This window comes from Trachinotus anak, unplaced genomic scaffold, assembly GCF_046630095.1.
Source record: "Trachinotus anak isolate AG129_WGS33_773 ecotype Australia unplaced genomic scaffold, CSIRO_AGI_Tana_v1 ptg000008l, whole genome shotgun sequence".
NCBI classification, from domain to species: Eukaryota; Metazoa; Chordata; class Actinopteri; order Carangiformes; family Carangidae; genus Trachinotus; species Trachinotus anak.
The window spans coordinates 19,816,355-20,086,333 of NW_027273859.1; the positions used below are offsets into that span (position 1 = coordinate 19,816,355).

At 41.2% G+C, this 269,979-nt stretch overlaps 1 protein-coding gene and 1 long non-coding RNA gene across 2 annotated transcripts; both read left to right on the forward strand.

The window, feature by feature from the left end:
* The first annotated feature begins 727 nt into the window (after positions 1 to 727).
* On the forward strand, positions 728 to 212,089 carry fbxl17 (F-box and leucine-rich repeat protein 17). The gene is made up of 11 exons (XM_071483374.1): positions 728 to 901; positions 3,906 to 4,414; positions 5,225 to 5,602; positions 5,811 to 5,933; positions 6,147 to 6,404; positions 6,561 to 6,692; positions 75,381 to 75,488; positions 85,918 to 86,048; positions 147,586 to 147,662; positions 193,505 to 193,647; positions 209,576 to 212,089. The coding sequence occupies exons 2-11, from the start codon at positions 3,926 to 3,928 to the stop codon at positions 209,711 to 209,713; spliced, it is 1,977 nt and encodes a 658-aa protein (XP_071339475.1). The 5' UTR covers positions 728 to 901; positions 3,906 to 3,925; the 3' UTR covers positions 209,714 to 212,089.
* Positions 212,090 to 213,337: 1,248 nt separating this feature from the next.
* Positions 213,338 to 229,567, forward strand: LOC139624328 (uncharacterized). Its single transcript, XR_011691647.1, has 3 exons — positions 213,338 to 213,699; positions 214,255 to 214,347; positions 225,458 to 229,567. It is a non-coding gene; the product is annotated as an uncharacterized lncRNA (long non-coding RNA).
* Positions 229,568 to 269,979: the final 40,412 nt, after the last annotated feature.

Genomic DNA, 269,979 nt, shown 5'->3' on the forward strand with positions numbered 1-269,979 from the left:
CTGAAGGTGGCCAACTTGGATTGTCCCATGTGCTGTGTTTGAATTGTTGTAGTGATAAAGGGATCCACCAGGGGTTGGAAGACAAGTATCAGATTGGGTACAAGAGGGTTTTGAGTGAAGTTTTTACCATAAGGTGATGCAATAGGTCTCAGAAATGCTTGTATCAAATTTGATGCATTTGGCATTATAGGGTTAAGTACATCGAGCCAAAAGTGATGCATTCTAGGTTTTTTTTTATAACTGAAGACAGGCTAAATACCATAAAGTATAGAAACTATAGAAGTCTTTCTATGGTGCCATACAAGCTCAGCACCACAAACTACATCCTGGAAGAGAATCATACAATTGAATCAACCGACTAAAAACGCAATAGACTGTTAGTCTATTAGTCTGCATTAATTCTAATAAACTGCCAACTTAGTGTATATTAGTGCTAACACTCTTCAACTTTCACTTCAGTAACATTAGCGCTGAGACAAACTAAGTAAGAATGTAGGACTTGTAGTTGTAACAGACTATTTACATTATGTAAATTGTGGTATTGATACTTTTGCATAAGTGAAATAACTGCGTACTTCCTCCACCATTAAACTACAGTTATTTCAGACCTCGTTTCTCCCTCGATGCCCTTCAGCTGCAGGTTCTTTCAGGCCCCATGACAATTTACGAATCGCCCTCGTCGGCTTCCTTCCCGCTGCTCTCTCGGTACGGAAGTGTCCTCCAGAGCAGAGCAGAGCAGCAGCAGCAGCAGCAGCTGCGGAGCCAGAGCTACGCTAGTTCAGTAGCAGGGTTTCTTGCGTCCGCGTCTCTCTTACCGGGACTTGTCAGCGCTCATCTCGACCGTGCAGCATAGCAGTATTATGCGAGCACCGTCCGGAGTGTGGGAGCACCGTGTGAAGTGGTGAGAGATGTTTGATGTTGGAGCTACAGCTACATTAGCATCTAGTGATGGAGCAAGCTAGCCTGTCAGAAAGCTGACCTAGGTTAGCAACGGGAACCGTGTCTTATTTCCTCCAAGTGATAAGTAAATATGCTACTGGAACAAATGTTAGACATGAACCTGTCGCCATTTCAAACAAAACACAACCGTCACATTCAGACTGCTTTGTGCGTGTGTGTATGTGTGTGTGTGTATGTGTGTGTGTATGCTAAACAAATGACCACCTGTTCACTGTTTACATCTTTGTGTTTTCATTCGGCAGCAGCCAGACGATGCATCGTTGCAGCTTCCTTTATAGACTATAGTAATACAATGTTAATAACAAATCTGTAATTTTGTATTGTAATGCTGGTAATCAAATTAGGGTGATAATGTGTGACAAGTAATGTATTCGCAACACAAATAACAAAAAATCAAGTGTTTTCGGCAGATGGGGCACGGCTGTACTGCTTTGTTGTGTGTTATAGTGTAGGTTTGATTTTATTTTCCTGGAGGGTTATCGATCAACAGTGTATTCACAAACATACAATATAAAAACTATAAAAAGTAAGAAAACAAGTGGCAAGTAATCTTAGACATAGTTCAGACATGGTAGACACCCCACAGTAAACACTACACAACACTATACAATTCACAGCACCAAGGCTTGATTACCAAGCAAGTGTGCAACTGCTCAGTGGTGATTAGTTACAATTTTGTTACTTGCACCACTAAATTGCCCTGTCTTGTGGAGGTGCCCTATGTTAAAATCTTGTTTTAAGGTCATTGCTGTTCTAGTTTTTCTTGTCCTCATGTGGAGCATATTCCTAAATAAATGTGTTTAGTCAAATTTGTACAAGCTAAGACATATTAAGGATTCAGATGGTCCGGTCGGAAACGACTTTGTGGGAACTTTAATGTAGGAGGGTTCATCTTCAGAGGGCAGCAGGTCAGTGGTGACCCATGACAAATTTTCTTGTCCCCGGGTCCCTTAATGGGTTAATTGGACCATACACTGCATTGTCCTGCTGATTCAACATGACAAACCAGCGTGTGTATAAAAACAGCACAGAAATGTACACCGCACTTTCAGATGTGCAGCATAAACAGTAGTTCTGGTGTAGGTGCTAAACGCTTCATGCTCAAGACTCACTTTTGCAATAGAATGTGTGCATCAGCCCCCAAGTGCTGCAACTCATGCTTATGTATTATAGGGTGCAAAAGCTGATGGGATAAAGGAATTCCTTGTTCTTTTACTCTTGCAATCAAGGGTCAACCTGATGTTAGGGCCTGTAGCTGAATGAACATTTGGCATTGTGGGTAAAATAGCAAATTATCAGTTTTTCAGAGGGCGCAATTCACAGTTTTGCTGAGTAAATTCTTCTGGGCAACGTTAGCAGTAACATGCCAACAGAGGATGCAGATGTTATGACACTCACAATAAAAGACTTAGAGGTTTGGCTTTGCACTCTTTGACTGGTCTTTACAAACAAGAGCAACATTTCATTGCGATACCAAGCTGTGCTGTACACTCTGGTAATATGAACTATATTGAGAGAAGAGTGTAATGACAGTGTTTGCTACTATTAGTCTATTTTCAGCATCATATATATTCCCAGCTGTTTCAGTATATATAGATCTATCTTAATTGTCCTTGACACTTAAAGGACAGGTTCACATTTTTTTCAGGCCTGTCTTAATGCTCAACTTATATTCATAATGTACAGTTCTGTGCAAAGGTTTTAGGTACTTTAAAAAGTAAAGTGATGATATTTTCAAGAATAATGCTAAAATAACTTTATGAAAGTTGTAGTAAGTACATTTAGTTTAGTTTTTCAAGGTATTTGGCAGGCAGGTTGTTCCAAGCATCTTGGAGAACTTGCCACAGTTCCTCTTTTTATTTAAGCTGTCTCAGTGTCCTCTGTCTCTCCATGTGATCCCAGACTGATTCCCTGTTGTTGAGATCAGCACTCTGTCGGGGGCTTTACCATCTGTTGCAGGACTCTTTGTTCTTCTCATCATTGAAGATAGTTCTTCATTGCTCTGGCTGTATGTTGGGGTTGTTGTCATAATGCACAATCAGTTTGTGACTGGTCAAATGTCTCCCTGTTGGTATTGCATGATGGATAAGAATCTAAACATCTGCACAGTACTGTACATTAATTGTACTTTTCACTGTAAAGGATCTTTTTGTCTGTATGGACCATGAAGAATTCCATTTCTATTTTGATTCCAATGTAAGTGATGGGGAAAAATATCCACAGTGTGGCAAAAATGCTCTCTGAAGTTTAGCTGAAGATATTATAAGACTTCAGCAGTTTGAGCCAGGCAAATCAAGTGGGTACCCTCTGGTTACAGTGTTTTTAGTATGAAAATCCCTCTTTGTGTTGCTATCCCTCCAGCTCAGCAAAATGACTCTTCATGGGGTAACACAAAGATAGAACTTGTTTTGCTTCTGGAACAGCAAGGGAGAGTGATGAGAAATATTATTATCATGTATATTTGGATATACATTTCAAAAGAACTTGACCGTTATGTTAACTTGCTGATGCAGGTTCCTTCTTAAAAAGAGATATAAACCTTAATATATTTGCCTTTGCCACAATAAAAAGTTGTTGGTATGAAAGTTATGATGAGAACATATATTTTTACAGTAACTGTGGCCACCCTTTGCTTCTCCACACTACTCAGGGTTTGGGCATTGAACCTCAGTACTTTATGTGCACTGACCTATTTTTGGCAAAGTCGTTTCATGGTTACGTGTGTTAACAAAACATTTAACACTGTCAAGTCTGAGAAGTTTGGCTTGTTTGGATTAAATGAGCAAGGAAAGGATGTAAAAGTAAGGTGCTGAAAAAAGTATGTTTCATTTATCAATACAAAACTCGACCCATATGATACCGGTCATACATTATTCTGATCTTCAAGGTCCTGAGAAGATTGCTGAAGAATGTATTTACTAATGCATTTACTCTTTTTGTTCTAGAGTTTTCTTGAATCATCTATATGGGCCATCTTCTCTCGAAAAATGGTTACCGCCTGAAGAAGAGGCCACGCAAATTACATCACAGGAAGAAGAAGAAGAGGAACTGTTTCCTACAAGGGCCTTGTATGCTGTGCTTCATAGTCCACAGCAACAGCAGCAGTCTTGACGACGACAACAACCATTTGGAGGCAGGTGTCAACGGCAGTGGATGCTGTCATAACAGCGTCACTGGAATCAGTGTCCCTGGTGTGGGTGGAGTTGGCATTGGAGCAGTAGCTGCGTCGAAGCTTGCTGAGCGATACGCGACACTTTCTTCTCCTGAGGACTGCTCCAAGTTCCTGTTGTCCCCAAGGGAGCTATCTATCTGGGAGGGCCAGGGGAGGAGCCTTTTATCAGCTGTTCCTGCCAAACTGATTCCACCACCAGCGCTCTTTCGAACTGCTGGGGTGTCTGTGACCGTACCCATACCTGTGCCTGTTCCTGGCTGCACCAGCGACTACACTGAGATGGTAGGGAGATGGGGAGGTGTTGCACCAACTGGGCCAAATGTTGTAGCTGGTGAAGATACAGCCATGATTTACCCAAGCTTGTCAGTTCTAAATTTACTAATAAGTAGCCATAGTATTTAGACTGATTAATTCTTATTAATGACCAAATAATGTTTGTGACAAATACGATGCCACTGACCATTCCAAGCAGTCTCCAAAAGACCCTTAAAAGCCATCAATTCACTAAAATATGTTTGTTGACCAAGACCTTACCTCATGAGGGTAGCCCAGCTATTTATAATGACATGTATTTAGAAAAAAGGTAGAAACCTACCTACCTGGTAGAAAACTCAGCTTATTACCACTTGTGCTCACCCTCCAAGTCTCAGTGTTGCTCATTCCAGCTCAAATTGTAAACAACCTCAAATAAATATGAAATTGTGGATGAGAAAGCAGGAATATTCTAGGGGTAGCTCATCCTAGAATTCAGTCATAATTTACTAACTCCTGTATCAGCTTAACTGATACATTTGAATACAGAATGAGTTTACTTTCTGTCAAAATAAGTTGCTGCTTCTTTTTACACTACAGATGAAAAAAAATCAGAAATACTCGAATGCTTCATGAGACAAATTTTAAGTCCTTGTTTTATGCCGTTTTCATTGAGGATCCAAGGTCAGAGGTGCTGTTTTCTTCTTTGCTGTTTCATAACGTGGGTGGTGCAATCTTCTTTCACACTGTAACTGTAATTTAAAGACATTACAGTTAAACTTGCCTTGACTTGTCTGAAGAAAATTTCCTTTCACTTGACTGATGTGTCTCTGCGTGCAGGTGTGTAAGAGGAAGTGCTCAGAGGTGCAGAGGTGCACCCCCTGTAAGCAGCCACGCTGTGCCTTCGCTGCCCCTGATGGAGGGCTGGAGAATGGAGGAGTGGGAGGAGGCGGAGGAGAGGCTGCTTCGAACTCTGAAACTGGCCACTGCCACCTTCCCCTCTGTCCACTTCCCTCATCCTCCTCCTCTTCTTCCTCTTCCTCCTCCTCTTCCTCCTCACCTGCTGATGGCTGCTGTGGGTTGGGTCTTCATGCTGATTTGCCCCACAGTTCGGACTCATCCCCCTGCTGCCTGCATCATTATGATGACTGCCAGGCTAGAAGTTCTGATGCTGATCACTTAAGTATCAACCACCTGCCTTCCTCCATCCTTCTTAAGGTTAGAGTTCATCAGAGATTTTTCTTTGTGTTTATATTTACTGATGTTTTTCTGTTGGCTTTGCTACACTGAATGATGCTCAAATATGAGGCCAGAGTTTAGCGCTTTTCTAAGTTTGTTATTGTCTTTTTCACAAATGAGCCACAGCATCTGCATTGTTGTTGATGGCTCGTCTTTGTGCGTTATATCTTCTTTTGCTTTCTTGCAGGTGCTCTCCCACTTGACAGTGAAGGAGCGCTGTCTGTGTGCCTCTCTGGTGTGTAAATACTGGAGGGACCTCTGCTTGGACTTCCAGTTCTGGAAGCAAATCGACCTCAGTGGCCTACAACAAGTAAGCACATCACATAGTACATGTCTTGTCTGAGTAGTGCACTTTTTGTCTTTTTAGTTTTTCACATTTTACATTGTAGACATTAAAATGATGCTCTGGCATGGAATGAGTGAGCAGGAGAGTGTCGTTCCACCAGCACTAATAACTGCTTGGATTCAAAACTTTGTTGTTTCTACTGACTTTCTTGCATCCTTGTGTTCTCCTGTTCCCCAGGTAAACGACGATCTCCTGGTCAAAATAGCCTCTCGCAGGCAGAATGTGACAGAGATTAACATCTCAGATTGCAGAGGGGTCCATGACCATGGTGTGTCCTCCCTGGCCTCTCACTGTCCTGGCCTGCAGAAATATACAGCGTACCGCTGCAAGCAGCTAGGTGACATGTCCCTGTCGGCCTTGGCCACACACTGCCCTCTGCTGGTGAAGGTGCATGTGGGCAACCAGGACAAACTGACAGACAACGCACTGAAAAAGGTATTCACAAGAGACCCACAGCCTCTTGTTTCACTGTCTAGGTCTTTGCCTGTCTGTGATATGTCTGTCTCGTTTGTTCTTTTTATTCCCAAATGAAAATTGACTTCAGGTGAAGTTTTGCAATATTTAATCTTAATTTCTCTTTTCTGCCTTCAGCTAGGAGAGCACTGCAGTGAGCTGAAGGACATCCACTTGGGTCAGTGCTACAGTGTCACAGATGAAGGCATGGTGGCCTTGGCTAGAGGATGCCCTAAACTGCAGAGACTCTACTTGCAAGAGAACAAACTGGTCAGTCCAGCACCTCTGGTCTCATGTTCAGTGCAATGATTTTTCTCCCTGCTTGCCTCAGGGCTTCTGTTGGTGCAGGAGCCCAAATGTCTGTGTGTCTCTGTTTGGCGATTTGAAAATCATCATGTGTGCATTCATCTCATATAGACTCTCCATTGGAGCTTCTCTCAGTTGTGTAGCTACTAATAACATTCTGGGGTTATTAGAATATTGTCAGAGCACTGTGGCCCTGTCTCTTGCTCCAAACTGTACCCAGTGAGTGTTTATCCCACCAGCTTTTGGTTTGCCAGGAAACATCTGCATTACTATACAGATATATTCATTCTAGTTTATCCTCTTGGAATCAGCTGCTTTTAGAACTTCTCTACTTCTTTTTACTCACTCTTGCTTTGGCTGTCAAATGTATTCAAAGGCCGTAAGAAATTCTTCATTATAGTTTGATTGATAGCTGGCAGACTGTCTTGTAAACAATCAAGGTACAAGATACAATCCTTAATTGAAATTTAAAAAGAGAGGACGCCCCTCCACAAAGATTTGAAAATCAGCATGAGATCCTAGTATCTAAAATTGACACACTTTAATATTTTCAATTATGATTACTGCCAAAAAACAGCTGATTTTTTAAAATACATTTTTATAAATTATGTTAATTTAGCTAAATTTATGTGGTCAAGAAAAGTGAGGATTTGGCCTCTAACCCGCAGGTTCCCTGTATGATGGAGGTGTGCAAATTTTCAGTTTAATCATTTCTTGAAATGACTGTAACTCACTAATGTATGAAAATTTGATGCCTTAATAAGTTTCATGACAGCTGGTTTTATTCTCCACATTATCAATATGGCATGAAATTTCGTTTATTTTAAGTAACAAGCTACTTCAAACCATCACTAGATGTCACTGTTTTCCAGTTTCCAAAACCAGCCTGCCAGCTGCTCTCTTTTTGAAGGCCACAGCTTGTTGACACTACTGCTGAGTTGAGCATTTCTCCACCAAATCACAACCGCATATTTAGTGTTGGATTCTGATAAATAGTCATTTGGCAGGTCTGTCTCAAACCCTCTATTATTTAGATCTTTCTTTTTTCACTAATGCTTTTGCCCTTTCTCCTGCTAATATTTCTTTGCAGCCCATGAGTAATTATGACCTTGATGAATTACTCTGCTTTAAAGTTGTTAACAATAGCTGAGTTTGTTAAAACCCCATTCATCAACTTAATAGTATATGAAATTAGCATTTACCACTAGTTGAGAGATTAATATTGCTGCTGGTAACATTTCAGCGCCGCAGTATCATTTTCAGTTGTCTCTAAGAGGTGAGCCCGTCACAGTTATTTTAGCTTCCTGTCATTAGGGTGGAGAGAAATGGGCTGAGCTTATATGGGAATTGTTATGTCTAGGCGCTCCGGTTGCTTGGCCTAAAATTGTCATTAAATTCTCCAGGAATTAAGACGACCCAGAAACACTTACATGCCATTTCTCAGAGGCCATTTATTTTCCCTGACAGCTTGAAAAGCTCTCTCCTTCAACTTCTCAGAAAAAGAAATCTGATTTTGTTGCTTCGTAGGAAAATGTTTGTAATTACAGTCTCTAGATGAGTTTGGCTAAATATCTAGGCACTGCGAGTTCAAAAGATGAACACAAATGTTGTTTTTTGATATTTTAATTTTTTACTCATTCAGACTTTGACGTCAGATGACAGGCTGTTGGCTTTGATGCAATAATTACAAACATTGTGTCACATATGAGGAATTTAATAGGAGACTCAACCACTATTACTTTGAGGATCTTATTTCAATCTGGCTCAGCTTTTCATAGACAAACTGAAAAGGTTTTAACTTGAAGCAGTGTGGAGTAAGTATTTTCTGAAAGGTTTATGCACAAACTGAATGGTTGATCACTTCTGGGACTATTATGTGGGCTCAACCCTTGTTCTCCACATGAATTGATCCAGTGAACGGTATTGAAATGGGCTTTTCAGTTTTCAGTGCGCTATGAATTGCACAGTCATGGGCCACTACGCGAAAGCCTCTAAAAGGTGATATTGTAACGCCTCCTCTCCTCTCCTCTCCTCTCCTCTCCTCTCCTCTCCTCTCCTCTCCTCTCCTCTCCTCTCCTCTCCTCTCCTCTTGTCTCCTCTTGTCTCCTCTCCTCTCCTCTCCTCTCCTCTCCCCTGTCCTCTCTCTTCTTGTTTTCTCTCCTTTCCTCTCTGCTGGCTTTTGCGGTACAACGATCCTGACTCTGTCCCTCCTAATCGGTCACAGATGAGGATGAGCCTTTCACTCACTCTGATCTGCCCTCTCTTTCTCCTCCTTTTCCAAAATTGAATAATTGAATCGCTGCAGGATTTTTCTGTGTGGTCTTTCACTCGCCCTCTCCCTTTTTCTTTGCCATGTGCACACCCACATACATTTTTTCTGTCTTTCTTTGCCTTCTTCTTGTCGTGGTTGTGGTTTCGGTTCCACGCCGCAGGGGTTTTTTTTCCTGTATGTTAAGTCCATATCCAGCTCTGTAGATGGTTAAATAGCTTTTTTTGGAGGGAAGGGGGAGCAGCTCCTCTGAGTAACCTTGTGTAGCCTGGAGGAAATATTTAAACAAACACTAATAGAATTAGTAGCACTTCTGCTAATGTTGCTCTGTTTTTTGTGTCTGTTGTCAGTACCCTACACATTTAAGCCACAAAATTCTAAATCATGGGTTTTAGTTAAATGAGGAAAAGTTCAAGAAGTTTTTGGAGACTTAAAAGGCCATGGGGATATATATGATGTCCTGCTAAACTGTCAAATTTCCTACTTTTCCTTTCAGTGAAAAAGGCAGAGTTAAAAGATAATGCATAAATTCTTATCATAATTATCATATTGAAGGGCACACCAGTTATTTTTTATGAACAAATGATAGCTAAAAGTTTCTAATCCAATGCTGAAAATGTCTCCAACTCTGACTAGTGTCTTCAAATTTTGTTTACAGTTGACAAAGTGATACTTGCTCTTTTATGCTTTTTAGCCTGGGGCCAAATCAGCCCAGGGCAACGGATAACCCACGGCTAAATGTGTTGTTTGAAAAGCAGGTGACTCTGGTGTCTCTGTACCTGACTCCTTTTTGACATCTACCCTGTATTCTTTATTGCCGTTCATCTAGTATTTATGCCAGAGTTCATTATATTGCAGCAGTTGCCTTTCAAGGCTTGTTTTCATTTTCTGAAGTCTTTTTTTTTTTTCCCTCTCCCCCCCATTCATATTCTGTTCTCTTCCACCACCTCGAAGGGCAAAGGCTCCGAGAATAGCAAATTCCCCTTTTCCTCATCTCACTTCAATTTGCCGTAGGGGGAGAGGCAGCCCTGAAAGTTTAACTCTGAGTTCTGTCAGTTTCACAGACCAACTGGTGGATGAACTATAAGCTGCAAAAACCTCTTGTCACCCATCTTTCCATGTTGGTAACTTTGCTCGAATGTTCCTCTCAATTAAACACACATTGCAATCTTCATACATTTTTGCCAGTGAAGCATTTTTTGTCTCTTTTTTTCCCCTCTCTCTTAAGAAAAAAAACTTTATCTGCTCTCCTGTCTTGTTAAAATCAAAGAGTGTGCACTTAATTTCCCAGCAGTGTGATGGGAAGATTCTTCCACTGGCTCATCTCAAAGACATTTTGTCTGCCTACGCACTCTCTCTCTTTCTCTCTCTCGCTGACACACACACACTCACACACACATACACAATCACACACACACACACCAAGAGGCTCTGATTATTTACAGTTTTAATTAGTCCAAAATGTGGAAATGTAAGTGGAACTTGGAGATGACCTAACATAGATTAGCATGTGCCCTCAATTTAGGTGTAATTACCACTCTGCATGTACAATCAAAGCCTCCCTCCCAAGCTTTCACCACGCTTTCCAGCTCTCTCACACAGGCGTTGGGAATGGAAAGGACGCGTTTGTCTGAGGAACAACATGAAACACTGAGAAAGATGAACTGTCAAAGTGAATGGTGTTTCTTGGCCATTGGTCAGCGAAGGAGACCTCATCTCCCGCCTCTGATTGGCTGTCTGTTTAGCTTGTCTGTGGTCGAGTTTTTGCCGGTCCAATCAAGCATAATCGCAGAATGAATTGTATATTGACATTAGCAGATTTAATTTGCTGGATTAGATAGAGAGCAAAGACAAAGGAAGTGATAATGATAGCTGTCAGTTATTATGGGATAGACCTTTTGACACAAGCCAACACACACACACACACACACACACACGCAGGCCTAGTTAAAACACTGAGACAAGCAACACACACACGGGAGCATCTGAACTGAATGGCTGCCAGCTGCACTGGAGTCTCCTCTGGAAACTTTGTTCATATATTTGACTGTAATTAGAGATAAACAGAACCACACTGACCGGCCACACAAACATACAACTACACTAACATACACAAACAGTGCATTGTCCATCCTCTCTATAAGATCTCCCCCAATCCCCCCTGGTCTTTAGAGACAGGAGTTTAGACTTCACAGGATGTTGAATGTCAGATGTTGGATGATGTATTTAGTCAGTTTAACTGCTAATGGCAGTGGATTATGTCTGTCAGAGTGAGGAAAAGATCAGCTCCCATCCAAAATTTCCATGCTTTCATGTCATCAAGAAGTCTCTTTAGTTTTCTCTCTCTGCCTTTTTTCTGTCTTTCGCTCTCTTTGTCTGTCTGTCTCTGTGGATTTGGGAGGTAGCCATGTGTAGGTAAGGTCAAGATGGAATTTACTGTGCAGAGCTGTGGAGATATTGCCTGCTTGTGTGTCTGTTTATGTTACCAAAATAGAATACCAAATAATCTAAAATCTTCTCTCCTTTCTTTGCTTCCCCTGCTTTTTCTATTATCTTCCCAGAAAAAACATAATTTTCCCTTAATTTCTAATGTTTTTATCCTGTCCTTTCCCCTTTATTTCACTGTGCATCTCTGCATTTGTTGTTGTAATTTTCTTCATGATCACATTTTTTTTTGATCAAATGTTGGTACTAAACAAGGTACCGACACCTTGTTTAGAGCTGAAACAAATAGTTGATTAATCAGTTAATCAATCAACCACTAGTAGTGTTACAAAGCAATGTTTTTATGATCAGGTCCCTGTTTTGTTGCACCGTGGGGGGCCACTCACAGCCCTGTCCTTGTTTTACTTTTCCATTGTTCAACTGTTGGCAGCGATAATGTGCAAAGACATTTAACAATGTGCTAACAAAGTCAGTGAAGACTTGCTGCCAGTAAACATGGCTGTGAGCAAAGCAGAATTTGACATATTCCAAACACTGGCTCTACAAAAGTGTTATGAGGAAGGAACTACACTCAACCCCTTTGTTTCAAGTCAAGAATACATGCTGCATTTATGTGAAACTGAATATGAACATAAAAACTCCACTTGTGATTTCAAGTCAAGATCTTCTGGTTTTGTCAAATGAATATGTTTGATTACTGGACTGTTGTTCAGACAATATTTTAATATTCGCTACCCTGGACTTTGAGAAATTGAAATCAGCATTTTCGCAGTGTGATGCAATTTTACAGACCAAATGATCTGTACAAATGATCTGATCAGTGCACTCTTTAAAACTTTTATTTTCACTATTACCACTGCTTACATTCTCAGTATGTAGTATAAGCTAACAGCACATTGCTCTCTCTGATATCCTCCTCTTCATTGCTCTTTTAAAGTGCCTCTGTATCGATCCCTGTCCCCAAAATGCCTCTCTCTCTCTCTCTCTCTTTCTTTCTCTTTCTTTCTCTTTCTTTCTCTTTCTCTCTCTCTCTTTCTCTTTCTCGTTCTCTCTCTCTCTCTCTCTCTCTCTCTCTCTTTCTCTCTCTCTCTCTCTGTGTGTGTGTGTATGTGTGTATTTGGGCCCGTTGCTGATCAGTCTTTGCCTGAAGAGTAATCAGGTGCATTAATGAGCACTGACTTTAACTTGGACAGCCGGCTGCACTCAGACACAGACATCGTCGATATGTTCCCTCTGCCATCTGCCCAAGAACAAAACAAGTTTTTAAGGGGAGAGAAAGAAAAGGGAGAAAGTGAAAGCACTTTTAGAAATGTGAGTCTGTGAAGCATGCCTCCAAAGTGATATTTCACCTTCCTACAGTGTTTTCTTTTCAGCATTTGTTACCCTGGGAAAAGATTCTGCATCACCATTGGGCTTTTTCCCCCCCCGTTTTTATCCATAACACAGGTGGAATTACGATTTGAAAAAGAATACAAAGACCTTGGTGCTGCAGGTTGCTTGCTTGGATTCATTGAGTGGCTCATAGAAATTTAAAAAGTGTTAAACTTGTGGAGACAAAACAAAGTCAAGTGAATGACAGACATTTTACTGGAGTAGTGGGACAGCCAACATAGCTCTCTAGCTGCTTAACAGCGACACAATGCCAAAAATGACTGGTTATGCCAAAGTCAAATATCTTTGTTTGGCAGGGCAAAAATGGGGAGCAGCTGAAGTAGTGGAGTCAATTTCTGCTGGTAATGCCTACATTTCTCTTTGCCGGCTTGAAGAAGTGCAGTGGAAGTGGCAGTAGTCGAAGCTGAAGTTACTTTCAAAACTTTATTGCCATATACAAAGAGAACGAGTTGCACTGCAGGATAAAATTGATCTCGTAGACTGACACCCATTGAAAAAAAATACACCTCAAGTGAAACATGAAGTTAGCAGATCAGGGGATGAAAGGCTCTGTAGTGTTGAACAACTTGAAAGCCCCGTAGGAAAAGGTTAGTCATGGGAGTACTCATAGAAATAGTAGCATCAGTTCTAAGAGTAGTATATTATGGTATATTTACAGTAGGTCCTGATGATGATGGCACCCTGACATTCTTCTGTGCATAGTGTCTAAATCCATTCAGAGTAGTTTTATGCCCCATGTGTTTTATTTATTGCTTTTTATAGTGATAAGCATCAAATCCAGTGTGCTGTTAACTTCAGCTCAAAAATTACTGGCAAAACAAAGAGAACAGCTTGATACTGAACAAGTCCTCAAAAAGGAAGATATCATTTTTAATTACCCCAAACATATCCTTGATGATGACTTTCAGCAGATGTGATCAGGAATGCGTTTTAGATTGCCTCTAAGTAAAACAAAAAGAAGGAATTTCAGTTTTATTCCAGAAACATGAAACAGTCAGTTAACTTTGTGTATAAGTTGATAAATATGTTTGCATTTTTGAACACAATGTGTGTTTGTGGTGTTGGACATTGTTATCAGATTGGCCACTGTCATTAACCCTTTCTCAATTTCTTTTCTTCTAATCTTTACTCTTGATTTAGAATTTTTCTTTTTGTGCATGTGAATGCATTGGTTTGAGTGTTTTCGTGTGAACCCGTTTCTCTTGAAGGATGAATAATGTACTTGTGTATTAAACTACTGTGGACATACCAGCTCCAGTGCTCTTGCTTGGTGTGCTCGATTTTCACCTGCAGAGGGTGTAGTAGGACTGGGTAAGAGCAGAAAATACCATGGTGGACGAGCAGTGAGCAAACAAGCAGCCAAATGCAGTTGAGTGTTCCTCTAATACTTGGACTGCACATAAAAGATCCCATTCCCCTTTTAAAAACCTTGAGGATGATTATAAATATTTGAGTGACACACATTTAATTTCCTTTGTGGCCTTCCTCCTTTGTGGTGCATGTACCTGCAACAAGTTGTAGAAAGGATTACTCACAAGAACTCTTTTCAAATTAGTTTGATTTTTACTGTTATATTACCCTGCTCACGTATTGGTGTGTAAAGTGGATGGTTGCTGTTTGGACATTTCATGTCCTTTAATTTCGCTGTGGTAGTCCTGCAAAGGCTAAAATCACTTATTGCTTTAGATGGAAGCAGCACACATCTTTATGACGTTACCAAGCATTTGCCCAAAGCTACCAGAGCAAGTACGAGGAAAAGCACTGAAGAATGTTAATGTTAATGTGACTTCCCTCTCTTTTTCCTTTTCTGTTCAATGCTTGCCCTGGCTGAGCACATGGGAGAAGAACTCCAGCCTGAGATGGGGGCAAAGCTGAGACGAAACCCACATTAGCCTTTTTTTTTTTCTTGCTTGGAACATTTTTTAAAAAAAACTGGATGGCTAGTGTGCAGGCTGTGCAAAATTTCTCCTGCCCTCCTGCCTGTAGCTCACTGTTGTGAGATTATTTTAACCTCACACTTTGTTGTGAATCTGAAAAAAAACTTATTTTGAATGAAGTTAAACAGACAGGATTAGTTGATGAACTAATTGTTTCAGCTCTGCTTAGTTCCTTCATGTTCCCCATTAGTTGATCAAGTGACTATTTCAATAATCCGTTAATCATTAGTCATACTAAACAGCTTCTCAAAGTTGAGGATTTTATACTTTAATTTGTCTTTGGGTTTTTGACTTTTTTGGTGGATTTTTCAGACAGAACTAAAGCTGCAATAAACTAATCAATTAATCGTTTGAAAGAAAATGAATTGTACTTTCTACTTTAGTAATCGATTGATAATTGATAACCTGTCCCAGCAAAACTGCCAAACAGTCGAAGGTTCCAGGTTTTCACATGTGAGAATTTCTATATTTTTGAGTTTTAGATTATTGAATGGATGAAGCAAGGTATTTAATTCCATCACCTTGTGCTCTAAATTGTGATGGGCATTTTCACTGTCATTTTTATGTTTGATACACCAATCTATTAATCAAAAAAAGAACTGGTAGATAAGTTAACATAAGAAGTAATTGTAAGTTGCAGTAATAAATAAAATGAGTAATTAACTAATTGAGAAAAACTAGTAAAAATGAGAAAATTATGTGTCAGTTCTTCTGTTTTCCTTCAGACTAGCCTTTTGTAACCCAATGACAGTTTTTAAACCAGTGATTTAACTTGACCTTAAAGTACACTTGACCTTACAGCCACTCTGAATCTGATACTTTGTTAGCTCTCTGATAGCCAGTAGCAAGTTGGAAAGGTTTTTGCAAAACAACAGCCAATAACTTTTTGACTATCAATTTAGAGGAAAAAAAAATTGGCTCAGATTTTGGTTCCCTGAGGGCCAGTGCTGGGCTCTGACCTGGCCGGTGTCTAAAGAGCATAGCTTCAGAGGCCTACTGTTTATCCAGCTCTAGGCAGCAGCAGCTTCTGACACCCAGCCAGGGACGTCACTATGATTCATTGCCCTTTCCGACACCTTGCTCACGCCTTTACTCTTCTTAATCTCTTTGCGTTCTCTTTCTCTTCCTCTCTCTTTTCCTCCCTTTGTTGATGAGTTTTCCGTTTGTTTGAGAAGGGCAGAAATGATGTCATCATTTAAAGCGGGAGCCCGAAGCCATGATGGAGGCCACGTCTTTAGCCCAGTGGACTAGTTTGTATGTAACATGATGAATAGCCCTCCTTGGGGATTCACCTCTGTCCTGTTTCATGGAGAAAAGTGTAAAGCAGAAGAGGACGGAGAGAGAAAGTCTATCTGCCTTCTTCAGCTTTTTCAAAACTCTTTTTTATCTTTTCATGCTCATGGTCCTGCTATTCATCCCATCACTCTCCTCCTCCCTCAAACAGGCCATATCCTCCCTCTCAATTTCGTCCTCCCCCTCTGTCACCCGCTCCTCCTGCTGTCTCTGTGTCTTTGTGATCGAGAGGCCAGACCCACTCTAATTTGACTTCATTAGTAATGATTGATAAGAGGCAGAAAGGTGTGTGTCTGTATGAACGTCCATTTGTGTGCATGACCCATCCCCTCCTCAGCAGCCCCCCCGGATCTACTATTTCATCCCTCCACCAGACGTCACCCTTCGGCCTCCCCCTGTAATGCATTCGGGGCCAGGGATAGCAGCAGTGGTTCAATACTTGGGGTAATGAATGTGTTTAATAAGCACAGTGGGTCGATGGGCTTAATGAAGGTGTGACAGAGGATGGGCCTGGAGAATGCTGCTGGAACGAGACGCTAACGAGCCTCTGGGGTTAACGAGGTCACGTTATAATCGGAATTCCCTCACCTGTACAGTTTGTGGCTGCCTCTCTCTCTCTCTCTCTCTCTCTCTCTCTCTCTCTCTCTCTCTCTCTCTCTCTCTCTCTCTCTCTCTCTCTCTCTCTCTCTGTTTTTATCCCCTGCTCCAGCTCTCATGCTCGCCCTCTGCATTTTTTCTGCTCTTGCTTAGTAAATTACATTATTTTGGCCCTCTATTAGTTTGTCACTTTTCTGTGAGATGTTTTTATTCCTCTCCATCTCCTGCTCTTTCCCTGTTTGCCTGCTCCACAATGCTTCTGCCTGTCTTCTCATTATATTTTTCTATGCTTCTGTCTATCTCTCATGAATGGCTGCCTCTGGCTCGCTGCAGCTTGTCCATCTTTCAAGGACAACCCAGCTTAGAAGTGCTGGCTGAAATGCTCTGGAGTAGTGTGAGCCCTTTTTTTTTTTTTTTTTTGCTTTCCTAGAGGTGGGTTTCTGAGAGACCTGCCAGGCTATTTCTGGAGGCTTGGAGCCTTTATTGTAGTGGGACCTGACGTCAGAAAAACCTATCTGACAGCTGCACATCAAGCTGCTCCACATTTGTTTTTGTCTATTATACACTTTTTAATATTTGCTGTTTTGTTGTTGTTGGTTAGAGTTAAATAAAGCTCATTTGGTTGAGACATTGCTTCTCTTCTGAGGTGTATTTTTTTACCATTGCAGTTTTAAGTGAGTTGCTGCTGTGTATAAATGTGAAATAATTATCCAAAAATCAAATTGAAATTTTATCCATTGACTTGGTTCATGGTTTGGTTGATGCTGTTTAAAATCTCTTTGAAAATTTGGATTTGTGGCCAATTAGGGAGTTGCTGATGGAACAGTCAAACCACCATTCACCTTTTTTACGTGCATTGCATTGTGGAACAATTCTGTCCTTCACCTCCACCTTAAAAATCAAGTGATGTGTTTGGGACAATGCTGACAGAAGCGTACTCTATTTTGTTTTTTTTTCCAGTGTAAAATTGCCACAGAGCAAAGTTAAAGTTTGAATATAAACTTTTTAGTATTATTCAGATGTTCTAATAGTACAGCCATAATTGTGGCCTTCATTCCACTGATGAATGAAGGTTTCCTCTCTTTCTTCAGCGCTGTTTTTTTCCTACTCTGAAGCTGAAGGTTGTGGTGGTTTTATAAGCTCTATGGTAAAATAATTGCCCTGCAAAGGACACTAAACTTTGTAGTGTAGGGCTTTTAGATCAATCATTCAGTTTCTAAAATGTCGGAAGTGATAGATGCCTATCACATGTTTCCAAACCCCAAAGGTTTTACTTTGTACATATTCATTTTAATATCATATGAAATTGAGAAAAGGGGGCTAAAGAGAGTGTTTGTGAAGCTATAACCAGAAAATATTTATTCTGTCTACTTTATAACTGACAAAAACAATTACTGTTTATCAAATTTGGAATCAATTTTAAAAAAATAAAAAAATATTTTTTTTGAAATACAGTTATAGTTATAGGTATCAACAACAACAACAAAAAGGCTATGTTAGAAAATATTAAAATAGCAACCTTTCTGGGACTTTTCATTTTTTTAAAATCTTAATCACAGTTATCCCTGTTTGAGATCCTGCCTTCTTCTGAAGGGATCCAAAACGAATATGAAATATCCATTGTTACATCGCGCACATGTGTCTACACTGCATCACTAGCTTGGATTGTTCACCAGTCACGAGTCAGCTAAACAGCTGCACAGGTTTGTAAAAGCTGGCAAGTTAGCAGCATGCCTGCTACTTGTTGAGGCCTGATTTGCACATCGTAGTCTGTTACATGCAAGAAATTTCCAGATGTGTCCACAATCTGATGGAAATGCCTGAACAACAAGCAGCATTTAGTTTCTTCATCATTTGTCATGTTTTGTTACACCAGAAGGGGCTTAATTTTTCCTTCACTTGAGATCTTCGTCACTTGTCTCTTTAGAGTTGAAGAGTTCTTAAAGTTTATATGATGTGTTTCAGAACATTTCACGTAATCGCATTTGTATTGTCAGAATTTCTGATGCACATAGTTACACATCAGTGCACACAGCTGTCCAAATATTCTTCCACTTATCCAGAGCGTTACTCTAATCGATGTCAATAATGTTAAACCCTGCAGCGCTTTTTCTCCTCACAGTTGCCTTCAGTACAACACCCACTCCTGTCTTTGAGAAGCAGCCATTACTCTCTGCTCCCTCTCCTTCCAGCACCAGTATTTCACCAGTGGAAAAGAGTGACTTCCTGAACCTCACATTTCTTCGCCTGGCGTTGTCAGAGTGCAACACCGTTATGAGATATAGCATAGAGACAAGCAATCGATTAATGGTGCACTTAGCTGGACTAATTAACAGCTATGTAGAAGTGGAGAAAGCATCAGGCAGCGTCAAGGAGGTTGTTTCCCCATCGCCAAGACCCCAGATAACCTTTAAAGCATAGATCACTTTACAGCATGGTTTACATCACAGGTCGCAGGGCCTAGCAGCTTCATAGACACCTTGTACTTGCTTTAGGTCAACTTTATCACGCGGAAGGATAGCATAGGTCATTGAGGTGGACACAAGTTCGATTGACATTGTTGCTACTGCAATGAAAACACGTTTTGTCTTATTATAGCAAATTGTAGAAACAGGTTTTGGTTTGCCTGATGGTTTTCTCTCTTATTCTAAAATGTCTATTAGTAACAAATTAAATGCTCCTTTCAACTTTTTTTCCTCATATTTTTCTCTCCTCTCCCTCTTTCTTCCTATCGTTCAAAACTGTTTCTCTCCTTTGAGATTGAGGATGACACGAGCAGCAGATTTTATTGTCACCCGTCACTCCAAATCTCATTCCCCTCTTCTCCCCTTGAATCCTCCTCGCTCGCTCCTCCTCTCCCTTTGCTCCCCTCCTCGGCTCCTGTCTGATCTACCTCCATCGTGAAATTTGGCTTAGCTAAATTAGCTCTCAATTAAAAGTGAATTTGGTGAAAATGAGCACGCTCCAGAGGGCACAGATGAAAGGGAAGGCAGAGCCGAAGGGCCGCCCGGCTGCCTGACTTGCTGTCTGGCTGGCTCTACTTGGCTGCGTCGTGTATTTTGGGCCAAGCAAAGTAAATTATGTGTGTGTTGTTGAGTGAAGACAGCTGATTTGCATTTAGATAAATCCCTGTGGATGTGTGGTTGTCATTGAGATGCAGGGGGCTGAATCCAGAGGCACCGCTACCCAGGCACTACTACCTGCAGGGGAGGATGTGTGTGTTAATGTGTGTGTGTGTGTGTGTGTGTGTGAGAGAGAGAGAGAGAGAGAGAGAGAGAGAGAGAGAGAGAGCTCTTAGCATGCTGTACTACCTGGAGCATTTGCCCCACTTCTCTAGAACGTGGTGAAAGGAAGGGAAATATGAGCCATTACTGGGAAAATAGGTGTGTTCACGTGTGTGTTTGTAGCTGACCTTTCTATATGTACAGTACCTCCACAGGACCAAAATTATCACTAATAAGAACTGACTGCACACAACAGCCAGACACGGCACCCCATTAAACGTACTGTGGATCCAGAATGTGAGAAAGCAAAGAACTTCTGAGGGTGTGGCTGTTCGATTTTCACATCTGTCCTTCATTACCTTCAATTCAAAAACACACCCTTAGCTGCATGCCATGAGACATTGGGCAATGGGTGGTTTGCAGTGTCCAGAAGCTGACACTTTTCATTACCTCTTTTTGATCATATTGCAACTTTTACTGCTGACGGCCAGCTCAAATCATCACCTGTAATTTACATTTTTTGGTGGGAGTTCATGTTTAATGCATCCGTACTCTTGTATGGTGAAGCATGAAGCCCATATTCTTCGCTTCTAAGCTCTTAAGTTTTTAACTCATTAGGGTACCCAAATAACATAGATTAATAAAGATTAATGAAACCTTAATGAAGCCACACACGCTACTTATCAGTGGCTTAAGTTTGAGAAGGTATCAGTTTGGCAAAAAGTAGCATCAAGCCATCAAACATTGGATCATTGTTGTTGATGTCAGTGTTTGTGCCGGGTGGTGAGGTTCGGTGCTCTATGCCAGCTGATGGATTGGCAGAGGGGGAGGCGGCTTGCTGCTGATTGACAGTCAGGGCTGAGTGTGGGCAGATGGGCTGTAGTGGCAGTAAATATGAAGCCTGTGTGACAGGTGAAGGTCAGTGTGGTGGGAGGTGGAAGAGCAGCTGAGCCTAGTGGGAGGGTGATGTGCTCTGTGTGAGTTTGCGCGTGTGTGAGTGAGCAAGGTGGCGAACACATGACTGTAAGCCTTGGTTTTGTGTGTGTGTGTCCTTGTGTCCTTGTGTGTGTGTGTCTGTGTGAGAGAGATGTTTTTCATCTCATATTATTAAAGCTGTTGGCTTCAGCACACTTGTTATAAAAACTCAATACATCAAGTTTTTGCTCCAGCCTTGCTCTGACACACCTGAACCAATTTAAAGCCTCAGTCTGTGATTGGTTTAAACGGTGCCATTTCTGCCCGAACCTTCGCAGGTTACATTAGAGATGTAAGGGTGAAAATCAATATCCAGTTTTCAGGTCACAGATCTAAATGTCCTTTCTATTCATTTTTGAAAAAAATATCAGCACTTCCTCTAAAGATTCAGATACTCAGACATTCACACATTATGTACCAGAGCTGCAGTGATTATGTTATTCATTGATTAGTCGGACATCAGAAAATTAATTAGCCACACTTTTGACATTTGATCGTTTCATAATTTTTCATTCAAACATTAGAAATGTTCTCAGGTTTTGGCTCCTGAAATGTAAGGATTTGCTGCTTTTTGTCATGTATGAGAGTGAATTGAATCTCCTTGGGTTTTAGGCTCCTGGTTGAACCAACAAGTCAATTGAAGACAAGGCTCAAAGAAACTAAATGGAAATTTTTGGAATAAATGAGAAAATGACCCACCGATTAACCAAAAATGATACATATACAATGTCCAAATCATATACTGTATATATGGTCGGAAAAAGTCTGCTTGAACACTGCTGGATAAGGACTTTTGGGCCTTTGAGGGCTCCGCAGCTTCATTGCATCTTAATGGAATCAGGTGTGCACCAGAAGAGCTGGATCAAAAAAAATCTGTGGGAACCGGTGAGCCTTGAGAGCTGAACAAAAGTTTCAATTAAAATGTTTTCTACAGAAGAACCTTTTTTTTGTATAGATATAAGATGGCAAATGTGAATTTTCCTGTCCTGACAAAATGACACAGTGCTTTTATCAGTTAGAAGTCACTTTCACGCCGCAATGTTAATGCTGTTATTTTATGATCTTTATGTTTTATAGTTAGTGAGTTAACTTTATTCCCTGTTATTTTTCAGTGCCGCAGAGCTCTCTTTTCTCTCCTGTCTGTTTTATACGCTTTGCCTTATTTGTATTGATAGCAATTGTAATCTTAAACTGTTAACTCCTCTTTGACTGTGCATGTGCAGGCACAGGCTAATGGTATTCAGGAAGTTCTTTGCTCTACCTCCTCTTCTGCTGTACCTTCCTCCATTGATCTCTTTGTCGTCCTCTGTAAATCCCTCTCTTCCTTGAGTAATCCATTGTGGTGTTCCCATGTCTGCTGGAGTTGTGCCAGAGTAGCGTGGGATTACTACGACTGGGGACACACAAACACCCACACATTCACAGTGCACAGCCTATAATATACACTTTAAAATTTCTCCCTTTACTATGTGGGGCACCACAGGAATGTGCCGGGGGGGCGCCCATATTGACTGTAAAGCGCGTATCTGGACTCAAGGGAACAGTCTGTGTGTCACTAGGTCAGGGAAACCTTCCTGCCTCATCTTGTATCAAGGGAAGATTATTTGGTGAGAATCCTCGTTTTCACTTTCTCTCACTCCCGTTTCAGTGTCTGGCTTTGCAGAAGAAATACAGGGATTGTTAAGTCAATCCGTTTGGTTAGACAGAAGAAGAAAGAAGTGGGAGAATGGAAATAGCAGTAGGAAGAGGATGTAGGTAGGTAGGCAGGTCTTAGGATCCTTAAAATGATTGTGCATTTACAATATCTGAATGAGATATTATTCATTGTCATTTATTAATGGTTTTTAAATACGCTGAATATATGGCTCAATCGTGTGTACCCAGTCTTCACATCACAGAACAGACATGGCATTTTTATAAATGATCTCTCCTCATGGTTTAAAGAAAGTTTGGCGTGGTGCAATCCCTCCTGACTTTGTTCGTCCTCACTAACTGACGCTCTGCGGCTCTACTGGCCTGGTTGGGCAGTAGAGGATAGCCATGTGCCTCCTCTGGTACACATGGTGGGAAGTCTTTATAAGTGCAGAGGTTCATGCTATCCTTTCTTGAATCTGCCAGGGCCCACCAGATCCCAGATGCTTTACCTGCTGTACCTCATTTGCTAAGTGTTTAATGCTGCATCCTGGATTGTAAAGATGGGAAAGATTCCCACAGCCATGAGAACTTTCATGTCACCAGACAACTCAAGCCATTGTATGATTTCAGGCCGTGTAAGGGTTAAAAATACTTAAAGCTGACTACACAGTGCTGCTTCCACTTTGGTTTGGTTCTCAGGCATTTCCGCTTTATCAACCACCTAGTCGAAAATATTGAGCTTTGAGAACATTTAGATTTGCGTACATGGAGTTATAAATTACAGAAATGCCATGTACAAGTCCATAAATTGGTTATATTCACATCTTGGTTAAGCCATTTAACATGAAAATAATACTATGGGCCAAATTTTTTCACTAACCTTTAATTGGATCAGGTGTGCAAATTAAAAGCTGGAGAAGAAACCTGCAGGACTGGTGACGACTGGCGACTGGGTTGAAGAGCTCAATAAAGGCTTATCATCAAGACTTATTTTAAAGAGCTTCTGACAGAATTTATTTGCAGTGTTTCATATACACTGTTTTATTAGTGGCAGTCTGCCACAATATCAACATTGACCGTCACATATTGATTTTTTTTTTTTTTTTTTTTTTTTTTTAGTATTTCAAATGAGTAAAATCATATTGACATTGTAGAGCTGTGCAGGACATTGTCTCTCTCACTCTCTCTCTCATTCAATGGAGTATGCAATAGAGCTGAATATATGATTGTTCAGCTATTCATTCGTCACATCTTATATGCGGTATATAAGTTAGCTACTGCCACACATAGGAAACACCGAGTTTGTCTAAATCAACAAAAAAAGTTTTGTTGACTGAAATGAGAAACTTTCAGTTCGTGTTATTGTCCGGATCAAAAGCAGCTGTGATCTGACTTGACTTACAAACTATTGATCTGATCTAACTTGGAGGAAGTCATTATTCTATCTCTATCTCTTCTATGTAGAATAAATCACCTTGCTAAATACAGTAGCCAGCCTCGCCACTGTGTGATTAAAATTCAGTACTAAACAAACATTGTAAACAAACACGGTTCATCCTGTTCTCCGCACCCATTTACACTAGAAGCTCTCTTGACTGGAGATTCAGAGGGAACAGATTGATATGTACAGTAATCATGGTTTGTATATTTGCACATTTACTATAGTGTGATATAGTTTGTATATTTGTATATGTACTATAGTGTTATATCATGTGTGGAGGCTCTCCTTCTACTTTGTCAGCTGACAGTATATGAGAGGACAGGGGGGAGGGAGGTTTGCTGACTGGGAGAATTAAGGAGTTCTCCATTGCTATATGGGACTTAGCAAGATCAGGTAGCGCCAGTCATGACTCTGTGTGTGTGTGTGTGTGTGTGTGTGTGTGTGTGTGTGTGTGTGTGTGTTAGTTAGTGTGTTAGTGTACAGTCTCATCTCACCTCTCTATTTTACTCCTCTCCTCCTCTCTCCTCTCTGTCTTTCTCCCAGTAATAAAGGAGAGTATTTATTTCCCTCTCTCTGGCTCTCAGGTCTCTTAAAGGGAGTCGGGGACTGGGCTGATATTAGACAGAAAGTGCGTGTTTGTACGTGCGACAGTGTGTGTGTGTGAGGGTGTGTGCCGGCGCTGCCGTTCTCTCACTCTCACACTGTGTTGTCTGCTTGTCTCATCACCCATCCCAAACGTACAGTTGCGTCTTCTCGCGTGCTAACACACCGAGATTGAAAGTTGCTGATTCCGAGCCGCGGGGACTCGTAGAGGAGAGGCCTCTGGCGGGGGCTGATTGAGTTGTGCTGAGCTGAGGTAGAAAAGTTACAGTAGCATGCTATTACCTGCCAGCGCCAATTGAGTTTATTAGCATTGCAGATATGCTCTGGCAGAACTCGGTGTAGCCAAGCAAATAATTTTATGACTGTAGTCCATGAGGGAGTTAAAGGCTAAAAAGGTTTGTCTCATTCGTGTCAACTAGACTTCAACTTGGGTTCACTTTTGGTGCTTGTGTACAAAGACAGGAATATATTATTTTTTCTTGTGTGTAAGTATATGCAAGACCCCTGTAATTGAAAATACTGGGGAATCAATCATTCTGAGTAATGGTGGCCACAGTTATTAACCCCTGATGTACAGCTGACTCCCTGTGTGCATTACAAGTTTTGTCTATATTCCTCATGTAAAATTATTAAGATAATAACAATCCAGGTCATGTTGGTTTATTTATTTACACGTGTTGGTTGAGACCACTTAGAGGAGTCCCAGAGAACAATGATTTCCAGTTCTTTTCTCCATGCGAAGGCGGTAGAGCAGAGATCAGCTCCGAGCGTTATGCTGGTGAATTAGCTCTTCACGGCTAAGGGACTGAGCCTGACAGTTGGCACAGTGAAGATGATTTATGACTAGCCAGGAGAGTCAGAGATGGATGAGGAGAAATAACTTTGATCAAAGTTTTCCTCTAACAACAGAGGAGAGCTCCCTCTTGATATCTGGCAGTGACTTGACTTTATTTTCCAGAGGGAAGCAGCAGAATCTGTCTGCTTGTTTTATGGTTGTACAGTTGAACTTCACACAGAGTGCTTGTAGTTCACAGGCAGAAGCAGGAGAACTTCATGTACCTGTGATGAAGAATATTTAATCACAGTTCTGATTCTGTATTATTAGGTTGACATTTAGACAACAAACTTTGTCAACATGCCTACTGGATTAAGAAATATAACCGAGGATTGCATCACCTCACTGTGTTTTGTGTTGAAGCCTCAGCACATACACACTTACAACACACACTTCATTTTTTATTTAGTTCTCGCACACAGAAATGGTTCACTGATTTTCAGTTCTGTCAACATAAGCCAGTTGGTGTATTTTTTTTAGTTTTTAGGTTGCTTATGTGGTCTTAGACTACAGATGAAAACTAGCCTCTTTGCTAACTATGACAAAGAGGGTTGATTTATTTGCCCAGCCATGGATAGATTGGATATTTTAGTTTTGTGAAAGTAATTATGAGTAAATAATATGCAGTAAACTGCCTTAAAATTTCAGATTTAAAAACCTTAATGTATCTTCAGAATTTAAGAGTCAAGTTAGATGTGTTCTTCTTGATGGTTTTTGCACATTTCTGCGGACAACTAAAAACTACTAAAACCGGCACTGACTATAAACTGCATCATCCCTGATTCAAGTCAGGCCAAGGATCTTTGTTGTGTGTCCTTCCACATTTATCAATCCCCTCATTTCCTGTAATTTCTTGACAGTCAGCTCTATAATAGAGACATAAAATGCCCAAAAAAGCTGGAATAAAAACAGGTGGCATACGAGACCACCTCCTTACAAACAGGAGAAAAACACAGCTTAGTAATTGGACACATGCACAGACACACAGATATGTTGGCTTGTGTTGAGGCCTCTTTTAAGGCTTAGATGTTCTGTAGCCAAGACTCCTGTGGCTTTCCAGCTCAGTGTGTGTCCATCCCTGCTCATCTGCTGCCTTTCTACAGGTCACACCCTAATCCTGTGAAGGGGTTTTGGGCCAGTTGCCCCCAGGAAGGGGTTTACTGTGCTCGTCTCACAGGGACCAATCAGGACTGACTATCTGTTACAGCGTTCCTGTGTCACGATTGTTCAGACAGCAAAAAAACGAGATGGTTTCATGTTGCGAGGTTTCACGATGCCCATTGAAGGCGGATTGAGAAGAAGACACCCAACATGGATGAAAGAGACACACACAAAATTGCGTACAAACACATGCACACACACACCGTTTTTGCAGATGGAATAGAGTCTGTTTTTCAATATGTCATTGTTTCCAATCTTGTTTTGGCGGGTACTCTATAATATCTGATATCAAAGACGCGTTTGTCTGACGAGCTGTCTTCTTCTATTGTTTTCTGCCTGTATGATGTCACTCAGGCGTCCCTAGTTCATTACAGTTGAAATGGCAATTTAAAAGGTCGCTTTATGTTTTCGGGGATTCATTTATGTCCAAAAGCTACTGCAGCTCTTCACCAGAGTGGGGTTTAAAACCTCAGTACTTTTTGAGCACTGACTGAAATGTGGCCATAGTGTTGAGTATTAAAAACTTTCCGCTACTGCGAGTTAGCATAAGATATTTTGTGAGTCTGTTTATAGTCTTGTTTATAGTCTTTGAAATTTAGCCAATTATTTGCTGTTTTATTTTGGAGAAGTTGTTGCAAGGCTGTTTGTGTTGAGGCAACATTAAATGTGTCCTGTGTTCAAAACTGTGCTTGTTTTGGTAAATAGACAAAATAGGTTGTAAAGCAACATATTCTTATTCTTTAAAGTGAGCAGTTGAAAAATGTATCACTTTGGTGTCACTGCAGAAACACACTGTAAAACTTATCCACCTGCAGAGGAGTGTTCAGATATAGATTTAGACCATGTGATTAAATCAAGACCACCTGATTCATTTATTTGGCCGCACAGAGTGTTGATCATGTCTGAGCCTAAACTGTTTTTTGGTCTCAGTATTAAAGTCTTGCACTACTTTTTAATGGTGCTATGAGTGATCATGTTAGAATCAAAAATGCATCAAAAATCTGTTTGGAAATAACGAACCAAAACCCGTAAAACTTAGCTGGCAAATTGCCTTTTGCTGTTTGCTTCTTAAGATCCTTGTCTGTTTCTATCTCTCCCTCTAACTCTGCCTCCTCTTGTCTTTCTCCAGGTCTCCCTCTCTCGTCTTCCAGCTCAGACACACTGCTGAGCCAACGTGTGTCTGAGCTCTGTGAGAGTCACTGTTTGATTCTCTGCTCTCTGTGTTTCCTGAGCCCAGCCAGCTTCCCCAAACCCCCAACCTCCACTGTCTGTCTCTCTCATCTCCCATCTTCCCGCTGCCATAAGTCCCTGGCTGACCTAGCACGTAGGCACATGCTCACCCACGTCTCCCACCCATCTCCCCAAATCCCCCATTTCCCCCAGCCCTCACAGTCTCCTCTCTCAGCAAGGACTTGAATCCACCGTCCAGCCACCTCTGTTGTCTGGACCTGAAGCACAAGCAGGTCCCTTTGTTCTGACTGATAAAAGGAAGAAAGCAGGGTGAGGGAGGAGGATTAATTTAAGCACAAGCCAGACGACACATCTGCTTGTTGTGTTCGTGTCTTTCCTTTCCCTCCCGTGGTTTCCCTTGCTTTCGTTCTATTATCTTTGGTGAGAGCAGAGGATATTGGGTCGAGATGCATGGTGAACTCTCAGGGCCGTGACACTCCTCTAATCCGCTCTCTGTTCTGTCTTTTGCCCTTTATGTCTTCCTGCTGTCTCCATCCTTTCCTCCCTGTTCCCCCTTCCTTTCATTCCTCACCATAGTCTTCATCTCCTCTTCCTTGAGGAGATGGTGTCCTCTCATCACTTTTGCGGTGCGGAAGTTGTGAGGAGAGTTAGGGACGTAGTGTTATTCATATTTATGACACTGATTTTATCGTTTAGGTGGCTGGTAAATGTCTCCAGACTTGCACTGATAAAGATCATAGCCAGGTGGACACAGCGCATCTCTGTTGAAGTAGGATGTGCTGCTCTGCTAATAATTTTGCTTGTTGTCTTGTTTTCTATATTTCCAGCTTTCTCTTGCTGCTCATTGCCTCTCGACTTAAACTGGGTCACTTTCCTTTTTCTCTTCTCTTGTGATTCACCTGGGCTTCTATGGCATCTCTGTCGCCCCCTTGCCCTCCCTCTGACCAGTTCATTGTCCTGAGGCCTGGGTCATGGTTACTGGTCCATGTCAGCTTTCTCTGTGGGCGTGTTTGATGGCCTTTCTGCTCTTCTGACAGCTCTCTGGGTCAGTGGAGACAAAGGCGAGGGATGGGAAGGGATTAGTCTTTTATTTATGGTTTTTCTTTTATTCTTCATGCTTGTAGGGGAATTTGCAAACATACAATTATGTTTTAATATGCATGAAAGCATATTTTCAGTTATTTTCTCCCACCGTTCTAGTGAACCTAGTGAACCTACGCATGTTACTTTTATATACAAATATGTATGTTGGTCAATATGGGCATGCAGAGGGAGTGACCTTTAACCCTGACAGCGATCTTTGCCACGCTAGGTCGGTGGCAGGCGGTAGGAACAGATCTAAAATGTCTCTGATCAGAAAGGACAGGAACTTGGGCCAGTGAGTGCGTCTCCCTGTCTCCTTGGCCTCCTGCCCCATCCATTGTCATTCTGCAGACCCCTGCTCCTTCTTTTACCCAGGCTCATACTCCGCATCCCATGCCCGCTGGACCAATAGGGAATAACTGTAGGAACGAGAGCGAGAGCAATTCGGAGGAGGGGGAGGGGGCTGTCTTGTCTGCTCTGTCACTTCATGCTGACACGGTGTGAGGTGGAGTGACACTGAGCCCAACCATCGTGTCTGGGAGCAGTCTGGCCCAGGAAGTCTGACCTCTGTGACCCTTTCACACCCCAATGGGATAGACGGGTGATGTCTTTTGTTTGTGTTGTGTAAATGTGTGCGTGAGAGAAAGCAGTAGAGGAAGGCAGAAAAAACTGGGGCTGGGGTCTCTGAGGAGGGACTTCCATCTTCCAAAAGGTGCAGATCAGCAAAGCTTTGCTGTTTAAACAATAGCAGAAAAGTTTCTGATGAAATTGCCTGAAAAATGCTGGTTCATAGTTCTGCCTGCTGCTGCTATTGGGGTCAAGGGTTAAAAGCAAACTGTAGCCACTGCTGAAAGTGTAAGAAAGACCCTTTAACCCCTGTTTGTCACTGCCAATGACGAACAGGAGGTACAGTATTGGAAAGATTTAACTTCTGTCTCCTCGTACAGTTCAAGTGCCGATTTATATACTTATTTCACTATATATAACAATTTTGTTATATTTAGTGTTGGGGTGTGTTCAGAGTGCATGCAAAGCAAATTCTAGAGTCACAGAGATTGAGCACGTTGTCAGTGAAGAGCACGAGTAGACAGTTGTGCTTTCTGCAAACCAAGCTAAGACAATGATGTATCCGCAATTTGCGACATTGTAACATATGCATATACTGTCTGTGCTGTATGAATCCATTTTATGACTGTGCAGATACTGGGAGAGGAGAAAGAAGCAGGTCTGGAGGAATACAACAAACTGAAGTTCTTTGTGAGTTCTGAAATCAGTGTACGAATTCAAACACACCTTTGTAAGCAGTGCTCATATTATGAAAATAACCATTGAAAGTCAGTAAGTTGAGAAGCTCTGATTAAACAGTTCATGATTAAAAAAAAATTAATGAAATGTAGGTAATACTAATGGAAAAATATATCCTCTGCAAGGACGGCCAGGCTTGCAGCAGGTGCCAAGGGTGGACAACAATTAGATATGCTTTTATAACAGTTTTTGCTTGCTTTACTTATGCCAATGAATGTTGGCCTCATTAGTGGTTTGTTTTGGCAAAATGAATGAATGATTTGAAAGTCTGGATATGGATCAAGTCACTCACACCAAGACCCATCTGGAGAGGTGAACAGTGGCACACTTTTGTCTCATGTTCAAAACCCAATCTGAGGAATTTTGGATGAGCCATATACATAAATATACAGGAAGTGTAAGTTTTTTTTTAACAGCATTTTTGATTCTCAGTTGTCGTGAGGTGCAGCACCTGTATGAAGTCTAATATCTGTTACCTGTGTCTCATCAATCATTTTAAACATTACCCTTGGAATTCTCATGCAAATTACTCCTAAAAAAAACAGCTTAGAAAATTATAGTTAATCATGTGTTCTTACAGTGCCATAATTGCTGTATCCAACATTTTGTAGATTGTATATTTTTTGCCCCTGACATGTTCGAATATGGTGACAAAGTCATAAAAGGACTGGATTGATGGATTAGGTTTTCTTCATTGGCCTAAACCGGCTGCAGCTGGACACTTTTGAACCCCCTGCTGTGGCCCTCTGTGCGGCATTTACTAGACTGTGACAACCTTCAGACATCCAGAGAAAATTCAGCCTTTACTTTGCGGACCGGCCATAACAATGCAATTATCATGCAGCACATACATTTTTGTCGGCAGTATTGTTGCACTGCAACGTAACTCAGACGCCATTGTTGCCCTCTTTCACCTTTGTCTGAATTTCATTGTCAAACAGCGCTTTCTGTGGAAGCTGTGCTGTACTGAAAGCTTGAAATTCAGGGACACAATAACACTGACACTCAACTGGCTTTCCCCAACTGTGCCCATTTTGCTGCACTGAATTAGGAGTTAAAAGAAGAATCAGATAAGAACGGCTCTTTAGATATGTGAGAAAATGTAAATTATTTGCAGGAGGAATTACAAATCTCGAGTTCCACAAGAAAACACTCTTGTTCAGCATCAAAAGACGTGGCACATTTTAAAGTTCAGTGTTGGAGAAACAGTGAGACCCACTCAGTTGACGGTTTTCCCTGTTTCCTCTCTTTTCTCTGCCTCCCAGCTCACATAAGAGCTGTTCTTCTTTCTGGAGAAAGCATGGACATGCCACAACTCCATCCATTTCACAAATATACAAGCCTAGTTAGACCACTACACTTACTGTTGTGTGTATAATGATGTGTCCTCCTTCGGCACAAGGTAAGATAAATGGAATATCTCCTCTGTACTTGTTTATGTAAGTCCCTCAGACGAAGTAGTGACATTGGAGTTCCAATTACCTGTGCAATATCAATGTGGTGCTTAGAGCAGAGACTTGACTCCACTTACAGCTGATGGCTCTGTCTCTAAGGGTCTTTACTCTAGCTCCTAATATGTAGTGCCATATAATAGATGAGTTGAGATTCTTGGAAACTTGGCTCACATGCTGCGGGAGCTGACAACAGTGCAATGTGGCAGTTTAGAGATCCAGGCTGCTGTTGTGTGTGCTTGTGCCAACTATCTGCTTTGTGATTGCACAGCGCTGATGTGCTGCTCTTTATTGCACTGCATTGTTGGACTGTCAGATACCATTAAAAGCACATCTATCTACAGTATGGATTTACTAAAATGAGTCAAACTTTACATTTAAACATTGAAACCTACGAGATATTAGCATGTAGGGTGGCATACAGAGAGAGCCTGACTCACGGCATTACATTATTCCTGTAATTCAGTTTCCTGGAAGATTCTTCACTAAGAAAATCTGTCTTCCACTGCTTGCAGGAGCAATAATTTCGTTGTCAGACTGGTTGTTTTCTATTCTGATGCTGCTTGAAAGCAGTGGCATTAAAAAAAAAAAAAAAAAAAGTACAAATTCAAGGGAAATGTCAAAAATGAAAAAATAACACAGTAACACATAGGTGTGCTCAAATTACCTTTTTTGACATTTCCCTGGACTTTGGACTTGTTCTGATGATAATACACAGGAAATGCAGCTTCTTCACAGACTTTTTCCTCTCACCATCTACTTACAGCAGCTTTCTAGTGTGCAGAAGTGTGCTCTCATCTGCCCTAGAGACCGCTGGTGTATTCATCAAGGGTTCATTTTCTATCATCAGAAGAACTCCCTTACTGTCATTCAGTATTGTACAGTACAAAAACAATTTACACAGACTTGGAAATTACTTCAGCCAGGTAATCCAAAGTAAAGTAAATACAAAGCTTTAATTTGTTTTGGTTGTTTGCCCAGGATGAGCTTTCTTGTCAGTGTGAGTGCTATATAATGCCATACTTACTGTCAAATCACTTGACACCCACGAGAAGAAACTGAAAGCTGAGCCAAGAGGTAACATATTGTATTTAAAACTTATTTGGGAATTTTTTTTCGTAGCAGGGTCTCCAGTTTTCTTTTCAGCTAGGATTGACACAGTAAAAGTTGTATTTTAATGGCAATGATAACAATTTTTTTTTTTTAAATCGTATAATCTCATAGAATTAGTACAAATAAGAACTAATGTAAATCGTTCAAATCAATTTAAAAGAAAACAAAAAAAGCCTTAATTGTAAAATTTGGAATTGATGTTCCTTTGATTTGTGGCGCCTCCATTGCGTCAATGCGTGACAAGCTAACAGGTGACATCAGATTTCTTATGCTAACATGCTAATGTTGCTGCAGAGAGGTGAATTTTTAAAAGGTAAAACAAACTTACCTTTAGCAACGATTTTCCCCACACATTTCATCTCAGATTGGCCTGGTAGTTGCTAGGGCAACGGGGTGTGCAATAGTTCAGAGAGACAGCAAATTTTACAGATTCCCCCTGCTGGAGAACAAAGCACAACCTGTTTCATTTTGCATTTGGTAACAACACTGCATGCCCAATTTTTTTTTTCTGCCTGTTAATTAGTTCAATTTTTATTTTTTTCCAAAACAGTGAAATTCCGAAATAAGATGCATCACCGTATGATTGGTAGTAATGTAAACTGGATGAAAATGATACTAAATTGGCTCTAAGTCGAAGCAGCTCTGCATAAGACGGTATAAGGCCACTTTTTTAAAGGGCAATCATGCTGCAGTGTAATCTCTGGTGCTTTAGTTTACATATGTTTCCTTACCTCTTTCCTTTTTTTAAACTTTATTTAGGCTAACACACTGTTGCTTCAAACACTAGGCCTCACAGTATGTATGTTAATTAAAGACTAGGTGAGGTTGATTGCAGTTGTGTTTATTTTAAGTCACGGTTATCTGCACGAGAATACATTTCGCTGCAGATATATGCAAGTTACAGCTACAATTTGTTAGTAATTGTGTGTGCAGGCTGGGGAGAACATACCTGTGTACTGTGCTGTGTACTTGTGCATTTGAGATCAATCTTAAACGCACTCTTGTGTAGCGGTGTAGCACACTCAGTCAGAATGGACAACGGGCCCTGTGCCTCCGCCAGACCAATTAGGCAGCAAAGCAAGACTAATGACTGTGGTTAACTTGCCCTCTGAAGAATGGAGCTGTCCCCATTGGACTGCCTTGTTCTGTGATTGAGTAGGGTATGTATTTGTTCGTGAGTACCTGTGTATGTTTGTTTTTGTGAACCGGGGTCTAAATGATGACAAGCAGATGCCGGCAGTGGGTGCGTCCACCCATAACCTGGCCTCGCTTCCTCCTGAGCATACAACACGACACCTTTGTGCCACCTTGCAGGTCCACACCTAGTTAGACTGTGGGGGTGGCGGGTAGAGGAAAAATGAATTTCTCTGATTCCCTCCCTTTTTAACAGGCTAATTAAGTACTGTATGTTGCATCCTTAGGCGATATTGAAATGACTCAGTCACAGTTCAGTAATGCCTCTAATAGGCGGAGGAAGAAAGGGAGGGAGGGAGGGAGGGAGGGAAGTTGAGGGAGGGAACCGGAGAGAGATGCGGGGGACGGGGAATGGCAAAGGGACAAATTAGATGGAGCTGAAACAGTTGTTTGTAACAAGCTCCCCACTGTATTCTTCTCAGATAGACAACGCTGAGGAGGCTCTCGGGCAGACAGGCTAGTCTTATCTGGAGGTATCTCTGCAGTGGCAGATATCATCAGTTTACGCAACTTGAAACACCACTAGGGGGCGATGCATCCAGGAATGATGCTGAAATCCCTCTGCCAAACACATCATCTCTTTCCTCTCCTCTTGCTGTTCTCCCTCCTGCTCTTTTTAGCTCAGCTTGGCACATGTCGCTTACATATGTTAATGTTTTCTGTCTTTTGTAAACACTTGAAATATCTAACGTATTGCTATTTGTCAAAGCTATTAAAGGTCCATGAAAACCAGACTCTTCTCCATAGCCAAACACAGAGTGACACATGTCTGGCCATAGTTTTAGGGAATGTTCATTTCATCAGGTCTGAAGATACAGGCTCTCTGCCATGAGGTGAGAATACCGTAGACCAGACTTTGATTTTGTAGGATTTGCTTTGCCGGGAGGGCATTTGTGTACATTTTCATGTGTGATGTGTGCAATGTGTCTAACCTTGTACCAACAGTCTATCGTTGTAGCATACCTTTTTTTTTTAACTCTGCCCTGATCAGCAAAAGATATCTTGTAAGCCAGTGGCACTTTCTGTGATTAGCAGCTCATTAGCATGCTGGTCTTAAAAGGCAAAAAGAGGAGTGAAATGTAAACAGTATTGTGGCAGAGTCAGTTATTGAGGCACCTTCAACTGAAGACAGATAAATGGATAATAATCACATATTTAATGTATAATATGCTATGGATAAACAAAAAATACAGGTACTGTAATATAAATGCAACTGAAGGTAGAAAAGTCACACAGAAGAATGAGCATAAGTATAATAGCAAGGTAAACATAATTAGTAGAATAAAGTTTTATCCCTGTTTTCATGAGTCCAATTTCTAACGGGGTCTAATCGATGATGATAGTTTTTCTGAGAGCTAATGTTATAGGCTAATATTCAGGATTTATGTGGTATTATTACAGTATTTATATTTAACAATAACAAAAACACTTAATATTTGCTGGTAGGGAAGACTTTGATCATCAAGCTGGACAAGTTATTTTATATTCTTTGTTCTGTCCTGTCTTTTTTGTATTAAAACATGTTTGTTTTTAAATGCAAAATCTCACTCTGTGTTAAAAGAAAGAAAGAAAGACAGAAAGAAACAATGAAAAAAAGAATAATTTAATTACACAATAAGATAATGATATGAAATATATTAAAAAACGTTGTTTTATTTTTGACTTTTTATTTTTGTTTTGTTTGCACTGTATAACATGGATTAGAAAAAGGGAATAAACAAAGATATTTTATCACTGCTGAATTATTAAATGTACACAGACTTATATAAGTAGACTGATAATATTTTTTCATTCATTTTGCCTGAAGTTTATGTTTTCATGGAGTGAACTGGATGAACTGATCATCTGAGCATGATGTCCTACAGGATATTCTATTTGTCCTGAATGATGAAAGGAAATGTTCAAAATTAAACTGTTACTGATGAAAACATAGCACAGAAGTTAAAATATGAATATTGTTATAAGAATATTCTATGGCAAATATAAGGTGTTTTTGTGTGGTGAGAAAAAGACCCAATGCATTGTTCATAGTTTATGATTCTCAGAACAGCTTTTCCCTAAAAATGAGAATTTGTACTGTTATGCTGAAATGCGAATTGTTTGCTTTCTAATTTTGTTTTGGCTTTATCCAGCTGGCCCAATGCATCTGTGTGCTGCCTAAAACATGTTGGCTTTGCATGACTGACAGTTTGTGTTACTGACCTCAAAACGCCAGACTCATTTTGTGTCTGCTGGAAAAAACATTTTATTGCACCAAAGTGCATATCATTAAAGTATCAGTAATGAGACACCTTCATGTTTAGATCCAAATATGAGCACTCTGGGAGCTGGTCCATCACTGATCCTGCTGTAACTTGTTTTTTGGCATGTGCTTGTTGGTTGCTGTTAGGTTACTGAGACAGGTTCACAGTGGGTGTCATTTGCCAGTATCTTTGTTTTTTCTTAAATTTGTTCTTTAGAAATTTGTTCTCCAAAGAAAAGTCTATGTCACACTCATAATGTGTTCTTAAACCACAGATTTGATTGCACATGTGTTTTTATAATTATGAATTCCATTGTCTTCATGAATTAAAAGTGTGTGCAAGTTATTTGTAATTAGCATAGGTGAATGGCCACTAATCTCTGTAAAAGACCATGAGACTGCAGGGTGGTTTGCACACAGAAAATATAAATAAAAGTAGAAAATAACATAAGAAAAACTTAAGTAGTTTTGAAGTAGAGGTTCTGCTGCAGGAAGTGAACAGAAAATCAGTTTTCATATTTAGTAGTGTCAGTTGTGGATATAAAATAATAAAAAAAAAAGGGATGCTTCAGCTCAAATCTGAGACCGAAAAAATATAGCCTAACACAAAAAGAGACGCTGACCACTGGAGAGGGAATGGCCTGCCCAGAGTAATCTGTGCTGGACCAGCGCATCAAGACCATTATTGGAAAGACAGCACTCTCGACGTGCCATCATCTGTGTCCCGTGTCAGCGGTTTCATCTTCAGGGTAATCTCCTAGCTGTAGCTGTAAAACCATGGAACATGTGACACATTTAACACGTAAACATCAAGATCACTACAATGATTCAATTTTAATCATTTACTTACAGATGAACTTTCACTAAAGCAACCACCCTCTGTGGTGGAACCTGGCACCTCACAGCCAGTAACTTCCTGCACCAGTGCCTCCATGCATGCACCTAGGTCCCATTCATCTGCCCCACATCTGATCTCAGAGGCGGTCCTGGACAACCAAGAGAGAAATGGCCCAAATGCTTACACAGATGGCCTCAACACTGGCCGCAAGATACTCAAAGGAATTAATACAATCTTAAAATAAAATAAAGATATGCAATGAAACCAGTTAGATTTTTTTAAGTGTTGCATTTCTTTCTTGATATTAATTGAGTCAAATTAATTTTAAACCCTTTATTTGCCAGCGTGGACAGTTTGTCTTATGTCCTGTTCCAGGAGTGGGTCAGGATGTACATTCACATGGGGAAGTGTTACACTGTGTTTCATGGCGATGTTGTGCAAGACACAGGAGGCCATGAAAAATGCAGAGGCTGATGTAGACTATAGGGTCTCTGATGTTTTTTGCAAGAACACAACACAATTTCTCAGCTGTTGTCTTTATACACACCTTCTCCGCTTTGTAAAGCAGTTGCCACCTGCTGTGTCAAAACACATCCAGCATCCTTTTAAGATGCCAATGGTGCGCTCGATGGTGCAGCAAGTACGTGCATGCTGCTGATTGAAAGAAACCTCCTGGTGAGTCTCAGGGTTGGTGAATGGTATCATTAACCAGGGAGCTAGGGCATATCCTCCATCTCCTAATAAAACAAGTCCTTATGGGCATAGACGCCCACTGTTGCTGGAATTAATAATTACTCAAAGATGTGTACCAATGAGCCGTGCGTCTCCAGCAGCGTCTTGTTGGAGGCTCATACCCACAGAACTGTTCTCGTTTCACCTCCTGGGAAGCAGGAGACCACAGCAAGGAGATGGTGCAGATAAGTTGTGCATTTATGGAGTGGTATTGTTTGCACTTGAGATATGGGAATGAATCTGGAGAGGGTGTGTTAATGCACATGTGCATGCAGTCTGTTTTGCCGATGGTGCTGGTAGACCTGCAATAGAATAGAAAGCGCCCTCTGCAATGCCCTGGTGGCTAAAAAGCCCAGGGTGGAGAGTACCTGCACATGTGGTGATACAGGTCTGATATGGCTTTACAGTGCTGGCTCCATGAGGACAGTGCCTGGTAGCCAAGAGCATCCCAGTATGTACTTGTCGCTCTCTGCAAATAGATCCTGGAATGTACATTTCCTCCTCAGGGCATGATCCGCAACATTTGGAAGCAGCGGTGAAGCCATTGCATGGGTTGGCCAAGGGTGCAGAAATAGAACTACTTTGAGCGTGATCAGTCACTGATTATTGGATGGCATGGTTCCCAATTAACATAATTGATCTGAATTGAAGTGTTTCATTCTGATTCATTTTAAAAGACCCTAATGCTTTGTAAAATAATTAAATAAATGATTATTATACATTATAAAATTATGATTGTAATTTCAATCTTCTGTTCTTAGAACTAATTCCAAGAAAAATATTGGTTGATGTCAGAATCTTTGTAAAAACTGCATGAGTGGGATTTACGAAAAAATGTCTTGGTTGGTGAAGAGGCCCAGTGAGTACATCGAGGCTGTAGGAGACTGGCTGTGAGTGTTTTGATTGTGTTTGGTTCTAGACTCCGGCTCTGGCAGATCCTGATTGCTTGCTGCCGCTCGGATAAATCAAATGTGCTGCCGACAGAGGTTGAGGTAGTGTGGTAACATGGTGAGTGAAACTGTCAGCTACCTGCTGTTTACATTTAGTCAAAACAGGCGGAGACCTAATTTCTCCTGGGAGTCACAAATTGGATTGGCCAACTTGTTGCGCTGACCCCTTGCTGATATTTTTACTCACTTTTAAAGGAAGAGGGAGGAAAATATGTGCAGCAGGAAAATAGAAAAAAAAAACTTCAATAGAATTTAAATTTGCTCTATTAATTTATGTAAATGACGCAGAGCAGCTGTTTGAATTGGAGTGTTAAATTGCTTACCCAAGCATTGCCATGTAGGCTGTATGTAAATGCAGGTGTGTGCTAATTGAAATTCAATATCCTTCTCGTCAGCAAGGGTTGCTGGCCTTCTCAGCTGAGCTGCCCCCCCCCCCTTCCTCTCTTCCTCTCCTACCACACTTGTTTGCCCTCCAACCTTACCTAAGTGGGTCTTTAATTTAAAAGTAAGCGCATTAACTTTTTTCAAACACAGGCTAGATAAAGTACCTCTTGCCAACAAATGAATAAACGGCGAAATAAATAACGCTCGCTCACCCCCTCACACACACAGACATACACAGACATACACACACAAACACACGCGGAGATCGATAAACAGCGGTATTGAGGCATCTCTTGAGGTCTGTGTCTGGCTCAGTGTGATGGTTGATTTATTTGTTCTTTGCAAGAGGCAGTAAATCAGTGCTTACCTTCAGGCCAGCTTGGCTCTACACAGCCAGGCAACCTACTTAGTGTCACTCCTCAACCCTGTTGGTTCAGGCATCTACCGAGCCTCTTTATGTTGGTGTTTGTGTTTGCTATAAACATTATGTTTTCAAATTCACTTTTCTTCACTTTGAAAAAACACATACGCACTTCAAGTTAAAGGCCTTTCCAGGCATTGTATGTGAGTGGGATGCGTCAAGGTGGAGTTTGCGTGGGATGCAGTAACAATGCTTTCAGTTAATATTCAGAAAGGGTAAGGTGAAGAGCCTGGCTGCTGGCTAATTGCTGCTGAAATATGTAGAAAGGTGGAGGGGGACAGGAGGATGAAGAGGAGAGAGGGACTGAGAAGAGGGCTAACCTTCCCTCAGGGCTCTCTTAGGGGTTGACGCTGTGTGTCACTCTCCTCAGCTCCTCTGCTCCCCTTTGCTCTCCACTGCCCTTCTTCTCTTGCTATTGCCCTAAGACAGGAAGCCAAGCTGTCCTCTGCAAACAGCATCTCTCACCGTTGAGACAGAAGCCACCAGTACAAAAACCTCTTTGAATTCTTTGAGCCTTTCTTTGCTTTTCTCCATCTCATCTCTCTCCTTTTCATTGTTTGTACACAATATGATACACAACTGGGGGCTGCACATTGGAGAATAAATGTGTTTATTTTGCCTTGTGATATATTGAATAGAATTTTTCTATTGTTTCAAACTTTTAATTAAGATTTACCTTGTCTTTTAGTGTTTTGACAGATTGCATTCAAAGAAAGGTGATTCAGGACTGGAAGTTAGTTTGCCCAGTATAACTTTGTGTAGCTCTTAATAATGTTTAGGCTGCCAAACTGTTAGCCGGGCGAGCTAGTTGCCTTTGGCTCAGGCATCATTTGGCTTGAACTTCATGCCCACTGTGAGTACACACAATGGCAGCTGGTGTCCACGTTGTTCATTGGGGGTGCGACATAACTAAGAGGCATCAACACACTTGACCTGCACTTGGCCGAATGCTCCAATTCAAAACACATTATGTTTTTTTAGTTCAGTCTCTGCAAACCTTTAGTACAATATTATTGTTATGACTAAGCTTTTCAACCACTGCCACTGTTGGTCACAGCTCAGCGTCAGATTATTAATGAGACTCTCCTCCCAAGGAAAACAGTGGCATCAGGACTTTCAGAAAATGCCCAATAACGAAATATGTTTACATTAAAGTCACAGAGCTCTCCAGTGGCTGTAGGGATTATGATTCCTCTATGTTGGGAGCAATAACAGACAAAGTGTGACACATAAGAGCCTCAAACTCTGCAGAGGGAGGTGGTCGTTGTGGATGGTAAAGGTCAACAAAACATTGGACTTGAACACAGAATACCTCTGTTTGCAATCAGTCAGTCTACACTGGTGTTTTAACCATGACTGTGTTTTAACCTAAACTTTAAAAACAGTTTAGAAATCTGCAACGGTAATTGGTCTTTTTTTGGAAGGCATTGACAAGTGATGCTGTCTTCCCACTCGAGAGGGGGAGTCAAATCAGAGAAAGCATCTATGTGTCGTCCTGGAGAGCTGCTACAAGCAACAAAGGTTAATTTCGATGTCTTGTTGGTGTAAGAATGTATCAGAATGAGCATCAACTTGCTGCCCTGTCATACATTTCCGTTAGGAAAACTAAGTCAAAGGATTGTTTGTTGTGAAGCAAATTGTCACCGTGGCTTTACAGCCCTTTGGAGTTGATTGTTTATGCTCTTCCAGGGGGAAAAAAGAGCCACCATTTTTCTGAAAAGCCCCTCTGGTAATATAGTGTTTATTTTATAGGCAAGGATTTGACTTTTTAAGCGTCTTCTAAATTAGAGGCCTGGTTTAACGCCGATTTAATATTCTGTTTAGATGCTCAATTAGATTTGTAATTGCTCCTCAGGCATGATTGGGTTTATATTGGCTAAGTTCATTAATACTGTGGGACCCAGGTCTGTGGCCAGCAACGCAGTAAAAATGAAATTAAACCCTTAACATGGTGTTCAGGCTGGATTGGAACAGCATCAGCAGAGCACAAGGATATGTGACTGTAATGACAGATTCAAGGCTGTAGCTGCTTCAAGTATTGCACTCAGTAGTTAATAATTTAATACAGATTGAAACGGTTTTCTTATTATAACTGCTATTAAAATTCTCTAGTTCATCTGGAGTTTTACACAGATTGTGTTAACATTTGCTTAAACGTGATGCTTACATATGGTTTCGCTTATTTTGGAGGTATGCAATGTGGAAAGTAATTTATTATGAGTTTGAGAAGTAATAGAACGGCTGGACTGACAAGTAGAAGACAGACGGATGTATAAAAAAGTAATACAGTGTGCTTCCTTTCCTTTTGCTTTTCATTCCTTTCCCCTTTGCTTTTCGTCCATCTGTCACTTTCTTTATTTGTGTCTTTCATCATTACTTTTTGCTGCACAGTATGTTATTATAAATATGGCTGCTCTCTCATGAGGTTTAGACTCACCAGCCCAGAGAGTCCAGTCTGAAAGTCCAAGAAGAGACCCAGATGTCTAGACAGTTCCCTGTATAATTTAGTCATGCATTCCTTAAAGGTGTTAGAAAAACACCTGGATCTGGTGCTCTCACTTTTGCCTGTCATCCTCTCTCTGAACCTCTCTTCTCCTCTGGCAGCATGCCTTCTCTTAGTGTATGGCTCAGTCTCACCGCAACTGTGTCAATGCACTTCAGCACTCAGAAGGCCAGGTGAAAATACAAAGACTTTGTTCACTGCTAGATGGATCCAAAAAGAAATTAGATTAATTGGTGAGCCTGCCAGTTCAGTCGCACCACCTGAGCGGAATAATGGACACGTTGCTTTGGTTTGAAATCTCAAAGCATTAAACAAAGGGATGCATTAAAAACTTGTGATTAGTCTTACATTTGCTTGCACCCAAAATACCTTTTCATTAAGCCATTCAACCCACGTCTGATAGAAATGATGTTCTGCTGGAGATTTTTTTTTTTGTGCTTCATTTGCAGAATTTGAACTGATTATATTTTGGCAAATTTAATTGTTCCAAATAAGCTGTGGCATGTGAGTGAAGTTCTTGTGTTTTACTTTGTTTTGCTTTACTCTCTCGAGTGGGTCTGAGCAACAACAGACAATGTTTTCATCAATTGTACTTGGTTTTTAGCCAAATATTCATCAGTTAACATTGTATTGCTCCTGTCAACATTTTGTTTACTTGAAATGGCATTTTACCAGACAATGACCTGCTAAATAGTATTGAAGTTTTTAATGCAAAGTGCCTTTGAGCGCTCCGAATCATCTTTATCATGCCAAACCTGTGATGGCTGCGGAAAATCTCTTTAATAACACGGGCTTCTCTGGCCCCACCAGATGATTATAGAGCGAGTATAAACAAATAAATTGCTGCATTGAATAATTCTTTGAAATTTTCAGAAAGCTCTCTTCATCTGTTTTGTTGCCAACTGTTGTGTGATGCCAGATCGCTTTGGCTCTCGCTCTCTTCCAGAAGGGACAAACCGTATTGATGAAGCCACAGTCTACTTCTAATGTGCGTTTCATGCTGTGTGTGGGGAGGGGGAAGTGGCCTCTTGAACTCTAGTCTTCTTAGCTCTTTAAAGCATTACATCAAAAACACATTTATTTCACGCTTTCATTGCTAGGGGCACATTGTGCAGAAAGTGAAAATGTCATTTCAAAGATCGGCCCGATTGTTCTAATATTGTTGATTAGGTTTACATCCTGCCAAGCTTGGAGAAATGATTGTGGAATTATGTTGTGGTGGACGAGGTCATTTAAGCCAAATGCTCTGCTATTGATGTTATTTCTTGCAGCTGAGAGAGTCAGCTTAGAGCCTTTATGGACTTACTTTTTAACAGTTTCCTCATGAAGACAAGCATCTGCCATGTTACATACTTGACTGCGATTGTCCTGTGTACCCGGAGGATTCGATTATTTTACCGCTAGGGGACAGATCAGAGCTGAATCATTCCTCACACACGTCAGAATAGCCTCCTGGAGAAGTTTTTTCACAAAGTCAACATAATATAGCATTACGATTGCAACATCTTAGGAGCTAACATACAATATAGATAGCTAGATACATAGGAATACTTTATTCCCCCCTTAGGGGAAATTCATATGTCCAGTAGCAGGTGCAGTTTATATAAATATATTATATATGTTGACATTACAGCAGAAAGAGTAGCCAAAGGCAGCCATGAGAAGCATCATACAGAAATACAGAAGGAGACGAGCAAGTATAAGCTCCGTTGGTTTATTTCTGCCCAAGTTAATTGTTGATCATTTGATCAAAGTACTTCCTCAAATGCAGAATGGATGTGCTGGTGACACGTACGTAAAAGCAAGTATATAAGCAAACTAAAACCTGGTGTGTACTTAAAACAAACTGCTTCACACAAGGCAACTAATGGGCCACATCTAAACAAAGTCGTTCACACCTGCCGTCATACAACAAAGAGAGGTGCAAAGATTCGTACAAATGAGGGTAATGGCGCACACTGTCAGACAGTCTCTCCTCAGAGGTGTTGGTGTTGTTGCACTCAGCTGCACACATGAAAAATAATGGAAGGAGTTGTGTGAAGGATGAATAAAGAGCCTGATAGAGAAGTTTAAATGCAGTCTGCTTTCTCAGCTCCCCACACCTGGCCAGTAGCAGTCAGATTTTTTAACTCTGAGAGTTCAAAAAGAAATGAACTTCTAGTAAAAACAAAGACTGATGATGTAAACAAGCATGTGCTAACTCCTACGCCGTCAGTATTTCCCTCACATAGACTTTACTTGGGCAGACCGCCCAAGTGTATTAGCAGCAGCCCAATTACAGTGAATTTGGCGGCCCATTTTAGCATTTTTAAAATTTTTATATTTTACCCGTCTGAGAGAACGACACCATCTGTGATCGATTAACTATTGGACAATCTCCCTTCACTCTACCCCTCCCATACCTGTTCGTTTTGCTATTGTGAGAAAAGTCTACTGAAAATCACATATGCTCTGCAGAGAAATGGAGAGAGAGCGAGTGAGACGTTGAGGGAGGGAGGGAGGGTACTCACAACGAAGGCTGGGGGGACAGCATGTCTGTATATGTTGTGTTAGGTATCTACCGTCCAAATGTTAAAGTTAGAATATGTAGCATTTTTGATGATTTCAGAAGGATAAGTGCTCAGACTGAAGGTTAAATTAGAATTAATATGATTTTCACTGTTGTTTTTACCTCTTGGTTCTACAGCCTCTGCAGCTGCAGCACAACCCCCTCAGCAAAAACAGTTTTCCCTGGCAGCAAAAGTAAAAATGAGTGAGGACAGTGATAAAATATGTGTTGAAATCCCTACAATCCTTCAACATGGCATAAAGTCCATGGTTTAGGTTTTATAATTAATCACCATAGTTTCTCAGAATGTGTTATAGATCTCTTAATCACAATTGAAATGACCGGTTATGTTATTAATATCATTAGAGGAAGCTAGATTCTTAAATGTCAAGTTATAACAGCTGAAATGTGGTTTGGTACTGCGCCAAGTGAAATTAAAAAAAGTCCTTTTATTTTCTTTCCCACTAAACAAAATACTTAAAAAAGATTAGATAAGGAATTTGAAAGGAATCAGATTTGATAAAATTCTATTAAACTCCATCCTCATTCACAGCCCCACCAGTTCCAGTACTGGGAAAGTGCTGACAGAGTGGGTCTAAGAAGCTGCTTGACAATTGGAGTGATGCTTCGTTTGAAGCATACTGATTTCTTCAGTGTCCCTGTCGTTTGTTTCACCAAGTCCAGTATAAAAGCAAAGTGAACATTGTAGTTTCAAGCTGGCCTTAAAAAAGACTTAGTATGTAGTGGGGGTATGGTTGAGTATGAGAAAGCAGTGAGAAGTCAAGCAGACACACTTGGCACCGAATAAGTCAAGTGCCACTGTTATAATTACGGAAAAATCCTAACTTGAAACTTGCAAAATGCCAAACAGAACAGAGCTGGGAGGAAATATGTGGCTAAACGTCTTTCAGTGCCAGATTGGTTTCATAAAATAGAGGGTCTCCAACTTAGCCCCTGAAGTACTGGCAGCATGAAAAATAACCGTTTCTGAATAGTGGTTTGTTTCTGCCACGATTCTTGTGAAGGAATTATTATATTATTATTTTGTAGGCTTATAGTTTATGTAGCATTGTAAACATAGCCCTAAGCCCAGAAAATACCTTATCAAGCACATTCAAGTATTTCCCCAAGAAAGAGACAAACACATTGCAGTAGTGCCTTCCTCTCTTTATGCCTCTTTTTATTGTCTCTTTTTCTGGAGTGTCATTATTTTCCTGCTGTCATCATGTAGATGACTTCCATCCTACTGCTTTGTCAATGATTTTACCTAAGAATTGTTGAATTTCAACGCGTTGCTGTAATACCAGCACTTTTTTGTCTAAACCTTTTCGCCCGCTTGGCTTTAATCGACTGAGGCTTTGCATGGTGGGCTGTTTGGAACGACTATCCATTTGAATAAGTTAATTGACGGGCACAGAGAGAAGCCTGCTTTGCTGTTCTGCCAAAGAAAAGGACAACATCATTTTTTCTTTTGTTAAGGAGCTTTTATTTTCAGGAGAGGGTAATATTATGTTTCCTGCTGGAGACCTTGACATAGAGCTAAATGAAGTTTCCTCATCTCTGACCAAGCTCTAGGTCTGTCTCATTAACTTCTCTCTTTCTGCAATGATTGAGCTCTCATGATGGCTACAAGCTCTCCCTCACTGCTTGTGCACACCTGCATGTGGACTCATACACACATGCATGCATACAGGCACCTATTTCTTCTATTCATTTGAGATTAAATATTGACTTTCCTTCTCAGTACTTTAATTTTGCTTGTCGGGCTCTGTTATCTGTTCAGTGCATCTTCAAGGGTTTGTCAAAATGTCTAAGATTTTGGTGATATTTTTGTTGATGGAAATTGCTACATTAAAGTTCCCCACCAGACATGTTTTAAACTATGTAAAAATACTGCTGTTCTGCCATGATTAATATTGTGTTAATATTGGTTTCCCCGTATAAAAAGTAAAAAAAAAAACTCTGAAAAGGGGCCAAAACCCCTTTTATGCTTAATTCCTCATTGAGAAATTCTGAATCAGGCCATGTGCACTGCCCACAATAGACTGTTCAAAGAGAAGTGCTTCTTTATGGCAAAATGGCAAGTGCTACATCCTGAATCCTAAACGTCCTTGCTTATATAGTGGATTAAAACACTCAACATAAACAGGCAGATTTTGGACAGCCCACTTGTCCAGTGTTGATTATTTTCTCAACAAACGATTGTAATATAATTCTGTGCACTATTCATCCCAACAGGATTTCTCCTGCCATACTTTCTACATTTCTAGACTCCACTTTCTCCACATTTCCACCTCACTGGTTGCTCCTTCTACATTCTAATGATACTTATCTCTGGTTTGTTGATTCAGTGCTTCTCCTCTGCATTTGTATGTTTCTCTCTGCCCTGGCTGATTGTGTCATTATTATATCATACTTCTTCTTCCTCTTGTTCAATTTGTTTAATATTTGTCGAATGGCCATTAAGTATGCCTTTTTGATTTAGTAAGATAACTTGTGTTCTACATTGATTGCTTGATCCAATTATATGTTTTGCTGTGGATTTTGCAGAAGATAAGGCCTGTAGGAGGTGGTGATAAACCCAATCTAACAGTTCAAGCTTAAAAAAAGCACCAGGATGTAGAACGTGGTACTTAAATATCTTCAAATTGAAAAAAGAAAATACCTCAGTTACACCAGATTTTATTAGGTAAGGAAACATATTTTTATTAAGCTAAATAAACAGTGCCACATTTCAGCCTGGTCTGCTTCCCTCAGGCCTTGACAAAGAAGCAGTGAAGTGATGTTAAAAGCCAAGATGAGGGAATTAAATGAGCCATAGGATATGTAGGGCCAAACTGTGATGTTTTGGTGTTTCTATTATGTTACCTTATCTTATGAAACAAGCTACGTTCAAATAACCACACTTTTGGTCTTTTGCACTTTCTTGCATGTTCACCCTCCACTGAGTATGTGTGTCCCAATTCAAATAAAAAATGCCTACATGCAGTATATTTAACCCACACGTTATGCACCCTTAAGGCTCAATTATACTTCTTACGGTCTCGGTGGCATCCGCTGTATTTTCGGTGTCCGTCCTGCAACTGCAGGGTTTGTGTATTTATAGTTTTTACATCATTTCCGGGATCAGCTCCTTGACCTTTTGTGATGGCGAGTTATCGTGGGATTTGTGTGGTCTCTGTGGTTTCTTCTGCAGACTTTCCATTTGGGCCTGTTGCACAGAAGCCAGAGCTGATTGTTCATGGAGCCTGTAATAAAAATAATAAAAAGTTCAAAATTGTGACAATGAGCTAGTCAAGTAAGAAGAAAGTGCATCATGTTGTAGCTGCTGGAAGAGGCAATTAAATGGGTTCATATTGAATTTTGAAATAATAGCATTGGCCTGCTATATTGAGCTGACGTACATGCCCCACCCTTTGTCTAAATACTCCTGTTTATTGCAATAATTAGCCTTGAGTGTTGTTGGAACATTAGTATTGCTTGGTGCACAGATTTAGCCTTTAACAGCAGTAACAATCACTTTCCCTCAGAAATCACATCACTATTATTTTAGTTAGCAAAGACCATACAAACACGGACCTTGTCTTTTATAAAGGAGGTAATGTTTTCTGTCTTTGTTGATTGTGTGATAAATGCAGTCAAGGTTCCAAGCCATGGCAAATGTTTTTTTGTCATTGTTAAATTAAAATTGTCACTGTCTCTGAGTGTTAGGGTTGGGTTTTTTGTTTTTTTCTGGCCTTTGGAAAAATATGTTGCATAAACGCACAGAAACAGTGAGGTTTTAGCAGCTCCTCTAATATCATTCTTAAAGCTGTGTCCATATGCACTCCTCTCCTCCTCTACTTTCCTCGCTGTTCAAGCCCTTCTCCATCCGCCTCGGAGTAATTGATTTGGGAATGGAGTTTTGCATGGGGAATAAAAGGAATAACACATCGTCTGGTCTCACACTTTTAATCTCAGCTCCATTTCTCTTCCTTTTCATGTCTATAATTTGGTTGATGTTGAAAAAAAAAATTCTAAATCCATCAAGGCATCCTCCTTTGCTTTTTTACTCTTCTAGGGAATCGTGTCTATCTGTTTGCATATTGTGTCTTTGTTCTGGCTTTTTTTGTGTGTGTGTGAAACGGCAGCAGGTGCATTGTTTCAGCTAAATGTTTTTTTTTTTTTTTTTTACCTCCTTTACTTCTCCTTTGTTCTTCTGTTTCTTTTTTCTTTTGGTTTGTTCTTTCTTTCAAAAATGGAAAATCAGAATTGAGTGAAGTGCGAGGAACAATAGGTTGAGGCCAGTGCAGCATCACTTTCTGCCATCTGCATCTCTTCACCTCTCTCTCTCTCCCTCACGCTCTCATCACCCCTTCCTCCTCCACCAGAATTCATTCACTTGCTCCGACATTATAGTTTGTGAATGTTATGAAAAAGTTTTATGAGCGAGGGAGAGGCTACACTCAGTTGCCACGTTAAATTTTAATGTCACCCATGGCCATGTATACAGCAAGTCGTCTCAATATTTAATGCAGCGATTAGAAAGGTTATGGGGTGCTACTGAGAACATTTACAACACAGGCATAGTCATTGTTTTTATTTATTTAGTTTTATGCCCCCTCACTGTCATCTTTTTACATTTTCAGTATTGCCCTCTATTAGTTTACTCTGTCTTGGTTTCTGATATTATCAGAAATAATGCATGATTGTTTCTGGTGCTTCAACTAGATTCAACTCTTTCAATAGCCTCTTTTTATACATGCATTTCATAAAGTGGTGTTTTAGCTACTTGCATCCCAGCAGAAGCACACACTCAACCACATTTCCATCTTTATGCTAAAATTGTCTGGATACTAGACTGCACCTACACAGCAGCCCACCTTCCCCACACACACACACACGCACACGCACGCACACACAAACGTACAACCAAAAAAGGTCTTTCCAAGCTTTCTATTTGCCCATTCCCCTCAAAATGGGTGGAAAATGGAGGAGCTGGTGCCAAATAGGCCGTTTGCCAAATCACCGAAAAACCCCCAAATGGTCTCCATTAAAGTTTCCGGGCTCTTGGCAGAGTGAGGCCACGGTGTGTGTGGAGGTCATTTTTAAAAGCCCTGTGGAAATACCCCCCCTCCAGCCATCTCAGGCCATCACTGTGTGTGTTTGTTCGTGTGTGTGTAAGTGACTGAGTTCAGGCTTTATTAGGCTTCAGTGATGTTTGGACAGCCGGAAGAGTAGTACTAATAGGACAGAATGATGCAGAAATGGACAGAAAGCCCCCTTGGAGTTCTTGAAGCTCATTTTCTCTCTCCCTCACTTTTACCCTCTCACTCTGTTTCAATCACTCACTCATTTTTTTTTTCTCCCTCTCCTTCTCTCTTCGCTCTTCTTTTCATCAGCTTTGGTCTTCTTTCTCATCCGCGGCTGTCACATGGTCCCAGTGTTGCTCCACTAATTTTTCACATCCCTTTATTCCTGCTATTCGGCCTTTTCCCAAAAGCACTTCAGCGGGGGGGAAGCTTTTAGCCGCTGATTACTCCTACATGGTAATTTCTCCTTGTTTTGTTCCTCTCTCGGCTTTTGCAAGTCTTTCTTTCTGTTTTTCCATTTCAGTTTTTTTTTTTTTTTACTCTGGCTGTCTTACCCCTAGAGATGTTCCTATACCATTTTTCCTTCAATACGTGAACTTGTTTATCAGTCAGTACTGAATTCTGATGTAATACCACTGGATTAAAAAAAAAAAAAAAACAGCTGTATACTACTGTGATATAATTGCTTGTTGTATGGCATGGATACATGAATGCCATATAATCTAATACATTACATATTATATAGTATTAATTTTTTATCATCTAATTTACTGTCAGTAATAAAACAAATAAATGTAGGAATAAACAACAGTTCATACACCATTTATTCTAACACCACCCCTCGTAAAAAAAAAGTCTGGCATACTGTACATGTTTCCTTTTTACTGGCGGGACTTTCCAGTGTAAATTGTTGCAAAATTGCTGATGTTTTGTCAACGGCTAATGTTACACTCCTTACTGGAAATCAATTCTTCTTCGCTGCTCTAAAACAAATGTTAAATCACTGCCTAAATTACATGTTATCAGATATACTCGCATAGAGTCGCAAACTCACCAATATCCAATACTGTATTTTAGGCAGTATCTGAGTCATTTCTGATACTAGTATCGGTATCAGAACAGCTCTACTTTTTTCCCTGTCACTACTTCTCCCCCTGTGATCTTCCTTTCTTTGTTTCACTTACTGTCCTTTGTCTGTTTTTTTTTTTATCATTTTGTCTCTCCCTTTCTTTTAACCATTTAAAAATGACCAATAAATACTACAATATGATGATCCACATTTGCTATACAGGAGACACATGATACACTGTGAACCAGAAATGTTCTATGGTCAGTTTAACAAGTAATATTCATGGTGGATAACACGTGGCTCCAGCCATGGAGCGCCATGGGATACAGGATAATTTCAACTGTGGTGGAAGTTAGGTCCATTTCCCAGAGTACCGAGACTCCCTCATGAAATTCCTATATATTTTTATTTTATTTTTTGGGTAACCTGTAGCTAGAGGGACCTCACTCATGTCCTACATTTCACCTATATTTTGTACACGGTGAGATGTGTCTCTCAGGAGGGAAAAAATTTCCTTATTGTTATGATTAGATTGAAATGATCCCAGTCCAAAAAAACACTGGCAGCATCTGAAAAGCATCACAATAATCACCCCAGTTATTGTCTGTAGAAACCCAACAATATGCCAGTGTCCTATTTTCTAGTGCCGATTGGCGGTCAGTGCTCCTGGCACGTCCTGGCTACTGTACGATGACTTCTTCTATTGTCAGGCGGTGGCATTTCTTCCTCTGTGGTTTTGTAGCTCTCACAGCGGGCAAGGAGAAACTTATTGGTGTGGAAAGAAAATAGTGGAGCTGTATGACCAACAGTCCCAACTTGATAAAGATAATATTAAAGAAGTTATTTCCTGGTGAACCATAGCTGGAGAGAATAACGAAAACACACAAAAAATCCAGAGCAGTTCTTCAAAATGATTGCTTTATGTTGCTCTTGATGTGCTGTGTGGCTGCACTGCTGCAGTATGTCAAGTGTGTGCTCAGGCTGGGAAATGATGTACTGTAGCAGTTTTCATCATGGGTTTTATTGTAACAACTTTCATAGTGAATACTTTCATGTGAAAAGATGTGTCACTTTCAGCTCACAAAGGATGGTTATATGACATGGATCTATTCGGACAAGGACAAACATTAAAGATGCTATTGTAGAGTTATGGGTAGATTTTGTGCTTGCACAAACACATGGATACCTAAAGGGTTAATAAAGATGGTATAAAGGCAGGAATTTCATCATTTTAGGGGCAAGGCCATTGGGCCTTCTGTGTCACAAGGCAATTGAGTGATTTGATGCCCACAAGTAAATAAGTTGACTTTCTGAAAGAAAAAACAACAACAAATAATTGAAAACAAAAATCAATAAAAATTATTTTCAGATGCAGGCCGTTAGCTCGTATCAATTCATCAGAATCTATTAATATCTAAATATATTTCATTTCAGCGAAATGTTTAGTAGATGAATGTAAGTCTTCAAATGTCAAGCTCACATAAAATAATTTTATACAGTTATGTTATTAGAGTTGAAATATTGTCTCTATAGTTTCTGTGATTCTCGTGGGCATCACCGTGTCCCGTTGACAATGACCGGAGCTTGTCAAGTTGTCCTTGATTCAGCTTCTGCAGTTCTGGGATCAGTTATGATATTGCACGTATTTTACACACGTGCAGACATATGTGGAAACTAAAACAAACAAATCACACTGACTTATCATCAATGTGCAAGATCTGCAGTAAGTTTGAGAAGTTTGAGACAAAGTTTTGTTACACAAGTAGCGCAGCTCCTTTCAGGAATATCTCGGTATGTAGGCTGTGCGCAGAGCGGGTGAGAGAGAGAGAGAGAGAGAGAGAGAGAAAGAGAGAGAGAAAGGGAGCGGTGATGCTGGGGACTGAAGTTTAGAGCAAGGACTGCTGCAGTGATGCTTTTAAAGCACCCTCGACAGTTTGACAGTAGCATTGGCACAAAGGCCATTGTGTACAATTTTTTTCACGGCTTCGTGGCCAGAGGGAGGGATTGAAATTCCTACCCTGGATGGCACGATTTAACAGTATTAAAATGTATCTCATGTTGCATCTACTTTCACACAGAACTGCTTTTAGATAAGATTTTGTAAATATTCTCCTGCCACATATTAAAATTTCCATCTCAGTGATTTAGTTTTGATGTTGTTTTCAGTAGACTGAGAGCCACTGTGTTTATTGTCACGAACATCATTTGCATGATGGTAGTTTCTATGGTAATAACATGTAAAAACTCAGAGGATTTTCTTAGGCAAAATACAGAATACATTGTACCCTAGAAATGTGGTTAATGGTTGGGGTTGGCCTAAATGGTCTTTGACGTCCTGAACCCTCACACTTCCTGCTCTGATCTGTGAACTATATCTCAGGTTTGCTTGTGTTGTTTTCTATCCAGGGGTTGAACCTGAAATGGCCCAAACATGTCCCAGGTCACTGGTGTTTTTGCTTTTCTCTATTCCCTTTGTCTTTGACTTTTTCTCTCCTCCACGCTTCTTCTTTCAGCCTGTTACAAATAGTTTTGTTCTGTTTTTTTTTTTATTGTCTCGCTCTTTCTCTCCCTCTCATCTGTCTGTCTTTATCTTCTCCCACCTGTACGTGTTTTCTCTCTCGGTTCTCAATAACAATATACTGCACTCCAATTTGCTCTGCCTGCAATAAAGACAGATGAAAACATGAGTGAGGAATTGGCTTGTTGGTGCATCCTCTGCCTCACAACCCTCAACCCTCCCCTGTGTCACAGACTGTTACCTTGCAGTCTGCTCAGCAGAGATGTGATTGTTGGAGCAGCTCAAGCAGAAGTAACACTAAAAGGCTTTTAATCTTTATAAAATCCTCCCTTTCTCATTGGAACTTTTTTTTTTTGCAGAAGAAAATTGAACATCCATTATCTGGGAGCAGTGTGTAGAAAGTGGAGAGGAGGTTTTTCTTAGGTGAAAAGCAAATGGGGGTACTGTGTGAGGTGTGCATTGTGTTCCCGCATGTATTTTTGCATGTGTGTGTCTGTCACAGAGGCATTTTGAGTTATGCTTTGCTCTCAGCAATGTCTGTAATTAGCAGTAAAAACCCCAGTGATATGGCCTGGGCTGCTTTTCAAGGTTATTCATTCGGTCTACTAAACTCAAGGAGTCTCTCTGCCCCAGTAATTCTCATGTTCGGCGGTTTTTAGCTTCATTTTCTTTAGAATGATTGCAAGTGTCTGTTCATGATTACTTTTCTATTCATTGCATATTCAATTTAATAATCTATTCTTCAAATGGATTTTTGGCATGCATTTAGATCTTGTATCCTTGTTTCCAACTTTGAATGACCTGTGACCTTCCTCAATATATTCCCTCTCTCACATCACCTCAACCACAGGTTCTGTTTCATTCATCAAATATTCATCTCATTGAGAGAGTTAATAATTTATTATTACAATTCAGAATCAGATATCAGACAATCACCATGAAATAATCATTTTCCATTTGCTCACGGCACATTGATAATTCATATTTTCTCCACACTTCACCACTTCACTCTCTCCTCTCATTTCCCTCCGTCTCCCACTCCTTTTTTTTCCCCCCTCTCTGATCAGCTTAACACCTGGTGAGGGACAGAGGCTGTGTCACTGTCTGTCCTGTTACCATGGTGATTAGGAGGTTAGGAGCCCCAGAAGGGCCCCTAATAAGGAGGAAACAGGGTGTGAAATTAAGGTTGTAGGACAAATATAGCATCTGTTTTTTAAGCAAGGCTGTGAAGATGGTGGTTTAATGTAAATGAACAGAAAAATACAAACAGCAGGTGGTTTGTGCAGTGGTTTCCTTCAGGTCAATATAATATGGGTTTGAATGTTTTTTCCTTACTTAGTGGATGTTCAGGTTTCTTGCAACAAAGTTAATTTACATTTCATTTAATTTCACTTGGCCTTTTCCCCAAAGCATCTACAGAGAATGGACAACAGATAAGCCTTGACTACTCTTCATTATTTCTCATTAGGGTCTGCAGTGTTTTATGTTTTGGGTCATAGATTTTTATCCCTTAGGAGGCTTATTGCAGGAACGCTCCTCAGGACACTGCCATACTTTTGTGTCTCACTGGGCACATTAGTGGCAGACTGAATGTAAACACCTGTATCAGTGTCATGCTTCATTCTGCTGCCCGTGTTCCCCATGAGGTGAAAACCCATCACTGAAACCTTTTTCTTCTATAATAAGCCCTTTAATACAGCAATTCAAAACACTGTTGCTTCATCTCTGTATTTTTTATCTTCTTAATTTTCCATTCTGCGATTTTTGACTCATCTTCTTGTAAAGGTTATAAAATAACATGACTCATGAATAAAATACATATAATAGCATTACTCGTGTATAAAATACATGAGTAAATAGTACTTGACAACTTGTAAAGGTTTGAAGCATTCGGGCCACACTCAACAAAAGGCTGATACTTGTATACTTCGATGAAGATGGAAGTAAACTCATTTTAAACTAGTTGCTGTCAACTGCAACCCCATTCCTTTATTCTGACTTCCCCACAGGGGTTTTAATTTAGGCACACACAACACATTTAGTGTTGTTTATCAAATTGAAACATGATGCCATCAACTGGTGTTAATGTGATTTTAAGATGCAGATTTTACGACACAAATATTTGATAAAAATCAAATTAAAATGCAATAAAAGACAATCTAAAGTCTTTATTGACCCCTTGTGTGTAATATATATAATCTTCATCTTGGTGAAAAACAACTTAAAATTGTTGTAGTTTTGTTCATAATATGCTGAATCATGACAGATAATCCAGCCAGGCCAAAGTATATTTTTACACTTGGTATATCTTTTCTACATCTTACTATTCAAGTCTAAGGGGTCCTTATCAAAAATGTCTTCATATCATATCATTATCATATTTAATATAAGTCAGTGTTTGCCTTAAATATCCAGCATTAGTTTGACATAAAAAAATCAGTGTGAGCAATATATTGATCTAAAGTTGACTGCTCTAAAGTTGAAGCTACCAGTGAGCATTACTGCTGTCAGGAGTTGCCCGTCTACAGCGCGTTGCCTCTAGATGTTGCTCGTGTGCGAAGGCCTTAATGCTGTTGGACAGGTATGGGATTGTGAATCAGTGACCACCAGCGGAGGCTGACCCCAGCTGTCTACTTGCTCATCACGGGATGCTCCGATTCATTTGTTCAATTCCTGGATACCTGTCTTTCCCCGAGGGCAATGCCCAGCATTGCCCCGGCTCTTTGGCTCACAAAGGGATTACCTCGGAAAAGGGAGACAAGAGAGACAGACCACGTGTGTGTAACTGTTTGATGTTTCAGAACTCTGTTTCAGTCTGGACGGACTGCTACATTAAGATTCCTGCCCATGCAAAAGACAAGCCCAAGCTTCTTGTCTTCTAAGAATGTATCTGTGTGTGTGTGTTTGTAATACATTTGTAATAAGTATGTTGTTGTGTGATTTTGCTGGTGTGGATTGTTTGAGGATGTTCACAGCAAGTATGGTGGGGGGTATCAAAGTTTTAACCCCACTACCCCACTGCATTAATCATAACCTGCTTATAATCCAACACTGCTGAGCCCCAAACACTGTCTCTTTGGTTTCTGTGTATGTGTGTATGTGTGTGTGTTTGTGCACATGTTGATACCACAATCAGCAGGGAATGCTTGTTAATAATACATTTACAGCTTTCTATCTGTGGTCTCTTGCTCTTATCTTTTTTGGGCCTCGAATGCCTCACTGTCTTTTTGTATCCCCTCCCCCTAACTCCCCCGCTCTCTTCTGTTCTGCCTGAAAGTGGCTGTAACTGTTGATGGTCAATAGGATGCAGTAGCACAGCTTGAATTTCTCAGGTCTTCCATGCTGCTCCTGTTGGTCTTTTGATTCAGGCAGTAAGTAATGGTTATTTTCATCATTAATTAAACTCAGTACAATTTTCTTGTTAAATTATTTACATTATTTTTGCATCAGAGCATGTGAAAAAAGCCCCTGTACATGTGCCCAGAGCCCAAGGCTACATCCTCAAACTGCTTGGTTTGTTTCAACAGCAGTAAAAAAGACAAGGATAATTACTTTATTACCAGAAAATACAATGAAAAGCTTTAGAACTTCGTATTTGAGAAACTGGAACTATGCATTTTTTTATCGATTTTTGCATGAAAAATAATTAATTGATTATCAGAATTATCTCTGTTTATTTAGACTAATTGACTAATTGCTATATCAATTAATTGACAAAATTTTTCAGCTCTTTTTCCCAAGGGGAAACATTCATCTGTCCATGAATGTTTTTATTCGTCAATTAACAATTTACTGTATAGAATATCCATTTTCTATTGTCTAAGCTAAGAAAGTGGAGCCACCAAATCAAATTAATCACAATTAATTTTCTGTCATTTTACTAATTGATTAAATGTCTGATCATTTCACCAGTGTTGCGTGTGTTTTTATATTGGAGATTGCGACAGACTGATTACCTCAAAAGAAAGAACAGAGGTGCTTTTGATTTGAAATACTGCAGACCTTACAATTTACTGCTGATAGCAGCGGGCATCTCATTGTGTGTGTCTTTATGTGATACTGTATTCATGTGTGTGTGTATAATACTGTATGTCTTTGAATACCCCCGCTAATGCACCAAGGACTGACTGTGCCTCCTCTCCTCCTGCCATATCACAAAGATTGCCTAAGATAGCACATCTCTGTGTCGACCCCCGCTGAGCTGACTCTGCAGCAGGCCGTCCCATAATATCAGATTTTTATGCATCCCTCTAATGCTGCCCGTAAATGTGTCACTCTTTTATCCTCCCCTCTGCTTTCTTTTATCATTAGCAGGACCTACCAGGGGGGAAACTGTGAAGCAGGTTGAGATGGGTTTTACTCTTTATTTTTGCCCTTGTGTTCATGTGATATCTCACACACATTAGTGCTCTGACACTCAGAGGCACACACAGGGTGTATAAATGCTGATGTCAGGCTCAGGAGTTTTAGTGATGTTCTTCAAACGTGATACTGTGAATAAGCTGCTTCAGACTGAGTTTGCCACCAACCTGCACAGTGGTCGCAGTAGAAAATGAAAATGGCTGTCAAAACCATATTTTCAGTATTCTTCCTATCACTGTTCAGATTTTACTTTTCACCTCCTGATCAAGTACTCCAAATAAGAAAATGTATCTTTTAATTACAAAAAAAAAAATCACTAATGTTAATGATTTTCTGTGACCTCAGTGAGAATTTCATGGTAGAAAACTAAAAATTGCGAAATAATGTTTTGATTTACACTTTCAGCATAAAGGATTAACTTATCCACTGTTCCTCAAAGAGTCTTTCCAGCCACACTCTCCGGTAGTTCTTCAGCCTTGGTCCACCAGGCTCCCTCCATATCAAAGGCTGATAACATGTTTTGTTCATCTCTGCAAATCATGACTTCACTGCTCAGATGCTCCATCTGTGCGAGGTTTGCAGATCCAGTCCTAACCACACGGATTTAGTAGAGGACTGATTTTAGCCTTTGTGAAATATCAAATATGTTTAAAATTAGCAGCCCAACATCTGCAGAGATCCTTAGCAACAGTGTTTGGATCCCAAACAAAACCCAAAATTGGAGCTGCCAGGGAAGGATGAATTTTAAGTGTGGCAGAAAAGAGCAAACGTGTATCAGCCTTGTTTGTTGTTTGCATAGGTGTTACATTGGATTGAGGGGAATCCTGTGAGATTAGAGATCTTGGTTTAAGTGAAACAACTGCAGTGACAGCAGGGTAGTGCTTTCTCACTAAAGGAGTAGTTCAACATTTTGGGGAATATACTGTTTTGCTTTCTTGCTGAGAATTACATGAGCAGATCAATACCTCTCTTATGTCTGTATGCTGAATATTATGCTAGCATGTCAAGTCACTTTTTCCAGACAAGAAAAGTCCAGCACGTAACGTAGAAGTGTTGCCTTTAAACTTACTGGTTATAGATAACCGGCTACTGGCTGTAACATCATAATTACTGTGCAGACACAAGAGTGGTATTGATCTTCTCATTTGATTGACTGTAAGACAGCGGATAAGTACTTCCCAAAATGTCTAACCATATCTTCATGTGTATGATGTCCTGTTCTTGCCAGATTGTGTTGGGGTGATTAAACAAATGGCTGAGAAACATCCAGTCTGTGAAATCCATCTGTGTATATGCAGTTTATGGGACCAGTTAGGATTGTAGACCTTCTTGTCTGTCCACGGGTTACTTAGAATTGTGCATTCTTTAAATGACTCATAGTGAGTGTCGACACTGCTCCAGTGCATTTCTGTTTGTTCTCACAACATTCTCATTTTTTGTTTATCTGTCCATTACTTCAGTGCCCACAAGCTGGTTGACAGCCAGTGTGTGTGTGCGCGTGTGTTTTAAAACAGAGTGTTCTCCCCAGTGGAGATGTCTTGTTCTTTTAGTTCTTGGATTCACAACAAAACCCTGGGGAGCCACACTGGTATTTCCATGCTGGACTCCGAACAACATACGAGCACTGTTCGAGGCCGGCATTGGTTTTCCAAGCTCAAACACTCACATGCCAGTACATTTGTTCTAGTGCCTCACTGGATACGTGTGTTTGAGTGTGTGTGGGTGGTTGCTCATACATGTGGGTGAGATTGACTAATCTATACTTGATATGTTCTATCTTGCAAAGAAAGCTCTTGGCCAGAAATTACCATACATCTATCATGACCGCCCTCATCTCTCAAACATGGAGATGGGGCTAAGCTCTCTTGTTGTAATGAGGTATGTGAACAAGTGTTTGTGTCTGTAGAAGTGCTGCAAGAAACACTTGACCTTGTGTGTTACGGTGCCAATGAAGCCTCTTTTTCATGTCATGTGTAACGGTCTAGACGAATCCCTGGCTCCACTTCAGCTTTTCCCCCACACTGTCCTCCTCACTGCTTTGCTTTTTCTTATTCTATTTTTCTTTTTTCCATTTCCATTTCAAACCCTGGTGTTTCCCCTCCATCCTTCTCTTGCTTTGCATCCCAATGGCATCCCATGGCACCCGGGGGAACAGTGTTTCTCTAACAACCTTTACCCCAGGCCTTGTTATAGACACATTTATTATGCAAGCCATGCTGCATATGACCTGGCTCCTGTGGAATTAGCATTGACTTGGGTAATATGGCAGTGAGTAAAGGTTTAACAGTGACCCTTTAGCCATCTGTGATAGTGTTCAGCTAATTAGCTTACCACTGATGTCTCCCACTCTCTCTCTCTCTCTCTCTCTCTCTCTCTCTCTCTCTCTCTCTCTCTCTCTCTCTCTCTCTCTCTCTCTCTCTCTCTCTCGGTCAGTTTCAGTATGTCTCGCATATATGCACAAACATACAGTGGACTCCTATAGCTATTAGCCATGGTAATGGATCTGGTCCCTGTTAAACCCCTGGACATTAATTGTCCAGTTGAACAGTAATGGGAAAGATAATGGTCTACTTATCTACAGCTTATTAAGTAGAAAAATAAAGGGAGTGCTTGGATATGCTTTCAGAGGGAACACATCTGGAGTCACTGTGACCATGTCCCTATGTTTGTTTTGTATTAGAAACTGTTGTTATCATATTGGACACCCTGTCTTCTCTATTATTATTTTCCTTGCTCTTTCCCTCTCTCACTCTGCCTTGTGTTTTAAAACTGTTAGTGGCAACTCTTTCAACGTGGTGGCAGAGAGAGAGAGAGAGAGAGAGAGAGCTGCAGGTTTGGGGAAAAGAAAACCGTCTTAGTTTTTACAAGTTGGGTAAAACGGAGACAAACAGAAAAACCAGTCAAAATTAGTCACGGATGTGTAACACATTCACTGCTGCACTGCAGCTTAGACACCGGGTTGAAGTAAGTTCTATTATCACCAGTTGAACAGCTGTTTTACCCAGTGCTCTGCATCAAGTTAAAGTTTGCATTGACCAGATGGATCTCAATGGCAGTGATCAGATTGCAGAATTTGCCATAGAAATGGTAAACTGTTGTTTTTTCAAACAGTAAATTCAACGTATCATCATGACGAAAGGATCTTGTTAATAAACATCTGTGTGGCAGTGAATGTATGTCAGATAAGTTGAGTTTTTATGAGATGGTCCCTAAAGAGCCAGTTTCTAGTCAGAACTCTGAGAGAATAAATTGCCACAGGATTTCTTTACATTCAGCCTGTGTGGAGGACAGTTGGTTAGAGGCTACCTTACTTAAAATCTACAATTTAAATGTAAAAATGTACAGAAAAAAGCCTCTCTGTCCTTCCCTTGCTCTTTATTTGAATCATACCTCCACCACTCTGACAGCAGATATCTGTCCCTGTCACTGCTCATACCATCAGTATTAATAATAGCCAGTGAATGAGCTCTGCACAGAGAGATAACATGTAACAACTTTCTAATTTCCCTGCCCTGGGCACTGTCACCTACCTGGCCATCATCTGCATAACAGAACACCCTGGATACTCTCGTGTATGTGGATTTGTGGTGGACCTGCGGAGTATTTTGGATGTCAGCTGTCTCCACACCACTCCTCCAGCTCTAATCATTAAGCCCTGGCAGGCAGAGGCTGCATGCCCAGTGGCCATGAGGGCAGAGGAGGCCGCTACCCTAAAGCCAGCCCCGGGTCTTTCTGACCTACCATGACACTGACAAGGTGGAGGGAATGAAGTATGGAGGACTGCAGCTGCCTACTGTAGAACTGGAAACAGTTTAAATGAGGTCACACTGCCTAAAGATGTACAAGCCTGAAATATGTCCATCCATTCACAGAAGAAGAAAACAAAATCAGCTGTGATGACTTCCCTCACTGCAAATTGTTGGCAGATGGTCTCAACTAAGAAAGATTACAATTCTAACATTGGATGTATTAAAAAGAACCTCTATTTAAATGTCTGGAAAATAAATGAATGAAGGAATGAGCTTTTGTCTCTCTTTCGTTTGCACGTAACAGACATGCTGGTTTGCTGTCTGTTTCACAGCAAAGCCGAGTGCGTTCAGGAAACATGTTTCCCTTTGGTCTCTTCCTCTTCCCCTCTTGTCTCTGCTCCAGCTGTCTCAGTGTGCCTGATCTTTTCTCTGATCATCATGTTAATCTGGGAGCTTTCCACTGTAACAGAGAGCTCCACAGACCGAGTTGCACCTGTGTCCAACATTCATGCTTTTCCAGGGGGCGTGCATTGCAGAAGGTTTGACAAGAGCCCACTTTAGTCAAAATCAACATGCATCTAGAGCAGAGGAGGAGTCTCTTCAGTCTGAACTGGAGTGTGGACATTGCAGATGAGGATGAGTTTGGTTCATGGTGAAATTAAGAGAAGGAAGACAAGTTGATGGCTCACTAGCAAAACAAAAGTGGGAAGGCATGCAGGAAGTTCAGAGAAATGATCTTGCTCAACAGCGTGTTGGATTGTGTTTCGATAAAACTGGCCATTTGAAACAGACATTTCTTAAAGTGCTGACTGCTGATCTATGGAATCAATATGTCCACTCCCACACATATTTTCTGCTTCATGTTTTTTTTGACATTTAATCAGGGCACAAATGATGAAAGTTTTAAATTAACTGGTTACACTTACTTTATGCTGTATCCCGATTTCTTAAGTATTATGTTAGATGAGAAACCAGCTTTCCTTAATGTGTGTGGGTGATTAAGAGGAGCCTCTGTACACAGTGAAGCTTCTGCAGGAGAAACTGTACTGTTTGCAGTCAGAGTGAGGAGATGCCTGGATACTCAGGAGAGCAGAGGTGAGGCACGGTGCAACTGAAGGAGATAATTGAACAGGAGCTTGTGAGGACTGTTACAGTCAGTCAGGATGGGTTTGTTTAAAAAAAAAAAAAGAGAAATCTGTTAATTATTATGCTGTATTTTGGGAAATTACATTATCACAACCTGTAGTGCTAAGCAAAACACTAGTGATAGTAGATGGTAAAATTAATGGCTTGTGACCACTGTTTTGTTCATTCTCCAATGCACCTGAAATGCTTGAAATATGAGAAACGAGAAGCCCTCAGAGTTACAGGCACAAATGATGTCATGATTAGATGGTTGCCCTGATGGTAGATAACCCACAGCAAGACCATGTTGAGATTAAAGATTAAGATTGAGATTAAAAATGTAATACACGAGGGCCTGATCTTCCTATTATTTCCATAGTTGCATATATTCTCTTCACAAAGGCTTTCTCACATTCACACACACACACACACTGTGGGCTTTATCATATTTGCTGAATAGCTTATTTTACAAGGATTAACATCAAAGATCCACCAACAAGATCAATGTCATCTCAAAGAAACTCAAAAGGTTCTGAAAACCTCTGTTTCCCTGAGAGAGAGAGAAGTTGTTTGTTGCTGGTCCTGTGATTCTCCCAGCCGCTGCCAGCTCCCATTCCATACCTTTAGTACTGTGTCGATAAGAGGAAGAGGCGGCAGCTCCCTCCATAGACTGCTGAACAGAACAATCCAATATGAGCCATAGCTGCAACGCCAGGCATCGATGGGTGCGTCACCACAACAGCCAGTCATTCTGGTCCAGGATCATGGTCACATTGGCCTCTTTAAGTCCCATTTTTCATCATTAGCTTAAGACATAAAACTGATCTAAGTAAAGCTCAAAGTGTTAAAAGTCAATTTCACGTCCACCCTGATAGATTGTCCCGGCCAGTTACTAGGGGAACAGAAAAGGGTTAAGAGGTTCAGAGTCTCTGTTGGTGGCTTCCAGTTCTTTGTGAAAAAAAAAGCATCTAGTAGACATGCACACAGTTCTCCTAGTTGTGATTGGGTTTTTAGAGTATTCTGGTTTCGTTGTGCCCATGTAAACACAATGTGCTACTTTAAGAAATCTGAGAGATGATGTGAAATCTGGGTAATATTTGAATCATGTAAACAGGAATATGAATAACAAGGTCTGTCTGTGGTTCATGCAGATTCTATGTGGTTCATTTATCCCAAACACGATTAAAACCAGGACACTGATTTGTATTTAAAGGTACTCATTAACATGCGTAGTTAGAAACTTAAATATTTATCTTGAGTTAAATAGCTGAACAGACAAATGGTGAACAAATACACAGTTAGAGCGTTGAGGCACTGAACTGATGTGTCAACTTCAATTTCCAAATCAAACGTGAAAAATAATGGAGCAACACTAAATGACTTTGTGGAAGAGTTTGTACGTTACCATTTTTCCTTTAAAACTGGGGCCTTCATCAGTCTGTGTAATCAAACATCAGAAATGTCAACTCTTATGGAGGTGCAGTTTCCACTGTGATAAAACACAAATTTACCATCTTCAAAAGTGAGACAAGCTTTTAACAGTTAACAAGTGTATGCAAATGCTTGTGTGTGTGTGTGTGTGTGTGTGTCTGTATGTCCGTATGTTTTGTTGACAAGCTGACAGGCAAGTTAGAAAATTGATGGCTTGCTCTAGGAAGAGTGAATGGGTATAGAAGTAGCACTTCCAATAATGTATTTTCTCTTGTTTTCCCAAAAGAGGGTAAAAAGAATAGGGAGTTTGTTTTTGCTATGAAATGGTCTATTTTGCAGTTATTTCACAACATGGTTATTGAGTACAAGCTGTCTATGCTTCTTTTAAAGGCCAAACTCTTATTGTACTGTAAATAATGCTGAACTTTTTGCTTTCAGAGAAGCACGAAATGTAGCCTTCACTTTTCATTGCTGTATAGCACACATCAGCCTCAGGCATCTCACTATAAACCTCAGAGCCATCGAACTAATATGGCAAGTTGACACTGAGGATGAGCCCTTCAGTGACTATGCACTTGCAATAAGAACACACTGGGATTTTAAAAACTCACGAGAGGTGTTCGAGGGCTTTGACAATGTTGCGAAATGACAGCTACCACTTTGCATTTAAAGGAGTGAAATGTGTCTTTTGGCCCCCCCCCCCACAGAAGTTTCTGATTTCTGTCTGACATGCAACAAAGAGCCATTGATATGTTGCTTGGGAAAAGAACACACTGGGATTTGAAACCTCAAGAGAACCGTTGGAGGGTTTTGACAATGTGGTGTAATGACTGCATTTAAAGGAGCAAAGTATGTCTTTTGGCTTCCTCCACAGTAGCGTCTGATTTCAGTCTGACACGCAACAAAGCACTATTGATCCTCAGGGAAAGAGGCAAAGAGCAAAACCTCTTCTTCATCTCATACTATTTGGGGGTCTCCAGAATCCAAAACTCACCCCCTGCCCTGACAAACACAAATATCTACAATTACACATGCACACAGCCACAGCCTTCACGATAAAAGACAGTGTGTGAAACTCTCGAGGGAACCGAGGGCTTAAGCCACTGAATAAATGACAGGTAATTTTCAGTCGAGAGTGGGGCGTGCAGACAAGTGAGGCGATCAATCACTTTGGCGATCACCCATGCAGATTTCAGTCCTCCCTGGCATCATCAAGGCTGCTGACATCGATAGAGCAAGACAAGACGGCTTGACAAGTGTGTGAGAGAGCGAGAGAGGTGTGTGCTGTGCATATGTGGAGATAGCACATCAATTGATTACCGATAAAAATGCATAAAACGCCGTCTTTGTTCAGGCTATGGAATTATTACTGCAAAGTAGGTAGCATTTACTTTTTCTGTGAGATATGTGAAAAGCATAGCGCAGGTTTTTCATGGATTTCTTTTGCCCCCCTCCCAAGTGTGTCTGGGATGGCCACAGCTGGAGAAAAGTGGACCTATTGATCCTGGGAGTTTCATTTTTCAAACATAGTCATCTTTCAGAGCCCGCTTCGATTTTTGAAATATATACAGTGTGCTTTTCAAATAATTTTATGGCCCTTTTTGTCACAGTGTACAGCGGAGAGAAGTGAAGAATGTCGGGCTAGGTGGTAGTTGATGAAAGTGGATGAACATACTTCTACTCAGGCACACTGGAACTCATTACTTTACTCTTGTACATTTTTAAACAAGGGCTGCAAGTAGCTAGGTAGTTATGTATATCTACCATTGATTAGTGTGTGGATTCATACTTTTGATGAGTTATGTTCTCTATAAAATATAAGAAAATAGTGAAAAATGCTCCTAACAACTTCCCAGAACATAAAGAACCCTCCAAATATCAACCCTCCAAAAATAAGCCAAAGATATTGCATTTACGAAACAGAGAGATGCATGATTTGTCACATTTGAGAGGCTGAAAACTATTTGGCATTTTTAACCTACAAATGATCAAAATTGTCGGTGATTAGTTGTCTGTCATTTGACTTGCTGATTAAGAGACTCCAGCACTACTTTAAACCATATTTGACTGCACCACCAGTGTCCCCAAATGCAATCACTTTTGCTCCAGTTTAAATGTCAACCATTTGTAAAACATTACAATTAGGGCTGTGACTAATGCTTATTTACATTAACAATTAATCATTTTCTGCATAAAATGTCAGGGGGGGAAAAAAGCACATTTCCCCAGAGCCCAGAGTTAGATATCAGAATTGGTCATTTTGTGTGACCAACCTGGTAGAAGCTGCAAATGTTGGGTGTTTTTGCTTTAAAACAATTGACTCAAACAATTGATCAATTATCAGAATAGTTTCAGATTATCTCTCTGTTGATCAATGGATTGTTTCACTTCCAGTGACATTTCTACAAAAAATTTACTCAGCACAAAACTAAAACTATGGCACAGGGAAAAAAAAAAGAGAAAAAGCCCGTTTTTACAAAGACCCTGCTTGAATCGTCTCTCTCACTAAATACCACTCACTTTGCCTCTGCTTGCCCCCAGTGAGCTGCTTGTCTGTGTTAATAATGTGAGAGCGTGGCCGCCTGCTTTCTTTGTATTACACACTGACCTTCTGACCGTGCCGTGCTTTCTCCTACAATTTCCAGCTCAAAATAATGAACAGGACAGAGGTTAAGAAAGGCGAGAAGAGAGGAAGAGAGTGGCAGTTGCGTTGGCTGTTTACACTAAACCCTCAAAGAGAGAGAGAGAAAGACAGAGACATAGATGCTTTTCGTTTACACAAACAAAATGCAGACTGTCCGCAGCATGGCATCATGGGTAGTCGAGTTGTCAGGGAGTGGTTATGTCATTGCTGACAGTTGCTGCCCGGTGTTGCCCAGCAGCAACCACCCCTAGTGGTGGTTAAAGGTCTGCTTGGTGCGAGGACTTGACAACACACACACACACACACACACACACACACACACACACACACACACACACACACACACACACTGCTATCCCTCTGTTGTGACCTGTTGTGACTTCCACACTCGGACTCTTCTGTGAAGGCATGAGTGGGCATCAAAGACCAGCCTGTCCTGTCTTCACCTTAAGTTTGAGCGTAAACAAAAATGACTTCTGACTGTTAGCTAAAGTTTAAGATTGGAACCGTCTACCACTTTACTCATGTCTGCCATGGCTGCATGTTAATTTATAAGGCTTGAAGCCTCCTTTTGACATGAATGTAGCGCCACTATATTATGGAGACGACACACTGAGTCACTTTCAGAACTTTACGCTTCATTAAATAAAAATGAATTCTTGAGAATATCATTTAATTTACTTTGTAGACGTGATGGAGACAGAAAAACCTCCATTACGTTTCAGAGCTTTTCCTGCAGCTGGTGGTGAAGTGACTTTGTATGCGAAGCCGCCGGATAGGACAGAAGATGGATTGTTAATAGAATGTGTTGTAGTGTATTCAGTAATCATTATTAATCTGTGTGTCGGCGGATTCTTTCTCAGCTCGGCCCAGTGTTCATAAAGCTTGGTTAATTAGACTGATTGATTAGATGGTGGTGATTCAGAGCTCTCATCAAAGCTCCTCATCCCGTCAGGCCTCTAATAAGATCAGATTGCTCTCATATTCACACACTCCCCTGCACACATACACACACATACACACACACCTTCATAAGACACACATACACACTCATGACTTGTTTGGCCCGTCACACCACCTCTCCATCTTTCTCACTGCCTGTCTGTCACATCCATATTCAGACAGGATTTACAGGCATGAAAGAAGCAGTCAAGCTTGCCAAAGCAATACACTGAAGACTAGAAGCTACATTATGTTAACATAAAAAGATTGCAAATCTCTCATTCCCCCTCATCCCCTTCTTTGCCTCCTCCTTCTCCTCCTCCTCCCCCCTCTCCTTCTCCCTTGTCTCTCACTGTGATCCATCCTGTGTTCCTGTCTCATCACATCTCATAAATATGACTATTTTCTCTGTTTAGCCAAGGAAAACATCACACTGGATAGCTGGAGACCAGCAACCTCACATCTGTCTAGACTCGGCTGTGTGCTGCATGTGTGTGTCTGCATGCCTGCGTGGAGGTTTTTCATGTCCGTATGTGAAAAAAGATGCACATATCTTTGTTTCTCTGCAGACTTAAATGTGAACCAGCTTTGCTAAAGCTTGAGTTGCAGATCAATACGCATGCACAGCTCCGAGCGAACCCGCCCTGCACTTAGTGCACACAGCCTGCTCATCAGCACAGAGACAGCACAGTAAAGAGACTCTCCCTCACTGTAGTAAAACTTTATGACTTTCTGTGTTGCTTTTGTCTCCAGGCATTGGATATTGCAGAGGATGATAAGTATTAATTTAGATTTTTGCCAGATCACCAGTCCTTCGCATCAATACAGCCCATCTGAGCTCTTTAAAAAGAGACAAACTTTGGTGTGTGTGTGTGTGTGTGTGTGTGTGTGTGTGTGCGCGTGTGCATGAATTCGTATTTGTTTCTGTTACAAGACTGTGATGAACCCACTGCAGTATCACCCCGAAGAGAGTATTTATGGAGAAAATGATTACCTTGGAAACAACAGAACTTTGATGAAAATTGTGCCACTCAAATTTGTACCTTGCAGGCCTGCAGTTGGCGTCCTTGTTTATGGGTAATATTGGAAATCTGTGAAACGATTTTGGCGACAGAGAGCTTTCACAAAGGCCGTCTTCAGACACACTACAGCGCTGCGTGAAATGACACACCACTGCATCGGCAGATAACGCAACATCATCCAGGAAAGCTCTGCATTTACCAGTGCTTTGGTGCCTGATAAGACTACTTCACAGTGAACAGGCGACTCGAATGGACCTGAGTGTAGGAGTTGGAAATGTACATACATTGTCTTTAAAGAATATAAACAAATTATTTTTGTTTAACTCATTATTATTATTATTATTACATTGACATTGTTTTCACTGTAGCTTTGCTTCGGTTGTCTTTGGGTTGGGTGTGGCTGTTCTCAGGTACCCCATCAGACCTTTTTTTCATCACACTGGGTTTGGATAGGTTCTCTACCTGAAACTCACAGACCTGTTACTCAAACTAATCTGTCTGGATAGTACTTTTTTTCCCCCAACAGTACCTGAAGCAACAGGCCCGTGACACTGTTTTAAAGCAGGGCCGTCTTTGGTCTGACTGCCTGCTCAGTGTGAGGCTGAAAGGGAGACAGCTCAACACTGTGATTCAGCTGCACAAATAAATGCCACATTGGAACAAGTAAAAAAAAAAAAAAATCTATTCAAAAGAACCCCAGAAAACTTAAATGATCTTTGCAACATCCTTTCCTTGGTCCAGATGACAAAATTCTTCATGTTGTTGAACATTTGGTTGATTCATGTCAACTCTTGTTTGAGTGACAGTCGTGCAGTTGCTGGCAAACAGTAAAACATAACTCTGCGTGTGTTTCTCTTCCCTGAGTTTTCTGGCTTGTCACCTTCCAGGCACAGCTGGATCGCAGATCTATCTCCAGCTGGCAATGAGAGAATGAGTTTTAACATTCTGCTATCTTTTACCTTTTCTTGGCAACTAAGTGTTTTTTTTTTTGTTTTTTTTTAATCTTCATGTATGTGGGATGAATCAGTTTTTATGTTGGTGTGTGTGTATGATTCTGTTTCATTATCAGAGTTTCAAATGTAGACAAATGTGCCTGCCCTCCACACACTCCCTAAATTGACTTTACTTGTGTGTATGTGTGTTTGTGAAATATACAAAAAGAAGAAAATAAAAGAAAGGAAAAACAGGAGGGAGTATTCTTGCCGTGTTGCTTTTGCTGTTGAGAATCGGCCTGATTTAAATAATAAAGGAGTGTAGAAATTCAATGGGAGGTAGAGATGAAAGGGATGGACTGCAGTCTGCGCTGGTCTTCCTGGGTTTCCATCTCTTTTCCTTCCTGTGCGTTTGATGGAGTCAAATGAGTCGTATGATAGACGATATTGACAAGCTTAAATGTCCTTATTGGATGAGAAGTGGCCCCTGGGTGCTGCCCCAGCGTTTTATAAGAACAGGCCGTCAGACAAAAACCACACACTCACATATAACACAACCCCTTTTTGCTACCACAGCACTCTCAACAATTACCTTCTAGCTCTTTAAAACACACACACAAGGCTATCTTTATGACTGCAGCATTTCCACCATTCCAGCCCACTATTTTTTTCTGCTTTCCTTACCTCCTTCACCCAGAGACCATTAAACCAGATCCCTTCTAAAAGGCTTTAAGGCCTCTCTTGGCTAGCCACTTCTTCTCCAAAGCTCTGCCATGGCTCTTTTCATTTTTTTAAAATCAAAGTCCATGAAAGGTTGAGGGGGAAGACGGGGAAGCAAAGAGAAATTTGGGACGGGTTTTTGTGTTTGTGGGTTGGAGACAAATCTTAGCTACAAACCCATATGGCCTTACTTGCACACAGACACACACACAGACGCAGGCTTAATCTGATATGGTACATGCCCTCCTGGCTTGTTCTGCTCTGCTGGGATTTGACTTTTTTTCTTTTCTGCCTCCTTTCTCACCTGCTGAGAGTTACCTTGTGTAACCTGCTCGCTTTCTTTTTGTCTCTTCTGCTTTCATACACACACACTGAATTGCACTGAACATGCTCTTGCAGCACAAACACTGGTATAAAAGACAGTCTGGAGGTGGCCTCTGCTGTGATTCTTTTGCTTCTCTCGCAGATGATTGTGATTTAAGGATCACGGCAGTGTGTAGCCTTTTGATTTTGCTGGTAGTCAACCTGAAAATGTTTTCCTTGATGGTTTTTTGGCAGAGGCCATGTTGGGGGGGGGGCTTTGGCCAGCTCCCTTTACCTGCCAGCTGCTCAGATCAGGCTGGTCCTTCTGGAGCCATTTTTTATTTTCAAGTTTTATACTCAAAAAGGCATCTTCGCTGGAGTCTCACCCTGGCCCTGCAGATCAGGTTCCATATGCATCAGCGTCTCTGAGTGGGAGCGCTGACTCACCTTCGGTTAATCTTTTCTGACTGCAGCACGTGGTGATGGGTGGTGTAAACCTGAGGTGTAGAATCTTAAGGTACATCCAGGTATTGATCTCTCTGAAAAAGCTATGTACTATACAAAGTGCAGTAAATTGCTACTTGAACATGCAAAGTGCAAGGACACTTCTGTTTTGGGTAATATGTGTGAATCATTCTTATTAAAGGTTGTTACTTTAGGGAGTTACTCCCCGGCAAGCCGCTATATCATCTCAGTCTACTTGACTGCCCGCTTCAGCTTTGGTTTTCTGATATTTAAGAGACTATATAATGAACAGCCTAATGTTGAAAGCAACTGTCAATGAGTGTGGGTTGATACACCTTTAAAGTCAGAAGGTGAACGTCAGTCATCAGTTAAGGGATTAAAAGAAAGAACTGCATTATTTTATTCGAGCAAATGAAATTCATGCCTTCTGTTAAAGCCCTATTCTGTCAGGTTTTCTTTTGTTCTTTTAAAGGGATCTTTTTTTTGGATTAGAGCGCTCCATATTTCAAACATGAAAAAACTGTTGTCAGAACGAACTGAACAAACGGTTATACTGTGTGGAAAAACCTCCTGCACTTTACCTTCATCTCACTGCAAGTCGATATATCTCCAGATGTTAATGTATCAACAAGGTTATGTGTCTACGGCCACGCTAGCAGCTCTGTGAGGCTATATTTAGGAACAGCAGTGGATTGAGCTAAATGCTAACATGTTAACAGTGAAATGGTAATGTTTAGCTGATATTGTATGTTTACCATGTTCACCATCTTAGCTTAGCATTTTAGCATGCTAACAGTTGCACAAAGTACAGCTGAGTCTGATGGAAATGGCATCATTTTTGCAGTGTGGCATCATAAAGTGTAGAACAAATTAAAATTTTGACTTGACGGGGGTGCTGGAAGAAAAGTAAGAGGATTACTGAAGTGAATGGTTCACAAAAACCACTATGAATGCCTCTGAATGTTTTTTGCTAATCCATCCAGTAGATGCTAAGCTATTTCAAAGAATAAATGAAAATTTTAAGCTACTGGTGGTGCCAGAGAAAAAGTCAGGGGCAGACAGATTCAGCCCATTAGGACAATATGTGTCTGTAAGACAGCTGTTGAAATATTTCAGTCTGGACCAAAGTGGTCTGACCAACTAACATTGTCATCAGTGGAGCTGGGTAGCTAGCATGGCTAACAAATGGTAAAAAAAAATCAAAGGTGGAATCAATGCCCTTCTTTTTTCCGTTCAGTTCAGGTTTTGGACCAAATATCATACAGTAGGTAGTAAAACTATACGTTTACCGACCTCCTTCTGAATGCTCTTGTTCATTGTTAAATTATACCCTCTAAACTTATTTCTTAAGCTTATTCCTCACCTGGGACTGGAAGTCCTCTGCAGTCACATTCTTTTATGAAGCATTTTGCTTTTGACAAGCACTTTGGCTCCTTTCTGATAAGGTGAGAGACATACCTTTGTACTTCACTAGAGTTATCAGAGGTGTTTTACCCAGATAAGCCATACTGTATGCGACTTGGTGAAAGATAAATGGACACCTTGTTCTTTCTTTTTGTGACTTCCCATTTCCCTTCGCTGTTTCTCTGGCTTTTCCATCTTCCTCAGCCTCGACTGAGTAACCTTTAAGGTTGTCCTGGAAAGGGGAGCGGGGTAGTAGGACAGGGAGAGGGAACCTTAGAGTGACAAAGTGTGATTAAGTGTAAGGGTGTGTATGTAGGACGACATTAAGAGAATGAAGGGTACATGGAAAAGTACAGTGATCAATAAAGAGCAAGACTTAGTAGTAGTTTAATCAGTGTTACTCAGTAGGGCGCCAAAAGGGCAAGGCTGAAGCATAGAGATGCAGTCACAGGCCCGCTGCCTAGGGGCGGGGTCAAAGGGTATGGATTGATTGGGGGGGGTCTATGGTGGGGGCAAAGGTCTATGGTAGTCATTTAAGGAGGATTAAGTATGCCAATTTGCTGACTGACATATATCCCTGACAATACAATTTATATATATGTACGTAACTTGTCATCTGATACCCCACCCCCTGTAGGTGCGGTCAAAACACTTGGCCAGTCAGATGTCTCTCTCTCTTCCTCTCTGACTCTCTCTCCCTCTCTCTCCTCTCTCTCTCTCTCTCTCTCTCTCTCTCTCTCTCTCTCTCTCTCTCACACATACACACTGTAAGCAGCCCCTCCTCTCCATGCACAAACTGAATCAAAATATGATCACGCGCAGGAGGAGGGATTGTTGTTGGCTTTTCCTTTCAGAGAGGACGACTGTACATAGCTGCTAGTCCATCTCGACTGTTGTGCGAGTGGGTAAGGTTAATGTTAATCCTCTAGCTCTGAAAAAATATTTTATGAATATTTTCAGCCTCACTCAAAGCACCTCATACTGAGGAGGCACAAAGATAGTATGGACCAGAGGTATTAGCAAAACAGTATCCTGAAACCAAAGAAAACACATGTGGGAGATCTGAAGTCTGACCAGTGTTATTAGCTATCCAGTTAATTTGTTATATTTCCAGGCTACAACCAGCTGCAGGAGCAAGAGAGGGTCAGGAAAGGATAGCTGTAGTTAATAAAGAGAGAGAGATGTAGGAGGGGAGGAGGAGGAGGAGGAGGAGGAGGACAGCAGCCAACATGCTGCTCTGGGAGAACCAGCTAGGGCAGACTCAACAGGTGAGACTGACAGCAAAAGCAACATAACAGAGCTGTATATGTGTACTGACAGGTCAAAAGTGAAATGTCCTGCCCTTTAGCTTGTGAATCAGTTTTCTTTACAACAGTTTGTAAAATGTTTGTAAAAAATCACACCACTCAGAAAAACTCATGTTGAGACTTAAAAAGGTGAAACCTGCCACCCACACGTTTAAAAAGCTTAGATCATATGTTACAAAACGAAAGGTTAAGCAGCCATTACAGTTGTTTGTAGAGATGTTTCTTGCTGCGCTCACCTCCTATCTGTATCTGTGCAACAAGAGAGATGTTGTTGCCTGACTCAATACTGCAGCTCCATCGGCAAATCACCACTCTTTGCAGTCCAACTGGCCAATTAATTATCTTGTCAATCGTGCAGTGAAGGCAGTGCCTCAGGAGGAGCAGTGGTTGATGTAGTATTTGGAAACCTTCCTGCATTATGACTAAGAATTGTCAGGCTGTCTAGAATCATCATTTTTTTGCTTTTTCCATTAGATTGAAAAAGGAAATGCTTTTCCCTAGTGTCCCTGTGGCTCAGTCTTTATTAATCTGAGGAGCAGCTGATGACATTTCTAGAAGTTGATGGAAAGGCCAACAACACAACTAACACATATATAATTGAAAATTCAATATACTGAGTTTCCTTCACTTTTTCCACCTTTAAGAAACTCTACTGAATTTTTTGTATTTCAAATATCTTTTGTCTGTAAATGTGTCTTAGAAAACAACGGACTATGCCAGTATATTATGCTACCTTCTAAGTGTTTCTTTCAAATTTTGCTTCACTCAGTTTTTCATAAACATCAGAATTCAGGCATACTTTTCATTTACTTTTCAAAACATGTCAGAATATGTGTTTGTATGTATCCATCACTGGCTGATGTGCTTTTGCATGAATTTAAATATATTTTTGCCCGACTTAGTTTTTTGGACACATTGAAAATCTGGACAGGGATAATTTTTGTCTTTTGATGTTTGTTTTTCTTTTTTTTTTGTTCTTTTCACAGTTAAACACGGTGCATAGTCAATTCTCTCCCTTCCCTCTCCCCTCTTCTCATCTTATTTTGCCTTTGTGATTGATGAAGAGTTTGAGGAAGCACTGAGCAAGCCCACAGAGAGGACAAACAATCTCCCACATATTGTTGCAGTGTTGAGTGTGGCGAGGGAGGTGAAGTAGCTATCAATACCCCTATTGATGACTACAGTGGAAGCTGGTGGAAATGTCCTGCTTCCCTATTGATCTCTGATCCATTAGGAGCTGTTAGTAGACGGCTTGGTGAATGATGGGGAGCAGTCCATCCATCATAAGTCGACGCCCACGCTGCTTGGCAGACGCACACTTTTAGCTGTGTTTGTCGTCGTCCTCCTCCTCCTCTCCTTCTGTGATCATCCTTCTCTCACTCCTTTTCTCTGCTGTCCCTCAAACACAAAACACGCCCGACCCTCTGCACAGATGGAGCAGGCATTTTGACTTGAATTTGACAGCACCTGTCTGCACACGCTATCTTTGAGAAATGCTTTCACTAGAATTATTTGCTAAAATTACTGGCAACTTAAGCTTTTCCCAATGCAAACTAAAGGGGAAAAAAAGTCCACTTCAGATGTCTTTTCACCATGAATGTCTTATCTTTATCCTGGAAATGTGAATTAGTGAAACATATTCAACTGTTAAAAAGTGAATGAATGAAACTGGTGCTTTGTATAGAGACCATATCTTGTCTGCTTACCAGGGATACTAATGTAAACTTTTCTCTTTCTCACTTCCCCTTTCTATTCTATTCTATTCTATTCTATTCTATTCTATTCTATTCTATTCTATTCTATTCTATTCTATTCTGTTGTCCAGGTCACTGATCGGTCTGTGCAGGCTGTTGCAGAGCATTGTCCTGAGCTGCAGTTTGTTGGCTTCATGGGCTGCCCTGTGACCTCTCAGGGAGTCATCCATCTCACTGCGGTAAGTACCACACAAAAATCTTTGATTTGCATTATTATATATATTTACCTTAAATCCTCAACTGCGACCTGTTGTAGGAACTCAAGTTGTGTGTTCACTTACAGTAAAACCGAAGATAGCGCACTTCCTGCAGCACAGTTGAAAGAAGGTTAATTTCAGTCAACAGCTTAACCTTTTTGCAGTAATTACTTGAATCAGTAAATGCCAACAGAAGTTTTAGTGTGACTAAGTTTTTTGTCTAATCCTGTTACTGTAGGCCAGCTCTCCATGTTGCTGCAGGCCATGCATTGTCTCCAGGGGGGAAATTTAACTTTTGGAGAGTAAACTCAGGACCTCGCTGTGTGTTTTATCTCAAACTTAGTTCTGAAGTTATTTTGCTTTAACTTTTAAATCTCATGAAAGCCTAATGAGATGAATCCTAATAATACGCTGCTGTTCTGACTTCACCCTGCTGTTTGGATATTACCATGCTAATGAGCAGGGCTCCGCGGTTAAAGATGTTCCATGCCATATAAACATGGACACACACATGCACTCACATGGTGATTGCTTGAAGTGAATTCACCAGGAAATACTGCACCTAGTTTTTCTCCTCATTTATTTCCTTATCCCAACATGATTTCCATTTAGACTGTGTGTGTGTGTGTGTGTGTGTGTGTGTGTGTGTGTGTGTGTGTGTGTGTGTGTGTGTGTGTGTGTGTGTGTGTGTGTGTGTGTGTGAGAGAGTGTGTGTACCTCTGTGTGAGTATACTATGTCCACACCCAAGTGTGTTTGTGAAAAACAATTCGATTTGTATTTGATGTACTTGGGTGTACACGTGAGTATGAACATACCCTTGTGGACCTGCGTGCGCCCATTCCTCCTCAAATGCAATTACAGTTGTGTTAATAGGACTTAGACACCCGATGCCATGCTGCATTATTAGATTAAACAGCAGATTAATTTGTGCTCATGCTTTTGGCCCTCCTATCATCTCTGCAGCCTCCACTGACCTTGGCCATGGTGTTGTAGACAGACAGTAATGAAGCCAGCCAGTCATAACAGCATTAGCATACCTGGAGGTGGACGCATACACATCCGCCCACACGTACAGTCTAGCACACCTCATTATTATTTATTACAGTATTAACCAAGGTGAGATTTTAGGAGTTCAGATGAGAAAGTTCATAATTCTGATAATGTTTATGTTTTGTTTTTTTTCTTAACTGAACTTTTTTTTTCACATCTTTTTTATCAAGGTTATGAGAATTTGCCTGATTAGTTAATAGCTGATGAATTTGTATGAGTTCATATGTCTGGTGATAAGTACCAATAAAACTGCAGCACAGAAAGGACAAAAATATATGTTAGGTAGTTCAAAAACAGTGTCACCACTGCACAGTTTGTCTACTAGAGAGCGCTGACGCTGTAAGTTTATTTTCCAACTGCAAAGTATCCATTTCAGTAAATATCTTGGTCTCAGTTCTGTCAGACACAGAGTAACTAGAAAACAGCGCTTCGCTGCTCTCGCTCGTCAGAGGTTCCACGTGTGATTTGACCTCTGAGCATGCCCAGAATCATGGTTGTGTGTGTGGTGAGAAGTGTGCTCTGTAACCTGTAACCACACACAGCAGTGAGGCGCCACCCTGTAGTAAACATCACTTCACTGCAGCAGAGGTAAAAAGTTAAACCACTGGAGGTCAGAAGAAACCTGTGAAGTTTCTCTCCAAAGGATAAAAAATGTTTGTACTTATGCAAAAAAAAAAAAAAAAAAATCATATCATGTGATATATTCTTATTTGATATCCTAAATTCTTAAATAGCCAGTGGCCATCTTTAACTCATTTTTAGAATTCCAAAATTTAATAATGGGCTTTCTTGCTTTTGAAGTCAGGTTCACATGAAGATTAATTTTTTCACATCGACTGCTAAAGCATGGTGAAGGGGTGATGACAAGATCCAATCAAAATAACCACTTAAAAACACTCTTTTTTGAAGGAAGTTGAAGTTTCTGGCACCGGTGTGATCGTCACGTATGAATTGTGATGAGATGGAAAAATTTCAGGGATAACATTTTGACCACAGTCTGTCTGTACAGATTTAGAGTCAAACCATCTGTCTCTTTGTTCCTGTCACAGCCATCATGTGATGCATCTCTTTCTGTCCTCCCTCTCTCCTGCCTCTCTACCTCTTCCACTCTCTCTCTCTCCGTCTCTATAATCTCTGACAGTAATTATCTCGTTTAGCAGTTGATTCCTCCTCTCATGCATTCCCACTTGGTCCCATCCAGTGTCGATTGAAAATCATATTCTCGCGTTTAGAATCGTTGCATTTCTGATGACTCCGTGGACCTGCATGCAATTCCAGGACTGCAGCGCTCCTCTCTTGTTTGATTATCACACACTCCCTCCCACTTCTTTTCTTCCTCCATTTGTCTCTCTCTCTCTCTCTCTCTCTCTCTCTCTCTCTCTCTCTCTCTCTCTCTCTCTCTCTCTCTCTCTCTCTCTCTCTGATAATCTTCCCAACCCCCTCACTTGCAACCCAGCTATCATCAGAAAAAAAAAGGGAAAATCCATTACTTTTATTAACTTCTCTCATATGACACACTCATTTCAGGTTGATAGTCTTTTTTATACCGACTTCTAGGGTTTGAGCAAATCAATTGAAATCGTATTTTCTTAATCAAGTGGGCCGATGGTTGAAATAGGCCACCCATGGTGATGAGTTCAATGCAGATGGTCTGTAGAGTAACTGTAAAGCTGTGGCATTTATGCTCCCTCTAATGGTTTTGCGGTGTTTCAGTCCTACGGGAGCTGCTGTGAACCTCTGTGATGTGCAACAGAACTCGATATTTGTAGCCAGGCGCCGTTTGATAAATCATCATCTTGTTAGCAGCTGAAAGGCAAAATCAAGATTTCTGCTGGCTGAGGGTGTAAAGCCTGCTAATCGAAAACAAGCTTCCTAACACACTCCTTTACTCCTCGAGTACAGCTTCAAATGTCAGAACAAGAACTGTGATGATTTGAAGAGCAAATGCGTGTGTGATGTGGTCTTTTGTGTTGCTATGCCAGGGACTTAATGTAAATGTTTATTTATGGTCGGTTTTCGGAATGAATCTTGCTCCAGGCTCTTGACGTAATAATATTTTTATTGATGAGGCTTGTCACATCGGAAGGCTGTGTAACGGATACGAAAGGCCGCGGGATGGAGGCTTCGTGGGTGTCCCCGAGCTCTCAGTGTGATTCGGTGCCCTCCCTCAGCAGCCAATGAGAGAACTTTTTAAATATATGTGTCTGTTTGTGTGAGATCAATCATTCTCCTAATTCACTTTTCAGAGGGTTCAGCCTTGAGTCAAGCCTGTGACAAGCCACAGAAGTGGAAGCACAATGGATTTTAGTGTGCGTATGTGTTTGTCTTTGTGTGTGTGTAGGAGCTGGGCGTTATTGGAAAGGGCGGGCCGCTTCAATCAGCCAGTTTGAGTGTAACCCTCGTTCTTCAGCTGTGAGTGTGTGTACGGGTTTTGGGCCTTGACGAAATTGATTTGTTTGTATTTCAGTACAGTATTTTCTGTGCTGTCCCCTTGCTCACACTTTGAGAGGCGACTTTGAAAAAAAAAGTGCTGCAACAACAGTCATTATCCAACTCTTTGAACAGTTTTGTTACCTGTCACCTGTTGTGTCTCTTTCTCTGTCCAATCTCTTTCTGATTCGTCCTCCGTATGTATCTCTTTTTTTCTCTCTCTTTTACTCTTGTGGTTCATGTGTTTTTGTCTCTGTCTCTCTCTCTCTCTCTCACACACTCACACACACACACACACACACACACACACACACACACACACACACACACACACACACTCTTTCCCTCACTCTGTGTCTCCATCTTCCTGTCAAGTGGTGCTCTTTTCTTCTGGTAGTGATTAAGCCCAAGGTCGGCTCTATCAGAGAGCTAGTGTTTGAGAGCAGCTCTGGGTGCCAGAGAGCCTTCATTCCCCCAGCCTTAGATGTCCCACTGATGGCTTCCCTTTGCTTGTCATGCCTACCCACAATAACCCTCCTTATACATCAGCCTATCACTGCCCTAAGACACTGTGGGCCTCAAAATGCCTTTTTTGTGTGTGTGAAAGTTCCCACCCTCGGGAGAAACAGAGGAGGCCAAAGACATAACAAATGGAGAGACTGTTGAAAAATGTGTCAGAGATGAAAGGAGGTATATTTGGAAACTGTAATGGCTATGTGTTGTCTCTCTGATGTGCAGAGCTGGGATGTTTCTGGTCCTAATTTGGGGCCTTGTAGATTAATTCAGCCTTGCCGCTCCAGTGGTTTTGTTGTTCTTCTCCAGAAAAAGTCTGAACCTTTGATAAATGCTCTCTAAATTTGACAGAATTGGACTGTGGGCAATGCCTCATTCTCTCTGTGTGTTTATGAGCAAATAAAATAGTCTGGTTTATGACAGGGAAGCTATTTAATTTCATAACCAGAATCATATGTTCTATCAATCCTGGTGGCTTAGTGGACCAGTATGTACTTGCAACATCCTGAGTTCAAATTTGGTTTCACAACTGATGAAAAATGAGGAAAATAAAGTAAATAAAAGATAAAAAAATACTACTAATAAGTTTTTTTTTTCTTTTTCTTTTTTCTTTTCTTTTTTTTTGTACAAATTGCCATGAACACAGGCCGGAAATGCAGTTACAAAGTGGCGAAACACAAAAGGTTAAGATACAGGTCTTCACCCACTGTCACCTCCACACCCACCACTCCACCACTCCCTCCCCATGTTGGATGAGTGGTGTCTGGCTTTGCTGTAGTCTGCTGGCCCCTTATCTCCTCCCCCTGACTGGAGCACAGAAAATACATAATCACAGTGCCCTGTGTCAAACTGATAACCCCCAACACAAACCAGAGAAGTAAGTGTGTGTGTGTGTGTGTGTGTGTGTGTTTGTGTGTGTTTTCACAACTATGTGTATCTTTTTCCTATGTACGAATGTGTGTGTGATTGTGTACTTGTAGATGTGTATTGTGTCTCAGGGGTGGTAGAGAGGATAAAGGGGGGAACGAAGGAGCAGAGGGGATTTGGAGGAAGAAAGGTAATGGGGTTGTGGGGGTCGCAGAATGAGTCGAAATTGTAATAATTTTCTTCACTGCTGTATAGAGGAGATTGGGGGATTTATGAATATAATGAGCAGAGAAGAGCCTGCGGATGATGTGTGTCTCTAGCAAGAGTAATTGAAGAATAATTCATTTGGCTCTAAGACTTTTAACCCAGAGACAGACAGAGATAGAGAGGTTTTTGACCTCTGGAGGGAGGGATATCATGTCTCATTATTGGCCCAACTAGTGTCACTGTGCTGTGACTGTCATCCAGTGCTGTCGCGTCGGTTTGTGCGTGCGTGCGCGTGTATGTGCGCTTGCTATGTGGCCATTTGGCTTAGTGCGGCAGAGAGAAACCAGCGCTCTCTATCTCCTCGAGCCTTTCCTCGCCACTGAGTTTGTTATCAACACCAACACATGCAGGATTAGCGACTGAAAGGGAGAAAGAGAGAGAGAGAGAGAGAGAAAAAAAAGGGCGTAGGAGAGAGAAAATACGTGATAGACAGTAGATGGGCACAAGACAGATAAAGAGAGAAGTTAACCACACACACACACACACACACACAAACACACACACATAAACTCACTCACTCATCAGCTCACTGGTCCATGACTGATGCAGACAGTGTATTTGTGATACCAGGGCCATGGCCTTTCCAGTATTTGCCTCAGTCCGTTTTCAAATATTCATATCCCTCTGTCTGCACAGGCCTCTATGTATTTATATTTGTGTGTTTTTCTGAGTATGCGTCTGGAAGGGGAGGGGTCGAGGTGGGGAAGGGGGGCTTGCGTGTGATTTAGGCTTACCGCAGAGGGATTGTCTCGACACAGCTTTCTCCTGTCTGACTGAACTGTCTGGGATGCTCCAATATGGTTAAAAAAAAAAAAAAAAAAAAAGCACAGACAGTGTATGCATGAGTGCACACTTGGATTCACCTAGTGCCACCGCTGCCATTCGTCTCACCTTTTCGCCCCCGCCTCATCCTGTCTCACACCGTCTCCAACACATGCGGACAGCTGAGCAAAATGTGTCAGGGCCACAATGCCACCTCAACAACACCCTGTGACTTTGGCTTCTTGCTCGGGACTTTGAATATTACTTCAAAGTCACTGTCTGAACTTCTGCCTGCATTGTTTAGAGGATTTTTAGAAGTTGTTTGACAGTTGAAAGTTTCCAAAGCGACGGGCGTTCAGTTTTACCGAAAAGCTACTTTTCTTTTTCCCTTTTCACAGACAGTGCTCTTAAGCGTGTATTTTTTTTTTTTTTGTGTGGATCTACATACATTTACCATAGTAGGACCTATTTTTCATTGACTAAACTCACACACTAAATCTTGAAGTTAACGGCAGCAATGAAATAGCAGCTCATATTTTCCAAATCCAACATGTTCGCTATTTATGACTAAAACAATGCTCGCTCTGTCCGTGCTTCTTAAATGTCATCTAGCTGCTTGTCAGCTGGGACACTGAGGTTGATGGACAGCAACAGCCATGAACTCATGCTGCTTTGTGCCAGCGTTCAAAACCATGACATCATACCCACTGCATGGGGTCCACCAGGCCTCAGCTTCCTTCTTGGCATCATGATGCTTGACGTTGTGTAAATAAATGTAGTAATAGCACAGGTAGTTATAGCTCTGCAGTCTGGTGGAGCATACGCAGGTACACACTTGCACACACACACACACACACACACACACACACACACGGACAGTGTGCAACAGACTGTGACATACACTAATGTAATAAAGTGTCAAATCAAGCTCTCCAAATGTTGAGCTCCAGCCTATGCTTGGCTGAAGGATAACGCACCTTTGAAACAGCCAGTTATTTTTCTTTCATTTAAAGTGGCGTTTTGTGTTTGACCTCTGACTCAGACTCTCATTTTTCCTGTTTGAGAGAGGCTTCTAATTGAAGCAGGTGGGAGCCAAACTGCTCAGAGATCTCCTCTGGTCATGTGGACTGAATTAAACAACCTCTTTTGTATAGAAATGTGGTGCTAGACCCGATCCTCAGACGGGAACTATTTGCTACCTGAAGTGATTGCTTCTGTCTCATCTTTGCAGATTAGATGATGAATTAAGACATTAAACCTGTCCTAATATGTGTTCTAGGATAGACTATTTAATTTTGCTGATGATTAAAGCATTTAAAAATTCACAGCTTTTATTTTTTAATTATTATGGTCACTACGTAAAATAGTTGATTTATTAAACCACTACTTCTATACGGTCTATATTAAATTATTTGCTATTTTTAATGCATTAGGAAGTAAGCGGTAATTTCATGCAGGAGCTGCTCAAGGTAAAGGTATTTTTTACTGCTTTAATTACTTTTCGCTAGGTTAACCTATGAAAATGCATCACATATTATCAAGTGGGCATATGTTGTGTATATATATTCTCAATCTGGAAAGTAATTGTAAATATTATGTAAAAAATGCAGATGAGAAAAAAAGTATAATATTGGTCCGACATGGAGTGGAAGAAGAAAGTGCAAGTTCCCCACAATTGTAGTTAAGAATGTTTTTTGAGTTATTGTCCTTTCCACTGCTGTTTTTTCATGCACGTGAACATGTGTGCATATAGTCGTTGAAATATTTATATGATCGGTGTGTGCGTTAATTTCCTGAGCCACGCACGTGTGTAAGCGGGGCTGGGACGACACGCTGGCCTCAGAGCAGCTGGGTTTTGCAGGTTTGACTGTTTTTATGAACAGCATGAATAATTATCCAGGTGTAGCTGCCAACTCAGAGGAGACGAGGCAAACTCTGCCTGGTTACAGACCTCAGCCAACGAGGAGAAAAACCTGCCGAACCCCTCGCTGAATTCCCTGCTCTCTATTCTGTTGCTCTGTTTCTCTCTCGTTTACCTTCCTCACTTGGTTTCACCTTTTTTTTTTTTTTTCCATCTCCGTTTCCATCTCTCTTTTTCTCTCCGTGTGCTGTGTGAATCACTCGCTTTGTCTTCCTCTCTGTCTAGGGCGTTTGTGCTCTCTCTCCTCTCCATTTCTCTCCATTTATTTTTCTTTCTTTTCACGCCCGTTTATTCTTGGATCACAGAAATCCGTGGGCAGAAAATAAGCTATATTGCGAGTGGAAATGATTAAAAAAAAAGATTGGAAGAATTAAAACCTTTTACCTGAGTCAAATTATCATAATGTGTCAACTAGGAGAAAACAAACACTGTCACATTCTAGTGGTATGAGTAATTGCTTTTTTTTTTTTTTTTCTTAACCTTTTGGGGATTTGGAGGATATTTTTCTTTTAGGAGATGTCTCCTAAACTGTGGAATTTTCCTGCAGTAGTTTTCACAGATGGATTAACAAAGTTACAGTCTCAGCCGTGGCTCTGCCTCTTTCCTTTCATGCAGACATCTGCTGAATTTTCAGATTTCCTCAACCTAGCCACGCTCTCGTCCAATCGAAACTCACACTGGTTGGCCTGGTTTCTCATTGGTTATCCACATCAATGAAACCGTTACTATTGGTTGTAGTAGAAATTCTATTTAGCAGACATAAGCAGTTTTGAAGATTTGGAGAACAAATACTACTTTTGATGTTGAGGCTTTTAAAATTTACTCCAGGCTTAAAAACCATAAATACTTAATGCAAATAACTGTGTGTTTGGGTTTGTGTGTGTGTGTGTGTGTGTGTGTGTGTGTGTGTGTGTGTGAATAAATGTGTGAAATGTGTGTGATCTGGTTGCCATTTCTTTTGACAGTGTGAGTGCATGTCTGTTGCTATGAATATTAGTGGTAATGGTCACTCTGCCTGCATCTAGGTTATGTTTTTGCATTGCCTTTGTTTTGCAAACATTGACACACACACATGCACAGAGACACAGACATGCACACACACACACATACACACACACACACACAGATCAGCCTCATTCTGCATGAATAATTTAGCACTTCGATCCAACACTGGCCACGTTGGCACATGACAGTTTGTCTGCACGTATGTGTGGGTTTAAGTGTGTTTTCATGCACGTGTGAGAGCGTCTCCTTGTGTGCCCACATGTCTATGTTAATAAATGCATTTAGAGATTTTCTCCCATTCATTAAATACCATTGTTGATCACATCAGTTTAGCTGTCCCTGACGACTGCTGCTGACCCGTCTTCGCGCACACACGCTGCTTAATGTTTATTTCATTAGTATATCTAAAGCCTGTCCTCACAGCATAAGTGATGATATGACATAAACAAAATCTGCTTCATGTTTATTTCATGCCTAAACGCACCTTTTATCATGAGAGGTGTGATCCAATTTTCTCTCGAGGAGTGACAAAGTGTAGCCACAGGCCACGGTGTTTGTTTTCAGTCTCTGTGTGGGTCTCTGTGTTTTGATTCTCAGTATGTGGGGAAAGGGGAGAGTGTTTACATGTGTGCTTACTTCACGCAGCGAGCCGTGGTCCTTATCCACCCCACCCCCTATGTGTCTTCATGCTGGTAGGTATATGTCATGCCTATGGAGCTGACAATAGTGCTTAGTGATCTTAACACCAACAGTAAGCTTGTTTTCTCTTTAGCCTCGGCCATGACATTTACCTCCCTGCCTCCCTGGCGGCTGTCTGGAATATCACACCTCTATTATCTTGCATTCCTGGTGTGTGTGTGTGTGTGTGTGTGTGTGTGTGTGTGTATGTGTGTGTGTGTGCGCACCTGTGCCTTAAATAGTTCTGAGCATGCATCAGAGAAAATACACCTGTGCTGTGACTCCAAAAGCCTCGGGTAATTTCAGCGAGCAGGAACGCTTGTTGAGTACTATGTCGGTGTGGGTTTTGAAGAGTGTGTCAGGAAGTAGAGATTTTGACTGGAGGATTAATCTAAACCGCCTCTTATAAGGCATTCAGATCGGAAAGAGGGATTATTGAGATGAAAGGAAGGAGGAAAGTGAATGCTCATATTGGCTCATAACCCCTCACACCAGGCGTGCAGACGCAGAATAGTAAACAGTAACAACCAGCAATTTTGTAGCATTTGTTTGCCTTGTTAGGTTTTATTCTGCATTCATGCTATTTTTCTGCACGTGTGGTGGAATACAAGTGTACAGAAAGGTATTTTTTCACATTCCTCTGGGATACGTTAAAACCTTCTGTGTAATTCAGCGGGTTTGTGTTTCATACATTATTTCACGGAATATTTCTCTTCCACAGCTGCTGATAGTAACGAATCAGCTGCAGGTCCCACTGTGAACCGACAGTTTGTATGACAGAGCAAATTTAAGAGCTGGATTTTATTTTGTTAAAGGGGAGCATTGTTATTAGGTTGCCTGTGCTGCACAGCTGCACAGTTTGTGTGAATCTGACATGATGAAATCATTGAAGTGTTTGTGTGCGTTTCCTCTTGTAGCTACGAAACCTGAGTGTCCTGGACCTGCGGCACATCTCGGAGCTCAACAATGAGACGGTGATGGAGGTGGTGAGGAAATGTCGCAACCTCAGCTCCCTCAACCTCTGCCTCAACTGGAGCATCAACGACAGGTTTGTCAAGGAAACTTTATTTGTAAAGCCAGTATAACATTCAATCTGTATTTTGCTCCACAACATAACAGACACTGACCTATCACAAACCAAGTCTAAGTAGAGAAGAATCAAATAGAGAAAAAAAAAGAGAAAAGGAACATGAGGATCAGTTCAGACAGAAACCTTCATCCTTGGACAGACACAAGAGGAAAATACAAGATAAGACAAATTGTAAGAGTTTATTTTAAAGTTTAATTTCAAAAAAAGGGGTTAACAGTATTATAGTAAGTCCGCTACTCATGTGTGCCAATACTGGTCTAATGAATCCCATAATAGTGGTGTGGTTGCTGCCCCCACTCTGTAAATGATTTGACTAATGGCTCATTTTGGTGGACAAAGAATCATTAATTAAAATTTTTTGTGATTTTTTTCAATGGGAAGTTAGCTGCTAGTCATTAATTGAAAGTAATAATCGTGTCTCAGATATGGCAAAAATATTCACAAACATGCCTTCATCTTTGAGAAGCACTAGATTTGGAGATCATCTATGACTGCATTGATCTGCGGTGGCAGAGTGAAACAGGACAATTTGACTGATTTTTCAATTGAATCTACTTTTTTTCTCTTTTTATTTGATGAAATCCTATCGACTGTTAGGTCGGTTAAGGTTTTTAATGGCCACACACACACACACACACACACACACACACACACACACACACACACACACACACACACACACACACACACACAGACACACTCACACAAAGGCTTGGAGCTGAACCATGTTAGAAATGACAAAGATAAACACATTGTTTGACACATCTGATTTTTCAGCCAAGGCCACACATATGTCTCAGTACTGACACTTACAATATGACATACAAGTGTGGTGGTATGTTGTACACTCAAATTCAAATACTTAAATTGAAAATAAAAAACAAACTGTACTGAAACACACTCCTTATGCAAACACTGGCACTGGGAAAGATAGACATGAGAATTAAAAACACAAGTTAAAGGCAACAACAGCTCTCTCTCTCTGTTTCTTTGTTTCCCTTCTGTCTGTCTGTCTGTCTGTTGCTGCTCCCACTCTTTTTTTTCTTTCCACTTTTTTTTCTCAAATGGGACAAAGCCTGTACAGTATATGATGGGAAGAGTAAACCATCTTCTCTTTTATTTATTATCTTGTGTTTTATTCATCTGTTTCTATTTAATCTATTGATTTACAGCTAAGGCTGTGGCTTCTCTGCCGACTGTACTCCCACTCTGGCTTAGGAGTGTGAACACAATATTGAATTTACCATGGTGCATAGCAGCAGAGGGTGCATCCAAGCTGTGTGTGTGTCTGTGTGTGTGTGCATGTGTGCGAAATCATTCTTGCATTATTGAGTTTACAGCAGACATGTGGTTGGAAGGTTATGGTAATACCCCTCCCCCTTTTCAATCAAAAAACATGGAGTTTGGTGAAATCCTCACAGGAGCACATGGCGTTATCAACTTCTTCCCTTTATCTTACTCACACACACACACACACACACACACACACACACACACACACACACAGGCACCGCCTCGATTGATTCAAGGCTGCATTGATTCCATAATGATATTTGCTGCATTGGTTCAGGGGCTGAAGGTGTTCGTGTGTCTGACTGGATTTGTCTGGATCACCTTTGGGAATATTGGAATTTAAAATGGTATATATATATATATGTGTGTGTGAGTGTGTGTGGCAGTGTGTGTGTGGGAGAATAAGCTAGGATGTGGTGTGTACATGGCAGCATACAGTAGGTGTGTTGTTGGCTCATGAATGTATGTGTGTGTGTGTGTGTGTGTGGGTGTGTGTGTGTGTGTGTGTGCGCGTGTGTGTGTGTGTGTGTGTGTGTGTGTGTGGGGGGGGGGGGGGGGGGGGGGGGGGGTCATAGCTGAGGAGTCTGACATGCCTGCTGCTCTGATGCTGCACTGCTCTACCCCTCGCCCCCACCTCCATCAGAGGAGTTTAAAAATCCAGCAGAAGTAATGCGGGCTGTTTGCTCTGCCCTGTCTCCTGGCCCTGCAGACCTGTGCGTCTGTTTGTGCATGTGTGTGTGAGTACGGGTGTTTTGTGTACGTGCTGACTACCTCTCAAGGACTTGAAGCAAATAAAAGCCTCTGGTCATAAGCTGCTTTATTGTAACACTTTACAGTCACACAGCTCGAGGTGGAGAAGAAGGGAGGGGGGTTTATTTACAGGAAGAAACTGGCTGGGTGGTCGTCACAATGTGAAGAATGTGTGTATATGAGAGAGAGAAGAAGAGAGAGCCTGGTTTGACACAGATTTTAACATGGATTCAGGTGACAGAGGAAGGTGATGGTTGAAGTCTGAGGCCCGACAGTGTGTATGATTTTCACGCAAAGTCTGCAGAACCTAAATTCTGCCTGGAATTGAAGTCAGAGTGAAACAACAGATATCGTCAGTAATATGCCAGGTTTATACTAAAATAGAAGATGCACAATAAGGATTTAAATGAGTTTGTACAGATCTGATGGGATCACTCAAAAGTGGACGAGGCTTAGCAAATACAGCAATGCGACCTCTAGCCACACCTGCTGCTCACAATGGGAAACATTATTTTAAAGAAAATATAAACAAATGAGCTGAATCCAAACACATACTTCCTGCTATGATATCACTACACTACAACCCATGAGCTAAAGGTTTTAATAGTCAGCTAGTGTTCCCAAATTACCTTTGATTGGGTCATTTTTGTATGTGCTGCTGATTTCCAGATGAGGCATCAAAAATATTTTCAGTTTAACTAGAGAGGGATTTTGATAAAAATGCAATTTTTTGTTTTTTTGACATTTACTTGGCATTTAACAAGAAATAACTGAACAATTAATGCAGGGACACAAGATCAGAACATGGGGAATGTATTTTATATTATTGTTTTTGTCTTTAAAATCATGTTTTGTGTATTGTATTGTGTAACCAGTTCTGAACTGGAGCTCTTCTTTTAGTTTTGCCTATTTATTCCTTAACAAATTCTCTGTGCTGAAGTTTGCACCAGTGTTATACCTTGCTGAACAAGTCGACACACATGAAATATGTGCAGTGCAGTAGGAAGAATTAAGTTTCAAAACGCTGCAAAATGTGATTATTTTCACGTATAGTTTTGATTAGTGGAGTATAAAAAAACCTTACACTTTCACCTGAAAAGATTTTTATTTATATTTATTATTTATTTATATTTTCCTTTTCTTTTTACTCAAGATTCACAAAATACCTCATTAGATATTACAAATGCATGCTTATGGCAACAGAAAATCTGTTGAAAACACATTTTCTGCTATCAACTTGTTTTTTTATGATGACGGTAATTGACAGTAATTAGGGCCATAATTTGAAAAGAACCTGAATCAATAAGCAGAATCTGAATCAGAACTGAATGTTAATAATAGTTAGCAATTTACATAAACACAGACACCAACATGAACACACACACACACACACACACACACACACACACACACACACACACACATCAGAGCCTGACAGGCTGTTAAGAAGTCTCATTTTTATTGAGGATGCTTTTCTCCTATGGACAGACTGTTGGTGTGTTTCCAGAGAAAGAAAGAGACTGGAACGGTTTATTTGACTCTGAGTTCAAAGTGTCAAAGGTCATGAGGGTCACTGCTGTCAGGGAAGGCAGTACACACACACACACACACACACACACACACACACAAACACGCAAAAGTTCCTGGCTTGTTGTCACAGTCAGGACCAGAATGACTCAGCCCTCCCTCACATTAGCTCTCTGAGGGTACAGCTGGGTCAGCTTGTGTGTGTGTGTGTGTTTCAAGCTGATGACAGTGTGCTGCGAACAGGTAAACAGGCAGAGGAAATGACCCCTTATTTCCAGGATCAATTTGTCCCCCGACAAGGGGCCATTGGAGAGATAGAGCTCTGTGGGAGGTAAAGCACTTTGGTCATTTTTCCTTTGGTTCTTCTCCTTTTCTTCTTCCTACTCGTCTCCCATCTTTATAAAAAATAATAAAATAAACACAGTGTCCTCTGGCTCCCCCCATCTTCCTCTGTAATAGACAAAATCAGCATCCCGGCGTAAGAACGCGAGACATGATGACCAAATAAGGACTTCCCATCGTCACAGTCCGACAGGCAGATTGTGACAGTGGGACGCCTATTTTTTGCTCACCGTCATTTCTTGGGGAGAGGGGATGTGATGTGCTGCAGGTGGGTAGTGTTGGCCCTGTTATTTCTCTGTATCCTCTTCCAGCGATGATAGGAGACCAAAGTGGGATTGTGTTTTTTCAAATGTCACAGTGTTTGAAAACGGGGAGCGAGTCACGATCAAAGTGAAACGGCAGAGCAAATGGCAGCCCTCACTTTTTAGAACCAAGTTGAGAACGCAGCGTCAAAGTTAAATGGTTTTCTTTGATTTTTTTTTGGAGCACGGTGTCTTTTTTTCCCCCTCTCTTTGCTTTTGTGTTGCGTGCATGGTGTATTTGTGATTGTTGTTACCATTGTATGTTTGTTTTTGTTATTTACTCTGTGTGAAGATTCTTTTGACACAGTGTTGGTTCCATAATATCATTAGTTTTTTAATCATATTGTACTTTCCTGCCAGAAGTAAGGAGATTAAACATGGACTTCATGAATCTCTTACTTTTGGACACACAACTTTCTGTTTGTGCGAGTGAGAGTATGTTGCAATAAGCTTTGCTGTGAAGCCTCCTCAGTGGTTTTGGTCAAAGCAAAGAGTCAGCCTCTATTCTGCTAACATTAACCCTGCTGCTGGACACAACGCCAGTGTTGTCATGCAGATTTATGTGCATCCTCCTCTGTGTCTGTCTATGCATGTGTGTGTGTGTGTGTTGTGGTCATTTGGCATGTAGTCTTTGCTGACAGCAGATGCATGGAGTAAATGAGTCATTTCTTTTATGAGATCTGTATTGTTGGAAGTTTGGCATTTCCCAGAATCCCTGTTGTTCTTTCCCTCTCTCTCTTTCTCTTTCTTCATCTCTCAGTCTTTCCGACAGCTTCGTTTAAACAGTGTAATCAATACTCGTCCCTTTTTTCCTTGTTTGCTTTTTTCTTCAGGCCAACATTCTCTTCATATCTCCATCACTTATGAGCATCACAAATCACAGCCCAAATGGGCTGTTCTGCATTTTTGTCCCCTCTCACAAAAATCAGACTAGATGAGGGATGACCGGGGGCCCTCTCTGACTTTCAGGAGCTTATAAAGCGGGAAATAACTGGAGAAGCATTCTCCCAGAAACGCACCTTCTCTAAAACTGTAAGGCTTGTGGATTTGGAGGCGTTTGCAATGGAAACTCATAGCAAATAGGCTCTGTTGCAGCCAGCTGGCAGACCTCACAGTGCCTGGAGAAGTGTTAAACCCCAGAATCGAATGAGTATATGATGCATCAGTGTGATCACTGACGTGTCAAATGAGAGTCGGTTGCTCTCCTTTGCTTGGTCACAGTGAAGGTGACCAGGGACTGTATGTGTCAAAGTTCTGTAAGTTACACTTAAGGCACATTTTAAAGGGCCAACCTAATGGAATAAAGAAGTTTTTTTTTACGAAATGTGAAGACTTAGGGCATTAAGTAGGCGATTTGCTTCTACCTGCAGCAATGTCAATGATTTTCCTCTTAATATCATGTGATTAGATGTATGTTCAGAAAGGTATCGACGATTTGATGAAGCTCCATTGTTCATTCTCTTAAAAAAAACTCTTAAATCTCCACACTGTGACATTATTCTCCAACTCTCCTGTGAGAAATTAAGTTGAATGAAATGCTATATTCATGAGTGAATGAGGTGATTGGGGAGACTAGTGGGTGTACAAAGCACTGGACTGTGACCCAAGAGACTGGGGTTTGCGTGCAGACTATTGTCTGTGGTTAGGTTTAGGCAACATAAACACTAGAGTTAAGCTTAGGGAAAGATTGTGGTTTGGTTAAATGTAAATAAACACACAAGTAGCTGACCATGATCTTTCCCTCGGTTAATGATGCTGTAGACAGTACCAGTGGATATTGTACTGCAAGATCAGATATTTAAAAAAAAAAAAAAGAAAGAAAAAAAATTTTAACAGAAAGCCTTTATGATTTGAATTTTATGTTAGTTTAATTTGTTTGAAAATTGACATTTCCAGTTCCAGACATTGACAAAAAGTAGCCGACAACCATTTAAACAGGGATGAAATTCATGTAAATCGGCCAAAATATAAAAAAACCCCACCAAACTGGAGCAGGGAGGAAAGTCTGCCACTGGTGGAGGGTGAACATCTGAGAAAATGTATAATAAAAGAATAATTTATTCCCACATTGACAAGTGCAGAGCAAAGAGATGCATGGAAGAAGACTGCACGCTAACCAAGACAATACTGTAGAGTCATTGCAAAACATTTCTGATTGTGTTTATTCTGTCATCAGTTCGTTTCAGTTGAAAATTCTGTCGCTATCAAACAGTTCAGTAGCAGCTGCAGTTTAGTGTGAAATCATTGTTACATTTGTCAGGTTTGTGAGGAAGCAAATATTGTCAAAGCATTTTTTTTTTTTATCTGCCTCAAATGATCTTGTTGGTGCCTCATCTGTAGTTGCTCTTAGTTAAATGACAGGATTGGGACCACTCATGTTGGTACAGTCAATTATGAAGCCACACTAAACGGCTGTTTAGCTTAGCTTAGCATAAAGATTGGAAACAGGGGAAAACAGCACACATTAAGAAGCAAACTGTTATTTTAAGACTTTGGTTTTTGATGCAAGAAGACTGTGTTATGTTATGTTTCCAACCGTGTCGAGTCTTAAGCTACTCGGCTGCTGGCTCCAGCTTCCTATGTACTGTACATACATGAGGGTGGTATAAAACTTCTTACCTGACTCTGGGCGAAAAATATTATTTCCCAAAATGTCACACTGTTCCCATAATCTTAATGAATCTTTGTCTGATTTTAATTATTATCAGTTTCAGCATGAAATAAGAAAAATAAATTCGAAAGACATATGACAAAACAGCTTTCATTCAGAGCTTTGTGTGTAGGAGAAGTGAAGATTTTTAATTTTGTCTGTCACAGTTTGATAAATATAGGTCTGGTAAATGGAGCCTGTGGTAATGAGAAACTTCTTTTGGTTTTCTGCTTTTTACCTACTCACACTTTTGATATAAATAGAGGCTGCTGTCAGCCGAGTGTTACGACTGTAAAAGTAAAATGACAAACTTGTGGTTGCTGTGGGGTACAAATTCTCTGGCTGAACTCAGTAGTTGCTGAGTTCAGCTGTAAAGGTTCATCTCAGCGAAAGAAAGCAGGAGACTGTGGGAAAGTGAGCAAATCCCTAAGATAAGAGGTCATTCGAAGTGTCTTCATCTATTGTATAACCTCAACTTCCTACCGCGCACAGGTTTCCTCCAGCCAACTATTTTTAGGTCTCCCCCTCCTTTTCCTTTGGTTTTGTTGGATGTTTTCTAAATGCCATGGAAAATGTCAGTGGAGCCTGAACCAGCGACCGACAGACATTTGTCCTTGTCTTGTTTCTCGTCCACCTGTCTCTCCACATTTGAGCAGAGGTGCTGAGGGGCCTTCCCCTGTCCTTGTCACTTCGTTTTCGGCTCTTCTATTTTCACACGTACAGTGCAAGGATCTGCAATTTGAACAACCCTACCGCTACAAAGAATTTCACGCCTCTTTTCTCTTCTTACACCGAGGAAGTTGTGGCAGGACCCTGCACTGTACTTGCATGATTTGTAAATTAAGAACCCAGGCCCCTTTTTTGATTTACTCTGCTTTGTTGGATCAGATCGGCTGTCGGTGCAGATTAGAGTCCTGCTTAGCAGAATGAATACACAAGGAGAGGCAGTGTTGCCCTGTTGTCTGAGATGATGGGAAGAAAAGGTGTGGGGAAAAACCAACAAGGTGAAATGGAGGTAGAGTGATTAGGCACGGCAGATGCACTCGTATGCGTGTAGCAGATTTTCTCTTCATCTCTCTCTCTGTTACGTCTTTCATCACAGGCTCTTGCTCTCTTTGTTCTGTCTCTTTTTCACACATCATCTCCCCTCCAGTTGTCTTTCTGTTTTCCCTCCTCTGTCTCTCTCTTGCTTTCTGTCCTCCTCTCTTTCTGTCACACACACAAAAGCTGTGGTGATTATTTGTGGCAGGTTGGGTGTGAAAGTGTGCCATGATAAACACGCTGCCGTGGTTATTAATTTTGAGTAATGGCAGCTTCAAACTCCAGTGCCTTGATAAGTATCGGAGATGGAGGAACATTTGTGGCGCGGCGCAGAGACACAATGAAGGCAAGCAGCTGGAGCTTATAGGCTACAACAGCGTGAGAGCTGCTGTTGTGTCGAGGCACATATCCAAAGCCAGCAGCATCCTGCACCTTTCTGCATACACTCTGAAATGTCAAACCCTTGACTGACTGAAAATAGTAGTAGTGTAAAAGAAGTCATATATATATCATTAAAAATCAGATTTATTTGCTGTTGCCCTACAGAGGGGCTTGTTCCTGACCTCCTTAGATGATGCCAAGACCTCCTGCTGCTCCAGGGTCTTTAGTGTGATTGGAGTGCTCTCATTTCTGGAAGTCATAAGATTTGATTTGTGATGCATTGTCAGTGACAGCTGAGTGGCCGCTGAATTTAAAGGTGATCTTTGACCCATATGACCCTCTTTTGGTGACTAAGGCATTGCAACAGCATCAGTCTTTGGTGCAGCTGACAGCGTGTAACGTGTTACAAAAAGAAAAAAATATCAGATTTGCTATTATTAACAAAAATGCCTCATGAGGAGGAGTATTTTGCAGAGTCTTTTTTTTTTCTTCTTAAAACTGCTAATTTTCTCTCAGCCATGCTAATGGCTAATGCTTGTGGACCATCCTAATGTAATCATTATATGGGAAACCCTGCGTCTCACAGCTGTGGAACCACATTAGACACAGGCCTTGAAGCGCTATTATCTCACAAAATGAGTCATGAGCATGACACTGAAATTTAGCTAGAATCCATGTTAACCAAATTGTTGACCCATGGCAGCGAAATTATTGCTGCCATTTTGACCTAATACTTTTTTTTCTTTAACATAATTTTGTTATGGTATAGGTTTACCCTCTATTCTGTCAGTTTGGGAAAATGATTACTTAGCGTCTTACCAGACCAGGAGATATGAGAAGAAGCCAGTAGAACCCAGTGCAGCACAGTGATGCAGAATGTATGTAGATAATACATCTTCTCACAGAGGGTCTGTGCTTAGAGTGGTCTTCCTTCATTTGATTTACCCTCTGATCTTATTTTATGTCTTTGTTTTGAGGGTTGATCTCATTTTTATGCTTTTATCCAATCCTCTAGTTCCTGTGGGCTGATTTAAAAAAAAAAAAATTAATTCCACACTAAAGGTAAGGTTTCTTTTTTCTTCTCACAGTTTCTGTGTGGGCTCATTTTTATGTTTGATTTATCTGTTTCATTCATTTCACAACATGTTTTTCTCATTGGTTTTTCCCATGATGAATTGATTTCAGTCATTCAGTCTGAAAGGGAAAGAGCATTTTTCTTCCTTTGCCACACAATTATTTATATCTTTTATTGTGATTATCATTCAATGTTTAATACAGACAATATTTACAGTTTCACTTTACCAAAGCACCCCAAAAAAATCAGCACGTCTGTCTGTGCATATGCACGGATTGCCCAAACCATATTCGGCATCTCACCATGCGTATTTGAAGATGTTTCCTCATGAGTGGGTGTTTAATGACGTATGGCCTTTGGCGTTTGACTCTCACCCATGGAGCCTTGCTGGTTTTTCCCCTGCAACATGGTTATTTAGCAGCTGGATGTGTGGGTCATGTGTGAAAGTGATTCAAGTCACTCAGAATCAGTGCGACAACTGAGCAGGTAGGTAAAGCAATCAGACAGAAAAGTTCTCATGAAGTGCTCCGCTGGCCACGAACCAAAGCAGTGGACCTTGCTTGGTGACACCTCCTCTGTGGAAATGCATGCATGGCCGTCAGCGCTTCGTGTTCCCTCGCTAAAGGGAGCGCAAGTCTTTCGCCTCACCCTCCACAAAGCTTCAAATTACTTTCAGAACTGTGAATTCTTTCCTTTCATGAGGCGGCATACCTATCTCAATGTCCATTTTACAACAGACATTAATTGTCCTCTCAGCAAGCGCTCTGTTAAATTGGGCCTGAAATGGTGCAAATGAAAGGCAGTGGTGTTGAAGTGAGTCACACAGGGTCATGCAGAAGTGGAAAGTTCAGACTGTGTGAGCAGTTCTTTCTTCGAGAGAGTAGAGTCGGTTTTTGTGCTTGTGGATACTTTTGTGGTCAGCGCTGTTTCTGTGCACAAGTTGAGGTTTTTTGTTTGTGAGTGTGTTTGGCTTACAGGTGGTACGCAGCAGGAGCTGTGGTTTATTATGGTTATCCATACTGTGGGGTCAGAAAGCTGCCAGTATAATCTAAATGGTAAAGAGACCATGGGGCTCAGCTGCCCTTGTTTCACCATGCTGGAGACCTGGCATTTGGCCTCTGTTTGAGGACCAAGGCTGTAATTTCCTCTGTCTTCCACTGTTCTCTGTGGCTTTTGGGAGACTGGGTCAGATGAATAAAACAAAGCCATATTCAAAATTATTCTTTTATATGCTCATCCTTTCATGCCTTATTTCTTTATCATCAAATGAGCACATGTCCTCATGCCCTTGTTCCATCCCACCAGCACTTTCTATAATATTTCTCTGTTCTTTTTTTTTTTTTTTGCATTACTGTGCTGCTTTATTGATACCATCCTTTTCCGTCTTTCCTTCCTTCCCTCACTTCCGTTCTTCCTTCCCTTCTTCTCGCTGCTGTGCTCTGAATATCCCCCTCCATCTCTCCCCTCGTCCCTGTTTTCCCTCCCTACAGCGTTCCCCCATTCCCTCTGTGTTGCGCTCATTTGTGTGATCGCCTTCTTCTTACCCACAGCACATCCGCTGCCCCACAAATGAGAGCAGGGAGAGCGGCGGTGCAAAGGGAAGCACATGATGCAGGGCCCAAGGAGCAGGGTTTAATGAAGCCAGCCTAAATGAATTTACTGCTTTCCATTGAGCCGCTATGTCCCATGTGGCAGACTAGCATCTCAGCTATTGTGTAGGAGCCCCCCCCCCCACCCCAGTTCTGCTACCTGTTTGTCTGACACCTCTGTAATTAGCCACCACTATTGAGGAGAGTAATTGCGTATTAGAGCCATGTTCTGTTAGGAGAGCCTCAAAAGTGAACATTTTTATGCAAATGTTCAGAATCAGGGCACAGATTAAGAAAATTACCCAGGGTTTTGAACACTGGAGAAATAGAGGCAGGGTCATTTTCTACCACAGAAGAAGAAAGGAAATTGTGGGTATCGTAGCAAATGGATGGAGGGGACTGCGTGTCTGCTCAGATTTGTTTGGCGGGATATTTGTGTGTGCATTAGTCTCCAGAGATAAACGTTTTTGCTGCGTGGCTGATTTACTTTTTCAAATTGGTGTTTTAAACAGTGCTCTGTGATAGGACTTGAATAACAAAGTAAATTGGAGTTATTAACTGCTATTGTTGCTCACCTGGTTTGTACTGGGAGCTCCTGGGGACATATACTTTGCTGATTGTTATTTTTTTCTTTGTTTTGCTATGCATGTGCTGTGTGTGTGTGTGTCTGTGTCTGTGTGTGTGTGTGTGTGTGTGTGTGTGTGTGTGTGTGAAGCCGCCAGAAAGCCTGCAAACTCCAACTGCTTGCTTGCAACTTCTCCGGTTAGGAACAGAACTGCAGACTGAGGAACTTGGATTGCTTTGCACCAGCTATTCGTAAACTAAGTAAAGTCCTTCCTATGTGTTCGTAGTAACTACTTGGTAGTTTTAAACTAGTCATTTACTGACTTTGGTGAAACCAGTAAAACTTAAAAATCATCACTTTAGAATCAAAACCAAACAACAGGGTCAAACAGGAAGTTACTGTAGCATCTGAAGTTATGATACAATAGCTCAAGGAAGAAACTGTACATTTAGGTGTTTTTATGTTTTTGTTGATTATGAATTATGAATATGAAATATTCCACTATGCTAAGCTAACTGATTGTTGACCACAATGTGATCTGATATGTAAATGTACACATATAGTTAATACTCAACACTTGACCTCACCAGCCTCTGGCTCTGTAAATGCAGCCTCAGACATGCACCCACACAAACTCATCTCCCACTTCTTTCAGTCACCCACTAACCTGCCCAAGCCATGACATATGGCTTGTCTGGTTTGATCAGGGCTTCAACTTCTGAACTTCAAATTTAATGTTCAGCTGGTGCAGAACGATGCATAAACACTCTCCAGACACCCCAAGGAACTCTGGAAAGTCTGTCTTCCTCCTGGAAACTTTTACTCAGAAATCCCCCTTTTCTGTCACTGGGTACATTAACAAAGCGAAATCTGTCTACAGTGCAGTATGTGGTGTGTGTGATGTGTGTGCCTGTGTGCTTTTGTGCGTTTATTCTGTATTTATTTTCTTGTTTTCTTCAGTCTGTGGGTAAACGTTGCATTTAGCATGTGCAGTTTGCTCTAGGGCACATCAGTCGTGTTCCTTGCTGAGGTTGACAAGAGCTGACCTGCTCATGGTGAGGTCAAAGGTCAGTGAAAAGACAAGGTCAGTGACAAGCCAGCATCCGGACAGCAGGGAGAGATTTAGTGTCTTGTCTAAAGACTCTTCAGCAGGGCATTTACCTGCTCCTCTAAGGAGCTTGTACTCTGGCCTTTAGGCAGAATAATAGTTTAAGCACTCACAAATCAGTATGCTGTGCTGTGCTTAAATTAATATTCTGCAGTCAATGGTTTTAGCTGTAGTTTCAGGTGTTCACGTTAAAGTTCACATTAGACAAATCATGAGCGATAACATCTTTGACGTTTAAACGTTTACTTTGTTGGGCCTGAAAAGGGTTTGGACTTATCTGATGCTCGGCTCTTATAGTGTGCTAAAGCTGCTCTGTTCTTTTGCTGTCTGAGGTCCGCTTCCATTACCTACTAAGCCTTTGTCAGATTGCAGGGCTGTGAAGCGGTCCCCTATCACCACCGGTAACGGTGGTTTCCAAGTCCCAGTCTATTCAGCTCACGCCGCCACCCTTCAGAGACTGGTAATAACTATTTACTCAGGCTTATACATTCTCACCCCCTGACTTACTTTTTTTTTTCTGTTTTCTTCTCTTGCACCATTCCCTCTCCGTTTACTGGATCCATATTTTCTTTCTTTCCTTCCTTCCTTCCTCCCTTCCTTCTTCCCTCTCTCCATCCTTCTCCTATTCTATGGCATCATCTTTTCTTTCGTCAAAGCAATCACTATTTAAAGTCTCCTCTGCTCCAAGGTCTTGTCAGATCCCCCAGAAGCCAAACACTATTAAAAGAGGTCTCTAGAGCTTAGCAAGTATACGTATGTGGGTGTGTGCATGTATATGTACACTAAGTGTGACGGCTCGACTATCTGGTAATATGTGTAAGTATTCACATTGGTGTAGTGGGTGTCTCCCTTTTTCATCCTCAGAATCCTCAATAAGAGTGTGAACTCTGGTGGGAAATCTATTGGCAGCAGATTCAGAAGATTACGGAAATTTGTCCTAGTGGGAGGCAGTAAAAAGGTGGTTATTGTGTGTGTGTGTGTGTGTGTGTGTGTGTGTGTGTGTGTGTGTGTGTGTGTTTGTGTGTGCTATAACCCAGACAGAGTAGAAATATGAATAGTGTGGCATTGACGACCTCGTGGTCTATGTGGCTGAAAGAAATTATTGTTTTCATTACCTATCCATTATTATTTAAATCTTTTTTTCAATAAATCTATAAAAAGTAATAATATCAAGAATTTCTAGAAAAAAGTTTTCTTGAGCATATGGTAGTTACTTTTAATGTCTAGTTTTGTCCCTTCAGCAGTCAAAAACCCAAAGATATTCAATTTACTATCGTTTAATATCACAAATATCAGGAAAAACAGTAAATACTCACATTGGAGCTGAAATCATCAAATATGTGACAGTCTTGCTTCAAAAATGACTTTAACATTGAAATGATTATCAGAATACTTGATATGTGGAGTACTGCTTACAGCTGTGGCAGCTCGCCCAAAAAATTTTGTCATTAATGAACCTCGTTGCATTCACAGATCTCATTAGTGATGATGGGAATTTTTGACTTTTGAGAGTGTTAATATGTCTCATACAACTTACTGGAGTCATTTGAACCAGTATGCCAGTGCAGTGTGACTGTGTGTCGTTAATTTATTTAGCCCTGATGAGTTAGAATTAAATTTCTCAATCGCATATTATGTTTTATTTTGGACTTAATGGTGTCTTCCTGACCTGACCTGACCAGGTGTCTATTTAAAGAGAGAGAAAGTGAAAGAGGAAAAGAGAGAGAGGGGGAGAAGGGAGAGAAATCTGTTTCATTAGGAGATTGAGGGTGCTGTAATGTGATGGCTGGTTGAGATGGCTACTTAAAAGTGATAGGCCATTAGCTATTCATCCCTACTGCACTATTAATGCAAGGTATGGAAAATGCAATCATGCAAATCACTCTTCGATCACAGCTTTTCATAGAGGAATAAATGCTGACGGTGTGGAGGGGAGGGAGTGTTAAGAGTGAGGTGGGCAGGGGATAAGTCTCACAGAGAGAGAGAGAGTGTGAGGTACACTATTTTCTGCTTTTGCTCATCTTTCCACTCATATCTGTCTCTGTTCGCACTTGTTGATCAGCACGCTGTCGCTTTAATTCAAAGATGTATGGGTGACATGTCATGGCATCAGGAGAGAGACATGACAGCGGAGCCTGTTAAGAGCCTTGTCCCTCTCTGATCTCTGCTTCTCATCTTAAGTCTTCAGCTACATTACCATAAATTAGTTTTGGTATTTATCATAGCAACAGAGCAGTGCGTATTGTATATCAAAAATGACTTAAGTGTTTGATAACCCTCTTAAAAGCAATCTCATTAAAACCTCATCAAATCATTTTGAGCCTTTAAAAGAGCCTATTATTATGCTCAGAAGTAGATGGCAGCATCACAGAAGAAGTGTGATGTTCAGTAGCTATGGGGAAGTTAGGGGGGAGTAGCACTAGTTCAGAATTTGTTCAGTTTTTGGTCATTTCTGCACGTCTGGCAGGTAAAATCAGTTTCCAGATTTCAGTTTGAATGCACAAAAACATATAAACACAAAGTCATAAAAATTTGTGTCTATGGTTTCATTATAACCACAGCATGGTGCCGCAAATCTGCCTTGAATCTTTCTCCGTTTTTGCATCAGTCCACCTCTTCTTAAATACACTGGGTGAGATACGGTTCTCCTTGGATAGTCACTTTGAGCAATTGAACCTGACAGTGAATTTCCCCAAAAATACTTTTACAGCCTCTCGTAAAAAAATTACTTCATCAGGCCTCAAAATTGTTGATTAGCATATTCACCTAGGATAGGCTGATGCAGTACACTTTAAATTAATAAGCCACTAACTGTACCACATTTCACGAGAGAGAGAGAGGGAGAGAGCGAGAGAGAGAGAGAGAGAGATGGTGAGGCAGAGAGATGGATGCCTTTTTTGCCACCTTGTGAAATATGTAATACATCTTCATTTTAACGGGTGTTGTAAATGTCAGGGCACAGATCTTCTCTTAATGAAAAGATCACCCTGTGTCCAAACTTTGACAAATGTATCTGGTTTGAGCTGAAAACTGGAGAGTCCTCTCCCAGTTCCAACTCTTTGGATGAGTGTTAACAAACTCAAGCTGTTGCCTCCTCCTGTGCAACTCTCGAGCTGATCAGTTTCAGATTAAATCCCGCTGCATCATCTGTTGTCATTGCTGCCTCACAGTCTTGTGTGGTCACTGGTGAAATGTTGGGTGGTGAATTAACCTCTGTCTGTAACCTCAGAAAAACATGGGCACAAAACTTGTTCAGTTAATCCACAAGTAAATCACTTAATCCAACATTAAGTCATCTTCAAGACCGAGAGAGAAGAGATTCGGCTGGGCTCTGAGCATGAATTAAACCGCTTTCACTTCATCCACAGTTGTCCAGGAATTGTAAATATGGAGTTCAGATGTTTCTCTATTTTGATTCACTGTACTTTTTTTTTTTCCTTTTTTTTAAAATGTGTGGTTGCTACACAGCAGGACAGGTTCTCACGACTGCAGTCAGCCTCCCATCTGCAGCAGAATCTGAAATTTGACAGATGTTGCTTCACAGTGTGATGTTGCCCCCCGTTGTGATAACCCTGAAGTTAGGAAAGCATGCACTTCTACAATGAGTCAAGGTGCTTCATTAATTTTGTTGGATGAATGGCACTTTTCTTTTATTGTTTTTCATCCTGTAAGGATGAAGACAAAGCTACTACTCCAAACTCCCTTCATCCACAGAGTTGCTGTTGATTCGAATAATTGTATGTGTTTAACTAATCATCAGTAACATTTACGTTTTCATTAACACATTTTAATAGTTCAGATGAATGTAATTTTTTTCAGGAAGAGATATATAAATATATATATTCATTAATCTCAGAAATTGATAGATGTCCAAAAAAAAAAAAAAAAATCTCTTTGTGATTCAGAAACTTTGCAGACGTATGAGCTCATGGCGTGGTGTGTTCACAGCCTGGAGCTGGAAGTGTGGGCTGTTTCAAAGCTATATCCGGCATGCTGGACTGTGATTGCAGAAAAGGTTAGCTTGGGTTTGAGGATCTGAAAAGTGTTAGATAGCGCAGGCTGCTGTCAATTTGCTTTCAAACCCGCCAGCAAAACTTCTCCTCCTGCTCTTCTTCCCACGGTTTTATGCAAACTTACAACAATGTCACTGACATCAATTTACCCCTAAAAGCTGTACCACATGGAGCCATTACAGAGTGTATGCTATCACTCCAAGTCCTCAGGGAAAGGGAGAACAGAGAGAAAATGAAAAATCAGCATATAGATATGGCTTTGTTTTCCCCCTGTTTTACAGCACACAGGTGCAGTGGTTTTATCCTTATGTGCAACAAGAGCAATTTAAGATATATTATAATAATGTCTTTTCTGTGCTCCAAAGGATAGGAGCTCAATCTATACACTGCACAGCGTAGTCATCTCTTCTATTTCTTTTTCTTTATACACTTTTCATAATGTAACTTCATAACAGGCCTGCCCTCCATAGCTGGGGAAATTAACAGGATGTGAATAATAAATGAGGGCTTAATTGATCAGGCCTCTGCCCAGGACAGATTGTATAGCTGCGCCCTTGATATTAATACTTTAAGCCAACAAGATCAATATGTTCAACTATGAGAAACCAACAGATAGAGAAACTGTGTTTGCACTGTATCGATCCGACTTTTTTATCTAGTAATTTTAGGAAAGTTTAACCTGTTACTGCAACAGTTTTTATGCTTAACTGGAGCAAAACAGATCAGTGACTGTTTTTTGGCTGTAAAATAGCTGAACAAATATATGCTTACATTATTATCTTTTTTAATTATTTGCCTTTTATTAGATGCATTGGTTGAAATTCGGGCAGGAAACATGAGAGAGAGAGAGAGCCGGTTTTAACATGCAGTAAAGGTCCCTGATCAATTCTATGGTATGAACCTAGAACGAACCTATTCAATCACTGTTATTATACAATTTTTTCAAGTAGCTCTGCCAATGTCAGGGGCCAACATGGCCACAGAGAGGAAACAGGAAATTCTAAATAGGGATGGTTGGCCTCATCCAGAGATCGAGGGCATAGAAGGACTCCAGCGGTGATGTCCTGTTCTTGTTTTTCATAACCCTGGTTTACTTTGTTGTAACAGGCCTGTTTTTTGTTTTTTTTCTTCAATATGGAGTGCTTTAATGTTTTTTTTTCTTTTTTTTTCCTAAAAGCAATTCTGTATTACAGCTGCTTTCAAGCATGTTCATCTATCACAGACAGGGAGAGAGACGGAGGGAAGCAAAGAGAAAGAAATGGTGAGAGAGAGCGAGAAGACTGAGAGAATGGACAAATGTAGTGACTGCTAATGGCTTTATTGGAATGATACCAGTTATTAATTATTCTGCGCCCTCTTAAAAAAGACAGAATGAAAAAAAGAAAGGTTGAGTTAAGGGAGGAGAGCAGCCACAATCTGTAACATGCTGTCTGGACTAATGGCTGGAAGTCAGCTTTTACTGATCACTGGATGGCTCTCTCCAAATTGATGGGATGTGTGTATGTGTGAGTGCGTCGCCTGTGTGTTTACTTGCCCATTTCCATTTTCATATGGCGTGTGTTGATGCAGGAATGTGAATGCATTTGCCTTCCCAGTGAGCGTGTGCATGTGTTCATCAGTGACGTGTGTGTGTGTGTGTGTGTGTGTGTGTGTGTGTGTGTGTGTGTGTGTGTGTGTGTGTGTGTGTGTGTGTGTGTGTGTGTGTGTGCGTGCTGTAAATCTAATCACTGTTAGTGTGAGGTAATGTGAGTGGAAGGATAATATTGTCCATGTCACCAGTCTTTCCCTGGGCATGTCAGGAGACAACGTGTCCTTGTCCTTTTCTCCTTCTCTACTTTATCCGTCCTTCTGTTTTTCCTGTTCTATAGGCCGAGCATCTTTTCTTTTTCCACCAAACAACTTTTGACAGACAGTCAGAAATCATGGCAACGCAGCATTAATCTTTCTTTAGCAGATATTTCATTTGCAGGCCTTCATTTGGGTTCGTTAATGTTTTTGTTGGACGATGGGAGTCTACCAGAATTTCCCACCTCTGCTTCACAGTGTAGCTTAGAGTACATACTAACACCTGCCAACACATACAATAAGAATGCAGATGTCATCCCTGCGAACTGATTTTATCATCTGAAAATGAACACCACCAGTCACAAGACCCCGTCATCGTAATTCATAGCAGGCATTCCTCTCCATATGTTGAATTTGCTTTACGACCCATGTGCAATGCCAAACCGCTGTGAAGTGGTAAAAGAGTGTGTATGTGTGTGTGGTGATTGGGCCCAGGGTGAGATCTGATGGAGCAAAAGGGATGATTACACTGAAAAGGTCAGATTTGTCTCCAGTTCTTGCAATTAACACAGCGGGGAAAGACAGACTGAGACACTGGATACGTAACGCAGACACAAAAAGAGGCAGATGGAGAGGAAAAGTCGTGAGAGATTGAAAAGGAGAAGAGGGATGACAAAGGTAGCAAAGATGGGAGGAGATCAGAGATAGAGGTCAATGTTACTCCTGCCCTACATGCCCAAATTATTGTTGTGTTTCATTTTATCCACATTTGTTCTGTTTTATTTAACCTTTATTTATACAGGTTAGGCTGGCTCCATACACAAGAGGTTCTGTCTGGAAAGTGAACCTGTCCTGTGTTTATTAAGTTTATTTTTAAAACACAACAGCAGGTTCTCCTTGAGTTTCTTCTGTACATGTGTAGTAGGTGAGTCTGAGGACCGAGGTTACCGTTAGCTCAGACAACACATAAATAAGACAGTAATTTCAAGACACAAAGGCCATTTCATAAAACTTTGTGTTAACAGAAAAACAGTGAATGGAGCCATATTATTTTGAATTATGTGACATAGTGGAAGCAAATAAATGGAGAAGAAGAGTGGCCCTACAATTGAACCCTGAGGGACCCCCACATGAAATGGGGGTCTGAGGATGAGTCTGGCAGATCGAAAAAGACAGCTGCCAGCTATGTGTGAGTCCATATCATGTTCAAGCTTCAGTCTCAGTTTGAGTCCAAGTCAAGATACTTAAATTTTTTGGGAGTGTCTGTTGAGTCATTTGATATTGTTTTGCAAGGCCTTGGAGAATTGTTGAACCACAAAAAGATGCTGATCTGCAGCCAGAGGGATCAAAGCCACTGGTCTGGATCTACTGAATAAAGCAGCTCTCAGGCACAGACATTGTTTGTTTGATTGTGAGGGGATTTCTGACCATGTATCTATAAGTCCTCGTGTATATATCCTGTTATACATTTGTATAAGTGCAGTGTGTCTGCATAGACGTTAATGCTTTTCTTGTGTTAGTGTGAGTGCTGGGTAACTATATGTCAAAATGTGCAAGTATTTGACTTGTATGCACATGTTTTGTGAGCTTTTTCAAAGTGTTTTTGAAGTTATTATTGATTCTAACGACATGTGTTTGTATCCAGAAACACAGCCTGTAAAAATTGTAGACAGGCTGTGCTTCTAACGACGTCCTCTGGCTTGTGTTTTTCATCATGTATGAGAGTAGAGAAATGATATTTTGTCTTTTTGCGCCTCTTCAGTGGATGGTGACAGATTGTGTTAGGAGTGACACCACTCCACTGAAGATTACAATAGTTCTGACAGGTGCTGTGTTTGGAGTCGAGACACCGATGCCTCAGTGACTGAAACATGAATAGATTGAACTAGATGGAACAGAGTGCTGAACTTCAAACCACTGAGTTGCACTTCAAAAGCTCCCTCTTCAAATCCCCTGCACAAAAGTCATCACTGACACTGTGTTTAGTCTTTGCATGAAGAATGTCCGAATTGGTTTCTCTTTGTCAAGGATTGTTCTTGACTGGAAGGTTAGGATGGTGTTTAATATCAATTTGACAGTTTGTGCTTTTGGACTCTCTGCCTTGTACAACTTATGAAAGGTGAAAACTACAAAAAAAAAAACAAAACATGAAGGTCAACAAGTTAAACTTTCAGTTCAACTTCTTGGATCGGAGTTGAACTCGGCCTGCTGCCGTTAAATATAAATCCGTAAGACCTGCACTCCACCAGGTGAGCCAACAGTACGCCACACTTTATGGTTACTTTTATGTATAAAAAGCATCCATACATGCATTTTCTCACAACACACAGAGCTTGACAGTGTACTGCTCATTGATAAACCTCTCCAATCCACTTGTAGGCTATAACCAGTTTGGTTTACTATAATAACTATAATCACAAAGTCAGCAGTTCGAGTCTGGCTGGAAGTCTTTTGCTGCTCATCATTACCAATTTCTCGCTTCCATTTCCTGTCAAATACTTACCGTCAGCTTTGCAATAAAAGCTTATAACACCCAGAAAAAAACTCTGTGATATAATATTTGATACGACACTGTGAATTTGCAAATGTTTAATCATCATAAGTTAGTTTCAGATACATTTTGATTGCTTTTGTGGGCTGGGATGAGGTAATGAAAGATTAAAGTCACGAACAAAACATCAACCAAACCTTGCATCACCAGCTGTATCAATGCACAGCTGGGTAACCTAAAGTGAATCATCACTCTGTTCAGGTTCCCACAGTGTTTTACAGTGGAGGTGGGTCAGCTCGCCAGAAACAAAGACCACCACCGCAAACATCATAAAAATGATTACACTGATAAATAAAATGAAATAAAACCTTAACCATCAGGGACTATGGTGCTATTTCAAACAGCATGTCCTGATATATTTAATGACCGTGAGTGCCTTAATCTGCTTGCTAAATTCATGAGGCGAGATGCTTTTGGATCTGACTATACCACCTCGGCTAAACAGCACCCAGGGAAGCATCCTGCTTTACGTTCTTTATTTCATCTCTTCACTCTGCAGTCGCTGTAGTCCTCAAATTTAATTCATCTGTAGTGTTTTGGAAATGGTATATTAATAAATGGTAATAGCACCAGTCTGTGTATAACAAGTGACTCTCAATTTGAAGACCAGACCCATTTGTTGAACATTATTTGCAGGTGTCTTTTTAATTGTTGCTCCACATAGTCTTGTCTGGTGAAATATTTTGGTGTGTTGCTGCTTGTAGGTCTTGACAGGTAGTGCCGTGCCGCACAGCTGAGGGATTTGTGTTGTCTCCCTACTCTATCCTGACAGCGACTAGCTCATTATTTCACACCAGTTCTTCTGGGAGTGTGTTACACTTCCTTTTCACGCACACACGTGCACGCATGCGTACGCACACACACACACAAACAGCCACGCAGCTTTATACCACTTGACCTTGGTTGCCATGACAGCAGCAGTAAAGGCTGGGCTAAGGTGTCAGTGTGTCTCTTTGACGAGTCCCGCAGGCACACCAACACCGGCCCACCCGTGTTCTGCGTTTGTGTGTGTATGTGTGTGATGATGATTAATACCTTTGTTTTGAAAGCCAGCAGAGAGTTGTTGTGCGCTTGCATCTGTGCGAGTGTGCGCGTTTGTCTCATTGTGTCAGGACGCATGTGCTTGCCTCCGCGCGGCGATGCGAGCGTGGTTCTGCCTGTTTGTGTGCTTCACTAGTTTCGATGCCTCGTGCTCTCCTCGCTGTCACAAGCGTGATTGTTGTTTATGGTTTTGACATCTCGCACCCTGCCCCTGTTGTTCATCAACCTCCTTCTGAGCTTGTGAGAAGTTTTCTGATTTAGTCTGGTCTCATTCGTGGCTCTGCCTCGTCTATTTTCCGTCTCCGTTGCAGCCGGGCAGCACAGGTCACATTGGTCGTTAACATGTTCTGGTTTTAAAATGTTTTGAAAAGTAGAAAGGTGGTGGCTCCATCTGAACCAAACAGCAATTAGGGTGACATTCTGAACCTCTTTTAATTGGTTGTTTATCTCCCAACCTTTCACTTTACTGCACCTGTAGGAGGTTCTCATTAATATGTTCTCATGAAATTGATCATGATGACACTTTGCAGAGTAAAATAATGTTATACATTAGTTGGCTCAGGACTTTATTTCCGGGATTAATCACTCAATAAATAAGATACAGAGAAAGTTCACATGTCAAACTCAGTTTCAGAGGGTAACAGCTTCTATTATGGCAGTTTGTCAGAGATGTGTTTTGATACAAAATTTACCTTTAACACTATTTAAATGGAAACAGACTTGATGTTTTATTTCTTTTCTTATCGTCTCATGGTTATGCATAGTTTTGTCTTATTCAGAATGACTTCAATCAGCCTTTTCTGTTCAGTATCAAGCCACAAAGTAAATTTCCTCTTGAAATGTGAGGGACTTTACACAGGAATACACCTACACATAAAGACACTGACTACTGCAAAAAATTCAGCTAATCTTTCTTTTCTGATAAATAATATGTTTGTCACTGTTAACTCAAGAAACAAGTACTCCTGCTCTACTCTACCCGACAGATGTGTGGCTGTTGCTCAGTTCTAATGCTATAATATAAACTGTTACAATCTAATTTTGAATCACCAGCTTTGATATAAACTTCAAATTACTTCCCATCAGACAGTCAGACAGCGAGGCTGTATGCAGGTTAACTTTGAATATTTATATATTTTCCTGGTTGTATGAGCATTAAATCAACCTCTCTTGTTCTTCTTCTCTCTTTTCCATGTCGCTGCTGATGTTGCTGCATCAAATCCAGGTAAGAAAACCATTCATTTCTTCTTTTAGACTCTAAACTCAGTAATTGAGTTCTTTTCTTCTCAAACCCGTGTTTATTTAAGCTTTGATCACGCAGGTATTTTCTGGCGCTCTGCACAACAATTGAGAAACATTTCAATTTTGCTATGGAAAGAAGAACTCAGTCCACATTTCCTTTCCTTTCTCTTTTCATCTCTCTCTTTCTTTCCTCTCTTTTTAACCTGCTCCTTTCTCTCTGGCCCTGGCCCGATCGGGTTCATATTTTATACCTCACTTATGTTTGTTGGCTCCACATGAAGAACAGGTTTAATAGCTTTTGGACACCACCCACTCTTCTCTCCCAGCTTTGGTTTAATATCGCCTCTATTTCTCTCACTCTGCATCGTTTCCCTTCTTTCTGTGCTTTCATCCTCTTTTCTTCATTTTTTTATGACTCTTGAACGCAGAAGACAGACAGAGAAATCAATGTTTCCTTTCCCAGCCCTGGACTCCGTTGGCTTAGTCAAAGGTAGTGAGGTCATACACTGCTGTAGTGAGGTGTGATGCTGCTCCTGTTGGTGTTCTTGAGCCTAAAACAGCTGTGGCTGCCCTGGTCCATCTCATCACTAGTCAGTTGCTCGGGAAAGAGCAAGATGGCTTCTTTTTCTGTGTTTTTTAAGCTTGTGGTGCCTGTATTTGTTTTTCATGTGTCCATGAAATGTGTGTGATTATGTGCATACATATTTTGCTGGCAGTCAGTATTGCTTAGTGGTGGAGTAGTGCGCTGGCACTGATGAGGTCCAGTTACCCAGAGTGCACTATACCTTAGGAGGTAATACGATTAGGGGGGCAGGGACAGGGGATTTGTTCAAAGAGCATAGAGAGGAACATCAAACACAAAAAAAGGATGGGATTATCAAAAGATGAAAGCTAAAAAAGAGCCCATATCCCTGTCTATCTTTTAGCCAGCTCCTCTGGGAGTAAAGGGCAGGAGGGACGATGATGCAGAGGCTCGACGTAAAGGTCTCTTTCTTTCTTTCTTTCTTTCTTTCTTTCTTTCTTTCTTTCTTTCTTTCTTTCTTTCTTTCTTTCTTTCTTTCTGTCTTTCTTTCTTTCTTTCCTTTGTGGAAGGATCCAGGGCAGCTCTCAGGGAATCCCCATCAGGACTGAATGTAATCCCGCGTCATGAAGTGTCATCCCAGTCTATAAATTATGCAGCATCAGTTCCCTTCTCAGAGCAAGTGGCGTGAAGCCCAAATATCACTCAAAATTACATTGCAATGCAACACACAGGAAATCCCCTTTGCTTTGCCCTTTCTGATTTGTGTGTGCAGAAAGACGGTCATATAAACAGAAAAATAACTGTGATGTAACCAAGCTGGATAAACGTGACGTTCCAATTCCGGCTCCATGTGGTCTGAGTGTTGATATTTCTTATGGGCAGGAAGTGTAACTATCATACACAGCCTTGCTGAAACACCTCAAGCTACCTCAATTCCCTGTGTGGTTGCAACTCCCTACTCCTTCACACAAAGTGACCCTACAGTGGCTAACATGGCATCAGGACTTGATTTGATCCAAGAGCTGAGTGCTGATGGTTGTATAGTGTGGTGCGGGTGGTAAAGTGCATTTTAAAGGTGAGACAGAAGATAGGTCTCAGCTTTCTCAACCGAAAAGATCTTGTTCTATTTTTCTGCCTCTTCTTTTCTCCTCTCTGTGGCATGTTGTTGCTGTAGTGACAGATTAGTAGTGTTGATAACAGGCTTCCAATGTGTGTGTCTGGATAATTGTTAAAACTTCAGCAGGTAGTTTCTCAGAGCAGCTTTGTCAACTTTGTCTATTCCCCTTGACACATTGCACTCTAGCACTAGCAGATCCTGACAGTAATTAAGTGTGATTTTGCTGTATATTTTGATCATGATTCTCAGTCTGGATAATTTGAGGATGATTCTTTGCAGTGTTGCATCCCATATTAAAGTGTAGTATATTCGAAAATGAAAAAGAAAATAAGAATCTCTGAATCTCAGATTCTTAAAATAAATGCTCTGGGCCGCATAAAACTCTCACAGACAGCAACCACAAGGAAGACAATAATCTCATTCCCCAGTACAAAGATGGTGACTGTAGTTCTTAAAAAAAGGTTATGGTCAAAGAAACCAAATCTCCTCCATGCACAAAGTGCTAGATCCAGAGAGTTCAGAACTGAGCATCTTCACATCCTCCACCAGTTTTCATGTGACTATGTTTCATTTTCTTTAGAAATGTAAGTAATCTTCAAAATAAAGTAAAGGCACTCCTGCACAATAATAATCATCCAGTCCATCCCTCACTTTGTCTGTATCTCTCTCTGTGTATTAAGTGGCGTTTAGACAAAGTTAAAAGCACATTTTTGCCACGTGCAGTCCCCTCTGTAATAGCAACAAACAGTCAGTGGAGGTGACAGTGCGACAGATGTTAGCTGGAGCTAGTGTACTTGTGGGTCATGGGGCGTGCCTGTGTACGTCTATGCTGGAGCTCAGAGTCGTAGTCACTCCAGATTAACTCCTGTTTCCTCTTGACTCTGTGCTCATGTGAACAGGGCACAAAGTTGAAGCACATTCAACTCATGCAGATGTATATTATCTGTCATTTGCCTGTAGTGATTCACTTCCTTTTTTCGTTTTCTTGCACATTCAGCTGGAGCACATCTTTTTGTCTGTCTCTCACGTCCTTTGTGTCTGCATATTTTTTGCCTTCTTACTGACCCTCTCCTGCTGTCGTAATCTGATGATGTTGTTTTTTTTTTTTTTTTTTAAATTGGAGAGGAAAAAAGTCGCAGTGGGCGAGAGCTAATGTTCTCTGTGATGTGTGTTTGCTCTCAGTTCACATTCCAACAATAACAATCTGAATCATCAGTTAAAAGGCTGCTTTGGTGTGTGTTTCCAAAAAAGATTTTGTGTGTTTTACCCAGAAATGTGGCGAGGAGGAGAAGCTCAACTTGTAAAACTCAGTAACTTCACCATCAGCATGGGAAAGAATGTGCGGTCTGGGCTGGTGCTGCTCCATAGTGTTTGTCTGCGTTGTGCGCACACTTACATCCAGTGTATCTCCTCCCTGTTGAAATGTGTGTGTGTATCTGCATGTATACATTCAGCCGAGTCTTTGGGCTCTACCTCCGTGAGGTTAGAGTACCATGGTTTCTCACGCTGGTCAGAGGAGCTCGTAAAACGCCGAATGAGAGGTTGATGTCATTCACCCAACCACAGCTGGGCTATTTGTGTCTCCGTCAGCGAAAGAACGGCTGGATGGATAGATGAACTCGGTTTTTGGTTTTACAGAAAAGTCATACGGATCATCTAGCTGAGGACAGATGTGTTGACCTGTATTAGTGCACACGCAGACCTGCCTCTTTTCCTGTGTGTTCTAATGTGCCCCCTTTCCCCTGAGTTAGGCCAAAGGAAACATCTCAGCAGCTATTAAAGCGAGTTTGGGCTCTTTATGAGTGGCTGTAATGTTTTTAGTGAGCTGTTATTACACAGTGTTCAGTTTCAGTTGCTCCACTGATGTATCCTCTAAAAACCTGCACCGCACCGGGCTTATTGATGTGGCTTCACTCCTAGCAGCATGAAACAAGCAAACTCAATCTTGCCTCCCTCTTGTCCTCTTCCACTGGCTCTTTCAGTCCATATCTCTTCTCTTGTCTCCACACATTTCCACACTCTTTTTTCATTATTTCTGTCTATAGAATTTCCTTATTTTGTTCATCCATCCCTCCCTTACAGCTTCACCCTGACAGTTTTTGGTGGTGTCATATCTTGCAGCTAGAAATCTTTGTTTTCTACGATGTGTATATGTGTGTGTCTGGGCGCATACAAAATCAGCAAATTCCTCACTATCAGTATCTCAAGGGGCGTATGATGGTATGGAAATTTGTTCAGCACAGCCCCTAATAGTTCTGCAGTAATCGTAGTCTGTGGCAGTTCTGGAAAAGACCGGCGGAGTGAAGTGGAGGTAGATGGGAGAGACAGGAAAGAAAGAGAGAGAAGAATGTGGAAAACTGCATGACAAATGGCATAATGCTTAGCATTTAGATGCAAGGGCAGATCCATAATTCATGTTGCTAATGAAAGCTAGGAGGTAGCCAGGGAGTGTGGAGGGGACCATGCTGATCAGATGGGAGGTAATAGCATTACCATACAGATAGAGTTAATGTGCTTCCTGTGCCACACCCCCCTGTCCTCTCTTCTCCTCTCCTCTCCTCTCCTCTCCTCTCCTCTCCTCTCCTCTCCTCTCCTCTCTTCTCCTCTCCTCTCCTCTCCTCTCCTCTCCTCTCCTCTCCTCTCCTCTCTTCTTCATGGTGCCAGCAGCTCCAATTCCAGTGTGCCCACAGGCCCAGTTTGCCTTGGCCTCTCACCACAGAATATAGAGTGAATGATTTGCTCCTACTCTGTTAAAAAGAGCTGATATTGGCAGCAAAGGATGTTGAATTAACTAGTTCCATCCACGGGAGACTGGAAACGTGTGTGTGTGTGTGTGTGTGTGTGTGTGTGTCTGTGTGTGTGTGTGTGTGTGTGCGTGCGTGTGTGCCAATGTGCAGGGTAGCAGGTGTGTATTTGTCACTCCACCGGTGTCCTTGTGTAAAAGTATGTACATGTGTGTTCCTGTGGTCAGCAACTGGGACAGACATGGGGCCCCAGCAGGTAACTGGGCCCAGGCCTCTGTGAGTCATTTGGCTTTGGAGACAGATTTGTGGCTGCAGGCCCTTCTATGGCTGTGTCAGAAGCTCGGCCAAAGTTGGTTCTTGCTGCAGAAAAGGACCTGAGAGACTGGATTCTTTTTTTTTTAAGATTATTTTTTGCTGTACTGGGGAACATAGTGGTTAGAGTTTGGAAAGACAGTAGTAAGAGAGAACGAGGATGGCCGAGAGACCTGGATTCTAACTCACGATGGCCATAACGGAGAAAGGACAGAGTACTCTCTCTCACTCTGAACAAATAGTGTAATTCACAGCACCGTTTGTGTAAACTGTTTGGACATAAATGCTATCTGCAAAGCAAAGTTCAGAAGGCTACAGAGGGACGGGCCTGCACTCTGCTGTGCCACAGATAAGGCCAGCCTTTTTGAGTCCTCATTGGCAAAGTGTCACAAAAAAAAAAAAAAATTCAGAGAGAGGATACTTCCAGGTGTTTAGACCCCGATCTTAGTGTTAAGTAGAAAGACCTGGCCAGCACTTACAACCGGTCTTTTTTTTTTCACTCACAAACAGAGGGAGAACAGTGAGGAAAGAGTTGCCCAAGGGCACATCGGCCAGGCAGCGAAGAATTCCAAGCTGTGGCTATCATTTCTTTTGATGAAGCCACAGAAGGCTAAAGGGTCTGTAGTTGGATAAGCTGCCCTCTCTCGCCTTTTGTCTGTTCAAGACCCTGAGACTTCAAACTTCAAACTGCCTGCATTTCAAAGGCTCCATTCAGACAGTCGCTGCATCAGTCTGTCAGTCAGTCTGTCAGTTAGTCCACCACTTAGTCAATATAATGATTCTCTTCGCCTCTCTGAGGTCCTATGCCCATTGGTTATCTCTCCAGGCTTTCTCATACATTCATTTATGAGCTAAGCCTGCTCTTTTCAGGGAGGGGTCTGATTGGATTGTCAGATCTCAGTTTTCCTCTGTAACAGTTCATCTCATCTCCACATTTGACTCCCCCCTGCTTTCACCCCCCTGGTCCTCAAACTGAGGTGAAAGTTGGCCACTCTTTAAGCAGTTTCATTGTGTCCACCTCCTATTGCCCTCAGCTTACTTATAGACCTGCCAAGAGGACAGGGAGGTTATAGATTGTGTGGATATGTGTACCTTTGCACCCATAGGTTTTTGTCTGCATATACATGTATACATATGGACACGTGCATTGTGAAGACCCTGTGGCCTATTTCACAAGAGCCAATCTAAGTAATGAAAGGATGTGAGAAGGGGATAGGGGGTGTGTTGGTTGGAGGCAGCGGGAGAGAGAGAAGGAGCACTGGGTACAAATTATAATACAAATCATATCAAGTCAATCATAAAAGCGGTCAAGATTTACTAGTTTCATTTCACTTCCCGAGATTCTTCAGTTTAATAGGGCAGCTGGGAGAAGAGGGAGCAGGATTGCATGGTTGATGTGGGAAGTGCGTGCATGCATGCATATGTGTGAGCGTGTGTGCACGCTGTCTATGAATAACCCTCCACAAGCCATCTCAACCACTGGCTCACAGCCCCCTAGCTGAAGATAGAACAGTAATGTATTACAGGCATCTATTATTGAAGGAGCTGAGCTTGTAGGAAGGCTACCAAACCCCTGTCCAACTGTAAACACTGGGAATGAAAGAGAAAAAACACCTCTGCAGATACCTGTTCTGGTGAAGAGTTCAATATTAAAGCAACACCATGCTCATTAATTTGTCTTGTAACCCTTTATATTCAATATTCTACCAGTTACTCTGTTAATGAGTGTTAATAATGTGTTTTACTCCACTCTGAAGCTGGATTTTAAACAATCAGGTTCACCAGGTGTTGGCAATGCAAGACTCCAGTAGACAGTCTGGGTGAGTCCTAGACAAATTAATTTCACTGCAAGGTCCTTTTAGTAGCTGATCTGGAGCTTTTGATCCATCACATGAGTTTCCTCTGGAGATGAAGTTTGTTTAAGTTAGTCAGAGTGCTTCGAAAATGAAAATTTGGAGCATCTAGGATCTATAATTCCCTGACAACTGGGCAGACTCCATCTATGAAGAAGACTGTATGATACAGTTGAAAGCTCCAGAACAGCTGGGCCTTGCGATGATATTGGTTTGTCAACTATTATAATTCTTCACTGGGTTGTGTAATTCTTTTAGTGTGTGTCCACATTTAATAAAATAGCCATTTGGGGTGTTTATTGAAAGCAAGCAAAACCATTTCATAGTTGCAGAGAACAATAAGCTCATAGAGTCTGTGCAAAGGGAAACAAAAACATCATGGGCTCTCACATGCCTGAGTGAAAATGGTGTTCCCTGTGTGGAAACAGTAGGTTCTCAGTTGTTTAGCCCACTTTTCACAACTAGTTCAGACTAAGGTAGCGTGGGCATTGTTTTTGCTTTGACTCTGAATTTTTAACTCAACTTCAGGAGACTGTTTTCAAGTCTTCTGGTAGTGGGGGTGTTTTTCTTGGCTGTTCTTAAAAACAATACTAAAACCAAATGCCTAAGTGTTGAAAAGAGTGTTTGCTTTAGCGCCGACCTTGAAAAAACCCAGCATGCTTTGTTCCAGGCAGGGCTACCTTTCATTTCATGCAGCAGTCTAATGTGTGCTCTCATTGCATTAACTGCCAGAACAGATTCAAAAGAGCCGATCTGTCTGTATGGCAGAGTATTTATGTTTGTGTTTACCCATGCATGACTGGCTGTTTTCCTATCTTATCGCACTCGATCACTGTGTTGTGAGTTGTGTATGTGGGCATGTATACACATAGGCGTGCCTGTGGGTTTTTTGGACATTGAGACGTTCATTGTTAAGCTGTCAGAATTGCCTGAGTTGGTAGAGATGGACATCAGTCTGTGTGACAGCCAACGATCCAACTGTCATATCTCTCCATAGACATCCCTACTCCATCATACTGCCGTAGAAGGAAGAAGAAAAAGTAAACAGACAGGAAGAAGTGAGTGTGATGGAGAGGATGGGAGAGGGGAAGAGTAGGAAGTTAAAGGCAGGCTATGAACAAATGATGTATGACTAATCATATAAAATACAGAAATTAGTTTTTAGTTTCTTCCAAGTGAACTGTCCTGCATTGCCAATCGATGACAATATTAAAGTATTAGTTAGTTTAGCTGCAGATCTCTCAATTGCTGCTAGGATTTGTTACCGAAGCAGGTTCTGTTTTCACCCGTCTCTGTCTGTTGTTTGGTCGGTTGGTATGTTAGATTGTTTGTTTGTCAGCAGGAATAAACAAAAAGTACTGAGCTGATTTGCACCTAACATGGTGGAGGGAGGGGCCAGGGAACAACCCATTAAATTTTGCTGCATACAGTAACAGCAGTGGATGCAGGATTTTTTAAAATCAATTTTCTAAACAGTTGCAATCCAAATAATAATCTAGATAATAACCTGGATCTGAAGGACATGTGAAGGATTGTTTGGCCTTGGTGGAAGTATGTGCCACTCTAGTTGAGTAACACAAATAGGTCTGCTATTGTGCTCACTGATGACTGTTTCTGCTAACAGGAGAAACAGTCGATCAGTCAGAGCTTTACAGACGGGATTAAGATTCATTTTCCATCACAGCTACATGGCTAAATAGCACCCTACTACATTTATTCACTAAGCGTTGATGACATTGAATTTGTTCTAGTTGCAAGTCAATTTACAGACATAACAACTCCTAAAAAAAAAACAACTGAAAATGACTTTGTCTTTACTGATTGGTTAGGGCAAAACAAGATAATCCAGTATTGTCCTCCCCTCAACCATCAACTACATCACACCTCCTCATGATCAAACACACCATCCTCCTTGTGCTTTGCACCTATTTTCATCTGTTTTCAGCTGAAGGATGATGAAACCACATTCATATACTTACACTGATTCCTCAGCCACCTGCTGGATCAACCCTGCGGGGTTATCAATTAGCATCCTCACAGTCCTTTTTTTCCCTCCCCTCACATGGGGCATGTGGAGGCGGGGTATGCGATGGAAGGCTAATAAGAGCCTACAGGTGTAGATATATCCTGTATTGAATAATTCTGCAGAACCAAATAACACTTGGACCCAAGCCAGACATGAGGCGCAGCATCAAATAGGTGGTAGATGAGCATACAGGACACAGCACACCTTCTTTGAATTGATTTATGTCTTTGGATTCATGAATGTGTGGATTAAAATATGAATATAGTTTCACGCTTTTCAGTTATAACAGGAGTAGAGTAGCAAATAGGCCCTTGGGATGTCCATTTAGTTTCCCCAGTTTGTGTGTGTGTGTGTGTGTGCACTCAATTTGTACCTCTGCGTAAATCTGGGTGAGAGTGCTTCATCCTATCTTTGTGAAGTCTCTTGTACTCATAAGCACTTTCTCTCTCCCAGTTTATGTCTTTGTCTGCAGCTCAGGAACAAATATCTTTGTCATCCTACTTTCAATGTGTCTGTGTGAATGCGAAAGGATTGGTTTACAATGAGGCTGAAGACCTGCACAGGTCCACGTTGACAGTGTGAGTTCAATTTTTTTTTTTCTTTTTTCATCAGGAAATAAACAGCTGAGTCCTGTGACACTGGCCATGCTAGTTGAGCTCACACATGTCAAGATTATTTCCTTTTCAACCTTTTTTGATGTCTCAATAAAAGCAGTTTGTCTTGGCTCCATCAAAAAGTGTCAGCAGTGGACCCTTGGCTTTCAAATAAAGCTTTTTTTTTTTTCAAAGGTAACGTTATTGCTTTGTTGCCAGTGTCTTGCCTTACATTTTAAAGAGAGGGACTTTCTGACTGTTTCTAGTGTGAGGCCCAATATTGAAGTTGGAAAGTTTTTCTGACACTGTGTAGCACTACACAATGGCTGAATCCTGATGAGCTCAATAAAAACTGAGGAATGAATATATTAATCAACTAATAGAAATTAATAACTCTTGTGGCTCAGACACTGAGCAGCTATGGGGAAGTATTTGGGTGTGCTCTTTTTTCCACTGCTGTGACTGACACTCATATACTGGTAATTCTTAATCATCTTAAATTACACCATCATTTGTGTTGAGGGACATTCCCTCTGTGCCAGAAACCTCCATTTCCTTGAGGGATGGAGGCGAGGATGTAAATCTACATTGCGCTTGACGCTCCAGAGGTTCCCATAAAGTTTCAATGATTTTTAAATCAAGTGATTTGTGTTAATGACAACACTCTTAAATTTGTTTAGCAGTGTGTACAGGATGGGAGTGTAACTATCTGGGACACATCATGAGGAAATGGAGTTTACACCACTGGGTGTGCTTAATTCTCCGAAATGGCCTCATATTCCTTGCCTGTAATGTGATTTTACAGAGCAGTCATCAGAGGTAGTTACACCTACAAAATGACTACTGCAAACCCACAACCAAGCTACTGAGCAGAAAATAGTACACGAAGATTGAGACAAATGAATGGGCTCCTCTCTGTTGGCAGTACCAGATGTCCTCTCAGATCACGTTCTTCATTAATTAATTCATTACAATCTATATTTTTGTCATCCTGATTGTCCATACTGTAAATCTACTGTGTTGCTCTATTCTGTAGACACGATCCATATTGGGTGAGGAATCCCATCCGACTTGCCCTAATATCTGATTCAGTCATGTGTATTAGTTGGCACCTAAGGTACCGGTTGCTCACAGGAAGTCATACCTGATCGCTCAAGCACACGTCACACTGACCTTTCTCGCTGATTTGACACAACTCCATTTTTCATGCACACACACACACACACACACACACACACACACACACACACACACACACACACACACACACACACACATACACACACACACACACACACACACACACACATATTCCACTAACACATACTGACCTTTGTTTGATATGTAACAGTGTGCTCATTTTCCATAAAAGCCTGTAGCAGCAGTCTGGAACAAGAGAAGACATGAATTGAGGGTAAATAGAAGGGAAAGAGGAGGAGGGCAGAAAAGGAAAAAAAAAACGTAAAAAAGAAAGGTCATATGTGGCCCAGAGAGTTAAGATCTCTGTCACTGCCCTGGGCTGAAGTCTTCCACAGTAGGTCAGCCCCTGTCTTCCCAGGTAAGAGCTTTTTTCTGTGGGCTTTTCAGAACAATTACTATTTGAAGAACCGCTGGGAGCTAAATCTGGAAGAAAAAGAAGGTGGTCATCATTAATGCCTCCTTGCACTTTTGCTCTTCACGTGGTCACATATAGTTGGTGTTTGTCCTCATTCATTTCTGATTTAGACCAAGGAGCCAGATCTGTGATTAAGTGCCCTTAAGTGCATTTTCTTCTTCGCTTGTGCTCTGTTTTTCCATTATAAATTCACTCAGCAGAGGGTTTATGGTGCATGTGTTGGCCTGAGTAATGTGCTGGTCCTCTAGCTTAAGAGGACTTTGTAGATGGATCATATGCTAGACTTAAAGCACCCCCTTCACAGTGGGCCATGGCAATTAAAGCCTGACTGATAACCTTGGCTATTATTTGGTCATAAAACATAAATTGGTAAATCCTATTGGCAGATGTGCTAAAATAAATTGTAGAGCAGTAAAGTGAGGCTGTCTATTGATAGCGTTTTGATGTGTGTTTGACTTTAAAGGCAGTTTTCAGCCAAAGCTTTAGTCATTTCAAATGAGAGGTTTCTATATCTCATTGTTTGCTCTCTCCTCACTGCCTTGATGGAGATGGAACTCCAGAAAAATGATGATGTCATAGACATCGCAGGCACCAATCAGAACCAATCAGCAATATTTGAAGCAAACGTGATGACAATTGTTGATTTGCTTGATTATACTGCCACACCCACATAATCCTGATGAAGAAGTAGCTGAGATTTCAAGTGTTGAACTCTTAATAAATTATGACCAAGGATTTCTTCATAACTGTAGCTGTTATTGCTCCTTTTTCAATCAGGAATATTTAACGCCATAGTGGTATCTCGTATTTATTGTTATATTAATGTAAGATTATAAAGTTTATTGTTACCGTGAATGTTACACAGCGTCTTTATCACAAAAATGTTTATGTTATGTGTTTATGGAGAAAAAAAAAAACCGAAAGAATACCAACAGAATGCCAGCACATATGTAGTCTGCATACCAGGGGCGCATTTTTGACATCATAGCACTCTGATACAGTCTGTCACTCTGAAGTACACAAAAAGCAAAAGACAAAGAAGAAGAGTTCAACCAGTCATAGCACAGGATTCATTCCCCTTGTCTGCACAGCCTGCAGTCACCTACGAATAAAATATTCCTAAGTGAGGATGAGTGTCAGTCGTGCCATTTTTTTTGCCATAAGACTTTCTTCAAGGTTGGCAGGTCTGTGTCTGTGTTGGCTCAAAACTTCGGCCAGGATCTAATGTAGCGCTGATCGTAAAGAGAGAGATTTTAGAGAGAGAGTTATTCGGTAAATTATTTTCAGTCAAATAGTTCTGCTGAATTAATGGAGAGAAAGCAGGTGTAGTTGCTCTTCCTCAGTAGCTCTGCTCTAGCCTGCATATTCATTCAAACATAAAATTTCATTTGAAAGAGCAAATTGGTGTTACGCTATTCTTCTCTCTCCTTTACTTGTATTTACATTTATTTGATCTCCTCTCTATCGTTTTGAGTTTCTGTTACAGGAAAGTGCCAAATGGAGTTGGAGAGAGAATGAGAGTCGGTTAGGGGCGAGCCTGATAGAGGGGTGAATGAGAGAGAGAGAGAGAAGCTGTGGGTGTCATTTGCTCCCACCCGATGTGCGAGAAAAACACTTGTTTTCACTCCTGCCAAATGACTGTCAGCCTCTGTGAGAGAATTTCATCGTTCTGTTCCATCCTTGTCATTAGTTCACCTGCCTCTTCAGCCTGCTCGGTGATTTTCTCTGATTGGACATATTTATCTCTGACTATCGTGGCAACCATTAGCGTTGGTGGTGTGGAGAGGTGGCGGTTTGACTAATCAGTTGTATCTGCCCTTGCTCTAACGCTTTCTATCTCTCTCTTTCTGTGTGTACCGCATAACAACACTGTTGATTGTGTGTGCGTTTGCATGACTGTTGCCAAAAGGGAAAAAAAAAGCAGAGAATTGAGCAATCAAGGGGGCAGAAAAGCTGGAAATTCACAGCAAAAAAGGAATGAAGAACTGTGCAAAAGGCGAAAGGCATGCGTTGGTTTTTCAGAGCGAGAGCCAAGCTGCTAATCAATCCAACTGTCAGCAGCCCAGTTCAATCCCTGCCCACTCTTTTGCTGCTTCTCACTACCTCGCAGCTCAACAAGACAAGTCTCTGGGTTGGTTTTGAGCAACAGCCTTTCCACCACAAACCTACACTGAACTGGCAAAACTGTAAATAAATAAAAAAAGAAAAAGAAACTGTGAAAGGACTAAATTTTTATTACATACAGTATATTCTCCCAGACCGCAGAGAAAGGACTCTCCCCCTCTTCCCACATACTGTATGACTGAACCGTCATAGAGAGTAGATATGTGAAGGTTGCAAAAGAACAAAAGAAAAGCAGATGGTGATAGAGGAAAAGAGAAGTGAGGAAGAAGGAGCAGGGGAAATGTGGAAGTAGATAAAGAAGGCAAAAAGGTGTGTGTGGTGGGTAATAATAAGAGGATAGAAAGATAGTGAGAGAGAAAGCATCTTTATTCTAATGTGGCCCTGCCTGTGCCTCTGTACAGCATCCTGAAAAGACGAATTTGCTGCTGTTATTTATATTTATGAATTCATGCCATTTGGCCCAGTGTGAAATGATGGGTCATTCCTGCGCAACAAGAAGAGCTGGTGCTGAATTTACAATCACCCACGCCAACCTGCCCTGCTCCCCGTCTCCACCTTCCACTCCCAGTCCCCCCCACCTCCTCCTACTCCTCCTCTTCCTCCCTCTCCCCTTATTCCACACGCCTGGATCTGCTGAATATGGATGGAGCTGGAGAGCTGGGAAGAGGAGAGAGGGACGAGGATGATGCAGGGAGAGGGACGGGATGTTTCTCTGACGGAGGTTCGCTTCTGTCACCTGTTTTTTCACCTAAGGAGATGTGGCACAGGAATTAATGGCATTCAGCAGCATGGTGAAATAGCTGCTGGCAGTGTGCGTCTGTCTGTGTGTGTATGTGCACGTGCACACTAAATGATGCAGCAGGTGAGGTTCAGGATTCAGTCCCGTGAGGATCTCCGTCGGTGAATGTGCAAACACTCACAGATGATGATCAGTGGTTGACCAAGCCTGATTTTCCTGAAAGGGAATAAAGAATAAGATTGGCTGTGGACACTGAAAGAGACCTTGAAAGGGCCTTAATCACTACCTGGGTCCTGTTCATTTTTCACATCAAAACTGCATCACTGTCATGCAACTGGCATAGCCGAGCTTGCACCTACTGTCATTTAAGTGAATTGTATTTAGACGAAGAAGTGCAAGTGAAAACTGTAACAGTGCTATAAAAAAACAACAGGGGTTTGGGGATAATGAAGGTGACATGCACATCCCTGGTTTTAACAATGGTGCTTCTGTAGAACAATGGCAGTCATCGAAGACGTGCTAATTTTCATGCTAAATTACAGACACAGTGTATTTATATAAAGACTGACAGAGGAAACTGGAAAGTAAATTTAACTTTAAATTAATGACATCTTTGTGCTGGGAGCTGTATATTGAATGATGAACTCAAATGATATGGGCAGAAAGCATGACAGTTTTTCTGTTTGCATGTGTATGTGGTATTTGGAACATTTTGGTTTAGTGACAGTAGCAGTCATGGGGTATACAGTGCATGCAAAATTGTTTCTTTTACCTTAAAGGCTGGTGGGGGGGGGGGGGGGATAAATGGGGCATTCAGATCCCTTAGGTAACAAAAAAGAAAGTAGTAAAAGTAAAGGAAAACCATTATATCATGATTCAAATATGCCTGTGCAACTTTAGGGGTAGTATTTCACAGCAGTATAAACCAGTTGGAAGCATGTCAACGGCTTTAGATTCTGCATAGTGACCTGTTACCTCAGCGTCTAGCTAGCTCAGCTGGTTCCATCATGCCAGGGGTTTGGCAAGGGGTAATGTTTCATAGGCATGACTGTTCTACTTGCTGGACGGGCCTGTTGAAGTGCATAGTACCCACTGCTGCTATTTCAGGAAAGAAAAGTGAAACAAATCATTTTGATGTTGAAATGTTGTAGTTGTAAAGAAGAAGAACTGGGAAAAAGATAACAGAATGCTGGTATTTTTTTCATTTGTTGCGTAGATTATTTTTACACAGTATCTGCATCAATTTTATGGATGTTCGAATGCCTCCCTATGATTGCTGAAAGAAAAAGTGCGAAAAATGTTGCTAGATTTCAGTTGTGCTTGGGACTACAGTGTATTTCCACAGTGGTTTTCTGTATGACAGGATGGCACGGTAATGATGCGTTGGAGGGTTGAGATTTCACCCAAACTGTGACATTTACATGCCACCTTTGTAAGTTGTACACTGTGCCTGCTTCCTGTTTTACCATTCTTCCCTCACAATTTTTATACTGACAAAAAAAAAAAAAAACACAAGGGGGGGGGGGCATATATCGCATCAGTGGGAAAGGCACATATTGTATGATGGAAAATTTCAGGGGATTTAACAGTGATCAGTGTTAGTGCCGTAAACACTGAGCACACCTATGGCTGCACATGAAAAAACATGTGTGAGGATATGTGTCTGAGTATGCATGACTATATTCCATTTGTCGCATTCCTTTCTTATGCATCTACTTTCTACCCATACTGGCTGACCCAGTTCACCCCTGCACGAATCTAATCACAGTGTAGGAGAGGTATCCACGTGTCTGCCTCTGGTATTACTGTTGTGTTGGACGTGAACATGCATGATTATTTATATAAGGTAAATGTCTTGTTTGGAAATTAATTTTATCGGTTTTGCTTTACATACTCCATGTGGACGTAATTTTCTACCCCCTGGAAAGAATATTACAGAAAACTAATAGCTGCCACAGCCTTATCTAGCCAGAGGCAGCACTGTTAGTTAGCACTGTTGTTATTCAAGGAAGGACTTTCAAGCACTAGCTGCTGGGATGATGCTGATTTTGTTAAGTTATTGATTGTTATTGAATCTTCTAAATGCTTTGTGCACTCTCATAATTATGTTTTTCCCAAAAGTTTAATGCCGAAGAAAATTTATATGTAGATATTCTGTAAACTTCCTACAATGAGACGGACCTAGTCAGATCAGCAACAGTTGAAATTGCTACTGTTCTTAATTGGCTCAAACACGTGCAATTAACAATGATTGCAATCAACAGAGGCAGCCCAGAGTTGAGCAGCCCAGTGTTAAGGTGTTATTATAGTCATTAGTGGCTGCGATTACTATTATACTGCTCTGCACCCTGTATCTTAACCACGGTTTTTCACGCACTGCTTTCCCCCGGGAGCTTGTTGTTTTGCCTGCAACTTTACTTACTCACATTCTTTATTTACTGTTTTCATGTGAGGAAATCCATCTCCATGGCTGTTATTGTCAACTCACAACAAACAGGAAAAGAATCAGCTCTTCAGAATTTGACTCTTCTCTGTCTCTCTCTCTCTCTCTCTCTGTCTCTGTCTCTGTCTCTCTCTCTCTCTCTCTCTCTCTCTCTGTATATGTGTGTGTGTGTGTGTGTGTGTGTGTGTGTGTGTGTGTTTGTTTGTTTGTTTGTTAGGGACTGACAACAGTTGGTATGAGGCTCCCTGGCTTATTCAGGCCTACTGGAAAATAGTGAGAATAATCACTGGGTTTATGGAGATTTACTTTGCTGTAATGTGCAGTGAAAATATAAAATATTACAGAAAGACAGTCTTACAGTGGTCCATGTGTGTAAGGAAACAGGCTTCTTTCCAACAGTGTGGATTGACATTACTGAGCGAATGAATTTTAGTTTCAGTAGAGAGAGAAAGACGATGAGAGAGTGGATGAACCAGCCTAAGTTTGCACATATCATTTTCCTCTTCTCTTTTGTGGTGCGAGGAGAGCAAACAACAGAACAAGATACCTGAATGCATTAAAACCAAACATCACCCAACACCCTGTCCGTCCTCCTCCTCCCTCCTCCCCCCTCCCTGACCACCTGCATCTTAATGTAAAACAAATTCGAACAAAGCCTTGTGAAATAGAAATAAGCCTCTCTCGGCATCGGCCTTGGAGTTAGTTTATTAGAATCTAAAAGGAGCCTTAAAAGACTTAAAACCCCATTTTCACAGGGAAATTAGTTTTTAGGGGAAGATACATTGTTCACATTCGGAAATGATGAGTTGGTTTTGCACAGAGGGGAATCTTTTTGGTTTGGCACTTTTATCAGATCAAGTCACCACAGGTAGTGGGATGCTGGAATGCGTTTTTGTTTGTACAGATTAGTTTGCAGATAAAGTTGAAAATAAACAGCTCTTCGTCTGTTCAGACTAATTCCCCTATAGAGACTGCATATGTGCGTGAGTGTGTGCATTTAATATACAAGGTTAAAACGGCCTCCTCTGGAGGTGTAGAAAATGTGCATAGACCACTTTCCTTTTTTTTTCCTCTAAACTAATACGGTGCTTTTTGTTTTTACTGCTACAATAAGTTTTCTGTGTTTAAGGTCAACCAGTGAGATTCTCCTTGGATTCTCATATTGAGATGTTTCTGTTAACTATTGTGATTTCACTGTATTAATCACTTCCAAGCTCATCCCAAAAGATTCCACTTTTAATAACTACAGAAACTGTAGAAACATCATCTAGTATCAAATCGATTTTTTTAATGCTTTTGCCGTTGGGTTCACAGAAAAACCTGGAATATTAAGCCATCATGAATTCGCACGAGTGGATGTATGTCAAAAAAGTGCTGCCCTTTTTATTTCTAACAATTCATATATTCTTACATCCTGCATCTTCTGTTTTGTTTGCTGAAGACGATGGATGGATGGTCGCAAATATGACAGAGGAAGCAATAGAAATCAGGGAGAGTAATGAGCGGTGATGGACAGATAGAGCGATGAGGGAGGAGGGAGAGGCTGAGCTGCTTTTTAGATGGACAGACAGATGGACGGGTGGATGGCAGGATGCAGGAATGCAAATGAATGTGTTTCTGGTGCATTTTGAACCAGACCAGTGAGGTGAGGAGATACTTTGATAAAGGAAGAAAAATTGAAAAGAAGGAAAGAAAGAAAGGAGGATGTAGCACCATGCAAGAACACCATCTCTGCACTTTAGTCAATGCTTATTGGCTTCTCTTTTCATTCTCCATCTTATAAACCCTTTGCTCACAGCGCTCACAGGTGAATAACAAAGAGCTCATGGAGGCCATGCATTCATCTTTCCATGCTTTTAGTCCCTCATTTGTATCTGATTATTATTCAGAATTATGTATGAGATTATAGACGGAGAGACTCCTGGAAGGAAAGGAAATTAGTGCGTCTCAAATGCAGATTATTTTGAATTTATTTAATATGACAATATGTGTTGTCTGATATTTGTATTATGTCTTCAAGCGTACCTTTTCTAGTTGTCCTTAATCGACCAACATTGTCGCATCAGTTGTCGACAAGAAAAGTTCCCTTTTCCTTTCTTGTACTTGTCAATTAAAGTGTCTCAGAGTTTGATGAGTCTGATAAGAATGGTGAGCGAGTGAGAGAGTGGCACCTGAAGATGAATTACTGATGGGCAGATTGTGGAAGTGATTGCTAAGGAGGAGATGGAGTGAATTACAGCTGCAGTAGTTGGCAGTGTGATCATGTCCTTGAGATGAGACTATGCGACGCACACTGAAAGGTGTGGCTGTGTGACATTAATTCCTCCATTACCATAGCTGCCACACACACACACACACACACATCTCACATGAGAGGACATCTGTCCACCCCAGTGTAAAGTTTGAAGTGTATGCAGACATACACCTATGAACCCACACACTCGCACACGTGCAGAGGTGTCGGCCCCTCTCCATCACACTCATCTCTTCCACTCAAACAGCTGACTCACCCTCTGAAAGACAAGTGGTATTGAGAGAAGTAAGCAGTTGGGGAAGTCGTAGCAGCAGTAGCAGCAGTGTGTGTTTGTGTGTGCTTGTGTTCAGCGTACAAAAAAGGGGGTGTATCTGCCAATAATGGGGTCCACACTCCCAGTTGTCATTTTATAACAGCTTGTAGACAAACTCATTACATCCAACACCTGCTCCTGTCACGTACACTGAGGGGGTGTACTTGTGTGTGTGTGTGTGTGTGTTTGCTGGGAAGCATGCATGCAAGTCAAGTGTGGGAATATGCCCTAATTTACCTTCAGCCATTATGTTTGAGTCTTGTTTGCCAACTTTTGAACCATCTCTCTTCTCTGAAAGAGCTCTTTTTTTTCTGAACCTTTTTTTGCATTTTACTGTGCACATGCAGGTCACGAGTGAGAGGAGTAGCAACTCCATCAGTGATGGTATTTTTTTTCCCAGGGGAAGGCACCGAGGGTGTCTAGACCCCAGTGTTTGTTGTCAGCTTAAGAAGAAGACAGCCAGACTGCCAGCCTCTGACAGCCCCACAGCCTTGGAACCTGTCTAAAAGGTGACACCCAACTCCACGAGGTCTCAGCTCTCGGGCCATTGTTGCTGCTCCAGACCCTTTTCCTGCCTTTGTGTGTTAGACACTGGAGTACAGATGTCCTCATTTAGTAGGACCTCTCTGACACGGGGATTGTGTCACTGTAATGAAGGAAATTGTTCTTAGATGCACACATTATAAACAATCTTCCCTTTGAGTTCCCATAGCTGCTGCACAGCCATAGTTGGAGGTTACTCACAAATGAGTGGTAACTGCATTCTGGCCTGGATAATTCACAGCCTGACATTTCGAATTGATTCATACATATAATTTGGCAGTGATCGCTGTGATGGATGAATATACAGTTGCCCCGTTCTGAGCGGAGGTACAGGTGACTGCAGAGGAAATTACAATTAAATTGGTTTTGCATATTTACCATTTAAACTTTACAACTTTCGCATCTGTATGCGAGTACAAGTCAGCACAGCATCGACAAACTCTTACATACAGAACATTTTAACACATTAGTTAAATTTGCAAGTATGCTCTTTTCTGATGAATTTAAAAATTGTTTATTATCTGGACAGAGGGAAAAATGTGTGCTTGACTCTGTGAGTGAGAGAGAAGACACAAGAGTAAGGAGCTGTTGGAAGGCTGACATTAATGTAAGAAAGTGTTTACTACATTGGATGCTGTTACCTGTGTCACAAAAGTCGCAAAATCTACTTTGTTTATTGGCCAAAAAATATGTTACAAATTATGGCATTTGAAAGATAAATAACAGTAACATGTTCATTTTTCACCTGTGGCCAGAGATTAAGGTTCCAACCATGAACCTCAATGTCTTCAGTTCACATCCATCCAAGAACCATTACTGCATTTCATCCCCAAGCTTCTTCCCACCTCTGCTCCTGCCTCCTGTTGACTATACCCCCCCCACCCCCCCACCACCACCACCACCAAAAAAAAAACAAAACAAAAAAAAAGCTATGTAGTATTGAAAATACACTGAAATACAAATGTACATGACATGATCAGATACCAAAAAACTACAGGTAATAACGTCAGTAAAGCTTGTGATATCCTTGAGGTAGATTAGATAACTCACACAAAACACAGAACATAAAGGCACGAGTAGAAATTATGGATAAAAGAGACATCCCAGACAAAGCTAGGGATGTGGAAATAAGAGAACCAGGTTCCTACTGTACTCTTAATGTATTAGAGGCTGAGCCTCCTCCCCATAATGGGACGGGGGGATTAGGGGGATAATCCACCATGTCTTTTCTTTTCCTCTCGTCCTCGCTCCTTTTACCTTTCTGCTCGTTTTCTCCCTCTTACTGCTCTGTTGCCACGAGACACAGACAAGACAGTGCTAAAGAGAAAATCGGCACAACAATTAGTGAGTGTGTGTGTGTGTGTGTGTGTGTGTGTGTGTGTGTGTGTGTGTGTGTGTGTGTGTGTGTGTGTGTGTGTGTGTGTGTGTGTGTGTGTGTGTGTCTGCCTATGTCAGACAAGTCCAATGGGAATGGCTGAGAATAATTAGCTCCAGCCTAATGCCAGGTCAGTGTTTTCTGGCATCAGTCTGCATACCAAGCTTTGTGTATACAGCATATGTGCGTAGGTGTGTTTGTGTGTTTGGTTCATGGAATTTCATGGTTTGTTTCAAAGCGTGCGCTCGTCTTCGCATGGTCATGCTCTCTTCTGGACTGTTTATGTTGAGGTGAACGCTGGCAGACAACATTGCAGTTATAGAGTTTATTCTTTCCCACTGCCCTTGACCAGTCTCTTAACACAGAGAGCAGGCAGATAAGAGAGGATTTACACACAATACTGAAGCCATTAGCGTCTGGCTTTTTCTCCCTCCCTCTCTCTGGGGTTTGTTTAGTTTTATCAGATCCACGGGGATGTGTGGATGGCAGATTGAATGTCCACAGCCATGGAAAAGGCCAAGGATGTCTAACCTCCTATTCGCACGCTGCTAGCCTCATCAACAGAGGGCTCTTTGTACCACAGCAGTCAAGGAGATGGGCAGTACAAGATAATTGCGTTCGGACAATAACCGTCTCCTCTTTTTGTTTGAATGTGTACAGTCTCTTTGGGATGAAATGGTAGATGAGTGTGTCTGTGTGGGAGGGAGGTGGGGACGAGGGGCAGAGTGATTCTGTGTGTCTTTGTGCGTCTGTGAATTTCTCTATCTGTATGCATGCATGTATGAATGAATGGGCTTGATAAAAGATTTTTGGAGCTGTATCCAATGGTGAGCTGTCATTGTCTATCTGAGAGTCTGAATGCTGACTGGCAAGAACTAGACAGTGAAGTCATAACTTGACTGATAAGATTCTTCAGGAACTGCTATTAGACCCAGAGAACCAGCAGTAAAGACAGCAGGGAAGCCAAATGGATGTGAATGACACGCAGTGGAGCTGAATGGCAGCATCTGAACTATTAGCTCCCATAGATGTGCACTCATTTCCTCCCATGATGTCATTCCTCTATGGTCCAGGTGCTGAAATACAAAAGAACATCATCATACTGTTTGTCTGTGATCTCTGTTTGCTTTGCTCATGTTTTGCAGTATTTTTGTTCCGTAAAATCTGTCGCTGTATGTTACGTATATAACTATAAACAATATGTACCCTGAGTCTGTGAGGTCATCCAAATGTTTTTTAAGAGATGTTTTGAAGCCTCTCCAAATGTGGAGAATGGGGTTGAGCTTGGGTGCAGCTGAGGGTGACATCACCAATAGAATGATAGGTTGACACATCTGTCAATCAAGCAAACACACCCCTAAATATATCCCAATTTAACTGTAATATAATGTGACATTTTTAGGTGATATATACCTGTCAGTATAATGTAGTCCAGTACAACACCGCCACTATGACCTCAGTGTTAAAACTTATAATTCACTGAACACCTCTATGACATTGTCAACAGAATCTGAACATGATAATCATCGTAAAAGTAGAACTAATGCCAGAAAAGTTGTATTGTATTCCATTAGACTGTGCAGGTGTACCTAATAAAGTATACTGAGTGTACACATGAATAGTAATGCACTCAGGACAAAGAATAATAATTGACAGAATGGAAAGAATTTTTATTTTACCCATTGAGTTACTCACAAGATGTTATTAATTAAGTTATATATTCATTTGTTTGCTTTTACTAAATTAGTTTATTTTTTTTTCATTTTTGTGGTGCATAACCTGCACCTAATGGCCATTACAGAGAGAATGCATTTTGAATTATTGTACTTTCGCTTTAGCTTTTAACATTTGTGTGTTAAAATACAAATTATTCCAGGTGAAAAAAGCAGCAATTATGGCTAATAGTACAAGTTATACTTGAGCTCCATGTGAAAAAAAAAACACATTTCACCCACAGTCTGTATTATCAGATATGAACCTGCTGGATTTTATGTTTTTTGTTTTAAACAAATGAAACTACAATATTCAGCTCAAATCAGATATTGCAAAAATGAAACAATTGCACTGTCCATGAGAACATTACCACCTTTGACCCAATGCACATTGCCAAACCTAGTTCCTCCATATTGCTCCCAGTTGTACACTATAACATTTCACGCAAGACATTCTGTATTAGATCCACTTCACAGACAGAGCTATGAAGTACTGTTGCTTAATGTGTTTCTTTAGGCTTAGTGAGGGGTGGGGGGCTGGGGTGGATTGTTTTGGTTTTATAATGAATAGAGTGGTCCAGAGAAGAATGTCAGCCACTGTTGTCAATTATCACTGTTCTCTATGAGCCATGCTTGACAGAGAAGAATCACAGCCGGCGCCTGGATCACTTTCTCACTTGCTCCGCCTTTCCTTCCTCCGTCTTTCTCCAATTCATTCTCAGTAGCTTCAGCTGAGTCTCATTGTGCCTCCGTCTCTTGGCATCCCCTCCGCCTTTCTTTTCAGGCGTTCACCCACTCCATTTAAATCTTGTTTATTCTTGGCTGTACCTTTTTTTGTTATATTGTCAGTATATAAATATATTTAGATGATTCTTGTATTTCTGCTGCCCTTTTTCCTCCTCTCCGTCATATCTTTTTCTCCATAGAGGGTGTAGTGGGGTTGACAGGCAGTGAGCTCACAGTTGTAACCTCCCTGCCACCATGCCAGGCGAGGCGCCACTTGAGGGTTTGGCTGCAGATTGAATAGCTCCCAGAGATGTCATATCCAGACAGCCTCCCTGAATTACATTTCCTGGTCTTCCCTGCCTGGCTGACTGCGTGCCTCTACCAATCAAATAGCCTGGAGTTGCCATGTGGCTGCCCGCTCCAGTCTCCCCGTATTCCCTCTCTCTCGCTTCTTCTCTCTCTGTTTACCTCAACCCCCTTCCCCCAGCTCCCCCACCTACCATCTCTGGTGTGCGTCCCTCAAAGAAATTATTACTTCACCACTTGTCGGGCAATCCAACCACTGTGAGGCAGACCAGCAGATGGGCGATCTGATTGGCTGTCAGCCTATGTTTATTTCCTTGTTGTTGGGATGTCAGATGAGATAAAACATGGTTCTGCTTTGCTTGTCATGTCCTCACTGCAGGGTTCATGAGAAAAATGAGAAAAGTTTAGGTTCTAGGACACATGGCTGAACAGATTGGCCCACCGCTCTCAAAGGGGTCCCACTGCATGATTTTTAAAATATGTTTCGTTTTTTTGACTTTTGTTATTTTTGACCATCTGTCTTTATAGCCATTGTGCCTAAACTCTGCCAACTCTGTTATTAGAACCTAATAATCCAGAATTTTGGAAAAAGTACCATAAATTATTCACTTGGCAGCAAAATGTGATTATTGCTTCAATGCAGACATTAGGTCACCCACACAAACTTGCCTTCGAAAGAAAATTTGGAAAGTAAATAATGATCTTAACATTTGAGTAAAAACAATACTTTGAAAGTGTATACACTATATATACACACAGGAGTTTAGCTGAAAAATTGAATAATCATAGCATGTGTTTTGCTCATGCTAGTGATCCTCATTGTGGTTTTCTTGTTACTGTGTATGACCTGGTCTGGCCAGAAGGTGGGTTATGTGAGCTGGAGGAGGAAAGAAGCCCAGTGAGGTTTTATTGTGAAGGAGTGGAGGACAGCCTCGCCTCTTATAGCTGTCCCTCCATAAATTGATTAATGAGGAACAGCTTCATGTGGAAAACAGAATGGATCGCACACCAGAGATACACTCTCTCATGCAGGACCATGTGTGCACGTAAACACACACATGGAAGTACTCATGAGCACGCACACACGAGCATCCAATTGCACTCTTTGGAAATGGATGAAGTTTGGCTTTGTGTGCGAAACAAACAGGTGGTGGATTGGACATTCATACTCGCACATATATAGACACACACACACATATACATAAACACACACACACACACACACACACACCTCAGGTGGTGAAGTGAGCTCCCATGCTGTGTGGATTTGTATTAAAGCCGAGACATAAAACTGAACTGGCAGACTGGGAGCCGTACTCCTCCAGCCCTCCAGTCTGCTGCTTTGGGTTGAAACTGTAGGCATGTGTGTGTGCACATGGTTGTTTAAGCATGTGAGAAAATAGTGTATGCAAGGAAGTGATTTTTGCATCGTAGTCATTGTGGACAGAACTTTTTTTTTTTTTTTTTGGTCAGATTTTGCTTCTGTTTTTCAGATCAGCCCTCCAGCTTTTGGCAGAGGCCTTTCCCTGCCCGTCCTTGAATGTTAGCTGGATACTGGAGGGCGCTGAAAAGTTGCTGGATTACAGAGAGTATTATTGTGGCTTGAAATATGTTGGTCTTTATGTGGGTGCATTATCACCCTGCGCAATTAGGATTGTCTGAATTTACTGCGGATGACATCACCTCACATGACGGAGGTGATGAAGGAAGCACGGTCAGGATTTTTACTGTGGTAATAAGGTAAAAGGAGACATGTGCACAAACGCTTACTCTTGCACATACAGCACATACCTGTGTTCACACACACATCTACACGGGCATATACATGTCATGTCTGCAGATTCTCTGCATCACAGCATGCTGATTCTTACGCAGGCACGCAAACATGCTCACATGTCATTGTGATGCTTATTATGGTTGTTTATGACGATGGAAATTAACATTCTCTATGGTTTTGTTTCTTACGGGAGGGGATGATACGGACTATAAATCTACTTGAGCTGCGTACAGTGTCATGGCGGATTACACACCCTTTTGCTGTGGCTTCGTCTTGCAGCGATAGTGATACCGCATTATTGCGTCTACATGTGCGCGCGCAAACTCGCACACAGTTGGTGTACAAATCCTAGCCGCATAGCTCCCTGTGTCGCCTGTCTCCGGCCCATGCTGAGTGTGTAATGAGCGGAGCTTGAGTAAGATTAAGGCAGATATTGTATGGCGTTGGAGGATTGGTTTCACTTTGAGCCTCAGTGCTGTGGCGGAGTGCACTCCAGTGCTTCTGCTGGCTGGCTGAATGGCCAGCAGGATCCCCACTGTTAGTCTCCTGTCATTTGTCATAGCGTTTTACTCAACAGTGCTAATGTGTTTCCAGGCAAACACGTACCGCCCATCAGGGGGTATTTTTTTCTTTGGATATGTGAACACTGCCGCAAAACTGTAAGGAGGAGCACTGAGATGATGACCACGGGAGGACGAGAGGCAGTGGTAAAGTGAAAAAAAAGCAGGGGTGGAAGAGGGGGTTGTTTTGTAGGAGAAAGGGGGTCTTAGATATGTTGGCTCCCTGTGAAGCACATGAGGAGGGTAGAGGGGAAGTGATTGGGGGAAGAGGATGGTGTTATGAGGACGAGGGGAATCAAAAGAAAGTGCTCAGGGTTTAGGGAGCAGGGAGAGGGAAGCACAGAGAGAAAGAACAATGCCACAGAGACCAAAAGAGGGATAAACAGAAACAGAAAGGCTGAAAGACAGGAGAAGAAGACGGGATGTTCAGATAAAGGGTTGAAAAGCACAGGATAAGAGAAAAACACTGAGTGCGAGGGAGGGAGATGAAGAAAGAGGGGGTCCAAGGACTGTTATCATCTGGAATCTATAGAGACTGGATGGGCAGCATGAAGAGGCTCTAATCACATACATCAACAGCACTGTCTGTTAAAGCCTGTTCTTCTTCTCCTCTGTCTTCTTCCCTCTGTCTCTCTAAACCACCAGCCCTGCTCAATTCTCCAGCACACTAAAGAGAAGATCTTTGTAAGGATGAAAACTGTAATATCAGTAGTTATGGGAAGAAAAGAGAACCAAGGCTGTTACATCTGACTCCCTACACTCTTCCTCATGGTTTCAGGTGAATGTACTGCTCATTGGCATTCATTCAGTGCTCTTTAAAGTAGGGAAAGAATGAGGATATAGATATTTATTAAAGTTTTGTTATGTTCCCGTGCAGTGTAGCAGGAATAGAAGAAAATACACAAAAGGGGAGAATAGTTGATGGCCCATCAGACAGCTTATTAAATATTAGCAGGAGGTTGTTCCCCATGTTTGACGCAGTAAAACAGGATCTCTTTTGGCTTTTAACAGTTCAGGAAATGTTTGCTGTACTACAGAGAGAGAAAGAAAAAGAAAAATGGGGATAAAGTACAAATGTGCTCCTGATTATGCACAAGAATCTAATCGGGGTAAAAAATAAAACCGAAACAATAAACATAAGTAATAAGCAGAATTAAAAAGTTTTTGTGACTGAAATCTTTTTTTTTTTTTTTTCATCAAATATTGCCCTTTTATAAAGATCTAAATTAACTTAATGTCCAGACTTTTTTGGGAGGGGGAGTGAGGGGATAAAAAATATCACAATGAGCCCTACTTATTCAGTGCTATATATAAAAGCACCTAAACTAACCCCCCCCACTCCTCCCTCTGTCTCCTCAGCCATTCTCCTCTGTCCTCCTCTTGCCTAAGCTCTGTCTGCTTAGCCAGTGATAAGCCACTGGAGCGTTGCCTGGTTGAGACTGGTTCAACAAATTCACTTTGCTATCAAGCTAATAGGATTTTGTTTCTTCAGCCCATGCTAAAGATGGCATCTTTGGGTATGAGGAGAAAGAGATGAGGTTTGGTGATGAAGAGGCGTTCTATGAGGCAGAGAAGACGGGGGGAACTTCAAGGGGGATAAAGTAAACCCCCACCCCACCACCCAATGCTCACTCCTCAACCCCCTCCCCTCCGACTCCCTCTCCCTGTCGTTCTTTGAAAATCTCCTCACTTTTTCTTGGCATGGGATCAAACGGTGCGTTCCGTTGGGGAAATTCATTTAGGATTCTGGCTTTTTTCGAGCGGTGTTTGGGCCAATGAGCTGGTGAGCCAAGCAACATCTGTTTTCATGAATACCTAATGGCTGCATGTCACCAGAGTCAAACGCCTGCTCTGAGAGACGCTCCCACTGTTATTACCATCATGTTTATTTAGCCACCAGTTTCTCATTAGGAGCCTTCTCTCTCCAGTCCCCATGGAGGGAACAATTGGATTAGCAGCTAGTTTATACAGTATATGCTAGACCCTGCTCCCTATACTACAGATTTATGTGGGGGGTTGACTTGTAGTTTGCCATGTATTTTATTGGGAAGGTGTGATACTTTAATATTATGATAACACCACCGAGGGAATTGAACACCATTATATGCTGTAAATCAAACAGGACAATTCAGTGATAATGTCCAGCAGGAGTAGGTGTAGAAACGAGGTGAGAGGAGCAGTAGCACTACTAACATTAAACCTGGTTGTCGTAGGTCCAGGTCCAGATCCAGATCCAGATCCATGTCCAGAGCCAGCCTTGGATACATACACATTTTACCCTGAAGTTGCACATACAGTCACCTTTTCTAGTTGACTTACTGCAAAGTCCTGTGATCTCATCTTACCAAAATTTGGATCTCTATTTTCCTGGAACAACCATTTTCCAACTGTGCGTAGAGTACGTGTGTATGTGTGTGTGTGTGTGTGTGTGTGTGTGCATGCATGTGTGTGCGTGTGTGTGTGTGTGTGGTATCGATGACTGTTATACTAGACATGTTGAACTAGTTTCATGGACGACCTACTGTCTCATAAAATGATGAGACAGAGTGTGACGATGTGATCTGGCGTAGCTGTGGTTGTAACACTCCTCCTCCTCATTTCTGGGCTCTCTCTGTTCTGGTCTCCCCCCTTTGCTTTCTTTTGCTCTTAATGTACATTTGGCTTATGTGTTTTTTTTTTGTCAAGGGCTGTCATAGCGTAGTCTATTCAAGTCATTGCAATCTCAGTGGAAAAATAACATTTTTGTAACTTTTGAGGAAAAGATTCTGTACAACCTCAGTGCCAGAAGCTACACTGTGTACAAAGGGGGAAAAAAACAGGATGACAGAAGCCACACATGAAAGCACACATTTTCACCATCGATCAGCAACCTTGTCCAGTTCAGTATCTACTGTCTCTGCTCTCCCAAAGTCTTTAGAACAGTGTGAGTCCATTGATTAGGCTTTGTCATCCTGGTGTGTGTGCTGGTAAACCCGTGATCCTAATGAAGCTGAGTCCATCCAGCAAAGCTGCAGGAGCAGTGAGCAGCAGCACCAAAAATGTAACAGCTCATTCGTTCTCAACAGGAGCCGACTTATGAGGCAAATTCAGCGTAATTAAAGCCAGTCTGTGTAATTGAAGTATTCCTCTCTCTATCATACTAGCAAGGAAATTACACGCTGCAGTATGACTTGTTGGGCCATTGTACAGAATTTGTTGTGGTATAATTCAGTGGCCTCCCACCCTCCCATCCTCACCCCCCCCCCCCCAAACCCCCCCAAACCCCCACCCCTCCCCCTTTTCTAGCTTCATCCCCTCTTCTCCCTTCCTCTTCATATCCATTAGCCTAATGAACACCCTCCAATTTCCTGCCAACGGGACAAACACGGCACACAGTATTGTTCTCTTCTCTTTTCTGTATGTGTGTGTGTGTGTATGTGTGTCCAAGTGGCATGCACACCCTCCTGAATGTGTGTGCTGTGTTTGCATGTGTGTTTGACAGAGAGAGAGAGAGAGAGAGAGGGAGAGAGTGGGCAGGAGAGAATGCCCTGGTAAGCGCTCATTAAAATAGATGGCGGTAATCAAAGTGCAGAGCAATTAGCCACGGCTGAGTGGGCGGAGGGTGTACATTGTGTGTTACCGTGTGCCACTGTGTCAGGCCTACTGGTAAACATCGTGATAGTTCACCTCTCTCTGCATGTGGACGCGGAGCAGAAGAGTTACGATATGCAGCCCTGAGGGGTATGCTCACCTCAATTTATCACAGTCAGACTGGCTGTTTTCTTTAGTGCCTGAAACAAGACTCTGTTATTAGCTGGTAGTTATTGGTTGTATTATCTGCTCTGGAGAAATCACATTTAATCATAGTCAAATGCTAGTATTTTTTTATGACAGGAATACAGAGAAATGGGGGCCTTTTTCCAAAAGCAAAAAATAATTTTCTTATCAATCCATATCTGTTGATAATTGAGTCATGTTAAACCCTTTTTGTCTTAAAACAAGTACAGAAACCTGCTAGAAAAATAAGAATATTTTAAACTGTTTCCAATACAAATCAGTCACTTTCAATATCTTTTTTTAGAAATCAGCCTCTCAATTGTAAAACAAGAATGTTTTTGACCATTTAGAACACACTGCATCAGGGATCCCTAGTGGCTTCAGGTTAATATAAAAGCTTTTTTTTTTTCATCTGTTTGACAAAAATGATAATTTAAAGACAACATTTACTTGATAACAAGATTAATTTGTAGTGAAACCAAAACAGAGATTCTCTCTTGTGATCACACTGCTGTATTTACTTGAAGTATAAAAGATGTGCTCTGTAAATTGTTGAGTTCTCTGTAAAAATCTGTAAAAAAGAAACAAAAGACTAATTTAAGCCATAATCAAGAACATATCCAGCGTGCTGAGTCGTTTTTTGCTCCTCCTCTACCTGACTGCATGTTTCAGAAATTAGACAAAACAGATACATCCACTGCGTTTTATTCCCTACAGTGACATCTATCATGGGCAACCATCTCTAACCTAACTGTTCTTCTCACAGAGCTCCACTAACTTTCTCCTCTGCACTCACACACACACACACACAGACACACACACACACACACACACGCATTCACACAGGCACAAACACCACTGTGTCAACTCAGACCTGAGGCTGTAAGTGTTATCTCCATCTGCCACAGGGCAGTGCTCATCTTCTCCTGAGTTATTTATTGTGTTATGGCTGCAGTGGGCTGACCGTGGAGCCCGATAGGGGCACGGCATTGCTCTACAGAACCCAGTTGTTCATTTACAGGTGAGTATCTCACTTGCATGTCCTCGGGGGAAGCTGCTCCGGCGCGGGCAGAGGAAGGAAGAGGCAGAGTGAAGAGCTATCAGAGATCCATGCTGTGTGAGCGATGTCGGGCCAGTTTGGTTTCCGCTGGCAACCGAGAAGCTGCTTTAAAATGCTGTTTGTGCATGTGCATCACGGAGGCCTGTCAGCGTTGGCAAGGCAACAGGCTGTCCATTTGGATGAGCTTCAAGTGAATAACTGCCACTTAACCTCACAAAGTGCTTAGTTGGCTTTTCCCTCTGGTTTTTGATGGACAAATCGACTGGTGTGTGAGTGACGCTTGTTTTGGGAGATATTGAAAGTGTCGGCTGATATTGCCACGAGTTTACAGGTGAATTTAGATCAAAATATCTTCAGAAGTCTGACGCACGTTTGAACTGAAGATTATTTAATGTATATACTTTTAGAACTAACAAATGACCATTTGCTCAGAGTAGGACTCCTGCCGTCTATTAGAACTTTGGCCACTTAGTGGAGTACTCGAAGTGCTTTATCCTGCAATTACAGCTGAAGAAAATGCTTCAAGCTTTTAAAGAACCGAACCTTGACTGAGGATGAGAGGAGACAGCGGCACATTCAAGGGCCTTATGTTTCTGCTTTCGGTTAGTTGGCCTGCGAGATGTGCTCATTCAGTGCTCGCTTCTCCTTTCCCAGACAAACAAAAAAAAGCAGAGGTTGGACAGGAAATCTGAGGATGATGGGCATTTATGGCTTCAGTTATGACCCCATCGGCACATTTTTGAGCAGGCTGATGACAAGCTGCTGGAATGCCCTGCCGTTTTGCAGAGTCATTTGAAAACATGATTAACGGTGGTGGAACACAATAGGAATGTGATTCTCATTTGAGCGGTGGGTATGGAAGGCTAGCCTGGGAAATCATCCAGGCCCTAATTGCTGAAGCAGACCCTGATTCAGACAGCTGGAACACACACACACACACACACACACACACACAAATGTTCAAACGGATAGAGATGAAAAGTGTATCTTACAGCCTTGGCTTCTGGATTTATAATTATATCATAACAATAAACAAATATGGGCTCTGTCTGTGAGCTCTCTGTCTTGGTTACATTTAAGGAGCTACAACAGTGGAGCAGGGAGCTTTTCTAAAGAGTGAATGTTGTAAATTGCAATGCAATTTTCATCACTTTATTACATATTTTACAATCAAATCTTGAAAGTGTCGTAGAAACATACTAATACTGATCTTTTGTTGAAAACACGATGTTTATCGTATTCCGAATAAGCAACAGAACAATAGTCTACACATCAGAGTCAGCAGGGTCAGCAGTTTGAAAAACAATGAACATGTTCCCACTCATTCAATAAAACCCGTTTTGCTTAATTTTAAGATTGTTGCTCTCCTCAGTATCAAGTATTTGCTTACTGAAGGGCTCTTTTGAGGTATTGGTATTTTTTATATCCATTTATATTAGCCCAATGAAAAAAGCCTTAAAGTTTTTTTGTTCGGAGGATTCCAGAAACTTAGTGTTGCAGATCATCTGAGGAAGCAGAACCCTGCTCCCTTACACTTGTGTATGGATTTATGGGCGATATAAAGAAAATTTACAGCAAGAATCATTTTGCAAGAGCGTTCTCCACGGAAGTATAAACCGCCGTCTTGCCTTGCTCTCCTCCTCTGTGCTGCTCCGCCCTTCCATTTCATTAAGTCTAAAGACAGCCGTGGAAGTCTGAAGTCTGGTCTGTCACCACTGCTGCCTCCTCCCCCTCCTGCTTTTATGTTTTCAACCTCTCCCTAGACCTTCAACCGCTTTTCTTTATGAATTTCATGCTTACTTTCTGTGTTTTTCACCCTCTTCTCTCGAAAATCATCCATTTCTATTTCCCTGCTCCTTTTGTGTGGCTAGACAGCCGTGTAATTGTGGACCGTGTGAGGAACGGGATGAGACGAGGCCTTGTGTCGGTCGGCACCGTGCTAGTGTACCTACCTACAGCCATTCTCTCAGCAGTGTCTTTGTTCCTGCTGCATTGTGATAGGCTAGCTAAAGAGAAGCTCTACACATGTTGTTTGGCTGCGAGATGGTCTGCAGTCTTTGTGATAAATACGGGCCGCTGTTTCTCTCAAGTATTGTTACTATTCTTCCTCTTGCTGCCTGTCTGTTTGGATACCTCTGGCTGTGTCGCATAAAAGAAGATTAGCTTCACCTCTGAAAGACACAAACAACACACTGTGCGTAATGACGCATACACACGCACGCACACACGCACACACACACACACACACACACACACACACACACTCCCTTTGTCCCGGCTTTCTTGTCCCAGATCTCCGTCTTGAACTTCACTGTAGAACTGTTCAAGTTTGTGTCTATAGAAATTGCTCACTAAGGTGTATGTTCTTATATGTTTGGAAACAGAGAAGCCTTTTATCGTAGTAATTAGCTCGTAGTAAGATGTAAAATTAAAAAAATATCAGATTTTTACTTTATGATTATCATTAGAATTCAAGATAACGAAAAACATGAATAAATAATCAGTCAAATTCATCTATAACTTTTTGGCAAATTAATTAGACTCTGTATGAGTGTAGGAGGGAGGAGAGAGTTTGTCTCTATAACTGTGCAAAAGTGTACAAAAAGAACAATTACACTTAGTTGATAGTTAAACGGAACCAGATGAAGTGATAAACAAAAGATCCACAAGCCATAAGATCTGCCATCACACTATTATCATATGTATATTATGTATATTATTAACACAAAATTAACATTTCATTTTTTTAGAGTTATCATCAATCATCAATCATCATCAATATTAGCATATTGTGACACCTCTATACACAGTAGCCTGTATCTTCATCAGTGGCTGTAAATGGGAAACTGTTAATATTATTCTGAAAATAACAATAATTAGTGTAGAAAGAAAAATTATAAATCTTAGATAAATGTTAAAGTTTCTTAATTTACACCATGACCATGGCAACAAGCTCATAGCAGAGATTAAATTTGATCAAACACAGCTCCAGGATTAAGGGCTGATCAGTAGGCTTTGTCAAGCTTTAACCTCTGGTTGTAAGACAGTCTCACACACACACACACACACACACACACACACACACACACACACTCCAAAGGCCAGTTGTCCTGCAGGGCAGCTGTAAGCACAGTATTGAGCTCAGATAGAATAAGTATTGTGCTGGTTGGCCGATAATTTTCTAAGTGCTAATCCTCTGTTTTTTTCTCTCATGTTTCAAACACAGGTCAAGGCTGTGTAAGTGGCTATATCACAGAAAATGTACAGAGTGATTTTTAGAAAGCTTTTCTATATTTCTGAGTCATTGCTGACTCACTAAAGCACTTTGCTGTAAGAATGAAGGCAAAATCAAACCTACTGTACTGCTGTGGCCTTGACTTGAAAGTCCACTTCCCTAACCTTCACTAAAATACAGATTTGATTTTATCCCTCTGATGGTGCTGGTCTACCCTTTTATAATTCAAGAGCTTCTCAAGAGCAAGAGTTCTTTAAAAGAAAAAAACAACGATACTTCAGTGCATGCAAACAACATTTTAATAAGATTCTAATAAGATTGGCTATCTTCATTTCATTTGCAGCTTTTTAGAAATGAGTAGTAATGAGACTAAAGTAGTTTCTTAAACCTAAAACAATATTCAGTGAGCTAATTTACTGTAGGTAGCTTTGGAGAATAGCGGTTAGCAGAAGTTGGACAAATATGGTATAAGAGCAAATTTAATTCCAGGAAATAGAAATGGATGTTTAAAAAAACATTTATGCACATCAGTCAATGACATTTCCACCGTATCTACACTTGAGTTCATACGGCTTTAGCTCATCATACCTTTGTGCCTCATTTACATGTAAAGACCCAGGAAAATGCTTTCGTTAATCACAAGATAAATGAGCAGTGATGTAGTTACCATGGTTTCACAGTAACAAAATTGAGTTTTCCTCCTAAAAACTCCGAGGGAAGAGCAATTAAGTATCAGCAACACAAATTACTGCATGTTTTCCTCATGGTAATGTGGAGAAAATACAGTTGCATCTGGCTCTTTAAGTTGTTTTGGAGAGATTATTAAATTGTTACTTACTGTTATGAATACCGTACAGAATATTAGCTCAGTAATGGAGTAACAAGCCTTTTGCCTCTTGCAGTTACAAGATGCGTTACATCAGTTGTGACCAACTCTTCACTACGGTTCGGCCTCCTATCCTTCAGCGTGGAGTCAAACAAAGGCTAAATTCTTTGGCAGGCAGCATTAGCTGGCTGGCAAGAAAATAGAATTTAATATAAAAGATGTTTCAGGGTTAAGCAAAGTCCTCCAGGTCCGGTTGTGTGGATGCAGTAATTCAATTTAGATAGAAAATGTGTGTATGACTCTGTGTTTAGGGATGAGAACCAAACCGAAGTTTGATTTTGTTTGTGTGCGACTGTAAGAATGAGATAGAGGGAGGAGTGACAGTTTCATTGTTTACCTCTAGCTGTTTGCGCCGACAGCGCAATGACAGTGAGCCAAACACACGCTGACCCCTGATGAGGCTCGCTCCCTCGGTCCTCTCTCTCCCTCCTGCCTGCCGGTCACACTAATTGCTTAAACATGCAGTCCCTTAGTTGTCATGGAAACTGTTTTATTGTCATTTTATTGGAAACTGTGGCCTTGAGCTGTTTATTAGCTAGCTTTATAACTATAGCAAAAGGCTTTCTCTGGACTATTCCTATTCATCTTTCATCCCCCGTGGTAGCAGAGAAAACTTGCTTGGCTTTCTCGCCCTATTCTCTTGTCATCATCATTTACTCCTCGTCTTCTTGTACTCCAGTGTCTTGCTCATTTTTCTGTTATTGTTCAAAATCATCCTCATTAACCTCCCCCTCAACTTACCTTTCATTTCTGTCATCTTGTGCTGTCTGCTTCCTCTCCTCCACTCATCCAATCTTCACTGATTCCATGCAACCTCTGCTCTGACTCTGTTCTCCTATTTTCTCACACATTTCCATCATCTCCCAGTCTGCTATTTTTTTCTTCCTTCAGCTTATTTCTATTCCTGCATCTCACACTGTATCCTCATCATCACGATCCTACACATTTTCTCTTTGTCACCTCATCAGTTCCCTCTCCTACCCCTCTTCTTTTCCTAATCCTCCATCCCACATATCTCCATCAACTGCATCATCCTTCCCTCATCCTCCTCCGTCCATTTTCTGCTCTCCTTATCTTCTCCACCACTCTCCTAAAATGTGTTTTTTCCTCAACAAAGTCTCTAAAAAGTCATTTTTTCCTCTTTCTCCTCTTCATCCTTCCTTTTACTGGCGTTTTCCCTCCCTTTGTAAACCACCAGCAGTAGCCTCGTGAGCTCGAGCACCTTGCCACCCTGTTGACTTGCTCGCTACTCTGCATCCTAATGTGCATCATCTCCTGTAGCATTGCCTCTGTCTAAATGTTAAGTATGCACACCGTGTCCAGCTGGGGCTTTTGTCACAGGCTCTGTACATTATTGAAAGCGAGCAGATCACTAATTCATGTCAGCTGAGCCTTGTGGGGTTTGCGTGGAGGTGGGTGGGAGCTTGTTGCTTCTTGAAGGCCTTTCATGTGGCTTGAACCATGTCTTGGCCTTCACATCCCACACCTCTGTTCTGCCGTCCCTCGTCTCCCCTGCTGTCTCCTTTCACATCTTCTCATTTCACCTCACTCCGGCCTTATTAATAACCTCTTATTCTTTCTTCTTTCTATCCCTTTTTTTTCCCTTTACGCAGCTCTGTCAATCTCCCATGATGTAGCCCCTGTGTTTCTGTTCAACCACTGTGTTCTGTATAGAGACTTCTACTCACTCTCTCTCCTGCTTTCCATCTCTCCTTACTCTCTCCCTCATTCATTGATGTCTAATCTAATTGCTTTTGCTCTGACCCTGGGGACCTGGGCACAGTGTAACAAGCTCCCAGTGGATACACTCTGCCTCCACCTTCATCGCTGCATCCCTGAATCTCTACTTTCTTCTTATCTGTTTCCTCACCGACTCTTCCCAGTGCATTCATTCATTAGCAGCACTAATGCCGCATCCCCAAGACGCACAGCGTGATATTGTGATCCCACCGACTGAACTGAATCTTATCAAAGGCTGACCGCTGCACAACATTCGGTCAGCAAAGACCAATTGCAACAGGTCTTTTTTCCCCCTATTTTTAAGTGAGGAGTTTCTCTAAATCACATCTTAGAGTGGGCCACAGAGAGGGAGAGAGAGAGTGGTTGATAGAATGGGCTGAAGTAAGATTCAGGGGGAAAGAGAGAAAAATAAACAGGGAGAGGAGGGAAAGGAGAATGGAAAAGTAGGAAAAAGACAACATGATAACACAGAGAGGCTCGCGGGACCACTGCAACTGAAATGTAATAGAAAAGGTGAAATATGAAGATGCAGCTCAGTGAACTAAAACAGATAAGCCATTGCACATTTTAACAGCTTTGGCTCCAGTCAGAAAGAAGGATTTTTAGAAATATGACACACATTTTAACTCTTCTATCCTCCTTGATCCTACGGTGCAATATGACATCCATGAATAGTGTCATCTTAAATATGAAACCTGAAGCAAAAACACACAGGCTTACGAATCACGCTGCGTTCGAGAGGCTCAGGAATTTCTCTTCACTGAATTCCCTGTTGATCTGCATCTTATTTCCTCTCACTGTTTGCTCGATAGTGAGGATGTGGCAATAAAAAACATGAAAGATGCTCAAATTCTCCCGACAAGTCCCCACGCGCCACGCTCGGTCTGTGGTGAGATAAGCCAGCGGATAGTGAATGAATATGAGTGATGCATTTCAGAATAACCTCAGGTGTCTGTCATGTTGCGTGGAAGTGTGCGAGCACAGTGCAGATACTTAGACAGCACAAACACCCTCAATATGGGTCCCTGTTTCACTTTGACATGAAGCTGACACCACTTTTAAAGTGAGAGCCATACAGTATGTCTGTGTGTGTGTGTGTGTGAGAGAGAGAGAGAGAGAGAGAGATAGTACGAGCTTTGAGTCTTTTAAGTAAGTAATACTAAATATTCATGATAGAGCACCAGGATGAAGATCAAAACGTTTTCTCCTGAAGGTTAATAGGTCAAATGCGTTGATCAGAATCTAGTTGTTGCACATACTCCTCTCATTAGAGGCATTTAAAGAGAATTATTTGTTACAGATACTCTGATCTTCCCCTTGGCCCTCCCTGGTGTATACTCTCTCTCTCTCTCTCTCTCTCTCTCTCTCTCTCTCTTATACACACACACACACACACACACACACACACACACACGCATACACTCTGTAGGTCCTGTGGGCTCAGGCACTGGGCTGAATGCAGATATCTCTCTTTGAAGTGAGCAAGCTTACTATATATGTGTGTGTCTGTGCACGCACCCACACGCACAAATACACACACACACACACACACACACACACACACACACTCCTTGCTGTGTTAGTGCATGCTTCTTTAATCAGATCAGGTGTTTAATTATTAATGTGTGTGTTACAAGAAGCAGGGGCAGAATATGCGAACAGTTGTGACCCTGCAGCTGTAATGTTTAACCTTTACTGTGAAATAATTCTGTGTGTGTGTGTGTGAGAGAGAGAGAGAGAGAGAGAGAGAGGGAGTGATGTAAAGAGAAAGAAAGCTGCAGTATGTGTGCATACATCGTAGGGTTTTGCAGACAGGTCTTGCCTTCGAGCAAAAGTGAAACACAATATACCGGACACTGATGCCGCAGGTGACACTTTAAACATTTCTCTCTCTCTCTGTGTCTGTAGGTGTGTGGAAATCATCGCCAAGGAGGGGAGAAGTCTGAAGGAGCTCTACCTTGTGTCCTGTAAAATCACAGACCACGGTAGGATACTCTCAATCACTGTCCCTCTGTTGCAGTCAACCTCCAACATTATTATCATAACCATTATTACCCACAGTCACTACCATGATTCGGGACTCATTTGGTTTTACAACTCGCCCCTTATGAGACTTGCAAACAGTAAAAATATTATTGAAAAGTTTCACACAGAATTAAGTAACGTTAGGTGGATCTCCTCGGTGCAGTTCATAGATGTCCACACTGTGCTGTACTCTGCTGTAGGATTCCTATGAGTTTGCTTGTTTCTCTGGATCAGAGTGTTGGCTGACAGGAGACATACAAGGTGTTTTCCTTCCCAGCGTACAGACAGGCACCCTCTATATCCCACTAGCATCATCTCCCCTTTTTATTTTGTTTACACTACCTCCCTCCTCTGCTTGATTCCGTTCTGCCATATGTTTTGCAGAATATCTGAGTCTTTTATCACCTGCAGTACAATAAACAATCGGGGTGCTTCAGTACCGGAGCATCAGGAGAGCAATTCTGACAAACACTGCTTGTAAGAATGATTTGATTCCTTGTGTGGCATTGTGTTTGTCTGTTTAGTTGTTGTGATGCCAATGTGTGGGTGTAGGTGTGTGTGTGTTTGTTTGTTTGTTTGTGCGTGTGTGTCCCCTGGGAGTTCCACAAATGAGAGGCACCAGCTGTGTAGCCAAATACTGTTTTCGGGTGCTTACTTTTTTCAAGAGGTGCTCAACAGGACACAATCTGAAGTTCCTTTTCTTGTTGCATATCTTTGGTCCAATCATCTTTTCAAATTAAAATACCAGCAATCCCCATTGTGGTCAAACCAAAGCACTAACTGGGATGAATTGAGTTTGATTGTCAAAGTAAGTTTAATTTGACTTTTATTTTAATTAAGTCCATGTTCTTTCAACAGAAGTGGCTTGTGGCATTTTTGTCTTGCTTTTATACTACGTTTATACTACGTTAACTCATCAATGTCTGAATAAATTATTGCTTGCCAGTTGCTCGTTTTTTAACTTGCTGTTGTCTGAATGATTAGTCTATTGAAAAATGCACAAAGAGACTACTGAGATAAGAGACAAGTAGGCCTTCTGCTTGTTAGTCTCATGGTGTTTGCTCGAGAGCTTAGAGAGCTTAGGCTGGGTCGGGAGCTGTTTTTGTTGTGGGTCTGCAAAGCTCATCGAGGTATGTATAATATCTGGATGTACAGATTAACTTGTAAGATGGCGTATTATACCCTTTTCCTACAGGGACCAATGCATGATGTTGGCTCTAAACCCACACATTAGCCTGCTTGAACGCATGTTCAGTCACAGTTCTGTTATTTCACCTGTCAGTCTTGCTTCCTTCCTCACTTGTTTTTGCTGTGTTTTGTGGTTGTTGTGGCTAAGTCTGTAAAATGGATCTATAAATCTAGATCTACAATCTATAAAATACAAACCTACGATTTAGAACTCGTGGTAGTGTATGAAGTGTATTCAACCCGGCATAGGAGGAAAGTCACAGAACACACAGGAAACCCTGGCCTGTGAGGGGATTTTTTAGTGCAGTGACCCCTCTATCAAATAAAACACATTGCCTGATCCCACGCACAAATAAAATTGAAGTCTAGAAGAATCTTAAAAAGATTTTTTTTTCATGCTGTTAGTGTGTGTGGGGAGCCAACAGGAAGTCAGATGGCTTGGCTGGAGAGGGTCTCCCTGAGGTGCCTTCTCTCCAATGGCTCAGCTGGAGAAGGACTCAAAAGTGCATGTTCACTGGGTCTCAAAATGTGCAATCCCTCTGAAGCCCTGTGTGCCCAGTGAGCAACTTCCTTGAATAGGACAACATCTTGGAATGAGGTATCCAGTTTTCTGCATACATCCATGATGCTGACCCATTCAGATCCACGACAAGCTGCATCATTATATCTGTCTGAATCAGATGGTAGCCTGTTGCAGTTTAACTTTGTACTTATGGAGGCACCGCAGTCAGCAATTTACAGCTCCAGTTGTTGGCTACTTTTCTGACGAAGCTGTCTGCTATAAACTTTCATCTTTTTGCCCTCAGTAAATCTATCTGTTGTACTTTTACTAAGTAGTGACAGCAGAAATGGAAAAAAAGGTTTAATGCTATGAATTAATTGCCCAAGGTTTCTCTAAGGAAGTTGTGATTATGTCATATGTGTTGCTGGAGCGTTGAATGGTTATTCTCAAACATGAGCTGCAGTTTGCTGCCAACGTTTGTGAGTTACAGTGACAATAATCACCCTGACCCCCCTGAACCCGAACCTTAACTGTGCATGCGTGTGTGAAACATTATGTGGGCGTGTGTCTACTGGTGTTTGATTAATGACTTCAAGATCACAATAGTACATTAAACCTGGAATGCACACAAACACCCCCTTATATATGCCTCTCTTTCTGTGTGTCTCTCTAATCATTCTGACCAAGATGAATTGGTGATATCTGATCTTCTTCCTTCACTAATGACCCCTCTGGCCCTCTTTGGCTGATGATGGGGTCTGTGTGTATTTATATTTGTGTGTACGTGTGTGTCCTTCCAGAATAGAGATGCCTGTTGTAGGAGCTCTGTGCTCTAACAAAATGATTGGTGGATTTCCTGCTTCAGTCTCTGATAAATTAAATAACAGAAATGAGATTTTACATCTGCCAAGCCGGGCCCCCGTTTTTTTCCCTCCCATCTCCTGTGCTAATTATTTTTATTAATGGCCTCACTGAGTGCATTTGAGATGTCCACAAGCCTCTTACATTTGAGTGTTCTGTTTTTTTCCTCCCAGCTTTTGCTTCCTGTGTGATATTATAGAAGCTTTGAGAACGGACAGAGAGAGACATAAAGACAGGTTTAGATGACAGAAAGCGAGAGCTAGGCAACATGTAATTTTACTCCCAGTGCAGATGGTTTTAAGGATTATTTTGTGAGGCAAAGGAAACAAATGGAAAAAGCGAGGATAGAGCTTTTTTGGCGTAATGATCTTACTGAAAGCCCTATTAGTGCTGTGGAGGAAAAAAAATAACTTCCTAGACTTCTCTCTCATTCATCAAAGAACATAAAAACTAATTTGCTAAATAACATTTTGGTTGTAATCAAGGAAGTATAGAGACTTGCTAAACACCTGGTTTCTTTGATTTCACATATTAATGCATTTCAGTAGCTGTTGGTTTTTCACACATGTAATTTAGGATTGATGATGTATTATGAGCCAGCTACTGATGGTTTTGTTAAATCTCTAGAAGCACTTCATCCAGATTTCCTCTTGTCTTTCGATCCGCACTCACTTTTCTTTGTGCTACCTAATCTTTTTTGTTCATATGGTCTTCTCTAACTTTGCAGACATTTTCCTTTGTCTCACTAACAATTTAAAAACCTATGAACACCTGCCACACACACTACTCCACATGCACACACGTGTATCAAGATCAGAATAAAAGAATCATTCATTCATTCAACCTTCATTTTACCTCAGAAAGACGTTGAAGTAGAGACCTCATTTACAATACAGTGCAAGGGGATAAAAAAGTGCCTTATAAATAAATGAAACCCGGTGTCTGTCACGCCCCACAGAGAGAGAGGGCCACCCAACCTTAGCATACAGCTCACAATGATGAGTATTATAATTATCACCGGTAATAAATCTTAGTGCAGAGTGATAAACAGCATCCAAGGGCTTCAGAGTCGCAGCTGAAGCATGCATGTGTAAAATGTCACCATAGTCCAAAACTGATAGGAAAGTGGCTTCATTAAGTGTCCCTCTACAATGCAGAGGGAAACATGTTTTATTTCTATAGAAGAAACCTTTTTTTTTTCCTTAAGATGCTCACCAGTTTAAGCACATGGTATTTAAAAGTTAGAGATAATAAAGATAATTGCATTCAGTGACTCTTTCAATATTTGTGCTATTCTTAGTCGAGATAAGGACATTTTCATCATCAATATTTTTGGCTCTGCTGAAAAAACATGAATTTAGTTTTTAGAGCGCAACTTCTAAATCAGCAAAGAAGCACTGATTTAAAAAACTACAATTTATGTAGTTGATATTCTATATCTCAGTTACTCAGTGTGTCTACAGAAATGTGGTCAGTGGTATCCAGAAACTATGTATGACCTGTACCCACATCTATTCAGACTCCAGGAGTTCTCTGTAGTTCCTGGACTCCAAAAACAGGGAAAACATATGGAATAAATTTAGTATCACCCTGGGTCCCAAGCTTATTTAGATAATGCAGCTTAACTTTTCATAAGGAGACCCTCCAGCTGTTGGCCATCGAGCAATTTAAGACCTGACCCTTTGTTAAAGAACCACTAATCTACAGAGAGAGTGCCCACTTATCACTGCCACTTACAGGTTTGGAGGGCTGCAAGGGCTTCCAACACATTCACTTGTTTTTAGCTCCCAAACATGTCACTGCTTATCTTTAAAAAAAAAAAAAAAAATCAAAGTAAAGAAAAACCTGGCTTCTCCTAAGTTCATGAGATAGAGAGGTCAATTGAAGTGTTTTGAAATAATGTTAATGACGTATTGATACAGGAAATAACACTTTAAAAAAAAAAATTTCCTTCCCTCCTCTTTAAGTAAATGGCAAGATACCATGAGGTAACAAGTCATGAGAGACAAGACTTTTTTTTTTTTTTTAATTATTCACACATGTAAATGAAAAAAAGAGGAGCACCTGAAATCCTTATTTACATAGGCATACAGGTGATGGACTCAGTCTGCCCATTACCCTTGCAGAAATAAAAGTACCAGTATAAGATAAGGGTTTGAAACCTGATCCTGATGGGAAAACCTTCTCCGCCTCTCTCCCACTTCGTATCAGATCTCAACACCACCACTGTCCCCCTCAATGAGTGGCCCATACGCTGGTAGTGGCCCATACTGTTTCTTCAACACACCTGGATAGACTGATGCCTTCTTGTCTCCTCTCAACTAGCACTCGTTTGTGTGCGCCTTTTGTCCTTGTGTGTGTGTGTGTGCGCGCTTTGAATTCACATGCGTCCATTTGTGTCTCTGCACTGTGTGTGTGTATGTGTGTGTATATGTATATCTACTTGCGATTATCTTGTCCCTTGTAGCACCACCTGCTTTATCTGGAGACAAAAAGAGAGACCTTGGCACCTCGGTTCTTTACATATGGTAATTCTTCTCTTTCACCCACGCGCCTCCCCACGATCTCTTACCTTGTCAGTCATGGCCTCCTGTGTACATCTGTGCGAATACAGGATCGAGTGAGACACCTGTGGGAGGCTGTGCGAGTGAGAGGGAAGAAAAGGAGCAGCTTTGGCCTCGGTTGCAAAGTGGGAGGAATTATTTCAGGCTTCTGGAGTGGTGGAAGTCAAAGTCCGATGTATTTTTTTGCATAGGCAATGTTAGGTGGCTGGCATTTTGAGCTCTTCCAACTCTTAGGTGGCCATGAAATTCTCTTGGTAAAATCATCGCTACAGAATATAATCACTTTCAAACAACCAAATTCTCTTGTGTGTGTTGCTGACACAAGTGGAAACCAAGCTGAGCTATGCAGAAACCTGATAATACACACAGCAGTCACACACAGTCGAGTCCTGTGTCAGTTTTGGATAAGTCCTACATTGTGTATATAGTTGTGTTTTGGATGTGCTGCAGCTCTGATTTGCTTTGGACTGAAGGCTTCACCATAGTAATGGGAACTGAGGCTAATGGGTATCACAGTATTTGGAGCTATCTGCCTGAAAAAATACAAAACAACATTAAAATGATATAACATAGTCCTATTGTATAGTTGAATCATCAGGTGACTTGTGGTTCTATGTTTTGGAACATAAAGGATATGATTAAAAAATCTTTGGAATGGGAATTAAAAGTGGGAAAACTACTTCCTGAAAAAGTGTCTCCTTCTACTTTGCAACTCTATTGCTCCTAATTGGAAATCTTGACAATGACAGCCCAGCCTCCAGACTGCTGTGATTGTGTTGTGTTGTTGTATAAGAGGGACTGAGCTACTCAGATTGTGCATTTCATTATGTCCATCTGTATTTACCCATCTGTCAGCTTGTGAGATTATTCTTGTCATTCAATTTTCATTTGTCTTTTTTTCTTATTTGTTCACCCCCTTCACAGCTCTCACGTAGTTAACATGCATCTACATTTTCCTCCCTTTTTTCTTTTTCTTTTTTTCTAGCTATGAACACGGTTCCAAGACCAAACCCCTTCCTCCTCTCTTTTCTCCTCTCATCCCCCTTTCCATTCATCTTTCAGCTCTTGCTTTCATCTGAGGTGCTTTACTCTAAATGCACTGAACGTTGATAGATGGGGCTTTCCTGCCCCTCCCCTCGAGCAGAACCTCAAGAATCAGTGTATGTCTTCACTTATGCGTGTGTGTTTGTGTGACTCTGTGCTTGTTTACATTACTGTTGTGTGAGCTTGTGTGTACTTTAACAGGTTTCACTTGCTGCTGGGGGAAATTCTGACACACACTTACTCCCCAGAGTGTCGTAGTGCTTTTTACAAGGTGAGGTTACTTAGCATAAAAGCAGCCGAAACAGCAAGGTAACTACCTTACTTGACAATGAAAATGACATGTGATTGTTATGCTTCCGTATAGGATATGATAAGACCATTAGGGTACACACAAAGCTCAAGAGTTACTGTGCTTGCTTTTAACCTTAAGCCTGTATTCACTTTTTATTATTCTGCGCTATTTCTGGGATTGATGTTCATGTCAAGCCCCTTCAGCGTGATATCCCTGTCTTGCAGGCCATGGTTGTATGACACAGTGCCATAAACTCTGCACAACACTGGAGTGGGGACTTATATGAGGTGATCAGTTATTGTATCTACATGTGGCGTGATCACACTTTTCATAGTGATGTGGTAACAATGTGAAAGGCTGTCGCTCTCTCTCTCTTTCTGCCTTCTCTCCTTTTTCACATCTCTGTTTCTATTTGGGTGTTTGTGTGTTTTCCTTCCATCTTGTTTGTTTGCTAAGCGGTTATTCACCACCATACAGTCTAAGTGCTGTGAAACATAATGTGATGTAAACTTAGATAGTGTAATAGCTTGTTTGCTCCTCTCTGTCTGGCATTCAGTAGGTAAATAAAGTAACTCTACAAGCAGTCGATTACAATGCGCAGAGCTGTACAGCAGATTTATGTGGGCTGCTAAGGGGAGCAAGTTAATAGACAGTCTTTGTCCGTCTACATCTCCACTGTGACTGTGGCTGTGTGTGTATACATGTGTTTGTGTAGACAAGTAAAAAGGTTATATCTCCTGGTTGGTTTGCTGTTTAGTATGACTCGGTCTGTTCATGTTCATGGCCACTGGTATACAAACCTGTTTTTTTCAGAAATTTGGTACTGCTCTTGTCATGTTGATATTCAGGAACAACATTTAAGGAACCAAAATATGCATCTACAAGTATGTTGAAAGCAATTCATAGAACAATGCAGCTATTCTTATTTCTTTAAACATTTATTGTGTAATACCAGTATACACCTTCTATGTAGAAACACTGAGTTATTTTGCTGCTGTTGATGTTTCTTGAGAAGAAGTCAGTACTGTTGCTCAGTGGCCAGTGAACATCAGCATATCACTGGGTTAAATTTTTTGAAATTCTTGGTCTTGGAGAGTGAAATAAGTTTTTTATTCACCTGGCAACTTCAATGTTGAAGGAGTGTAACCATCACAACAGAGCTTGACAGGAGAACTACCCGGGCGCGATCCTCCTGACATCAATTCCATTAAGCGTAAAACAATGGAACCGGAGGTAGCCAAGCCCATAGGCCAGCTCCCATGACCCCTTTCCACATCACGCTGTGACCCTAAAAACCAATGGAGCAGGAGTACATAGAAATAGCACATACTAGGAAAATTCATAAGCGGTGTGTTTTCTCCTTGAGGGGTAGGAGAGATGGTGGAACAGGGGGAGGGAGAGAGTAACATATGTTGCTGGACACAGGGAGGGCAAAGACTCATAAAGTGGGTTATTATCTCTGCAAATCAATGAGACCTCCTGAGCCGCAGGGAAAACAACCAGCAATTCACCAGGCTCAGAGCTGGACTTCAGTGCTACTGGTGGACCACCTGGTTGCTGCAGCATAAGGCGCTGATGTTTGTTCTGTGCTGTCAAGGGCTGTGACTAATAACTAGTTTCATTATGGATGAATCCATCTATTATTTCGTTGATTAATCAAATATTCCTTTAGTGTCTATATGGTCAAGACAATGAAAAAAAGTTGTAGTTTTTCAGCCATCATAGTTTCCTCATGTAAAGCAGAGAAAAGCAGCGAATCTTAATTTAATCAAATGCACTATGAGAAATAATTCCTTTTTTTGCAAATTGGTGTTAGAATTTGTTTTTTTTGTGAAACTGCTATGTTTAACAAGGCAGTCAGTAAAACCATAAAAGTAAGTGAAGAATTGCTTTCAGCCATGGAAACTCTTTCTTTTTGCTGTGGAGAACAAGAAGGATGAACGTTCTCCCACCTATTACAAGTTTGGAAAGTTCATTAAATAATAGACAGGAAAGCTGAGAGGGTGACGGGTAAGGAGGGAGCTGACACAGCTCGCCAGGCCGGACTTGAACCTCCACAGGGAGGGCATTTAACTGGAAGACCGCTGCTCAAGTGCATAAGTACACTTCCATAGGGTTCCAATCTACAGATTCTTCATAGTGTACAGTATATAAATCGAGATTTCCATTTCCTTACATCAGCCTTCGCTGGTATTTGCAGATTGGGGAGCAGCGCAAAGAGGCTGAAATTGAATTAGTTTCCATATATTGTCCTCTCCTCCTCTTTCTCCAGCTAAGCCCTGTGGTCTATCCACTGTTTGCCTTATGGGGGAGAAAAGTGAGGGGGGCTTAAGCTGTGAAGGCTGGGGCTTACACTGTCTACCATCTTACTGGTCACACACAAACACACTCACACATTAACTCTCTCTCTCTCTCTCACACTCACCCACTAAAAAACATACACAAACACACACACACACCCTTGCCTCAGGGATTACAGCCAGGCAAGCCCCGTTTGCATTTACACACTCAGATGCAAACACAATCACACAGGCAGTACACACATATTATAGATGCACTTTTGAGCTCATGCTAATATCTTCCTTCACTCACACTATCAAATTTCAACGCGCACACACTTTGCCATAACTTTAGGAAGAAAAAATGTTTAAGCCCCTGCTATTTTACGCTTAAATCTACGGAGGAGAGGGATTGAACTGATTTGGGTGTATGTGTGTATAGACAGATTTATATGTAAATGTGTGGTTGTCTCTGTGTACACAGATGTATGTGTCCCTCTGTACGAAAGTGTGTGTGTGTGTGTGTGTGTGTGTGTGTGTGTGTGTGTGTGTGTGTGTGTGTACATGGTGCCAAAGCATGTAATCATGTGTCTGTGAGCCGCTGGGTGACGATAATGTTTCTGTTCTAGATAGAGGTAGCTTCAGTAACAACAGGCCCCATGTGTGTTTATGAAGGTTTGATATAAATGGTCCATTTGTTCTCTCTCTCCTCTCTCTCTCTCACTCACCCTCATCTCTTCCTCTTTTTCATCCTCGTCCACCATCAAATCAGCCCTGTAGTTCCTAATAACAGTGTTCTTTAAGTGTGCCCGTGGGACTCAATAACACCGAGCTGTGTAAGCGTGTAGAAGATGTCCCTGTTATTGCTGGCTATAAGGTTTTTGTTTATAGGCGTGAGACATTGCATTATCTTATATTTCTTATCAGGGCCATTGTGTGTGTGTGTGTACGTGTGTCTGTCTGGATATGACAACTATTTCTCCAGAGGCAGCATCACATCCATTGTGCCTTTGCCTCATAGTAGCACTGATACAGCCCGTGGACAGGTGTAAAATACTCAGCATTGCTATAATGACTCAGAGACTTGTCCCTCTCTCTGTTGTTATCTCGTGTGATTTTCTTGTGCATTGCCATCCCTTGTTTCTCCCTGTCTCTCATTGTCTTGATCTGTCCCTCTTTCCCCATCTTCCTCCTCCTCCTTATCTCTCTCAGGTGTGAATGGAGCTGTCCTCTAGGTTATGTGGGTGTTGATGTGTGTTGGGGACCAGATTTGGGAGTGTTTAATAGTTAAAGCACCCTGCTGTGGGTTCTATAGTTAGCTCTGGCTCACTCTGATGATGCTTAGCAGAGGGAGATGCTCACTTACAGTACTTACAGCACTGTTTCCATCCTTTTGGTTCTATACTACCACTGCTGCTGGTCTGCCTTTATCAGTTTCTCCTTCACATTTCTGTATTGATTTCATATTTTCACAACTTTTCAGACAACATATTATCGGATGCCACAAACTACTGCACTATATACCATACTGTACTGATACTGAGCTAAACTGCACTAATTTATCCTCAACAATGTAAAGAGTAGACGATGCCTTGAAAAATAATTGTAAATGACTGAGTTTCTTCTCTTTGGCCTTGCTAGTGTTACTTTTGGTGTACGTACTCAGTCCTCACACAACCTTGACAAATTATGCATGGTTTGAAAGCTCTAAGTCTCCTGATTATCTGTGCATATCACTGCAACAGATGTTCACATAATTAGTTCAAGTTGGATATAAACTTTACTAAAAGAGAGTTCTGACTGTAATGAAAAAGGTTGAAGGACAGTAACCTTTTTGTTTTGAAGACTTCATTCTCAGCCTTGTGCACAAAAATTCGGGTCTCTGCTAACAGGTTAAGAATTTTTTCCAGGCGTTAAACAGAGCTTGTTTACTACAGACCAGCAGAAGGACAGGTGAGTACACTATCCTGCCTCTACAGAAATTTGCTGGAATTCATATGAATAAGTAAATATGCAAAAATAATGAACACATTTTAAAATGGCAGCAGCAGATAATAGCCGACTGCAAGTATCCAAGAGGGAGCGTCTTGCCACAGTGATGTTGGAGAGCACACAGAAACGGTTTTGCGGTGCAAATGAGTGAGCCAAGATCATTCACTGCTAGAAATGTCAACAGCACGTGTGACCAATGCCATATTGGCGACATTCAGTGGGGGTCAAAAGTCTGAGACCGCTTCCCCTTTTTGAAACCCACTGTATGAAAGTTACGCATAATTCCACTCTTTTGATTTGCAAATACCTCACAAATCGATATCCAGCTGCTTATCACAAAAGCCCTCTGGTATTTTTCTGATATCTTACATTTATCTGACTTGGTAGTTTATAATATGAAAGGCTCTGCAAGGCGTAAAACCCCAGTAGTGTGAAGTCAGTCAAAGCCCACCATGTAACAAAATATTCAATACAGCTGTTTAGTTATACTGTAGTTTTAGCTTTTTAGGCACAAAGAAGAAGTAGTATGTAAGAGAACTAGAATGCCAGGGGCTCTTTTTGCTGCAGGGCATGCTCTTCATTTGAGATTTCTTCTTCACTGATGAGGCTTCAAGAAAGCTTTATTTTTTTAAGCTTTGCTGGCAGTTGCCTTTTTGCTACGATCTCTGAAGAACTGTGCATGTAGCGACTTGAACTTAAAATAGCTGCCTCTTTAACAGTGTTTTTTTTTCAGTGCTATTTTATTTAATATCTTTGTACAGTAGACTTTAAAATGAACAATAAAATAGTAATCTGCTGTAAATTAATACCAACATGCTATCATTTAGCATACGTGTTTACTTTACGGTCAAACATGGAACTTTAAATTACAAACTTTCCTTTCGGAAGGTCATCGGCTCTCTCATTTTTCTACATCTGTATATTTGAGAGATAATGCCACTGCTAATCCCCTGCAAGGTCAGTGCTTGTATTGGATGATTATCCCCCACTGTTTATTCATACTTCCTGCTGATGTCATTTCCTCCTACTGACTCTGACCTTTGACCTGTCATTTACCTCCTATCGTTGCCATGGTTTACTCCACCTTGGTGGCTGCTGTCCAAGAGAAGATCCCCATCTTTATCTCTGTAGGATTCCTCTGCTTACAGGAAGGTTACTGGAGTATCTAAATGCAAAATGTGTTTTAAAGGTCACTTTTCATTTGGAATCCCTAATATCATCTTTCATCTTCTTTTCTCACCCCTCACTTTTCATTGGCTTCTCGTGCCAGTTTCTTTGACTTGTACATTTTCATCCCTTTATTCGTCTCTCTGTCCAGATGATGCCCCCCTCCCGCTGTTTGACAAAAGTACTGTACATGAGTTAGTTGACGGGGAATGGCCATAATACACAATGCATCGGCCATGTTCATATGGCTTAGCTTGTGACAGCTCTGGCAAAGAGCCACATTGCTTTTCTCCCCTCACCATTCAATCAGTGGCACTGATAAAGCAGAGGACAGCCACTCCCATTACACTTGCGTTACATGTTTTTGTGTGCATGTACATGATTATATGATAAAAGGCGTGTATAAATGGCTGCTCTTTAAACATTAAACGACGGCAGCGGGAAGTTGCGGTCTTGGCACGACTGTGATTTACTGCAATATAGCATGTGTGCTTCATTCTGTATGTGTGTGTTTTATATAATATGAAAGATCTGTGTGGAATTGTTTGATTGACAGTAAGGTTCTTGCCCCCACCTTGAAGCCATAAGTCTTCTTTGTAAAATCCTTAGTTCTTCTAAAATCTCTACCTTCCTCATTACTTAAATAATTTCATTGAAGTTATTTTGAAAGCTCTTGTGAAAAAATTGCACACAGGGTTAGAATTTGCACATGCTGTGGCCTACATAAAGGTTACTGAAAATTATAATAGTGAAACTGGTTAATGTTGGAACAACTCTGTTTTGTGGAAAACATCTCAAGGCACATAAATTCCTTATAGTAATATTAATATTGTTTTCAAATAATTGCTCAAAACAAATCCAAGACAATTTTTTGAAATGACTTAAGGCTACCAATTGAGTCGCACTGGCTTATAAGTTCAGGTTAATGAATAAGAAAAGGTGAAAAGTGATTAATTAAATTCCTTGGGGTCATAAAGTGGATGATTAACAATGTGAATTCATTCAAAGTTAATTGAAATTTGAAAATACTCTGTGAGAATGAAACATTGCCTCAAGATGTAGAATATGTCACCTTTCAATATGCCAACTTTACTTGAAAGAATCTGTATTCACACGTTGTCCAGTTTCTGACTGATCAAGGCAAAGTGAAAATTCATGCTCGGAGTTATTCTTAAAGATAGTTATGCCAGTCCTGTCAATCAAAAAATCTCAACTGGTGACAAAGTCGAGTGGTTACTGAATGGGTGTGAAAGAGGAAATGTCCCTTTTTTCTGTGATACCGCCATGGCTGCATGTCAGGACCTCAGTCTACCACTCTGTAGTATCCATTCATCCATCCACATTCCTCCCACACCCTAGTCCCCCACCTCGGTCTTCTCGTTTGGTGCTCAAACTCTGTCCTCCGCTCGCCACCTCTTTACATATTGTAATCTGTCTTTTCCCTCTCCTCCTCCCGTCCTCTCTCCTTCTGTTATCAGTCTGTCCTGTAAAGCTTCATTTACAGAGCAGCCCTAATCAGATGTGTACCAGTGGAGGGCAGTTTGTGAGAGCAGTGTGTGGCCCAATAGATAGCAAGGCTTAGCAGAAGGGAAGCGCATTGTAAGCCCTCAATTATATGCCTCACACCCAGATGGAGGAAAGAGACACTCAGGAGGCCTGTTTGTGTTTTTGCTCATTTATCTGAGTGTCATTTTTGAGTGTGGTTGTGTGTGTGTGTGTGTGTGTGTGTGTGTAAGTGTGTGTGTGGCTTTATATGCTTGTTTTTAGTGTGCAGTGAAAATAAAGGTGAGTAAGGAATAAGGAGTGAGTAAATACACACTTTTAAAAGAACTGTATCTTAAATTTTAGCAAGGCTATGATTGATTAATGGCAAATCTCACATCTACACCTGTAGGTCTCTTCGTCACACTGTATCATGTGTGAACATTCTGGGTGTTTGTGTGTATGCATGTTACTGGTGTGTGATCATGGTGGGACTGGGAAAAAACAGTGATTGTAGAGAGCTTAGAGCAGCTGCCTTATTTAAGATAAACAGGTGGTTGGCCTTTTCCATCCTTGTCTCAGTGCGGTGAAGAAACACACTTGAATTTACTGAAGAAAAAAAAAGCAATGGAGATGTCTGTAAATCTTTCTAATGCTGTTTTGTGTATAGCCTGCGTGTGTGTCTTGCTGTATGTTGTGTGTTTTCTCTCTGTATTTATTTCCTCTGCTGTACTCAGGTCTGTCTCACAGAAGAGATGTCTTATAAACAGCAGAGTGATTCTCACTCTTCTTGTGTTGTTGTTTTTTTGTTTTTTTTTTAAAAAAAAACAATGCCACTTGTTCTTGTATCACATCCACTTACCAGAATTCACAGGCGAGTTCAAGAGCATTCTCTAATGGGTGTTCATGAGCATTACAGAAAATTTGAGATTATATAGTTTGAAGTACATTTAGCAATACAGAGACACCACAATCCAATATGCAATAATGTAATAATAGTAAGTATATGTCATTGTACTTTACTTAACCTCACATTTTAATGTGGAGAGCGTTATGGTGGGTATGTAGATCGAGCCTTTTCCTTTCAAGGCCATTCAAAGCTGATGGTGAGGCTCTGTGGCGTTAGGCCCACAGAGACACCAGCGTAGAATCAGATGAAGCATGAAAAGGTGAGCTTGGAAGAGCAAACAGTGAATTGTGTTTGAACATTTCTGCTGCTGGACTTCACTGCTTCAAGGCTGCCTACCTCTGCAGATAGAATATTCATCTACAGTACTGTCCCATAGAGGCCCATAACCTTTGGTGAAAAATCACAGTGATATTCGACCTTGCTTCTGTGTTTCGTTACTATGCAGCCTCCAGTGCAAACAGCAAAGCTTTATTTGATGCTGCTAATATTATAGTGTGTTTTTGGAGTTGACCTGTATTAGCTGACCATTCCTTGAATTCTCTTGCTGCTGCCAGTAATTACTAATATGCAGCATGTCATGAATCCCCGCGACTTTTTCTCTTGAGTTTATTGCTTGTGTCTGAACTTGATACCGTCAACTCAAAGGCTTTTGTAGCACAAGACCCAAAGCTCTGAGATAATGCTGCCATTCAGCACTAAGCATGGATCACTATCGGCCTGCCTCATTATCTGCCCATACTAACTACTGGTGGGTAAATAAAGTGATTAAGTTTGGACAAAGCTGTCAACAGGAGACAAAACAACTGACTCTGAGATTGTACACATGCACTGCTCATCTTTTCTCACCCGTTTTCTCTAAAGGAGAAGCAGTAAGGTACCAGTGGAAGAGACTAGAACAAGATTTCTTATGGTGCTGGTCACCCCCCAGATGTCACCCTCATGTGCATTTAATTTACTGTAAGCAGTAAATTACAAAGCACCATTCATTAGCAAAAACACAGAGCTGCAGTATATGAAATGGCTAATGATGTCGTCATAGGAAATGCAGTATTAATTCAACTGATGTATCATCCGGAGACACTAGAAGATGAAGTGAGAGACCACAAGTGCATCCGTTCACCAGTACATGGATTATTAATACTCACCAGGCTGCACTGATGTTTTTGTTGACACAGTAAATATAATAGTAAATAGTACTAGTAAATGTACAGTGTAATTGTATGGACTCTATAACAGTGTTAAAAATGATATGAAATGAAATGCAGCAAAAGGCTATTTGTATTTTGTACCTTAACGTACGTTCACAAAGAGGGCTGTCCTAAATGAGTAATTAGTTAAATTATTAGCATCCATTTACAGTTATCACAGTAGAGCCTGACTGTCAAATGACTGTAAAAAACAGAAATGCATTTTGGGGGATATTATTTATTTGTTTGTTTGATTGTCTGTGATTGTGATGTGAACCAATGGGGATGGGAGGGCATGACAGTCTGACAACATAGGTCTGAAAAAAAACTGTAGGAACTTTCATACGAACAGTTAATACTACCCAACTGTCTACACCAGGGGTCGGCAACCCGTGGCTCCGGAGCCGCATGCGGCTCTTTCATCCCTTTGCTGCGGCTCCCTGTGGCTTTGGAAAATAAATAATGAGTATTTAATTTAAATTTATTTTATTTTAGTTTGTTAGTATTTTAAATGTTATTCTAAATTTGAAGATTATGGTGATCTTGTAACAGTAAAATAAAACGTGTTTAATTTTTTGTCTCTCAAAATATGCATCACACCCGCCAGCACGCAATTTATTGAGCTTTTCGACCCCCGGTAGGCCAACCATGGATAAATCCAAGGAAAGAAAACTTTTTGAAGAAAACAGAACGTTTAATGCTACGTGGGCAGATTCATTTGCTTTCACTGCTGACAAGGAGAACTCAAATAGACATTGAGTATTTTATTTGAAAGTAACCTTCAACCAAGCGTCTTTTTTCGGAGTTCAAAATGTTTTTGTTGCATGCAGAAATAAAATTTTGTTTTCTCTGTAGCAGTTCATTGATTTCATAAATGCAACACACTATAGTTTTTTTATACATAGCATAAAGATAAAAACGATATATACAGTGTTATCTTCATTTTAGATGTCAAAGGGTTTTGTGGCTCCCGGTGTTTTCTTTTCTGTGGGAAACGGGTCCAAATGGCTCTTTGAGTGTTTAAGGTTGCCGACCCCTGGTCTACACAGTAGATCTGACCTAGACACTGTAGCGTATCTTGTGTGATTCACATGGCAGTCAGTAAATCATGTCATTTTGCTTTTGACTGTCTGCTTTGATACAGAAAGGTCTTCTTTGGTCTCGGTTTAGTTAACCCCTGAAATGATCTGCCTTAATAGCACACTGTATCACACAGAGACAGCTTTTCAGGCCCTCTGCTTGGCAGGAAACCAGCTATTACAAGGTCAGCATTACCTTTATTACTTCTTATTAGTCTACATTATATCTCATGGGAGATTTTACATAAACACACACCCACACCGACACACAGGCTCCTCCACTATATGCTCACTGAAATGGCAATAGGGATCCTGCCTCATGCCAATAGACATGCCCTCGGGAGCCCGGTAAACATTAGCTCTGTGTTTTTCTGTTTATTGTTTGGTTATAGGCTGTGACATTGTTGTTTTTTTTTTTGTTTTTTTTTCCCCCAATATGCAGTCTCAACACAGTTTATGGAATGGAAAGTGTATCTCTTGTATGAAAACACTGTTGTATGTTTGCAGCTGCAACATCTCAGAAACATACATGTACAGTTACTCAACCGCACGTCAGCGCAGATGTGCCACAGCAGTGTATTTCTAGCACTAATGACAACTGTAATTGTGGTTGTGTGTTTTCCTATTTTGTCTCTAAAGATTATGTTTGTGAGGCCCAAGGGCCCACCGATTGTTTTGAGTGTCTCTCCACTCTGTATGACTGCACTGTGCCGCAGGTGCTCAACAAAGCAGCCCCATTGGAATGCAGCAAACGTGTCTCCATAGTGGCATAAGACGCATTTTTATCGACACCTATTTCTCCACTCCTGCGAGTACAATCAGAGGTATCTGAGTGGTCTTGGCTTCTGGCTAATACAATGAGTGTAGACATGCATACTCAAAAATACAGAGATGTACACAGGCTTTCGTTCTTCAACAGCTTAGAAAAGGCATTATGTTGTATTGGAGTGAAGTGAAGCCGGCTGTATCATGTATAGAGAAAATACATTGAAAGTGGGTTGTGTTTGTCAGAATGGTTGTGATGGAGGTTTCAGTGCCTGCCTCCATTTTTCACCACTGTTCAGTCAATTATAGCAGGCCTACGTAGACAACATCCATTAATATCAGTGCTGGCTGTTTGCAGAGAGAAGACTCCCAGTACATGCATCAATAAAGTAGAATTAGGGGAAATAGGGGCAGAAATATGAAATGCTCAATAGAATATGGCATTTACATTGACAATCAAACCATGAAATGCATCTCTTTCTCGCTCTCACTCCCACTCTGTCTCCTCCTCTCATGTTTTTTTTACTCTTTCTTCCCACTTATTATTCACAGGCAGTAGTCCATTGCTAAGTGCAGGTGAAAAAAGCCATTAAGTCACTGGCTGGAAGGCGTGTGTGTGTGAGTGTGTGTGTCTGTGTGTCTGTGTGTCTGTGTGTGTGTGAGGGAGTGACAGCAAGACGGATTGCTGCCCATTCTGAAACATGACATTCTAATCGGTGTGCATGTTAATTAAGAGACTCTATTGAAATGTTTCTTGTGGCTAGAGAAATTGGAGGCTTAATGAATGGAATGTTCATGTTATATGTATGCAAAGAGTGTGTGTGTGTGTGTGTGTGTGTGTGTGTCTGGCAATAAGGAAAAATCCCTCTATATGATATTTGTTTTGTTGTTCATATCAATATTTCCTTGTATGTTTTTTTAATATGTTTTTTTCCACCTCTTGCAAACCTGTTTCCCTTAATAGTTTCCTTCAAATGGTGAGCTCAAGAGTCGTTTAGTATCTGATTGAGCTCTACTGGTTTCTTTTGACTCAAGCTACTATTTTTTTTGTCTTTTTCTTAAATCCCAGCAGGGATTTGGTGGTGACACTTGTGAACAGGCTTCCCTGACATTTGGAAAATATATTAAATATCAACCATATGCTCTGAGTAGAGGCAGCATGGCAAGTTCCCCTCTGTGCGTGTGTGTGTGTGTGTGTATGCATGAGCATGCCTTTCGTTAGGGTGTTTGCACATGTGCTTTGAGACAGAAACACATAAGCTGAAACGAATCAGATGATTCAGAGTTGGGACTATCCAGAGTCAAATTTTAATGAACACTTCCCTATAGCTCTCAGATTTCTTTCTGTCTTCAGAGCTCAGATCCATAAAACGTTTGTACAAATTCATAAAATGTATATGACAGTCTAACATGGCTTTTATGTATTAGCAGGGGTTAAAGGTTATGATTTAAGAGGCTTGTATGCAGCTACACCTACTGCAATAGCAAAGGTTTTAAAGTCACATCACTTCTGTCAGAGCCAGGCACTAAAATTATCAACTGATCTGACATCTCAGTTTGATTCCATAAACGCTTTGCCTCTAATGAGGCTCTATTTCTTTTTCAATTCATCCCACTCATCTCAACAAATCATGTCAGTGTTCAGGTAGAACATGGGGTGAATTTTAGAGGTGATCAGTTGCACACAAAGTCAATGGACAGACATGAGTGGCCGCAAGTAGATGTCACTTCATGAATTTGTTTCATAAACTTACATACAAGGGAGCTTCACTTATGCTTTTCTAGTCTTATCAACCACTCAGAGTTCTTTACAATGGAAGCCACTCTTCCCCATTCACACACACATTCGTGCAGTGCTTTTACTACACATATAGTGCTTTTCTACCATACACACACATTTGTATGCCAACGATATATCTGGGACAATTTGGGGTTCAGTATCTTGCCCAAGGACATTTTGAGGAGCAGCCGGGAATCAAACCACTGGCCCTCTGATTAGTGGACGACCCGCAACCGTCCCACAATGGCCCATATGTGCACATATTTCAGTTCAGTTCAGTTTGAAACTAACTTCCAGCTAACATCATTACATAGGCTGTTGGGGGGAAAGTCAACAAAGACTGCACAAATGTCTAGCGGTCATTTTGGACACACCTTTTGACCACCAACTAACCTACTTGTGGGTAATTGCATTGATATGATGTCTGGCAAAGAAGGTCCATTCTTCTACCATTCTACAACATGAAGGCAACATCATGTGTCTTTGTTGTGCTCAGGCTAGATCACTATATATCAGTCTTACTTACCCATTGTAATTGTTAAAATAACAAAATTTCTCCCTCTACCCTCAAGCCCACAGAATGTATATTTATTGCTTGGTTGACCTTCAGAAGTCACAAAAAAGTGTATTCTAACAATCGTAGTGTTTCAGTGTGAGAGCCACAGTGGAGTCAGCTACTACTAGTTGCTTCGATCAATCCCTAAATATCTAGGACATTTTTCCCAGATGAAGTTGTTTGAGGTGCAGTGCCTTACCTGGGATAGTTTCTCAAGGCTTGTGTACCCAGAGAGGGACTGGTAGGCGCATCAAGGACCGTCCCCCACCGAGTTAATCCAAGATGAGCAAATTAAGTACTGCCTTCAGAGAGGTTTCAGTGGTTCCTGGAGGAGAGAAGACTTGATTCCATTGGATCTGTGCTCTCTTTTGTGCAGCGTTTGTTAAAGAGAAGTCTGTCACATTCTACTATCAATTGCCATGTGCCAGAAATCTGTTCTAATGTGGGGTTTGGGGAGAGATTGGTTTTCAACCACCCTCTGCTGAGGCATTTCCTACAGGGAGTGAGGTGCCAACATCCAATGATAAAGTGGAGTTGCTGGTGGTTCTTGACACCCTTTCAAACGAGTCGGTGAAGCTGTTGGGCAGTGTCTTTTTTTTTTTTTTTTAGCTTTTATCAATTCTTTCAAAATGACTGCAGCCACCCTGAAATACCTTTAAGGACTAGCAAGTTCTCGTTAGAGCCTGCTGTCTTTGTTGTGCAACTACTTCATGATATTTAAGGTTAAAATCAACTTAACAAAGAGGTGCCACTCTTTTCAACTTCCCTTTTCTTTATATAAATTAACTTTTACTTTTGAAGAACTGGCCAATTGCAGTACAAAGTGGAGAGTTTTAGAAAGAACAGAAAAGGGCTTTCCTTGTTAAAGTATATTATCTGGTCATTGAATGTAGCTGGTAAGTTTTTGTTCATAGGTTTTTGTAGGTGTATATTTTGCCCTGGTCAGAACGCTGGCCAGACAAGCTGGCAAAAGTTGGCGCATTTTACCCAGCACCTGTGAGCACCGTCTGTGGGTGTGAGATGTGTGTTGTGGTAGAGATCTGCCATGTTGGTGTGTTACATGTATGTCTTACATAACTATCACATGGAGAACACTGTTATAAGACAGATATTGTGGGTGAGGATAGGGTTGTCACAAGAACCGATACTTCCGGTACCAATTCGATACCAACACGCAAAAAATACATCGATACCTGCTTTTTTCTGGCACCGTCAGAACCGAATATTCAACTTTTCCCTCGGCGAGCCGTGTCGATTCTTGGCTGAACTGACGGGGGCAGTATATGCGTGTGAGCAGCATAGAGCAGTCAGTGGCGCTGAAGAAGAAAACCTGAGCTAACAATAACAATGGCTTCAGCAAGTGGGAGTGGAAGCAAGAGTCTCGAGTGGAAATATTTTGCATTCGAGGCAGATGAATACGGAGCAATTCTAGACACAAACAAGCCGACATGCAAACAGTGCCTGGTATTAGAGGTTTTAGTTATGTGAGATCAGGCTCCACACCACTGTTGTTTTGTTATTTATTTGCATATTTATAAGAAGAAGAATATTGTTTGTTTTATATACTTGAAGGCTCCATGCCACTGCTGTTCTTTTTTGAATGTAAATAGTTGAATATTGTTGTTATTTATTACCATAAAGCAGAGTATTGCTTGTGTTTATAGTGGTATTAAATACTTGACAGTTTAAAGAAGTTTTTAATAAATGAGTGAATTTAAAAGTACATGGGTTCTGTTTTGTTTTTGTTTTTTTAATCGTGGTATCGAATTAGTATCGAGAATCGTGGAAAATCACAGGTATTGGTATCGACTACTGAAATTCTGGTATCGTGACAACCCTAGGTGAGGAGTGAGATGATCTTTGACCTTTAATAACAGAAGCTTCTATAGGGTTCTACAGAGCTTGTGAATGCAAATTTGAAGTTAATCAATATAAGCATGAAAGCATATTACAAATGGCTGCCCATGATTGGCCTTGGACAAGATATCATAGTCCCTACCATACCAAATCTGCTTCATCACATCCACAGATCTTACCGCCTCCCTCCCTTACCAAACATTTGAACTTATTTACTTTGAAATTAGCTGCATCCCGATCAAAAATTATTCACCATTTTGTAATTCCTTTCGTGGACAGCGCATCAGCTAGGTTATGTGGCTGCAGCAGCACGAGGACATGGAGGATGGTGACTGACAGGCCAGGGGCAGGGTGACAAACAAGCTCTACCCTGAGCTCCGACTATTGATTTCAGCTCAGAGGTCTCAGCCTGATATGGCAGCAGTCAGGGTCAGCCAGCCACCTAAGCTAGAGCTAGCAGGCTATTAGCCTGGAAAGGGAGATGTGGGAGAAGACAATATTATCGTCATGGCCAGTGAGAATTAGGGGTATAGTACGTGCACTGCAAGTTTATGATGTCACTCCCATAGGAAACAGTGCAGAAGGCACAGAGGAATCTCATTGTGTTGCACCTGGAATTTTAACTGACTGCTATTTTGTGTCCTTGGGCAACTTTTTTATAGTTATTGAACTTCTCTCAGAGCATTTCAAACTGAAAGAAAATGTAATTGTACTGCTTGAATCCAGCTCTGGTTCCTTAAAAATCTGGGTGAAAAAAGCATTTGTCATCATCAGCTTACAATAATGTAATCTGACATGAAAAGCTTACAGTGCTGGAATTTGGTCCATGACTGTCTCCCACATTTCCCTGCACGATTAACTTCACATGCCAGGAGGAACAGCTGTATGTGGTTACCTAGATGGCAGTTGTTTTTCTGGATGTGATTCACTCTTTCTTTCCATCAATTGTATTTGCATTTTTAATGCAGGTTCCATGAAAAGTGTGAACTAAGTGCCAAATGGTAGAGCTGAGGCAGGGTGTTAAAACCAGAGGGGATAGCTTGCCCTCTGTATGATAAGGCCTCTGTTGTTTTTCCTGGCCAACCAGGTGCTTTATGTGGCTTGCAGTTACTACCTTTGCATGGTGATAAAACTTTGCCTCAGCTAGCTACAACAAACAAACAGTGGTTTGTTTAATGGGGTGGAAACTCTGTACCGATGTGTGGTGATTTATACCTCACAGCAAAACTTTGAATGTCAAACACTGAGACTTTATTTTGTGTTTTGTTTTGGCTCTTGTCAGGCATTAGATTTTTACAATGAATTTAAAAAATACATATTAATACATGTGCATGTGATGCTTGCATGGATCCATGGCAACGCCGTCTTGGTCTATTTGGTTCCTCCTTGCGCCCCTTATGACTAATGGTGAGTGAGTTCCAATGTAAACATGGGGAGGCCAGGTTGTGCAGACACACCAATCTGGCCTGTTATGTCAATCAGCCTGAGGTCTGTATCAGCCTCAGTCACGCTAGCTGTCTGCAGCCTATGGTGGATGGGATTACAGGACTTAGTTTCCCCTACCTGGCAAGACACCTCGCTCTATACAGCATCAAAGACAACACTAGTGCCCTGAGCATTTTCATCTGTTTTGTAGAACTCATTACAGTGCCTTGTGTTTTTTAACATGCGGCCCTCTCATTACCTCCAGTTGGCTGCCACTGCTTTGATCTGTGACAATGTACCGTTACAGCTCCGTGCTGCTGCTGCTGCAGCAGCATATTTTTTGAAATAGGCATATTAGAGCCTAAAGTACATCTGTAGTTTTGATTAAGGTGGATATGGCTGAAATGTCCCCCAGTCAAAGCCAGGCCAACCCCTTAGAGTCACCTTGTTAGTGAGTGGATGCTCAGTGCACTGCATCTCTGGACTTTCTTATGTGAAGTCAGTTGATCTGTTGTGTCTTAAACCCCTCAGAAATGCTGCTGAATAAACCCTGAACTCAAGCAATGGTGTAGACAGCACTCTTTTATGGAAGTGACCAGTGGGCTGATGAGATGCAATTGAATTGCATATCTGAAACACTGATGGTAGCGTTATTTTATGGAAGCTGTTTTTACTGTGCCTTGGAGCTTTGCCAGGTTGGTGTCATAGTGTAGGGAGTTACAGTCCTCTGGACTCAAGTTATACGTCCTTGTTCAAAGGAGTAGGAGGGGTCAGCTTTTTATGTACTGTAATGATAAACGGATGAAAAAAAAGAGAAATAAAGTGAATTCCTATACTCTTTGAAATATGGGGTTGTTTGTGGTGCACAAAGTCCAATTTAATCAAAAGTGGTTGTATTTTACATTAAAAGCTGACATGGATCGGCTGGTTTTTAAACAAATTAGATGCCGGGCTCATCTGAAATGTGCACTGGACAGTCTAGGAAATGTGCTTTACGCTGATATAAGCATCTACTGCATAAATTAATGGGCCTTGAATGTTTCCCTCCAACAGTAAATGAATTACCACTTAGGCATAGCTTTGTCATACAGGCCACACAGGCTCTATGAAAGAAATAGATTGAAAATTTGCTTAAGAGGAAAGCCTCCATTTTCATAGTTGCTTCAAGTTGTATAATTGGAAAACCTGTAGAATAATGAGTAATATTAATCTCATTAAAATCTGAGAAATAACATGTGTATACTGTAAAATACAGCCTTACCTAAATGAAATGCAGGACATTGTGTAAGTGCAGCATTTCATCAGCGGTGGTCGTTGACCTTAGTTTAACACATGAATGATGATAGTCTTTGGGTCAATGAGGGTTAAATGATGTGTATGCTGAGGCCATCTCTCTGACCACACACTCCATTTCTGTGATTGCACACTCATTTTTTTCTTCCCATATGTTCCTTTGTCCCTGCTAAGTTAATATGTGACCCCTACTTACATAATGACACATGTCTCATTGGAGAAACATACACCTTTTCTCTGCTGTAATCGGAGAATAGGAGGAAAGCAGTAGATAGTAGATGAGTTGAAAGAAAAAAAAAACAGTGGGGTTGCATCTGAGAATGGGCTCTGAAGAAAAATACCAGAATGGCAACCTGTGATGTTGGGGAAAATAAGCAGTAGAAAATCGTGACACAGAGACAATGGTTTTTCAGTTGCTCTGATGTGGAGGAGGAGAGAAAGTACCTGAATTGGCCTGACTGTAGACAGCAGCATGGTGCAGATTTGAAATAAGCAGAGGCTGGGCTTGGAGGCTTTGCAATGACGAGTTACAGTAGCAGCACAGTGCCAGGGCCTCATGCTTTTACGATGGAGTCACAGTTTTCAATGAGCCAGTCCATTTTTCACAGGGACGAATTGCTTCTGACAATCCAATGCCTAGGCCAACATTTCGCAAAATGTAAAAGGTCTGGCGCAAATGAGGTCTGACCTTATCAATAGCTGAGACCCATCCATCTAAAGGCAGACCCCCTGTCGCCTCCTGCAAAAAGGCTGCTTACCTTCTCTCCCCCTCCCTTCACTGCTGCCTTCCATCTCTGAATTGCTCACTCGCTGCTGTAAGGTTCTCTGTGCCTATGCACAGTTTTCTCTGTGTTTGTGGGCAAATAGCCCTTTCTATCTTGGACTGGGAATTAGTCTCCATCTGGTTGTTTGTTTATCTGTCCGTCACTTGCAATATCTCTGACACCATTCGCTAGATCTTGATTAAACATGATAGGATGATGCATGTCTCCACTTTGATCAGCTGCATTGATTGCTGACAGGGAGAGAGGCACTTGCCATCAGAAACAACTTGTCCAACTTTGCAAAATGGTGGAAATGAATGCTTCTTACCAGCAACATTTCCAAATGTGCAGGGCTTGTCCAAAACATTAAGAACCAGATAATCAGTGAAGAAAGTTTAGAAATGTACAATTCTAAATGTATTTCTTTTTTGCATTTTATCATTTTTCTCAAACCAGACCACAGTGGTATATACCATGTAAACTTAGCCCAAACTATATCAATCATGACTTGGTATCCATCCTGCCTTCTGTCACTCATCAGGGCCTGGTTTACTACTTTCATTTCATTATTCCTTCCCTGCTTTCCTTCCTACCACCACTCCTTCCTCTAGTCTCTTAGGTCTGGTCCTGTGTGATCTGGTTTGCCATCACATCCATCATACACAGTTAGACTGGAGCATGGAGGCACTTATACATATGTGCATGGGAGCTCACATGTACAGTAAATGTGTGTGTGTTTGTAAAACATGCCCTGCATTCTGGATGAATAATGCATGATTGTCAAGGGGCTAACAACAATGTTATCTGGAACTCTTCGTAGCTCGAAACACAAGCATAAAAGACGCTTCCTTAGAAAGCTATAAGTACATTGTGCAGAAAGACACTGTAATGAACCAGGTCGTTACAGACACAATATTGTTTTAGTTGAAAGGATAAAACAAAACAGGAAAGCTAGACAAAAGGGTTTAGAGTTTAGCAGCCTCTAATCAGCCTCTGAACAGTTAGATCCTGAGTAAAACCAGAGTTTCTATTAAATCAATAAAATATTGTAATTTGTACAATTTGTAATTATATTATTGTACATTTAATGGCACCTTTTGGGTATAATCTTGTATTTTGTCTAACTGTGAGGATATATAGCTCAGTATTGGATTGTCTGTACATGCTCACTTTTCCCCCATTGATAACGTATAACAGTAGCTCAGATTTCTTGCATTAAATCATTGTTAAATCGGTTAAAAAAAAGGCTATATCCCGAATATTTTCCATCATATATCATCCTTACAAATATGATCATGATTGCGATGGAGCCAGGGTCAAGCTCAAGAACCTGACCTTCAGCAGTGTTGACAATGATGACGACCTTTTGTGAACTGAACCTGCGCTGTGTCTGTTCCAGCAGCGACTGCATGTTGAGCTGAGCTGAACAGCACAGCGCTGGGCTTGGCTAGGACTCAGGGTCCTCCCAGAGGAAAGCCAACCAGCTCTCACAGTCAGATCTGCACCAACAAGAGGAGACACTTTGGACAAGTTAAACAGTGATAAATCTGCATGTCAGTATGATTTAAACCACGGCCTCTACTTTCTGTCGATGTTGTGTCATATCGCTGCCCCCGACGGGCTCATATTGTCCGCCACGTGGCTCTTTAAGAAGCGAGGGATGATGAAAGAGTGAGAGGTAAGTGTGACAGGCTTAACTCGTGGAAGAAAGAGAACAAGTTTTGATTAATTGCTGTGGAGGTGATTGTGAAGGGAGATGCCAGGGCTGAGCAGGTTCTACAGAAGGTGTGTATGCGTGGCTGGTGTTGGCTGTTGGTACGCTTGTGTTTGTGTTCACTTGCGAGCAGGTATCAGCTGCAAGAGTGAGCATGTACAAACAATATGTGGGAGGAAGTATAAATGGAAAGAATCAGTAGTAGCTATATTCAGACTTTGTGTAGGCTCTGCCAGAATTCATCAAGAATCCTTAGGACTAGAAATGATTGAGTGAAGTGTCAAGCGTCAAGACTTTAAAGAAATGATTTTAGTTTAGCCAATATGATTTAATGTTAGAACTGGAAGTGTCCGAATTCCTTTGGGTTTTTTTTTTTGTTGTTATTTTTTGTTTGTTTTTACTTCTGACTGTTTTCTTTGTCCAATTAATGTGGAGAATTCTCAAAATTGCAAAAAGAAAGATGGCTATCCTTCCATCTGTCTATCACTCTACTCCCTTGCAGCATGCCTACACGATCCGTACATCTTGGCGTTTCTCTTTGTACAACAGGTTACAACAGTTTTGAAATATAAAAATATAAAAATACCAACCTTTAGTTTGTCTAATCTATGACACCCTCTATCCTTATACCCTCGATATGGATAAGGAACAAATAAATAAAATACATAAAAGAAATTAAAAAAAAAAGAAATGACTTTTATGTCAGTCTATTGCGCTATGAAAAAAACAGGGATTAATGAAGTTGAGGTAACCTGTAATCATGCTGACTGGTCCTGATCAAGGTTACTGTCTACTGAATAAAGCAAAGATGTGTCTTAGTGAATATGCATTTTTTTCCAAAAAATTACTGGTATGCTAATGTAAGAATTCTGCATCAAATCAAACATTTTCAACATAATGCAGTAAAAACAATTTGCATAGATAAAGTAACAATTGTATTTAATAAAGTAGTGATTTTAGATCGATAATTGATTTAGAATCAAATTGTTTCCCCCAAGGATTAAAATCAATTTGTAAGAATTCTCAAATATTATCCTTTCCTTTGCTTTAGTATGGTAGAAAAAAAAAAGGACAGTATAGCTACAGTACAGAAATACAATACAAAAGTAGATTGTGCAAGATTTCAGCACATTGCACAACTACACAACAAATTTCTCTCTCCTGTGTGTTGGGGCTCTGAGGCATGATGCTGCAAAATGCGAGCACATCTTTGTCTTTTTAATGTCTGCAAGTCTGGTTTGATGAATGACTCGACCTTACCTGCGCAGGCTGCAGTGTACCAATCCTGTGAACTGCCTACGTCTGTTCAACGCAACTCCAGATGGGAAAACATTGTTTTGCTAAATAATCCACCTCCCACCCCCATATTCCAGCCAGTTAATGTGGGCCATTAGTGAACATGGTGGGTAATTGGCCATTATGTTCTATTGAGCAGCAGTTCATCCAACATTGCCAACTGGTCGAGAGTACACATTAGCTAAGCTTTTTCTTTTCTGAGCTTTAGGACTCACAAAAGTTAAGAGTAGTAAAGCGGGGGGGTGGGAGTTGAGGGGGTTTAGGGGCTTAAACACGGTGAGGATGTTTGTATTCATTAAATGCAAGATTTAGCTCTTTTTTAATTTTAACAATGTTCGGGGGTTAGACCATCAAACCCAGTGGTGCATGTAGTAGTTTTACTGCATATATTGCTTGTTGTATTATAAGCTAAACTGTACACAAAAGCTGCTTTGGGAGTATGGGGCAGATTTCAGTATAAAAGCTAAAGTCTGACAAGAGCAGATGAAACAAACTCAAAGACCCCTTTTCCATCTGGTGTGAGAGGTTGTCATGTGCCTACAATTTGTCCAGATACTTTTTTTTATAGGTTCTATAAGTGTCTTAGTGCGTTGCTGTAGTTGTGTTCAACAGATGGTTCCTTTTTTCACAGACACATATTTCACACATACTGTACAGAAGGTTGATCTCTAAATCATTCATGTGCATGGAACCTCGGCCTCTCCTCTCCATGATACAGTAAGGGTTTGATCAGCTGCCTGGATCAATACCTTGCACACTCTCACAGCTTGTCAGGTACTTGACACCTAACCTCCAAGCATTTTCATTAATTTAATATGTAGCCGTTCATTCCTGTCTTTAGGGGTCTCTTCAAGGGTAAAGGGCAATAATGAGTGGGAAAACCACACAGTTTTGGAGGTTTTGGACTCCTGTTTATTTACTTACAGTGTTTTGTAAATCTGTATCTGTAATCTGTATCTCATGTTCAGGTTTATTATACAATAATAATAATACTAATAATAATATAACCTTTTCAAGCAAGAAGCTTGAAGTGCTTTCCAGTAGAAGTGAAATAAAGTGCAAACGTGCATAGGAGGCCTGTTGGAAAAATAGGTTCCTGCTGTCCAGCACAACAGACTGCTTTGTCCCCACCTCTTGTCTGAAGTGGCTATAAAATACAGTAATTGTCCCTGGCCACTCTGTCCTTTTTTCTCCACCTGACCCCTCTGTCGCTTTGTAAATTAGAGAATATTTCTCATAAAATAATGTGGTGTGATGAAAGAGAGAAAGGGGGAGAGTGTCAGTGTGTGTGAGAGAAAGAGAGAGGGAGAAGAAATGGTAGAAATGTTGTTCTGGGTTAATTTGGGTGTTAGACAAACATTTAAAGGCATTGATTTATAATCTTTAAAAGAAAGAGTAGAGTAGTGTTGTACTGCACATGAAACATGATGTTAGATTGCATATTAGACAGAACAAACTGACCAAAATCTGTCAAATGAAGTGAGGATCATTTAATCTTTCTTTATAATCATCAAACCATCGGATCATTTACAGCACCAAACAAGGGTATCTCAAAACTTGCGTAAAGGAAAAGTTCCAGGGTTACCTTGAATTTTTTTTAGATAATTAAAAGTAAAGTTGTTTTCACATTTTTTAAACTTTGGTCATTTCAGATGAAACTAGAAGGCACTCACTTGGTCACGTGATGACCCAGCCATCATAGATTACTCTTCCCTGGTGGCCTGTGACATCCTGAATCATGCACTTGTTTTTTAAATATAATCAAGTCAATGCAAGGAAGACAAGAATGAAGCCTTTTATAATTTGCTCACCATCAAAATCATAGATTTTTTGATTTGATGAAGACAAGGAGACAGAAAAGTACATACAAGTTTAACACTTTACTGATCAGCCTGTTCTCTAGTCTTTTCTCCCTTTCCACTAACCTTCCTCGGCTCCTGGGTTTTTCGAGGACATATCTTACTAGTCAGAATTAGTACCATTTCTGAACAGTGTGGTTTAGGCAGATGTCTAAATGGCCGCCCGCTGTTGGCAAGCAGGTAGAATAGCAGTGAATTGCGGGGGGTCTTAGTAGAAAAGCTTTGGCTTTCTGTGTTCACAATGCTGACTGGATTTTCTGGTTCACCGGCAGAGGGGATCTGTGCGAGACAAAAGCTTTTGCTAATTGAACGCAAGGCCTGACTTGCTAACTTGAATGATTGTTTCACACCCCAACTATAAATCCTTCTCCGTTTCTCCTGAGGTGCAAATGAAACTGAAGTCTTCGCCCTCTTCACTCTCATCTATATGATTGTGTACTGCTTCTCCTGCTCTTCTTTCTTTTTGTAATATGTATATAGAGGAAAAATAACATGAGAGAGTATGTATAAATGGAAACCACATTTATTACCATCTACAGACACTACACTTTTTTTATTAGATTTTCAAAATTGTCCAATTTCTTTTTTTTTTTTTAAATACATACTTTGCAGCCTGAAGGTATCTGTTGCTCTATACACCGACACATTGAGTGAAAAGCAGTGGACATGTATCTCCTCCTGCAGATGTCTGCAAGTGATTGACAGTAAACAGAGCATGCCGACAAAACCTAATTAAGACTTCATGTTTACTGTGATGGTATATTCAGCGTGGGTAGTAGGTAATTTTCAAGTCTATGGAAGATGTTTTTTTTTTTTTAAATACTGGTTAAAAATAAAAAGCAGCAGATGGCTTTTCCTGAAAGCAGGATGAAACCAACCATACTCTCTGTGCGTACATAACCACTGAGAACACTGTACAGGACAGGGGAAACCTGCCACAAACTTAACAATAGAACATAAACCAAGCCAATATCACCGTGTAAAGGTGGGGTAAAAGAAGCAGCAAGCACTAGAGGGCACTCTCTATCTCCCTACCCCTCAGACCTGCTCCCTGTTACACACACACACACACACACACACACACACACACACACTCACACACACTCACTCATGCTCACAGAGAACATGCTGAACATTCAAATATGAAAGTCAGAATGAGATGTTCTCACAGCTACTAGGAGACAATCAATTTGAATTGTATTAATCAGTGCTTGCACTCAGGCCCTCTCTAGTTCACTATTCAATTACAACTGTTACATCTCATCCCATTCTCTCTCTCCCCTCCTCCCTCTCTGTCCTCCACTCTCTCTCTCTGTCTGGGTCTATATCTCTGTCTCCTACTGTAGCCACTATCTATATTAATATTTCCTCATTGTTTTTTTCCTGCAGCAGCATAGATGATAGATTTTAACCTAATGAAAAGCACTTCTGTTGAGATTGAAAAGCTCCTTAAACACATCACAGCAAATCCTCTGTTTCTTTCCTCCTCCTCCTTGCCATTTTTCTCCATCACTCTCTTCTTCTTCTCCCTCCTTATTCTCCTGCCCCCCCCATCCTCCCCCTGTCCTCACCCCATTTTCTTTCTTGACATTTATACTTGATCTCATCCACCCCGTATGCACCATGTTGCCCCCAAACACTTTTTCCTGCAATCCTGTCTTGCATCTGTCTTTTTCTGCCCCTCCCCCTCCTTCCTATTCCAAATGGGCTGCATTACTGTAATGAGCTGGTAATTTATGGAGGAGGAGTGGAGGACTTGTATCGTTTGCCCATTGAGTGTTTGGCCTCCCAAAGCTCACCCACTCCCTCTGGAAACGCATGCATACCACTCCCAGAGCCAAGTGCAAATACACACAGACGGAAAGTAAGCGTGGCGAGGGAATACTGCGTGCACGCAAAAAATAAATAAAAATAAAGGGCATGTAATGGCACTCAAGACGAACACCTTGTCTAAACCTGTGAATTACCAAAAGCAGGACCGGAGCAACCGCTGTGTGTTCTCTGTCGGTGGAGACTCTACACAGAGACACACACATCCCAGTACACTATCATATACTCACATGCAAGAACAAAAAAGAATAAAAAAGAAAAAAAAGGCAGATGATATCAGAAAAAGTTTTGAGTAATGTGTGGAAAACCGAGGGTGTTGGCCAGCCGCTGTGGTCAGCTGCACTGATTAAAACTGAGATATATCTCAATGCATATCTTTCAACTCAGAATGTGTTTAAAACCAGAACAGATGACCCACCTGGGGGATGGTTTTATTAAGCAGCCATAATGCTTTGTAACCCATCACCCATTTTCTGTACAGATTACTTGATTAAAAATATAATTTTGCTTTCAATTTAAAAGTTAAAAAGTGAAATTCATGCGTGTGATTCCTTTATTAGATTCCACATGTGCATATATTAGAAAATGGAAATCCATCAGAGCATTACCCTCAGGAGGCAAAAGAGAAACTCACCACATGTTTACTTGATTTAAAATCGAGGCTGTTAACCTAGAACTGCAAAACCTGAAATTGGTCTGTTTAGTTTATGCTGCCATTGAGCCCTTTATTTCAGCGGGGGGAGAGCAGTTTTCATAAATGTTCTTCTTTGGTTCCCAGGCACAGGTTACAGCCATCGCTACACAGGATAATTGTCATTGTGGGATGTCTTTCTATTGTGGTTGTGTAACTCAATAGCCTGCAGTTGAAAGTCACAGAGAGGCAAACATCCAAAGGGGAAGAGACCTGTTTAGACCACAGGGAGATGGGGAAGGGAGGCTGGCCAACAGAGGAAGAGGGGCAGAAATGAAACAGTCAGCGAGGGAGGTTGGGTAAAAGAATGAGTAAAAGATGTTGAAGCAGACAGTAAAGGAGGTTTGGAGATCCTGACTGTTTGTCTTGGCTGGTAACCTGAGCAGAGGATTAAAGTGAACGTAAAAGGTCACTGTCATATGCCTCTGACAATATGAATAATGTGTATGTGCATGTTTGAATTGTACACTGCACCCATGTCCACGGATGGCCTCACACTGGGATGTTAAACACCATGGCGACAGGCGCTGACCCCAGTCGTAAAGAGGTTAAAGGTCAACAGAGCTACTGAGGAGCTGACAGTGACCCTGAACACAGGAACATCCTATAGTGGGGATCAGGAGGAGGAGAAGACGGGTGGGGGAAGGGAGAGAGGATGAGGGTAAAGCAAATACTGGAGGGAAGGATAAGGGGCAGAGAGGCAAGAGTGGGAGGGGTGACAGGATGAGCGAAAGGAGATGGTGAGAGGAGGAAGTGAGAGATGAGAGGATGAGCAAAGTACGAGAAGAGGGAATTGAATCAATGATGAGAAAAGACCCAAGGGAGACTTGCATGCAGGGCACAGGTTGTTGTGTTGCAGGTTTCCAATACAGATTAGATGAGAGGCTCAGAAGTGAAGCAGTTTGTGGGATTTAGTAACTGTGATCTTTAGGCAAAATGAGGCACATTATACACTGACCCACTGTAAGAGAAAGCAATAAAAGGCATATAGGCAGAAATGGAAAATCTGTGTGCTGAGGCAGACGTTGAAATAATGTGGTATACGAACAAAAAGTTATTTTTCTTTGCGTGGTGATTTGATTTTAAAAAGTTTCCTCAATGAGATTCTTGGCTAATTGTGTTTAAGCTAAACTAAAATACCCTTGTTGCAGTTGTTAGTGAGTTCCGGAAACAATCAAGGAAATTGTAAAGTCAGCAGTATTCAGGTAGATTAAATATTTGCGGTGAAAGAAACTCATCTATTTTCTGAATTCTACATATAATGTAACATATGAGGGGAAAAGAATTTTCCCGGTACAACGTTTTCCCTTGATGCATTCGGACAAATTATCCTTTAAAGAAGAACTCTCACGAGTCTTCAGCTCCTAATTTGGTCTATTGTGTATGTTTCTCTCTGGCTCTGACTATGAAGTCACCTCCTGGAGAAAAGTGCTTTGTGTTTTTATGAGACATTCTGACTACGCAGCAGTACAAAAACAAGGTTCTTAAACTGTCATTTTGCATTTAAGAGCACTTATCAATTTCATAGACGCAGTCAAAGCAGCAGTCTCAAGTAAGACATGAGTTATTCTGTGTGAGTCTGAAATGAGCCTTGGGAAAGGTTAGCCATAAACTGAAAAAGGTGTTTGATCTATAGCCAGGTATTGATCAAAAACACCGTCTAAGCTCATGAAAATGTACATGTCTAAATGTATGTGTGCGTGGGCGCGCTCCAGTTGAGGGTGTGCGGTGTATACAGTAATGGCACTTGACGTGTGATTTGAGCTACAGCCAGGTATTGATCAGAAAACATCACGGCTGCTTTAAACTTTGCTAAACAGCTTTTGGTGAGACCTGACTAAGTGCTGTTACAGACTCATGAGCCATTAGGAGTTTGTATAAAAGAGACTAAAGTGAGAAGAACAAAGAACAATTAGAGAGGAAAAGAAAATGTTGAATGTCAGAAGTTTTCTTCTTTCAGACTCAAATGTCATGTCTTAGTGGAGATAATACTTTTTTTCCTCAGCCTTTTTTCGCCTTTTTTTTTCTTCTCTCCACATGATGGATGTTGATTTTTTTACCGTCTGCACTCTGTAAAGCCTGTTCACTGTTCAACATGGTGACAGTTTTAAATGAATACTCTAGAATTAACTTAGTTTTACTTTTCCATGTTGAGACCTTTGACTTTTCTCTTTATGTGCTGCTTTGATTCATATAAAGTATCGGCATCATTAAACCAGTGTTTAACGCAGCTCATCTATTTCTGCCCGTATTGAGCTGACCTCAAGATCTTCTTACAGATCGCATGTCGTTCTACCCACTCGGAAAACATCGTGGCTGTTCTTATTCCATCTTTTCTTTTCCCAAGCCTTTCCTTGGGTGGGTCTGCCTGCTATCAACGGTCTACTAACCTAATTGTTGCACAACTGCATGGTAATGGGTCATTTGTTTTAGGGTTGTTCTGGGGGCTTTGTCTACCCCTAATTTGCACACAGACAAAACCGCACACAGGCAAACACTGTCCTGTGATCATTACGATTTGAAGGGTTTTGTCAGGGGTAGAGGAAGAGGAAGTGAGTGCCTGGTTAATGATTCCCGCTGGGTTAAGGCGGACGGACTGGACTGTAAAAGGCTGGAGATAAGGTGTAGAGACAGACTTAGTGGCACTAAGTACTGACTGTGTGACAGAGTCAGAGGGGTATTTTAGGGGAAAGGGTAAAGTAGTGTGGGTATGGCAGTTGACTAGAATAAAAAATAAAAAAAAAACTGTCTAATGTGGATGTCACCATCTCCCTGTCAGTGTTGGTAGTAGTCAGTGGGGACTGAGTGGTGCTGCTAATTACCTTATTATCCTGTGTAGATCAACAGCCACAACTATTTTTTCTTTTTGATGATTAAATTAATTCCTAGTCACAATGATAACACATACAAAGATGTTTTAGCCATGCTTTTTTTTTTCTTTCCACGACGAAACCAAAACTGAACCGGCTGAGATCAGCAACAATATTATTTACCTTCCAGACAAGTAAAAACCGTATTAGGATTGGCAGAGTGTATTAACCTGTGCTGTGTCTCAGCAGTATGTAAGAGCAGCCAGTTTTCTTCTGGATCTTAATAAGCGTGACGTAAGAGAGGCCCATTCCTGCGCTCTGGATCCAATAGTAGCGTGTAATTACCTTTAAGACCTGCTCCCTATGCTAAAGGATTAGCCGTAATCCATAACCAAAGCCATAACTATTGCTACGCTACGTTAATTCCAGTCAGACGCATGCAACACGCAGTTCAGTGACTAGGATGCTCTGTCTTCATCTGCGTCCTCTTTCCTCCTCTTCACTTCCTCTCCGCTCCTCTCTCACCTTCTCATTTCAAATTGAAGTTGTTAAGCTTTATGCTCCTCCGTCTGTGATGTCAGAATTGGAGAGCAGTTTTCCTGTTGTGCACAATCCAAAAGTAGAGAATGACAGAGAGAGTGATGGAGAGTGAATGGAGAAAGAGACAAGAGAGAGAGGTGGAGAGGATTAATAACCTCAAAGGAGAGGTGCATTGGAGCAGAGGTGCTGTTGGTTTGAAATAGAGCTTAATATCCTGCTTTTTCTGCTTATGGCAATAAGAACCTCAGTTTATGTGTGTGCCTGTATGTGTGTATGTTTCTGTATGTGTATTTACTTTTAAGAGTGTTTTCAAATTCTTGATGTTGTCTTTGAAGAAGTATGAAAATATAAAACACACTACTTCCACACAGAAACTCACACAATACCACCATAGGCTTGTGAGTACTGAGCCCTTTTTGGGAATTTCTCTATATTTTTATGACTATACACCGGGGCTGCCTGGTTGATTATATTATAATCAAAATTTAGATTCTTACCTCTATGCACTCTCATTGTTAAATGACCACAATTCATCTGCATTTTCATGAGCTGGGACCTCCTTCTGATCCATCAAAGCTCTCCCAGTTTCTCTCCTAAACTGTATCATTGGATGACAAGACATCACAAACTGTGATGCACAAAAATACATATAACGTGTGAGAAGGAGCGATTGAACAGTGGGAGAAAAACAGTGAGGAAATAATGATAAAGTTATCCAATCTAAGACAGAAACATTGTGCCTGTGCTGAAAAAAGGGTCCCTCTTTGTTATTTGGAACATTTTTGGATTCAAAGACAATAATGACAGGAGCTAGATCTGTGCAACTACTTTAAATATTACAGCAAACTTCATTCTGTGTCACAAAAATACCACAAACTCTTGCCACCATGCCACACAAATAAATAGAACTGTAGCTGCCCACACTGCATCACGCCACCTGATGAGCTCTCAGGGACGACCTATTCACACTCCAGGTAGCACACATTCACACCTGAAAGTGCCCAGTAAAACCAGAGTCTGAGGTTATGGCCATACTAATATGTTTTCATTTTAAAATGCATCACATTGCATGTTTTCATCTGCCCTCCACAATACTCTGAGTTTCTGAACCCCAAAAACAGAGAGTTTTGGAAACACTGCTGGACCCGTTTTAGTTTGAAAACTCCGGCGTTGCCTCATAGTCTAGATGAGCAGAAACGGAGACCTTCGGAAACAGTCGCTCCCTGATTGGGTCTTATCAGCCTCAACTACCAGTGGTTAAAGCAACATGACCAATAAAATACAAGCTTTACTGACCTTGTTGTGTTAGCTAGCAGCTGTTGTGCAGTTAAATTCAGCATTTTAACGCTACATCTGTCTTTGCTCTTCCTCGTTTGTAGTATTTTGTGTGACTAATCAACTGGAGAGTAGACAATCTGCTTCCTGTTTACACCGGCTCACAAATGCCCAGTGTACGTCTCGATTCTGAGCTAAAACAGTCATCTGGATTGAGAGCGTTTTCATTTTTAAAACAGCGTTTTAAAATGAAGAAGTAGTAGTGTAGTTGTGTGGACGTAGCCTGAGCAGTTGGCTGCTGAGAAGCTGGGGGTTTAGAGTCTCTCTTAAGGGCTTTGACACTATCTGTGCATGGCAGCTACAGTAACTATTCATAACATTAATAGTTGGTGGTGCTGAACTTCTGCATGAAATTCAGATGGACTGTATGACTGTATACTGTACCACCCAAACACCTACACCCTTTATTTTCACCTTGCTACAAATGGAGCACACCACTTCCTGTGTTGGAACTGGACCAAATGGTGAAATGTACAATCACTCCTCTGGATACTGAGCTCCCAGAATTGTGCAGCCCTGACATGCACATGATAATGAATTTCTTGTGTATTTAAAGTTCTTAAGATTGAATTGTGAGTGGATCCTGTTGGAACTCATTTGAGAAACTCATTCATTAAATTCTTTTTAACTGGGCAGCATTTACTGCTCTTATCTTGGATATGGATGGTATGTTTAGCCTAATTCAGTCCTGATGAATAATGCCAACCTGTTAAGTGACCCGCTGTCTCTATATGTGTGTGTGTGTGTGTCTGTGTCTGTGTGATTTGGTGACAAGCGCTTCTTCTCAGTGGTGACGGGAAGCCTGTTGTAGGTCATCTCTGTGATAGCTCCATCTCTCCTTATCACCCCTTCACTCTGTCTATCTGTCCTTGGCCATCACTCTTCCTTTATATCTCTCCCTCTCTCTCTCTTGCTGTCACTCACTCACCTTTCCAATCTTCCTTTCCACTTCAAACTTCACATCCCCTCCACAAGGTTATTGCACATCAACTACTAAAACAGTCTGTGCGTTTCTCTGTGTGCGTGCGTGCGTGTGTGTGCATGTGCATGTGTGTGTTTAAGCATATTATTTTCAGAAGCTAGACCATCATAAAACACCAAAGTGACTTTTTATGCCTCCTCACCAGCGACGGCCGTGGCCTGAGGCATTATGTCTGTCTGTCTGTCCCATTCTTGTGAATGCAATTTCTCAAGGAACAGCTTCAGGGAGTTTCTTCTAATTTGGCACAAACTTTCACTTGGACTCAAGGATGAACTAATTTTGATGGATGGACTTTGGTGATGAAAGGTCAAAGGTCAAGGTCACTGTGACCTCACACCTGTCCATCAGGAATACCTGGAATGAATTTCATTTCATCTGGCACAAACATCCACTTGGACAATGGAAGATTGTAAGATTGGAACTGATTAGAATTTGGTGGTTAAAGGTCAAAAATCAAGGTCACTGTGACCATTTTTGGCCACAATTCAACCATTCATAAGCTAATTATGACAAAATTTAACACAAATGTCACACGTATAAATAGGATAAAATGATGAAATGATTATATATTTTATATCCAAAAGGTCAAAGGTCAACTTCATTGTGACATCATAATGTTTTATTGAATATACAAATATACATATATTAAATGAGTCTGGATAGACATGGATATAAACTGCAACTTGACTGGTTGGCGGAGGCGTACAACCGCAAGGCGGTAATTCTAGTTTGTTGTCCTGTCTCTACCTCATCACTTAAACATTTCAGGGTCTGCTGATTGCCTCTGTTTCTCTCTCTCTCTCTCTCTCTCTCTCTCTCTCTCTCACACACACACACACACACACAGACACAGACACAGACACACATATACACACAGACACACACACACACACACACACACACAAAAAGCACATAAAAGGCATATAGGCACACACTACCACAAAATCACAAAATGGTCTGTGTCAGCTGGTTTACATCAGATCTGAGGCTGATTGGGAAAATGCCTGTGCCCTCCGTGCTCACACATACAAGACGGCACACTGCTTTCTCCCTGCCCTCTGCCTAATTAATTTCCCAGATTGAGCATGTCCCACCATAAAGTGCTCTCCCTCCTTCTTGTGTCGCACTCAATCTGTTCCTCCTTGCTCGTGTGTCTCTCTACAGAGCCTGGCTCATTTCAGTTCCCCGTGGCCTTTGATTGCCTTTGCCCAAAATGTCAGGGCAAAGAACGTCACCTCATAGAACCTCTGCCTCACTCATTTTCTCTTTCCTCTTTTTCCTACTCCCGCTTTCTCCCTTTTTCCTGTCTGTATCTGCTTATTTTTTGTCTGCTGTGGAAGATAAACCTCGTTTGTTGTTACACCAAGTTCAGGTTCATTTCCACAGCCCAGCAGTTTTTTTCCCTCTAAATCGAGGGATTGTCTGCATGCCTTCTTCAGTTCCCTCGAGTTCTCACAGCTTTTAATTTGTTAATTCTCAGTTCACCAAAGGCCAAAGCAACAGTCCCTCTCTTGTCCCCTGCCTCCTCTGTGTGTGTGTGTTTGTGTGTGTGTGCGTGCATGTTTCAAGTGCTTTATTTGGTATGTTGTTTACTGCATTCGTTTTGGCACTGTGTGTGACCCCAGTCAGTTTGACTGGGTACTTTGAAGATGAGCATATTGTGTTAATCAATCAGGCTGTGAGGCCACTGCCTGGCCAGGTCAGACAGACATCAAAGGAGATAAGTGACAGCCACATGGTGCTTATTGAGGTCGCATTACACAGTTTTTACACTCTTGTAACATGTGTGTGTGCTCGTGCATGTATGTTTTCACACATGTAAACACACTCCTGTGAGATCATTTTCCCATTTCTGCCACAATAAATGGGTACACAATTTATTGACATATTATATTGGACCAAGGAAACACCGGCCCATGTCTGCATGTACATACATGCTTACAGAGCCCAGACCAATACACAGCCAAACTTTTATTAGGAGTGGATGATATGGGACTACCACTACTTCTACTTCTACTCTTGAGGTACAAAGTGGTATTACGAGATGTGGCGGTGAGGGGCTAGCTGGTTAACATGCTAACTTCAGTAGGTATCTGTGCAACATAGTACATAGATGTCTTTGACACAATGTGAGAACTCTTATTTTTCCACAACCTGTTGATATGTTTTGTTGATTTTAAGTTAATTCGTTTTTTTTTTTGTTTCAAACTAAAACACTTACATATAACAAATTTAAGGGCTCGGCACATCAAGGGACTTTGTTACATTAATAGCATAATTGTCAAACAATCTAATAGTGTCACAAAGCAATCCTGCAAACTAATTTGGGACCTTGAACAACATGCCTTAAAAAACAATATAAGGATGGTAACACACAACTCACAGCTGTATATTGTCCTTTTGCCCAGCCCTAGTTATGAAAGGTGAATCTATGAGGCTAGCACCACTGTTGCCAACCTGGCATTGATGGACCAATTTGCACTTGCGAATGGGTCTGGAACCTTTTAGCCTATCCACTATTTTTAAGGGGCATAATCAACAATCACAGACCAATCAATCAGACCAGTGCAATGTGTGATATAGCACAGAGCAACAATAAAATGATTACAGCATAAATGCAGTTGTTCTTTTGAAGTAAATATACCGTCCATTAAGTTTCATACTGTTGCAATAGCAGATTCAACAGACCTCTTTACATCAATGGCAGCCATCTCAGTTGTTAACGAAAATACTTCAACAGCGACCCTGCGTCAGTCATCATATCAAACCCACCCCATTTTAGATAAGTAGTTGTGATTAGCCAGACGGATTGAAATCTGTCTGTATGGGAGGAGGGCCAGACCCGTCTGCGAGACCGAATAAACAAGAACTCGCTGATTGGTCTGGTTTCCAGGCAGGGATAAAAATCGGGAGAAAAAAAGAATACAGATTGTGATATCCACTTAAAAATAGCTTTTGTATCCCATGTAATTTCCACAACTTAACAGGATGAGAAGTTTTGGTTCTGGGCATACTGCTGCACAGTGGAGAGGGCGAAGCTGAGGCCAAGTTTTTAAACGCAACACAAAGAACCAAGTGAATGTCTTTCACATTAGACATGACAGTTGTGCTATCTGGAATACATCAGCCATAATAAGCCTTTTTTTGTTGTCCCCGCTGCCATATTTACACACACACACACTCAGCACACACTCAGCACACACTCAGCACACATGCACACACTGCAACTGCTGTAGTAAATCTTTACCATATACCATCACATCTTTCGTGGGCATTCTGTCTTCATCAGTGGCTAAAATATGGTGTATAGGGTTACTGCAGACAGGCATGGGGATGGCTTCAGAGCAATAAGATAGCAGTAATGGCACACCATCATTTAGGAGAATGTAATAAGTGAATATCTAATAACCCTATAAAGGATGCTTAACCTCTGAATCTCTGAGGTCAGGTACAGAGATAGGAGAATAAGCTGATTAAAAAGGGTGTCTTCTCACGTTGCGGTCATCACAGGATTGACCAACTCCTGACCCCGCTGTTTTGAGTGCAATTACCTTAGCCCAGAACCACTCCTATGTTTGGATAAATCTGCTATTTATGGTCTTTGATAACAGCTTGTGCCTGATATGGGAAAATAATAGATTATGAATCCCTGCCTGGAATACAGAGGTTAATAAAAACTAAAGATTTAGGGTTTTCCTTGGTTATTCACCTTTGGTCGACATTTGTCACATAGTTCCAAACTGAAAGCTACAAGCAGAGCCTTATAGTTCAATTCTTATATTTAGGAAGGTCTTACTGAAAGAACTGAGGCCCTGGTTTTAACAGGGATACCATTCCTAAAGGCACTAAATGGTCCATGACACTCTTTGTATTGATCTGTTGCTTGGTGATTGATTGACAAAAAGATATGGTAGCCCAAATCCCAAGAGAACTTTAAATTAACTGAAGCAATTGGTTTTAAATGTGAATCCCCACCTGTTTCTCATACGATGACGTGGTGTTATCCCCCAGAGACAGACTTGGTAAAAGACAGGTGAAATGTGCCATGCTCAAAATGAATGATATCCAGGATTTAAGGTCAATCTCTCTGTGTCTGCTTCTTTTCACACCATAGGTGGAGTGTATACACACACACATGCACACACACACACATAGGGAGAGAGAGAGGGAACCAGATCTTAAAGCCATTCTCAGGCAGGGCAGCAGAGTGTGTCCTCATTACCGTCTGTGAGTGTGTAGTCACCACTCAGTCACAGCTCCTGCTGCCAGAGTGGGATTTTCCCCTCTTTTCTCCTCTAACTCTTCCACCTCTCTTTCACCTTAATGTCTCTTGCATATCGCTTCATCTATTTCTCAGACAGAAAATCATTATCAGTCAGGAAAGACAATTTCCTGCTCCTATGGTCCCTCGTACAGCGCCAGTCAAAGGTTTTTGACAACCTTGTATCTTAAAATTATTTGGTTAAATTTCAAGCAACATACTTGTCAATTAACAGCAACTTCCTTAAAAAGTGAAACAAGAAATGTTGAATGACTTTTTTATTTTATCTGAAGTTATGTAGATAAAATCAAACAGGGCCTCAGTATTAATCTGTTGAAGTCAGCACCTGTAGCTACCAGGCTAACACTATCTGTGTGGTATATTTAACTTATAGCCTTAGCTGATTGATCTTTTGAGTGGACATGTCTTAAAGGTGCTATTTATTATAAGAGTCCCATTACTATACAAGGATTTAGGCCTTAGAAAACTGTGGACACGCTCTGGGGACTCATTCAAATGTCACCTCACAAGGGACAAAAGACAAACTATTGTTACTATAACTGATGAAAGATTGTGTTACAGAGAATTTGCACATTATGTAATGTTATATATGCTAAAATATTATTGGCAGCAGGTATTATACTGTCAACAGGCGGCAAGGGAATGGAAATCTGGCAGACATTTTCCAATTAAATAAAAGCCTTTTTCTCATTTTTCTCATGTTACACCTAGCTCTGCTTGTGTTCAGTTGCATTACTTGAATTTAATGCAGTGTATCTGTGTTTTTATATGTAACTATGCAAAGATGTACTACCTTTTTTTTTTTTTTTACGGTTCCAATAATCCATTTTCATGCAAACAATAATTATAGTATGATTGTAGTGTTCTCAATCTCTTTAAACATTTTTGAATGTACATTTTTATTCCTCTGCTTCACCCCTATCTTGCGCTCTCTGTCCCTGACAAGGAAACAAAACTGTTCAACTTTAGTTAAAAGGTTTCACTCAAAGCTCCTCTCCTTTGCAAAACTAGCCAACGATTTCCATTTACCACTGGGAGTAGCTGGAGTTTACAGTCTCCTGATAGAGGATCAAAGGAAGAGACAGAGAGGCAGAGAGCGCACACAGGGATATTAGACTGTAATAGCAACCAGATGAACTTGTTGATAGAGTACTAAACAAGTCTAAATAGCATATAACACCTGGCTCATTCTGACAAAGGCATTATCTGACTCCCCCAGTTTACCAACTTGAGAGTTTAACAAAATGATGTTCAGTTTTATTTGCTCTTCTCTTTCTCCTTGGAGCTATCTTAAAGTGCCATATGTTTTCTTTGTAAAGTCTGGAGCCTGTTGACAGTAATTCAGATGAGGAAGGTTGTGTGCTGAGGTGAGTGCGGCAGAGTAATCAGGAAATGCATGGACAATGTAGTCACTCGCACTCCTTATACATTCAGTGTGGTAGGCAGCTGTCTGCTCCTATCCTCTGGCTTTGTCAGGTTGAAAGAAGTAAAGCTGAAGGGGAAGAAACAGGGATCGAGAGTTGGTGGAGGGGAAGCAGAGGCAATTCTCTTGTTTGGTTCTGTTAACTATGAAGCTCTCCTCTTTTTTATTCGATCTCCCTGTTCTTCAGAAAACTCCTCAGTTGCCCTGCGAGGGGTTTTAACAGCAGCAGTATGTGTGTCTTAACATCAGATGAGAGGTCTGAGCCCAGGTAATGGAATTTGGGATCATGTGATTGGACAGGACAAGGGGAACAGGATGGGGAGCCATTTACCCACTTGACCTGCGTCAAGGGAACTAGTAGACACAAAGACCGTCTCCATTTGTAGAATACTTAGCCAGGTTACTGCCAGTCGAAAAAAACAACAAAAAAAAATCCCCAACATGGCTTCTTCATGTGCTGTTCGCCCATCTGGCCTGCTGGAGCCTCTTCCCCACGGTCCTGTTTTACATGAAACATACTGTTGCTTCAAAGCTGCGTTGCTGCCCGTTTAGTCATAATGTGCCATTATGCATGGCATCCAAGAGCATGCTGGAGCACAAGAAGAACCACATGTGGAGCACATCAAGTGCCCAGAGCTATATATTACACATGTTTCATACTGTATATAGGAGAGTCTACACAGCTCCAGCTGGACAGAAGGACAGAGGCTTAAATACATGTATTTGATTCAAAAAGCATGAGATTATTCATTTCCCTTCTCCTGTGGTAACAAGCCGCTGCTACACAGTGTAAGCACTTATGTACATGTATATACGTGCACTCAGTGTGGAGTAACATCACCTATCTGCTGACTGTATGTTATTTAATACTGTAATGTGTGGAGGTATTTTGCAAAGTGCTGGCGATGAAAGTGAGAAAAGGGGAGAGGAGGAGGTCAAACACGAAAACAAATTCGTAAAGACACCCCCCACCCCCCCCACCCCATCCTTATTGAAATGGAGACGTTTCAGTCAAGCTTGTTTGTAAAAAAGTTTGAAGTGAAATGGATTTCTGCGAATGAGAAAACAACATCAGGGCTAAGCAACTATTTGAAGGTGCTGTCAAAGGCTTTCTCTGTCTTTACCCTCCTCCTTTCATCTTTCTCTCATCCCTCGCTCCTCCTCCTCCCTTCCCATTCTCATTAGCGATGGTTGTGAGAGAGTGGGGAACAAAGCCCAGGCCCTGCCAATCGATCACCGAGCTGCACTATCAATCGACTGGTGGAGCACAGGTCTCCTCCATCTGCCCAACGATTGGCAGGTCAAAGATTGATGAGGAAGGCTGTTGTGTGCCTGTGTGTGTTTGTGTGTGAATGCAACAGAGTATGTCTTTGTTTTAGGTAAATTACAGAAGATTAAATCTCATCTTGTTTGTCAGCTACATACTTTAATTTGTAGTCTGCTCAAAAATAAATTAAAACAGTATCGAACGTGTGTCTTTGTGTCTTTGTGTGTGTGTGTGTGTGGGTATGTAACAAAGCCCCCAGACACTGACAGATATTTGTTTTGGTGGATACTCTTTACCCTGGCACTATGTTTCTGCCCTGGCAGCAGTAAACACTCACAGAAACACATACACTCATACACACAAGCAGAATTGAATCATACACTGGCATGGAGTCACACTTTACCCTGGCACAGTGTCACTGCCTTTCAGTGCTTCGACTCATGCCAACGCTCTAATGGATGAATCCTGCAGCAGCCTGAACAAGCATGGGTGTGCGAGAGATTTGTGTGTATGCATGAGTGTGTTGCCCCGTGTGTATGTGTGTGTATTTTCAAGGTGTTGTGCAAACATTGGAATTATGTGTCACAGCTGGCCAGATGACTTGCCCTGGTTTCATCTCGAATTTCTGTGCGTCTCTGTGGGAGGACGATGCTGCCACATTTGCATGAGAAAGGTTGTCAGACTAACACCTTTTCTTGTTTCTCTCCCTCCCTCCTTCCCCACGTCCCTCTCCCTCCCTCCCTCCCTCCCTCCCTCCCGCTCTCTATCTTCCTCCTCTGTCCACAGCTCTGATAGCCATAGGCCAGTACAGCAGTACCATAGAGACCGTGGATGCCGGCTGGTGTAAGGATATCACAGACCAGGGAGCCACACAGATCGCTCAGAGCAGCAAATCCCTCCGCTACTTGGGCCTCATGAGATGTGACAAGGTAACACGGCTCAGCCCATAATGACTGCTGCTGTCTGGGTTCCTGTCAGTGTGTAGCATATACGTGTCTTTCTCTCAGAAGATACTTCAAGAGATGTTTTCAGATGTAGCAGATCAGACTTTCTTTGGGATATGCACTGCAAAACATTTAGGGGGAAATGTGCAATATGATTCTTTTCTCTATGTGCAATAATTGGGATTATAAAATAAAAAGCCAAATATTTGCATATATATTTATATATGTGTGTGTGTGTGTGTGTGTGTGTGTGTGTGCGTGCGTGCGTGTGTGCGTGTGTGCGTGCGTGCGTGCGTGTGTGTGTGTGTGTGTGCTTCCCAGCTCTTGTGCAAACATGTAAACACAGAGACTACAGAGACATGATCAAACACACACACACACACACACACACACATGAACCCTCAAAAGTCCCAGGTTAGGCCAAGTGGCCAATTAAAAACTGTCCAGAGGAGAGCATGTGGAGTCGCTAATCCTGTGCCCAGTATGTGATGCATGTTTGAGTCAGCTGGTTGGGTGATAACAGAGTAAAGTGACATAATGACCCCTCTTAAAACTACTTTGAGATGCCTCTGGCTCTGAGGGATGATCTTTCCAAAGTCACCCTTAAACTCTCATGTGGCCTCTTAACCATCCAATCACCAACCTGATGGAAGCACATTGAGTTGTACTGCCATGGTAACAACCCCACCTCACCACTTGGTCCAGGGGAGGTCCTGCCACACAGATGCACCCACTTAGAGTGGGATCATTCAGTCTGACATGAGTGGGATGAGGGGCAGACAAGGAAGGGAAAGTGAACAGCTGTCTCAACCTAGAAACTTTAGCCTGTGCTGATGTTGTACAACCTGGTGTCTTGTACTGTAGCCTGGTACACAACACAGGCTATAATCCCAATGCTGGTGGGAGTCCATATGGCGAGTGTAACAGTGTGTTTTAATGAGGCTTTCGTATTCAGGTTGAGGCTAAATTTTACATTTGGGTTTTGAGCTGAACAAATTTAAAAGCCCCTGCTGTGCAGTAAAAAGTCCAAGAAGAAGTTGGCAGGGGGAGAAAAGGAGGGAGGAGAGCTTTTGACTTATAGTCAAGGCCTTTCACCAGGTTGGAAACTCATCATTTTTATGTTTTCATTATAAAATCAGTGATATCTGTGTGTCACGGCCTCGAGGTTGACCCTATGGATTTCTCTGGTAAAAACCGCCTTCCCGGAGATCGTTAATTGCGACAAGAACATCGGTGTAACATATTTATCTATTTATACTGTAATGAAATTAAAACATATGAGGGTCTGACACTGACCCCATATGTGGGGTCTCAGTGATGAAGCGGTGTACTCAGTTCAGATTATTGCAGACATGAATGTGTATCCATCATATTTATCTAGGAGTAATAAAGAGTAACTGCATTACATAGCAGGTGATCACTTAGATTCCATTTTCATTTAGTTCCCTCCTGCCTCGTCGACTCAGTGACCCAACAATCGATATTACAGTCATGCTAATAAAAATCTTTTCTGGAATGACCTACATCTTTACTGGAATAACAATTTTTCTTAGTTTCTCTCCACCGTATGCTTTCATGCCCCTGGCCTCCCAACAACAAATTCACCCATTCCTCTGCCCGTATTTACCTCTTCATCTCTCTCTTCACACGTGACGTTCATACTCATAATTTGCCCCAGAGGATGGAAAGATAAATAATTAGTCTCCCACTGTGAGAAGGGGGAATCTGGGGATGACACAGCTAAATAAAGCAGTAATTGGTGCTATTAGAGTTGTAATGGGGTGTGAATTGAGCAGAGAGAAGAGTTTGACAGTTTCCAAGGTCAGGTACATTACCAACTCTGAACCACAGAATTAATTCACAGCATGCTTGCCCCCTTCACCCATTTCTCTGTCTTCTCTCTTTCGGGTCCTAAAATTGTGTTTTGCATTGCAAATGAGCCTGGAGTTTTGGTGAGGACTGGTCAGGCCTTTGTGTGGGAAAGAGATCAGCCCACGGCAGCTACTTTCTCTTGTCTGTTGTTGTTGATGATGTTGTTGTGGTTTTTCCATTATGTTAGACGAGAAAGGGAGTTACAGTAAATATGGTCAGGTTTCAGGAGGAGAGAGGGGGAGAGAGGAATAATCCCAAGGTTCGCTCTAAGGGAAACAAATAAACAGAAATAGGTCGTTACTGCCGCGGCCCCGGTGAAAATGAGAGCTACAGAGCGAGTTAAAGAGGTAAAAAGGTGAAAGCGAGAGACAGACCGGGGGAATTGCGGTTCTGTACATGTCAGCCCAGGGGCAGCAGTGACCATGTTCGGCCCTCTTCTCTCCTCCTACTCTCATCTCTCTTCTCTCGCTCCTCCTGCCCCTGCTGCACTCCTCTCCACATTCTTCAGCCCTCGTCAGCTGAACATCAGTGTCTCTGTTTTCTCTCTTTCTTCCATTTGATTTGAATTTTTATCTATTTTTGTGGATAGCAGCTAAACAAAGCAGTAATTGGTTCTTTTGGTGCATTTACTGTAGCTGACCTCATAGTTAGGGGCTTTATCGAGGTCACTTTGACAGGGTCATTGCTGAGTGGAGCCGCTGACTCTCCTGATGTAGAGCTGGCGCTTCAAGCCTTTGGCAACGCTGCTGCTTCGATTCTTCTCTTTGCTTGAGGGAATCAAGTGCCTTCAAAATTCTTCGGTTAAAAAAAAATTACACACTGCATTTTGTCAAAAACTATTGCTTCACCGTGATTTTTGCTTTGACCACTGCTTGGTGTAAAAGTGCTGTTGGTTTCACAGCAGTTTTAATATGTGTTGCATGCCATGTCTCTTAAATGGATCAAATCAATATTTTAAAGTACTTTGCAAAATTGTTTTCAGTTGTTTACAGGCAGTGCATTCAATTTGGTCATGATTTTTTTTTTCTGGTTTGCATGTGACATTTCAGCCTCAGGGCAGTATTGTATCATGCTTTATTTGTGTATCACAGCAGTAAAATCCAGTGGCATGTCCAATTCAATCTGAGGACAAACTAATCTCATCTCTGCACTTAATGCAGTTCTGGGAAAAGGCAGAAGCTTGAGGACAACTCTCAATTCCACCGTGTTCACTCATAATGAAAGTCTTGTGCAAATTACTTATCTTTAGATTTCTCTCAGTCACAGCATTTCTTCTTTATGTTGACAAACCCATTACATTTTTTTTCCCTCATGCCTCATATTTAATTCTTCATTGGTCAAAAATAAGATGGAAGACGTAGCCTTGCTTTCTCCTTCTTTTTTCTTTCTTTAGCCGTGTATTGACAACATGAATGGCCAGTACAAGTGCATATTTCTTCTGTGCTCGTATCTCTAAGGATTGTATTGAAGGTTCCATTCTGTAATAAAAAATGTTTTTAAAAAGCGCAAGCACATGAGTGGATTCCAGGAAGAACTACTTTACTGCAGAATTTGTCCTCTATTAGATTTGAATGGTATTTTTAAAATGGTTGAGCTTGATAGACTTTAATTGGTCTAAAACTCTTAGCTTGACCCTTCACAACCTCAGTTTGTTTAGTTCAGCCACAGGATCTACACACTTGAGGAACTATCTCAGTATTTATACATCAACCAACTAGCATCTAAGCCAAGCTAAGGGGGTCATTGACAATGGCCCCAAGCTGAAATAATTTTGCTCTGCGTACCAACCATGAATGTTTGCGTTGCAAAAATAAATGGTTATATACACTTCCACAGAGCAGTTTGCTTTGGCAGATGGTTATTCCTTGTGAGAGCTATGTTGACAGTGTTTTGGACATATTACAAATATACCAGAGTTAATATTTCCCTTACAAGGACTTTGCTTGGTTTCTGTTCAGGATGTGTATGTTGGAGGAATTTAGAACAAATAACTGTCATAGGTTGGGAAAAAAAACAAACAAACAAAAAAAACTCACTAAGATCAGGAGTCACAGTGGCACAGTAACAAACTGACCTGTTCAACCATCATTAGGCCTAGCCTAAGCCTGTCTGTCTCACAGATGTTCAGGTAACTTCTACAGTATACATCTGGCTATTTAAAATAAATACAGTTCAAGTCTGTCTCTATTTCTTCCTCTCTCTCTCCGTCTCTTTTTTCCTTCTCCCCCGTCTCAAAGCTTCCTCCCACATGAACTGATGCGGAGTTAGGTTTCCGTGTAGGTCCTGTCAGTCTTAGACAAATACAGCCTTGTGATAACCTTGACACACAGTGCGGACAACCCAGTCAGCTCTCTGCCTCGGCAGCACAGCCTTGCCTGTGTAAATTTGTTTGGAATTGTCAAAACGCTGGGAATTTTAATGTAACAGCTTCCCTGAATGTCACAGGACTTAGAAAGTGTAGAATTCATCTAAGAACTGTTAACAGGATCCAGCTGGCTCTCCTCATGTGGAGCAGTGTGAAGGATCGATTTCCTCCGTCACAGTTTATACAAACGTGCTTCCGTACTGTATACATTTTACAGCCAGAGAACCTGAATTGTGTGTCCACTGCTATTTGGTCTGATAGGAGGTTTTTTTCTTTTTCTTTTTTTTTTTACTCAGTACAAACACAGACCTAGTACTGCACAGATCTGTGTGAAGAATATTTTCTTATTTAAAGTTTCATGTCAGTAGCTGAGCCATACAGGCTCGTAATAGTATGGAATGTGTGCGTTTGCCCCACTGACTTTTTTCTTCCCTCTCCACTTTTCCAACATGAATGTCTGAAGGATTTCCATTGTGTGTCAGTGTGTTTATACATGCTGAAATGCAACGTGTCTTTGTGTCAAAGTGTGTGTTCTCCGATAGGAATTTATGTTATTTGCTGTTAACACAGTTCATAATGGAGCATTGAAATCAGAACCCCTCCAGGCCTGGGCAAATGGCGTGCTCCGCCTGCCTCAAATGATTACACCCGTCTGCCCTCAGGGCCAAACGACCCTGTTCTGATGAGGGGAAAGAATGCGATTGATCCAGACTCACCCCAAAATAATCAAATCAATTCATTTTGTCCTCTGTCAGCTATAACTCTGTGCCAGTCTTTTGATGTATTCAGCTGAAAGACTCAAGGAAAAAGTGCCTTAATCGTCTGAAAAACGGATCCTTTTTGCTCGGCGGTGGCGCATATGTCAGTGCGTGTGTCGCAGAAATGCCCAGCTTCCCTGCTGAGTTTACTGTTAAATGTTTGATCTTCTCTGTGGGAGGAATTCAACTTTCTGCACTTCCACAAACACAATGGAACATTATGTTTTAATCGAGGCTATGCTTTCTAGTGGTGAAAGTCAGTGCACTGGCGTCATCTGTAACTTTCAACTAAAATGATACTGATGTCGTAACAACGTTCGGCTCGTTGGACTGTGCACACGCACAGATGCAGAAACATAAGTACACATATATGAGCCAAACTCACATATTCACCAAATGCTATTGGTGTAACATTTGTAGGTTTTTTTTTTTTGTTGGATTTTTTTTTTTTTTTTTTTGCTAACCACAAAATTAAGACAAGTGTCCAGTTACAGGGTCAGCAGTTAGCTTTATTGATTCGTGCAGGAACACACTGTACTGCCAAGCACTATAAAGTGTAACTCATTGTGCTCTTTATCTTGACACTGTATTCATATTTCTCCTGTATGTGTTAAGCTGCTGTTTTCTATAATGTGCCCACCTGGCCTCAGCTGATGTATAACTCTGGGGATCTTGATCTTTCTCAGCTCCAGTGGAATGTTTTCTTTAGACACATTTTCACAGCTTTCTCATATGTTCCTCTTTTCCTCTCATCCTCTTTCTTCTCCTGTCCATTCCCTCTTCTCCCGCTCTCTGTCCTCCTCTTTTTACCCTCATCTTTCCCCTCCTTTTCCTCTCTTTTCTTCCCGTCTACCTTCTTCTTTTCCCCGCTTCTTTTCCACTACTTCATTAGAGTGAAAACAAATGGGCAGTCCAGGTCGTGAGGCAGACAGGGAAGCAAACTCACACAGTCAGCACGAAGCCGGACTAGGAAAATAATGACACTGACTGCTACCGGCCCCTTCAGGGACAACTGGTGGAGACAGCAAGAGTCATCATAGTAATGGAGGAGATGAGGGAGGAAAATGGAAAGTAAAACGAAGGTTGGCCTTGAGGAAAAAAAAAAGGAAAAAAGAAATGATTTAACGAATGTCAGAAACCGGGGGGGGAAAAAAAAGTAAAATTAGATAAAATGAAACAATAGAGTCGAAGCCGGCTTATTCCCTTCACAAATGGCCCCAAAAAGTGTTTTGTGTAAGCAGTTTTGAAGCGTGCACCCATTACCTGTACTGAGGTAGAGCACCATTTGGGGAACAGGTATGAGCATTGCTGCACCCCCAGATAGAGCTACCAGACAGACCTTGTTAAAAGAACAGACATACCAATCAATACGGCTGTTCCACTGGTACATCCAGCTGCTGGGGACTATACACAGACAGGCACGGCATGGCAATTTGCAGACATAAACAAGGGCCTAATTGTTCAGGGCCTGGAGGTTTGGAGTGAGGAAAACAAAGATGAAGTATGGTGAAGAGTTAGGAGGCATTTTAGCCCTCGTTTAGGAAATGAGAGTTTGGGAGTTCAGCAAAACTTTCTTTGATGAGTGTTGTTACTGTGAACAGCAGGGGTCCTTAGTTTAAAGGCTTCTAAAGTGAGGGGGAATTAGGAGACAGATACTGCATGCACGCCATCAAGTGTAAGATAGGCAGGTTCTCTGGCTCCTATTTTCCAGGCTTTGGTCAGACTTGAATGTTCAAAGTCAAGAAAGCGGTTTGAAAGAGTAATTTGCCATTTGTGATTTTCAGTGTAATCTTGGAGCCTCATCCCGCGAAGAAGAGCCGTATTGATTGGCGGTCTTAACTGAAGCCGCCTCCTGATCATCCCTTCATCTTGTTTCTAAAGGGCAGGAGCAAGGGACAGTGAAGGAGAGAGGGTGAAATAAAGTGAGACACTGACAGAGTTCACTGAGTATCTGAAGAGAATCTCAGAATTGCCCTTCAACAAAAAAATCTACCACACATGCACACACACACACACACACACACACACACACACACACACACACACACACACAAACACACACAAACATGTAAACCTGACCTCAGCTGGCAGTCATACACATTCATACAATTTTTTTTTCCCCCCACTTTATTTTTACCCCCCTTCCCTCTTTTTGTTGCTCAGTGTCTCCCTCTCTTACCCTCCTCGGAGCAAGGACAGCCAAGGTTGTTTGAGTTTTGGATGCTGCTCACATCTTTTGTTCATTCAATTAGTTCATTCAAGTTGCCCCCCCACCCCCCCGTCTTGTCTTTCTGTCTCCCCCCTGTTTCTCCCCCTCCTCCTCCTCCTCCTCTTCCTCCCTCATCCAGTGCTGTTTACTCATCACAAGGGAGGTCAACATAATCTCATGGAGTCATGGGCAGACAGTAGACAAGACTCAGTGTGGCCTGTATACTCAGACTTGCCAATCCTGATATGGTTTTGGGCAATAACTAATGTTTGGCTGGATACGCTTTTTCTGTCTCCCGGACATTGAGAGAGACAGCAGGTGGTCACAGCCCAATTTTAGCCTGCAGGCGCAGTGTCTGACTGTGTTGGTGATGAATTAGCTATTAAATGCTAATGACAATGTAGCTCCCCTCGCTGAATGCTATGTCTGTACAAATTTAATACATCCAGACGAGCTAGGGATTTTTTTTTTTTTTTGGGGGAGGGGATTGATTAAGCCTCTGATTGATGTCCAGCTTGATAATTGATTGGAAACAGAATAGCCAGTGTATGTAAAAGCTTTGAAAAAGTTTGGTAGAGGAAAAGTGTGTAGCCAGAAATAGCGTCACCATGACATGTGGCTGTTCACTTAGCATTTGAGAAAAAGAACAATTTTTACCCATGAGCTAGAAAAAACAAACAAATTAACAAAAAAAAAAGAAAAAAAAGAAACAAAGATACAGATTTATTATTCTGTCACGATTTGTGCTTGTACTGACAGTGAATAGAACAAAAGGTGGAAATCAGTGAACACACCGACCTTTTAAATACTGAAGAGCTTGACTGTAATGGCAGCTCTCTCATTCGGTTGTTCAGAATTAACCCACAATTCAGAAAAATCACTCTACAGTAGGTGGTGTCCACATGTCAGCGTCACCGTGCTGCTCACTGCCTTGTCTGTAACTTAAACCAGTCACACAAATCTAATCCATTCTCTCCTCGCTCGAAGGAGTCACTATGAATTTTGTATCACTGTGTTCTTTGAAAGGACAGGGTCAAGTTGTCCTTGTTCTTTATTTATTCTGAAGAACTTGGGAGTCATGGGAGGCAAAGAAATTAAACACAGTGGCTCTGTTGTGATTATCTTTAAGAAATTCTGCTTGTGTCTGACCTCCAGTAAGCTGCTCTGGAATTTGTTCCTACAGTTTCTGGTGGTGTGTGTGCGCGTGAGTGTGTGTGTGTGTGTGTACCTACCTTACTACATTGTGCTTTTTTGCCATTTGAAGATGAAGGAGTTGGCTTGGTTTGCAGAGCCTTCAACGGGCCTGTTATTATTTTATGACCCTAACTAGTCCCTGTGGTAGGAAGTATGTATGTATGTCCCTCTATCACCACACCTGTCTCTTTCTTTCTCCTGTGCTCCTTCAGTTAATCTTTGTTTTTCTTAACGTTTCGTCAACCTAAACATTGTAAAATGACAATGTGGTAGCAATAAAATTATATCAAATTATATCTTAATTTACTGTTAAAACAATTTTGTACCTGGTTGTCAATTACATCCAATCTGTATGGTAATAGAACCCAGAATTGGGAAAGTGTGTCCAAAGTGTGTCCGGACTTTTAACTGGTACTGCACATAAATTATTTAAAAGAAAGAAGAAGAAGAAAAGAGAGACCTGGTCTGAAAGTGACTCTGCAGACAGACCTGGTCCAAATGGTTTAATTAGACCCATTCCAAAATGCAGTCGGCCTGAACAAACCACTTCGCACTTCACTCTCTGTCTTCCCTCAAAAACCACTTTTTTTCCAGCAATGCTTATGGTGAATCATCTGATCAAAGCTACCAGCAAGTCTGCTTGGATCCATTAGATAAATCGACACACAGATCCAAGACCCAGGACAACAGAACCATATCTTACCTGGACCTGTTTAGACTGAATATACTGTTATTTGGAACTAGACTTTATTGGGTCCCTGGTCTTTGTTACTTGTAACCAAGTAGACACATAACGACCTCTGGACCATGATATCCTTTATTTTATGGGATGATATCTTGTGTATGATGTTTGTAGTAATTATATGAATAAATCTACAGGATAATATAGTATAACCTATTGTATCTTATTTTTAAGACAAAAGTGTTTGCACCCTTACTTCCAGATAATTAAAGCATCTTTTTATGCTATGGTTTTACGTTTATAGCAATTAATTTAAAGTGTTAAATGCAAAGGAAATAGACGGTTATAAGCATGATTGCTTGAAGAACAAACAGCTACAGAAATGTAGCTGTGATAGTGTTTTACGGTGTTTTCTTTTCTAAGACTAACAAATAAATTGTGCAAAGCCTCTTGAGTTATGGAATGTTTTCTTCCAGTCTGCAGAGATAAGAAAGGCCGGTGTAAAAAGAGGGATTGGGCTGAGCCTTGTACACATTCCTTTAGTTACCTTTGTCACGCGTGATGGAGTGTGGGGTTTACAAACCCGGCTTCCAGAACCTCTCTCTCTGACCCTGTTCAGTTGAGCCCCCATTCCTCTGTGTGTAACTGTGTGTGTGTGTGTGTGTGTGTGTGTGTGCACTGTCACCCGTCTTTTCAGTTCTGCTGCTGTTTGATATTGTGCAGGGATGAGGTTGTGTGAGCGGGACCAGACCTTAGTTGTCGCAAGCGGTGCCTGACCTGGTTTTTAAAAGCACATTCGGAGCCATGCTCTGCAGATTTCTGTGAGGGGCTTTCTGAGACAAAATCAAAATGTTTGAACTCAGGCTTTCCTCGGTAAAGAGCAGTCCCTTCCTTAAGCTTCCAAGCCAATGCATCAATAGTTCATTTAGAAATATTGAACCCTTCAGAATAAGTTTGTGGCAACCTCTTTTCTTTTTATACCCTCCTCTCTTTTTCATCCATTCTTTTTCCCTCCTTCCTCTCCTTCTTATCAGAGATGGAGAACTATCTTTCAATTGTCCAGTCACTCGTTTAGAAACTTTACAACCAGGGCTTTTCCTCTGAGCAGTTTAAAGAAGGCTATAAATCTGGCTTGTTTAAATCCTGACTTGTTTAAGCTGCCTTTTACTAAGACCTGATGCACTGAATTCTTCTGCTGCCTAAACAGGCTTTTTAAACATTTACCCCAAATGTATTTACTGGTTGACTGATACACTTTCTACATGGGAGTAGACGGGGAAACGGGGGGTATTTGTCTCTCTTTATGGCCCTGGGACTTGCAATGGCTGCAACATGGCCAAAGAAAATGAGAGAAAGAAGAAGGAAAAAAAGAAAAGAGAAAAGAGCCCTGCAGACCTGTGCTGAATTTAATGAAAACACAGAGGAAATAAAAGAAATGGCACCATTTTCCAAAAAAAACAAAAAAACAAAACTCCTATATTCATATAAAAAGGACTGCTGAACATATCTTTGTTTTCTGTTATCTGCATGTGCATTCATTTAAATTCAGTTCAATATCAACAGTCAGTTTTATTGCTTTTTTTCCCAGGGTCATCGTTGCTACGTACAATACAACACTCAGTGGGTTTTGATATATTCAGAGGGAGCGGAGGCCATATTTTTTTTAGTCTTCTGTTTCCTAAACTCTCTTCCTCTCTCTTTATTCCATTTCCCTCGCTTGATTGCTAGGAGCACTCACAGAGTGTTCTCACCACGCCGGTCTAATATGATATGCATCTTCGTGTTTGTGTATCTGATTATCGATTTACAACCCTGCTCTTCTTTTTCCCACTGAAAATGTGAACTGCTGCAGCATTATTCATCTTTACGACGTGTTTTACTGTGCTGCTTACAGGGGGAAGGCCCGGCATTTGCGGTAAATGTATATTTTACGTGGTGATAGAGTGCATTTGCATCAGAGGATTAGTCTTAAAAAGGGGCTCGCTGTTAAGAAAGAGAGTACTACCAGAGAGAGCAGAGGTCAGCCCGGGGACTTACCTTCAGCCGCCACATGTGAAAGTAGAGGAGCAGTTGTCAACAAGCACTCACACACACACAACGCTATAAACTATTCATGTTTACTGTACAGCATGTTCAAATAAAAGGTGCTTTTTGCTGAATGGCATATCAGACATATATCTTTTTGTTTTTCCCCACATCCCTCTCTCGCCCTCTTGTAAACCCTGACAACGGCACATTACCTGTCAGCATGCATTACAATGCACTTAGATCTACAGGAGGGCATCTTTGAAGTTAAAATGGGGGAAAATATCATAAGTATAGGCCTTGCTCCAGATAGCAGTGGCTGTGCTCCCAGATGCTTCTCAAAGATTAGAATCATCAGTGGGTAGCGATCTGCTCTATCATATGGCTCTTCTACAGACTTGGCAGCAGTTTTAGAGGAGGGGTTGACGGTACAGTACACTGGATCAGGACTATATGGGGTAAAAGAAAAGAAAAGCTCCCTGCCAGAGCCATATATCTAAAGCACCATTTCAGCCCCCAGTGCTCTCTGAGAGCATTTTTAAGCTTATGTTGCCTAGCAACAAAATATTGTTAAGCAGAGTTTTGCCCAGTAACAAAATGTCACTCTAGGAAGAAACAGCTGAATCACTGGTTTGAAGAAATCAGTGGCTCAACTTTTGTAACCAGAGGACTCTCCTCTCTGCCAGCAAGTTACCCACAGCATTTGGTCTGACCTTCATGTCTAACATCAGCTCTGAGCTGCAAATACCAAGCAGGTGTGGTGATGTCATCACATCTCATTCAACATACCACAGAGCCATGCAAAGGGCACGTAGCCTTGTTCTGGAAAGAGAAATGTAGCTGTGAGCTCTGGGAACCGACTAGGAGAGGGTTTCTTTCACAGGGGGCTGTTGTTTTTGGGCCTGAGAAGATGTTGTCAGGCTAGTGCAGTGGAGGAGAGTTAATGGATCCTATAATGTATAAAAGCCTTTGTCAACAGCCTCTGTCCACTGGCAATAAGTTGTTATAAAGATGCTAATTATCTCAAAATAAATCTCAAACCAGGTAAAAGGAGTTTCTGTGCTGTGTCATAACCATTTAAAATGTGTACAGGCTCAATTTTGATTGCTAGTGAATCTTTTTTTTTCTTAAATCTAATTTGGCTTTTGACTAATCACATAATAATAACATGTTTGAGTTCCAATCATATGACACCAGTTTTTTGTCACACTAATTGCATTTTTTAACTAAAACAAACTTAAACAAAAACGAACGATAGGATTAATATTATGCATGTTTTTTTGTTTTTTTTTCCTTCACACATATTATTATCAACAAGAGCAGCACAGGTCAGAGCAACAGTTAGTCTTTTCATGATTTCCATCAACGTGATCTTGTTGCAACTCTAAAATGTAGCAATGCTGCAACCATTAATTAGGAAATGATTCAGCATTTTGATTCAGAGCCATTTTGTGTGTGCCGTGTTTGCTCAGCAAGTGGAGCCACACTAAATTAGCATTAATGAATGTTATAGCCTCCCATCAGTATGACAGGTCTATTCTTTAGATCTCTTTTAATTGCAATTAAGCCCTGATTAATGAGCTGGGGGATGTTTCATTCTCTTTTCAAGAATATAGTCTAATATGTTATGAAGGCAATCAGGGGTTTGTCATTTTATTTGCTAATGAGGTTCAGCCATATGTCAAAACAAACTTAACTCCTAGCAGATTTTGGAGGTGTTGGTTAAACTGCTCTTCTCTTCCTGCTTTGGTCCTCTGTGAAGTCAACATGCGGCCATTTTTGTAGGCAAACCGCAGGTGTTTGTCTGGAAAGAAACAGGTGTGGGGTCACCCCTGTGGCTTAGCGCTTAAGACGCTGACCATGAAACCCTAACCCACCTTCCCTTCCTGTCATCTCTCAACTAGCACATCCTAATAAAGGCCCCCAGAAATCAAAAAAAGAAAGATGGTGTGAGGGTGTTCCAACATCGCATAAAAGCTAATGATCGCTCTTTAGAGCCAGTTGCCAAATATGTGAAAAGGTTCCAAGACTTGACAGACCAGACGGTCAATCAAAAGTTCTCAGTTCATGATTCAAGTTAGAAGTGAGGTCAGACACTGAGGTCAAATCCCATAACAAGTCTCTATGAAACATTGACAAGCAGAAGATGCAGCCATATGACAAACAACAAAAAATGCCCCTTTGATGTCATGAGTCAAGTTTACATCCAAATTTAGTTTGAAGTTGAACAGTATTTTTCAGGAAAATAAAATAAAAATGCATGTTTCCGTCCACTACTGTTATCTAAATATGAGGAGTTGGGATAAACAGGTGACACTAATGCTCAGTCGGGAGCCGTTAAACCACTGCAGAAGTTTTTGTCTGCCACTATTTTTTTTATCTCTTCAGTGGAAGCTTAAGTCACATGTTTCATGTACAGAATCTATTTCCACTGCATAGTGGAAACATACTTTTTGTGCCCATAAAAAGTGTTCCACAGGTAACCTGTGGCCCAGCTGGTGAATCTCATGAAACTGTGTAGAAAAAGGTGCAGAGATTCAAAATACTGTGGGAATTATTTTATTCTTGTATTTTTTTTCCATGCCCTGTGAGATTAAACCTTAAGGATAAAATATCCAGAAGGTCCACTGTTCTATGCCAGTATGGTGACCATTACTGCTTCACTTGTTCAGTTTGATCTTCTCAGTACCAGACGGAATGGCATGTCTTTGGCAGTTGGAATGCACACATTATCTCATAATGACAATATGAATTCTTTAAGGCAATATCATGAAACACTGTTTTATTAATGCATCAGCTTTACTAAAGAATCTTTGATCACAGCATTAAAAGTATTGCGGGAATTTTTCCACTCCTTCTGATTTTTCACACCTCCCCAGCTTTTCTGGTGTCAGAATATTAGATCAAATTTCAAAGCCTTTTGCCAGTGTCTGTTGTCTTTCTCTCCAACCCTGACTGGAGACAGATGTGATGCAAGACGGGTTTTTGGCACTTATTCTTAGAAATTTCTCTTAACATCTGATCAGAAAAACAAAAACCAGATGAAAATAAGAAAGACTTGACCCTAAGGTTTTGATTTTATTATATTTTTCCTGTATCACTGGTTTTCTGAAAATGTCTGTTAAGCCTCTGTGTGTTGGCATCAAGCACCTGAATTCCAGCTCAGTGCTTCTTCCTTGGCAATCAAAGTGAATGCTAACAACCTGTTGTTGCCTTTTAGTCTTATTGGATTCACTGGTGCTGTGCAGAGTTTCCATCTTCTTTATGTGACCTGAGAGTCATCATGGTCTGTTTGCTCGAGCACACTTATTTCTCTTGAATTCTGCTGGTTTTTATCCTGGCTCTCTTTTTGTTCGTCTGTCCATTGTTTTCTCAATTTCTCTACTTGACAACAAATTGCTGATACCCACCACTTACAGAAATTGTGTTCAGTCAAGGGAATGAAAGAATTAGACAGAAAATGACAGCTGAAACAGTTCACAGCCCGAGCAAGAGCCAGGGAACTCCTACCATGCAAGACTTTTCTTCCAGAAAACACAGAAAACGCAGAAACCAAAGGGCTCTTGGGCAGTGAACTCGGGGAAAACTGTGAAATACTTTGTCACTGCTTTGGCAACAACAGATGACTATGTGCTCAACATGTGTGTGAGTGTTTATACATCATTTCCCCTGGAAAGTGTCACACTTGCGGGTGGGCGGGGGTTGGTTCTGGGTGGGTTGCGGTTAACCCCTTGAGGTCTCCAGGGTTACTCTGCCTCTGCTGTTTGTCAGATTCTCAGGCTTTCTCACCCCTGGCTCTCAGTGATGGTCTGACAGAGTGTTGGACTGGCAAAGAAGTGCTGGTGAGGCCATTAGCTGCTTGTCTTTCTAGTCCTCTGAGAACGTGAAGCCCTCATTAGCCCCGTGAGCTCAGCTGTCCTCGGCTGCTGAACCCATCGCCTTAGTCCAGTTGTGTGTGTATGAGTGCATACAGTATGTGCATACACTGTATGCTATTACAAAATTGCCTACCCTTCATATTAGTCTAGTACACTGCCATTTTGACAGTACACCAACAGTCCAATCTGTGTTTCTGGTTATCTTAATAAGGCATCATGGGGCAAAGCAGGTTTTTAAATAACTTTAGGTTAATCAGTTTAAGATCTGTATTTATATTCAACCTTAAGCACTATTTCTGTTACATTTGTATTGTTTTAAGCTGCCTATTTTTGATAAATCTACTCGGGACTGCCAGGAAATCTGCTCTGATACTTACTGAGACACAGTGCACACAAATCATGAAATGCTTAGTGTGTTAATGTAGAACTGGACAATGGACCTAACTACCAACACTTTGAATGTTTCACCTACATGAATGTACTAATATTGCAATTAAAACAAATGCCTATAAATTAACATTAGCTACAACAACCAATAACCTCTAACCAGAAGTTCAAACAACAAATCAGCCAAATAGTCAGGTGCCCATGTGAGAATTAAAACTGGTTCTGCTTGCTGTAGTCATTCCTTACTCACTTGTCTTGGCTGTTCACATGATCGTCATCAACAGACATAATTTTCTGAGTCATCATGGGAGTGTAGACAGTTAAACTTTCCACTATTCTGTTCAGCATCAGCGAGAAGTACTACAAGTGCTTAGATAGCAGAGAGTTCATATATCCACAGTTCCATGACTGTGTGTTGTATGTGAACATCCACTAATGTAAAGGAAATAAGAATAATTCTTGATAAATTTATTGTCGTCAAGGTAAAACTGATCATTCGGTGATAATGTTAACAGTGTGTGTCTTTGTGCGTGTGTTTTGCAGGTGAACGAGGAGACAGTGGAGAGGCTGGTGGTCCAGTACCCTCACATTGTGTTCAGCACGGTGATGCAGGACTGCAAGAGAACCCTGGAGAGAGCTTATCAAATGGGCTGGAGCCCCAACACATCGAATACTTCGTAGCTGCTGCTGAACCACACACGCACACACAGACACACCCACACACACAGTTACACAAAGGCCCTTTTTTGTGTACAGTCACACACGATATTTGCAGCTCAATCATGTTTGCCATCCACTGTTCAAACATGCATGTGAACATGTAGCTACACATTCACAGACAGAGGTCCAGTCCATCAACTGGTTCATTTAAAATTTCAGTAAAATATGGGCCTCCTGGTGTTTTATAATTAAGTGAGATGTTATACACCTACCAATCATAGGTTATAGTCCTCATCATCATTGGCTATTAGATTACATCAAACAACATAGTGTACTTTCTTTGACCAGAGCCTTGAGTGACTTGTTTGTTTTTGTGCAAAGCAGTGCACTAACAAGTGTAATTTGATTTCTGCTATAAGTGAGTTTTACTCAGTTAATAGAGTATACATTTTTAAGTTCACCTTGGATGGATGGAGGAGGTGAAGGTGCACGAGGAGGGTGCGGTCTGGTCCTGAACATGTGAAAAAGATCCAAACAAAAGAATGCATCATGAAATCAAAGACATTCAGTCATGTTTGGACCAGACTTAGTTTGAATGAATATAGATTAATAAAGGTTTGTTGCCCCCAGTGGCAGAGCACTGCACCCATGAGAGCCCACTGAGGTGTGGACTCTCTCCAAACTGAACTCAGCTGCTGCACTGACATCGCACAAGACACAGCAGAGACTTGGATATCTGGAGGCAACATCTGAACACCTCGGCCAGGAAGACAACTGAACTGCCAGGGCTTCAGACCTCGCTAGAGGCATTTTGAGAAATCTGTGATGTTTTTTTTTTTTTTTTGTTTGTTTCTTGGATGTTGAATACAGTATTAAAGGCGTTTGTGGACTCATATACATTGAGATTGGTGACTAGGCTGCATTTGAAGGACAGAGCTCTTTCGCTGTGACTCTATATGCACGTTGCCATGGTACAGAAGAAAGACGCAGGCCAGAACCAGTCAAAACCCTTGCAAAGTTATGGCAGGAAAACAGCATTGATTATATTCTAAAAGTGCATGTTTACATTGAGAACCTAACTTATATTTTCAGCTGGATATAGAGCACTTATGACGGGGGAAGCTGAAATTAACATCCATATGATGTGGGATCAATGCTGCTTTTTTTTTTGTTGCCATGCATAGATTTACCGTTGACTGAGCATTACCTTGAGTCATCACAGAATGAATTAAACAGTGCTTGAAAAAGAAGTTGCCTTTACCCAAAAATACTGGGTCATATTATCAGAATATTAACCACAACTACCTTGATGACAGGTAAGAGGAAATGTTGCCTTAAGTGGTTAGTAATTGCCATCCAATTAGTAACCTGTAATTGACCCAGAATTTCCTAAAGAAATATTTATCTGCTCTGTGTTTATCAGATGCCCTAATCCCATTATTTGATCTGATATATACATATATATAAATAAATACTGTGTAGGATTTACTTAGCCTGATATTGGTTTTGAGTATATACTTGTAACATTAGCTATGTAGCAACGCAGTGAGGGATTTATCTTTCTTAGTGGTGTAGGATGTAAAGAAAATAACTGGCTTGGACCTATAACCAGGGCCAGTTGAAGTTGGTAGGTGAGAGGTGATCTTTTTCATCTATTCTATAGGAACTCATTAGTGTACAGTTAAAAATGCAAAAAACCAGGGTATTTTTCTATGGTGTGAACCAGTTCTGGGCTCAGCCTCCACAAACTTGTCACTCAGATATGAACAACAGCTTACTGAGCTTAGGGTTTGAGTAAAACTGTAAACTTTCTACAGCATATAGAGACAATTAAAAACACGTTCACTTTACCCTTGTCAGGATTTGTAGACTTTAACCGATGGAGAGTTTCTCCCTCGGCCTGGTTTTGTTCTGTTTCTGTTCTTTTGTAATCCCCATATGCACTTTCGTCTCTGCTAGATGTTGACATACTTGATTCCTGATTTGTTAAGGCAACCGTAAATGACTGGATTTACATAAAGATGAATAAAACACTACTACTTAAAGCTTTTTTTCTCTTTTCCTTTTGTATGTGTGGAATTGAGGCAGGAGAACAATATTCATAATGACAGTGGAATACTTTTCCGCTCATTTTATATCACCTGTGGACTGCTTAAACATTTTTTTTTTCCAGCAGGTTTTTTTTTTTTACTTTATTACATCACTTAAATTTTAACAAAAAGATCATAATGACTATCCTGGTGAAATTAAAATCTAACAAAGACTGCCTCTGTATTCTCAGGTAAAATGCAAACAAGGATACCAGCATGTTTTCCATCACAGCAAAAGGCCTTCGAATGCACAAGTATGATATACCGAGGACTCTGTATTGTTAGAAATAAAGATGTTTTCCACAGATTCCTATGAATTGATAATGTCTTTTCTATTGAGCACCTTGACACAACGATCAACCTCCATTTCCATGAAGGTACTAGGGTGACCATTTCCATAAAACCAAAAAGGAGGACATTATGCGGCATATCAATAAATTACTATGGTGTACATACTCTCATTTATAGTACAATTGTGAGTGGTTTAAAGATGATGTTTGTGTAGCTGAATAGGCTACACAAACATACAGCGGCCGGACAGGGCATTGAAAATCCGGACTGTCCGGCCTAAAGCCGGATGCCTGGTCACCCTAGAAGGTACACTTGTGATTTCAAGGTTACAACTGTTGTCACAATTACAGGAGCTTCACATCTGAGACAAAGTGAGGAGACATCAGCTTTCTGCCAAGCAAGACAGCAAAGGCCTCAAAGAGCTAAAAAGCTGTCACTCAATATGTCCTGAGTCTTTGACAATATTGTCCCTTTCAAGTGCCTGTTTTACTGTTCAATGTGTTTGTGTTGTTTCATGTCTGGCGATCAAACGCTGGAGATAGCATCAAACAGGATGTAAAAGTTGGTTCTTCTCAGATAGATTCTTATTGTTGTCAACACAATTTGTGTCAGCGCAAGGCAAAATTCTGTTTTTTCTTATTTCAGTAAAAGCATTGGGAGCTCTTTTTTTTTTTTTTTTAATCAGCAGGTTTCTGAATACAAGGAGTAAACACCGATGTTGATTCATACAGTACACATCAAGTTGTATAATGAAAAAAAACCCTATTGTGTATACATTGTAGTTGCAGATGTAACCTAAGATAGGCTCACTTTTTTTTTTTTTAATAAATTGTCACAAACTTTCACTTTCACTCCTCAAACATTGTACTCAGCCATGACTGTACACACCACTGAGGTCAATGAGGTCCTGACCTCTGTATTTTTACTGAGGTGTATATAATAATAGTAGCGAAATAAATTCCTAAAATACAGTAACTGTTGTTTGGTGCTACAAAGATATTGTACACCACCAAGATAACCGACTTTCTCATCTGATCGCCTGCATCATTGTTTGTGTGGAGTGAATAATCTCCCTACGACAAAATCTCCACTCAACATGTGGTTCCTTAATTATGTGAACAGACCGATGAGGAAGCTGAGCCCACTGAAGCGTGATAAAGGTAACTAGAGGGTTTTACTGCTTGTGTTTCAGCGTCTTGTGTCCGGGGTGACATCTTGTAACCAACTGCTCCTGTGCAATCACGCTGCGTTATAACAGTCGCACTTGCTATTTTTACTGCTTAAGTGTGTTCACATTTATAGGAATGGTAAGTATGCACTATAAGTACGCAGATGGTGCAGTCGACACCGTCAAAAAGTTAAGCGTAAATCTACCGACACCCCTCCCCCTCAGCTGTCGCCATCTTGGCTACATACCGGAAGTGAAGTGACCGCTAATATAACTCGTTAAAAACGGTGACCGAGAATGGCGGACACGTCGTCGGCGCCGGTAACAGTCTAATTTCCACTTCACGAAGAGCAACCAAAGAAAAGTAAACGTTCATTTTTCAAGTCAAGTGAGCAAAGCAATCAGCGGACGGGCGGGCTGGCGACAATTGCTGTCACCTGTTGCCTTCGTCATTTCCGGTGAGTGCGCAACTGCAGTGCTTGAGTTGGAACCATAGACTGTATATAAAAACTATGTGTGTATATATATATATATATATATATATATATATATATATATATATATATATATATATATATATATATATATATATATATATATATATATATATAAAATATGTGGTTGGAACCACACCACCCTGTTGAAATTCACACACTACACCGGTGAGTACACGGTGTACCACATGACTGAAGAATCCAATTTGAGACACAGCCAGTGTTTGTCATTTATGATGCTGGCTAGTTAAGTGAATTAATGCTGACTGAATTGAGTTAAATGAGTAATTTGCTAATTCTAGCTATTAGTCCGCTGCCCATCTGAAGTGAGACTGATGAACCTTCAGTGAGAGTTGAAATATTTTTCTTTTATTTCTGTCTGTGTAAAGCATTGAAATGCATGTTAAAATGAGCAGCCCCTACGTATATTTTTTTTTTATATTACAATATTATCCTAGCATGGGCCAGTAACAGTATATATGTCAATTCATCCTGGGGTTTTACTTCATTCACTGACAGATGAAAATAAGAAGACTGCATCAAGAAAAGCTCAGCTTTGGGAAAGGAGATACAGAGCAAGAGGAGGAGATGAAGATGAGAGAGAAATAGCAGGTACACAGAAAAAAAAGGGAAATCTAAGATGAAACATCTGAAGGCACAATATGCTTGTTTTTTGTCTGACAAGATATTTCTTCTTACAAGGCTATGTTTATGTACTGTTTGAAACGCATTTCTATCATTTCCACCGACATGATTTTTAAAGCCGTTGTCCAATTTTTGTCCATGTCCATTTTTTGGGTTGCATGCCTTTGAATACCTCTAGCAAGTTCAGTTTTTGGACCTTGGTATTTCTAAAATGCAGCATACAGTCATGGACACACCAACACCTGTGCCATCTCTTACAACTACCTACAGTCGCCCAACTATATATACCAACTTTGTGAGCTTCTAATGTCAAATGTTTTCCCTGTTTCAATTCTGTGGTGTGTTTTAAGGCTGTAATTTGTGGTATGGCACCAGAATGCGTTACACTCAAAGTTTCAGAGGTATTTTTTTCCAGTACCGCTTTGAGATCAGTCCTATAATATCAGCTTCACAAGGTAGTATTTGTCGAAGTAATGGGCTATTGTGTTGGATTGCAATAGATTTCACAGGTGTTCATTATATTGTGTCCACCCACTGTAACTGTTTGAACAGCACCCAGTCACAACATGGGGATAAAAATGTTACAGCTGTTTGAAACCGAGCAGCTGGTGAATACAACATAACAGTTGGAAAGCTGCCTGTAACTTATATTTTCTCTGAAGTTTTCTGAAAGAGCTGTTGTTTGTCTGCACAGGAAAAATCTGAAAATTGGAAGAATTCTCGAAAGATTATCTTTCTTGTACTTATTACTCAGATTTTGCTTTTATTGGATGGTGACAGTGTAGATACTGGCAGGAAATGTAATGAGAGAGTCTCCGGCTGGAATCAAACCACAGATGATGCCATTATGTGATATGTGACTTAACCACTAGGTCATCTCTTCTGTAACTAGTGAATTGACATCAGTTCATGAGGTTCTTCACCTGATCCTGGGATCCACCAAAGTCCAACTGTTGTAGCTCTACCATAGAGACTGTTTTCTACTTCTCTCCAGCTGATTTCTGGACAAAATAGTTCTGACCTGGAAGTCTGTGAGAGACTCAAAGGGTAATTTCCTTTGAGACCTGCACTGTTGTCTGTGGTATCAGCCACACTTTCTATCTCACTCTTCCTCTCCTCTGCACTTGCCTCTGTTCTCACTTCCTCTATACTGTCTTATCTTTGAGCAATTTTTCTTTCCCCTAAGAGTTGAGGTCTTGCACTCCGCACCCTCCTCCATGACCTATCTATAAGATATAAAAGAAGGAAATACTCACTGATCACTTGTATTTTCACACGTTCTTAATGTGTTTAGCTCATTATATCAGCTAACAATGTATTGTAGACTGTCCTTCAGTCAAGAGGTTTTCAATGCTGCTTCTCCTCCTTCAATAGCTTGACAGGCGGAGACATTCATAAGTTGGCCTTTGGCTTGGTCTCCCCTGCATCTGTTGAAGGCCTTCAGTTTTTAGAATGACAGGGGTTTTTTTTTATTATTATTAACTCTGCTACAAATGACCTGATCTCCCTGCATCACTTTGCCCCCATTTCTCTCTCGGGTAAATTATGCAGCTTGCTGAATTTTACTGCCGCCAATTAGCGCCTCTGCAAGTGTGAGTGTATGCCATCGATTCTCCTGCTGATTGAGGTGGATTCCATCAATGGCTTACACTCCTCGGACTTCTGCAATATTCATCAAGGTGGAGGGAGGCGTTCGGCCAGCACTTGGATGAGAGACTGCCCTCCGGAAAGGAAAAGAGAGTGCAGAGCACGGCAGAATAGCAATACAGAGCAGTAATTAAACTTTGTAAATATTCATGTGGTCATTACATTTTTAATGAGGAGCTGATAAGAGTTGACACTGACCATACAGGACATTTGTCATGTTGGACCTGCAAGGACGTTAGTCCAGTCTTACCCAGAAATTTGTGTTTTTCAAGACCTAATCATAGCTGACATTGACGAATGTCCTCAACTGAAAAGGTAGAGGCTCTTTTGAACTTCCTCACAAGAACTGATGCAGTGCACCTACTCCTGATGAAGGCTTTGTTTTAGAAACATAGCAGTCCACCCTCCTTCGGTATTGGTCTGCTGACAGGAACCAAGTAGTTCTTGTCAGAACCTGTTTGTAATGTATCAGAACAAGAGCTGGGTGCTTGTGAGTGAACACTACATGCAGTAACATGTTGACCCAGCCAGTGCTGACCCCCATAATAAAGTCTGACAGTACTTGATCAAATCTACTGTAGTAGCCACTAGCAAGTTTAACCTGCATAGCTTCCTTGAACAAATCATGTCTTGTCTTTTGCATAACCTTGGTTGGTCATCTTTGCCACAGATATTTTCCATTTGGTTAAATGGTCTCCTCTGTCTCACTTGCACCCACTGATTGACTGTGGAGGGTCTGCTCTGCTAAAGCTTCCCTTCATCCTATTCATCCTACACTGAATAAACTTTGCTCTGGCACCTCCCAGCATTCCCTCCGCTTCACCCCTGCCCTCTCAAAACCCATATTCTTCCTTTCTCCAAGAAATTATGTCAGTCATTTGTCTGCATCTGGCTGGACTGCTCAGAGAGCTTCAGTATTCATCAGCATATAAAAGAAAAATATTTCCTGTCCATCATCATAGACGGTTCTCACCCTACTCCCCAGAGGAGCAAGGAGGTATTTTGCTTGCCTTGCTACCTGTGGTATTCTGCCTGCCTATTGACTCGTGTTGATTCTGCAATTGAGAAAGCACATAAGAGTTGAATGGTGAAGATGTTAATGGGTTGACTCTGTAACTGACACTGCCTTTGAGCTGCAAGAGCGAGCGCAGTGTTGAACTGAGGAGCCCGTGCAGTTCAGGCCCCAAGGAGACCCACAGAGAACACCAGAGGAGTGTGTCTGAATTACACTGGCTCGTTTACTTGTGTTACTTGTACTGTTGATGTCGGTTAGAGAAGGACAAATTTTCCTCCTAGTCAATGCATCTGGAAATTGAACACGATAGACCCTGGCAGTCCTCCGCTCGATGTATGAAGATTTATAAGTATGAATCTTCCTATAATGGCTTGCCTCTCACCAGGGGCTACAACTAAACCAGCTTTCCTGTCCAACCCCATGGAGATAAAAAGAAATTAGATTTATTAATCCACTGAATTTTGACATCCTCCCAATAGGCTCATTCCAGCTGCCTGGGGAAAATATCGACCAATAAGTACCCTCAAAAAAGTGAGGTGTGTAGTACACTCATCGGCAGGGATAATGAAGTCACCGTGATTCCCCCCCGTTGCATGGCTCCATGTAGATGTTGTCTCTCTGTCTTTCAAGCTGGAGTTAATTGCGGTGTTTAGGCAGAGCTCAGTCTAGCTTCTAAACGGCAAAGGTTAATTAGCAACAGAAGGATCTCCACACAAGATATGTTGACATTTACATTTCCTTCCTGGCTAAAACGAGAAAGAACCCCATTTGGTGGCTTTGGGATGGGACAGGGGAGAAAAGCATTTTCTCTACAAACATCCTCATTTCTATGCAAGGCTTGGCGTTGATATGCAGATTTGGCAGTTGGATGACATTTAAAAGTAGTTAATTGTGCAAATCTTTGTTTTAGACTGGAAAGGTCGTGGATAGTGAGAGTCTTTCATCACGAACTAACCCCCCCTCATCGGCACAGCTGCAGAGAGGGGAGGGGGGTTTGTTGGTTCCTCCACTGACCGCCTTATAAAGTCGCCCAATGCTTTTCAAGGTGGTTCATGAATATTTATATGCACAAACTGTTTTGGAAATGAAAATTAATCTGCCGTCCAACAGGAGATGACTCGGCTATCTGTTTTCACCAAAGAATGTAATTCTCACTGTTCAGGATGAGAATGCTCCATTGTTTTCTTTCTCATATTCTTAAATGTCTGGATATCAAATTAAGCATGTTGCTTCTTGATGAGGGACAATTTTGTTTTATTGCAATGCATTCTTCCTTTTATTATAGCACAACTGAACAATGCAGAAATGTGTCTCTTATAAGATTTGTTTGTTGGGCTATCATCACTTAGCTATTGCAGTTTTTGGATAAACTTATACAGGAAAAACAATCCTTCTCTTTGGAAGCAATAGGATAATATTAAATAGATTTATTGCATGTAATTTTTTGTCCGTATTTTGGATATTACCATCTAACAGGCAACAGTGGTGAGAAAGCACAATGAATTGAAGATACAGCAGGTGCACAGATTGGAAATTTTACACCTGGTTTCACCTGAATAGCACAAATGGATACATAATTGCTCCATTTCATCACTTCCCTTCGCTGGATGACATTAAAGTGAGCTCTTTGAGAAAATGGAATAAGGATGAATACATCCAACTGGGGACTTGAGCAAAGCTCAAATCTGATCATGCGTGTTTCTATTTGTCTTTCCGCTGAAAAGAAAAACACTCCCTTTGATTTAGCTACCATTAGGATTCCTCCAAGGATACGCTGGTCTTGTTTGCTCGTTGAAATAACACGTTGCACATTTAATCAATGCTTGATTCAGCGAACGCCCTTTGTTTTCTCCTTGAAGCACGATCTCACATCCTCCCTGGGGCGGTTTTCATCAATTAAAATAGTCCAGCCCTGTTGTAAAGCTACAGATGGCCAGCGTCAGACCCGGCCAGATTCAGGGTCTCCCAGCCAACTGCTCTGACATGTCAGACATGCTGGTATGCCTTGTCACTCCCCACTCCTCCACTGTAACAAAGGTTGGGCTGACTCCCCTCTGGAACGCCAGGCCCAAGTGGCTCGCAGAGACGTGAGGCGTGACGGAGCCCCAGTCTCAAGGCCAAGAGTGCACCCCCAGACCTCCTTTCAAAGCACTCCCTCCTTTCTCCCCCCCTCCTCTGCAAACCTAGTGTCCATTTAATCCTTCTTCAATTCCATCTCTCACCATCTAAACCCTCCAATCAACACCCCCTCTGCTCCCTCCAGAACAGTCTCTCACACGCACACACACACACACACACACACACACAAACACATACTTGTACTTCTGTCTTTGTGAGGACACTCATTGACATAATGCATTCCCTAGCCCCTTACCCTAACCTTAACCATCACAACTGAGTGCCTAACCCCAACCCTGACCCTAACCTTAACCTAAACCTAAATCTAACCATAACTCTAAAACCAAGTCTTAACCCTCAAAATGTGATTTGAAGGTGTCTCAAAAAGTGAGGACCGGCCAAAATGTCCTCACTTTACCAAAATGTCCTCACTTGTAAGTAAAATACTTTTTTTGGTCCTTACTATGTAGCAAGTACAAGTACACACACACACTTATTCCTCTTTGCATTTTCCTCTGTGAATTCTCCCCTCATTTTCCATCTCCAAACCTCACACACTCACACTTGCTACTCGCCACCTCTTGGCCCCTCACCACCCCGACCGCCCAGTCCCTCCACCCACCTCGGTTGCTATCCAGGGGTGTGTATTTCACGCCCTGGTGGCTGGACAGGCTCTGGGTGATTTCCCAAGGTGGGGGCTGAAGGTTGGGCAGGAACCAGTGGTGTGGAGTGATGTCAGAGCAGGGACTAAGATTTGTGTGTCTGTGTGTGCATACGTGCACTGTGTCACTGCATATCTACGTGTCTGCATGTGTAGGAGTATATAGTTTGAACTCCCTTCAAAAGGCCAGCTGTACAAATGCAGCTCTGAATGAGAGAGGTGTTGAATTAACAAGCCATACGAGGCACCCTATTCTCCTATGTTGCTCCATACACTGACCTGGCAATAATGAGGCAGAGACACATTACAATGGTGCTTTATGGGTTATGTTCTGAGCATTACTAGACCAAAGGGGCTAATGTGCTGGTGTGCGGAAAGTCAGATGAAATGACAGTGCAGCGAGCCAGCTGAGCGTAATGAGAATATTGTGTTTTGAATAAACCGAAATGGAGTGAATTTGCACAGGATGTGGGCCAAGGCAACGTTCCCCGCTGTGCTCTTTAGACAGTGTTCGGGGATCTTTTTCAAACCAGCATGACAGTGCTTCCTCCGCTGTGGCTGGCCTCTGAAAAACAGGCTTTATTTATTTATTTACCTCTATTTACTCAGGCTAGTTTGACCGCGTGTTCCAGGCTCCTTTTCAGAAACACCCTGCTTCACACACACATTCAGTTACACACATTCACACCTCTGGGAGCCAAGGTTTCCCCACTGTTGTTCACCAAGTGTTTCTACTTGACCAGCCAGGTGTTAATTGCCTTGCTCAGGGTCACTTCCACAAAAGTTACTTGGGAATGTGCTGGCTTTTTCCTTTACTCTGCCCTCATGTTCCCTGTGCAGGGATTTGAAGAAACAGCCATGCAGTCAAAAGCCCAATTCTCATGGCTGGTGCAGAAATATGAAGATGGAGAAAAGCTTTTTGAGTAAGCTTCAAGTTTTCTGCAGGAATGTGAAAATGTTAACTGCATCCTTGTAGCAAATTGTATTAGGCTCCATTTTTATTGTCCTTTAGTAAACCGCCCTCAGTGTAATTAGCTAAATGTCTACATGTCAACACTGGGTACACTGGGTGTCAGCTACGTGACAACCAAGCATGTGTCTGAAACTTTGCACTTGTGTGATGTTGTTCGTTTATAGCCAGAAATGACTTCATCAAAAGCAGTCAGGATTTGTATCTCAAATCTAAACATGTTGAACAATACACTGGTACCAGCATCAATGCCAGACTCTGAGTGTATATGTCTGTGTGTGTGTGTGTGTGTGGGCGTGTGGGTGTGTGCACCAGCGTCTGTGCCTATAAGCGTACGTGACCAGCTTCCAGGAGACATGTCTGCCTGTCCAACTCCCACCATTGTAATGCCATAAACAACATGTAAAGCCTCTATGCAGGAAATTAATTTCTGTGGTTAATACACTGACAACCTGTCTCCTCACAGCTATTCTCAGAGAGATTTTTTTAAAGATCCTGCTGTTTGTACTGTAAGTAGATATAAAAGGAAAGAAAAGGAAGGGACAGACTTGGGGAATTGTTTCCCAGTTTTCTTTGAATGGTTTTTCTACTTTCTGTTGTTTTTTTTTTTTTTACATCAGAAATGTTAGTTTAGATTTAGGTCGGCATCATGTCTCCTCAGTGGCCTAAATCTAAGAAAGAATTTTTAAAAAGTCCACATTGATGCCGAAGTTGTAGAGATCACTTTATAGAGTAACACATTATTTGATGAACAATTACATTTTCTCTCAGGAAATGTAGGAAACCTTAAGCATTGGCTGCAATACAAAAGTAACACTGTCACATAATGGATCGTCTGTATTCCTGAGAACTGACAAAGTTTAGTCAGAGATTTTAACTTTACTATTTAATAAACTCAGCCAAACCAATTCAAATGTTTTTGTTTTAATGCAATAACAGGACCGTCTCTGCTAAATCTAACACTTTAATAATATCCAAATTCATGCTTTTGTATGGAAATGTCAATTTTCATCCGCAGTAGAAAATGTTTGAATTTCTCCACTGAACCAATAACAGTAATAAATGTGTAGAAAGAGTAATAATGGCATAAATCATGTAAAGGTAGCCTCATCCAAATCCGTCTAAGTCAACACAGGAGGCTGGGCCGCACTGGGTCAAGACAAGGTAAAGAAGAAATACGAGCTGAAGCAACAGTTGTTGAAATATTACTAGTATCTGATTGGCCTGATGGCTTTGTTTGGGAGCCAAGTTAATCTTTCTTCTGTGCTTTCCTAACACATCCATAAAAGAGGGTGAACTCGTCCTGCTGTTGTTCACCAGGTTCTTAATTCCACTCTGGATCTTTTCTCTGGATCTGTCATCTTTCTGGCTTGTCCTCGTGTGTCTGTGTTTTCAGAACTTGTATTTGGCTTTAATTTCTCTGTATATCAAAGAGGAGGCAGGTGTGGTCTGTTTAGACTGCGTCACACAGATGATCAAGATTTGCTTTCTATAAGCGGGAGGATCCAGGTCAGCTGTGGTCAGGACGACTGCTTGTCTGAATGGGAAGTGATTTGCAGTTCACTGGAGGAGCTCAGCTGACTAAATCTAGCCTCTCCCTGTCAGGCGGAGAGGAGGAATGTGGAGACCAATATGAGTAATCCCCCTGACCTTATCGTTTGATTAGCTAAATAATACCCCCAAGACCCTCTGCAGCCATGTAAATATTACAAATTAAAAGATAAAACATGTTGCCTGGTTGATTGTGTGTGAGTGGACAGCGAGAGAGCCTGTGTCTGTGTGTTTGCATTCATGCATGTGTGCCTGCATGGGAGTGGGATTGTGTTTTACATGAAAGCGTGCACACTCATATACTGCACAGCAGAAAAAACACATGACACAAGGAAGTAAAAGACAGCTACAAAGCACAATGGAGATACTTTTTAAATAGCCCTTACATGAATAATGGATAAACTAAACGGATGGAAATATTACACTGCAATTAAAAAGAATCAGGAATTTCCTGTTTGCTCACCTGCACAGCTGAATGTATGGAGCGGCAGATTTGTCTTACGCCAATATGACATGGAAAGGATGATGATTAAACAGTCACCCAAAATATCCCAAATAAAATGTTGCACAGCAAAACAGACTAATATATAAACACTGCACTTTAATAATGATTATAATTGACTGTTAAATGAGTTCCTAGGTTAGTTGTACCATTTTAAATACTCTATAGACACATGGATGCCTTTTAAATATTTTTAATTCTCTATAAGCTTCTCCAAATGACAACATATGGAGCATATGGAGAATAAGATTAGCACATTAGTGCATTAGATTAAAAAGGTAATTGATGTGAATCTTTGACTGTTTAACTGATTCTCAGTCAGAACAGAGTCAGATCTTCTCAATGGGATATTTATATAAAGAAAAAACACGTATTTCCTCTCTCACTTTGACAAGCTTTTCTTCTCTCAGATTAGTGATGCTGCACAAAGCCAAGCAGCTGCTCAGCATAAAAAAAGGACTTTTGTTTCTGAAATATAAGAAACATCTGTATTGAAGCAATGAATCTAGATTGTGCACCTCTTTCATGTACTTATAACTGATGGTGATCTCTTAAAAAAAAAAAAAGTCCATATTGACAAACGTACCTCTAGCAGCAGACGGCAGGTTAACCTTTGTAGCATGGATTAATTACTTTTAACTGGGGGTAGTTGAGGTATGTGGCCTGAGGGCACATTTCCTGTTAATCATGCAAATTTTGACTCCCTCCCAAATAATCAAAGACCATCTAACAAAAATCTTTTGCTTTCAAGATTAATTGCCGGCGGTTCTATAATCTCTAACACTGCCAGGCCTATGAACACGCTAACTAGCAACAGCAGCAAACTCATACACCTTACGGAAGGACTCCATTCATCAGCCTGTCAGTTCAATAACATCAATAGCCCCGTGGTCAGTGGTTAATCCAGCTACTTAGAGGTCCGCAAAGCCACACCTCTCCTCTGATCACAGCAGATGTGTCCAATTCTCAGCCACCCTGGTGCGTTTACTCACTCGATTGTAATCACATTCTCTTTCTGCTTTCCCACTTTTTCACCCAGACTCCTTAATAGACCTGATGCTGCTGACCAGGAGAGGTAATTAGGACTTTGTATTAAAGGTAGCGATTGCAGCATCATACGGGTATCCCCACATAGCCTTTGGTGTCTGCAAAAGCAGCAGTAGTGCGTGAGAACGATGCAAATTTCCACAGTGTGGCTTAGCAATAAAAAGCATATTGACTTCGATTTCTTCCTGTGTCTGTCTGTGTCTGTGTTTTTTTCTCTGTGATCTCTGGGGCTGCTCCACGATCTGTTATTCTGGTTCTTTCTGGTTGTCTGTCTCTCTGTATTACTCCCCGCAGACCTCCCCATCCTCTGATCCAGGATCAGCAAGCTTTAACAGTGAGGATTGTCCTGAGTGTGTTTCTCTCAGTAGGGTTCTCTGTGGAGGAATACCCTCTTGCACGAGATCTGTGCCCTTAAACGCATCTGTCAGTTCTTCTTCATTCCATTGATTTTCCACAGTCTGAGGGCTTAAAGCAGCCTTTTTTTCTTTGTATGAGGTTAAAAGACAGAGGAGAAGACATTTTGTGGGTTTATCTTGTCTGGCTAATTCACAAACACAAGAAGTGACCGTTGTGTGTTCATGTACAAAAGACATGGGGTCATTGCCCTCATCTTTCTAACCCCAGGCTTTGTCCCTCCTTGCCACAAACTGCCTCTCTCTGGCTGTAACCTTTCTCCGTCTGACCTCAGCCCTCATCACCCTCATCTTTCCCTATCCACTGCATCAGATCCGTGAGGTAATAAACACGAGAACCAGCCTGACCTCTCCAACACGAAGCCCAGAGGAGAATGCAGCTCTCTGTCTGATATGACAGGGATCTCTTTTTCTCTCTTTTCCTTCTCTTTACAAGTCAGATTGATGTAGAGAAAAGTGTATTGACTTTGAAGGTTGGCTACAGAAACATCACAGGCTTTGTGCTCAAAGCTGTCCGAGGTAAAAAGCAGATCAATACTTTTCATATTCCACTGCGGTGAAGTGCTATCGACCAAGGCCGTCACATAACTACACCGCTTCACAAGCAGCATTGCACGTCGTTCCAAAACGTGCTATTTTAATCAGGGAGAGACACTGCATATGTCTGACAAGTCTGCTCTCTTCACACTTCTTTCTCTCCGTCGTCTTTTCTGCTCTCCTCTCCCTCTCTTTCTCCTCTCCTCTCCTTGAGGATTGATGGATCTGAAAAGTGGTTCCATCCACAGAATAAGAGTCTAAAGAGAAGCTGTCAGAACCAAAGTGACACAGAGAGATAGAGACATCCACCGGAGTGCATGTGTCGTTACAAGACAGTGTGACACTTCACAGGCTTTTTGACAGTGTAAGTAGTAGAGCTGGGGCTCAAAGTGTTCTTAGCTGGTGGCGAAAAACAAGCACTCCTACAGTTTAGCGGTGCTTTTCTGCCTTGTTTCTTCTTTAAGAGGCCTGACGTATGTCCACTTCGTCATTCAGACTGCATACTAGATAAGCCCTCATTCATAAAGTCTATGCACATGCTTTCCTCCGAACACCCTCCAGTAAATTGCATGCAATTTTTGGATCCTTCTTCTCTGCCCTTCACAATGTAATCCAGGAACAGTTGGAGGCCTGTGTGCTGATGACAAGCCTGAGGCCCAATCACATTCACTCCACTTAATGTGATTTCACCTATCCTGCTGCTGCTGGCCAGGACCCCTACTGTCAACCTGATATGGCCAGGCTGCGCTGTGCTTCTCTTTCCCTGTGAAAGACTCAAGAATGTCATTGCCAGTAATGGCAGATCATGATCATCATCATGCTCATCACCACCACCGGTGCCACCATCACTCTGGCTATCATCATGTTCATCTTTACTATAGCCATCACCTCATAGAGCGAGCAGTAGGCACTGTTGGAATGAGGATTTGGCATGTGGAGTGGAGTGGAGGGTTCTCACTCCAGGTGGCCACAGTGTGCGAGGTTTGGTTTCTGAGCCCACTGGGAAACACAGATAGTGTCATGTAGGAAAGTATACAAGGAAAATGGATCTTTAAATATAGCTCACACTCACCTGTGTAACCATGTTTCATAATGCAAGAATCACGTAAAATGAATCTGTCATCGCTGTACAATTCTAATATTTTACTTTTACAATAATCATAATACTAACAGTTTCAGTCCTAGCTGATTTGATCCCAGAGTTCACTTCAAAATGACATGCACTGATGTCCAGGGGCAGGAACCAAGCTTTGTCAAAGATGCAACAGGTTAAGAGCAACTCATCTATGTGTTTACAGCGATGCCAAACAAACAATGTAATGCCTGTGTTTTAATAAGGGATTGCGCTGTAATACTGAACATAATGGACTTCTTCATTCCATTTAATCCATGCATGCAAAAATTTTTGTCATTTCCTGTTTCCACTGTGTGTGGGCATGCTGTTTGAGTCCAACAACTTGGAAAAGTGGACAGTAAAACCAGAATGGAAACACATTAAATGTATATGGCTAAAAAAAATAAGTCTCAGGTGTAATTAGTATCACAAATGGGGCATGTTGTAAATGTAATTGTTTCCTGAATAACTCAAAAGGATACAACACTATACATTTTATAAAGCTGGTGCTAATTTAAAAAGCCACTGAAGTCTTTGCATTGCATTACATTGATTTGGCAGAAGCTGTTGTCTAAAAGGGAAAAAAGTACATTGAAATTCCATAGGAACAAGATGTCATCATAAATTGGAAGTTGATCTCTCCCAAACAAACTACTGTGCAAATGTCTGAAGCTGTTTTTTTCAGTAAGTGGCCTCTTGTTGAGCAAAACTATATTATGTTTACAGTATGCTAAATGGTGCTGCTCATGATTTTACAGGCTCTTTTTATTCTAGCAAATACTTACTCTGTGTCCCCTCAATTTCTAATCCTAAAGCTTTTTCCATCAATTTTATATACACTGTATGCAAGAAACACACACAGCACTTGCGTTGCACGTATAGTACTCAAATATGCATACTTGCACAAACATACAACTTAGAGACCCTAATCAGCGGCCAAATATTAGGAGTGAAAATGTGTCGAGAAGCACTTAGACCATGCTCAAGTGTTCCTTCACATCAGTATGGGGGAATTGAATTCTTAAAGGGCCTAGGAGTACTGTATGTAGTGTGATAATGTATAGGCAGATAAATCATGTCTTTGTCATGCATAAAGATGACACATTACTGCTTGAATCCAGTGGGACAATATAATGAGACAATTAACTGTGCCAGATCCAGACTCATGTGATTATTAAAAGTTTTGTTTGCACGGGAGCTCCCCAGAGGTTTATGTGTAGGGGTTTGAGTGTCTCCATCTTGGCACACTGCTGATTATGTAGTTCTACTTGGATATGGGATCCAACAAGACAGATGTGGCAGTGGGTGGAGTGAATGCTGTCTTATTGATGCTCTGTTACTTCCTGCTGTGCATCTGATAACACCCTTATTATTTAGCCTTGATAGCGGGTTGTTTATTATAGATTTATATTCATAATATCATGCTGTACTAGTCAAGAAACAACATATATCTCCTTTTGTGTTTGTTAGTTTTTTCCTCTAGTGAATTACTGTAGATGCTTTACCAACTCCCTTAGCAATTCAACACTGGGCGCCAATTATCAGCTGGCGCCAACAGCTGGTGTCCTTTAATCCCCGAAAGCTTGTGGGTGTTCATTTCAGCTCAACATAAACAGCAGTAATGTCAAATTGGGTTATACTAATACAAACAATCCACATGATATTGCTTGCCAGAAATAAAAATATGTTCCCATTGGACCAACCACATAGTCGCCATAGATACCCCGCCTAATACAAGGATATGGTAACATGTAAGCATGTTTTGTAAAATCTGAAGTATGACAATGTAATAGAAAAATCTTTTACAGCTGTAATGACTCTACAAGTGGTCATCAAAGTCACAGTGAAATTAATCTAAAATGATGCAGGCAAACTGCTGTCACCCTTTTTTTTTCTCTCTTCATCTGCAGTGTTTCTGCCCTTCATGGGGAGTTTTGTGGTCTGAGTGAAAGAATGTGGTTATGTGCAGAATGGGGTATGCTTGTGTGTAGGGGCTCTACAGTATGTGATTCACCAACTGATAAAACAGAGAAGGTGATACGCAATGATCTAGGCAGGTGACGTAACTCTATGACTCAAACACACATATTGATTCTCATTACATTTTACCTACTTTAGACTTGTTCAACATGTTTGTGAAATATGCCTATTCACCTAGTCAGTAATGTAAAACTACCAGCAGCAGACAGAATTCACCCTCTGAACATCCTTCGCCTGCTTTTCATTCATTTGTAACACCTTAAAATCAGACTAATTTGTACACATTAGTTTGTAGTCACTTGACAGAGAGCTGAGTTATTCATATAAAAGTGTTGAAGTGACATTTGCCTTTACTTGGAACTTCAGGATGTGGTCGTGCACCATTGCGTTGTGGGTGTGTAGATGTATGCTGGTCCCTTTATCTCAAAAACTCTTCCTGAAAACAAGAACATCATGAATAAAGAATGAGAACCTTTACTTGACCTGGATCCCTCGCTAGATTATCTCTATATTTACTGAGTCACATTCCTTGTACATGGTGTGTGCTTGGTGAATAATTTCTGATTGTCACTCTAATAAGTGTATATTAGTCATCTACTGTATCATGCAAACCGAATGAAATTATTGGAAAACAGAACAGGTTTTTATGCTTTTGAGGGAAAATAAAACATATATTTACTGCGGGCATATAAATTCTCTGATTCTAATTTTCCTGTTTACCTTAGCTCCCATACTTTATGTATTGTTTTTCTGCTTCTCTTTATTGGAATTCTTGTTTGTCCAAGCCCTTCATATGAGACCTAAAAGCATGTCGTTCATGTTTGATTATAGAGTTTTTGTTGTGTGGCAGTAAGGGTAGAAGGTGTAAGCGTGCTACTGATTGCAGAGCCTTCTATGACAAACTTGTATCTTTTGACTCTTTCCGTAAACTTAACTTGTCACGTATCTCATGAGGAAGGCGTTCACAGATAAATGGTGACTTCCTTCTTCCCTTTTTTGGCTATGGACCTGCGTCACAAGCTTGCACAGGCAGCCGTGGGGTTGATTATCTTGCAGCTCCATGGCCACGCTCCATACGGAAACATCACTGTGTCTCTTCTTTGTGTGGTGTTGCAAGGCAGGCAGGATCCTGGCACAGGCTGCAGACTTCCACTGTGAGCTTTCTATGGTCAGCTTGAATGGTGCACTGATGAAAAATGGAGATCACTTCGGGCCCCGCTGTTCTTTTGAAATTTTGCTCTTGAGAACCACATTTATTAAAAAAAAAAGAAAAAGAAAAAAAAGTTTTTTTATGTCTTTTGACCAAGACCGATTTTTTTGTGACAATTTCTATGCTAATCTGGGGAAATGTATCTGTATTCTTACAGGATTCAAAGCAACCTGTTCATTCCAGGTGCTATTTTATTCAGTCAGTCTTTTATTGTGACTATTGTGTGGTGGGAAGGAGGTCAGAGCCTATACATTTTGTGTTTCCTGATTTTTGATCAGGTATATCTCAATGATATAAACCATCCCACAACTCCCAGTCCCATATTATATTAACCCTTGTAACCTTCTCCTGCAAGTGTCTGCCCCTGCCACAGGACTGTCATCTGTGCCGGAGAGGCTTTCTGTCTCTCCTCTCAGATACGAAGGGAGCACAAAAACAAGATTATGACTGAACATTCATCCTCACATGCACACATTGATGTACATACATGCGCAGGTACGCCCAGAAATACGGGGACATGGATCGTAGACCTTGCTCAGGCCAGCTCATTAATGCAGCCACACAGTACCAGGGCGGATCCAATGCTAAGCACAGCATACACCCTAAATTGACTTTACATGTCCGTCAGGCTTTCATCACCTGCCACCGCAACCAAAGTTTGTACTTGTTCTTCTGCTCTTATCCTTCCCTGAAATCCCAGTCAATATGTTTGCTTGGGGAGAAAGTGTGGGAGGCAGGGAGAGTGAAGGGGTGAGAAAGATTGTTTGATTAAAAGCCTGTATTGACAGATTTGAGTCAACAGGGACAAATCTCTTTTGCCTAGCTCAATATAATGGTCATCAAACTCAGGGGAGAGGGTAAGCACGTGCTTGTGGGTACATGAGTACATCATGAATGTTTATGTGGGCGAGTGGTTTGATACATGTTGATAAGTGGCGGAGTGTTTCTGTCGTACTGTGACTCTGCCTGCAGTGAAAGCAGATTAAATAATTTTACTCAGTGGAGGGTATTGGAAGAAACACCAAAGCCACAGTTAAGACTTTAACGCACTGGCAAGACCTCACGCGTGACCTGAGATCATTCAAAAACTCAGAGGGAATATAAGCGGGAAAAGATTTCTGGAGATTTCAGGCTGTGTAAACCAACAGTTCAAGTGGTCAGCTGCCTATGCAAATGTACTTGTGCACAAGTACATAGATACAGTGTACTGCGTATTATGAGTGATTTTTAAAAGCTTTGCATCGCAGGAACCAAGTTCTTTGAACTTGGGAACATTACCTGTGTTTTGATCAGAGTTACCAAGGTGTAGATTTTGTAGCCTGTCTGGGCTTCATGGATGATACTGGTCAATCATTCAGGATCTAGTAGTGGGTTCTGTACCAACTGGTCAAACAAAACCTTTGAGGCTGCTACAATTTGTGTACAATATTCATTTACACAGTGAGTGAGCACTGCTCAATCACCCAAAAACTGTCAATTTTTTCAGCTATTGATATTGATTTTCTGCTACTGAAGATGGTGTATTTGACTATGTTCATGGTTCTCCAGATGCAATGAAAATGCAAACATAAAATGCAAAAGAGACTGGGACTATTCAGTCAAAAAATGATGTATGCATGTGTGAAATTATCCTTGGGTTTGTTCTGTCTCTGGTTGCCCATGGATTTGTATGTAAGAACAATGATCTTAGTTTTGTGTGGGTAGGTATTTTACACTCTGGAGATAAGTGTTTTTATGTGCTTGTGTGGGTGTGTGTGTGTGTGTGTGTGTAAGGGTGTAACAGAGAGATGTGATTCAATCTTGACAAGTAAAGGCAGTTAAACAGCAAGGGCACACATGAAGAGAGAGAAGGTGCCTGACCGGAGAGGGCAATGTGAAAGCATGGACGGAGGGAGCTGAAAATGTCACATTGAAGAAGAAAGAATGTTTAGGCGGTGAGGGATGAGAAGAGAAATGCAATCTGGGTCCAGACAGAGGTGTAACAGACCAATTTGTTTGCGGCGTAATGGAGAGAAGATGGCTTGGCTTGGGTGATAAGTTGGCCAGGTCTTGGCCAGGCTGGACTGGAAGGATAAGCAGAGTTCTGAGGTCTGTGTGGAAAACGTAGAGATAGATGAATATGTGGTGCAGCTGGGAGAGGAAGGTAAAGTTAACAGGAACAAAAAAAGCGTAAATGAGATATTTCAGCAATGTAAAGCAGAGGTCTTATTTACAAAGCTGTTTTTAAGTCTTTGGGGAAAGTTCAAGTCAAGTCACATAGAATTTTGTCCAAGCCCTGGTCAAGTCTTAAGTTTGTCACGGCAAGTCTCAAGTCAAGTCACATAAGACACAGATCCGGAAACAGCCCAAAGGAAAATAAAAACCCAATGCGTGGGCCTGCATGGGTTAGGTGCATTGCAGATGTCACCTCTGCAAACTGACCCCTGGCTACAGAAACTAGCATCTAGGCCTTAGAACCTCAGTTTTCTGGCAGTGCAGGGACTGGAGTTAGTACTGGAGATCAAGTGATACCAACTGTCTTTCAAGACACAATAAAGGCGCACTAGAAAGTGGCACACTCAAATTCATTCGCACAATTTGCAAGTAATTGTACCATGCATATTATTATTCAAATTATTTTTAAAAATGCATTTTAGCTAATGCTTTCTTGAGGAGGTTAAATAAAAATAGATGGTGCAACAGAAATAATATTAGCTTTGATGGCTTCCTTCATTGTAGAGCTCTTTGAGTCTTTGAGCCCTCAATGGTCAGTAACTGCAAAATAGTGGGAAACCATAGTTGAACTTTATGCAAAAAAAAAAATAAAATCCACATGTACTTTGCTCCCCACAAGCAAATTCACTGATTAGTTTTGCTGTATTAAATGCTGATATAAACAGGTCTTAAGACAGATCATCTGATGCTACTTTGATCAGGTGCAGCTGATCATAACAGGCATTACTATTAGATTTCATTCCAATAAGGCCTTGAAATGTCTTGGGATCTTCCCAAGACCTTAAAATTATGAAAATGCTCATCCTATCCTGTTCATTGACTTTTTAATCCCCATTGTGTTTAAAAGCCCAGCTCAAGGCCTGGCCGCTGCTGTTTTATCCAGCTTTTATTGCTCCAGTATGGGTCAGAAATTATGTTTTCATCATCATCAGTATGAATTGCAACTTGCTTTCAAGTCAAGTCTTCAGGCAGTCAAGTCACAAGGAAGTCAAGTCACTGCAAACAAGTCCAAGTCTTTACTCTGACTGGCTCATTTGAATGGTCCCATGTGACCAGAATCAATACAGTAGTAATTTTGAATCCAGCACAAGCCCATTCTGTTTAACTGAAAATAAAAAATAAATACATAAATAAAATTAGCAGCTCAGAGCTTATTGTCTTTGCTCATGTACACCAGTGCTGGAAAAAAGGTCTGAATGTATGAAAGAAAGAAGCAATAATCTCTGGACCCTAAATACGATGTTCTGTGTTCAAACAAATAAAAATGTTTGAAATTCCAAGTGATAGTTTTCTGTAGTGGGACTCAGTTCTTGTCATGTTTGGATTACTGCTACGGGCAAACTAGATTGGCAGCTGGTGTTTCTGGGAAGTGCAGGAGAGTAGTAGCAAAGGGTCAGGGCTAGAGGTCAGGAGCTGACCCACCAGGAGAGGACGAAGGGAAGGGAGGAGAGGAGGAAAGTGATATGGGAGGAAGGGACCTGGAGCACTGACACATGGAGATGGAAGAGAGAAAGGGAAGGGAGGGAGGAGAGGATGAGGGCAGAAAGGTGACACGCTCAGACAGAGAGAGAGAGAGGGATGGGGGAAAGATGGAGAAAAGGATGAGGGGAGTAGGGGATGCTGCTGATCCACCGGTTTGACCTTGCAGACAGTCAGTAGTCTCAGCTTGTGTGTGTGTGTGTGTGTGTGCACACATATGTTCATATGCACTGTTGTATGTGTGTGAGAGAGAAAGAGAGACTCTGAGCGAATGTTTTTATTTCCAGCATGAGCAAGCTGCGCTTTATTTGCCAGGCGGGGTCAGGGCACCACGAAACACACACAAACAGCTCCATCCATTACACCACCAAGAAATCTCTCATCTCTCTAATCTCAACTATAATCAACAAATCAATGACCAAAACATTCTGCTTGGATGATTGGTCAAAGTGTGTGTGAGAGGGCTCAGCTATGTTTCTACTGTAAAACTACCACTTACTTTGATAGTCTGTAAGAGCAAGAAACAAACCTGTTTGCTGGTCTGACTTCTAAGTGTTTATTATGTTGTTGATGTTCTTTTTAACTGTCGACAGTGAGTGTGTGTGTTTGTGTGTGTGCGCACAGAGCTGTAGACATTAACTCAGAATTCAGCTTGTACCTTTTTTTAACAGAAAAAAAATGGAAATTTAGCAGCATGTTTTCTTTGCAGCAGTGCTAATGGGCTGACGTTTTGTTGAACTAGGGTATGAAAGATGTATTTTTGGACCCTAAATATAACAGATGTTATGCGCTCAAATATTCAAAAATTCCAACTGAATAATCTGTGGCTTTGTTAAACATGGATTAAAGCTATGAACCTTTCTGAATTTACAGGTTTCTAAACTCAAGTAGACGCTCTCCTCTCTGTGTAGTTCAATATTCATGCTTTGTTAACCAGCAGTTATCACCTAAAGATGAGCATTCAACATGAGCCGGGATTCTACCCACTAAATACGAATGTTTTATTACGCATTGTAACCCCAGTTAAATGAACACAGGCTTTGCAAGGATGAGCCAAGCTTTAAGAGTACGACCAATAAAACTGGTGTAATTTCATGTCAAAGACATGTCAAAAGACATGAAATTCATAGAAATAAGCTAGCTGGCGTTCTCTCATCAAGAACAGAGGACATTGAAAAAAAATTCAGCCTCAGAAACCTTTAGATATTGATGTATTTATGCTCTATGTTAGTCCATGTTTTCTTAGTTAATGGCCATCACTGTATGTTAGCAAGTCATGAATAAAGGTTATAATTTAAGATGATAAATTTGCAGACAAAACAATTTATGTAGGAGGAGATTATACACCATTCAAATAGATGTGTCAGCAACCCCCAAATTCTCCATACTATGGATCTATGTTAACTACAACTTGATTCATTTAAAAAAGTATGAATTATGAGGAAGTATTTATCTATTTGCTTTTCCACCGCCAATAACACAGCCTGACTCCCCCCTCCTGCAGGATTAAAGATTAATGGGGCATTCCCTCAGTTCATATTGTTTTTGAAGAAGAAGACGGGAGAATTACTTCAAACCAACACATGTGTTTAAGTTTACGATGAGACGTACCTCTGTGGAATCTTACTGTATGTGGAAAAAGACATGTTGGTGATTGTTGGGTAGTCTTGTATTGCCAGTGTTTAGCCTCAAAATATTACCTAAGCATCAAGGCCGTTGCCACAATGCAACATATCGACCATTGTTTGATTAATGACAGTGGCTAACTCTACTGCAATCATCTCTCATCCTCTGGTAATCGCAGTCTCACTCGCCCATCTGTCTGCTCTACTTTCAAATCACCACCATCTACCTGCCAACCTGTCTGCAACCGGAGCCCGAGTAATGATCCGATCTGCCCTTGTTTCTTGGTGTAAAAATAGTCAGATACATAATTAACATCATCGCTCATAACAGCTCCAATAACTGGCTGTCTTGTGGGGGATGAAGGATGAGGGTTCCGCTCATCTGAAGGCAGAATGTTGTTAGTCCAAAAAACTACTCAATCATCCCGTCTTTACACTTCCTGCATGGCAATTGGACGGTTGCCAAACACTGCAGTTCTTTATTTGCACTCAATTTAGATGGTTTGGCGCCCAGGCTGCTGTGTGTGTGTGTGTGTGTGTGTGTGTGTGTGTATTGTGTCTCCAGTCTCTTCTGTCTCCCTTATCACTTTCTTATTCACTCCTTTTCTGTCTCACTCTCCCCATTTCCTCTCATTTTCTTCTGCCATTTGTCTGTCTTCCACCATCTTATTCTTCTATTTCTCTTCCATCTGTAGTTTCACTACAGATTTCTCCTTATCTCTTTTTCTTTTGTCTTCTGAAACTCTCCACCTCCTCTCGCCACTTCATCACTCTCCCTCCCTCGCTTTGTCTCTTATTTCATCTCCTTCTGCTGCCTCTTGAGTCATGGTTTTACCTGACAGTCTTCGCTGGCTGTTAGTCTGCCTAGGTTGAGGGGTTATGGAGTTCACTGTGCTTTAACAGAGCCAGCGCGGGCCCAGTGCTGTAGAGGCTGTCTCGTCTGGTTTCCACCAGCAGGCTGAGAGCAGCTAACTCAGGACGTGCTCATTATTTGTCACACAGCCAGTGGTGGCCCTCACACACTCACACACAGAAACACACGAGACAAAGTTATTTGGCTCGACAACGACACGACTGACTCATTAAAATCTGAAGACTCAAACTGTGAATCCATCACTAATGCTGCAGGTAGTATGAAAAACATGTAAGGCTGATTCTGCGGGAAGTCGTCTCTTTTTTAACATGTAAGAGAAATCTTTACTGTGTGGTCAGCAGGCTTGCAAAAGTGAAATAGTTTCTTCAAGTCTTTACTGAATTCTCTTTACTTCTCTCTGATGCTGTGACTGCTTCAAGTTACACTGTGTGTACTTTTGCCATTGTTACACTTTGAAAGGTTCAAATCACAGATGCAAGTCTCAAACATCATTTATCAAGTGCTGCTGATTTGCTTTGCCAGTAACATTTTGTAATGTAGCTACTTGCCGCCTGGACCATGTTCACTGTCGGTGTGCTTCCTGTAAATTGTGTGCTACCTGTAAATGTGACATCCTTAACGCACCAGTCACAGGGAAAAGCTCATGGTGTATGGTTGGGCATACAGAGCACGGTGCAGGGTTTGTTTTCCTCCATCTGACTTTTTAGTGTCAGGATGTTGGAACAGTTGGTTAAGGCTTGGGAAAGAGGCTGGTTTTGTGGTTTTTGGTGTTATGGTTAAGTATTAAAAAAGTCAGAACATCCCATTTTATGCTTGAAGTCGATAGTAAATTTTTCCTCTTTTTATTGAGCGGAGGTTTAAAGCACAAGATAACACAATTAATCATGCTTTATGTGCCTGAAGTGGACACTGGAGGGAAAACAAATGAAATACTGTATATTAACAGTGAATGCTCTGCAGATACTCTCAGCGTGGACCTTTTGCCTTGGCAGAGACCAGTGTGGAGATACATTCATTAAGTTGTTCAAAATGTAATTTGGACAGTGGACAGTTCGCTCTGTAGAAAAAGAACAATAAGAAAAAATGGCCTTCCTAGTGGCAGCCAAAGCAGATGCCTACATGGCATATTCACCCAAAGCGTGCATTCCTGTGATCCCGTTTGTTTACACCATGTTTCCAGCAGAATTGACTTGTCAGGCTGGGCAGAGGATTCCAGAGAGTCAGTGGTGTTTTCAGTCACTTGTTATAAATGTCTCAACTGAGCCCTGGGCCTGGCAAGACCTGCTTGGCCCTTTTGTTGAATAGTTGCCCGTCTCCCTCCCTCCCTCCCTCTATGCCGCTCCCTTTATGCTCCTCTGCCATACCGCCAGGGCTGATTCTACCATCTGATAGTAGTCCAGTGAGTTCAGCACAGCTCCAACTCGGAAAGAAACTTCCCGGAACAAAGAATGGAGCAGTGACCTGGCATTCCACTGCTGAGGAGCAACTGCCAAGCTCACTGAGTGAAACCTCCCCTTAGCCAGCTCCCTCTTCCTTCCATCCTTCTACCCCCTACCTACCCCACTTTTTCGACCCCTCGCACCCCACCTCCCCCTCTTTACTCCATTCCATCTGACCGCTACAGGGACACATAGAAAGGCACAGAGAGCCACAGAGTGTGAGAGAGAAATAGCGTAGACGAGCTCTCGATCAGGATGCGAGCGGTGCTTGAGTCTCCTGAGCACACAAACAAACCTGTCTGCTGGAGAATTTGGCACACATTGACCCGACCTTATGGTCAAGGGTTCATGTGCTCTTTGACAAACTGCAGCTCCAAAGTTTCTCTTCACCTCTTAAGTGCATGGCAGAGAATATCAATAAGGATCAAGAATGGTGTGCTATCAGAATCCCATGTAAAGTTTTTCTGCTAAGACCTGTAACAACAGAAGGGTCATAATGGAGTGATGATTATGCACACACTGTTTTCATCTAAGTAATAACAGTATTACTGAAATCCAATTGATGGCCATTTCATAACACACAGTGGACTCATACCCTTTTCATCTGGAATGTATTGGTCCAGTGTATTCGCCAGAGGAGGAGGACCTTGGTCCCACTGATTCCAACTTTGTGAAGGTTGACGCTGTAGTTTTCCTGCTGCTTATTCGTTCCAGTTTCTCTGTCTGACAGTTGGTTTTTTAGATGACTCTTACATCTATTCTAACCTCTGTATATACAGTATGTATATATATCTTTACGATTGTGATGGATTCCAGTCCCAAAACAGTTATCTCAGATGGTCTCCATATAGACAGAATCCACAACTACTGGAAAAATCCACCACATTCCAATTTGTCCATGTTCATATTGAATGATTCTGCAAAACCATAGCCTGTAGTCAGTAATAACACTGTTGAACAATTATTAATTCATTCAAAAAAATAAAAATAAAAGGTGGACATGTGTAAGAGGACACAAACTTTTTTGTCTCCATCCTCCAGCTTGACCTCTGAACCCTTACTTTTTGCCTCAAAAAAAAAGAGCTTCCTGCATTGGCACTGAATACTGGTGTTGTTCATAAATAGTTTGTGTTCAATATAAACATGATTTCTACTGGGCTGGAATGCAGCGTGTCATGCAGTCTGTGAGATGGAGGCCTTCATGGACATTAAGGAGAAGCCAGAGCCTGCTACTTTTAAATCCCACCAGATTCAGCTTAAATATTGCCATATTTTTTTCTTTTTTTTTCTGGCCTTGGCTAAACCAGGATGTAATCATTTGAGTCCAGCTACACAACTGTACACCACAACTGAAACACAAACCCAAATTGACATTATATTTCCGAGTTTAAATAGACATGCTTGCCTTAGTTAATGCCTGACATTCCCACCTCTCTGGATTGCTATCTCTTCCTCACAGAGCAACTCGAAATACACAGGAAGACACTTTGTTTTGAGGTAGATTTGTGGTTTTTGGTTCCAGTATTACTCACAATGTGTCACCATGCAAAGTGACAGAGACAGAGAAACCAATTTCTTCTCCTAAAAAATGCATTTTAATAAGCTGGCAGTAGCTCAAAATTCCAAAGGAAAAAAAAAAAAAAAACACATCCCAAACTGGACTGAAACCTGATAAATTGTCGGGACTCATCAGGCAAGGGGGGAAGCAGCAGAACTCTGAGACAGTGCAACTGATGTAAAATAAGAGACTGGCAGAGTTTCTTGGAAATCAGTCCCCCTCTTGAGCCATGTCTCTGTCTTTTTGTCATTTGTTCTGTGTCTCTTGAAGGTACTCATCCTCTCAAAATTTCCCTCCTGTGCTGACTGCCTTAGAAGATGTTTTCTGTCAACCTCAGCATTTCCCCTTGAAAATAAGTTCAAGATACTTTTGGTCACAATACACATCCCTGCAAAATTGCATCTAAATTATATTGTGAAATTCAAACACAACTGACACAATATTCTCATGAAACGCTGCCCAAGCTGGTCTTTGTTGTGAATGTCTGACATGAAAAAAAAAAGATGAAACTGAAATATTATTTTCACAGAATTTGTCCTTGCAGAGTTTCATTTATTACCGTCATCAGAAAGGAAATTAATGTGTGCATCACTTTGATCTACTAAAAAGATAAATGTTTCAGGCATACATCCCAAACTTGGCTGGCTGGGTGCTGCAGATAGTTTTCATCAGGTCTTTTGTTGCAGGTAGATGGAAACAGGCTCTACCTTTAATTAGAAAAACAGCCTCTTCCAGGGAGGTGACACTGGTGGCTTTCACTAGAGAGGAAGTGTGGCATATGGATAGTGAGCTACAGTACCTGGTGCAAATGTGTGTGGGTGTTCAGATGTGTTACAGTTTGTCTGTGGGTGTTTGTCAGTCTAACAAACAAAACCATTTAAAACCATCTGCCTTGTTAATGGGGGAGCATGGTGCCAGTAGATGCTTTGATAGCAACCTTTGAAACTATGGACATCTGTGTGTGTGTGTGTGTGTGTGTGTGTGTGTATGTGTGTGTGTGTGAGTTTGTGTTTGTGTTTGTGTGTGTGCATGTGCATGTGTGTGCGCTTGTGTGTGTGTGTGCCTTGTCGGGAGAGATGGCTCCATCTGTTTGTATTGTTTCTCTCCTTGATTGCTCCGCTCGCAGCAAACTTGTATTCTGGGACTGTTTTATGTCAGAACACACACCCACGCAAACATACCTGCAAGGAAGCATTTGTGCACACACACACACCCACAGACACATTCACACACAGATACACAATGAGAACTGAGTGACACATCCTAGTGAGTACAGTACGTGCACAGATGTGTATTTGGGATGTAGAACGCAAACAGAAAACTTAGGAAAAGCCAGTGATTGTTATTGTTCAGAAGACTCTTGGTCTCTTTTCCAAACTACTGAAAATTTGTGGATGATGGAAGATTTTCTTAACTCCGTAATTACATGGGCTGCCTAGGGGTCAAATGTTTAACAATATGGCTTAAATTTTTTTTGTTTATGATAACTAAATTGTTGCTTAAGCTTTAAGAAAGATTTTATATTTCATATATTATTTATTCTATCACTTTCTCTCTTCTGCAGGGTTAATTTTGATGTTATTTTGCCTGTTTTGTGTGTGAGTGTGTGTTTTTTAGTGTATTGAGTGTCATGTCCTGTGATGTCAGTGCATGCATTTGTGAAGTGGCTCCTGGGACTGCTGAGACATAAGGCAGAGACAGGGGCAAAAGGTTAATAAACACTCACATATGCTCACTCATGCATTCAAACGCACACAGAAACGTTAAAACACTCACCAGACACCAGACAAATGCATTCAAATGTCATGGTTTCACTGTTGTTTTCCAGTCAAATAAATGAATAGAAGCACAGAATGGTTCTGTAAGTGCAACATTTACTCTGGAAGATATGTCTGAGCTCAGCCGAACGGAGGTCTAAGTTCAGTGTGTCTTGTTTTGTGTTTCAATGCTGGGAACGTAAGTATATATTCAAACCCGTGGAGAGCTCACGGACACATAAAAGCACATGTGTATCACAAACACAGCACGTGTTCTGACCCTGGGGCCAGTGGTACACTGCGAGAGTGGCTGGGGGCCAAGAGGGACCTCACTCTGTCTCTGTTCATATTATTCAAAAGAATAAAGCTTTTTTTTCCAGTAAATTGAAATTCGAAACAAAATGCCTATTAAGAGCTAAGAGACCTCCCTGGAGGACAGAGTGCTGGCATTTAACATGCAGACCCAGTGTTTAGCTCCAGTCCTTTCAAAAAGCAACACAGCCAAACCAATCTCCCTGAGAACGGCACAGCAAATTTCTTGTGGATGAGTTTCGGCTGGAGCCCAGATATACAAAGTGAAATGAAGCCTTCATGGTTTATCAAAGCAACCATAGTGTTTATTCTACTAGGAGCAAACACACAGGCTGCCTAATAACACTGGCAGTTGATATTTCCTCCAACACATATACAAGAGGAGCTGAAAGCTACTGTATGGCCCTCAGTGAAAGTTTATGTGAACGGGCTTATGTTCAAACAGAGGTGGGTGCATGTTGCACTGCACAAGACATGGGACCTTGTATGGCAATAAGGATTCAAATGCCATGGAAATTGTCCACATGCGCACATCTCTCCTTGAGATGGCAGGTTTTAATGTTTAAACCACTGGAATGAGAAACTGTGTCCGACTCAAGACATTTGGTAAACAATGGGGTGTGACTGTGTCATGCAATGTAGCTATGTTAATCCTCTCAGGGGTCAGTGGTCAGCAATTTAAAAAGACTTATTTGTGCAGAACAATGAGACAGTCATAACACCAGGACTGCCAGGAGCTGAGGCAGTCTTGACAATGCTGGGATCAAGTGAAAGCATGGAAAACACATTCGAAAATGAGAAACATGCAAGAGCCAATAGAGTTGCTTTCTATGGTGTGTGTGTAAAATTTGAGCTGCCATATTTCCTTTAATATTCTCTCAATGTGCTCCTGTGGCAATAATGCAACCATGCTGTATCGCTTACAAAATATGTTTATGTACTTCTTGTTCATTTTGCCAAATGTCTTTCAAGGATAGGTCATTTCTTCCAGGATAATATTTGGCAATATTAACCATGATAGTCCAAGAAGTGTGACATCCTTAGACCGTACATGGAAGGGGTCGGTGTTCAGGCACACAAAGCACAGGGCTCTGTTACTAAAACACCTGGTTAAGGGAAAGAATGTGTGATTTGGTTAAATAAAGACAAATCAATGAAACAGTTCTTGTCCCTGAAGTCAACATTTCTCAGCATGTAACCAAAGCCACACTCTTCCCATAAACTTAACCACATTCTTTGAGTTGCCTAAACGTATCCATAAAATGTGAATCTAAAATGTGAAAATGGGAATTTATTAGTTGCAAGGATATTTGAGGAGGTTGATACTGAGGAGAAAAAAGAAAAGTACGGTATATATATTCATAGTGAACATCTTGCAGATACAGTACATTCAGTATGAACATTTTGCATTGGCAGCAGTTTGCAGACAAACATTTTCTTTATGTTAAAAACAAATATAATGTGGGTTACATTATGCCTCATGCTTATGCAAATGTATAGAGCATATTCTTTAGGAAACACGGTTGTTTAATGTTGTGCTTTCATAGCCTCTTACTGTACATCTCAGGCAACATTAGGATGACGGCACCAGGCTGTTTTCTTACACAGTTTAGTATTAAGTACTGACTGTGAGTGCACAGAACCACTACTTATCTACGTCCCTTTGTGCCATTGCTCCAAGTGGGCTGAATTTATTCTTTGCCTGTTTATTTGATGTTGATGAAAGAGTGGATCAAGTCCAATTGCATCAATCACATCAAAGACCTGCTGTGTAACGTGAGGAATGCCACACACACACGATGCACACATACATACACACATAGGCGCACTGGCACACAATCTCATAAACCTTTATAGTTTGATCAGCGCCCTGATCTTGAGAGGAACTTATCTAGCTCTTTTCAGAGGAATATGAAATAACCAGTGGCGACAGTGCGCTTCTCAGCAGTATCTCTGGGCTCTGCCAGCATTCTCTACGACTACACTAAATGCAGACATATGCATTCAGTGAGAAAGGTATAACTTTATAGTCTTTATCAGGGGTTCAAAGTCACGCTGTCTTTCTCCCTGCAGCACCACACACCCTCATCTCTATCTTAGTATCCTCCATCTCTCATCTCTCTCTGCTTTCCCACATACAGTAAATAGTAAACATACTGAGAAAGAAGCATTTAAGCTACTCCTCCAATAACGGACAGAGACTGGGGTTAGATGCAGGGCCAACCAAAAAGACAGCGCTCTGTATTTCCCACCGGTCAGCTGACACTCTCTCTCCACTATCGTGGGCGTTCTCCATACCCAGCCCTCCACTGCTGGATGGACAGATGTATGAGTGTCTGTGTGTGTCTGATGCGACGGGCATGACGAACATGATACATCTCATCACATGCTTCTCCTTAGCGGATTAACAGGCGGACTTCCAACAGCATTTATGCCAATGCTCCTGTGGGGACTGGCTTTGTGCAGGCAACGGGAAAATTCAATCACTGCCTAAAGGATAGGAACGGACGGAATGAAACGCTACTTTGGTTCCATTTCCGTGTTAACCGCTGTTTTTCAAGACTGCAAATGAGGACAGAGAGAGAGAGAGAGAGGGGGAGAGCTGGAGTGCAACTTCTCAATATGACCCACTCGTATTTCTGGGTCTTTGTTGAGGAACAAGGTTGTGGCAGGCTGGATTAAGGAAATCGATCATGAGGACACACCTGGTGTCTGTGCATAGGTTTAAATCCACTTTAAATGTTGCTTATTAATCTTCATACCGATATGGAAGTGATCTCATCCAAATGGCATTTCCAGATATTAAAGCCCCCACAGCATTTTGAAAAGTCAGCTTCATGTCATAATAAATCCCTATGGCGAGTATATGGACGGAGAATATGTAGCTTTAATCAACTCCCTTTTCATGGCCATTGCAACATGACCTTAAATTGAAATACACATAAGTTATACTGATTATTCTCACTACTTTGCCAAGATAAGTCACAAGATAGCACATCAACTTAGTTTCCCATGAACCTCAAACTGATAAAATGTGATGCAAGAATGCCAGATTGTAAGATAGATTGTTGGCCTTGTAAAGCTACACTATCATCCTTTTCATTAGCTGGTCTTTTATATAACCAGAGTAAGGAAACAGGCACAAGGCGTGGTATTATTCATGAAATACAAAGGTATATTGAGAGATAACCTTTATGAGAGAGCTAAGATGCTTTAGGAAGAGAAGAATATACACAATAAAAGTACCCTGAACTCTGCTGTTGTCACATAGACTTTAGGTCCTGAGACAAATGAAAAAACAGGTAGAGAAAGAAGAGGAGGGTGCTGTATATATGAGACAACCTGTGTGTGTGTGTGTGTGTGTGTGTGTGTGTGTGTGTGTGTGTGCTAGAGCACAGTATGCCTACTTAGAGTGTCTACACTATACTAGACATCTGTTCATGCATTTATGCCTCAGAGGATATTACCACGTTGATAGGTATCTCCTAAAAACATCTGCCTGGAAAAACCGCCCAGTCCCAGGCTCAATAACACAATTGTCAAATACACTCGAGTATGGTTCGCCAAGCTTGCCAAGATCCAAGGGGAAGATCCCGATGTCTTAATTTGATCACTGTATTACCTACGCCAGTGCAAGCAATATGAAAGCAGCTGTCAGGAAACTAAAGGGCATGCAGTCTCTAGAAGCCTTTTCAGCACAATGTTCGTTATATTTGTCTTAACTCACAATTTCTTTGCTTTGTTTGGTTTGATAACTGTGGTGTTTATGAGAACAGATCTATGCATTTGCAGGGACAGGTGAGCCATTCTTGAGTGTATCTGACAGTTTTGCTACTGAGCCTCTGAAGACAGACATTTAAATGTGTAGATGTCAGAAATGGAGGCAAAAACTGTCAAAAAATTCAATTATCCTGTTGATTAACTGCGCTGCAGTTAAATGTAGTGTGGCACAGGTGCCATGTCATTTTTAAAAAGTACGGTGAAGAATGCACTGTGACTCCTTCAGTACTTAAAAATTTTATGACTACGCACTTGACTTGAGACTTGAGCTGAGACTTGAAACTGTCTCATGACTTTGCCACACCTCTAACAGATACTACAGTAGTTGTCTGAGATATTGTCAGTCATATATCCCTGAGTGCAACTGAATGAGTAATGCATGTGCGTGTACTTGAATGTGAATACGCGCATGAATGCTCTGGTGCTTGTATACCTCTGTGTGCTGTGAGTGTTTGTGTGTCTGGCTACTGTGGGACTCAGAGAGGAAACAGGCAGTGAAAGAGAGAGAGAGAGAGATAAAGAGAGAGAAAGAAGGGAAGAAAGGAGAGGTAAACTAAAGCTGCATGACGAGTACATCGGGGCACAGAGGCCCGACTGGGAGCGACAGTCCGAACATAGATACACCGTGTCCAAGCAGACAGTGAGGAGTAGAGGAGATTTCCCTATGGAGGCAGGTCTGGGATGCTGGACATCTGAACACACATGAATACACACACACACACACACACACACACTGACAGACAGTGAGCCTGCACCTACAATCCTGCTGGCAACCACTACAAAACACAAACAAATGATCATGCGCATGCACATGCATATATTCGGTACAAAAACACATAAATAGATGAGTACACTCACCTGTGACACACACAGACGGCCAGAGATAGCGTATTGGAAGGAGTGATGGTATTTTTGCATCTCAGTGGGCTGAATTTTTCCGTTACACCTTGAAATGTAAAGTTAACTTCCAACATCAGCATTAAGTCCTGACCAGAATGCACAGCGCGTATGAGGTCAATATTGTCCTGCCCCACCTCGGTGTGCTACCACTGTCAAATTCCCCTCATGCCCGCTCTCTTTCTTTACTGAGGCAACAGGGAAAAAAAAGACAACAAACATCAGTTTTGGGGCAGGAATATTGGATATGCACATGGTGCCTAGTGCTTACAGCAATTCCCTGAGACAGGGCAATGTGTGTCGAAGGTGTTACATGGTGTAATTTGTGTGAGTGGATATTTGTAAATGTTGCCGTCTGAGTCATGATCTGATTGACATATTTAATACACGTCCTGTGATGATTCTGTGCATTTGATGGAAAGACAGACAGATTAATTACATCATGGTTCCGGGGCTCACAAACAAACAAAACGCTGAAGATAAAGTGTGACAAATAAAATCTTGTGAATGATAATTACAGAGGGAAAACAAGAGAAAGATCTATTTATACGTTCTTGTCCTTTTATGGAAAGAATACAGAAAAAGACTGTGGGTTGGGAATAGACAATGGATGTGATTGACAAGGAGATGAAACAGTTCATTCTAGGGCGTCAAAATGACAATATTTCAACGTGTCACTCTGTTCTAAAGGAGACCATCATTGAAGACGAGAGCTAACAGCTATCACTTGAAAAGACTCTTGTAAAGTAAAATCTTACACTTATAATGTGGTGTTGCCCACCCACAGGGAGGAGAAGAGGAAAAGGGAGAGAGGTAAGGAAACATTTCGAAGGACTGTGACCAATCTATTGTCTCTGATTGACAAGTGTTATCCTTAGGGTTAGTTTGGGATTGTGTGGGTGGAAAAACCGCCAAGGTACCTAAGTGGGTTTCCTACAGTTGATTCTGAGACAGTTCTATTACTGTCATGTCTACTTTTTTGAGCCTGTCTGAGTCTATGATAGGATGGCGTAGAGAGAGATGAATTTTGGTCCCAAATGGTTGGCAAACTTTTTCATGAGGTCTTCCATCTACACATCCCCTTGTTTTCATTTTTTTTTAAAACAATGCTTTCACACCTAAATGAAAAATGTAATTGTTGATTCCTCACCACCAGTATCAGTCTGAAGTCCCAATAAGTTCACCTTTGAACCAAAGAGAGCAAATTATCCCCTGTAGTTCAGTTTAATTCCATTGTTCATGAGGGGGCACTCGACAATTAGTTGGAACACTGCACACCAAAAAATATGGAAATATGCTTATAATATGTTGTTCAGACATTCAGTGCAGGACTTATAAATACATCTTTCTTTGTTATAGAAGAAACTATTTGACATTTTGCTCTAAAACAACCACTTTAATTATGAGCTGCTGGGACAAATATATTTGTTTTAACTTTAAAAGATGCCTCTCTTAACTTAAAAGTTGTGAAATACACAGAGAATAAATGATAGGAGCTAAATTGTGTAACAAGTTGACTCAAATTGGGCAAAACTCTAATTTCTGATTGGTGTCTTATTTGCTGACTGTTTCCCACCATATGGACTCCATGGTAGGGTTAGGAAAGATAAATGTACACCAATTACACATGGGAGGTACAATGAATTTTAATTTTGGGTTGAACTGTTCCTTTAATATCCTCTTGGGGTCCCTGAGACACACTCTGAGGACCCCTGAGGCCTACGGAGGTGAGCAGCTAAAAGGTTACGGCAGATAGGGTATGTCAGTGTCACGAATGTTAATAAATAAATACACTATCTCTTTGATCTTGAATCAGGGTTGGAGGTTATGGCTGAGGTTAACTTTAAAAGGTCACAATCGTTATTTTTTTGCTTCAGCTCACAGATGTTCATCCAGGTCATTCAGATTTCAATGCAAATCAGAGTGGTGAAGACAGAAGCTTGGGTGGTAAACAGCACAGCCAGGCCACCCTGAGTCCAAACAGAGATTTGTGTGGTTGTCTTTTAGGGCTAAAGAGAAACTGCTGTATGGATCCATCTCACTTTGACACACAGCGTGTGTCCAAGACAGACAGGACAGGACAGGAAGTAATGTTACTTATGGCAATCAATGATATTTTTATTGAGCAGAGAAAATAGCCTTGTCAATGCACTCTCTCTGATTAGCTAACCTCATCATTGATAGTATGGGCTATTGACTAAGAGCCATAAATGAGGAGAGGTGTCTCTGGGACATTGATCTCAGTCTCTGGGGCACTGGGCTGCTGTTAACAATAGGCAGATAAAATTCTTCACAAACGCCACTGAAGCTAAAACAGAGACAGTTAGCTTTAAAATCGAGTAACATAAGAAAGAAAGCTTGAGGCCTGATTTCTGCTGCACTGACAGTCCATTCTCTAGTACATCAATTACATTTTAGCCTGTGCAGTAATCACACAGATGAGTCTCATCATAGGCTGGAGTTTTTTCTGTGTAAGTGCATTAATGTTTCTCTACCACAGTTCACTCAGTCAGCTTTTGCTTAAAAAAAACAAAAAAAAAAACTTCTAGCACTTTATCTGCTTTTTTGACAATAGGAGTCTTTGCAGTTAACGAATTAGAGGGAATCCAAGGCACTCAAACCTTTTAAAAGCTGCTAATCTTCTCTCTGAAATAACAAGTTATAGTTTCCAACAGTTCTAATCTGTGGTCAAAATAAAGGAAGAGAGTTGTAAAAGCAGCTACAGAACAGAAGAGCTACTCCTTCATGTCTAGCGTGTTTTTGTACAAAAAAATATGATTTTGTTCAATAGCCAATCCAGTCTAGTTTTGCTCAAATGTATAAAAGTAGAAATCCATGTGAAAGAAAGAGACCATGAATACAAGCGGCCAAAATTAATTTCCTCCATAAGGTGGCTGGGCTCACACTTATAGGTGTAAGGAGCTCAGACATCAGAGTATTCTGGGCATGTCCAACTGGTGGGCGGCCATGGGGTAGACCCAGAACCAACTGGAGAGACTATATATCTCATCTGGCCTGGGAATAGTTCCCCAGGAGGAACTGGAAGGAGAGGAATGTCTGGATAACCTAAGTGGCAGAAAATGGATAGATGGAGTTAATGTATGTATCTTAAGTATTCAGAAAGTAATAGATGATTCTTTACATCCTCAAAAAATCTAAAATTTAGGTTTCCTTTATTGACAAATGGTGTCTTGTCAACCTTTAACTCTGGCATTACTCCAGAGGTTTTATCTTATCAATGAAGGTATTGCTTGATTAAGTGACTTTGGATTCCAGATTAGATTAGCTTGACTAGAAAAAAACTTGTGATTTCTCACAAGCCTGCAATTTAAAAGCAGGTCAAATGCATTAATGCACAATATAAAATCATGAACGTCAAAAATGCTTGAGAAGTACAAGCTGTGTTCTTTACAACTACAAAACAAGAGCTCATAGCTCAGCTTAATGAGAATGACAAGGATGTTAATGACCCAAAAATGCAACAAGAATGTTAATCTATGAAGTCAGGAATGCCGCCTGGCAGTCCACTTCCAACTGCACCAGGGTGGAAGTTAGATGTTAGGTCATACAAGTGCATTGGATTTACTTAAACGGATGCTTTAATGCTAAAGTAAATGAGGAGGACCTTTGCACCGCTCCTAATCAAGTTTGGCTGAAATAATTAGTTACCACAGGCTACTAATTTAACTGGTGTATGTCCAAGGTTGACTGGAGCTTGGTGCACAAGTTCACTTCACACACCTCACAGTTTATAGAGGAGCAGCCAACGTGCTCAGGGTGTGTGTTTGCTATAATGAGAGTGTTCATCTTTAATCCAAAACCTGCTTCTGAAAGACAGTTTCCACTTTACTCCTGTCCTTCTTTTTGTTAATCTTTCAGATGTTTGTTCACCTTCATACTGATTAACACAAACATGTACCTGCTCAGTATGTTGTACCCGCCTGTACCAACACACTTCTAAACCAATTGAATATTTGGATATAGGTTGGCTCGGCTGGTAGCACTCAGCAGCGAGGTTGCTACATCAGCTTAGTTGAATTTAAAAAATATTTATTGCTGTTTAGTTCATATCTGAATACACACTTATGATGTTTACTGTAAGGCTGTGATATTTCTTCCGCGGTGGCGTAAAATCAATATCTTCTAAATAAACTTGAGTGGCGCCTCAGACTCAGGCGGCTGTTTGTTACGACGTCGTTCGGTTGGGCCCGCGAGTGTTCAGAGGTCTGATGGAGAGTCATTCATCCAGACATTTTAGACAGCCACCAACTTGCTGATATGAAATAGCGTCTCAATAGCTTGTTATCGACTGTTACAGTGTTTTATCATTTATTTTAATAAGTGAAATCAAATTTTGGATGCTGGCCAGGCTGCGATTACCCACTGAGCTACAGTGAAGTAGGCCAGTGTGAGGGTATGTGCACTCTCAGGTTTGTGCGTGTATATAAGTGTGAAACAGAGAGAAAAATGACAACATTAATGTCCGTTTGTTATCTTCCTGCGTGGGTGGATAAACAGACCATGAGGTCAGTGATATGCAGCCTGGGACAAGGCACAGAGGACAAGGCAAGGCCTGACTGGATCCCTTAAAGATGTTATTAATGGCCACGGACATACGCATGCACACACACCCTGTTTGCAATGCATAACTCTGTAGTAGGCCTCTTTCTGTGTTCTGTCACAAGAGATGGGGAGCAGAAAGCAGACCAGGGTGACTTTATAATCCCTGCTGTATTTATACTCCACCCTGCTGACTTCTGCGCTTCTCACGCTTCTTTTTTCCTTTCCTTTTTTTCATCATGTCTCTCTCTCATCTCCTATATACACATATCTGATTTTATCTGGCTTTAAAAAAAAACTAACTTTCTTTCTTATGTAGTATTTCACAATCTTTTTTTATTATTCCATCAGGGTCCTTGAGACTCTTCACTTTTTTCATCATGGTCTTCTAGAGGCTCACATTCTTGTGTTTTATTCCATTGCTTCTTCCTCTTTTTTTGCCTTTTGCCTTTTTCAAAGTTACAGTGGAAGCAGAGAGCAGAGCTCTAAAATGCCTGACCTCTTTTCTTTTCCTCTCTCTGGTAGTTTTCTCACTAAACAGAAGATTTGTGTCCATCTGACCCTTTTCTGCCTCCCACCATCTTCTGTTTTTTTGTTTTTTTTTCTGTGTGATTAATTCCTCATACCACTCATTTGTGGCTGTTTACCAATACTCCATATATATACATATGTATGCATGCATGCCACACATTATATTGCTGATTAACACACACACGCACACACACACACACACACACACACACACACACACACAAACAGCTAGAGAGACCTGGGAGTGAGAAGCTCCTATAGAGCAAGAAAGCAGTCTCAGCTGGAGTGTATGGATAGTAGCTGGGAAGGTTAAGACAGGTCAGATTAGTCTTTTAGGGATGAGGAAGAATAAACAGAAGAAACAAGTGCAATGAAAAATACAAAGGGTCAGGGGGTAAATGTTCAAGGGCATTTCTCCACAAAAAAATGGTTTATGTGTCTCCTTTGGAAAAAAAAAAAAGTTTTACACTGCAGGCATGCAAGCGTTAACATCAACATGTCACGGTGCTCTGCCCTCTTAAGTGTTTTTCAGTTCATGCCATGCTCGAAGTTGCTCCACTCTGGAGCAGACCCAGCAGACAGGCCAAGAGTGTAAATCAATGCTTGTGAACTGACGTGGTGAGGCACACCAGTGTTCCCCAGGCTTAGTGCAGGTGTACCTGAAAGTCAGTGACAAAGAAACATGTGGAACGATACATTATTACACTTTCAGAAGCTCATATTCTATATATACTATATATTTTTTCATCCTGACTGAAAAACAACAAAACAAAAATCCACGTGATCTGGTCTTTTTCTCTCACTCATCTGAATTCAAGTTATTAGTGACTTCTGGTTATTTTTCTCCTCTTTCTAGTGGTTTTGCATATCAGTTATATTGCAGGACCAAATTTTGTTTTTATTATGTATGCATACATTTTATGAATCTGGTCTAGACCTGAGCTGTTCCTTTACGCCCCACATCAGTTAAGACCCACCTGGAATTCAAGATGGGCTATAAGGTTCTTTCATGATTACAATGAATGCAACACCATTTGTTTTTATGGCCTGCACCACTGTACTCTGTTAATAAAAACACAAGTTTAACTAGTTAACAAATTCCTCCTGTGTTTAATTACTGGCTTAAAGGCTATAAAACCACCTGAAAACATCAAAGCACTGCAGTAGCCTTGTGCTGTTGATACAACTTGAAGGATATTAACACAACAGCTAAAAATCCCACAACTACTATTTGGTACAGTATAGCTGCTCATGTTTCTGTGACTCTATTGTAACACTTGGTATGAACCATAGACTGTATATAAAAATGTACGTAGATTCTGAGTCTGAAAAGGGAAGCCAATGTGGAAGTGCCTTAAACCTGCATTCTATCTAATGATTATCAGGGGGTGACTCCAGTGGTTGCAAAAAGAAGTGTGATTGTATTGAAGTCTATGGGGAAATGGCCCTACTTCTTACTTCATTTATTACCTCAATAAACATTTTCCAAATGAGTTCATGGTCTGAGTTGCTAGTGTCACATCTTCTTCAATACAACGTGATGTTCATTTTTTAAATGATGGTCCCATTTAGAGGAAAATAGATGATAAGCAGGGCATGCATTAGGGCGGAGCTACACACAGCAACCTGCCTGACAATCAGAACAGAGTACAGAGAAGGTCAGATCCACCCCTCCCTCCTCATCAGTTTCCCCTTCTCCTCCAAATATGGTTTCTTCTGGTTTCAAAAAACCAAGATGGTGACGGCTGAGTGGGTGACGTCACAGTGGGTTGCCACTTGGTATGAACACTATTTTCCATATAAGCACTCTGAGCTGTGGTCCACTAGGGTTCTTCAGAGTTCGTTCAAGCTCAAATTTGACTGAGCTGACAGCTGAACAGCCTCAATTGTCTGACTTCAAAAATCTCCTCATGTCCCATTGCTGACTGTCATTATTCAGCAACAAGTAAATATGTGTGAAAGAGCAATATGCAACAATGGCAAGAGACATATTGCTCTTTATCATTTTTTATGATCTCATTTTCAGCCTCTCTCCTCTCACTCACTCTCTCTCTCTACAGTCTCACACACTGTCTTCCTCCTCCTAATGCCACACATAGGCACAGACAAGTTAGACAACTTGTAAACCCAGATAAGTGGCTGAGAGCACATCTCACTTTGACATATACAGGGTCATTTTTACAACCAGTTTATACAATCTTTGTCCTTTTACTACTTTTCTTTATTTCGCTTCCTTACACACTTCGCAACTTTCACATGTCAAGTTTGACAGAAGGAGGTCACAGGAGTCAATCACAGCAATTTGGCATATATTTGTGTGTGTGAGCGTGTGTGTGTGTGTGAATGTGAGGTCCGAGGTGTTTAAAGCTGGACATGTTGCTGTCATAAACAGTAGACACAAATGTCCTGTGGACCCCTGAGCACCCCCACTCAGCATGAGATTTTATTGGACACTCCTCTGTCCTGTTTGCAGTTCCTCATCTGAGTGTGTGTGTGTGTGTGTGTGTGTGTGTGGAGGAGAGAAAAAGAGAGACGGACAGTGAGAAAGAGAGGGAGGGAGATTTACACATGTGCAGAGTAACGGGGTAACAAGCACTTAAGCTTGGGCATGGGCAGTGGAAGGGGCGCGGCCTTCTCTCGTTAACTTTAATAAAACACTCCCCCAGTCAATGCCCAAGGCTGTAAAACTTCTGCATCCGACACTCTCCAGCTTCACTCTTCCTGTATATATGTCCAAATTTTTCCTCTAATTACACCCATTCACACACAGACACACACCCTAAAAATTTATACTTGCCCTGTTTTTCCACCTTTAATGCAGTCATTTCCTAAATTTGGTCCAAGCATGATCCATTAGTAGGTTGAGGCCATTACAAATTGTGTTTTATTGCACAATATTGTTTTATGACAGCAGCTTTCATTTGGAATGACGTCTGTGTATGAAACATAAACAAGCCCCAGCGATAACATCAGCACAGATGAGATACTCAGCTCTCTTTTTGAGATGGGTCACCTCTGCCATAAAGTGGGCCTGATAGGCTGAAAAGTTAGGAAGGAAATTGGGAGAGAGAGAAACAGAGGAATACATAACGAATGAAAAGGAAATGAGGAGGTAGGAAGTAAAGACTGGATTAATGGTGGAGCAGGAAAAGAGGAAGCACAGATGGAAGTGATGAGTTATGAAAGGAAGAGGGAAGGAAAGGAGGAGAAAGAGAAGGAAATTAAGAGGTCTGGGTTTGCTTTGAATCCTCTCATACATATCAAGAAAGATCGGTATTCATCCAACTCCCCAAAATGATTCATTTTATATCTCGACACCGCACATCCGTGACAGTTCCCAACAATAAACCTGAAATTCCTCAAACACTCCTGTTAAAGGCTTATGAGCCAATATCTTCTATGTTGTGACATGGCAACTGTTTAATCAGGATTCATGACAACCCCGCCCTTCTCCCAGATGCTGAAGTATATCATCAACATGTCCACACTTCTCCTCCTCCAGTTCAGCTTAATTGAAATAGAAGAAAAATATATTTTCTTCCAAGTTCATCGGATGAGACTTAAAAAATGAATCTTGAGTGTGTCAGGAGGGCGCTGTCCTAGTAAATCTAAATCACGCTACCACCACAAGCACTGCTGGTGTGGATGTCTGAAAAATCCAGCTAATATTGGTGGTTACTCAGGGCTGCACTCATCACGTCTCAACCGCTGATGAAAGACAAAGGTGTCCTTGTAAGGTCTTGAGGCTGATGTTTGACGTAGGGCCTGCAGATGTGTAAATTTGTGATTGTTGAGTTTTAGTAAAACAATACTTCACAAATAACTAAATAAAAAAAAAAGAAAAATGGTCGGATGATTGGAGTCAAGAAAAAATATCATAGGATCCTCAGCATGCCAGTTTTAATGAATGTGAACTACCTAAGGCTACTTATTGCTTAAACAGATGTTAATCGCTTAATCAGATAAGACACTGTGCTTTATGAAGTTTAATATATGGAGACACACATGTTCACATGCAGACGTGCTGAGTGATGCAGCGGGGATAGCTGATTAATAAGTTGAGATGCGATGCAATCTCCATCTTTATTAAGATGTTGAAAGACACAAGACGTTAAGCCACGCACACTCAGTCTCACATAGAGTCGGGCCTGACACAGGGAATTTGCTCTATGAATGACCACACACAAATACCAGAGTGAGGAAAGGTGATACATGACAACAAAAAAAGAAACAAGGACAAAACGATTGTGTATAAAGAGGCAAACATGTCTTTAAGTGAGCACAGGCGTAAGAGAAACTTAAAAAGGTTAAAAAGGACTTGTGGAGCATGAGGGAGAGGATGGAGGGAAGGACTGTTTTTGGCCCAAGAATAATGAACAAAATGAGTGCAGATGGAAGAGGCAGATGGTTTCATTTGTGATGGGCAGCCTAGGGCTGCCATAGTGCTTGATGGGTAATGGATATTACTCCATGGAGCCCAAGGCCCTTCCTGAGGATTGTGGCACATTGTCAGTCACATGCTGATAGAGGATCAGTTTAGCATGTGATCCTTTAATTGTCCAGGTTAGGATTCAGTGACAGTAATTTGATCCTTCTTCTGCGTCTGAGGGGGCAACCTGCCCACCTGCACCGGCAACCTGTGACTGGACTGAACAACATGTTTTTTGTATACAAAAAAATGTAATTAATATTTTCATGCATTTGACTATCTATCTTACTGTTGATCTCTCCATTTATTTGACTACTTATCTATCCATCTAGCTTTATGTCTGGCAATGTGTAATTTATTTCTTGTCGTTGGCTAAATGTGGAAAACATGTGGGTCACACTGGGTAAACCTGATTTTCCAGTCCTGTGTAAATGCAATTTGAATGTTCTGTTGGTTAAATCTGGGTAAAAGAGATGGGAGAACTGCAACAATAACAGGAACCATAAGGAAATAAAAGTACATGGCAGCACTGGCCAAGAGAAACAAGCTAGATCAGCACTCCAAGATACTTGGATAAATGGGTGAAATGAGCAGACAGATGTGGACAAGATAAGGTCAGACAGATTTCATTTTCTCTGCCTCTTGGAACTGCAGTGATGTTTGCGTGCAAAAGTTGTATCAGTATGTTATTTTAAAAGTAAAAGTGGCATCTACCTGAATCCCTTTATGGAAAGCGCAACTAAACTGGGGGCATCTCTCCTCAGTATACGAAGTAACCAAACCCATTCATCACCTCAGTAAATACCACAACGGGACAAAAACAGAGCGGCAGAAATTCTCAAAAGGAGGGTGATTGTGTATTCAAGGCTAGGTTAGAATTATCTTCATCCCAAAATCAGAGGATTATCAGGCCACATCTGTTGGCCATTCACTGGCTGCATATGTTCTAATCATGATGTGAAGAGTAATTACCATTATGGAGCTTTGTGAATGTGTGAAGGAAAGACAGCAGGGGCACCAGTTTTTTTTTTTTTTTTTTTTATAAAACACCACATTCCAGAGGGGTATTTTGAAAGAGTTAAGAGTGACAGATCTTTGGAAATGTCACAAAAAAAAAAAACTCTCATGATGCCCAGATAATAAGAAACAGAGGGAAGGCATGTGTGTTTTTGTCTTTGTGCGTGTGTGTGTGTGAGAGAGAGAGAGCTATTGACTGTGTGAAGACTTGTTTATAGTATTGTTTTAATTGTGCGTGTGGGTGCAGGCTTGTTTGTAGTGTCTGTGTGGGTGCAGGTGTCTCCACTGTGCATGAGGGTGTGCAGGTGTTATGGTAAAAAGCTAAGTGACTAAGTTAGTGCGTTAATGCTTAGTTTTCAATTATGAGTGCAGGTTTTGTGTTTTAAGAAAGTGTGTGTGTGTGTGTGTGTGTGTGTGTATGTGTGTGTATGTGTGTGTATATGTGTGTGTGTTTGCTCCTCTGCCAGTGTTATTTATGGTATGAATGCGTTTGTGTTTGGCCCCAGGTCCACATTCAGGTATCACATTCAAAGCTCCAGATACTGCATAGGTGTGTTGCTCTGAAAGGAGTTTTTATGCTGCAGAACTCTCCCATTGAAGTTTCTCTCCTCTCCTCTCATCTCCTCTCCTCCCATAGACAACCCAGCAATTTGCCTTAATCCATATTGACTGCTCTTCCATGACCTCACTCCATAGGGTCCAGCACTGGGGATTTACTCTGAGACAGCCAATCTAAACAACCTGATTTAACTTCTTTTCCTCGGTATGACTGTGTATGTGTGCGAGCGAGAGAGACACAGGGAGGTAGCTGTAGGTAGGTAGATGTAGAAAATGTGGCAGAGCCGCCAGTGTATGCAAGTAAAGCTTTTCACTATCAGTATTTGACATGATGAATGGGACAAAGAAGTAAAGTCAGAGATAAAGCAAAGCCCCAGTGGCTCCCTGGGAGCTCCCACAGCCGAGCCATAAAAGTCCCCTCTCTTTTCACAACCAATCGTTACCTCTATACATGCTGGCCTGTCTATGCAACCATGCACATATATCTTAACAGCAGGTTTGATTGTGGAGGGTGTGTGTGTGTGTGTGTGTGTGTGTGTGTGTGCGGGGGGCTTCTGTTATAAAGTCAGCGACAAGCGGCTAATCTGTTCACACATTCCTGCAAAACAGACATGATTTGGTTGATGATGCGAAAGTGTTTCCCTGCTCACTGACTAATTGTTTCTCGCCTGCAGGCAGGCTCTCATCAGTGTAGGGTTTGTCTATATACATGTGCATGCACAAATGTGTATGTGCATGCATTTGCTGTCTGCTCTTGTCTACATTTGTGCATTTTTTTCAGGGAGTGAGCTAGTGTAAATGCATTCGTATGTGTGTGTGCGTGCAGAATGTATGTGGGTGTGTGGGTTGTACCACCAGCTGGGTCAATTTCTATCTCTTTGCTTAATTAATGGTTTGCCTCTGGCACCACTGTGCAGAGAGCTCCGATCTGTCTGCTCCTACAGCTTTCTCACTTGCTGCACTGTGTACACACAAACAATATATTCCTCTGACACTCACACACATCCCAACAGGTGCACAGATACTTGTGTAGGAAGACAAGAAGAGAACAAACAACAACAGCAAAGAACCTCTCACACAGCACTGCATGCTAACAACAGGGAAAAAAATCTGAAAAAGTAAGGACAAAGGACACTTGACTGTACCCTCAACATTTTTAGCATGTATTTAATGGAACATTGGGAATTTAGCAGTTTGTGTGAACCAAAATGTGGTGGCAGAAACCTCTGTAAACATTAGAAACCCAAAGAACAATAAGCTGGCAGTGCAAAATAAGTTTCTAAAAAATCTGAGTTTAATGACATTTTTAAGGACTTAGATCACATCCTTCCTTGTGACTTAGGGTTTTTCCCTTAAATGACCCTCCCGCATTGTTTAACCTTTTGCCATTATTTTTTTGGCCTGCCAAAAACAATTACTTCTCTACCCCTCAACTCTCCCATCACCGTCAAACTCTCCTAAATCTGTCCTCTCCTATTCATGCATAGCCTTGCAGTGCGGATGCAGCCCTTGTTGGGGTATTCATGCATTTTGCCCTTGTAGGAGGCAGGCATCTGATTCACCATGACTGCAGAAAGCACCGGAGATCCCATTCAGGGTGGTGTTCTTTTTCCTATGCATAAGAGGCATATGTTTAATTTATGATTGGAGATTTTCAAAGGGGATCTGTTGTCTCCGAATCAAGCTTTGTCCATATCTTCCATATATATTGCCTCATTCTCTGTCTCTCTCCATTTTCTTATCCCCTTTATCTTGCTAGTGCCGTCATGCCTACATGGTAGACCCTTGATGGGAGTAAACCCACATGCACGCTAACGCACACTGACACACACACACACACACACATTCCTGTTTAGCAAGCATTTGTGAACTGAACAGTCGCACAAGGATTGCAGGACCCTCAGAGCACCAAGAGGAAAATCCCCAGCTGATTCCAGTTAATACCAGAAAAACAACATTAGATGTGGCGCGTCTGATGTGCCATTGTTTCACAGGCACAGAGAGCCTATCTGAAATATATCCTGTGTCAAGTCTATAATGGAACAGGCGATAAATCTCTCTCAGGTTTGTCAGCCTGCGATTGGTCTGCATGGCTCCGGCCAAGGGAATACTGAAAGAAGAGCTGACAATGTGTAAAACAACCGATAACCGATTGTAATAGATAGTGGTAATGTTGGAGCTGGGGATTAGTGCTCAGCAATAAAGAAAACGTATGTGTTTTAATAAAATGTGTCATGGCAGCTGTAAATGTTGAGGAAAAAGTTCCTTGTATGGGGGCCAAAGCCTCCAAATTAAATGATAAAACATGTTGTTTGTCATTGTCTTCTCAGACAGCCCACAAGAACATTTTCTAATTCTGTCGCCGCTATCATCAGGACAGCATAGTTTATCAGTGTCTTCCAAAATCCCTCTGATTCTGTGCTTGATGTTTGGCTAAAGTTTGGCCAAGTTTTGCCATTTTGGCAAGAGTGAAGATAACCTCTTTAAGCTAACCTATCTGAATGTTATTTTATGATGATCTGCTCAAATATGTCTGTATCTTATTGTGTTGAGACTAGAACTCTGATTAAATTTAGCAAATTTAGGGGCTAACACATTGCATTTCTTAAAACCACCACTTCAATATAAAAGCCTCTTGCTAGTTCACTTGTCGAATGCTTTTAATGTGAAGTGGCAGGAGCAGCAGGAAATTTTTGGTTTACATTAGCAGTAACTCAATACAGCTCCAGCAGGGCTGGAAAGCGATCAGTGAACTGCTAAAAAAAAAAAAGTAAATAATATGCTAATATCTGATGAATTAAACTTAACTTCAAACCACAGAAATTCAATGACAAGTTACTAAGAGCTGAACTTTTAAAAACACAGACAAATATGTGTTGAGCTAATCAGATTAGAGTGAGAGAGAGGTTTGGTTTGGGGGTGGGGCGGTTGGGGGGGCCATGACCGAGGGAGTCTGTCTCATGTTCATGGTCAACCCTGCTACCCGGCAGGACCACAGTAGCACGGGTCATGGTGGTTATTCTCTGCTGTGAGGATGCTGAAAGTAATTACTGTGCCCATGGAATAATGGAATAAAACTCCTTGGTTAAAGTTAAAAAAAGATTGTGGTGGACCCTTGCCTTTGCTTCTCAGAGACAAAAGAATTCACTTTAACAGGAAAACAGAGAGATGTTATTTTAGATATTTGACCAAACAACTAGTGCTGTAATTTTTCTGGTGAGGACAGTCTCTTTAATTCAGCAGCAACATTGTGACTTAAATGTTTATAAAAGGCCTTTGTGGGTTTTTGTACTAGCAACCATGAATGCATATGAGTTCGTGTGAGTTTGTGACAGAACTGAAGTGAACACTGACCCAATTACTGTATCATATATGTTGCTCTAAATGACCAATTACCGCTCAGCATGTACTTCTGCCACAAATGTTAGAGTCATTATGTGACTTGCATAATTAATTGGTTGTTTCCTGGTGTAAGGCAGTTGATGATCTCTCTCCCTCTTTCCTCTCGCTCTCCCACTCTCTCCCCCTCCTCTCTCCTTCACCGCAGGGCCTCGAGGCCTGCAGTGGTGTGCAAATCCATTGTAGAGCTGTCACTGCCACCTGTGTTGCTGCTCCACCAGTGGCAGGTGGTCCCATGTCCTGCCCGGGGCAAGGAAGTGAAAGAGAGAGGAAGAGGGAAGGAAGGAGAGAAAGAGAGAGAGAAGCCAGTGAGATATTGCTACAGGTGAGAAAGTGAACATACTTCATGGGTGGCGGCGAGCAAATCGAGACACGCTCGCGCTCATTTACCTTTGAAAATGATTCATCCGTCTTCTTTCATCGCCACGTTTCTGCAAGATGTGACACCGACTGACGTGAAGGGAGACCTGTTTTGTTACACAGATGCTGAGACATGACACATGCCACAGAAATGGGTGATGTGAAGCGCACTGACACAACATATATTTAGTGAAATACATGTTACCTTTCTGCCTCCAGGCAAACACAGGGGGGCTACAAAAATGCTCACTATTTTGTCCTGCATGAACTTGTAAACTACATGAAAAACTTGCATGAGGAGATTTATCATCTGGACTGTGACAACATTATGCTCATGGTCTTAAAAGTTATTACTGTCATTTTTCTTCTACATCACAAAAGACAAGAGTAATACAAGTAATTTAATGAGCCGGTGTCTCTGCCCGAGACATTACCTTGTCATCTGGATTCTTTGATGGAAATGCTAAATATCCTGTGGCCCCTGACCTAAGAATATGTTTCTGATGGACACCAGATGTATTTTCATGGAAGCATGTTAGCCCTGATGTGCATGCAGTATTTAGCAGTGCAAACTGTTTCTGCGTTCAAGACGATGGTGAACTCTGAAACATCCCAAGTTCCAAAAAACAAGCATTCACACAGTCGTCTCTGAACGCCCACAGTAACATCTTGGCACTTTGTTGTTGTCTTTACAAGGAACGTATAAACAAGTTATTGCAGCTGCTTGCTATGGCCGAGCAAGAATGATCAAAATAAAAATGTTTAAGGTCAATGCACTTCCATTTGTAGACTTATGTCTTGTGACTTCTCTAATATACAAATAATGTAAACAAATCACATACAGTACAATTGTAAACGTGATAAGTTAAATTAAATTAAATAGTGTTTGTAACATAATTGTCACTACCAGCCAGAACAGTGGATGCCATGATTGTAGTTGTTATGACATCAAAGTCGGATAAATCAGGGAGTTTTGAAGCAAAAAATCCAGCCTGTTTATGCATTCAAATAATTTTTTCTGAGTCAGACCTGGAAATTTACGATTTTCTGATTTGCCATAAACACAGCATAAGATACATAAAGAAATCTAGATTCCTTCTCTGCCTCCTGTTTCGCTTATCCATCTTCCATGCTTTCCTTCCACTCTCATCTCTCTCGCTCTCTCTGCGAGTGGTGGTGGTGTGAATGGGACCTGTGGAGAGAAACACATGGTAACAATACTAACAGGCTCATCCATGTATTATCAGTCACGCCACTGAGGTGTGGGATACAAATGAAACAGTTATTTTTAAACTAAAACTTCTATGTTTGAGTGGTCTCAGTGGCCATTTGCAAAAACTCTGTAATTATAACATGAGATTTTGAATCATTGTTACAAACTCTTTCATTTTTTTTTTCATTCCAGTGTTTAACTGCACAACAAATGAATTCAAAGCTCATCATGAGAGGCTATTTATGATGCAAATGATTTGGTTGGAAAGTTGCTGATTGGCACAAAGGCCCCTCAGGCAATGGCATCCATTTGAGAGGAGGGTGAAAGACTGCTCTCGATCTGATAGATCTCTCTCTCTCTCTTTCTCTATGCTAAAACATCTCAGTGGAGGCCAGGCCTGCGTGGCCTCTCTGTCAGCGAATGTCACTACTAATTATGACAGGCTCCTTGCTCCCTTACAAGTCAGCGTTGGCGCTGTTAGGGTCTGTTTGACTGGGTCCTAGAGATGAATTGGGCTCCAACGACCCCTGTGCTCCTAGGGGGTGCTGTATGAAGGTAATTGCTCCAATATCCTGAGCTGCAGGGATATATAGTGCTGACAAGTTGGTATTAGTCAAACATGGTGGTTCAGAGGGCAGCTCTGTGTTCTGCTGGCCTGCTGGCCAGCAGGTGTGGGCGTCTGGTGTGTGGATGTGTAACACTGATACTTATCACACAGGGATAATCAGGTTGTGCAATATGAGCCTTACTCACCCTCTGGGGGAGAATCTCGTGCAAAATTCTGACACATGCACATCCAAAATATTTTGGAAAACCAGGCCAAAACCTACTTAAAATAAAAGTCTATAAAGATTTAGTTTGGTCAAATCAAAGTATACTTTCTAGTCGTGCAAATATTTTTGGTTTTATTTGTCCAGATTTTGAGAAATCCATCTCTGAGATAAAGGTAAACAGTATTTTGTTGTTTATGATGATGAAAAAATTTCCTTGTTGCTCTAGACCTCACTGTTGGCATGTAATACCTAAACTAGAGTTCAGTGATACAATGTTTATGAACCCTTTTTATCCTTCACATTTTGCACAGATTTTTTTCTGTGAATTTGTGAGTTGACTGTTTTGCTGCCATGAATCTTGAGGAGAACAAATACGTATGTTCCACCGGAGCTAATCATTGTAATTAAAATGTCACACTGTAGTAATATAGTGCCTACACTATGATTAAATCAAAATGGCAGCAACATTATTTTTCCAATTCATGTGGTTTGGAGGTGCTGATCCACTGCTGGGATTGCACTTTAGCTTTCTGTACGTCATCATGATTGATGCTACATTTGGGGAAACTGGAGTGACCTCACATTTCCCTGGCTCATATCAGTGGACAGGGCCCTGAGTGATGACATCATATTTCATAAAAAAAACTGAGGAGAAAATTGATGACATCACAACACAGGTGTGATGGGCGTTGCTCCAAAACTGGAAAGTCATAAGTCAAAGCAGGAGTCCAGTGTGAATGTGTGTGTATATATATACACACTACACAGCATGTGAGCTGAATGGAGTCATATTTTGCTCATAATACTAAATCTTCATTTTTCCAAACAGTCTGCCAACAACAGAAAATGTGCTTTCTCACTTTCCTATCAGATGTGATTATACAAAACATTTTCCTTTAAGAAAAACACACCCTGAATTTCTACCCCATAATTTCCAGAGGCTGTATTTTCACATCTCTGCGTCTATGATTATGCATGTGAGAACGTCAGCCCTGCTACTTTTACATGTGTTTAGATGCACACAAGCATTAAAACATGAACATGTGCAGCATGTCATTGTAATGGGTTTGTGTGTGTGTGTGTGTGTGTGTGTGTGTGTGATTCTTGCCAGATGCAAATGCATGCAAACACAACTGGCAGGAAATCTGATGTTCACCCCGAGCTCTTATGTGTCCTTCGTTCCTTCCATTAAAAAAGACAAATTAAGAACATGAGAAGAAAATGGTCTATCTCGGTGACTGAGTGATGTCTGGAGAGGGAGGATTACTGTGGCGTCAGGGGGCTATGAAACTTACTCACGTCTATACAGACAGTCAGGAATGTATCACTGACAAAATGGGGCCAAGATTCACTAACAAATACACACAAATGATGTTATTTCGTTGAAGTTCTATGATTGTAATAACACCTCCGGAAAGAAAATGCACTGTATATGAAAATGGATGGCCTGTAGCTGGAAACATTCTTGCATATGCAATGTGCATAACAAATACCTACTCATAAATACCGCAGGGCAAATCTCTTTGTCAATAGCCTGTCAGTGATACTCTCCGTGGCAATTGTATTTCTCATTATCAGGTATTCCTGTTGGGAGAAAATGATCTTAATTTGATCAGCGTCATAAGCCCTCTCGCAAGCCTGGATCTCAGCTTATCCTTTTATGTTTGGAATTACAAATGGCCCGATTAGAAAACTTCCCATAATGGCAGTGAGAATTAGCAGGCTAAGCATACACTAATGCTATTGTACCCTCATCAATGATGTATGGCTGAGCTCTTCAATGGTGGCCATCTCCACAGAGCAACACCCGCCAGAGAATGAGAGCGAGGGAAAGACAGAAGCAGAGAAAGTACAGTTTGAAAAGAGAATCAACTGGTATTAATAAGAGATTAATGTTCTTTGGCTTGTACTGACACACAGCACTATTATTCTGCTCCTTTGCTTTGAACAAGTCTGGCTATTAGCTTTGTCCTGGGCCTATGAATCTATATTTTCTTTCGACAGAAGAGTCATAAAGGGACAGTGGAACATCAATTTCTTCCTGGGACTTCAAAGAGAGACGTGAGGCCCCCATAGAGCCGAATGACTGCTGTGTTGCACACTGTAGCCAGGGATATCAAAGGCTTTTTTACATTCATAGCTATAATGAAAGAGCAGAGAGAGTACAAAAGAGGACTTGATAGTTGCCCACCCTCTCTCCTCCCAGCTTTTTTGGTCATGATTGTATGTAAGTATTACTCAGAGTTGAGGATAGCCTCTCCAAATTGCAGCCCTTATTGCAGAAGCCAGCTGAAGCACCATTCACATTAGGGAAGGGACAATGTGCTCATAATATCTATATCAGCGGTGTCCTGTCTTAATTCACTTTTATTACATCCATTCATAATGCTCTCATAATGATGAGATGGATCCCAGCCAAGGGATTTTCATGGTGTCACCTTTATTATCTCTTACTGTGATTTGTCATTTGTTCCTCTACAGGTCCCTGTAATGAGGATAGGTTAGACTTCTCTGAATTAGATCTAAGGATAAAATGCCACAATGCTATGTATTCTTGATCATTAACCCTGTATTTGCCCACTGGAAGTAATTTTCAGGGTAATAAATGGGAAGGGTTTGGTTTAAAACAGCAACAAGAAAAAGTAGCTCAATACAGTTGTGGCTAATATAACACACACACGCACAAAAGTACACATAGGGAGTGTGTGTATGCTTCACGCATGTGGACACACACAGAGTTATATACTTTGGAGAAGTGAAGCTGGGAACACACACAGCTGGAGCTGATGTCATTAGTGTGCAGTGTGATAAAGCATCTCACAACATAATGCATCAAACATAGACATAGAGAAACAACTGCTTTGTTGCAGGCCAAATAAACATTTGTACTACAGGGGCAGCGGGCTGTTTGTGGCCTTTGTGTGTGTGTCTGTGAGCGAGCCCTCATTCATTTAACCGTGGACAGAATGGGAGGGGACAAAAACAGACAGCATTACTGTAAGGCTGCTGAAAAACTGGCCGCAGGTCAGACATAAAACAGCTGTTTTCACACCAGTGTCGGCTGATAACGTCCAGCCAAAGAATAAAGAATGTTCTTATTAATTCGTTATCAGCTGATGGTATGTCCCAAGCCCCTGGAGACACAAGCCTGTGTGGACATTCTCATTCATCCAAAATAGTAAAACTGTTCTCTGGAATATTTACTTTGTGATATGAGATAATACTTTAAAAGCACAATTTTCTCTGAGACATGCTGTATGTGATGGCGTCTGAATACTCAGATATGAGGTATGTATGCACATGCAGGCACCCACATACACTATACTCAAATGCTCTTGCTCTTTATGCTTGCGAGGACCTCTAATGGAGCTTCTTTTAGTGAAGGAAATGAACGTCTGTACAATTTGGGGGGACTGAGAGAGAATTCATCACAGAGATAGTTAGACATTTTGGGGGAAATGCGCTTATTCACTTGAAGAGGATTAGATTAGATTAGAAGATCGATACCACTCTCATGCCTGTACAGTAAATATGCCACTAGCTGCTCGTCTTAGTTTAGCACTATAGGAACAGGGGGGAGACAGCTAGCTAGGGTCTGTCCATAGGTAACTAAATCTGCAGGTGTGCAAAGTCTCTAACTTATCAACAGTCTACATTGTTTTTATAATTTGTCAATAACGACCACAGTCTTTCCCACATCTTAAAGCTACTTGGATGTTTTTACTTGACCAAAACTTAACTCTAGAAGAATCCTAGATCACAATCATTGTCACAACAGTCACATGAATGTTTTGAATGTACAAATCCGGATGAAGCCTTTTGTGGATTTACTAACTTCTCCTACTTTTTCTGTCCATATGAGGACATGTGGCCCTCACCAGAATCAAATGCACACACAAAAACCTTTCTCCTCATCTTTTTTCTCTCTTTTACTCCTGCATTCACGCAAACACAGGCAAGCCATCACCGCTGTTGCTTCCCGCTTTCCTTCCATGAATAGAAGGACCTTGGCTGTCCCTATTGAAAACCTGATTCCTCATTGAATAGGAAGCCCTTGTCCTTACATCGCTCTGTCTGCTGCACTGATGGTGTACTAATGGCAACATCAGTCCCCATCTGGTGTCCATCATTTGGATTCAGGGCAGGTCCCGTCCCAGCAGATACATCCGATTAGTCCCTCTCATCGATTTGTGCTGGCTCGTCATGACTTAGTCAACCCAAGGTGTCTCTTCTATGACATGCTGTCTCCCTGTGATTTAGTTTGCCAATGCTCTAAGTGCATTGAGTGTGACAATAAAATCTTTAATCTAATATGCATCCTAAAGAGGGAGGCGGTGGAGAATGAAGAGAGAGTGAGAGAGCGAGGCGGAGAGGGGAGGTAATGTTCTCGATGAGCTCAGATGTAATGAGAAAGGTTTGTGTCAAGTTTATGAAGATGCAGGATACAGACACTAAGGTTTTGACTACTGCACTTGCTTTTTTAAAATCCTTACAGATGAATGTGTGACTTCATGTGTAAGATGTGGTATAAATGCTTTGTCAAGCAGTCTTCCTAGTTATCAAATACATACACACAGGTGCAGTGCTTATTTTTAACTCTTGGTGGAACCTGTCTGCTTGTGCATGAAGGAGAATTACTATCATTATCTTCTGAAATAGCCATGAAAATTTCTCATCTGTGCTCCAAAGAGGTGAAATTCTATTTTCTCCCCATATGTAAGGCAGTCTAATCTGCATTTGCGGTTTGGAGGATGTGATATGATATGACGTGTAAATGGGGTTACAGGGCACAACGCATGCACAGTGCTATCAGTAATTCTAACTGACAAGGATCCTGGGATTGTGAGAGAGCATCATATTTATGGATGTGTGAGCTGTATATCAATGAGATTTGGAGCTACACTGTCTGAATAGATCATTACACTGGTCTCCTGTACACTGCTTGATCTACTGTATCCCAACGCTGCTCTCTATCTCTGTAAACAGACATAGCATTAGGAGATTGCAATGCATAGTGATGTACTGTAAGAGTGTAGGTATACATTATAGAAATTTGATAATGAGGATGATTTTAAAGGTGCCTTGAGAGTAGATTTAATGTTTCCTTTTTATGGTTTATAGCATTAAAAGCAAGCCATAATACCTGTAAGGTGCCACTTTGTCTGGGGTTTAGTTTTATATCTCTTTTGATGAAAGGGCATCTCATCACTGATTAATGAAAGTCACATCTAATGGATGCAATAGATCCCAACTGAGAAAAGGTGATTAAATTGTGCACATAGTTTTAATGAATGCTTTTGCCAAATGGTGTGACATGCTCTTTTTTTTTTTTGCAACTGTCACACACCTCTAATTGACAGATATTTTCAAAAGAACTTGTTCAAAAGATCCTTTTCGCTTTTCATGTCCGTAATTGCCTGTTGGCATGCCTGACCTGCCATGTTGACACCAGACATACTGAGCCGCATTCTCACATCTTTTTAATGAGTCTGTGTTATGATGCAGTCTCTAATTGTCCCGTTGGCAAAAGAACAATAACATAGAAAAAAAAAAAAAAAAAAGCCAGTCAAACCACCCAGTCAGCCCTCCCATCTAACCCTGCTGTGACCCTGGCTGTGTGACTGTACAGATCAGTGTGTGTGAGAGGAGGAAAATCTCAGGCTTGAAGCAAGACACTTGTCATTTTTGGCCAAAATGAGTTCTTTCTATCGAATTTAATCCATTGATGAAACCAATTATCCTGCATCAAAATGGTATTACTAGAATCATGTCACAAAATTGAATTAGACAATAAACCCCCAAAGTTAAATAGTTTTTAGAAGAAAAGAAAAGGCTCTGCAGTAATTTGAATGTGTACAATTAATGAGAATAACAAAGGGAGCTGAAATGTTCATCCATCTCAAAAACCGAATCACTTGTCTGATTTAAGGCGACGACAGACGCTTCCAGTCCATGTTAACATTGCTTTACTTCACACTAATCAATCAAGCAGCAAAACAAAGCCAACTCGGAAGAGTTCAAGCCATCTTTGCCCCACTCTGCTGGAACACCTGGATGAAGGTGAGGGAGAAAATAGGCCCACATGAGAAGTAATCAACGCAGCCCACTATGATAGTGACAGCAGGTTAAGGAGGGGATGGAGAGGGAAAGCTCTGTTTCTATGCCAGAGAAAATGAAAGCAGTTGGGGGTATACGCTGTGTGCGCTAGTCAGTCAAATATGCTTGTTATTGTGTGTGTGTGTGCAATGCGTGTGTGTTTGTGTGTGTGTGTGTGTGTGTGTGTGTGTGTGTGTATGAAAGAGAGAGAGATGGGACGCAGCAGGAGAGGAATGCAGTCATGGCTGTAAAGTGGGTGTGAAAACAGCCATGTTCACTGACCTCCAGCATGACCTCCCCACCCCTCCTCCCCTGGTAGTTGATAGTGTCCTGTGTGTGTGTGTGTGTGTGTGTGTGAGCATTGAAAAAAATGCTTGAGAAAACATGAGATAAAACTTGCCTGAATTTGTGTAGTGGGGGTGTACATACGAATGGTTGCAGCCTGAGTGCCCTTCTGTCTGTGTGTGTGTGTGTGTGTGTGTGTGTGTGTGTTGATAGCCGTAAGTGAATGGCCCTGAGTTTACACTAGTCTAAGGGAAGAGGTCAAGAGGATTATCTTAAAATATTAGCTGCCCTCTCACCTCTCCTCCCTTCTTCTTTCTTCCCTCTCCCTTTTCTCTTTCCTCCTGTATCCTTGAAGCACTTGTTGCACGCACACACACACACACACACACACACACACACACACACACACACACACACACATTCAGGTGTTTAACACTAACTGCATTTCATTTTCTTGACTTTGCATGATAAAAATATTGTTGAATATTGAACAGTCCAGGTCTTTATTGTCTAAATTTACATTTTTTATTGTTGATATATTAGTGACTGACACATCACAGAAAAAGTAAGAAGAGATGAAGTACATACCAAATAATCTTCACTTGCCTCTTTAGAATCATCAACATTTAGGTTTTAATGCTTGTATATATATTTTATAGCTTTTATAAATTTATTTTACACTCTATTTTTCACTATATTTAAACGCCCACTACCTGGTGCTTGTATTCTCCTGTCCTTTTTTAATGCAGCTGCACATTTTTCCACCTCTGCTTCGACTGTATTGTTGCTCTACATGACGTGAACACAAACATATAAACATAGTAGGTTAATAAGTTCACATCCCTTTTGAAAAGCTATTTGTCATATTTATTCCCTTTTAAAACACACACACACACACACACACAAATAGAAAGAACATGTGCGTGTGGATTATTCCTTACAGTCCTAATTCTGGAGAAATAGACCCACTTTTTAAACATGCCACAGGGCCAGGTCACTATAAATCCACTCCAGACGCTCTGCACACTAAATGAATTCATGTTACAGATATTTTCGTTAGTGATTTCCCACCTGAATTTTGGCCTGCTGCTCATTTTCTAAAGTTTCATAAATCCTCCTTGTGAGCACTTGTCTGATTTAAGGCGACGACAGACGCTGTTCCTCTGGCGCGCCCGGACTTGGATTTGTCCCCGGCTGAGTCAGCTGTCCCGCCTGTTTGCCACTGCGGGGCGTCTGGGCGCTGGAGCGGCGCCTTGAACCCCGTTCAGTTCGCTCCCCGCAACAGACTGCCCCTCCACACCTACCAGGGAGCCCGCATGGCCATCATGTCTCAGCATTGCGCTATCACACAGGCTGTGAGGCATCACCACCCTCCGCCTCTTTTGCCCCCAAAGCTGTGGGATATCGACCTTTTCTGGAGTACAATTCCTTCCAATTATAGATCAAATATGATTTTTTTTCCCCAATACTGAAAAAGATCAATTGAAAATATAAGCAATTGAAAGGAAATGTCTGGTTATTCATGTAGAATATTATCTTTCCTCATGAATAATTATTTAGATTTATATAGCCTAGTTATTAGCCTATGTTAAGGTACCGTCTGTATTACCTCAAAAGAGGCCTCTTTCTTGTTATTAGAAAAAACACCCTGGAATTGAGTTGAATTGAACTGAGACAG

What these genes read in the sequence shown, in the direction of transcription:
- fbxl17 (XM_071483374.1), top strand. Translation starts at nt 3,926, where the DNA reads ATGGGCCATCTTCTCTCGAAAAATGGTTACCGCCTGAAGAAGAGGCCA. An exon ending in ACTTGCAAGAGAACAAACTG is followed by an intron (nt 6,693 to 75,380) that starts GTCAGTCCAGCA and finishes TCTGTTGTCCAG; the next exon opens with GTCACTGATCGGTCTGTGCA. An exon ending in GCCTCATGAGATGTGACAAG is followed by an intron (nt 193,648 to 209,575) that starts GTAACACGGCTC and finishes TGTGTTTTGCAG; the next exon opens with GTGAACGAGGAGACAGTGGA.